Genomic DNA, 224,181 nt, shown 5'->3' with positions numbered 1-224,181 from the left:
AAAAAAAATGCGATTTTTCAACATGTAAAAACATGCTATATGATGAAATAATGTAAAGGAGGCCATGAAAAACACTATGGTAAGGTTTTCTTTGAAAAAAATCATCATGAATTTTGGCACAAAAAAACGCCATACTATACTATGTCGACAAAAAAATGCGATTTTTCAACGTTATAAAAACGTGCCATATGATGAAATAATGTAAAGGAAGCCATGAAAAACACTATGGTAAGGTTTTCTTTGAAAAAAAATTCATGAATTTTGGCCCAAAAAAACGCCATAGTATACTATGTCGAAAAAAAATGTGATTTTTCAACATGTAAAAACATGCCATATGATGAAATAATGTAAAGCAGGCCGTGAAAAACACTCCAGCAAGGTTTCCTTTGAAAAAAAATCATCATGAATTTTGGCGCAAAAAAACGCATTAGTATACTATGTCGAAAAAAATGCAATTTTTCAACATGTAAAAACATGCCATATGATGAAATAATGTAAAGGAGGCCATGAAAAGTGCTCCAGAAAGGTTTTCTTTGAAAAAAAATCATCATGAATTTTGGCGCAAAAAAAATGCCATAGTATACTATGTCGAAAAAAATTTTGATTTTTCAACATGTTGTAAAAACATGCCGTTTGATGAAATAATGTAAAGCAGGCTGTGAAAAACACTCCAGAAAGGTTTTCAGGAAACACGTAAGAGCTTGTCTCCATTCAAACTAGGTTCTTCTAAGTTTATACACATCCTTTGCTAAACAGCGTGGAACCGTTTCCTTTCATCTTTACATGAATTTTCTGACTTTTCGGCAGCATCTTCATTATGTCAAGAAACCGCTTCGTAGATTAACACTTCCTGTGCCGCTGGAATGGTGACAAAATAAAAGCACATAACATTAAAAATGCGCCTTCATAATAAAAGCACGGAGGGAACGCTTATTTTAACACTAGCAAAACAAAGGCTTGCCAAAAGTGATGAACTGATCAATAGACCTTTTTAAGAGTTATTTACACGCAATTTGGTATCCATAAATAACATGCACATGCATAATACATGCCTGTGCTCAGCACAAGGTCATTTTTCATTAACTATTTCATCCGTCGGAAATGATACGTCAGCTGAGCAGCCTTGGCAGCCTGGCAACAAACTAAAACAGAAGGTGTTAAAATAACCCGAATTTAAAAGACAAATAAAAGCACAACATACAAGACAGTGTTAAAGAGGTTAGCCATGTCAGTGACTCAGGCAACCTGAATTTTCTTTGGCAGATTGTTCTAGAGACTTGGGCCCTAAAAATATACATTCTGCCCCCTTTATTTTTCAGTTTGGCCCCGGAACAGGACAAAGGACCTCTGCTTGAGGATCTCAAGGTGCATAAAGGTGCATAAGGTGCAAAAAGGTCAGAAATATAAGTGGGAGAAAGGCCATGAAGAGCTTTAAAAATGATCCGTAAAATTTTCTAACCTATCCTAAATCATACTGGGAGTCAGTGCACCCAGGCTAAATCATGGGTGATGTGATCATGTATCTTGGTTCTTGTTAGAAGCCTGGCAGCTGAGTTCGGAACTGTCGACTGAAAGATTTTTTTCCTCAGGCAGGTTAAAAAAAAAAAAAAGACTGTTGCGATGGTCCAAAGGAGAAGAAATAAAAGTGTGCAGATGGTCTCTGTAGAGTCTGTGTAGGCTATATTTTATAAATATTTTGGAGGGTAAAAACATGATTGCACAAGCTTAGTGATATGCTAGTCAAAACACAGATTATTGTAAAACCAGACACCAAGATTTAATTAATAAGACACCAAGATGTCCAAATTTTATTAAAAAGACAATTGCATAATTTTCTGCACTAAATTTGTTGCAAGTGAAAATAACATTTTTGTGTCCTCCTGTGTCCAATCTTTATGCTAAGCTAAGCTAACCAACAGTTGACAGTTATTTTAGAAGAAAGCTTGTGGGCACTAAACACACTAAACACTAAACATTTTGGTGCTTGGAGAAATGGGGGGAAAAATCCGATATAATGCATTTTTTAGTGTGCTTTAGCAGTGCTGATAGGCAGTTTTTGTTATCTTCGGACAGAGCTAAGCTGGTTGTTTCCCCCGTTTCTAGTCTTTATGCTAAGCTAAGCTAAGTGTTCGTTGACAGTAGCCGCATATTTTACAGCTTCTTCTTACACTTTGGGGTTTTGAAAATATGAAGAAATAAGACACGATGCATCATCCAGGGTCAGGTTGTCTTTGGACAGAGCTAGGTTAGTTGTTTCCCTCTTTCTACTCTTTATGCTAAGCTAACAGTCACTTGGCTGTAGCTTCATGTTATCAGAGAAACATAGGAGTGGTTTCAAGCATCTCTAACACCTGTTTTATGACATTTTTCAAAGCAGAGGTGTAATAATGATGGCTCCGTTGTCCATGTCCCAGAGAACCAGTGCTCACAAAAGCAGGACTTCACCAAAGACGAATACAGCCACCACTAACACACCTGTGCCTGAGTCTGAATATCTGTCATCAAACACATACAAAAGAGGTCTCCATCTGGTTAGATTTGTGTTTTGGCCACAGACCTCAAGCATAAAGACACAGACAAACCACATATGCAGAAGTCGTACTGGAACTGCTGCCAGGAGAGACGTTATTCTCATAAAATATGAGTGAAGCAGAGATGAAGAGCTCTATGTTCCCTCTTTGTGCACTTGACCAGAGTATCTCATCATGTTAATGTGACTGACATCAACAGTAACTGCACCTTGTAAAATGTGCAAAAATATATGTCCACTGAATGTACAAGGTCAGAGTTAAAGGACCTGTAGACTTCATAAAAGCACAAATGGATCTTCATATGTTCTTCTTTAGGAAATAGATAGAGACACAATAGAATAAAACTCATGAAAAGTGAAATAACTATTCCTCTTGCTTTTAAGTAGAGAAAAGTGGAGAAATCCAAGGTCTATTTGATGATGAGTACAAGAAACCATGTAATAAAAACAATCCTTGACCTGTCTTATTTCTTCTACCTTTTTTCTTGTCTGTCTAAACAGTGTTTTCACCTGTAGATCATGTCATCTGAAAATTATTCTTCAGACATTTTTCAGAAACCATGAGCACTTTGATTTATGGTTAACTATGTCTCCATAAATCAAAACAGAAAAAAAAGGAAGTAGATTTTTTTCTCTTTCTGATCAACACTGATAGGCCTATTAGCCATTTGCTATACTAGCATTACTCGAATGACATCATTAATTAATGTTTTACCATCCCTGTCAACATATTTATCTTCAAAAAAACATTAAAGGAACTTTAAACTCTATATTTTATAGTAGTGGCTTTAAAGCAGACTGGCATACCAAATGATGACCGCAAGTGAACTCCGTGATGACAAAAATGTGCAAAGTTAGGGGGGAAAATGCATAAATCAAGTAATCATACATTTAAGGAGCAGAAGAAAGAATTTTTAATCAAACAGTAATCACAATGATAGACCTCTTACGTATGTTATACTAGTATTATTCTAATGACATCATTAATTACAGCCTTACCGTCCCTGTCAACATAATTATCTTCAAAGACACATTAATGGAACTTTTCTAATGTCTGTATTTTTAAAGTTAGGGCTTTTCAATTTTTCAATTCAATTTTGTTTATATAGCACCAATTACAGTCAAATTGTCTTGAGACGCTTTACAGAACCCATATGCCTGAAGGCGACAGTGGCAAGGAAAACACCCTTTTAACAGGGAAAAAAACCTTGAGCAGAACCCGGCTCTGATGTGGGGGGATCCATCTGCCTGCTGACCGTCCAGACCAACCAGTTTAAAGAAAATGTTCTTTATCATCAAACTACAAAACAAATGCAGTAAGAGGATTGGACATCTAACCCGTAGATTATTATCCTGGGTAAAAGTAGTCATACCAAAATGTACAAAATACTACATTAAAGACCTGAATTCAAATCTTCCTAATGTAAAAATAATATCAAAGTAATAAGTTGGCTTGTCTAATCTTCAGTATAACAATGCATCAGCTTTTTTGAAACTCATGTTTTATATGTAAAATACAAATCAGGAAAGTATTTTGTAACTATAGGTGTTGAATAAATGAGAAAAAAAAATTCGGTTCTTAAATTGTGGTGGAGCACATATAACGTAATGACATAAAAGATTTTCCCAGAGAACAAGCTGATACAAGTTGCTCCAGTGCACAGATATCTATCAGAGCAGCTAATTCCAAATTCATACTTTCTCATGATAATGAATTTATCTGCTGAACCGAAGAAGATGACTGCTACCACAGATGCAGTTGCACAAGAGAAATAATGAACTACCCGTCATTTAGATTTCTTACTCACAGTTCTGGTTAACAAACAAGCGTCTGAGGTAATGTTTTAACAAAACAGGCAATTTCTGAATCAATAAACAACAAAATTCGGCATCCGATTGTTAATTTCTAGAGCAGCAACAGAAAGGATTTTCACATCTTTTTCAGATGTTAATAAACTCTGAAGAGCACATGAGCATCACCAGCACTGATTGTACTTTCTTTTATTTTATTTTTTTTTTTAACTAACTACCAGTAGATTCTGTTTGTCTTGATGACAAAGTGAGGATTTGGTAGATTTTTTTTCTTCTTCATACATTAGGGAGCACCCATTGCTTGGTGCCAAGGTAGTGTTGGTTTACAGTAAAACAGCCCTATTCAACTAAATCCATTTTAAGCACAAAACGCTCAACTAAGTAAAAAGAAAGAGTCCATCATTACTTTAGGACATGAAGTTCAGCCAATCGAGAAAAGTTTCTTTGCAAAAACCATCAAAGGCCATGATGAAAATGGCTCCCATGTGGACTGCCCTAGGAAAGGAAACCCAAGAGCTCCCTGTGCTGCAGAGGAGAAGTTCATTAGAGCTACCAGCCTCAGGAATCACCAATTAACAGCGCCTAAGATTAGAGCCAACATCAGTGCTTCCCAGAGTTCAAGTAGAAGGCACATCTTAACATCGATAGTTCAGAGGAGACTGTGTAAATCAGGCCGCCATGGTCAAACTGCTGCAAAGAAACCACTAGTGAGGAGACTCAGAGAACTGCTTAGGTACACCTGAAATCTGATCCTGAGTTGAGATTTTGTTGTCTTTGTGAGACACACAGGGTGAATGGATGGTATGTGCATCTGTGGTTCCCATGGTGATGCATGGAGGAAGAGCTCTGATGGTGTATGGAGGCTTTGCTGTAAGCGATTTAATTAGGATTCAAGGCACACTCAGCCGCCACAGCAATCTGCTGCGACATCTGATTTGAGCTTGATGGGACCATCATTTGCTTTTCAACAGGACACCGGACCAAACATATACCTCCAAACAGGTCCTCCTCTACAATCACTCAGTAGACCCTACTGAGAGTTTGAGATGACCTGAACCACAATGTGAGGAAAAAGCAGCCGACAATTGGTCAGCATACGTAATCTGTCTTAATTTTTCCCTTTACTTTGTGTGAAGCAGCAGTTCCGCTAGCAGCAAAACAACCCCAGAGCATAATACTGCCACCACCATGCTTGGCAGTAAGTTTAGTGTTCTTTGAGTTAAAGGCCACACCTTCTCTCCTCTAAACACATTTCTGGTGACTGTGGCCAATAGTTAATTTTTGTTTTACACATATTTTCCTCCAAAAGGCCAATTCTTTGTCAGTGTGAACCAAAATGCATGATTGTTGTTTTGTGAAAAATTCACGCATGTCATATGTCAATTCATCAGAAAATGAAGAGCTGTAGGAGCCATTGGAAACTTGAGGTTGACACAATATTAATGACCTTTACAAGTGTATGTAAAAAAATTTTCACAGTAGATATATATATATATATATACAATAGCTACATACACACTTGCTTATATAGCTTTTTGTCCCTTCCCTGAGCTCTGTAGACCTGTAGTCAGACCAGCCATCTATCAAGCCATCCATACCATTTCTTCATATTCTCCATCAGTGACTTTCATTTCCTCTATGATGGCCTTAGGATGTGCAGACAGAAGATTTTGCAGGAAGAAGAGAATGGCCTAAGTCTGATTGGATACCCATCTAATGGCTGCTTTAGTGGACTGCCAGACCACCTCTGGACACAGACAGAGCGCACATAGAGCGAGATAGATGTGGGCATGGGCAGTCTGTGTACGGAATTCTCTTCAAGTAATGCGTTTACTCTGAATGATCCAAAGTGCACTGCTCTGTGTAATAAGAATAAACAAATAGCCACACTGCATTGGCTTTATTGTCTTACATCAATGTTGATTTATTCATAGCAGTGGCGGGCTATTGTATGCAGATTGCCTGATGCCCCTGCAGTGAACTCCTCATCTAATCCCTTCACAGAGTAACTGCGCTATAGGGGAGGAGTGGGATCTCCAGAGGAATGAGAGCGAGTTCAAACAGTCAAGAGAACCACAAAACCACGCTGGGAAACAATCATGAAACTTTCTCTTGGTCTTTCCACCAGTCACCACATTGACACAATACATTCACTTCATACTTCCTAAAGAACCACCATTTGGATGGCGGTGGCAGGTAGAGTGTTTTGATATGATGAGAGTCGTTTCAAGGAGGCATAAAGGCATCTAAAAGCCTGAGATTGGAAGTGATTGTGTGTCCTCCTGGGTCAGAGAGACCACACCCCAGAGAGAACAGCAGCAACTGACCACATTATGGCTGGCGAGGGACAGAGATAAAGGAGAGAAGCTCTGGGCCTATAGTGCTGCCTGAAATCAGATTTAGATTCCATTCTTACAATCAAATCATATTATGCTCCACAGCTATTCACAGAGTAGCTATCTATCACTCACATACACACACGCTGTCAACATGATCCGACCATCTGTCAGTACTTACCTACACAGAGCTTGGAGATATGGTCCTGATGGAGCCACTGTATCAGCTATTGCTTTGACATCATATCTTCTCTGTGTTGTAGAAAACAGATGCAGACCTCTAAATCGCATTCGCCACACATTAAAGTATTATTACAAGCATGGACAGCAGCATTTTTTGATTCCTCTGATGAAATCTCCAGATTTCCTCCTGTATATCTATGGAAGAAGCAAACAATCCATGCCCAAACAATTTATTTCCCATTAAATGCTCACCAAAAAGTGGACTGACATGTTTGATTTATGAGTTCTTAGTGCAGCTTTTTATGACTAAAATATTAATCTGAAGACACAATACTGGGAATTGGGAGTACAATAGGCAAGCTGACAAAACCCCAGACAGAAAAACTGCTCACAGTTTTTAGCTGGGTGTGAAATGTCTTGTATTTAAATCCCTTTAGTATTCACTTGCTCAGTTAAAAATCATCTATTTTCTTAATTTACAGACAAAACAGAGCCTCATGAGTTTGCAGTATGTCTTATGGGGAACTTAACTAATTGAGTCTCTATCTTCCTTTGGCTTGTTTTATGTTACCACTGAGCTCTTCTAACTAAATTTCTTGATGGTTTGTGTAATCACTGCAGTCTCTAGAACGGGGAGTTTCCAAGTTTGCAGTTCTTGTCCAAACCGTATCTCTTCCAAATCTCAATTCTGCACAAATGAGGCAATCTGTAAATAGCGGATCTTCTCAACTTCACCCAGTTCTCCCTGACTGCTGAGCCTACAGATCACACCCACATTCCTCCTGCTGCGGTTATGACTGCTCCTGCAGTAAAAGGTCAGTTGTTGATTGGGTTTCTGTGTGACCACATAATCAAGGAGGAGGATGATTGGAGATGCCGCTAAGATGAGGCATCATTTGGCTCAAGAAATAATGTGCAGTCTTTCAGAAGGGTGAAGCTGGCTGTAGCGCACTTTTATTTCAGAAGAAGTTCCTTGGGTACTCATTTACTGGAAAAATTCACCAGCTCAGGGGAAACAGTAATTATACAAGCATTAGTTTAAATTTTTTTTTTTAAAAAGGCTATGAGAAAGTTAGGGCTGATATTAAAGAACAAATCTGTGTTCTCCGATACTGTTGTGTTTTTGTTCTGCTCCTGGGAGAAAGTTGATTAGAAGATTCAGAATTTATTCTCTTTTTACCTGTATAACGAGTGTGAGAATTTGGCTACAGCTTTGTCTGGCAATTAGTAAACTGCAATGGAGGTTCCAGCAAAGATACTAAACAGGCGGATGCTGAACATCTCTCTGCATTCAGAGAAAAGTGCAAATCTACTTCCTTCATGTAAGCAAAAATCACACTTGTTTAATTATTTTGCTACTGATGAGTGTGCTTGTGCATGCATGCGTGTGCATGTCCATGCATTATTTATCATTGTGATCAGGATGTTACAAGGCTATCAAATCAAATTTTGCTAAAATGTACAGAAGCTTCAATAACTTAAGATATTTAATATATGTTTTTTTATTGCTTGAATCCATAAATATACATTTTTTTTCTCTTCTTGGTCCAATGCATTAATGAGCTGAAGTCATGATGTGGTTGTTTAATGGGGATTTCTTTCCATTTAGCAATGCCGACACCTGCTAGAATTTAAAGCATTCCTCATTATAATGAAGTGAAACAATAATGCGTCACTATTCATGTACTCTCATACTCTGTCTTTTATCTCTGTTTAGTGCCCACAAGCTTTTTAGCAGGTAAATACTTCACTATATTGACCAGCAGCTTGGTAACCTTGACTGTATTTGGTGCTGAGCAGAATAACCATACAAACTGCTTTCACATTATGAATAATTGGTTTTGATCATTTGATAATATAAAAATTATAATTATTGCAGCTTGTGTTGTATAATGCTTTAAAAAGTAACTGTTTCCTCAGAGCTTGAATTGAACTATGACCACAGCTGGAGACTGTCTTTCTGGAGTGTTCTTTCTTTATGATTTATTTTACTTTAATTCGTTCTTTTCTTGTGTGTTAGTTAATGAATGGCAACTTACACCCTTGTGGTGCACTTGTGTTTAAAATCCATAGCCAGGTCAGGCTTTTTCAGTCACTTTGAGGTAATTAACCTGTACACTTCTGATTCTAACTATTCCTTTACAGCCACTTAACTGCAGGCGGTTGAATGCCAAAATTATTCCTCCGTTCTCCAATCTTGAACCCACTCTTCGTGTTTAGTAAAAGGACGCCGTGTTCTCTCTCCACTTCAAGGGGCCGCATGAGGTGAAATCATTGAGTCCACATCAGGGAGGTTGCGAGGTCAGGCCGTGAAGATCTTGTACTTCTGCAATGATCACACTCTATAATGTCAATTTCAGAAAAGTGAAACAGTTTCAGGCTTTCACTTACACTAAAATTAAAGACCCTCTTACTCTGAAAGGAGAGGTTGACGTTGTTGAAGCAGCCAAGTGGACGGGCTACTAGCAGAGCGTGGCTGTAATTGATGGACACTTGGCATGCTCTGTGCGCTTGGCGATTTGTAGAATCCATAAAAAGAGATGTTGAGGTAATTATGTTTGTCATGATATATTGAAAGCAGGAATCGGCAACCTAATCAGAAAGGCTGACAGCTGCAGCATGCAGATGCTATCAGACCTCTTGTCCATGGTGATAAAATGAAAGCGGGTCATTTTAACAGGTAACAGCTGTTCATAGCTAATTTGTTCAATTATGCGCAGAGAATGTAGGCGGAGGTTGATTCTCTGCCCTGAGGGACCTCCTCTCTCTTCTCCCTTTGCTTCCAGAGTGTGCTGAGTAATGGAAATCTATATCCAACGAAAAACACCAGCATGAACACAAGGGTCTGTGATGATACAAGATGTTTCTTTTATTTCACAGAGGACAAATTTTATGCTAATTGCCGCAAACATAATTAATTTGAGTGATCAGTGGGCTCTTTGTCTTTCTGACGGTGGTTGGTGCTGCTGTTTCATGTAGTGTATTCCTCGTAAATGATCAACTGTGACCATATTAGGCCTGTGAGAAAGCAGCAACCCTGGAATTCCCTTGAAACCAGAGGATAATGATGCCCTGTCTTGCTGTGAGGAGTAATGTCATCTAGTACACAGCAAAAATGTATTATGGGATGATGGTGATCACTCAGAATTGTAGCTTTATTGTTTGCAGTGAGAGCTTGTCTGGGTCCAGATTGATTTAATGGCGTGAAGTATGCCTTACAGCATGGGTTTACCCTGCGCTTTTAGAGAAAAATTTGATTTGAGAGCCTGCCTCCTGCAAAGCTGTCGAGTCACTGTGCTATTGTCAGTAGAGCACTTATAAATGAGTGAAATTACTTCAGATAGTCGATTATCAATGAAAATATCCAGCTGGTTTGAACGTAAGAGGTAGCACTATGTAAAAACTATCCTCAGCATAAATCGGAAACATTATTCATATCAGAAAATCATAACGGAAACAGTAACAGCTGTGATGCCTTCTTCCTCGTCGATTGTTCTCGTAATATACACAGCAACAATGATTTGTAGAAATGTGTTGCGGATGATTTAGCGCTTTGAAACACCATAGATAGGCCACTAATTAGAGCTGATAATTATGGCTGTTGTTCATTTCACCTCCTTAATTTTTTCGCTGTTTTTCCAAGATCGCTTAGAGATAGCAGGGCAACTTAAAAATAAATTTGCTTCCTCTACAAGCACATTGTGTTCTCTCACAGTCTCTTTCACACACACACACGCACACATAATACAGCCTGGCGAAAAGTAGCATCAGTGCAAGTATTTAAAAACTAGAATTTTTCAGATCATAATCCTAAACCAAACCGTTCAGATCTGACAACGAGGGAATGTCAAGACAGACTGAATTTTTTTTTTCGCCTGAATTATTAACATGGAACTCAAACTGGCATTTCTGATTCAGTCAGATAATATATAATCTTTATGTTTATTTATTTTCAATGCTTCAAAGTCCAAATTTGATCTCAGTTAGCTTCAGGGTGTCGTCTTCTTGTCAGGCTGTATTTAGTCTGCACAGGAGTAGCAAGTTCACTGCTGTACTATAAATACAGAATATACATATAGACATATAGACACAGACACACAAATGCATATCCTTTGCTATTAAAATAATTTATTTCATCATCAAATGCATTTACATTTCATTCATCTGCCTTCAGCCATTAATAAAGATTAGGAAGACTGCTATGATTTCACTTGATCAACAGATTTAGCATTGGCTTTAATTTCCAATCTGTTAAAATTTAAATTTATTGTAATTGTTGGTGTCTTGATGTTTTGCAAGCCATGAAAAAAACATTCCTTTCATATGGCTGGAGCTTCATCTCCTCCAGTGACAGGAGCAGAGTTCAAAGCAGAGCAGCTGACAGTTGTAAGGCCAAAACCTCTAGTACGCCTCTTAAAATCCTCTGACAGAGAAATGTCAGAAACAAAAACAAACTCTGGCATTGGACTGGTAGGGATTTTTAACTCACGCTGAGTTTCTGCTTAACAGGTAAGCGTGGTTCTTTTTTGTTGTCTGGACTGTTGCTGCGGGGGACGCTTATCCGTCTGCCTCCATCACCGTGGTAAAGTTGACAACCAGCTGTTTAACAGTGGCACACTGCACCATTATTTTGTACTATGTTCTGTAGGTACACTGTTGAGCAGATCAGCGAGGAGAAGAAAACTCTGTCTTCTGTAATCTCTGTTTAAGATGATGATGTGATCTGTTGGCACAGAGCTTCAGTTGTACACATCCAAAATGTATTTGTGGGTTGTATTTATTTTTCAGTGTTATTAAAGATGCACATAAACATACACTACCGTTCAAAAGTTTGGGGTCACCCAGACAATTTCATGTTTTCCATGGAAACTCACACTTTTATCCATGTGCTAACATAACTGCACAAGGGTTTTCTAATCATCAATTAGCCTTTCAACACCATTAGCTAACACAATGTAGCATTAGAACACAGGAGTGATGGTTGCTGGAAATGTTCCTCTGTACCCCTATGGAGATATTCCATTAAAAATCAATTGTTTCCAGCTAGAATAGTCATTTAGCACATAAACAATATTTAGACTGTATTTCTGATTAATTTAATGTTATCTTCATTGAAAAAACTGCTTTTCTTTTAAAAATAAGAACATTTTTAAGTGACCCCAAACTTTTGAACTGTAGTGTAGATTGTAAGAGTTGGAACAACACAGGCCATTCTATATGAGAGACTTTTAGCAACTGGCTGATTCCATCGACTATACACTGTTTTGGCTCATTAATTATTGTATAAATTAGAATTAATTTGAACAATCATTATCCCAGTAACGTTTTCTAATGATTTTGCTGATGTCCTGTCACCATGAGGTTGATGTCAGTGGTTTTAAAGCAAAACCCCTCAACAACTATTTAAAGAATGAGATGTGACACAGACATTAATGCCACCCTTATAATTAATTACCTCCACCACAGAGGTTATGGTTTCATTGCCATTTGTTGGTCCGTTGGGTTGTTTGTCTGTTTGTTTGCAGGATTATGCAAAAACTACCGGCCTGATTTTTATGAAGGTTGGTGGAGAGCTGGAGCATGTACAAAGGAAGAACCTACTAAATTTTTGTGTCTGCGTTTTGAGAGCTGTAGCGCCACCATTTGGTCAAAGCTGGAGGTGCAGTTGTGCATACAACTTTTGAATCAAATGGCCAGTTTTCACAAGGTACCTCATCCTGAATTCAACAGACTCTATAATGTCACTTTCTGCATATTAGACATAGACAATTGTTGCTTTTGCAGTCTTCACAAAAATTGGCACAGATGATCTTCAGACCAAGCCTCACAAAACTTATCACATGCATTTTTCCTTTTTGAAAGTGTGTCCATCACAGTCAATTGAAACTGCCGGCAAAGCAGCCAAGTCAACCTTAGTCAAGTCAAGTCAACTTTATTTATATAGCACATTTTAAAAACAATCAAGGTTGACCAAAGTGCTTTACAGATCAAAAACAGAAAACAAGACACAATCTGTAAGGAAATATACAGAGCAAGATGAACAATGCCATACATGAGGTGTCAACGCTCAGCTACAATTGAAAGTCAGAGAGTACGTGTGTCTTCAGTAGGCACTTGAAGGTATCAAGAAACCGAGCGGTTCTTATCTGGACAGGTAAGTGGTTCCACAGACTGGGTGCAGCTACAGAAAAGGTTCGGTCATCTCTGTTTCTGAGCCTGGATCCGGGAACTTTAAGGACCATCTGATTGGCCGACCTCAGCGATAAAAAAAACAGCCAAACACAAAGTGAGGTCATATCTCACCAATGCTTTGATCTGTCAAAATTAAACTTTGTACATGCACTCAGAACCCCATTTTCAAGGAAGCACAAATACATTTTACTGCATTTGACCTTTAAGGAGTGCTGCATTTGCAAAAATGTATTTCGCACAACTTTGCGTCTAATGAGCAAATGCCAGGACACCAACATGCTGAACCACATTGGTTCACATTATACCTGCTAATCATTAGCACACTGTGAGCATGTTGGCATAATTACATTAGCATTTAAAGACCACACACCCTTACTCCCGAAGAGGTTTCAACATACATATAAATAAAAGTCATGGTTAGCTAATCACCAGGGACAGGTGTCTGCTATATTTAAACCACCCGAAAGACTACACAAGTGCTATTGGGGCTCAAAGACGTCTCACTCAACATGTCTTTTAAGAATGTATGCTGAGCTTCTACAGTATAGGCTATCAAAATATGCGAAATATATTCACTCATCTTCATAGCTGTCAGTCAAAGACATTATCCTGTGAGCAGCCAGCAGCCTCTCAGTATGCAAAATCAAACAAGGCAGTGGAATTGAGTTTGGTGTCCCAGAGTAACATAAGCAAATATAGCCTGACAACTCATATTGGAGAAGACTTAGAAGTCTGCCTATGCCTGGATATCAAGACAACGAAGACAACGGTTTGGGCAACTACAGGCATGAGATACCTTGTCTGCAGAGGGAGCAGAACAAACAACTTTCTAAGCCTCAAATCCACCAAATCTGAAGGAATACGAGGAAGTGCTTTGGTACGATCCTTATGGAGATGTCCATCTGTGTGTGTGCGTGTGTGTTTTGTGTATGAAACTCCTTAGATCTTCCACACAGCAGAGAAGTCAGGAAGTCGGTGCTTGCATAAAATCATATTGCAGCTGGTCTCCTTAAAAACAAAAGTTTTATATTAATATGCATTCCAAAATTCCAGTTTTAATTGGTACAACTCAGTTATTTTTGAAATTGTGACATATGGTGATAAAAGACATAGACCCAGGTCACACGAGCTGCACTGGGAGATGACAAAATTCTGGGATAGCAACTGTCAGACTTCTTGTGGTGCACCAGTGCCCTCCTGTGGACACACTCTGCTCTGCACTTTAGATTTATCTGCTTTCTCCACTGACATTTGCCTAAATGGCCTCTAACAAAAACAATGTGGAAAACTGATGCTTAGAAAGAACATAAAGCACCTGGATTTTGAGCCGCTATGCTGTGTCTCTGCAAAATGATAATACTGTTGCTAAGGCGCTCACCCTCAAACTGTGCACTTCATCACTTTAAATTATCTCATATCCGTAAAATGTCACACCCGCAAGTGAATAATGACAATGGAATTTTGGAACTATTGTACCATGAATAGCTTCATTCACTCGGTCATAGAATCCATAAATATTACTTTTATTGCTCAGGATAGAGTTGTTTTTTGTGAACATGATAGAACTGAGAACACAATTATGATTTGTCATAAAAGCATAAAGTTAGCAAATAGAAAATTTTCATATTGATGACAGCGTGCTTCCACAGATTTGGCTCAAACTACACAATATAATAGTATTAACAAACAAGTCCAGAACTGTTTGCTCATATTCACTTTTAGTGAAGCTGTAGAATTTACACCTCAATCATGTGATAGATTTGCATATTTGTTTGCCTTGAAACCTTTGGAATACTCCCAGCACAAGCTTAACCTTCATGTGCTCCTTGAAATGAGACATTTTTATTTTCTTTTACATTTTATCTTTGTCTCGCTCACAGTCTGTTCTGTAACCAAGGTCAATGTGAAATTCAGACTTCTTTTATACTCTGTAGCTCGAGGAGTTACATCATGACAATGAAACAGTGTTGCATGGGACTCCAAGTGCAAAAGCTGTGTCAAATAATTTTAAAAAACTGTTTTTATTGTATCATCTCTGAGTTTGACGTAAAATCGCTCTCCCCTTCATTCTTTTGTTAGAAATGAAAAGAGTTTAACTAAACTTTGGAAATGTTTGACTGCTACAGAGACAGAGAGAGCCATTTTGGAACATAATGGATGAATATGACTTTTAAATGAACCACCAAATCTCAATTGAATTTGACATTTATCGTCGGCTCTGGTCCAAATCTAATGAGACAAATTTTGCCATTTCCATTGCTGCCATTACTAAGGAGCTAGCCGGGTGGTTGTCAGATCCAGATATTTATTATGGACAAAACATCCTTTGATCATGTTTCAAGGTTAGAAGGAAATTAATTCTCCGCGTTCTGTCTTATCCAGCTGTAACAGGGTGCTAATTATTTGATTTTTGAGGACCTGGCCTCATCATTCTCCTCTTGCTGTGATCCTGAATAAGTTTCAAGTACGGACGATCAGATATTGTGCTTTTAGAGGAATAAGCGTATGCACAGAGAGACCACTACAGACTTGATAGGCTTTTATAACACCGCATTTCTCTTTTTCTGGGAGAACATTTTGGTTTGTGGTGTAATTCACTTTGAAGAGCATGCATAAAAAGCACTGGGAGAGATGATCATTTTCGGAACAGAAAATCTAGTTTTAATCAGAGCACCGGAGGTAGAGAGGAATTGAACATTTGAGGTGATAGAATTTCATTTGATGTTTCTTCTTAACATGTTTTTATTCAATCTACATATTCATAATCTTTCATAAAGTTTGCAATGGCCTATGTGACTCCAGATTTGCCTCCCTCTAATAGAACAATGTGGGATGAATTGTTTTGGAAAGAAAAAAGCATTTTCTTTTTTGAATTTAAGCCAGTTTACTATCTAATTGCATATGTCACTGCTTGAGCAGTAGGGAAAAGCCAATTAAAATCTACCTCTCAGATGTATCTGGTTGAAAAATGATTATAAGGTGCTGAAAATAGCAACACTTGAATGGAGAGTTCAGATTTTTTTGATAAAACACAGATAGAGGTTACTTGCTGGTAGTGAGATGGATGCATGGACTTACAGTAAGCTCAGTTGTGTGGATGGACAAGATGTCCTACTGTGATGGATGCTTGTGAAACAGGATCTAAAAACAGCAGATGGGACCAGTTAACAAAAGCATTTTAAATCAGAACACATGATTCGAGAGGAGTGTGACCACAACCGAAAACATAATATTTCTGCTTCGTGTCTGAGCACTTTGCATATCATGAAAACGTTCTCCTTAACACTTCATCGCTGCCAGTGAATATCTCACTCAAACGTGTAAAAATATGTGAATGTTTCCTTTCGATCGACAAGAAAATACTATAATGTCTGCATTTAAAACTTTAAGAAAAGGAAACAAAACACCAGTGAAAATAAAACATAGACTTAATGTGCTGGTCAGACTATTTTTAGCCCCTTTCCTATAGCAAAAGGGGAAAATATAGAAAATACAGTCATTTAGCATAACAGGAAGATTCTTGATAAATCAGTGTAATAGTTATTTTTCTCCTTCTGACTTCACTCCTCAAACCTTCTATTTCTTGCACATTTGGTTGATTTCACTGCCATCACTTCTGAGCAGTGTAACAGCAAAGACCCAAAAGACCAGATCTGCTACAGGAATAAATACAATTAAGACAGAGATATTTTATTATTTTTTGTTTGTTTGTTTTAATAGAGATCATTCTCTCTCAATCCATTATAAAATAGCATTTTTTTTAAAAATTCAGATATTTACATATAAACAAAGAGCTGTGCAAAATTTACAAGACATTGGCAAGAAAGCGTCATATCTTTGTCTCATTTGTCACATATATACATGAAAAATAAGACTTTTCAAATTCAAAGTTGTCAGCTGTGAGATCTACAAATAGCAAACTTAAGTATATACAGTAATAAATTTTGCCAATAAACATCTTTTCATAAAATGACAAAAGGTATAAAGACCAAAATTATTATGTGCACTAAGAATATAAAAAGTTATAAAGTGGGTATGTTCATCTGATTGACTCAATTTTAGAAAACTGATCTGTCAAAGTGCAGTTTTTGCTCTGCATTTCATGTTTATCCAACATGATCTCCATTATTCATAAATATAAAAATGTGGACATACAACTTGTTGAAGAATGTGATTCACTTTAACGGCTGCAATCAGGAATATTAATTTGGTTACTTTTTCCAGACTCCTCTTTAAAATTCACACTGTTACACTGTCTGGATACTTCAGGTTACAAACACCTCCTTAGTTTTCAAACTAGAGCATCCTACTTATAGATCTCCAACTATTTACATTATTTTAATGGTACAAAAATCAAAGCACAAAATGTGTTTGAGAGGGCAATCCATCACTGTAAACATCCTGCCAAAAGATATTTAGCCAAAAATTATGTGCACGGAATATTGCACACTCTCATTTCAAAAGTTTTTAGTTCTATGGATGACACTGATAAAAGGCAGTAAAATGACTGGAAAGCTCCATTTCCTAATGACAATATTCAAGAAACAAAGCCAAATCCACATTTTTGTTTTCATATTGCAAATGGTTCATTGTTTTTGGATCTTCCAAATCTGCAGACTATGAGCTTGCTGCTACTACTACATTGAACACACCAGAAAACCTGCAGACGATACAGTGGTGACTGGCTTTGGAGAGGATGCTCTGTTGGGATTAAGTTCTTTTGTGTTTAATTGTCACTAAAGAAACTAATAGACACTTGCTGTGACTGGGGAGTTGAGGAAAAAAACCTCAACACAATTTAAACGATGTAAAGTTTGAATAGTAAATGTGCTAGAATCTGGAAACAAGTGGATTTAACAACCACTGTCAGGAACTCTCACCATAAAAAACCCTATGGCGAGAGCTCTAATACCCCCCGTACACCATGCACAACACATAAATAATCAGTTCAGTTTCCAATCAAGCAAAGACAAACAAAAGAAGCGAACAACAAAGCACTCATCCTACAAATCTGGAGAGAACTGCTGGATAAATGAAATTACTTGATCAACACATTCTAATCCATATGGCTTAAATTGTTAAGAAGGCAACTCAGCAGATGACAAGACTAGTCAAGATTAGTCTCTGTAAAACAATCCACAGGCATTGCTAAAATATAGTATAAATGTGTGATAAATTAAAATCTCTGTTAAGGACTTAAATAAACAGAGTGTTTACTGAACACTTCAAAGAGATTTGCTGCTACAACACAGATGTCACTGCAATGACACTGACAAGGATTTCAAATCTGAAGTGCTCAGTTCAGTTAAAGACATTTTTCTTGTGTGCAGCATGAGGCAGTGCATGAGTGAAGTGTGGTTGGTTGCAACTGGTCTCTGAAGAGCAAACTGAGCTGAGAGGCACACTGAAATCAGGGCCAAGTTCCAATATTTGCTCCATCTCTGCGCCGAAAATACAAAAGGCCTGTGCTTGAAGAGGCTTTTAAAAGCTGACGTCTCCTCAGTGTTCTAGATAATTCTCTTCCCACAGACAGATGTCTCATAATTCAGCAGTGGGTGATCAAAGAAAGTACCGGCAGGAAGGGTCTGAGCTGACGGTCAACTCTGTTTCCTTAATGCCACTGAGCTGAGCGAGACTAGTCATTTTAAAATAGCGCTATTTGAGGAAGCCTTTATAGAGCAGGTGTGAGTGACTGGTCCCCTTTTCATTCTCCAGACAGAAGAGCAGGTCCCTGAGGTTCACTCTAGTGATGCGCTGTCGCATAAACTGTCTGGAGCCTGTTCCACCGGAGCCTCCAGGTTGGGAGGGGCCTGACCCTGAGCCCTGGAGGGTCAAACAAAGCAAACACAATGAAGCCATTTAGTCTTTTGCTGGCTTATATTGCAAACTTCAAATAAGCACACTCATCTTTTGTTAATGGCTCTTTAACCCTCACCTCTGCACTGGCACCCCTAAGAGGAGAGTCCATTTTCCGTTTTTTCCTCGGGCCAATTGCTGCCAGTGCTGTTAGGTTGGCTTCTCTCTGTCTGATCTGAGCCAGCTCCTGCTGCTGCATCTGGATTACAAGCAATAACACTTAGATTAATTTCACAGACATAGTCATCACAAGGCTTCACCATGAGAGCAATTGTACAGTAACTTATTTCAGCATAAACTTACCTCTTTGGCCTTCTGTTTCAGTCGAAGCTGCTCTGGGTCTTCTTGCCGTGACCGAGACTGCAGTAAAGTAGAGGACATTTTAATATTTCAATAGGGATATGTTGAATTTATTAAATCGATCACTTTATTCATTCGTTCACTCCGAGTTAGCATATCTGTTATTTAGTGACAGTTAGTAGCAGAGATATAATGTATATTAATGACACTGACCCAGGATCACTCACTCAGCTTCTCTATGCAATTATGAGAGTGTGTAGGATTCTCCCGGTCAATGATACCGCGTGTCCTTGTTTAAATAGTGTTACCTTGGCAGCCTTCAAGAGGATCTCTCTCTCCTGCTCTTCCTTCCTTTGCTTCTCCATCTGATCCAGCTCCTCAAAGAATTTGAGCTGAGTTCGCACATCGCTGACCTGCTCACTCCGGTTGTCCTCCTGAAGGTGGCATGAAGAAAGAAGTAGCCAGGAACAACAGAAACATACAAGAAGAGAAATTTAAACAGACAAAATGCCAATGGATCTAGCTGACTCTCTGATAAGTGTCATCAGTTATCACCTTGAAGGTTACGTTCCTCTGCTGTGCCACTTGTGACACTTTTTCCAGGAGGTTTTGTAGTCGCTGCTGTGTAGCGTGGGAAATGTAGTTGATCACATCTGTGCCCAACTCACTGACACCAAACTTCTTACCTGTCACAGTAAGAGTGATTGCAAGTATTTAGACTATGTCAGCCCACAGCCATAAACATGCTGCACATTGTATTTAATGTTTCTCACCAATCTCCAGGGCCATCCGGGTGAGTGAAGAGGTGGAGAGGAAGGTCTCGTCCTTACAGGAACGAGTCACTATGCCAACAAGCTCAGAGTTGGTTGCTAAGATACGGGCACTCTCCTCTGACAAGTTGACTCCTGCCATGGAGGCCACGTCGTTGATATCATCGTCATCCCTGGATGAGATAAAAAGTTAAAAAATGACAAGGAAGACACATTGTGTGCATTAATACAGAATAATCGCAACATTTATATATAGCTGCAGTGGTGTCCTATAGGTAGAAAAAGAACTTCAACCTTCAACTGAAAGAAGAAAAAAAACACAGACATATGCATCAATAACAGGTAGAAACAGTAGAAACATCAAAACAAGAATAGTGTATTAAAGAAGTTTGTGAAATCACAAAAAGAAATGCTATTAAAGGGCAATGTGTGAATATCTGCATGCCTTGTTTGATTTGTCTCAACCTAAAATTAGACCACTTCTGAGAGGTTTGCTGCCACAACACATTTGTTAGTGCAAAACCACTGCCTAAGTTTTGAAGTCTAAACTGCCCAGTTTAGTGCAGTTCATATATCAAAACAAAAGATTACGAATTACAAGACCCACTACACTGTATGTCAATGCTCGACTACGTAGTATGAAAAATACACTGAACAAGGAATTACACATAAATGAAATAAAAAGAAAATTTACAACATCAATTTGACAATTTTCCTTTTTTCTTTTGCCAAAGAAACGCACAAAATGTGTGCAATATAGCTCGCAAAAAGCAATGTCATTGTAGGATGTAATTTAAACATCTTTGCACCTAAGAACCTTACGTGCTGCTAAGTGATCAGCATTTTAAAGACACTGATGAAATTCATGCACGTGTCACTAACCTGAAAGTTCCCCCTCCAGCTTCCTTCAGCTTGTTCTTCTGAGCAGCAGTGAGAGAAGCCTGACTGAGTACTTGTACTGTTTTGGCCCCTGGAGCCAACGTCTGCTTTACTGCTGGAACTGAAAGTCATAAACAGGAGTAGAAGCAAGTTCATATTTTACAGCTACATTAAATTATTGAATTGGAATTGCAGGTGAAACTGCCAGTGTACATGCACAATACACATGAATATAAATTTCACTCCAGAATTAAATTTGAGAACTTTTTATCCCACAATTACATGCAACAACCACAAGGTGGCAGCACTTCCATTATTTATATATATCCATTACATACACACGCACGCATGCAGGCACACACACACACACACACACACACACACACACACACACACACACACACACATATATATGGTAAATAGATGAAAAAACGAACACACAAACACGGGTTTGGGGGAAACAGGTGTGTTTTTGTGTTTTCATTGATTTTCTAGCATTTTCTTTGCAAGTGAGTCTTCCCATGGATATTTCTTAAAGAATAGTAAGGCTCCAAAGATACAAAAAAATACATTGAAAGTATTAGCACTAATTTTCATTAATCAATAATAAGTAAGTTCATATTCAGTTCGGTGTAGGAAATAAATTGACAAAGTTTATGCATCTGTTGAACACACACCTGTTTGTAGCTGTTTGACCACCTGTGGCTGGCCCACAATGATGCGGCTATGGGTTTGTCCTCTGAGTGTTACCATGGGAGACTGAGCCAGCGTCACTTGCGGCCTCACCATGGTCCCCTGTTGCTGAGGCACTATCTGCACACATTCAGAGACAAAGAATGAGACCCACAATAAAAGCACGCACAAGAATTGAAATATAAACTCTTACATGCAACGCTTCCACTTCCATGTACATGCCCAATCACTGTATTCGGATACAGGTATTGATTCCCAGCAGCAGCAAAATTACCAGTCCAGGTTTACTGTGAGGTGTCTGAGTGAGGCTGATAACTGTTGTTTTGGTCGTGGCAGTGCTGGTGGCTGTAGTGATGGCGGTGGACAGAGGAGGTCGCAGAACTACGGCAGTGAGCGCCGTGGAAGCTGCCGCAGCAGGCTGAGTGCTCGGCTGAGCCAGCAGGCTTTCCTTGATAAAGGCCTCTGAGTCTGGGGTCATCTGACGCAGTGCTGGGAGACTTCTCTACAGGCAGAAAGAGAGGTAGCACATATTCACTTTCATAAAATCAAACAATCCCTCCACACAGGACAGATGTGTTTTTTTAAGTTCAGAGCATCGGCACTTCCTTGCGGCATATTTATCAAATATTCTACTTGAAACAAACTAAAATGCAAAAAATTCAGTTTATTATGCACGTTTAAAAGGATGTTTCTGAATTTTTTTTCCCCTTTGTTTTATAATTTTTTAAAATAAAGAACTACACATTGCACTGGGAAAACAACGCAGGAGCTTCTTGTAATGGTGGGCAACATTCCACACTGTTGAATAATCTTTTCTCTCAAAAAAAGAGAGAAACTAGTTCTTACAGCGAAAACTGACAATTTACGTTCTATCATGTCACTGCACATACAAATTGCTGAATCAACTGCACTCGCCACACTATCACAACACAATGATGTGACCACTTCCAAATTTGTTGTAAAGCAATTAAAATGTGGTTTATGTAAACTGGCAACCATAAAATATCAACTGTATATTTATTTTTTGTTGTGATACCCTCAAATGACTGTATATAACTATGATAAAATTTCTGTTGCAATTAGCCTTTACATCAGTCTTTTTTTTGCAAGTTGAGGAAACCTTTGGAAAGGATGACAATGCACCCTGTGTTCTGGGATGAGAGCTGCAGAGAAGACTGGGAGGTCCTAAGATATTCGGCTGACAGGGAGAGGAGGACTACTTGCTATCAACATTTGTACGCATACACTCGGTTTGGTGTTTATGATAGCAAAGAACACTGTGTGTTAACAGACAAGGCACTTGTTTCTCTCTTTAAGATCTTTTCATGCCCACTGGAATTGCAGAAGGGTTTTAGAAGACGTTTGAACTGACTTGTTTGTGTGATACAGTTGTAACACAAAAAGCTTGTGTTTGATGCAGAATAAACTCATTCACACCACATTACTGTCACAGGCTTATTCCTTGGTCATACTACTATTTAAACAAGACGTGGTCCTGCCACTTTGGCTCCATGCACAGCACTATTAAACCTTATATTAATATATTTGTCTGTGTGTAAATACGTCTGTTAAACAAAGTTGTTGACTTTCAGGTCATTTATAGTTATTGCACTCGTGTTGACACTGGAGCCATATCGTTTAAAGGGATTTAATCATTTGCTTAAATGTAACAACCTCCACTCAAAAACACAATATTACAATGTTCATATGCTAGGTTTCTGACATTAAAAAGGATACATTGTGTAGTTTAGGGCTACAAGTCTGTAGTGTTTACAATAGGATAAGAGCAAACCACAGAACAATCTGTATCGTAATATTTAATTTTCATATTTGGCTATATTATTAATGAGGATTCCATATTTCAATGTATTCTGAGTTTATATGAAGTTTGAATTGAAGGATCATAAAAAAACAGATTGATACTAATCAGTGTAATCCCTGGTTAGGGGTAAAGTCCATGCCACCACATCAGTCTAAAAGGCGTAACGTTTGTCTTTAGTTTGCTGGTGGCACTGAAGTCCAGGAGTAGAATATAGCTACAGGTTTTAATGCAAGCTCCAACCGAAGTCTCTCTTATCCACTAGCAACTATTATATCTGTAGACAGTATTCAAATGTTTGGCTCCTCCAGGCAAATAACACATTTCACAGATTTTTGAATTTAACATAATACAAGTCCTGCAGCAAAAAGACATAAAAATGTGCCTTTCTTTAAATGTCTTTTCACGAGTACTGTTTTTCGCAAAGTGTCAAAAAAATGAAACAAATGAACATTGCTTGTGGCATGTGCAAAGCATGGATACCCTTCTATTTGTACAATATCTGAACTCTATTAACTCTCCATACCTTGATCATTAGGATTTGTAATACAGTTCACAATTTCTATGAAGGAATAATCAACCGATGACAACTCCAGACCTTGATAAATTCTCTGACCCTCAAACCCGTTGGTAAAACTCGACAACCATGGGCTGAGAAAAATGAAGCTAACTATGCCCACAAAGCAGGTGAAAGCTATAAAAAAAGATAGCTTGTAATCTCTACTATCTGAAATGAGATTAAGAAGTGGTTGCTAAGGGGATCTTTCAAGACAACACGTTGAAGACCAAAAACTTTCAGGTAAAGCTGCACAACCGCGGCACCAAAAGGCAAAGTAAAACCCTGAAATAACAGCAAAGGAGTTTGAAGGTTTAGTTGATGTATGACTGTTTCACCATTCTACTGTAGGGCGAAGATGTACAAAGAAGGTCTCCGTGGAAGAGTCATGGTGAAGAAACTGATCTAAATAAGTCAACGTCTGAACCACCAATCACCACAGCAATATCTAAATAAGCCACAGTCATTTTGGAGAAAGTCAAAATTGAGCTTTTGGTAAACAATTTGTCAAAGTTGTGTTTGGAGAGACAAACAGTATTTCCAGAAAACGCTTTAGCTACTGTAAGCATCATAATGGAAATATTTTGCTTTGAAGTTGTGTGGCAGACAGTGGCACGGGAATCATTACATTAATAGAAGGAAACTGATTCCACAAATAAAACGTCAAATTCTGGACACAAATACCAAGCAGTAAATCAAATAACAAAAACTGAAAAAAAGGCTGGCTTCTACAACACAGCAGTGAGTCAATACCTCAAAAACAGCATTCGAAATCTTGGGGTATACCTTAAACATGTTCCGTAAGAAAGCCTCAAAACATCTCAAAACATGTGATGCAAATGGTAAACAAGTTATATGCAAGAGAAAATAGGTGAAAATTCTTAAATCAAAAAGATAAAAACTCTCAGCTGGCTACAAAAAGTGTTATCAAGATGGGATATCTACCAGAGGAGGGTGGAGCCCAAACCTAAGGATTGAGGAAACAACATCTGAACATTTTTAAAAATATCATTATTAATGAATGTTTGCTGAACCAAAATCAGTATGTAATCACCACAAACTTTTGCTGGTGTGCCATGGACCTCACCTTGAGGAAAGGTACAAGGTACGGCTGCGGTGAGGAGTTGAGCTCCCGGTATAATCTACTGGTGAAATCTTCAGGCTCTATCTTTGCTTCCTTTAACAACAAACAAAGAGGATGGATCAAAACCATGAAAATAATACTTTAAGCTGAACAAATACATTGAAGCAAAAAAAAAAGAAAGGTATGAAGATGAGATCAAGCATTAACACAGAGAATGAGAGAGGAGTACCAGCAGGTTCTTGACGAGCTCCTTGACGTTGGCCGTAGTCTCAGAGGACTGTTTTCCACTGGATGCCAGCTTGATCAGTGTGGACAGAAAGTTTCTACACTTTTTCACATTCTCCAGTGTTTCCTGCAAGCACACGACAGCATTGTTCCTTATTATTTACAGCAGACTTGCAGTACAAATACAGAGCAGGACACAAAAACATGCTAAGATCAAGCATCTCTGTAGTTATTGCGATTTTTGACAGATTAAAGTATACACAAGTTAGCACTTCTCTCTTACAGCTGTGATAGCTATCGGAGCGACAGGGGTCCCAGTGGCCCCAAAGGGCCCCACCCTCTGTGTTACTGCTGTGGCTGCAGATCCAGGCTGCACTGTGGTGGGTGTTCCAAGCGGCTGACCCGTGGCACTGGCAGTTCCTCCCATCATGATGGTGTTCTATACGAGTCAGTGAATTTACAGTCATGAGATGAGATGCAAGAAAATGACAAGGTCAGAGTCACAGTTTTGACATATCTGGTTTCGGGGCACAGTACAGTCAAATATCGCTAGGACATAGAATTGTTTTCCAAGATTTATTTTTTCAGAAAAAAAATGAATATTGTGTGTTTGCTGTCACAGATATCTTATATTTACATTATGTACACAAGGTAGCATCAGTATCAGTGCTTTTCTTCCACCCCAACTTACATTAGAGCTGGCTGTAAAATACGTCCCACAAAACAAACCTAATGAGGAAAATGTATTAACCTTTCAGAATTTTCATGGCAACCTGAACATTCATAATTCACAAGAAAGATTAATAACCAGCAAGGCTTTTAAAGTGAGCAAACAGGCCAGCCAGAGACGAAATGAAAACAAATATTTTGACCTTGATGCAAAATTCCATCCTTTCATGGCACAGCTGTTCAGCAAAACAAGATGAGCATACAACCACTGCAACAGATTCTAGGCCTGTTTTTATCCCACATCTAAAAGTAGGAAATCAGTCCGAACAAGTCCAGGAGAGATATAATGAGCCATACTTCAGGAATAGAAGGGAATGATTTATATTTACTTTTGCATTCTAAAAAGATAAGATAAGAAAGCTTCATTGTCATTATACACAGTACACTATGAAATTCCAGATGACTATTCTTCCTTTTAGACATACAAGACAAATAATAAAATAAAATGAGAATAAAAAAATAACTAAATAACGGAGTAAAATACGTAAATTGAAATCTTTACAAAAAAATGTACAAAGTCTTCAGTTTGCTGGTGGCACTCAAGTCCAGGAGTAGAATATTGCTACAGGTTTTAATTCAAGCTCCAACCAAAGTCTCTCTTATCCACAACCAACTATTATATTTGTAGACAGTATTCAAATGTTTGGCTCCTCCAGGCACATTTCACCGATTTTTGAATTTAACATAAGTAAATACAAGTCCTGCAGCAAAAAGACATAAAAATGTGCCTTTCTTTAAATGTTTTTTCATGAGTACTGTTTTTTTCGCAAAGTGACAAAAAAATGAAACAAATGAACAGCCAGAGACGAAATGAAAATAAATATTTTGACCTTGATGCAAAATCCCATCCTTTCATAGCACAGCTGTTCAGCAAAACAAGATGAGCATACAACCACTAAATATTGGAGTAAAATACGTAAATTGAAATCTTTACTAAAAAACGTACAAAGAATGTGCAAGCGGCATTGCAAAGCGATACAAGTGATTCTAGGAACCTACTGGGGAGCTCTTCCCAGCGGATAGATATGAGAAGCGAAAATATTACAAAGAGGAATTCATTTCATATATACAGATACATATAAAAGTTTCTTGAGACTGCATTCAAAGCTTTTGTGACTAATTTTGTTTGTGTCCTGGATAATCCAGACCGAGGCCAATGTCTTCTGAGCAACGCCAAACCATAATGAGTGAAGCAAAATTTGTGTGAGGTTATTGGACACAATGAATACTAAAAACATGAGCAAATAATTCTGCTTATGAAAAAGAGAACAGCCTCCCTGGCAGGGTTTTATCGGGGTCACGGTCTGAAGGACCTTACTTTATGTTCAGATTAATACATGACAGAGGTAATTATGATGTTGATGTCATCGATGTAATTTGCCTGTCTGAGCCACAGAAGATGACTGTACACTGGTTGCAGCCGTTGCAGGTACATTTTATGCAGCTCCCACAGCAGAAAAAAACACATATTTCATGTTTGCAGTTACATTTAAGTCAAATGGGTTTTCTCTCAGAGTGCAATGTGTTGCTAGTCGACAGCATGTTCCATATAGATCAAATGGTTAGTCAATAATTACAAGGCATTTATTGTCAGCACATACCACATCCACATCAGTTACCATTCTTTATGGTGGTAAATGACCCTTACAGGTAGACCTGAGACCATTAAATGGCACTTGGGACTCGGTAATTTTACACGTTGGGGAATAAATATCCCAAAGGGATGTAAGGTGGAGTTACCTGAAGCACAGGAGGCCTCTGCAGCGTGGTGGTGGCTGTCACAGTCGTTTGGACTGTGGAACCTTGTTTAATGATGGTGGTGGGGGTAACTGGACGAGCCAACAGTGATGCACCTGGAGCCTGCAGAACAGCAAAGGAGGGTAATGAAGTAGATTATAATGTTCTACTTGATGTTATTCTACAGTATATAAAATGACAAAAAATATATATTAAAAAATTATACTGTAAAGTTAGTGAATTTAACAGTGTACATGCTGCTTTTAATTGCCTTTTGAATGCAAAAAGAAAGAAAACTACTATGTATACTGACACTACATACATATACCGCGATGTGTACTTATTTTTTTCCAACAGTAATTGTCTATTTTGTCAATTTCCTCAGCTTTCTCCACCAATATTAAAGCTGGAGGCAAGACTCACTCTACACAAGTTAAATAAAAACAGTGCACTGGTTTCATTAATGTCTTTGAATGGTCGTTTATCATGCAAAGGCAGCGTATGCATGTGATACCAGAAAGCAAAGTGGCTTGTGCTACATTACAAAATGGATCAACTAGGGTTTCTCTTTACCATTTATCCTGAAAAATAATTTTTAGTTTAATTTTAATGAGACAGCAAGAGTGTATAAATTTGAGTCTAAGTTTACTGATGACACTGGAAATTTTACAGGATGGCTGCTGTAAATATGTTTAGTATGTTCAATATGGTGACTCTGTTGCTTTGATGGGATGACCAAATAATGCACTGCACAGCCTTAGTATTATGAATGCACCAGTAGCACTTTCTCTCTACCAATACGCTAATGCATAAACTCTGGGTATCAGCTGATATCAAGAACTGAGTCAAAGCAAGTGTTTTTTCTGTTCAAAATCTGCATACTTCACAGTGTAGAACTGACCGACACTATCCTTCTGTGTGCACTGTAGTTTTAACCACACCTCACTTCTTAGCAATAAGTAAAGACGTTCATACAAAAACATTTTTTAAAAGTATGTATTAATATTATTTGTGATAGTGGGTCATCAATATAACAACAGTGACAATATTAAATACTTCCAAGTACATCTGGCTGCTACCAAAGCTACTACATTAGATTAATATCCATGTAAATTATGATCCAGTGCACCGCTACATAACATGAATGAGTCACTTTTTCTGTGCGTGACTGTGCGCATGTGTCCAGCAGACTTGTACCTGTAGAGAAGTGATCTGGACAGGTGGAGTGCTGGTGGGGGCTGCAGGTCTTGATGCCATGGCGCTTTGTGACTGGGACTGAGCCTGCATCTGAGCCAAAGTCTGCTGGTGAATCATCAGCAGCTGCCCACTCTCACTGCGAACCAGGACCATGCCTGCATGTGACAAATGTCCAGGGGGTTAAGATGTCAAAGGTCGCCGCTTTTCTGTCCTGATCAGTCTTACCGTAACATTCTGTGCATTCATGTGTGGAGTTTCATGAAGGGGTATAACTTACTCACCTGTATTGCTAGTGAGGTCAACTGAGGCCATTGACAGGGAGAGCTAGAGATTTTCCTGCCAGTCAGTGACCGGTCAGACCAAAATGAGCCACAAACATGGTACTAAAATCAAAGCCGTTTCAAGCCACAGCAAATCATGTAATTAGATGATGTCAGAATTCTCAACATGGTATTGTTCAAAGGCAATTTTCTTTCTTGTCACGGATTCTTTATTGCGGGCAAGTGTATTAATACACACTGGAGTCTGGCATTACAGTCAGGCCATTCTCCATCAAACAGGTGACTGCCTGTGTGATAGGTGGCTGGACTAGTACATAATAATACACTGGCCTGCAACAAAGCAGTGCAATGTACAGAGAGGCTGCAAAGGAGAATTGAGAAATGAAAAGAAGTATTTTTTGAGTTTCAAATGGGCAAATTATGAAATGCTGTGGTATAAATTATGTCATTTTATGTCTCCACGTCGGTCTGACCACTGGTACTCTGGGCAGAATCAATCTAAACATAGTACCTCTAACATTGGCTAATTTCAGCTCATTAAAAAACTACACCTGAGTGATTCGTACTGCTATCTGTCACATAAGATCTGTATTAATTACTTTGAAAGTAGCAGCTGAGACTTGAAAGGAACAGTCTAACTCTCTTTAAATACATAAAAACTCAGTACTTCAGAAAAAAACTGTAAATTCTACAATTCTACAATTTCATTTAGCAGACGCTTTTATCCAAAGTGACGTACATTTGAGAGTAAATACAAAACAGCCATTGATATGAGAACAGTGTGTAATTGTTTCAGACAAGACAAAGTAATAAGAATCAATAGACTGTAACAGAATACAACTTCAATATACTATAGAAGGAATAAATTGACCCAGTGCCCCAAGGCTTTTAATCTGTTCTGTGGTTAGAAACTTGCCCACCTCTTATCTGGTGTTTGGGGCGTCAAAAACAATCGATTCTGTATCTTCTCTGCTTACAATAATGTGTTGCAAACCGCCTCTTGCTTCTGTAAAAGTCTATAAGTAAAGCGAAAGCGCATTTGTGTTTGACAGCAACCAGGCTTTGACAACTTATTGCAGCTTGACACAGCCTAAAGAGATGTTGAGTCACATTTAACTTGTTAGAGAAAACTTCCAGATGCTCTTAAACTTTACGACTTAAATTTACCTGCAGGGAGCTGAATGTTTTGGATATTTGTGGCGTTTTGTTGAGGCTGAGTGAGTCGAGGAGCCAAAACCTGTGGAGCAATAGCACGTATTCCACCCGGAGGAGAGGCAGCGATTGTTGACGGTACAGAAGTCCTCAAGTTTTGCAAAACAGTCGGGCTCCTCATAGTCGCTGTCGTCCCTGTCGCAACAGCTGAAACCACGACGTGGGCACCAGCCGTACTTGTCACACTGACGGCCGGTGTTGTTAAAACTGTGGATGGATTGCCTGCGCTGTGTGAAGTGTTGGTGGGACTTTGCATAGGTGGCCTCACAAGCGTGACTGTGGGTACAGTTTTCGCAGAGGGCTGAGACGAAATCACAGAGGAAGTCACAGCATTTTGCGCACTCAAAGTAGTTCGAATAATAGTACTCGGTGTCGCAGACAAAACCGTTGCGCCTCCTTTGCTCACAGAAACAGGTCCGTTGCTGACAAGCGTGACAGCGGGCTGCGAGCTGTTGCTGTCTGCAGGTCCAATTCTGGGGATATGACAGCTCATCACCACCGCGCTTCCATTCAAAGTTTGAACACCAGTCACTCCAGGTTTCCCAACAGCAGATGTCGCGTCTGGTACCACCATAACAACTCCGCCAGCTGCACCCGGCTTTGACGGACTCTGAGCAGCTGTCACACTCGGTGCCGCCGCCGATGTGATCCCGGCTGCCCCATCCATGCTTGAACCGTGGGAGCCCTCGCTGTTACCGACACCTCATTGCACTCCTGGCCGTATAGCAGCGGAAACACATGAAAACAAGTGAGGTGTCAAACAACTCTCTGACTCGCAACAGTTTCGGGAGACACACAAGTGAAGCGAAGTTGAACAACGTGACCAAAATTAGCTAATGTTAGCTAACCGGAGTGCGCAGCTATCTGCTTTAGCAAGCTCTTGTTGTGAAAGTCCCATTTTGTTGCCTTGAACACTGAAATTACTGCCTACAGCTGAGTTGCCGACGTGATTTGCTGCAGAGTGGACCCTAGCCGTTGTGTTACAGTGACCTGCTGCTGTTAGCTCCCACTCCAGGGATCCGACTAGAGCACTAACTACTTTTTCGTCCACCTCTGTGTTGAAGAAAACATCATCCAGCAAATCGGAGCCCGCCGCCATCTTTGCCCAGCTACGCTCGTTCGTGAGACGCATGCGCCGATTGGATGCATTCTCCGTTACGCGGCCCCATCCGGCGCTCTGATTGGCTCCTCGGAGAAAATAAAGCTTGGAACAAATGGTAGAGAGCTGCAGTGTACAGTGCCAGCACAGACTGACAGATCCACGGGAAAAGAACAACAGAGCCGTACCTGGTGGGACCTTAGCACGGCAAAGAAACTCTCCGAGGGTTTCTGCGCTGTACATGTCACCCCAGATTCCTTGCACAGTATCCAATCATTTTATATGCATTTTACTTTATCGTAGACTCTGAGCGTCTCAAAATGGCTGCGTTGATGCTATTTTTCCAGCAGACCTGCAGCAGCCGCCTCACTGCTCACAGACAGAAGTGATGTGAAGCTGGATGTCAAACTCCTGAAAGTGCAGATCAACAATTAGCCTGTCAGTTTGCGTAGTTGTGTTTTGCAGCAGGGGCTGCACAGTGGCGTAGTGGTTAGCACTTTCGCCTTGCAGCAAGAAGGTCCCTGGTTCGCGTCCCGGCTTTCCCGGGATCTTTCTGCATGGAGTTTGCATGTTCTCTCTGTGCATGCGTGGGTTTTCTCCGGGTACTCCGGCTTCCTCCCACAGTCCAAAAATATGCTGAGGTTAATTGATTACTCTAAATTGCCCGTAGGTGTGAATGTGAGAGTGCTTGTTTGTCTATATATGTAGCCCTGCGACAGACTGGCGACCTGTCTAGGGTGTCCCCTGCCTTCGCCCGAGTCAGCTGGGATAGGCTCCAGCACCCCCCCGCGACCCTAGTGAGGATTAAGCGGTGTATAGATAATGGATGGATGTTTTGCAGCAGGCCCCTAGACTCTACAAAAGAACACTACCTGTGGTAACTTATTGTAAAATTCTGAAAAATGTTCTCCATATAATTGCACATATCTGACAATATCACAAACCCTTACTAAATGAATAATAAAAAAATATAATCCTTTTATTTATGCAAAATATTATCCATTATGGCCCATACATGACATGTCCAGCAGTTTCCAGGGACTGACAGTGATTGGCTGTTCTTTCAATGCCAGGTGCCTCAATCAGTGGGCGTGGTCTCAAGTCACCTGTGGACGCCATTAAATAGTTCGGGGTTTGTCCTCGGGATGAATGGTGCCATGTGATGTGAGTTTTTGTGGAAATTTATTGCAACTGTCCTGAATATTCTCCAACCATGGCTTCTACAAATCTGTACATTGGTTGCAAGATATGGTTAATTTCAAAAGCCAATAATCGTTATGAGGGGATTTTGTACACAATTGATAAAGTGAACTCCACAATAGTTCTTGCAAAAGGTGAGTGGTCTAGGCCATTTCTTCATTGCTTTTAAGCATATCAAGAAATGATGCTTTTGTGAAGTTTTTTATGTCACAAAGAAAGCATCAAAACCAAAACATGTATCTAACAAAATTCTTAGCTTTGTCAAACATTTCCTTTTAACTAGTCAAATGTTTTGGAACGGAGGGTCGATCCACTGACAGACCAACACCAGCCAGGGATGATGTCTATGATTATATTACTTTCCGGGGAAGTGATATTAAGGATATCTCCCTGTGTGAACCTCCAAGATCCCACCATGGCCTTCCCCCAGATCCTGCAATTGTACAGGTAAACAACAACCCATATTAAAGTCCGGAAAGACCCAGATAATGTGTGATAAATTGTTTAAACAACTAATTTTTCAGTCATCCGGTGCTGGCTCATCGGGCATTTACCCAGCTCTGGGACAGTTTAGCCCCCTAAGGATGTCTGCTTACAACCGTCTTGCTGCCAGTTCTCTGCTTAATCCACAGTATGCTGCAGCTCTTGGTTTAGGTAAATCAACGAGCATGAACCTATTCTGAGTGAACTGACCACAAATTAACACGTCTATACTGCTTTGGGTTGCTTTCATACTGAAGTGTTTGATTGTGTTCTTCATGCAGGGCCTGTGCTTCCAGGCTTGCATGTTGTAAGAGGCCCCATGGTGGAAAAGGCTGTTCAAACCCTCCATGTGGACAGATTCAGGCAGAGGAGAGGTCTGACTGCATTCCGGGCGCAGGACGAGCAGTGGGACAGGAGGAGGCCCCAGAGGATCAACGGACTCAGTTCTCAGACCAGAAGAGGACCTGGAACCACCAGTAAGCTTGCCGACATGCAGTGACAAAAGGCAATAAAGTGTTATGTCCCGCTAAGTGAAATAAAAGTGAACAGCTTGAATTGTTTAATAGTCTTGAAGCATTTTGCAACACTGTAGGAGGGGTTCAGGGAGTACTTCATGTCCATGTGTGCAGTTGTGAAAAATTAAAAGTGAGTTTAGATGTTGGTTTTTGATTTGAAGTGAAGTCAGGCCCAGGTGTGACCACTTCTCGGCAGGAAACTTGGCAGCAGAATTATGAAAACAGGCCACCACCCAGAAGAAGACAAGGTACTTATCAAACATGCAAAAAAAGTCAGAATCTGAAATTTTGGCATATACCTAACAAATTCTAACATGAAGTGCTCTTGTAATTTTAGGAGCTCGAAGGCGTAGGAATCGTGATAGAGGACAGCTGATCGTGGCTAATATTCCATCTCCCATCCTCAAGTTTGACACTGACTTTGATTTTGATTCCTCAAATGCACAGTTTATTAAGGAGGAGCTTGAGAGGGAGGTGCAGAATAGGATGAATGTGAAAGGTTGGTTCAGCTATAAGAGGCCACAAATGCACCATTTTCCCATCAGCTTTTTTTACATATTCTTCTTGAAGGACTACTTTATCAGTTTAAACTTTAACAACTGCCAATCCTATCAGACAGGCAATCTCTTAAGTTCACAAACATTTTGGGCCATGATTTGGTCAACATGGCAGCAGCCATGATGGCACTTCCCTTGTTATTGTGTTCATACCATGTTTTCACATTTACATAGACATCTTCAAAGATTAGGCTCCATTTTGGCACAGGTGCTTGCAGTTTGAACAGAATTCAACTTGAATTCAACAACAGTCGAGTGAGATTTCAAAGCCATCTTCTACCGGATTTGGCACAGCTGAAATAGTGAATCGGTCATTTAAGGCACAGTCGCTCTGCTTGGTGTTCCAATCTGTGTCCCTCCACTGTGGTCACAGTACACATTTCTGTTTGCAGGTAGAAATTTTGAGGTAGAAGAGAAAGAAAATGAAGGATTGCACTCTGCTGCCGAGGATGGTCATTTTGGACCAAAATACTACTATGACAAAGCAAAGTCTTTCTTTGACAAAATCTCATCTGACAGTAGGTTCAGGTAATGGTGACCTTTTTGTTCTCAGTATTCAAATGTTTTGTCATTTTTTTCTGTGATGTAGAGCTACATGTTAATGCCTCTCTTTGTAATAGTTTCAGATTATCGTGGGCAGAGGAGCGGAAACGGAATCTGGAGACTTTTGGAGTCCCCGGAAGGTTCCTGAGGAGCCAAGGATTCAGAGGTGGATACACTGGACGAAGAGGACAAGGCATTGCTCAGACTCTACCTCCTCACAGAACCAGGAGTGGACAGATGTAAAGGCATTAATATTAATTTCATCCTATAATGGTCGCTTCCCTTTTGTTATGGGACTGTTATCCATCACAGTGATCAGCAGAAGTGGCTCTGTTGGTCCTGTATGAAATTATGTTGTTTTTTTTGTCTTTTTCTTTCCTCCCTGTGGCACTTATCTTGCCCCCATTTTGTCAGGATTTTTTTTAACCTCATTTCGAATAAGGTTAATAGTTACTGGAAGAGTTGTGTTTTTTCAAATGGAAATATTTAAGTTTCCACTTAAAATTGCTGTTTGGTTGTTTTGTTTGCTACTAAATAATGTCACTTCTGAAATGTATATTTCATGAAAACAAATTCTGGCTTTGCCACTTAAGAATATTATTATTTGTACATTTATTTAGCAAGTTGTTGCATACTGTAAATGTTAACATGAACTAAACATAAGTGTATTTGAACTGTGTGCATTGATTTGCTTTGACAAATTGAAGCAACAAGTGATCTTCATGTAAATAAACTGAACATTGTCGCATATTGTCATAGTCTGTGACATGCACAAGTAAACTTTATTGACTGTGTAATTTGGACAGATTCCAATGTTAAGTTATTTAGTCTATTATTGGGGAAAAGTGTTTTGGATTATAAATTGACACAATTGCAAATGTGGAATTTGTGTGTATGTATATATATATATATATATATATATATACATACACACACACACACTACTCACAAAAAGTTAGGAATATTTGACTTTCAGGTGAAACTTATGGAAAAAGTGAGAAGTTCCTGCTACAGCCATATTGTATCATGAAAGTAGGACATTTAAGTAGAAGCATCCAATGATGATTTCCTCATCTTAAACAATTTATTGACACAAAAGCCAACAACAGTGGTGGGTATACCACAACAAAAAATGTCAGTGTCTCAGTAACTTGTCATGTGCCCTTGAGCATCAATTACAGCTTGATGACTGGAGTTGAATGGCATTCCTTAGTCGGTTCTGCAGGGCACTGTTCACAATGAAGCGGTCATCGGTGTGGGATGTGGCTTAAGGACATCCACTTCTATACCTTTCTGTGACTCTTCCAGACTCTCTGTTGCAATCTGCTGATCACGCTCTGTGACACTCTAAGCTCAGTGGCCGCTTCCGTCTGAGAACATCCTGTTTGAAGCCTCACAATGGTGGGGTACTGTTGATTAATTGTTAGGTGTCGCCTTGGTCTCATGATGTCGAAATGGGAACAGCGTGATGAGGAGGACTGTTTAAATACCAGCTCTAACTGAACCAAGAAATTTATTGGCGCAAACACCTGTTGTGAATTTTGCCGTTAAGCACTGTGTTAGAGATCCACAAGTTGTGCAAAAAATGCTGAAACACTGAACTGTTGGACATGTGCATTCAAAAGTTTAGAGAAAGCCACAAAAATTTCACCTGTAAAAATTATAGTGCATTTTAGATTCATCTTGAAATTTCACCCGGAAGACGAATATTCCTAACTTTTTGTGAGTAGCGTGCAATGTTCCCTCTAATTTTTCCTGAGTCTGAGCAAACACACAAACTCCCTGAGCGTCCCTTGGACCACTGTGAGCAACATCAGACGTGTGCACTGTGGTCACACCAGCATCGCATCCATTCAAGTTACATGGTTCATTAAAAGAATCAAATTACAGCATTTACATTTCTGTTAAAACACTTTGTCAACAGGAGCCAGTTGAAGGCTGCAGTGATTTTAGTGACACTACAATGTATAAGAGTGAAGTTATTGAATATTTGTCTCTCTTTACTGTTGCAGCAGTTTTGCAAATTGCAGACGGACCCTGTTCACTCCATAGACACCAATGTTATTCCTGTAGCTTGAAAGACAGCTACTTTTGATAAAACTGGGCTTGTAGCACATTGCCTGCCTTGCAACAATGGGAAAGAGGCACCGTTTATGTTTTGACAACCTATATCTAATGAGTTATTGATGCTGGAAGTCTGAATCTGTGAATATCTTTCCAACTTTACTGAACTTGGGGCCACTACCACCTAAGGAGTGATATATTTAATTTTGAAAAAAGCATTTAGCCATACTTAAAGCTTTAAGTGCTTTATTAACACGGAACTAAAAATTTTGTATTGTTTTATTATCACAGGTTCTGTCTGAAAAGAGGTGGCATCATTTTAAACAGTGAAATCAAACTAACAAAATGTAATGACCAACCAGTGAGCAATACTGGATTCTGCAAAAACATAAACAACTTTTTAAAAAATCTAAATCTTATCTTAACACAGTTAATGTATTAACTTATTTTTGTGTGTATGCATGTATTTATTGATTTATTTAGTACTGTTAACATATCAGAGTTCTGAGTGAATTTTTCTTAAGATAGGCAAAGGCCATTTATTGATTACATATAGGCTATTAAATGTTTATTAAAAACTAAAAAGCATTAAAAAAAAAAACAACTTAGGCATTTATTGAGTCACTAAAATACTGTAGAGTACAGACCACATCAGCATGATTATAAGCATCCTCTGGTAAATTAACAACCAGATACTGATGTCTCTCACCATATGGACTTCAGGAGATGACTGGGGATGATAAACTGTGACCTACTGGTTGGGTTCTCTCTGTTCTCATGTTTCTTACATGTTTGTCCCCTGACAGCCGGGTCCTAATGTTTTTTGAGCAACACACCATACTATGACGTTTTTACAATGATGGTTCTACTATGGAACCAGTTTGACATGTTCAGGTGTTCTTTGTGTGAAAACTCAGAGATTTCAGGTATCAGAAGGTGGTTTTCAACTTTCTTTGTTAACTTTCTGCTTCAACTTTAAACTAAATTTCCTTCACTAACCCAGCCCTCTGGACTTCCAGTAAGCTGTGTTCCTATTGGCTGTCCAGGTGGCTGCTTGGTGTTATCAGGAACACCTGAGCAGCTCAGTGTCTTCCTGCTTTATTTGGCTGCAGCCAAACATTTCCTCTGCTTCACCAGTGAACCGGGTTTGGCTCTGTTGCTTTAGCTTGTTCTTTAGGCGTTGGCTTGCAGCTTCCAGCAGTAAAATCATCTTTAATGTGTTTCTTGGTGTGTTTTAGGGCTTTGTACTGGATAGTTGTCTTGGTAAATGTGGTTCTTTAGCCACAGTTAGCACATGGTGCTAATGTGTGCAGTGATTAGTGGATTTGGTACAGCTGAGTTGTGTCTTCATCTTGGCTGTAGTGAGTCTTTAGAGGTTTTTGGTCAGACACATTCTGTATTCTTGTTTGTGAACCCACGTTGGTTGTCCAGAAGGTAAGAGTTCCTGTCCTGATTCTCTGTTCTCAGAGGTTCTCTGGTAGGCTGCAGGAGACTTTAGCGTTTGGGTTGTGCTAGTTTGGTTTTTGTATAGTTTCATTTGGACGACTATCTTGAGGCCCCTCCATGTGGTTTAGTGAGGTTTTCTGCAACAGTTCTACAAAGCAACCTGCAGCAGAAGAGACTTTGAGAGTTTTTAGGAAGTTCTGGAGACCAGACTTTAGAGCAGCAGAAACATTTGTCAGCAGTTTGAGCAGGAGAAGGTGAGCTTCAGAGTAGAAATGAGACGGAAACCTTCTTGACCCGTGTGGTGAGGTCCTGTACCAAGAGTTTGAGCAGGTTGTGAAGAGTCTGTAGTTCTTTGGTCTGAAAGCACAAGAAGAGTCGACTCATTAAAGAAAACAGGAGATATTGTTGGTTCTTCTGTCGTTCTGCAGTTTCCTTAGACTGAATATCAAGTTTATATTTTAAATGATTTCCCATGTGAGCCCAAGAAGACTTCAATAAACTCCCTCCATCCCCTGGACACAACACATTTTATTACCATGTTAAATTTTTTTTTTTTTTTTAATGTTTTTGAGTTTTAATCATAGTTTTAGCATATTTTTTTTCTCTTTGCTTGTTTAGTTTTGTCATCTGTGTAAAAGGTGCTAAACAAATAAAGTTGAATTTATAAACTGAATAACTGACTAACTCATGATTGTGACAACAGAAGTATTTTCATTGTGATTTAAGGGTTTATTCCATTTTTAAGGTTGGGGTTAAAATCTTGACAGAAAACAAAGATTGAAGAAATAAACTACATAACAAAAAGCAATTAAATCAAAGGGAAAAAATGTAATACAATAAAACTTAAAAAGGTTTAGTATTAAAAAGTATTTTTGAATGTTTAATTATCAAAAACATTTTATCTGTAATTTTTAATATTTGTATTTGAAAAATTTTGTTTAATTTCATAATTACATGTATTGTATCTTGTTTAAATATCTAATTCAATATTTTGTCTGTTCAATAGAATTTAATTGTATTTAATGTTTAACTATATTAAACAGACAAAATATTGAATTAGATAATTAAACAAGATACAATGCATGTAATTATGAAATTAAACAAAACTGATTTTTTTTTCTTTCCCAATATTTAATTTTTCAATTAAATCTTTAAGGTTTTTCTTTTTAAATGTTTTACCATCTTTTAATGTTTAATTTTCTTTTTAAATGCTTCGTTGTATTTTCTGTTTAATTCCTATTTAAAGTTTTATTGTCTTTAAGATGTAATTTTCTAATTAAACATTTAATTTTTTAATTAAATGTTTTGTCTTTTTAAAGGTTTAATAATCTAATTAATTGTTTTGTATTTTTTTAAATGTTTCATATTCTTTTGTTTAATTGTATTTTTGGAATGTTTAATTATCGAAGATATTTTATCTGTAATTTTTATTATTTGTATTTGAAATATTTTGTTTAATTTCATAGTTACATGTATTGTATCTTGTTGAATTATCTCATTCAATATTTTGTCTGTTTAATATAGTTAAACATTGAATACAATTACATTCTATTAAACAGACAAAATATTGAATGAGATAATTCAAAAGATTTAATCGAAAAATTAAATATTGGGAAAGAAAAAAGAATTCAAACAAGCCGATAAAACATTTGAAAAAAACAATTAAACATTCAAAAGACAAAACATTTCGAAATCAAATCAGACATTAGAAAAGAATAAAAGGTGAGAAAAGAGCAAAACTAAACATTTAAGAAGAATCAAACTAAAGACAAAACATTTGAAAAGACACCAGTTAGATTTTAGAAGATCAAATTAGACAGAAGAGACAATAAAACGATCAAAAAGAGCAAAAACAGATAAAGTTCTTAAAGCGTTTTCTAGTCTGAAATGAAAACATCAAGTTGTTTCTTCAAACATTTCCTCTTTTTATGTTCTTGGTTTGATTATGGATAGATTTAGTAAGAACTCATTTCAGAAAACAGCGTTCCAGATAAAGTCTACTAGTAGTTGAAGGCATTTATCAAACTAATGTTACCTTCAGATCTCCACAGACTTTACTGTTCAGCGAAGAGAATCAAAGTTTGTTGAGGATTTCTAAAAAACCCACAGGTGAAGGTCTGAGAAGAACTCAGATGGATGGTCTAAATGTGAAATCAAGACTCATGGTCACAAGTTTTAAGGCTTCTGTTAACGATAAAGTTCAAACTAACAGAGAAGTACTGAGAAACTTTTAAGATTTCAGTCCTCAGACTGTCTAAAGGTTCAAACTAACAGAGAACTACTCAGGAATTTTTAAGATTTCAGTCCTCAGACTGTCTGAAGGTTCAAACTAACAGAGAAGTACTGAGAAACTTTTAAAACTTCAGCCCTGAGACTGTCTGAAGGTTCAAACTAACAGAGAACTACTGTGGGACTTAGAAAATTTCAGCCCTCAGACTGTCTGAAAGCTCAGGTCCTGAGGACTTGGGAGGTGTGGAGGCTTTGGAAAGTCTTGGAACTGAGGGTTCCACCCTCCAGCACAAAGGCTGAAGTCCAACCTCCTGAAAAAAACGGTCGAGTCGAGACACGAGTTTAAAAAAAACTCGAAAACAAGAAAAAATAGATGACAAATGCGCAAAAAAAAGAAGAATTAGTATCTGAGCGTATAGCTCAGGGGATAAGAAGACAGACTACCAACTGGAAGGTTGCAGGTTCAAGACTCACCACTGGCACTTTTCTTTCTTTGTCTTTGTCAGCATTTTGAGAAAAATTTAAGAAGCATCTGGTCTTGAACCAGCGACCTGCAGCTCCATAGGCAAATCCTTAACTCACTGAGCTACAGATCAGATAAAAAGAAATAATTTCGTCGTCCCTTTGGCATCGTAGTTTCTGAAGTGACCACATGGGCAGAGCCAAGGCGGAGTCTGGGTGGAGTCAGGGCGGAGAGTAGGCGGGGAGGTGGGTGGCGGCCTCCCCCCTCTACTCCCCCACCACCCACCACACCTTCCCCCGCCCGACGAGTTCTTCGAGTCTCCACGAGTTCTTCGAGTCTCGACAGGTTTTCCCGAGTTTCTGGAGTTTCCACAAGGTTGGAGGCAGAACAAGTTGTCATGAAGAGGTGTTGAAGTCGGCCAGGATGGACTGACTTTTTAAAGCGACTAGAAGAAAGACGACTAGAAGATCAGGTCTTTGACCACCATCCATAAAATCCATGGAGTCGGCTCCAGAGAAATGAAAGAAGGTCAACTTTTATCAACCTCCATCCAGATGTTCAACTCGATATCTTTACTTTGAGAATTTTAGCTCCACAAACCTTTAGTATCACACTTTATTATCCTTTATTAGGACTTTCATGGAATCCACCAGCAGATTTAGTTTTTGTTGAGAAACTTTATTCTTGTCGTCGTGGGACTGCAGTATTTAAAACTCTTCCTTCTATTTGACCTCATGTTTATTAGTTTTAGTGGAGAAAGTTTGAATTGTCAATTAGTCTCTTAAAAACTAAATAATAAATTGGATTAGTCAAGAGGTTTAAATTTCTTACTTTGTCATATTTTAAATATGACAAAAAAAATATAAAAATAAAGCATCTTGAGACAATTTGACCTGTAATTGGCATTATATAAATAAAATTCAATTAAAATTGTATGTATCTTGTAATGTTGGAGTAATTCAGCCATATTTGTTAGAAAACACATTTTCTTTGTCCATTAATCTGTTGTTTTCTCCAGTAATTCATTTCTTCTTTTGGTTTATAAAATGTCAAACCCAAATATATTCAGCTTACTGTCCAAAAAGATTTACATTCATGATGCAGGAATCAGGCAGTTTTTCACTTTTTATCTTAGTTTAGTCAGAAAGATAGTTGATAATGTGTGAATTGTTGCAGCTTGTGAGCCATAGAAGGTTTTAATCTTTGGGGCCGAGTGTCAGAAAACATTTAGAAACCAACATCAACAAAACACTCGACAAAGATTTGAACATCATTAAAGGGAAATCCAACTTTTGCATGACAATGTCTAATTAAAGGACATTTATTTCCAACGTAAATGTGTGATATTCATCCTCTGGAGCTTTCTCTTCACATCATCTTCCACCTGGACTGCTTTGGTCGGGCGCATGTGCAACAAACATTTGAAAAACTGCACTTTAACATCAATGAATGACACTGAAGTTTAATCTCTACATAAATGAGACTGAGTCTGGATGTGCTGCTCTGTCATTAACTCCTAAGTTTAGGGAAAGTTCAAACAAAAGAGGACAGTTCAGATCAGACTTGAGAATGAGCTTATTTTGAACAAACATCTCAGACTTTCTGAGCTTCAGCACCTCTAGCAAGATATTTTAACAACAAGCAACTCAAGAGATCCAGAAGTTGGAGAGAGTTAGCTTTAGCTGAGCCAAAGAACATGTGGGACGCTAACCTAGCAAACATTTCAGACTTTTCTCTGTGAATTCTGAGAAATAATTTCCTATTTAATGACAGAGCTACACATCTTAACTCAGTCTCATTAAAACAGACTCTAATTCAGTGTCATCCATCCATATTAAAGTGCAGTTACCCAAAATGTTTGTTGCATGAGCTCCAACAAAACCTGTCCAGGTAGAAGGCCACTTTGACAAACAGGAAGTGGAAGATTCCAAGCAGATTTATAGAAGGGGGAACCGGACTGTACTAAGTGTGGTCGAGTATAGAGGGGTGTTTTGTGGGTTTTTAAGGCTGATAATGATTATTAGTGAGACATTTGGAGTAGATATTCATTTGCAGTAAATGAAAGTATTTAAAATCTTGGAGTTAAACTTAGAAGAACACAAACTCTAACAGAAAACTTTGTTGATACGTTTTTGTTTTGTTTACAGATGTTAAGTTAAAGGAGTTTTATTCGTGACGTATAACCAATCAAATCACTCCAGAAGACAGAGCGACCACAGGTAGATAAAGGTTCAGAGCCAAAAGTAGCACCATTTTTAAATTTATTACCGTAAATCAGTAAAAAATAAAATGCTGATAATCAGTAAATCAGTTATCCAAAGTTGTTTAAATCAATCCAACTGGACTTTAAGAAGGTTCCTTGAAGACGTTTCACCTCTCATCCAAGAGGCTTCTTCAGTTCTGGTGGTGGTTGATGTTGCCTCAGCTTATAACCTCTGTGAGGTGTGGTCAGTGTTATTCACATTCCAACGACCATTGCCAAGGCCAGTCAGCCACAATTACTACAATTCTACAATGTATGTCTCTTTCCTTTGACTTGTTATTTGTTGTTTTCTGGATTGTACTCAGCTGCATGCCTTCGTCCACCCGGCCTCCGTTGACTCGTCCGCCTGCCGTCTCTGGAGCTGAAGCTGGATTGGAACAGACCAAAGTACAGTCCAATCACGATGCCAGCTGCCTCTCAAAAGGCTCCTTCATCTGGCAGTGGCAGCACTTCTTCTGAGGGGAAGCTGAGCTGGTCCAGCAGAACTTTGGAGATGTGTTCCAGTGGTTGGTGGATGTGTGGGGAGATAGAGAGGGACCTTTGAATTGTTCACAAAGGAAAACAGGGAACCCATTGGTAGTTTTAGTTTAGGGTGCTACTGCGGTGTGTTTTTGGGTTTTAAGAGGTGAACAGGAAGAGGTTTTTTTTCGTATTGATTATCTTTTACTTTGTTCCTGGTTGGAATGCCCATCAATGTCAACATGAAGTTCACTTTTAGTTCTGTTTATTTATTTTTATTTTACTAACACCCATTTGTTTTTAACCCCCTCACGTGTTGTTGTAAACTTAATCTTTCAAATAAATTCTCGTCTAACCCTCTGGAAACCAGCGTTTGGACTGTTTTTGTGTTGCTCCTCACCTACTGACAGCTGTGGACTAAAGGCTATACTGTGACGTTTTTAGAGCGACATGCTATACTATGATGTTTGTTGGGCGACACGCTATACTATAGGCTTTTTTAATTGACATATTACTGTGACTTTTTTTTGTTTTCATTTTTTTTTGTTTTTTTTAGCAACATATAAGAATTCGAACAGTTTTAAAAGTTACTATACTTTTACTTGTGCAATGAAATTATTATTCTATGGTATTTTTTAGATGACATATTATACTCTGATGTTTTCTTGAATTACATACTATTTTGACAATATACTGCACTATGACATTTTTTGAACCACATATGACAATTTTAGGCAACATTCTATCATTTTGCGCTTTTTGAACCACATAATAATCTATGTTTTGTTTTTTTTTTTGCCAACATGCTGTACTATGAACTACAGGCCATACTATGTTATTCTTGAGTAAAACATACTATACTTTGACGTTTTCTGAACTACATCCTATACTATGGCGTTATACCCAGAGTGCTTTGGTTACATGTTGATTTATAATCTAGATTTTTTTCTGTTTTGTTTTTTGACAGGATTACCACAGACCTGACCGTGAACACCGTTGACACCCACCTCAGGGACGCTGCCTAAGATCTCAAGGCTGCTTGGTCGTGGTCTTTCTGGCACGTACTCTTCCAAGATGAGCCGGGAAGTTTAACACTGATGGAATGACACCAGGTCTAAGCAACAAACTTCCAATTCCTCCTCAACCCATCGTCTCTGGGAAACCTACATGGAGTAAGAAAAGTAGACAGAGAAGTAATTAAGTCTGTACACAACATATTAAAAAGAAATCATGCTAATAAATTAAGTACAAAGAACCGAATTCGCCAATATACTGGAGACCAGAGCTATTTAATTTGATAAGTATAACCTTGTTTAGTAACATTTCAATTATTTGAGAGCAGTCCTAAAGAACTGCCTGTAATCCCAATCATCAGCCCACAATTACTACAATTCTACAATGTATGTCTCTTTCCTTTGACTTGTTATTTGTTCAATATACGATGTATATGATGGCGTTTTTTCATACCAAAAGCTATACTATGATGTTTTCTAAGAGACATACGATGCTACTCTGTTCTGGCCCTGAGCTGCTGCACTCCTCCTCTGTTGTTTTCTGGATTGTACTCAGCTGCATGCCTTCGTCCACCCGGCCTCCGTTGACTCGTCCCGCCTGCCGTCTCTGGAGCTGAAGCTGGATTGGAACAGACCAAAGTACAGTCCAATCACGATGCCAGCTGCTTCTCAAAAGGCTCCTTCATCTGGCAGGTGGCAGCACTTCTTCTGAGGGGAAGCTGAGCTGGCCCGGCAGAACTTTGGAGATGTGTTCCAGTGGTTGGTGGATGTGTGGGGAGATAGAGAGGGACCTTTGAATTGTTCAGAAAGGAAAACAGGGAACCCATTGGTAGTTTTAGTTTAGGGTGCTACTGCGGTGTGTTTTTGGGTTTTAAGAGGTGAACAGGAAGAGTTTTTTTTGTTTGTATTGATTATCTTTTACTTTGTTCCTGGTTGGAATGCCCATCAATGTCAACATGAAGTTCACTTTTAGTTCTGTTTATTTATTTTTATTTTACTAACAGCCATTTGTTTTTAACCTCCTCACATGTTGTGTTGTTGTAAACTTACTCTTTCAAATAAATTCTCGTCTAATCCTCTGGAAACCAGCGTTTGGACTGTTTTTGTGTTGCTCCTCACCTACTGACAGCTGTAGACTAAAGGCTATACTGTGACGTTTTTAGAGCGACATGCTATACTATGATGTTTGTTGGGCGACACGCTATACTATAGGCTTTTTTAATTGACATATTACTGTGACTTTTTTTTGTTTTAGTTTTTTTTGGTTATTTTTAGCAACATATAAGAATTCGAACAGTTTTAAAAGTTACTATACTTTTACTTGTGCAATGAAATTATTATTCTATGGCATTTTTTAGATGACATATTATACTCTGATGTTTTCTTGAATTACATACTATTTTGACAATATACTGCACTATGACATTTTTTGAACCACATATCATACATGACAATTTTAGGCAACATCCTATCATTTTGCGCTTTTTGAACCACATAATAATCTATGTTTTGTTTTTTTTTCTTGCCAACATGCTGTACTATGAACTACAGGCCATACTATGTTATTCTTGAGTAAAGCATACTATACTTTGACATTTTCTGAACTACATCCTATACTATGGCATTATACACAGAGTGCTTTGGTTACATGTTGATTTATAATCTAGATTTTTTTTTCTGTTTTGTTTTTTGACAGGATTACCACAGACCTGACTGTGAACACCGTTGACACCCACCTGAGGGAGACTCTGCCTAAGATCTCAAGGCTGCTTGGTCGTGGTCTTTCTGGCACGTACTCTTCCAAGATGAGCCGGGAAGTTTAACATTGATGGAATGACACCAGGTCTAAGCCGACAAACTTCCAATTCCTCCTCAACCCATAGTCTCTGGGAAACCTACATGGAGTAAGAAAAGTAGACAGAGAAGTAATTAAGTCTGTACACAACATATTAAAAAGAAATCATGCTAATAAATTAAGTACAAAGAACCGAATTCGCCATTATACTGGAGACCAGAGCTATTTAATTTGATAAGTATAACCTTGTTTAGTAACATTTCAATTATTTGAGAGCAGTCCTAAAGAACTGCCTGTAATCCCAATCATCACCTATGAAAAGTCATTCCAAGTTTCCTTGTCTCAATCGCACGACGCAGTGTGTAATTGTATGCAGCACAGTGAGCCAGCATACTTGTTTCCGTTTTCACGCCGTCTACATCAACGGAATGCACTGAAGCTTTTCCCCCACTAGCTTAGCCTCGTTGTAGCACGCAGCTCAAAGGGGCGTGTCCTATCTACTCATTCATATCTATAGCCGCGATTCCACAAGCATCTACTCGGCGCGGTACGGTTCGCCACTATTGTATCTGACTCGGCTCGTCTCGGTTTAGTTGTTTTTCCATATAGCCTCATCGTGGGTGGAGTCGTCATAGCGCAGTGAGCCGAAAGTCCCTTAACGTCATTTGCGTGCGACACAAACGCAACATAACGGAGGCGATGGTTCACCTGCTGCTCGGTCTGTGGCTTTCTGTCAGATTCAAAGTAATAGAAGAGTCGGAGAAAGCTGAGAGCGGCGAGTCGGAACACTCAGGAGACACACAGGAGAGTTTGGGAGGCGATGCAGCAGTATCAAGCTGAAGACAAGAGGATATGAACTAGACGACATATGAGGGTAAGCTAATGCTAGTTCGCTAGCTATCGTGTATCAGTCCTGTGAACGACCCTGTAATGGCTGCAGTTTGTCGCTATTAGGTATTAAAACATGTATGCTGTGTATGTGTTTCAGATGCTCTCTGATGAGACTTCATGGGATTTACCTGAAGCAGCAGCACATGAGCCTGCAGTGGCACAAGGTGTAGAGGAGGAGGACAGAGATGTACAGGATGCATTGATGCACTACGTGTCATGCAAAGTTATTCTTCTCACTATACTTCTATTTTTCTGTCCCCGGACCGCTATCGTTTTCTTTAATGCAATTCTGACAATAAACTTTTGTACCTTTTGCAGATGTGTCTGTGCTATTGTTTTATTTGTGAAGGTTAGTAAGATTACATGACAAATTAAACACCAAAACATTAAAACAGCTGTTTTAAGAATATTCCAGTTTGATAAATCAGTATTGCTTTGGTGTAATTCAGTCAACGGAATTATGAACCATAAAGGAGTTTGTGTTAAAACATTAAATCCCATTAAACATAAATGCATTATTAGGGAATACAGAATTGTTTGGTTCAGACTGTTGACTCTTTTCCTACCAGTGTCTTAACAGACAAAATGAAAAGTTATGATGCAATCACATAAGTCACAAAATAGTTTATTAGTCAGCAGCAAAATCAAAACTATTTACAATGTGCAAAGTACAAACTGGTGGGCCTGTCCTACAGTGGAGGGGTAAAAGTAAAACTATATACAACTAAATCTCAAGTCTCTGGGAGGTGGACTCGCTGGCTGCCCACTGCCTGCACCAGCTGCCCCAGCACACCCAGGAATGACTGGTTGAAGGCAGCATTCTGGGCCATCTCCTCCGCTGCAAGGCCGCTTCATTCTCTCTTGCCTCGCTGAGGAGCAACCAGATGTTCTCATCATGCTGGGCACTGTTCTGCTCCTTCTCAGCCTGCATCTCCACAAGCACGCTTGGAAGGCCCAATTTTCTGTTGCACCTTTTCCTCTTGCCTAGACCAAAGACAGAAAAGTGATCAGAATCAGCTTTAGTAAGTACACAACATGCAAGGAATTTGGTTTCGGCTGTTGGTGTCACACTACGAATATGGAAGAGAATAATAAAAAATAAAGAAACTATAGAAAGAGGAACAGGAAGAAAAATGAAATAGCAAAATTAAATAAAACAATATATACAGAAATTTACAGCTAGACTGGAATAAACACATTAGCAAAATGATAATTGCTATAAACAGTAGTGCAAAAGCAGAGAATGCTGTTCATGGTGAAAAAAATGCTGTACATGTCCATTGGAATACTGACTATTGTACAGGTGTTTAGGAATGGCTCAGCTGTTTATTACAGTGATGGCAGTGGGGAAGAAACTGTTTTTGTGTCTGGTGATTTCTGTGTACAGGGATCTGTAGTGCCTACCAGAGGGGAGGGGGGAGACAGTTTATGTCCAGGGTGAGTGGGGTCTCTGATGATGTTTTCTGCAGTCCGTACTATAGGCTGTAGTCTGTTTCTGTCCGGCTGTGTGGCTGATCCAGAAGTGCACAGGACAGATCGGATGACTGCAGTGTAGAACTGGATCAGCAGCTCCTGCAGCAGGCCATGTCTCCTCAGCTGTTGTAGGAAATACATCCTCTGCTGAGCCTTTTTCAGGATGGAGTGGATGTTTGTCTCCCACTGCAGGTCCTGAGAGATTGTAGTCCCCAGGAGCTAGAAGGACTCCACAGCTATGATGTGATGTGTTTAGCCACCCGTCCATTGATTTTCAATCATGATCATGTCTTTGATTGTTTTACTTTAATAAATTTTTGGCACTCTTTACTTTTTTATCTCCTCCACCACAACTAAAAACAACGTGGTGTGAACTTCATTTCATCTTGTGCACATTTTGGAGTTCCTAAGAACAGCTGTGTTTTCTTATTTCTATGTATATTTTCATTCAGTTTCACAGTTACCTAGTGACTATAAGAAGAATGGTTGCAATACTACATTGCACGAGAAAGTAAATTAGAGTGACTTGCTTGTTAAGTCAATAGGAAAAAAATGGAGCTGCATGTGTTCTGTTTATGTGTCACTGTAGCTACATGTAGCTTTCATCAGGCCTTCCTGAGCTGGCTGCTGCACAGTTTGCATTTACACCTGTCTGAATTCTTGGTCGTTGGTTTCGCTGTTCTGATCATGCTTGCAGGCATTTACACCTGCAATAATAATAATGCGAAAATCAACCATGGTCTCTGTTTACCGTGTCTTACCGGTAATAAGACGTTGCTGTTACGTTGATGTTGACAGGGTCGGTGTCCGAGCTGGTACTGGTGTCGAAGCTGGTGCTGGAGAGGAGCCGCTGCTGGTGGTAGAGAGGAGGCAGGGGAGCTGGGGGCTCCGCGACGGAGGTGGAGTAGGCTTCGCATGTGGAAAGGGATTCTTGAACAGAAATAAACATTCACCCTAAGTACACGAAAAATACGACATTGTAACTTGTGGAAAAAAATAAACCTGTACGACCACTAGCTTAGTTCGTCATGCAGACTGATGTATTAGCTTCTGAGAGCTAAACGTTAGAAACAGCAGCACGAAATACAAGCAGAGCACGGAGCTAGCGCTGATGGCTAACTAGCTAGCGCTGATGGCTAACTAGCTAGCTTATTGTCTGCTACAGGAGACAACAACGTTACTTTCTAAATATACTTGTTTGCTTAAAAGAAGCTTGCCACCAATGGGATAAATGATGTAAAAGTTTCTTGAAGTCACCAAACACTCACCATTCTTGAACGTCTCCAACAATGCAGCGGCTGAGTCTCCCTCCTGTTGCTCGTCGGTGCGGTGCCATTAAATAGCTTCCATTAAACCTCTTCCAACACCTCCTGGTTGACCCACGCCGGCCGCTGTGGTCCTTGGTGGACCAATAGTCATTTTTGAGCTTTTTCAGCTTCTCCCTACACTGCTTCATTGTCCTCTTTATATACAGTCTACTGTATATATGTGAGCGGCCATCCGCTCAGAGACCTCCTGATAAACTTTCTATGTCCAGCTCCCTCTGTATTCTTTGGTCCACCACCAAAGACAGAAAAGTCTCGACCTCTTCATTCACCCACGGTACAGGTCTGGCTGTCATATTAAAATTATGAAGACAGAGAGGTCTGTGAAGAGCAATGCGCACCGTCGCTGTTTAGTTTTTTTTAAATGCCGGTTTTGTTTTCGTGCTGGAGTCGCTCTCGTGTGTCGTCACTCCCTGTCCAATCAGTGGGCTGCACTCCTGTCCAATCAGTGGCCTGCACTATGTAGACGTCACATCTCGGCTCACTTCATCTCGGTTGGAACCTCAGCCGAGGAGGTACGGAAAATCGTACCTGATACCGTGCACTAATCCATATGGAAACGCTCGCAAACAAAGACGAGCCGAGCAGCACCGCGCCGAGTAGGTGCTTGTGGAATCGCGGCTTATGAGAACAACAGTGGCTGCACATAAGGACGTCTGACGTTGATTAGCTGCGTAAATACCATTATATACAGTCTATGGTAAATACGTATGTGAATCGCATCATTGGCTGCAGCAGCCCGTCACCGGTCACTCACTGACTCACACTGAAAAATAGCACAGAATGAATGGTAGCGTGTACACTGTAAAAAGAAATATAATCTGTAAGCAAAGATACAAGAAAAATACCATTGAAAAGGGTTGGATTACTGTAATGTTCAAAATTCGTGAAAATAAGAGCAACTATCTGTAAAATCATATTCTTAGTGGATTTAAATACCATAGAACTGTAATTTTATGGTCACACATTCTCAAAGAACAATCACTTCCATCTTTTAAACAGTTGACATGTATTTTAATACTTTTTTGTCAGTGATTTCACTATTTATTATTTAACAAAACGGGGAAAATTTGTCAAACAAAAGCGATTTTGTCATCCTTAATGTTTTCAACATTTCTTTGAAATAACTGGAAATAGTTCAATCTGTAATTTCCGAAAACTGAAAATCTGAAAAATAACAAAAAAGTAAATTTTTAATCCTTAATATTTATATTTGTTTTCAAATAATGAAAAATAAACATAAAATAAATATAAATTTTGGTTAAAAACAATACAGTGTTGCAGTGTAAAAGAACAAATTACCATTTGTAAAAGTAGAGACTTTTTATATGAACATTATTTACAGATTTGGGCTTTTTTTTTTTAAATGTTCATGTAAATTAATACTTTTTTGTGATTCTAGTGGCTATTACATGTAATTGAACAAAACAAGAAAAATCTGTAATAACTTTTTTAAGAAAAATTACTGGTCATTTTTAAAGTATAAATTGACAAACAACAGAAATTGAAGTCTAGCTTGCTATTTGAACTCTTGAAGTTTGTTTGAAATCTTTTAGGAGGTAGGCCAGAAGCTGTCAGGTGTATGGTGCTGTTCCAACAGATATGGACACTAGACTGTGTGACACTAAAAAGAACACATCCTGAGGTGCTAGAAACAACTTTTGCAACAGTTTCATCCTCAGACTGTGAGGCGGAGCAGCGTGTCTCGCCTACACAGACTGATTGGCTTTCATGAATCAAAGGAAACCCGTCTGGAAAGGGAACTGGTAGGCTACTCACTGTTCGGACTGTACCAAACACCGAGGGAGAGGGATGCTCCACTGTCACCTAACGCGTCATTATCTGTGCCATTATTTGCACGCAGACCACAAATAACATTTTCACCACAATGATGTGTTTAATTCCATTCAGATAAATCAAGTGTTTTCTATTTCCCCTTCCTCGGGGACAGAAGTATGGCATCGTCAATACCCCTATATCCCGGTAATGGAGAAACTATGTAACCAAATAGAGGGGCTGCGCTCACGATAATAAATATTAGAATAAAAGAAGCGCTTTTATTTCCCATATGACAAAATGTCGGTGGCGTTTTCATCGGCTCGCCCCAGGAGTAAAGGGGAGGTGACACAGCAGACGATTCAAAAGGTAAAAAGGGAAAAAAAAAAATCTTAAAGCGTCGCGGCGTTTGTGTTTAAATCTTCCAGGATGGATGGGGAGTGTGTGATGCTCCTCCAGTGCAGAGAAAGTAGCCTGTGGTGAATGTCAAAGAAATGGCAACTGGTATTGTAACGTTACAGTCAACTGAAGGTGCGAACCAAACAAAGCCGAGATGCAGCCGATCGCTTTATATTCTTAACACTACCTGGATCCCTGCTTCCTTGTGATGCTGTCACTCTGGCTGATTCCTCCACAATAGTAGTTCTCTTTATTTAAATGGGAAATAAATATCAGCTTTAGATTTTGCGACTTTGTTTCCAAGAAATTTAAAGCATGTGCGGGGTTTAATTGGTTGTAGTTGCATGACCACTGGCAGACGTTTAATTGGTTATTGTGTAGCCTACACCTGCTCTCTTTAGGAAAAAAGGGGAAAAAAAATATGGGTTACGTTGGGAATAGAAGGGAAATGTAGGATGGAGGGAAAAGAGCATCGCAGGACAAGCCTGAGCTCTAAATGTTGTTGCTTTTATCCTTGACTGAACCGGATTTTCTTGTTAAAAGGCACAACCCATCCTTAGAACAGACTTTCAAACGATGTCCTAAATAAGGACTGAAAAGCTGCATCTTCATTTGGTTCCATTATGTAAAAAATGTCAAAAAATAAAAAGGTGACCCAGAAAAAAAGAAACAAAAATCCTTGTCTAGTTGAAGTTCTGAGAATCCAGGACAGCAATGAGGATAATTTACTACACTGCAATGAGAGCTGAAGTTGTTTTATTGTCTCCCAAAGATGCTGGATGAAAATCACCATTTAATACAACGTATCATGGATTACCAAAGCAAAGGCAAGACAGCTGAATGCACACAGTAAGTGTTCTTTTTTTTTCTTACCCTGAGCAGAGCCTTGTCATGGCAAGAGTAAAACTTGACTAAATCTTTCGTTTTTCTTGACAGGTATCAGCAGATCCTGCACAGAAATCTTGTTTACTTGGCCACAATAGCTGATTCAAATCAGAACATGCAGTCACTACTACCTGCGGTGAGTCTGATTTGTGATTTCAGGATCATGTAACTTAATAGATTCATGCACTAATCAGACTAGATTAAGTATTTCAAATGTCCATATGGTGCAACATTGAAAGAAAATGCCTGAAAAACAGAAATTAAATGCATATATTCTGTGACAATATCTTTAAGCAATATCAGTCAAATATGGCTGCTGCTAAAATATGTGAATTTGTGTCTTAACTTTTAGCCTCCCACTCCAAATATGTCAATGGGTCCTGGCGGGATGGGCCAGAGTGGAGGACACGCTCCAAACAACCTCAATGACAACATGGCACCAGGACTTCCCCCCACATCAATGATGCAGAGTCAAATGAGCAACGGTAAGAGTTCGTCACAAATGTGCTTTTTACAGATCCTCTCCTTTGGTCCACGTGAATATTATTTCCACACTACAGCTCCATTTTTGTTGTCTGTCCCCCGTCTTGCATGCTTGTCTGATCCTGACTTTGCTGCATGTTTGTCTGTAGATACAATGCCACAGTGTCTTTTTTTCTGTACTGCCTGCAAGTATCTGTGGTTTTCAGATGGTCAAATTTATTTGCAGCTAGAATGACTATCTACACATCTTTAACATTCATTACTCTGTCCTCGTACCACCATGCGAGCTTCCTGTAAAGATGAACTGAATGTGTTACCAAGATGTGGCCCCACATGGGATCGTGTGCTGGCTGTTCTGATTGTGCTCGTGTGTCGTCAGGCCCCAGCCATGCCCCCATGCAGCAGCAGTCTGGTCAGGTGCAGTCGACTATTCCCTCCACGTCCCTCAGCCTGCCAGTCAGCAGCTATGGTAGCTCGGTGTCCGGCTACAGCCACGCTGCACCCTCCTCGCAGGCCAGCATGATCCAGGGCCCCGGGCCTGGTTATGGCTCTTCCTCCTCTTCTTCCTCCTCGTCCTCATCCTCTTCCTCCTCCTCCTCCCGCAGCAACCTCAACATGCAGTCCAACCCAGGTGAGCCAGGTGGAGCCCGATTATCAAGAATTGGTCTATTGGATCACTTCTGCGCTAATGGAACCCACCAAAACCCTTAATCTCTATATAGACATATATACCTTGTAGAATGCCTTATTTATTTCTATTTGTCATTGAAGTATAATGCAAGAATTAACACTTAGAGGAATGGATTATGACAGTAATGCCTTTCAACTGCAGTGCGAAAGATAGGGTTACAAACTTCTGAATTACCTTTGAGTGTTTTCATGACAAATGCCCCTTTGATATATTTTAAATGCTTCCTTACATGCAAATCCACAGTCAGTCTTTAAATTCCCTTTAGGCCAACCATCAAAACTACCAAACACATTCAGTTCATCGGAGAGGTGTCTTGCCTCCTCCTGCCTTCCTTTTGCTCCAGGTTTAATTTCTCCTAATCTCTGACCCCTGACCCTGAGATGCAGCCCTTCTTTCCCTGGATGTCCATGTGTATTTATTCTACCTCCGTCTATGCACTGACTTCACTGGCTTTGTTTGCATTTATACTTCAGAGCAGCATCTTGAAAGCATCTCTTTAAAGAGATTTTTCTTTGTGAGACCCCTGACTGCTACGAGACTCCTTTTTGGCTTTCCCCCTGTGTCCTGATCGCCATGGACCTCCTTTCTACATTTGTTTATTTGTTTAATTCTGCACATTTCTGCCAGTCTCAGTCCTGAGAATGCTACGTATGCTGTTGAATATAGATCAAAGTGTTACGTCTTTGGAATAATGTGTGAGATTTCTCCCGCAATAATCCCACCTCCTCCCCAGTCTCCATGATGCACCAACAATCTGCCACTCCACACTACTCCTCAGCCCAGGCTGGGGGCCCACACTATCAGGGACAGCAGTCCATGGGCATGATGGGTCAGGGAGGTCAAGGAAACAGCATGATGTCTCAGAGGCCCATGGGATCCTACCGCTCCTCCCAGCAAGGTAGGTGGTAAGACTTCTTCGTGCTACTTTGATTTGGCGCTCGGCTCAGTGAGTTTGTTTGGGTTGTGTTTGATTGCATGATGATTGGGCGTGTGTGTGTGTGTGTGCATGTGTGCATGTGTGCGTGTGCGTGTGCGTGTGGAACTGACTGATTGAACTGGTCGACAGGTTTCTAGATGTTCCCATTGTAGTGTTAGATGCCAGTCTCAAAGTTTTCGGATTATTAGAAATGCTGAATTTGCTGTGAAAGCTCTCGATAAGAAGTGTTGTAGTATTATGATGAAGATAATAAAGTGACAGTCATGTTAAACATCTGCAGATGTGCCTATTCCAGTTGCCTCCCTGCAACTTTAAGAAGCAGACTGGAGATGTATCACCAGCGTCACATTAGGTTCCTGTCTCTGTAAATCACTTTACTTGCTATGTCAGCATGTGCCTAATAATAGCTCCCTCTGTTCTGTTATGTCTTTTTGAAGGGTGTAGACTTGGCATGCAGTAACTTAGATATATAAAAAGGATGGAATACTAAATCCAGGGCAACAGGCCATTGCTGTAAGTCCTTATTCTCCCTGACACTGTTATCCTTGCATGACTGGATGGGGTATTTCCAGACAGAATCATGTTATGGAATTGTTGTGTCCGTAGTTAAGCTGGATGAATCACTCAGCAGCCTTTTCCTGATTGCTTATTTAGCTGTTGTTAGGGCCCCTTTATCAGCTATGACTAGTTGGTCCTATGTGGAAGTAGAAGAAATATTTCTGCGAGATTGTTTTGCTCTTGTTGCTGATGTTGACATGTCAGTGTTGTCCATGATGCTGCTCATGCCTATGTGGAAACTTTCAGCTCCATTGTGGTTTGAAAAGGAGATTAGACTGGCTCTTTGTTGCATCTCCCTGAGAGGTTTTGCTCTGTGGGTTTTCAAAGTTCATCAGATAAAATTCAAGGACAAAGGCAAGAAGTGGAATCTGGAGTTTCTGCACACCATCACCAAGCAGAGATCAGATTCTCCCTCATACTGTACATGGCTTTCTGTAGTCCTCATTTTCTCCTCAAAATTTACACTTCATGGAATTTTTCATCTGATTATCCTCTGTAATTGCGTCACTTTGAGTAGCACTTCTAAAATTTGGGATTGGCCCAGAAAATATTCCTTTATATTATTATTTTATGTAACTATGTCAACCCATAGAGAACCATTTTCAATGGCTTGTACTGTACATTATTTAAAGAACAATTATAAGCAACATTATAATTGCTATATTATTTCAGTGGCTATTCACAGCTATTCCCAATAGTTATGATTAGCTAGGAACAATTTAGTGATGGCCAAAGCCCCTTCAGTCCTTCAGGACCTTCACTCAGCGGCCAATTGATCCAACCAACTGTTTAACCAATCGTGGTGTCGCCTGTCTTGCAGGATCTGCACAGCAGTACATGGGACAAGACGAGTTCTACGGAGAGCAGTATGGACACACTCAGAGCTCCAGCGAGCCCATAAACCAGCAGTATTACCCTGATGGTAATCATGCACATCCATAAACTTCATACACACAGCTCTCAAACACACAAACCCCCACTACAAGTCATTCCATTTCCTTTCAGCACTATCCCACAGGCCCTGAGCCAGATTTACTGCTGAAGCTTCAGCTCCTTCTCCCAACCATCATCTTTTTCTCCTATTGTAGGAGATGAAAAATATAAAAAAGACAAATTCGCAAAAGCCTGACATTAGTCTCAAATCTGTTTCCTGCCAGTGTGTCTGTGTCCATACTGTCCCCTTTGGTGTGCCGAAATTTCAGATTTCAGGAGTGCCATAGCAATGTGTTGAAGAGAGCGCTTCCTCTGGGGTGTTTCTTTGTGCTTTGTGCATAATGATGAAGTGAAAAGCCTTGAAAAATGCAGTTTGTATAATTTTGCGGTTGCACATGTATTATGAATGTTTAGGCTGCAGTGTGCGAATAATAATTTCTCTTTTGTATGTCGGTGGGCTTTGCCTTAGCAGAGGAGTTTTTGCATGTGTTTGGATCGTGTTCTCTACAGGTCATGGGGAGTACGCTTATCAGCAGTCTTCATATGGTGAGCAAGGCTACGACAGATCGTTTGATGAGTCCTCACAGCATTACTATGAAGGAGGTAAAAAAAAAAAGAACTTTTTTTTTAATGTGTTTTTACCTGCAGCTTCACATCAAAATTTGCCCAAGTGCTTCCAAACAAAACTATAGTAAGTTGTTCGCACACACAATTAACAGCTGACAAGTGCGCTTGGCATGTATACCTGCAGGTAACTCTCAGTACAGTCAACAGCAGGCCCAGTATCAGCAGAGCTCTGGCCAGCAGCAGCCCTTCAGCCAACAGCAGTACTCCTCTCAGCAAGGCTACAGCGGGCAGCCACAGGGATACGGTTTGAACAGCTTTTACAACTCGTTGTGCGCAAACATACTCGCAAAACAAAAGTACACATAAACTTAATGTAACTCCTGTGCTGCAGGTCCTGGCCAGGGAGGATCTTCCCAGTATTCTCAGTATCAGCAGGGTCAAAGCCAACAGTATGGATCCTACCGCTCTTCACAGGGAGGCCCTGGAGCACAGACGCAGAGGCCCTATGCCTATGAACAGGTTCATAAATATTAGTAATAATATGTATTTAAGCCAGAATTTAAGTTAATAGAGAGACTCAGTTTTTAAGTATATAATTTATAAAACTACTTGCTTTCTATTTCAGGGAAAAATGTATGCTTATGTGGATCATACTGCCACACATTTGTGCAATTTCTAAGATGTCTAACAGATAAAACACAGCAACCTATCTAGGCTTCCTTTGGCCCAAAAGAACCAATACTGTATTTGATCATGAACTAAAACACTGTTTTCTGTTTCCTTATTCAACTGAGCTTCAAATATCCTGAAATATGATTCATGCAGAAATGATGTGATAAACAAGGAAACTTAAAAAGCTACTGTGGTCTGACTCAGTGCTAACAGAAAAGAAAAGAGGAAATGAGCAGCACATTATCTAAAATTCTTTGTAGTTTATATCTTTTATTTTTTTATATTTCAGGGTCAGTATGGAAATTATCAGCAATAAAGCACCGCATCGTTTTGCTGTTGGAAGACGAAGAGAATTGGGACGGTTCAACAGTTCTGTGCTGGGCTCAGCTGTGGATTAGAAGATCTGGCTGCATTAGATTTATTATCCTTTCATTAATCATCATTCTAGCTAAAAATACATAATCTAGTCAAATGTGATGCTTCCCTCACCCATTTTACTTGCTACAGGGTTGTAGTTGATGGTTGAAGGTGTGAAGAGCTACTGGTCATCTGTGAAAGTCAGGGTGCTTGTAGAATCAAGACATTTGAAGCTAATAGTCTACATGAATTAAACAGGCTATTAAAAAGGATCAGTAGAGACAATATGTGTGCCTCAGCAACCTGCAAATGTCTTGCGCTTAATTTTTTGACCCTTACTTTTACTTATATTTTCCCCACATCCTAATTTTTAGTTTATTTTCTTTTACATCCCTCTTTTTAAAAAAAAAAAAAATCATGCTATGTATTTTTTGTTTTGTTTCGGCGCACGGCGCAGGACCTTGGTTTGTAACATGTTGTGGTTATAAAAAGCAAATTAGCCTTGAAAGAAATGTACCTTGACATTTGTTTAATAGACCAGGTCCAGCTCTTGCTTTAATTCCTAGTAGAAACACTGTTATATCTCATGATAAGGGATACTAATTTATGACTGTAAAAATGTTGGTCCTTGAACCTGACGCGATCAGGTGGTTTGTCTGTGTTAGTCAAACTGTGATGTGTTGCTGTGTGGTCAAACATTATGTGTTTTCACTCTCTACATATGTCTTACTGAGGTAATGGACATGCTAGATAGCTGAATGATCAAGATTTAAAAAATGTGTATCATGGTCCATGATAATCCTACATCGTGGTAGTATTTTTGAGACTATATTTTCAGTGGCATTGCTCTGCCCATGCAATGTCTGCAGAGTTAGTAGGTGTTACACTTTGATGCCATTCAGTAATGATTTTTACATGAAAAAAGAGCATTGCCACTTTGTCTGCACTTTATTTTGCAGTGACAGTGTATGTATTGTCTGAGATTTTGTATTGTAGTGCCATGCAGGCTGTTTTCGACAAACGATACTCAAAAAGCCAAAGTACCACAGGAACAGAACAGTAGCATGTCCTGCACCCCTACTTCAATAAGTGCAATACACTCAGTCGGTCATGTTGAGGTTGGGTCTTATGGTGAACTCACATTATATCATTGTTTGTCTTTTCTTAGCACGCAGCAATGGTAAAGAGCCGGTTTGTTCCAAGTTACTAAATGTTATGTTGAAGGTTTCAACTGACATGTGACATTTAAAAAAATATATTTCTGACCTACGAATAGATTATGTGTTTCATCGCTACATTAAGCTAACTAAACTTTTATTATCCTATTCTGTATTAGATGAGTGAAATGTTAAAGATAAGAAGTGTTGCAGCGGTATAATTTTTAGTTTACATGTCATACAAGTACTTATTTTACATATTTATTTTAATTATCTATCTATCTATCTATCTTATTGTTAATTTATTGATTTAGTTATTTAAAAGAAATCAGACAGCACCTCTAATCATTTCACAAGCCACTGTTTCTGACAGTTCAGTCAGTAATAAGGATTATCAGTGTGGTTGTTAGGGTCCAGCTTTGCAGTATCTTGTAACTCAATTTACCTCGGAGGGGTGGAATAACACAACAGTTGCAGTCATTTTGCAGGGGTAATCAAGAATAGGAGATTCTTGGCTGTCAAACAGCTGAATAAATATGTACCACTCAACACTGACAATCACAGGTTTCTCTATATACTATAATGAACCATTATCAGTGTCTCATTTTACTGTGAACTGAACATGTATGGCAAGTCTTCTCCAGTTCTATGTAGAGTGTCATCACTCGTGGGTGGTACGCCTCATTTGTGTGTGTGTGTGTGTGTGTGTGTGTGTGTGTGTGTGTGTGTGTGTGTGTGTGTGTGTGTGTGTGCATGTGTGTGTGGTGCATACATGCGTGAGTGCGTTTTTGCACATATGTTAGAGGAGAGAGTCAAGTTTGATGTGCATAATCAAAATATGAATGTTATCTACTTAGCTATTGTAAGACTGCATTGCCTGATCTTTTCTGCTGTCTTTTCTTACTATTTGTTATATAAAAAATAAACTGACATTTCTCCTTTTCAGTGTCTGCATTTTCAGTGTTTGTCAAGAAACTGTCAGAAATCACATGATGGCAACAGTGTATGTAAAAAGTATTCACTACCTTTGAAAGTTTTCCCTTTAGTTGCTTTTCAATGTTGAATCATGAGCAAGATGAGTTCACTTTTTGTAGAAGAATTTACAAAATTTATATATTTCATGTCAAAAGAAAAACAGATTTCTACAAAGTAATATCAGTTAATTAAAAATATAAAATGAGTGATTGCATGAGTATTCACCCCCTTCAGGTCAGAATTTAGTAGATGCTCTTTTGGTTGCAATTCTCAATGACAGTCTTAATCGGCCTTGCACACCTTTTCAAGTCCAGTCACAAATTCTTATTTGGACTGAAGAACATTCACCTTGTCTATATGCCATTTCTGTGTAGCTTTGGCTGTATGCTTTAGATCATTGTCTTAATGGTTGTCTTCTAAGATTTCTATGTAATTTTCTGCATTTACTTTACCCTCTACCTTTACAAGCCTTTCAGAGACTGCTGCCAAGAAGCATCTCCACATCATGATGCTGCCACCACCATGCTTTATAGTGGGGATGATGTGTTTTGTGTTGGTGTAATATTTCATCAGTAATGGAACCTTACAGACACAGGTATCTTTATACTACAATCACTTGAGGCACATTCATAGTTCGCTTCTAGCATCAGTGGGCTGTACCTGTGATGAATTTAGTGAGTCACTTTAAAGGTGTTGAATACTTAAAATCACCTATTTTACATTTAATATTTATAATTGACATTACTATTAGAACAATCTGTTTTCATTTTGACATGAAAGCTTTTTTTGTGAATTCGTGTAAAAAAAAAGACTGATTTAATGCTGAAAAGTGATTGAAGAGCAAAACTTTGAAAAGGTGTGAATATTTGTTATAGGCTCTATATTATTTTCATACTCAGAAGTCCATCCATCCATTTATCCATTATCTATACTCGCTTCAACCATAGTGGAGAGCTGCATCATAGATGACATTGGGCAGGAGGGTAGGGTACACCCAGGACATGCCAGAGCAGTCCATCACAGGCCTATCACAGGTCTAACACAAGGAGACAGACAATCACGCGCTCCCACACTGACACCTGCCAATTTAGAATCGCCACTTAAAACTACCATGCATGTCTTTGGACGGTGGAGAGAACCTGAAACATCACACAAAAAGGCCAGTGACCCAGAATCTTCTTTCTGTTAGGCAACACTGCTGCATCACCGTGCCATTATACTCAGACGCAGAAAAAAAGCTATTAATAAATGAACTGGTTTGAGTGCTGTCTGTTTAAAGTCATTTCCATATCAGTCAGGGATCGTGATTGTGACTAAGGTGGTTTAGTCACTGAAGAAAGTCAAATTTTTATCAAGACTTCCCAATAAAATAAATTACAAACCAAAACTATTCAGCTTTTTAGTTTATCAGTTAAGTAATACATTAGCTGCTAACAAAATTTGTTGACATACATCAAATCTTTGGAGTTTTAGTAGCAGTACCTTTTCTTTTTCTTCTGTCTGCCCATTCCAGACCAGAAGGTGGCAGTAGACGACCACAGAGTAGCAGCGTAGGGACGCAATGTCCCTTTACGGCTCCCGTAGTTGCGATTCTTGTAGTCTGTAAACATGCGGTGGGCAGTTGCTGTGTTATTGAACATGTCGGGCAATTTTACAAGGAATCTATATCATTCGTGAATTGACATTATGATTTTACCATTTATTTATCTCTCTGTCTAGTAAGTCTAGGTGATACCATGGTAACACTGACAACCGGTTGCTAGTTTACATTGATAACTAATAGCTACCTGATGAAGGGCACAATGCTGACGGCGTTGTCGAGGCTTAAAACTCCTCGATTCTCCTCCTCCGACATGGTTTTAAGATGCTTTTTAGCAAAAGAGGCTTTACATGTCGAGTTGAGGTTTTTCGGTGTCGGTTTCTCTCCTGTGTGGAGACGAACGGCGGTTGGTGTCAGAAATGTTAGCACCTCCTCGACCCTGTACGACAAAAGCCGAGGAAACCCGAAGAAGAAAGAGATGTCTGAAAAGAAGCTGGTACGTGTTTGGTCCAACTTTATGTTGACGTTATTATACATTTTACCTGGTTTACAGCAGTTTAAATATACTATGTTATTAATACGATAAAACAGAACTTTATTAATCTCGCCAGATATTGCTCAGAAAACAGTTAAATAACATAAGAATAAATACAATGTCTAATAGAAAAGCAATATGATATAAGAATGCTACATTATTGAAAAAATAAGACAGCTTAAATAAGACTAGAATGCAAAAGTAAGACGTAATACTGGCAATGATTCAGAAGCAGTAAAGTAATAGTTGACGTGATAATGAAATATTACACCTGATAATGAAAATGAAATTGCAAAACTGACAAAGTAAAATTGCAGTTTACATTGATCTATTGTTCAGACTTGAGACTTGGGCCCCTCAGTAGAAGCTCAGTTTCACAAAAGTTAGTACTTTAATTCAAATCTTCTTTCTTCCAAATACTTTGTATATCCACTTAGCAGCCTCAATACTCTTTGGCATGCTGGATACCCCATTGCTGGGGATGATGTTCTGTCATTCTCTCAGAGACTATTTTATTCAGCTGTTCATCTGCTCTTTGCCGAAGGGGTTAAGTTCTGTCTTTAAAATACTCGAAATGTGTTCTGTTGAATTCAAGTCAGCCCACATGTCATTGTGTGCTTTGGATCATATAATGCTGGAATATTTGTCTTCTACCAAGTTATTGCAGACCATTAGTCCTCTTGCCAGCCAGTATTTTGGTGTATCATTCACATTCCTGGTGCCATCTACAGATATTACCTCCCCAACACCAATCTATAATTCAAATCCATATCATGACACAGCCCACCTGTGTGGGACTATGAATTCACTGCAGTTGTCCTGACCAGTTTCACATCAAACATGCTGCACCCATCTGAGCTACCAAGGGCATTTTTCTTGACTGCTGTCCGTAGAGGTTCATGTATGATGATTTTATGCAATGCCCTTCACACAGAAACTCCAATTTTAAAACAACATTAATTTGAAAAACATCTGTGCCAAGTCTGAAGCACCTACTCTTCTGTTTTTCAGAGTTAGATTGTAAAAGCAGCTCACTGTCCGTGCTATTGCTCATTCTATGCCTTCTATTTACTGCTGCAAATGTGTTTTTTTTTTCCTAATTTATTTGTTAATCGTGCTTCTTGTATCCTTTCCCATCTTTGTGAAATCTCGCAATTACATTTATCACTACATGCAGCAGTTCTTTTTGGATGTGGAGTCGTGATGCAGACATGCATAGGTCCAAAACTGAGAAGTTCTTGTCGCCACAGGTCATTTTGTAACTGTGTTGACATTTTTCTTACAGGCGTGTACTCTCTTCTGTTGTATCTTGTATAATTGTGCCATATGCACATAGTGCTTCACAAATATCCAAAGTTAGGTTTGAACTTGCTTTGCTATTTGTACATGTGGGGTTTCTGCATTATTTAAAACAACGATAAAAATATTTTATCAACCTGAATGATAACAATAATGTGTTCTTGTTGTTGGATAATTTGCTATGCCATCTTGTAAAACATTTGCTATTACAGATGGTTATTAAATATTACACGTGCAGAACTGTTTTTTTTTTTTGCTACTCAAGTGTTTATTAGCAGTAACTGTGTCTTACACTAGTTGCCCAAAAAATATTTCACCAGGAACAAAATTACAAGTTTTGTGAAATTTCTAAAATGCATTTGAGCATTGTTTCATAATGTTATAAATTTCTTCTAAGAGAACACTATTGTTCAATAAATGGCAAAACACTAACTGCATATTATTTTTGTGTAATCCACCCTAATGCTGTTGTGCTGTCAATCACTTACAAACTGTCAGAGTTGCTTCAAGCATGGCGTTCATCACCTATGTGATTATTTCTTGATGTGTCCCGCAGACCCGTCACTTTGTAGACCGTCGGCGTGTGAAGCTGGTGGCTGGTTCGGGTGGAAAGGGGGCCTCCAGCTTTCACAGTGAGCCTCGAAAAGAGTGGGGTGGACCTGACGGAGGGAATGGAGGCGATGGAGGAAGCATCATTATCAAGGGTAAGTGTGGCATCTGTGTGGTTACACAAATGTGTACTGACACTAGTCTGTTTGCCATCAATATTCCACACTATCTTTACACAAGATATGTTCGTTATGATAAAGCTCATTGGCTTAAATGTAATTAGATTTTGTGGAGTATAATGAACAATTAGATGTTACTTGCATTAGGAATTAGTTTTGTCAACACAATCACTAATAGGGCTTGCATTATTCTTTATCAGACCAGAACGTGCTTCATTTCCATTCTCTGTTTGTTTGCTTTCAGCTGACCGCTTTGTCAAATCATTGGCACAAGTGGTTCCTGTTTACAAGGGAGAAGATGGACAATCAGGAAGAAGCAAGAACTGTTATGGCCGGAACGGCAGCCCAAAATACATTTGTGTGAGTCCATGCATTTGATCAATATTGTAATGTAATCTATGGACACTTCAATGATGTTTAAAGCCTGACAGAACCTTTCCTGTGACGTTCTTCCATTTATAAAGGTGCCATTAGGAACTGTGGTAAAGGAGCAGGGCAAAATGGTAGTAGACCTTGCCGTGCATGGACAGGAGTACCTGGCTGTGTTTGGAGGAGCTGGAGGGAAGGGGAATCGATTCTTTCTGTCAAATGAGAACCGTGCTCCAATGACAGCAACCCCAGGAACACCAGGCCAGGAGCGGGTCCTTCAGCTAGAGCTACGCACCATGGCCCATGCTGGACTGGTGAGGAGAAAAACTCAATTTATGAATAGCAAAAGGCTTGTCAACCTTGTAAATGTATTGAATTGGGTTTTTTGGGTTTCTTTTTTTTTTTGTCAGGTTGGCTTTCCAAATGCTGGGAAATCCTCATTGTTGAGAGCCATCTCCAATGCCAGGCCTGCTGTAGCTGCTTACCCTTTTACAACACTCAACCCACATGTAGGAATTGTCAAGTACCGGGATCACGAGCAAGTTGCAGGTTGGTTTTAAGCAAAACATGCATATTTTGTAGCATTCTTCTTATTTCCTCATTTTCATTCACATTTACTCTGTGCAGTTGCTGACATCCCAGGTATCATCCGAGGGGCCCATTTAAATCGAGGCTTGGGCATCTCCTTCTTGCGTCACATAGAGCGTTGTCGTTTCCTTCTCTTTGTTCTGGATCTTTCGGCACCAGAGCCCTGGACACATCTCCAACACTTGCGTTTTGAACTGGACCAGTATGAGCCTGGTCTATCCCAGCGGCCTCAGGCTATCATAGCCAACAAAATGGATTTACCTGAGGCTCTGGAGAAGTTAGAAATTCTGAAAAGCTACGTCACCCAGAGGATCATCCCGGTGTCAGCTCTGACAGGACAAAACACAGAGGAGCTCATTCTCCACCTGAGGGAGTTGTACGATGGCTACCTCCAAGGGGACGGTAGTGGGGAAGGCAAACCCACCAGGTGGTAGGAAAAACTGTCACAGATATGTTGATGATATGTATTTACACTGGACGATACAGAATGTATGTCAATTGCTTAATAAATATATACACAAAACATAACATTTGTTATTAATGAATGATATTTACTTAATGCTGTGGGATATTTTTAGGGTTTCTTGACACTTTTATTGCTGCTTCTAGCAGCTTTATGTTATACAACTTGTACAGAGATACACTTCTGAATTTTAGTTTAAACAAAAAACTGTTTAAGGTCAGGCTGTTTAGTCTGCAGAAGTTTATTTTTGCACGTAAAGACACCAAGGAAATTCCTTTCACCACAAAAACACAGATGTAGAACAGTGACAGAGCAAGTGAGTACAAGACGCACAATAACCAAACATGTTTGGAAGAATAAATGCAATTCCCGAATTCACCAGCAGAGGGCATGTGTTGCACATAGTTTGTGCAGAACAATACATTTTTAACTGAACTTTTGTGGTAGTTAAGCAACTCTAGTGCAGAGCCCAAATAAAGACATCAGAGGGCATCTTGAGATGTTTGTTGTCTGTATTTCTGCTCAGGCAGCATATCGTACTTACTGGAGCAATTGTAGTGAGTAGAGAACATTGAAAGCTGGTAGATAAACAAAGGAGAAGCCAACAGTTTTGTTTGTGCACTGGAATTCTTTCCAGGTATGTGCTGTGTTTCCCTAAATGCTGAAAATTAAAGGTGAAGGTGAGATACAACTGAGGTGTGACTCCATGGAACAATTATTTCTGTATACAGCAGGTTTGCTTTGCTTCCTTCTCCAGGAGCTCTTGAAGTTCCCATATCGTCCACCTTTTCAACAAATTAATCTCAGTCTCAAATGTCCCCACAGCATATGTTTCAATTTTAAAACTCCAATTACTGTAGAGATGCTTCATTTCACCATGACTGTACAACTTCTGGTTTTAGGGCTGTTTGTTAATGGGGCGGTTTTGCTCTGAAAACCGTAAAGCTACTGCTGCTTCCTTCAGGTAGAGCATGCTGTCTGGTTGGTTTGATGTTAAATAACACCTGAGTCAAATTCTTACTGGCTTATAAAGCTGGCGAGCTAACTAGTCATGTAGGTGGTTAAGGGATGGCAGATGAGAGCATCTTTATATCTTAACACCTTTTATTGCACACCTCTATGTTTATTAAAAAAAAAAAAAAAAAACATAACACAAATAAAATTGTATTTTGCAATAAGGGACCTTTAATTGATGCCCTTAATGGTGAAAATGTTGCTTGTGCAATGTATTTATACATGATTCTTGTCTCAAAAAGTGCCACTTATTGCAGAAATATTTTTGCTTTTGATGGTGTACCGTGTTGTTATATTGCGTTCAAATGAGTGACAAAGTAAAAGAAGAATCAATTAAATAGGTACATTAAATAGTAAAGGAATTGTCAGAACTATGTAATATACTCAGGTCATAGATATAGTTTACATATTAGTGTGGATGCAGGAGCTGGCAGACTTTTTAAAGCTTATCCTACATCACCCTCCTCCTTTGGAGTTAATGTTGCAGTGGAGGCTGCTGTGTAATTTATTCTCTTTGTGGACTTTACATAACTGATGTAAGTGCAAGGATAAGCACGATGTGAAATGGGACTAAAATCCTATGAGAATATTTTCATGAACATCATTTGGAGAAAAAAAAAGGTAAAATCTGATATGGCAGAGATGTTTGCATACTTATTTGTACAAAGCATATGTGACAATCAGTTCTATTCTTTCAGTGTATACACCAGTGTACAATCACAACTGCTATATTTCTGTACGCTAGTTTATATTATAGCTGCATAAGTCTGCAGGCAGGGGCAGAAGAACACTGAAACAAACAGCACTGACTTATTGTCACTGTTCAAAATGACTGTTTTGCTGAATTGTCTAGGGATGTTCTGAGCTGCCTGTCAGTGAGAGCATACTCACCCTTATTCGTTTTTTCCCCTTTTCCGTACATGTGCAACAATGATCAGTTGCACAGATACAAACAGCTACTCAAAATCTATCTGATCATGACTATATGTCTGATTACTTTTTAAACTGTTTGACCTTGAGGTCTATTGGTGAGGAGTTCCACAAATTGATACCTATAACAAATAATTATTTTTTCAGTTTTTATCATACGCAGACAAACATTCACCTCTCTTTGTCAGTGATTAAATATTTAACACAGATGTGCAGACTATGAGAGAGGTGGATCTTTATCAAGGTGAGGCTCTGAGGTCAGAACTACAATCACTAGAGCGATTGTAAGTGAGATACGAACACAATCTGAAAGGAGAGGGGCATTTAAGGTGAGAGAAAGTTACCTGTGTTAGTGAATTATCACTGTAGCACCTTACAGAGCAAACAGAGCAGTAGAATATGACTGCATGCACACTGAACGTCCTTTCTGGTTGTTATAATTAGCCCGGTTTTGCAGTCGGTTTCATCTATTGTTAAGCTGATCCTTGTTTTTATATCTCCACCGGTGCCTTCAGGTTTCAGTGCTTCACCCCAGTTAGGCATCTTTGAAAACCGCCACCTGTCCATCGGCTCAGCCTCTGATCTCATGCATTAAATGTTAGTAGTGTCTCACTGGTGTCAATCACTGATATCCTTTAATACCATCATTGTGTGTGGTTAAATGGACCACTCCTAACTTTTACTGGTGATTTCATGCATTCATGCAGTTGTCTTGTTTTTTTCAGATATGGTGGAAAAAGTTTTTGGATGATCTTCCACAAAACTTTCAGGTGGACCAGCAATTCCCACCCAGTCTCCTATTTGGTTCCTCCAGGCTTTCTACACACCCAAGGAAGGCCCTGCATAGTGGAGCTCTAAGGTACAGTATAAAAATTTATGGCAAAATCAACTCATTCAATTTCCCACTGTATTTGTTTACTCGTACTGACTTCCACTCCTCAGATACATACATGAACTTTGTGGCTATTACAGGCCCAGCATGTGACAAATTATACTATTATTAATTATTATTTATGACCAAGAGGAATTACATTTTATTACTTCAGGACAGTCCATTTATCACACAATTTGTCATCCCCAAATGTACGTAGCTTTGCTTACCACTATGTGTCAAAGTTTAAACTTCATTAATAATAAGAATAACTTGATTTATATAGCAGCTTTAAGAACAATGTTCACAAAGTGCTTTGACAGTCAAAACATGCAAGACAGACAATCAAGCAAGATATAGGAGACAAGTCAGAGCAATCAATTAAAGTAAACAGTAAAAATCATAGTAAATTAAAGGAATAATTTGCTACATTAGCACTCAGACTCAAACAAAGGAGCTAGGCAGTTTGAAAATTAAAGAATAAGATAAAGGGTTAAAGTTAGAAATTAAAAATAAAAAATTCGAGAATTAAACAATTGGAGAGACGACATCATACCAAAGAACTAGACAGCTAAAAAAATAATAAAACAAGAGAGAACATCTAAAATAAGCAGACACGATACAAAATAGAATAAAAGTAAACTTCACATAAAAGCAAGTCGAAAAAAGTAGGTTCAGTGTAGGTTCAAGGTTTTTTTCCCTCTGATAAATCCGACGCAAGGATCAGAAAAATGCTGTTTGGTTTACTCATTAGGAGAATGATCTTTCTCATTAGTTAAAGACTTGAAGAGCAAAAACCGTGTGCAGTCATTTGCATTGGAGGAGTCATTTATTTTGATAGGGGATCCCTCCAATAAATGACAGCCAATATGGCTGAATTTTGGGTCTTAGTGCAAAGTCAATACACAGGACTGACTGGCATGCGTCTGAAATTTGGTGAGTCTAAAGCAGGAGTCACCAACCTTTTTGAACCTGAGAGCAACTTCAAGGGTACTGAGTAGCACAAAGGGCACCTTGTTTGATACAAACTTCCTCAATAGCAAACTTGCACCATCATCTTTAAACAATAATAAAAATAATGAAAATAATATGTAAAAAGACTTTCTGATCACATTTATGTTAATTATTCCTTACAATAATTAACTACGATTTCCACAACAATGACGGCAGGAAACACACACATATATGGAAATCTGTTCCAATATTTAAAAGTCAGAGGTATCCCATCTCTGAAACTTTGGTAAATATCTTTCTTGGCAGTTTTGTATGAATCAGCATATTTGCAGCATTTTGTTCAAAATCACACCAGTTACATTTCTGTGCAAATTATCACTTCTAACATTTTTAGGAAATCATTAACTGTCATCAAATCATGCTTCATTTGTGCAAACCCCTACCTTTGTAACATTTTTGAACAATTCATGAACTCTGTCCCATGTTTGTAAAAATTATCAGTTATGTAAGGAAAAAAAAAATCAACTCTTTCACATTTTGAAATGAATCCTATCACATTAGTATTAATCACCAGCATTTTTCACCAGCATTGCAATATATTTAACAGATCATAACAACAAATCATTACATGTTTTCAACAAATTATTTTTCACATATTGTGTAATGGCACGGTGTTTTGAATGACAACATGTTAACTCTTTCTTTGTCTGTAAATGTGTGTTAGTGGGAAGCCTGGCATTGCAGAGCTTATCATGTCTTACCTTTACCTTGCAGCTCACAGTTCAGATGGTTCAGTTTCCCAGTGATGTCCGTTAAAAATGCAAGGTCAAGAATCCACTCAGTGTCCTCAAGCAGCAAGGTGTCTTCCCCTTTGGACTGCATCAACTCTTTGATTTTGGCCAACAGTGACAAAAAACGCTGCAAAACGGGTCTCCTGCTGATCCACGGGGTTTCTGTGTGTAGTAACAGGTCACCATGTTCAGCTAACAGCTCCTCCAGCAGCACCGTCAATGTCCTGGTTGTTTGGCTTTGGAGCCATTTATGATCTTCATGACACGAGTCATCACATGATCAAATCCGGCCACTTTTGTACATACATATGTCCTGCTGGTGAATGATGCAGTGGTAATGTCGGAATGTTGGGAAGTCTGGATCACCTCTGCATCGTACAATGAAGCCTGCATGGCGACCCGTCATGGAGGAGCCCCATCCGTCGTGACTAAAACAAGCTTTTCTAATGGTACATTTTTCTCCACGAAGAAACTTTTCGCCACGTAGTAGATGTCAGAGCTGCCTTTAAGTCCAGGGCTTTTTCTGTCCGTAGTGCGCATACAGTCTATGTGCTACCAGGTGGCTAGTTAGCATGGAAGCTTTGTAGCGGCTAAAGTAGCGTCTCTCCACATTGTGCCGCTTTGCCGACGCAATAGTCGCCCCGCAAATAGGACGCATATCTTTCACTGTCGTGAAAAAGAACTCTTCCTCCCAGTCATCGTGAAAATTGTGTTTTCTCTTTCACTTCTCTGTCATGTTTTGGGGGTAAAAACCACACCTTGCTTCCCGAAGTAACTGCACCCGGACGCTTCAGCAGTGACGTGGTGGTTTGACATGCGCAGTGAACTTTGACTCGGACATGGTCAAAGTTCATTTACACCGAAGACGTTGTTTTTTTGTTTTTAAATTATAATAAATGTTGTAATTTAAAATCTGCATTAATGTAAGTATTTCCGATTTAAAAATAACAGCAACAATAATTTTTTCTAATTTTTTTATAAGGAATTTCATGGTGACTAGTGTTATTTTTAGGACATGTTGGGGGCAACTCACGTCTCTGTGGGCAACCAGGCGCCCGCGGGCACCGTGTTGGCTACCACTGGTCTAAAGTCTGAATGAATTGTAATGCACTTAACACTTCCCGGAGAGGGGGTTCCGAATATTTTTACTATACCGTCGTCATAATTAAACAGACAATAGTCGTAGATACAAGTACTGTAATTTTTTGTGTAACCACAAGGAGTCAGTGTTTCACTCATTGACAAAAGGTGGTAATCGTTAGACACTTTTATATATAAAAACCTGTTAGAAAGGTCTAATGTTAAAGTAATCATTGGAATTAGACATACAGATAAACTTGTGCTGTATGATGTGATCTAGGTAGATATGTTTTCACACTAACACATATAGGAGCTTAAACACACGCAAAAACCCACACATGCTCATGGAACAAACAAATACACACACTCACGCACGCACGTACCCACACACACACACACACACACACACACACACACGCACGTACGCACACGCACACGATCACACATCTTTCATTAACCTACAGTCCAAACAACCAACACCAGAAAGCAGGTTTGACAAGCTTGTAAAGGTTGACTGGAAATACCATGAAATTATTCTGCATCAGCAATCATCATGTTTTCTTTGGAGCTCCTTTATTTGCACAAGACACACCTGCATATTTTTATAATGCTACAGTGTGTTAGTGTCAGTAATTACTAAATTTATTTTGTGTCATGATTATGCACTTCAGCCTCTGTATACTTTCATTTAAAGTACAAAAAAAACCACATTTATAGTCACAGAAAAACAAACAAAAGACCACTTTAACCAATAACCACAACCAGTACCAGCTATGATAATCTTCAAAACAAATGTGCACACAATGAATCTTTTCTTACATTTTTAACATTCATATAGAAAAATCAGTTTTGCTTGCTTGTTTTTGTAAACATTTTTAAAAGCTTTGTGAAAAATCTTGCAGCTTCTGATTGACTCACACTTTAGAAGCAGAAAAACCTCAAGTAACCTTGTGGGGTTATTATTGTAGAATATTTCTTTACCCCCTGCAATAGATTAAAATAAATAAAACTAAGAAGAGGGAAGAACCCCGAAGCAAGCAAGGTTCCTAATTTTAAGAGAGCAACATATATAAATGGCTCATTTGCAAAGGCTAAAACAGAGCATGAAAAAAAGAAATGTAACCTGAAATTAATCTTAAGACATCCAAATAAAAAAGTAAAACACATTTCCTGGTTGCCACTGTGAGTAATCATATCAATTGTTAATGTAACCTGTAGTGAATGAAACATTTTTGATAAACAACACACAAAAGTAAAAAAATAACACTTTGCTGCTTCACCAGCTACACAACTATGGTTCTGTGTGGATTGTATTTTTTCACACTAATATTTGTATTAAGAATAAATGTGTATAAAGAGGCCCGGTCTCATTAATGAGAGTGCATTTTTTCATGTTATTCAACATGCATTTTATGTAGTAATCACATTAAGTCACCTATAAAGAGTCCACAAATAATTAAACAGACATACAAATTAGTGAGGATTAAGGACGGATTATGTGACACATGCAAAGGTAAAATAAACAAAACATGCCTGAAGATATAGTAAATGTCATAAAAGATAAATGATAATAGCTCACTATTTTTGCATTATGACACACAATGTCATTTGTCAGTGCAATTTCAAAAAAAAAATATCTGTGCGAATTTGTGTTTGGGCTCATTTCCTCTTCATCATCAGCACTGTTTAAATAAGAGAAGAAAGTATAAATAGGCCCTCTGGATATCCAGAATAATTTAAGTCAACAAAGGGAGTCCTGCTACTGGCCGGTTCCTCAGGTTTCTGGTTTTTCCTGGCTAAGGATAGGCCTTTGGATGGTGACTAGAGTAAGCATAATTGAGCAGTAAAACCAGTGAGTCTGTGTTACCTTTTTTTTTTTGTGACAGAAATCTATGCATTTTCCTGTTATTTCTGAGCATTGGATCAACAAAAAATATCTCTTATGCTTGAATAAATTAAACTGCAATGAACAAAACTTGAACATTTTTCAATTCATCTGTGATTTTCCTTTCCAAAACTTCCTCGATACAGAAAAACTCTGCAAGGTGCAGAACACGTACCTGCAAATCTGGCACTGAGATATATCAAAATAAAAAAACTTTTATAATCAAATTTACTACAAATAAGACACAGGATCTCAAAGTGTGTGTAACATGGCCTGTCAATAGTAGAAACAATGAATGACTTTGAACAGCGATGACATGTAGTGTTGTCTTGGTTTGAGTTTTTGCTATTTTCTCAGACAAGGACTGTGTTTTTGTGCTACAACGGTGATATAAACTGCTGTGAGTCTTTCAGAAGGTGCTGGAGGTAATATTTATACTGAGGATTTGGTGACCTGAAGAAAAATACAATATTGTACTGCTTACAAATAGGAGGGAGTGTTAATTTTTATGGCTTTCCACTCCTGGGTCACAGTTGCTGTCTCTGATTTGGTACTGTAGATGGTGCTGTCGCCAGGCATGCAGATTGAGGCCAGGTTACTGAACCTGAAATCCAGGTCCAGGTCCAGATCAAAGGGCACATCAGGGATGGAGATGGCATCAAGCTCAAAACTGTGTTCTTCATCTCCCTCCTCGACATATTCATGGGGTTCATAGTCACCCAGTTCCTCACCTGGTGCCTTAAGAATGTACAGCTTCTACAACATAAAGAGGAGTGAAACAAAAAAAGAGAATACATTAAAACACACACACACACTTAGAACTGCACTAGCTTTTGATGACTGAATACAATATTGTCATTACCTTATTTATTTGAGTTCCAATGTTTTGTAGGTTGTATCCGTCCAAACTCTTGAAAATTGAAAGTAGATAGTTCTATGAATTTTCTAGCTTTAAAAACACACCTAACAACAGCAACAGAATTCTAATAACTAGAGATGTTACACATTAAAGTTCATGAGAAATTTCACAAGAAAACACCCCATACAGTAGATTGTAGTACCTCATGCACAGATTTTCTCCGCTGTCTCATTCCCATGGATGATGAGCCCATTGACTAGAAAATGAAGCATTTAAATAGTTAGAACACAACTTAAAGAGCAGCCTCCTTCTTTAAATGCAACAGGATTCCTCAATAATAAATAATAATAATAATAATAATAATAATAATAATAATTTCAGTACCGCGTATTTATAGTTTCCTCGAGAAAAAGATATTCCCATCGAACTATTTCCTTGTAAGTATCCTGAGTTGGCTTGTAATCCTTCATTTTCTGAGCCAATCACCAACTAAGGAAAAACACACATACACACAGACACAAAGCTCAAAAGTACATAGTTGTAAGGATTTTCTGGCCTCAAAAATATGCCTAACAACAGCAATAGAAGTCTAATAATGACAGCTGTCACACATAACAGTTCACTGTTGAACACTGTGGAAATTTCACAAGATACATACAGTAGATTGTGGTACCTTATGCATAGATTGCCTCTGCTGCATCATTTCCATGGCTGCAGATGATGTGTGGATTGTCTGGAAAAGCAAGCACTGAAATAGTTAGAACTGAATTTAAAGGATTGCTCAACAACAACAATAATAATTATTATTTCAGTACCCTGTATTTATAGTTTCTTCGAGGAAAAGCTGTTTCCACTGAGCTTTTTCCTTGTAAGTATCCTGATTGAGTTTGTAATCCCTCGCTTACAGAGTCAGTCACCAACTAAGGGGAAAAAAACATATGTTAAACCTTAAAAAAACGTAGCAGTCAAAATCATTTTAATCCAATTTCATAAAATGTTTAAGAAACAAGATTGTTAATTTATTTAGTATTTTTCTATTTATCAAAAAATCTTGCAAAAGGGCTGAAATCAAAATTGGGGTTGTCTGCAACTTTAAGCCCCCAAAGCCAATTGTTCTCACCAAAGAAGAAATTAAAAAACAATGTTTTTACGTAAATCTAAATGTAAAGTTTTTGTAAAAGGTGAAACAATGTCCTGAAACAGTTGGGGCTCTACTTTTAAGCAACCATTACTTGAGCAGGGGGGCATTAAATAGTACATTTTGGGATGATTTTCAGGTTTGGTTTGTTTTCATTGCAATCATGCAACCCATGACCCAGTGCAATTTTGAATGTGAGTTCAGTAACACAGAAGAATAAAAGCACAATATGTGAGATTTTTTGCTGCACAGACAATAAATAGGAGTAATCTGTTGTTTTTTGTCTTTATGAGATTTCTTGACAATCGAAACATCCAAAATTTCACTAGACTGATTCGATTATCTATAGCATGATACCAAGTTCTAATGATAATATAATGATAATAAAATTACCCATTGCAAATTTCGCCTTTGCTCTTGCTGCATGGTGTTGGTTTGGGACATAGCATATTTCTCCGATTGACCCTGTGACACTGCTGGTGGCATAGTGGTTGGCTGCAAGTTCGGATTAGTTAAAAATAAATGAAAGAAAATGTGTCATGATGCATAAGAGATCATAACAATGTGCCTCTGTGGTTGTTGTAACATTAATGCATATTACATTACAGTACTCACTGAGTTCATCCTTAAAGGTGGGCATGTTGTTTGGATCCATGTCCCATTGTGACCACCTTTTGATGACTTGAAATTCACCTTGAACATGTGAAAACAGTTTTACGCTGTTGTTTTTTTTTATATGTTTATATTAGGCTATACCAATAAGCAAGTGTGAGTAACTTTATAATTAAGGTATTTACTGCACAATCAGTTCCTTGCTCCTCAATGTTATGGACCATGAGATATTGTCCAGAACTGTCAGGTGGCATTGGTACTTTCTCTCTCTTACAAGTCATCAGAAATGCCAAAAGTAGCAAACCTAAAGTATAAAGTCCATACACACAAATACACACAGTGTTAACGTCCAGAATTTGGTTACCTGAGGAAAGGCTCATGATCAAAATATAAAACTGTTATTTTGCACTTCAGTTTAATTACATAATTGTGAAAAATGTCGAATCTTTTCATTTTGTTGATGCACATTAAACAAGAGATAAGTGCTCTGAACATATGACCCACCTGCAAAGAGTAGAATGCTGAGAAAAACAATCCCCAGTGCAGATCCTCCTGCTGTGGTGCCAGGAACTTCTCGCAAGCGACAGTTTGGCCTTGTTATGTCGATGCAGTTACAGACAGTCACTGACAGGTTGTGGAAAGCCGCCTCCCCCTGAAGATCAGACACTTCGAGAAGCAGCTTGTAGAGTCCAGAGTGAACTGTGTTGTCTTTCACCAGATTGACTGAATACCCTGCACATCCAAAATGACTGCGAAATCAGAAATCTTGTAAAATATCACTGTGAAATACTGAATAAACAAGACCTGGTTAATGGAGTCGTGAAACTAGACTTTACCTTGTGCGGGCTCAACCTTCCACTTGCCCTTAACATCTCCATGGAGCTTGAACCTGAAAGGACCACCGAATGGCTCCTCATCTCGATCGAAAGCTGTGATGTTTGTCAGAGAGGGTTTGTCAGATTGGCAGATGTCCAATGTGTTTACAACCAGGGATGGAGGATTGTCGTTCTGGTCGTTAATCTGAATGGTGAGAGTTGCGGTGCTCGTCATCGAAGGGTTCCCTGGTGATCAAAAATAAGTCTTTTGAGGAATGTGATGAAGAATATGCAATGAACAATATGTAAATACTCCTTCAAGTTTTACCATCATCAACAGCATATATTGTGACTTTATAGGCGCCATCTTCAACAAATTCTGACTCTCGGTCTAAGATCTTTGTTGTGGTTACTTTTCCCGTATTTGGATCAACTGAAATCCAATCAGCAGGATCCTCTCCTTTGACATATCTGAAACATGTGTTCCATCAGACAGTTTCAATTTCTCTACTGACATACAAACATAGAATGTGTCTGTCTTGTACAACTGGCATGTAGAAATATCTTCATGACTTACTTAAATGTGTTTGCACTGGCGACATCAGGGTCTCTGGCTGTAAATGTCTCCAGATATTGTCCCGCCTCAGCATTCTCGAGCAAAAAAGCTGTTTTTTCAGGTTTGTCGAAGACCGGAGCCTCGTTGACGTCCTCCACACTCACTGTCACTACATGGCTGGATGTAACTGATGTCTGTTGTGATCCACTTACAACAGTAGCTGTGCCACCACTAACAGAGGCACCGCTTTCAAGGGCACCACTGATAGTTTCTACTTTCCAAATCTTGCGATCCACCACTTTGCATGTAAAATAGGGGATCTCATTCTCCACAGAGATTGTAATGTTCCTCGTAGGACCGTCTTCAAAGCTCAGATGCTGTAAAAGGGATAAAATATCGGCACAATTTAACTTTGCACTTTATCTTGAAGAGGTTTTTTAAGAGTTATCTGTCATTTCAGAAGAAAAACAAGATGCACAAGTTGTTGTGGATCAGGCATTGTAATTTTTTGAACCACCACCTGAGCAGGACAAACAGTAGATAAATAAAACTGATCACCATCAGCATCTGTGTACAACAGTCACTTCAGGAATTCAAAATGACTGCAACTGTATGTGGCTCATTTTTCTGTAACTACTCTATATATTTATACACTGCAGCTTGTAAAGATCAGTTCAGTAAAATGTATAGTCAAATCATCGCTATTTATAGAGCACAAATAGCTGTAGGATATCACACAAAAATACCTTGTCCACATACAGCAGCCCCTCGTTTGTCTCCGGATCAGTAGTGATCCTGAAGTTGTTTCCTGTGTCTCCTTTGATGTGGTATTTTGCTCTCCATGCTGCTGTGCCTTCAGCATCAGCATCTGTAACTTGCAGACGTGAAACAAGGACATTTTCCTGTCCTTCCTTCACCTTTCTAGGACCCTAGGTTGAAAAGAGAGATTTGTAAAGAGACTGTTGTATTTTAGGCAGCAGTTACTTGAGGTAACCAAAAGACAGAATTGCTCACTGTCTGCTTTGTGATCACAGGCATGTGATTGTTTCCGTCTTCAATGTCGATTGTGATGGTGCAGGAGCTGGAGAGCGATTTTGGTTTTCCTTGGTCACTGGCCTCCACGATAATTCTGTATTTCTCTGCTCTCTGAAGGGTTAAAAACACAGCTCAGTTTATCTGTAAACTGCCATCAAACATACTGGGTTTGGCCACTTTATTCAAATTTAGCAAAGTTCAAAGACTCAATTTTTTTTGTCATAATTTGGCACCATCAAGCAGTTATTCCTCTGACCTCATGATCCAGACATCCTTTAAATGAAATGGTTCCAGTTTGAGTTTCAAACCCCTGGGTTATGTAGAATTGCAGGTCTTGAGATTCAGGAGCGACGGAGACTATTCGATATTTAATGTTTTTATATTCCTTAGTGCTGTCATCATCTGTTGCTTTAATAGTAATCACATCAGTGTCTGTCGGTATCAGAAGGAAAGACGTGTTTTACTTAATTCTTGCTCATTGTGACAAAGTGATAATTTTATGATAGTAGCAGTAAAGATCACATCAGGAATTGCTGAAAATAAAGGAGTTACCTTGTAGCGTGTGCTCCTTAATGCTGATCGTGTATGATCCACGCTCAAACTTTGGAGGGTTGTCATTTGAGTCCTTAATCTTTATCTCAACTCCCAGCTGTGTGTCGATGACATGGTTGTATCTGTCAATTGCCTGAAACATGAGCTGTAGTAGAAAGGCAGGAATTGTGAAATAATGAAACACCTTCACCATGCTACCAAGCACACACTATTTGTACTTTCCACAAAATCATTGTGACATGTTTCTTAAATTCATGCCAACCTTTAACACTTTGTATCTCTCATAGTCCACAGGGCCGAGGACAGTAATCTCTGCCGTTTGTTCATTTATTTTTAATATACCCCGAGGTTCTTCATCAACACCTTGACCATGTATCCTGAATAAGTTAATGCTTTTCTCAGTCTCAATCTGCAGAAAACACAAGACACAGCAACAGCAAATGATAATGATCTCATTTTCCATAATGGTTTTCCTGCATCTCGTCATGTGCACTTTTTTAAATCAATGAATAGCACTTCAGAGTAGATACTCACTTTGCCTAGTGAATATGGGAAAGGTCCTTGATAGCCCTCATCGATTTCAAAGGAGTCTATGATCCAGTTCCTTTTTTGTCGCTGCAAAATTTCTGAAGATGACATGTGCACTCCAAAGCACTGCAAAATTAGTTGGATTAGTGCATGTGAGATGTACTGTATGGTTAGGATTATTATTTCCAAACAGTTTTTTCTTTCTTTTTTTTGTAATACGCTGAACTTTACTTGGTGTAGAATTTACAGACATACTCATAATAAGAGTGATTATTATCTAATTTGTAAACTCCAAATTTCCTTAATGTTGTAGCTGCTTTTGAATGTTGACAACCAGAAAAATAAAGATCACCTCTGTCAGTTTCTTGAAGCGTACACGTTAAAGTGATAAATCATTCTATTCTCATTCATAATTGTTTGTGTCTTTCGAATAAAAACAGATGTTTAAAACATTAAGTCACTTTTGGATTCAGATGCAGCTGAAAGCAAAGATTAAGTAATGTTTTAAGTACCGGCAGGTCTGCTATCTAAGGCAAATTCTTACCAGCAGAACAAGAAGACTGAAGTGTTTTGACTCCATGGTACATCCAGTGAGGTGTTGTTTTAGAAGTTAGTTCCTCATAGACTCTTCCTTCACTGTACGTAAATGAAAGCTCAGCTGCTCGTCAGTGCAGGCTTTGTATCAGGATACCTGTGGGTGGGAGGGCTGTGGTAAAACGATTGATGTCACACGGTCCTCATAGTTTCAGCCAGACAGGAAACTTTATCAAACTGGGCGTGCACAAAGTATTATGTGTGAGTGCATGTTCCAAGGAATGTAATAAGCATACTCTATTGTCCTTGATTGTATTTAAAGAAAATGCTGTGATTATGTTTATGAAGCTACTTTTTGAATGTGATTACAGAGTTTGTTAGAATAGCATGAACAGAAAACAATTAAAACCACGTTCCATGGATAAGGAAGCATGAGTTAAAGAAGATGTAAGCAGTCAAAGTGTAAAAAATACATATGAATTGACATAAAAGCATATGAAAAATGTTTTCCAGGTTGCCAAAAGTATTTTGAAAACAGCCACGTAATAATAAAAGTGGAGCTTCAAATTGTTTGGTAATATAGGAACATTATAAAATTAATATTTAAATGAACATATAAAGTATATGAAGTATACAATATAAATTCATAGTAACTAGCCTTAATATACTGCAAACGTAGCACCTAATAGGTTCAGTCTCAGTTTGGACAAAGCAGACTACATTGTGTGCTCATTTTGTGGGGACAAGTATTCTGGTGTTGGGGCCAGAAAGAAGTCCCTGTAAGATAAAACTGACTTTTTTTTTAGGCTGAAGAGTTTAAGCTTTTGATAAGGTTAGATTTCAGTTGCAGTAAAGGTTAGAGTTAAGGAAATACTCTGTGTAAGTCAGCGCTCTCCAAGTCAGTAATGGAAACATGTATTTGCATGTACATGTGCTTGTGATAATTATTACCTTTACATTATGTAATTTTGTTTTTAATTCGTCCAAAAACTTGAACCAACATTTTCTGTTGTTGTAGTATTTGACAGAACCGTGAGGCTTGAAGACTTTCTTTCTTTCTTTCTTTCTTTCTTTCTTTCTTTCTTTCTTTCTTTCTTTCTTTCTTTCTTTCTTTCTTTCTTTCTTTTTCTTTCTCTATCTGTAACAGATAGAGACAGGTATTAGCTATTAGTGTCAAACAGTAAGTGGGTCAATATATAATTGAGGGACTTTTGAGGTCCATGGGACATATCTTGTATACATTTTTATTAAAAGTAAAAAAAATAAAACAACAACAAAAAACAACAAATATGTGTTAATGCTAAACCACATGATGTCATTTCCTCCTGAAGAAAAGGCTGGCAAGACTCCAAGGCTGTCTTAGTTATTTAATATAAAGTAGTGTGTGAGTTAAGTGTGGACTTATCAACAGGTTTACTACAATATCTTTATAAATAGCTTTCAGTTTCAATTTTAGTCAATTGTATACATAATAATTAGGAGAATCTTTCTCTAAAAATGCCATGTGGTGTTTGGTTATAGGTGGCCATGTTGATTTTAGGCCTGAAAACAGCAAAAATGTGAACTATGATACCTGTCAACTATGTTACAGAAAGTCCTGCAATTATATATTGACCCAAGTATCTATGATCAGAAAGTTAGGTGCATCACGCTCACAAAACCCACCCAGAAATGTCTCAGAAAGATGAAACAAAAGGTTATGTAATTAGAAAGAAAGCCCAAATTTGAATTCTTCTGAAATATTGTTGTTTTGAAACAAGCAGAACATGTAAGAAAACTCTTTTAAAAAATTTTGCAACTGAGGCACATTTTCACAGAAGACTGGTAAAAAATTTCAGAAAGGTGGCTGGCAGACAATTGCATGATAATGCTTACAAGGGGTTATTTCTTTTAAAGGTGGCAAAACTAGATTGCGACGCCAAGGTGCATTTACTTATTCCACTGAAGGACATTACATCTAAGGATATTTTTGTTGAATAACTGACTGAAAAAGCTAATTTTCCTTTAGTTTGTTTTCAAATATGTTGCCTTTGTCTAGATCAGGGGTCACCAACGTTTTTGAACCTGAGAGCAACTTCAAGGGTACTGAGTAGCACGAAGGGCACCTTGTTTGATATAAACTTCCTCAATAGCAAACTTGCACCATCATCTTTAAACAATAATAACAATAATGAAAATAATATGTAAAAAGACTGTCTGATCACATTTATGTTAATTATTCCTTACAATAATTATTAACAGCGATTTCCACAACAATGATGGTAGGAAACACACACACACACACACACACACACACACACACACACACACACACACACACACACACACATACACATATGGAAATCTGTTCCAATATTTAAAAGTCAGAGGTATCTCATCTCTGAAACTTTGGTAAATATCTTTCTTGGTAGTTTTGTATGAATCAGCATATTTACAGCATTTTGTTCAAAATCACACCAGTTACATTTCTGTGCAAATTATCACTTCTACCATTTTTAGGAAATCATTAACTGTCATCAAATCATGCTTCATTTGTGCAAACCACTACCTTTGTAACATTTTTGAACAATTCATGAACTCTGTCCCATGTTTGTAAAAATTATCAGTTATGTAAGAAAAAAAATCAACTCTTTCACATTTTGAAATGAATCCTATCACATTAGTACTAATCACCAGCATTTTTCACCAGCATTGCAACATTTTTAACAGATCATAACAACAACCCATTACATGTTTTCAACAAATTATTTTTCACATATTGTGTAATGGCAGTGTTTTGAATGACAACATGTTACCTCTTTCTTTGTCTGTAAATGTGTGTTAGTGGGAAGCCTGGCATTGCAGAGCTTATCATGTCTTACCTTTACCTTGCAGCTCACAGTTCAGATGGTTCAGTTTCCCAGTGATGTCCATTAAAAATGCAACGACAAGAATCCACTCAGTGTCCTCAAGCACCAAGGTGTCTTCCCCTTTGGATTGCATCAACTCTTTGATTTTGGCCAACAGTGACAAAAAACGCTGCAAAACTGGTCCCCTGCTGATCCATGGGGTTTCTGTGTGTAGTAACAGGTCACCATGTTCAGCTGACAGCTCCTCCAGCAGCACCTTCAATGTCCTGGTTGTTTGGCTTTGGAGCCATTTATGATCTTCATGACACGAGTCATCACATGATCAAATCCGGCCACTTTTGTACATACATATGTCCTGCTGGTGAATGATGCAGTGGTAATGTAGGAATGTTGGGAAGTCTGGATCACCTCTGCATCATACAATGAAGCCTGCATGGCGACCCGTCATGGAGGAGCCCCGTCCGTCGTAACTAAAACAAGCTTTTCTAATGATACATTTTTCTCCATGAAGAAACTTTTTGCCGCGTAGTAGATGCCAAAGCTGCCTTTAAGTCCAGGGCTTTTCATGTCCGTAGTGCGCATACAGTCTATGTGCTACCAGGTGGCTAGTTAGCATGGAAGCTTTGTGGCGGCTAAAGTAGCGTCTCTCCACATTGTGCCGCTTTGCCGACGCAATAGTCATCCCGCAAATAGGACACATACATTTATCTTTCACTGTCGTGAAAAACAACTCTTCCTCTCAGTCATCGTGAAAATAGTGTTTTCTCTTTCACTTCTCTGCCATGTTTTGGGGGTAAGAACCACGTCTAGCTTCCCGAAGTAACTGCGCCCGGACGCTTCAGCAGTGACGTGATGGTTGGACATGCGCAGTGAACTTTGACTCGGACAAGGTCAAAGTTCATTTACACCGAAGACATTTTATTTAAAAAAAAATAAAATTATAATAAATATTGTAATTTAAAATCTGCATTAATGTAAATATTTTTGATTTAAAAAGAAAAGCAACTATAATTTTTGATAAGGAATTTCATGGTGACTAGTGTTATTTTTAGGACGTGTTGGGGGCAACTCACTGGTCTCTGTGGGCAACCAGGCGCCCGCGGGCACCGTGTTGGCTACCCCTGGTCTAGATAGAGTATTCCAAAGATGAGTGAATGCATGTTTCCTAATATGACAGAAGAAGTCAACAGTTTCACTTGACTGTGTGTGTTCCAGGCTGTGTCATTTTCAACAGTGCGTGGTATTTTGAAGTGGAGCAAGATGACGTTTACCGTTTACCAGCAGCTGCGATGAAATCACTTCTCAAGAAAATGTGTAACAGCAACAAGGCAACACCTTGCATTAGAAACTTGTGTTAAAAAAACAGATTCTTCTCCCTTAGCTGCATTCATTTAAAAAAATTGTATGATTGATTGACAGTAAGCTTTATGTGTCTTTCATGCTCCCTTGTATCTGGAAGCATAAATGTGTGTGTTTTTGTTAGTTTTCCATTGCTGTTGTGTTTCTGTTGCCCAGTTAGTGATCAGTTTATATGCGTAAGCAGATCTGTATATGTAATTGTGAGGGCTGAGGACTGAAAATTTGTGAAACATTTTCACATCGTAGAATCACACCTTAAGTGTATTTTGGGCCACACAATCAACACTTTGTTTTGTGTATTGTGAATGCAGGGAAGCATTTTAGGATGACTGATGGTGGACTTTTAAAGGCTGATAAAATAGTCGTAGGCTGGAGCAGGAAAACAACAATTGCAGATTAATTGGCATTTATTTTTAATCACACACACACACACACACGCACACACACACACACACACACACGCACAGTCAAAACTAATTGCTGGAAATGAAAAATCTCTGCTTTTATTAGAAAAACAAGACAGTATGCTTTAGGCAGGACATTCTATAACCAACAACCTGAACAAATCTGTTGAATACGAAGTAATCGTTCATTTAAATATAGATTATCTCAGATACCACCTCCACACAAAACGTCACTGGTGGAGTCGGTGCAGCTATCGGCTACTACTGGAGCTAAAACCACCACCACTTTGCAAAACCCTCATCAGTGGCAATTAGTCGTTCAAATTAGCTAAGTGGTCGACCTCAGCTTTTATGCGCAGTTGTTTTAATGTCTGTTGTTGTGAAAAGTAAAATATGCAGTGAAGCATACACAATTTTGCACAGTCTAATAAAGTTTGGCACAACATTTTCTTCATAAGACAGTTAAAGAATCTTGTAAATGTAACTTCAAGTAAACATCCCACTGCTTCATATGCCAAAAAAAAGCCTGCAAATTCTACCTTTTACTTTTCTTTTTTTTTTTTTACATGACAGTGCATGTCCATGTGCATGACTCTGAACCCATTTGCCCGCAGCCATGATGAAATTAGTTCTCAGGAAAAGAGATAACAACCGCAACCTGACAACACCCTGTGTGGGAGAATGAAAACCTGTGTGGCAATTAAAGGCAAACTGCAAAGTTAGTAGAATGGCAAACTTGCTTTGGGATAGAGAAAGTGCTCTAATTTGTTTATATTTGAAATGCACACTGAGTTCATAGATCAGTCATAAAAAAAGTAACATTGTTGTAGAAAAAATCTATAATAACAGGGACTTATTTTGAATTACTTTCAATTATTTTAAGGCTGTCTTGGATGGATGGCTTATTTGCACATTTAACATTTTTAGAACATTGAAATGTATTTAAATTACACCAAAATTAGCTACTGGGCCAATATCTCAACCTAATTAGTTTTGTTTCAAAACTTTGTTATTTCTCAGAATAATTTACAGCAGACTATGAGTTGCTTTGAGTTACTTTAATGCTCCCTTGTGTCTCTTCATTCTGCCTTGTTCTTATCATTTGTTTAGCTGTTTGCATATTTCCTGCTGAAGCCTGAAAAACTGGCAGTTGTAGTCTCCTCGATAGTCATGTTGTTTTCCAAGTCTGTGCTTCATGTTTTGTATTTTTGTCGTGCCCTGCTGCAAAAGGTATTTCCGCTTGTGGTACAATAAGGGTTGAAGATATTTGATGTATGTTGAGTTTGTTTGTGAGTCATGCGTGTTTGTCAAACTAGCTCTGAGTTTCAGACTTCCATATCACTCTCCGTGCCACACCTTAACTACACCTGGAGTCTCTGATGGGTGATGGGTATTTATGTGAAACAAGTTCTGTTGCGTCTGCTGACAGACTGATGGACATACAAAAACCTCCAATAACAACTAGCTGAGACAACACAAGTTCAAACTATAGATACCTAACAACTGCCAAAATATCACAAGCTGAAGATTGTTGTGGATACAGTGGAGGTACCCGCAGAGTGAGGTGGGATTTTCATGGGAAAAACATCGCAGTGAGAAAATTGCAACTCAACTTAATGCACTCCTCACATGAGACAATGTTAGTGCTGCCACCTTTAAAGCAGTTTTTGTCATCGTCAAAAGGTTGAACTTCTATTGTGTAAAATTAAAATGAATTAATAAGAGTAATTGTTATGGTTCAACTGAAAAGTTGTCTATGGAAAAGCAGATCTTAACACTTTCAATTTGTTACAGTGGCTTTATTTTTTGATGTGATTTTATTATAATTATTTCATTAAACCTGTACTGTTATGTGTGACCTCACACAATAGGACCAGTGAGTCGGGGGGCAGTGGTAACTGTTAAAGTTAAACTTTTATTAACACCGATCACTCAATCCATTCCTTACTCTAGATTCCGTCCTCCCAATGTGTCCCACCGGATCTGTCACTTCACACATTAGTTCCTATCCACATGCTCTCAGTACAAAACCAACGCTTCTTTCCCTTCTGTCCAGTTAACTATTTCATCCCAGTGACTGCAGTTGCTCTTAGCAATGGCGAATGAAAACATCTTTCCAAATAATACATTTCAATTTGTTTTCTAAAGAAAAATACATTTCCGACAAATGATGCAAAAATGCACATAAGAAAACCTAACAAGAATTGAACTTTGTGATATTTCACACTGCTGCATCACCAAATCATTTATAAAAAGACCACAGATATTTACAGTTTCTAAGAACAAAACCATTTTGTTTCTACTAGACAATTACTCGAAGCAGTGAGGGTTTCTGCTGATGCTTATCAAGGATTCTTTACAACAGAGTGCAGTCACAACCGTGACAGTGAGAAATAGTGTATCTTACATATAACAAAAGAAAAAATCCCAGTTTCCACATATGAACGTCTGTTAGGTCTTAAAATAATACTGTGCTCACAAAACCCGAAGAGCCAGAGATCATGCGCTGCCAAGAGGCAACAACGACTGTTAATGTGGCAAAGTAAGAAACAAGTAAACACACCCAGTCACTTTCAAGATGAAACATTTCAAAATCACCAGAGCATGAAAGGGTGTGCAGTGCATACATTCATTCCATCTTCAAGCAAGCAAAATACAGCTGCCACTACATAATCCTCACTTCACAGATCGATGCAAGCAAACAATATCTGGCTTAAAATGCTTGAGATGTTAAAGTCCATAATGTAGAAGTACAAAATCCAACCATTGTGGTGCATCACCTCCAGCCAAATCAGTCCAGAATCGCAGTCACAAACCCAGCGTGAAGAGTGACTTGCTTGGCATTAAAGTGACATTCCAGCTGAGCCTTTTAAAGCTGTATGTTTTTCTCTTGAATCTTCTTCTGACAGATGTCTCCCAATGTCTTGAACTTTGGCCCTAAATCATCCAGAAACTGGAAATCGTCTCCCAGGTTGGTGACAGACAGCTCATCCAGCGACTGACATTTGCTCCCCTGTCCCTCGTAGGTGTAGTTGTAGGGTTGGTACACCGGGTAGTCCACGGGCATTCCATCAATCATGTACAGTCTCTGTGGGATTTAGGAGTGAAACAAAAAAAAAAAAAATGGCATCATTTGGCAAAAAAAAAAGGTCAAAATACATTTAGAAAAATGACTCACTCTTATTGTGTAATGTTACGTTCATGGCCACTTCTTTCATCACAACCTTTGTGATCTATTGAATTTGATCATCATTAAATTCAAGCGTGATGTGGGGAACTTCTCTTACCCTGTCGATGTGATCTGCAATGCGCTGGTTTGATCGCAGGCTTGTGGAATGCATGTAGTGTGATGAATTGCCCTGTTGACAGAGAGGAGGATTGAGCTCCTAATGCATAATGTAAATACATGAACTGTTCAGTCTTGTTAGGTTTAAACATTACCTCTTTATGTAAGGATAACTTACCTGGTAGGTGTTCATCCTGTTTGTAGTCCATGTAGAGTACTTGTTCTAAAATAAAGCACACCATTTAGATTAGTGTTCTGCCCTCACTTGACCTGATCTGACAGACACTGTACTTGTACATATTTTTTCTTACAGCAGTCGTAGAGCACAGGTTTCTTTAAAAATAGGAATATTTTTCAATCTGCATCAGGATTTACCAATTTATATCAGTATAGACTAAACACTCTCTTAGAGCAGCATAATAAAACTGGATGTAATTAAGAAACATACCAACAAACTCTCTCTGTGTGTGTATATATATATATATATATATGTGTGTGTGATTATGTGAATATATTGTTAAACCTGCTGCATTTTAGTCTGCAAAGATATAAAATAATTTTAAAAATAAGTGATTACAAGATGTTTCTTTTTTTTTTAGACATTAGTAATACTGTTTTTATCTCTCTTCTGTAAAGTATTCAAGGAAAGGATTACCATATTTGTAAAAGCAAATTATTGAAGCTCATGAGTTCACAAGTTTTTCAAAAATTGTGCCAAACACTAGCTACGCTAGTAGTCACAGATTAACCCACAGACTATTTGGATAAACCTCCTCTTTTTCTTAAAATATGGGTTCAGACCCCCTCTTCTGGATAGAAGCAGGCAGTGTGCAGATTCACAAATACCTATCAAAGGAGTGGAGCTCATAGACGCCATGTCATAACATGCAGTGCCATCACATGTCAACAGTATTGTCATTGCAGCTTTAATCACTCACCACCATTTGCCCCTCGTGGCTCCTGAAGCTATCTCTTTGATGCATTCCCACTGAAGTCATGTTAGAGTTCATTTGCTGGAGATACAAGAGCACAGTAGAGGGCAACAAGCCCAACGTTTCTGATCAGATATGCATCCACCATTAAACGTTACAAGTTAGTTTACTGTTTGTGTAATCTGATTTTCAAGTCCTGCAAGTGTAAAACATTTTTTTAAATAAATCTTTTTCTCTGCAAGCACTCAAACACACAAAGTAAAACATTTAAAGACCTGTTACTTACCATGGTGTATGATGTGTTGTACCTGTCCACTTCTTGGGTCATTACTGGAGCCATCTCAGTCATCTGATGGAGCAGAGCAATTTAATAAAGTATATAATAGAGTCTACAGTAGTTAACAAAGCATTTTATTGCAGAAATTAACCCACAGGATCAACTTTTGGATAGTGAAACTTTTAGGTAGAAAAATTTATTGATACATAAGTTCCAATTATTCCGTTCCCTAAACTTCACAGTGAACTGCAGTAAATGTTAAGTACATCCGAAGAGGAACAAGTTCTTCCTTGTCTTCTTAATCATGACAGCTGCTTGTTACATAACCCTGTGCAAACGCTATCATTTTCTTGCCTGGAGCATAAATCTTAACCAACACGTGGGATCACACACCTGCCTGTGCTTAAGATAAGAACATGACATGCGGATTCTAATGGTCTTTTATACTTTAGCAGGATTAGCAAACACATGTACTAAAACAGTGATCATTCTTTCTATGCAACTTCTTTGGTTTCTCTATCTGATGTCTTTTATTCTCACACTGACATAACTACCGTCTGTCTGTGAAAACTAAAAGAGGAATGAAAGTGTATGGATTTAGAGGAAAAATACCCGCATCGTGCCCTGCTTGATGCCATCCACCACAGATATGCCATTTGTAGGTGTCAGGAGAAGGGTGGGTTCAGCCTAGTGTGAAGAGTGAAAAGGAAAACAAATCATTTTCTTTTGCATATTTACACTGTCCTATTGCTCTAATTTGCAGTTTCATGCACACAACCAACCCACCTTGCATGCAGAGCCCCCTCCCTCTTGGTTGTACTTGATAAGAGTCTGGTTGCCCTCGTCCTGTTCCATGTACTCAAATGTCTTCTTTCCACACTCGCACATAAAGATGAGCAGCAGTACTGTTGACAGATATTTTAAAAAGCACTATAAACAGAGTGAACATGTTTTATTTTCAAAAGTCTGACATATGATTCTAATTCGTACTATTGTCCTAGTTTACAGAAAGGAAACTAGGAGCAACTTTTGCTCTTCCCTCATTTCCACCATTGAGCTGCCAGTGAACTGGTTCCTGAAGTGTTTTAAATGTTTTTTTTCTTTAAATTGATAATGTTTTGCAATCATAGGTCATATTCAGGAGTGTAGTTAGATACTTATTAAAACAGGAGCAACTCCAGCAGAAAATAAGTTACAATATGTTTCAAGTCCATCTCCAGTCACTGATTGAACTCCTAAACCCCTATAAACCTATTCCATGTTACACGATAGCAAGTTATGACACTGGAGTAATTCAGCATTATATGTTTGAACAGGAAACTAATTCTAACGATGAATAATGGTAATGAAAACCAACAAGTTATCCCTTTGATGCACAACATGGATCAAAAAGTGACGTATATTCAATGGAAACTGGGTATCTCTTAGGGGGTTAAGCGTTAAAGGGATGGTTACTTATGAAAATGTAGCTGTCAAATTTTTTTCTTTAAGATTTGTCATCAGTACACTAAACGTTTGAGGTTAAAGCTATACAGTTATGGTGCTGATTGCTTATTTCACTCATGATATGTCTTTTAGCACATGGAAAACATCAAATGGATGTGGTAACAAGGTAAAAATACAACAACAACAACAAAAACACTCAATATTCACCAGAATGGGTTTTTAACATCTATATATTAACATCAACCCACATATTTAACTTTAAAAAGCAAAATTATCTAAAATTATAATTATCAATAAATTATGAAAACTCAGAATCAAGCTATTTGATTGTTTTCTGTTGAGGTCGTACTGGTGTTAAGATTCCCATACTCACTCAAAAACAACAGCAATCCTGCAATTAGTAGTCCAATGCCGGCATCGCCGAAGCTGGCTGAGCGTGGCTTTTTGTCACGACAAACATCACCTTCTTCACAGTCGCACACCGTCACTTCCAGGGTATCTTCTCCAACTATGTTCTGTTGGTCGAGGATCTTAAAGGGCACTGAGTAGTTCCCGTAAGGAAGCGCCTTCACGCTAACAAGGCCGGTTTCCATACCTGGTGTGGGATGTAAAGAGATGCATCTAGTGGTTCTTCAGCTGAAAAGTGTAGTTTTATTAATGAAGATTTAGACATATGTACTAACCAAAGTTAGGGTCTAGTTTCCATTGCTCCTCCACAGATTTATCACCCGCCAGGGAGAAGGCAAAGGGTCCGCTGTAAGGACTTTGATCCAAATCCTTGGCAGACACTTTGATCTTGTTAACTTTGTTTACACACATAATGAGGCTATTGTTGGTCAGCTTTGGTGTGTTGTCATTGATATCCCTCAAGTGGATCTTGACAGTGCATGTACCTGTGGCTGGAGGTTCACCTTGGAAACCACAGCAAAGGAAAAAACATCCCTTCATTAATCAAAGCTTTTAGTTAGCCAATTATCCAGACCATTTTTGCTTACAATATAGAGCAGAGCCCCTTCCTACCATCATCTATGGCAGCTATGACAACCTTGTAAATATTATCTTCATCAACAAAGGGTGACTCTCTGTCCATCTTCTTAGTCGATGTGAGTTTTCCTGTTTTCGGGTCGATGGCTACCCAGCTAGCTGGATCTTCTAACAACTCGTACCTGGTCACAGTAGGAGAAATCAGAGAGTGGAGTAGAATATATATTTTGTAAAATGCTGAAGTAGAGCTTTACTCTCAGATGGACCTTACTCCCACATGGTCATTTCCAACTTGAGACTCAAGATTAACTAGGTATATGCACACAGTGGCAGGTAGTTATATTCACAGCTAGGGCCAAAAACTGCATGAATAAAAAATAAATAAGTAAAGATGGATATAGCTGTCACATTTTATCCTCTAACTTACTCTACATGGGCCTATAGTCTCCAAAATGAACATCATGCTGTTTGAGCGAAGACTTGAAACTAGGAATTGGGACCATAAGCTTATCAGTAAAATATTTACTGAAGTAAGAAGTCAGTGGAGAACTTGAGTCATGTTCTCACAGACTTCTTTCATGTTTTTATAAGCAGAAGAGTCACCATCTGCTGGTCTTTGGACAGAATGCAGCTTTAGGGCACTTCCATATTCACTGCACTTTTTAGACTTGGCTGCAGTGTCCATCCTTTCTATCTAGTCTGCAGTAATATAGTTTTGCAGATAAACACAGTAAGCATCTAAAGAAATGCATACATTATTGATGAAATGTAGTATACAGCTATGTGTGTGTGTGTGTGTGTGTGTGTTATCTACCATAGTGTCTCATGGTGCCCCTAACAGAACAGTCGTATGTCGTGAGACATTTTGTAACAAAAAATAAAAAAATATAACAGAAGTGGAATTTTAGAATAATTTGTGAATAATGCACAAACTGATGGACGTTTGCAGTGCTCTGTTCTCTAATAAGAATGAGTAACAAGCTAGAGTTTCCAGAATCTGCCCTCTATCACAATCTGGCATCCATCCATTATCTATACACAGCTTAACCCTCATTAGGGTTGCAGGGGTCTGGAGTCTATCCCAGCTGACTTGGGCAGGGGGCACCCTGGACAGGTCGCCAGTCTGTCGCAGGGCTACATACACAGACAAACAATCACAGTCATACTCACATTCACACCTATGGACAATTTAGAACAATCAATTAACTCGGCATATTTTTGGACTGTGGGAGGAAGCCGGAGTACCCGGAGAAAACCCACGCATGCACAGGGAGAACATGCAAACTCCATGCAGAACAAGGAAAAGCAGACAGTCTGGGTTGAAACACACACACACACATATATAAATGCTGAACACAAAGCTCCACTTGTTTTGCTTAGATGGTGAGTCCTGTCCCTAAAAAACATGAGCATCTCGCAATTTTACAGCCTTTTTTTGTGTGAAAATATAACTTTTTGCATCGTAGAACAATGTAGCTGTTTCCATGTTTCACTGAATTCTATAAGAAAATGTCAAAGCAAATGACACTAGCTTGAATAAATATAGTACAGGCACCATTGTCAAGCTAAATATTACACCGTAGTGCATTTTTTAATGACATTTGACATTTGAATATTATCTGAACTTGATGTGTATGAAGCTCAGCAGTTACGCAGAGTTTAGAGAGCCTACCTGATGCTGGTAGAGTCTACATCTTTAACTTGTGGAGTGTAAAGCAACTTTCCTGGCATTTCTTCTTCCTTCTGGTACACATCAGATGTAACTCTGCCAAAGTCTGGTGGATCGTTGGCATCTATCATCTTCACTCTCATGCTGACTGAATTTGGAGATGGAGCTGCAGATGTGGCTTTGGCATCGGTAGATTTATTCTGACAAACGAACAATTTTTCAACATTTTCTACTCCAACTTGCAGGTCAAGAACAGTTGTTTGAAGATAATTCTTTTTCTGGAAAAACAACAACAACAAAAAAAGACACAAACACACACAAAACACACAAGTTTAGGTCAGTGCAAGTGCAACTAGTGTTTCTGATGTGTATGATAAAAGACTGTAGGACTTTTAGCTCAGTGAATGAACTATGTTTCTAGCAGACTGAGATGAATCACCTTGACAATGCTCACGATACCCTCATTTGTTTCTGGGTCAGTTGTAATGTCAAAGATCTCCTCCTCATTCCCCTTAATGAAGTAATACTTGGCACGCCAGCCGTCAGTTTTGGGAGTGTCTTTGTCCTCTACCTTGATTCTCAAGATATCGTTTTTGGTGATCATTTCATCTTCCTGAGTGTGGTACTAGAAAAGCAGAAAAGTAAAAAATGAGCATAATACATCACTCTCAAAAGCAACTTTGATAATTATAATAATCCCTACCTGACTCTCCTTGAACGTCGGTAGATGAGTGTTTTTGTCAATAATATTGAGCAAGACAACACAGGTGGAGGAAAGTGGTGGGTTACCATGGTCTTGTGCTTGAACGATAATTGTATACCTCTTAGCTTTCTGAAACATATGTTAAAAAAAATGACATTTGAGATGCAAAACCAACATGTGTGCCCATGTCCATATATATGCAACAGCCCACTCATTAAGATGCAACAAGTGGAGTCGAGTCTCACATCGTAGTTAAAGCATCCTGTAAAGGTAAGCTGACCCATTCTCTCATCGAGCTGATGCACATCAATCTTGGGCTCTTTTGGAGACTGTGAATGCACGGTGAAACTCATTCTTGAGTTCTCTGTGTTTTTCTGATCTCTGTCAATGGCCTGCACCTGCACTGGCAAGTACCCTTGAAGAAGTTGAGGAAAGGAAACCATGGAGAGACAATATGTCATAAAGCCAGGATGAGGTCAGGAATGGGAGAAGTGCAAATTGTGACTGTACAAGATGAGATGAAAGACGAAGCCCAGGACTGAAATGATAATTTTCCCACATAACGCTTTAAACTTGATGAAAATTCAATAATAGCCTTTCAGCATCCTTGTCCTTGTTTTGCTTCTTTTTATTTTATTTTGTATTTCCTTGATGATTGAGGCCCTGTGACTGTAGGTGGCAAATGTGCATACTGTATGAGTCATTTACCAAATTGTATACTCACCTTCTTCCTTATTTTCATTCACATTGGCTGTTATTCTAGACGTGAAAAACTCCGGTGCGTTGTCATTTATATCCTTTATTTCTACATCAAAAGACAGTTCCTTGTCTATTTGGGCTTCGGTCACTTTATCCACAACGTCAAACTTGATCTGTCGATAAAAGTACTCATGTAAGTTATTTTGCATTGAGTAAAAGTCAGTATTACATGTATTTAATATCCAGTGTGATCGGTATTCCAGTAATAGCTCACGTGGTATGTGTCTTTTTTCTCTCTGTCGAGAGCTCTGTGTGCATAGACGATTCCCGTTTTTTCATCAATACTAAATATTCCAGAATCCACACCTTCTCCACTTATCTTGAACTTATAGTTTTTCCCTTCAGTCTTGTCATTAAACATCTAGTCAAGAGACACGCACAAATGAAGTGTTAGTTTTTACATATTTCATCAGGCCAGAATACTCAGGTACACCGTTTATTTCTGGTTTTATTTACAAAATGATATCCTCACCCGTGAAATTTCCATCGGGTAATCCCCTTTTTTTTCTTCCTCTAGTTCAATGGTAGACAAGACCCATCGTCTTTTGGAGCGTGACAAGATATCCTGGTGAAGGCCAGAAAATGAATCAAACACACAATCATTACATTTTCAGTGAGACAGAAAACATTTAAGTTGGAGTTTATTAAACATTTACCCGTTTAGCCAGTCTGTTGTGCTCACTGTCATGACACGCTCCTGGGGCTGCGAAGGCAACCTGTAATGGAAACACAAGATCAAAGTCATTCCAGTTATCACAGAGAACATTTAAAGTGCTTTTAATTCAGCAAAACTCCAAGACACTCGATAGATGTATCTCACTTCACGGTTTTCACTGCTCATTAACACAGATTTTCCTTTTTGGTGATTCGCTTCATAGCTTTGTCTACATGTTTTTACACTGTTACAAAAAATACTTTTTTAAAGCAATTTTTTGTTCTTTTTTTTTCAACTATCTATGTTTTTTTCACAGATATCCCCAGTATTGTTAAATTGCAGATAATTACTGGTAAAGTCAGAGAATAAAGGTTAACATTTACATGTAATCCATATAATACAGGCCCAAAATGGAAAAAACATTCCCATCAAAAATCTGTATTTTTACATATGATCTGTCTTCTTAAAACAGTAATTTGTTCTTTTACACCATTTGGTCTTAGAATTACACTTTTTTTTTTTTTTTTAAAACTATATTTTACAATTATATACTGGCACTTCAAAGAAAAAAATATGAAAATTAAGGACTTAATTATTCAGTCCTTAATTATTAAATTGCAGAAAATATCCATGTAATTCCCAGAAGGAATATCAATTTGCATGCTTATTGAACAGGACAAAACTACATAATGTCCACATCAAGAATCTACATTTGAATTCATTTTTCTATGATGCGTGACCATAAAATGATGCTGTTTTATTGTAATTAAATTCGCAAAAAAAAATTATTTTACAAAATTGCACCATATGCATATGGTGTAATTTTACCAATTTATTTAATTTTACAGTTTTTGATTTTTTAAGGTTTCTTTTTGTTCTTTTTTTTAATGGAACACTTGCTGCTAGATTTTCACTGTCATTGATTTTTTTACAGGATTATTTTTGAAGTCAATTTCTGACTTTTCTCCCCCTCTTAGGTATTGCTCCTACCATGACAAATGTTAATTTACTTCTATTTATTAGTTTTTGCTACATGCAGGGTTTTTGGAACCTCCCGGTATATAATGAAAGAGAGATTAATCACACCAACTGTCAGGTCAACCTCCTACCACAGAGCAAAGCTATCATACACAGAAACACCTTTACACATATAGCTAACTTAAAATTTCCAATTCATTTAATGATATATGGCGGGTATTTTAGATTTGTATTTGGTGGAGAGCAGGCCAAAAATACGGGGCAGAAAGAGATGCAGCCGGCATCTTAATTTCCGGGCTGCAGCGGAGCCTCGAGGGTGTTTCAAAGAGTTCTCGGCCTCATCGGAAAACATCACAGGAAAAGGATTGTTGTTGATTGTTGTTGTCTTTAAACCTCAATGCACTTGTTCAAATTTTACTGTCCCTTTGTGGAAGAAGGTCATATCTTAAGCCTCCAGATTCTCCTCAGCAGCATTCATCTCAGACTTCATCATCTCTGAAAATGCCAACCACTCCAGTGGGATTTCAGTTTGAGAAACAGACAGCAGTCATTTTGTGTCAGGTTGGTGTGAGTAAGGTGCAACAATTCAAAGTCACATTGAGTCACATTTAGCTGCTTCCGCCACCTGTGCTGTGTGGATGGACATAGTGTCCTGAAGCAACAACAGCCAGTTGAAAGCTTTCCTCTCCTCTGGCCTTTGAATTGTTTCAAACATTAGAGTTTTTGTAGACAGTGATATGAAGCTTTATAGTGTTCAATTATGTCCCAAAATGGGAGTTTCCGAGCAAGTTTTTTTTTTTTAAAGTACCCTCAGACTGAATAGATCCTTTTGATGCTGTCAGAAACTTTTTATCCACAGTATTTATCTTTACTTCAGCCTACACCCTTACCAAAGCCTCCATTGCCTTTGTTCAAAAATTCCTTAGAATGTTAGTGATTGAACCTTTATTTTAGACCTTTTGAATTATTAGTAATTTTACATTTATTAGAAATTTTAGGGGAGTAAATGAGGGGAGAACGAGATTGAGAACGAAGTACAATGAGTCCCCATTCAGACACAAACAGGGACCTGAAACTTTATGACTGCCATCTTAATTTGAAAGCCACCCATCTCTGAAATCATCTGATTGACATCAGGTACACAGTGTACATAGTGAATAAGAGATAATGTTTTTCAAACTATTGCAATAGATGCTAAGTTATTCCAACATTCTAAGGTAAACTGAATTACAACAGTATACTGCAAAGCTGGACCCTCAAAATCACAACCACTAATAATCCTTTTTACTGACTGAACTGTCAGAATAGATAGATAGATAGATAGATAGATAGATAGATAGATAGATAGATAGATAGATAGATAGATAGATAGATAGATAGATAGATAGATAGATAGATAGATAGATAGATAGATAGATAGATAGATAGATAGATAGATAGATAGATAGACTTCATCACATACAATAAAAACACCACATTCTATGTTGTGACGCCATGTTAATAAAATGAAGACATGTAACACAACCTAAACCAGTAACTGCTAATAATTATTGCTATGTTAAGTTTATGTAAGTCATTGTATTGTAAGTTCTTGGCTCACAACCTGTATTTACATATTCTAATGCATAGAACTGGTTTTTCCTGATTTTTTCAGCCCTCCACGATTCCCTGTAGTCCATTGAACAGTCAACAAAATATAGAAGCTAAATGTTAAATGCATGTAGACGTTCAATACCATCCTAAGTTTGCAAGGAATCACTAGCAAGGCACGTCTCTCAACATATACTTTGGGCTGATAGTAATCACTGTAATGTGCATGCTTCATGTATAAAAAGGTTTGCTTGTTTAAGGAGTAATTATTCCTTAATAAGAGATCATTTAAAATTTTACCCCTACCAGAAAAAGCAAGAAAATAATCCTCATCTTGGTCCACACAGCTTGATATCCTCTGTCGGACTGCTCCAACAGAGTAAACGACAGCTTGAGTAACAGTGCAGACAAGACAAGCCCACAATGCCTGCGGGCAGCAAATGACCTGAGTTTCAGTTAACAAAGGACTGTTTGTTCATGTGCGTTATTATGTGCGATGTGATATTTTAAATGTAAAGTTCTACATAGTTTTTGTGCGGGTTAACACCAGTGTGCTTTATAAATACTTTCCCATACTTAGATACGTATATGTGCTTTGCAAGAGTGTTGCGATAATGCAAGCTTTTACTGTGTGCTTGGAGGCATGGCTGGGCTCAGGTGTAGTTCCCTCCAGCTCCATAGCTCAGGTTACCATGTTTTATTCACGTCTGGCCTACATCATGGAGCTCAAATTCATGGGTCCTGCAAGCATTAGGTAAAGTCTCAGAAATGGCATTTTAAACCCACTCCTACTGTATACGTCAGCTGTCAGTCACATACATTTACGTACATTCTGTCCTCCACCGCATGCATATTCCTGGATGTGTACTTGTGAGTACTGACACCATCAGGTTCTCGACTTGTATTTTCCTTCTTCTCAATGGAACATCACTTCAAACACACACAGTGCTCAAATGATTTAACTACGCAAAGCATTGATGATTAGTCAGGATTAAAATTAGACTTTTAAGATCATGACTCACGAGTTGCTCAGTTGCTCAAAGGACTATTTTCCCGCTCACAATAATATTTTCTCTTTTTAAAAAACAAATCTTCGTATTAGGAGATTACAGCCTAACCTGTTTCTTTTAATCTCTCCCTTAGGTGAAATAAGTAGTAAAACATTCAGTCAACTAACAAATTAACCTGTCCAGTTTGATTAACGCAAAAAATGTTGTGGACATTTTTACAGGCTTTGTCAATCACATAAGCTCTATGAAAAAGATGGCTTATATTCTCTGTCTGTAGAAAGACAAGGGAGCAAAATACTGGAGAAAATGGAAGTGTGAGGGTCTCTGTGTCTCTCTCCTAGATATTAGGCATCAATGCTCCCTGCATAGTAAACTATATCTGAGGATTTGTTGCCAACCTTCTGTCCTACATGTTTGTATATTAAAATCAAAATCTAGTTTAAAATTAAAGTTCAAAAAGAACCCAGGAAAAAACACTGCCAACTATCCACCCTTTCAACTGAAGAATGTGTTTTTAATGAGGTGGCAATTACACCTTTTCTTTTCAACACACCCAACTAGTGTGCCAAAAAAAATGGCAGGACTGAAGATGAAAAAATGTCATTATGTGACTTGTGTGCTGCTGATCCCAAAAACCTCAGAGGGCGATTAAGTTGACTGGATACAGTGTATCAAATCAAACAAATTCTGTACGACTATGTTCATGTCTTTACTAATGATTTCATGTTTATATTTGGCTTCTTTGAACCCAGACAAACTGAGTTGTATAGAAATCTTGTACATTTTTGGATGAGTTCTTTATTCCCCATGAAAGGTTGCAGGGAATTCTCAGCGTTTTTCAGATGAAACCATAAAACTCTTGGCAGGAAAATGAATAGGCGAGGTCTGCCCTTTTGGCTTAGCCTCAGGTCACCTTGGTGTAATTTTAAATGTCACGCAATGATGACTAACAGCTGGAACTGTTTGGACTGAAAATAAATGTTTGTTAACTTCCGCTACGGTTATTATTCAATCTTGATAATTATATTCTCTTAATTCGCACATGATTTTCTGGCTATTGTCACACTACTTTGAAGTACAGCGCACAATCATGCAAGGTCCTCATTGTGTTAATGCTGATTTCATTTTACATCCAACATAGGAGATTGTGTGGAGGGAGCAGTTGAGGAGATGTGTTTTAAGATTTGACAGTGCCTTAGCTCAGATACTGGAGCTTTTGTCTTTTCATGTTGTTAGACTTCTAAAAAGGCACCGAGTTTCTCAGCACTTTCATGTTTTTTTAGGTTTCAACCTCTTTATCACCTTCGATGACCTCAAACTGTCACAGCATCAGTATTGTAAGAGCTGAGAGAAAACAAGGGGCGGCAAAGAGGTCAAACTGGAATGATGTTGACATTTGCTTCAAAATTTTTGATCAGTTACACTGGTCTTAAGTTGCTTTGCTTACACAGCATGAGTGGACAATGAATGAGTGACAATGAACCAGTATTACATTGGATTTTCAAAGACAACATTGGAGTCAAAGGCTTAAAATGTGGAATAGAGGGCACGTGAAAGAAAGGTATAGTTGGCATTATAATGCTGCCAAAGGTGAAGGACTTTATTTTTCTGCAGGTACAAAGTGGTGTTCATTTGGGCACATCATTGTGTTTGCATTAAAACCTGCTCTGATCACTCTGTATCACAAACACAGGCATTTTCTTGGCTCATGGGTTACGCCCAACATATACTGGTAAATGAATAAAACAACACTGGCTTGGCTGGTCTTCATCCATCCATCCATCATCTATACACCGCTTAATCCTCATTAGGGTCGCGGGGGGGGCTGGAGTCTATCCCAGCTGACTCAGGTGAAGGCAGGGGACACCCTAGACAGGTCGCCAGTCTGTCGCAGGGCTACATATATAGACAAACAAGCACTCTCACATTCACACCTACGGGCAATTTAGAATAATCAATTAACCTCAGCACATTTTTGGACTGTGGGAGGAAGCCGGAGTACCCAGAGAAAACCCACGCATGCACAGGGAGAACATACAAACTCCATGCAGAAAGATCCCGGGAAAGCCGGGACGCGAACCAGGGATCTTCTAGCTGCAAGGCGAAAGTGCTAACCGCTAACCCTGGCTGGTCTTCAGTGACTGTCAACTGCACTGATTCTGATGCTGCAACAATCCAGGTGTCATATCAGAGTCACGGTGTCTTACAGTGATAACACATTCCCAAAATAATTAGATTTACAATCATTAAGGTATCAGAAACCCACTGAACATAAAATGAACACTTTTTATATCCATTGCTGTATCCAGCACTGCATTTATATTCTTTATTCCCCTTTATGCATGTTTACTTAACTGCTGTTTCCATGCTAGCTAGTATTAGGTCAAATGTCCAAAGCAAAACAACCCACAAAAACAAAATTTGTCATATAGGAAAGAAACTAAACAGTCACTGTACACAATCCCAGCCAGTGTGTTCCAAAAAGGTTAGTTATTCATCATTAAATGTAATAGTGCTAATCGCTGAGTAGTGCTGGGTGATATGGAAAAAATCATATATCACGATATGAATTATTTTATATCACAATAACGATATATATCACGATGTACCACAATAAAGCATGTTTTCAGTTATTCTCTGAAAAGTTTGACAAAAAATTCATTGCTTACTTTTCTCCATGAAAAGTTTAGAATCATCAGTTAACCTCAGCATGTTTTTGCACTGTGGGAGGAAGCTGGAGAAACCGGTAAAAACTCACGCATGCACATGAAGAACATGCAAATTCCACACAGAAAGGTACCACGCCCAGGTCGGGACACAAACCGTGGATCTTCTGGCTGTGAGGCACCTGTGCCTAATCACAAATCATAAATATGTTATTGTAAATTTTGCTCAATTAAATAGGGACTGAGTGGTCACAATGTCTCCCTCCAAAAACACAAGGCACCATCCATTATTCAGTAAGATCTTTCCCTATCTACTAATCATTTTTAATATACCGAAGATTGATGTGTGAATCAAAGTAAATTTTTCAGTGGCTGATGAGTAAGCAGCTCTAACAGCAACTTGTGGAATCCTGGGTATTTTCAATTCAGTTCACTGGACCTATTTCAGACTTCTTTTACTCGAAGTATTTTTCTTGACTTTACCCTTTCTAATGCCTCCATGGCCTCGTGTCAAAAGTTCATAATAATTTTAAGGATTGAACTGTTATTTTGGAATTTTTTAATTGTTAGGTTTTACATTTGCTTTATAAAAGCTGACAGTAGAAAGAAAATGAGGGGAGAACGAGATTGAGAATGAAATACAAGTAATCAGACACAAACAAGCATGTTAAAATAGATAGATAGATAGATAGATAGATAGATAGATAGATAGATAGATAGATAGATAGATAGATAGATAGATAGATAGATAGATAGATAGATAGATAGATAGATAGATAGATAGATAGATAGATAGATAGATAGATAGAGACCTATGTACAAGTCCATCGCATGCAAGGCTGAACAAAACACAGTGTTGCAACTATCTCAAAATCAATTTCTCTCCAGGCCAGTTAATATTAGACCCGACTTGTCCCACAGTTAAATGCAGTCACAGCACAGTATAAACATTGACAAGAGGCATGAAGAAATAATAAACACGAACAAGCACGCTGCTGCATTTATATTGCATAGGAAAAGTGTGCTTCAAGGCTTCAATTTTGTGTTTCCTTCTTCTCTGACCAAATGGATGGCAGGCAGCATGGCAGCATGGAAATCTGTGTTAATGTTTTAAAATCGTTCTTTCAGTGTTAAAAAAAATAATAACTAAAAAAAAAGCCAAGGAATGTGAAACTGATAGTTTGTGTAAGGGGAAAGAAAAATGATCCAGTGGCCTGTAGCCTCCAAACATCCTTAAGAAAGATTCTTAACACGTTGATCTGTGGGAGAAAGTACACCAGAGTTTGAGAAGTCTGAAGCCTAAAAACTGCTTGAAGTTGGGCAGAATAATCCTAATGCAGTCATGACATTTTGGCTAACTTTAAAAGCCAAAAAGAACAGTGAGGTATGTAACCACTAAAAGAAGTGATTTCAACGTATTCAGTATATAACCCATATGGCCCACTGCTGTCAGGAGTGTGATTTTGAGATTACCTAGAACCTGAAGGACATTCCACATTAAGGTGGAATATAAATCAAAAGCTTTTGCCTGCATAATGATCAGAGATCTTAGTGTGTGATAAATAACAAACCACAGTGAAACTTATCATAGCTATTGGTACAGCACATACAAGCATTGCCCACAGCAACACCCATCCTTGGTATGATAGAGGGAGGGCAAACAATTCAGCCACAGGCCTCAATGACATAAGAAAGTGCTGTTGAAAAGAACTGAGGGTAAGCTAAAAGCAAACTAGTAAAACTAGCAGAACTGGAAAGCTCAGTGCACAGCTCAACAGCCATGTGTATACATTGGTACAATAACTGCCTGTGACTTCACATTCAAATTTTCCATGTGAGGAGACAATCCCCTTCATTTGCAGGCTGTCCTTAAAGTGAGAGCAATTTTGGACTTTGTAAACCACTCCTAATGCGTGACATATAGAGTGAGCTTGTCATCAGTCGGATTTGAAGGGCAAGTACAGACTTTGCAAAGGTGGTGAGACCACCACCTAATGCTGCAGAATGAAAAACACTGAAAGAGAAACCAGAAGCCAGTGAGTCAAATGCTAATCAAGCAAATGCACAGCACATTCGGCAGCTTAACCCTCTGCTTTATTCATTTATCTTTCTTCATAGGAAGAAATACACATCATGATAGACAAAGTAAAAAGGTTGTCTTGAGAGAAGCTGTTGGATCAGGGGGATACCTGTGTTCTTGAACATCCACATCCTTACTTACAACTTTACAAACAGACACACATATATCATAAACATATAAACCTGTCAGCTGAGTCGCTCATTCTCCACGTGACCAAAATTATCCAACACTCGATTTCTGACTCCCGTGGAGGAGCATTGAGTACAGGTTCGTATCGCAGCACTGCCTGCAATATTGAAACCATCTTACGTAGTCACTAACAAGAACAGAATGGCATGCATTTACAAATACAGTTCCATTCAGTATGCTGTACGTTGTTTCTGCATGCACACAATGAGAGTTCCTAAGAATTCAAAGAAAGGTGTTGGGGGGATTTTCTGTCTAGGACTCATTTGTGTAACACAATGATCTTTAGAAAGGAGAAGATGTATGGCCTTTGCATTTTGAAACTCTGTCCTGTCAGATTGGCCTCGAAGCTAAAAGCTGTCTATTTGAAGCTTTAGTGTTTTTAATGTTCAACACAAAGGCATTTTAAGACTGCAGACAAAGAAATAACAGAACAACAGACTACAGTTTGACGTGACCCACATCCTAAAGGAGTTTTCATGAGAAGGCCTGGTAACCCCTATCTACTGTAACATGAATGCTAATAAACAAGATGAGGAAAATCCAAGATACTTAGAATTGAGGTATAATGTCATATAAGCCAGAAATCTTCAGTTTTTTTTATGGTTGCCTTGAATTCGTTTACTTTTCATTTTTGCTCTTTCTGTGGCTCTGAAGAAGGAACCTGTGCTTTCAAGACAAAATTGTCAGAATGGTGGTTTCTGTCTGGCAGTGAAAGCAATAACTCTTGAAGTGTATCTGGGCCATGTCAGTTAGAACATGTTAGTGCAGGAGAGTGGAATCTTTTATCTTATGTCTTGTGAGACCTCCACAAAATAAAAATAAAAAAACCTTTAACAGACAATTAACAGAATGTGCTACAGTCAGAAAAATAAACACTGATGTACAGTAAGATTTGAAGAAATATCCAAGGTTATCATGAAAACACTGAAAAGACATAGCATGTTACAGCCAGGTGAACCATGCTGAGGTTTCAACCCATATGGATGGTATGAAAGGAATGTGGAGACAGAGAGAAGTTTCAGGCTCTAGAGGCTGTAAAAGTCAGTCTTTGCTATGACTAGTTGGAAGGCCTCTCTCCTCCTCATCTTCCTCTTCTGTTTCTTCATCCCTGGTTTGGGGAACAGAGGTCAGCAGCAAAGTGTCGGCATGAACTTCCTCATCATCTGACTGGATCACAGGCGTGTCGACTCCGCCCACACTGGTGTCACTGGAACCAGACGATGTAGACGAAATGCGGGACTGTGAGCCGCGGTAAACTTCATGTTGCCGTTTCAAAGATGCACGCTCCCTGTAGACAACCTCTGCATCTTCATCCTCCTCATCTTCCTCCTCGTCCTCACCATCTGTAATTGGAAGCTATTAGAACGTGACGATACCTGTTGTGCTGCGGCTAATCACAGAAAATCTGTAATTCCCACATCTGAGTCATCAAAACTGCATATGCAAAGTACCTACAACAATCACATCACTGTCTTGACTTGTTATTAGATATTCCAAGAGATACAGTATGTAGGGATCACTCAGACAGGTCTCAACAAGTGAGTTCGGTCACCTTGATATAATGCCATACAAAGCTGACAGCACCTTCTGACTTCGTCTTCACAGATACTAATTCAGTACAAAACATTATTGTGCTTTTTATACTATTGTGCTATTTTATACACAACTGTGCACTTACTGCCCAGTAACAACATATACAACTCTGTCCTTTTCTGTAGAGGTTGAATTACTTCAAAACAAGATTTTAATCAATCCATTCAAGCTATACATACTTTATTCTGGCTGGAGTCTATTCCAGCCAAAATTGTGAGGTTTTATGAATAAATTAGTGAAATTAAAACAGTCAATAATGATGAAAAATACCCAATCTATGCACAGATTATGATAATTTTGCCAGAATGTCATAAATCTTCAGGTTTGTGGTACCGAGCCCACAGTAGATTTTGTGCCTTAGAGAGACTCTACACGCAAAAATAGATGATAAGAACAGCTTTAGGCCAGTAGGCAGTAAGTTTGTAGGTTTAATCATTTCAATGTGCTGTTTATTAAGTACAGTGGGTGGTGCTCTGAAAGTTTGCCTCACTCATACAAGTCTACTTGTCATCTTAAATCCAAGCATGCACGGTTGTGTCTATCCTGAAAAAACTCTGATTTGGACAGATTGTACCATCTTAGGTTCTTCTGAGGACAGTAAGGTGCGTGTGAGAGAGGACCTGAAATGGAAATTTGCTGAACAAAGAACTATAAATACCTAACAACAGCAGGTCCCCGGGACACATGACACAGCACACCGCAATTTGCACCTTTCTGTGAGTCTTTTTCAAACAACAACACATCTGGTGTAAGCTCAAGAAAGAAGGTGCTTTGGTAAATATAGCATTTGATTGTACTATGGAGGCAAACCTGGTAGAGGAGACGTCAGCGCTCCCGCATCTGCTCCCGAACCTGAGTTGAGAAACACATCAAGAGCTTCCTGATCCGATATGTCCATCAAGTCCATCTGCTCCAGGACGTCCACATTCACCTCCATAGATGAGATACTACCCATAGGGGCTGCAGCAAAACAGCAGATAGAGCATACCTGTAAATACACACTGTTGATGTCAAAAGCTGTTGCCTACAAATTGTTTGGATATTGACAATATATCCACTACAGAGCATTGAGCATGAAGACTGAATATACAAGTGGAATACGACACCAGTTTCATCCGTTTTTCATAGTGAGCAGATGTAAAGCAGTTAATCATCAGCCAGTAACTTAATATCTGTAATATTTACATCTACTTCTTATTTACTTATGAAAAACATTTAGGTATTCGGGCCCCCTGAGAAGCAGAACAAACAGTAACTCACGTTTCCTGCAGTCGATCTGCAAGTGTGCAGAAGGTAAATAATTGTCCAAGTCATGCTGGTAGACGTCTTCGAAGAACCGTTGTCTGTCCTTCAGCTTAAGGTGCTGAGCAGAATCCTTTTCACGCACCTTTTGAGAGTTGTCTGTTTCAGCTGACCAACAAAACAAAACAAGACAAGAAACATGTTAAAACATTACTTTCACCGGTATTTATTCTCTATCTGAAGCTTGTTAAGTACCAGTCAAAAGTTTGGACACAGCTTCTCATTCAATGGTTGTTATTTCTTTTAATTTTTTTCTACATTGTAGATTAACACTGAAGACATCAAAACTATGAAAGAACACGTGGAATTATGTAGTAAACAAAAAAGTGTGAAACAAACCAGAATATGTTTTATATTTTAGATTTTTTAAAGCAGCCTCCTTTTGCTTTGATTACTGCTTTGCACACTCTTGGTATTCTCTGTCAGCTTCACGAGGGAGGATCCTGGAATGATTTTTCAACAGTCGTGAAGGACTTCCCAGAGGTGCTGGGCACTTGTTGGCTGCTCTTCCTTCACCTTTTGGTCCATCTCATCCCAAACCATCTCATTTGCGTTTAGGTCAGGTGATTGTGGAGGCCAGGTCATCTGATGCAGCACTCCATCACTCTCCTTCTTGGTCAAATAGTCCTTACACATCCTGGAGGTGTGTTTGGGGCCGTTGTGTTGTAGAAAAATAAATGATGGTCCCAGTAAGCGCAAATCAGGATGGCATGGTGCTGCAGAATGCTGTGGTTGCCATGCTGGTTCAGTATGCCTTGAATTTTGAAAAGCACCCCCACACCATCACAACTCCTCCTCCATGCTTCACACACATGTAGAAACCATCCATTCACCATCTCTGCATCTCACAAAGACACGGCGGTTGGAGGGAAAAATGTCAAATTTGGAGACATCACACTAAAGTACAGATTTCCACTGGTCTGATGTCCATTTCTTGTGTTTCTTGGCCCAAACAAATCTCTTCTTCTTGTCATTCATCCTCAGTAGTGGTTTCTTTGCAGAAATTCCACCATGAAGACCAAGAGTTGGTTCTCATCAGAGCCAGTTTCATCATAGCGTTTGAGGGTATTTTCGACTGCAGTTGAGGATACATTCCAAGTTCTTGAAATTTTCCAGATCAACTGACCTTCATGTCTTAACCTAATGATGGATTGTAGTTTCTCTTTACTGAGTTGAGTGATTCTTGCCATACTAGATTACAACAGTAGTCAAATAGGGCTATCCACTGTGTACTAACCCTACCTCTGCACAACACAACTGATGGTCTTAAACACATTAAGAAGGCATGCGATTCCACAAATTGACTCTTGACAAGGCACACCTGTTAGTTCAAAACCATTCCAGGAGACTCCCTCATGAGGCTGAGAGAGAGAATGCCAAGAGTGTGCAGAGCTGTCATCAAAGCTACTTTAAAGGATCTAAAATATAAAACATATTCTGGCTTGTTTAACACTTTTTTGTTTACTACATACTTCCACGTGTGTTCTTTCATAGTTTTGATGTTGTCAGTATTAATCTACAATGTAGAAAATAATTAAAATCAACAAAAATGTTGAATGAGAAGGTGTGTCCAACTTTTTGACTGGTACTGTATGTGTGTCAGGAAGTGTGTTCTGTTCCAATTTTTAAAAAATTGCTTTTTTTCTTAATTGAAGATGGAGTAAGAATGTTCGGTGTTACTCTGGTTTACACCGAGGAATTTTCACTTAATTAAGTGTGACTCTCTTGTAAGAAAACATTGGTTGCCATGTTCACAGAGAGAAAGGCACAGACCACGAAACACATAATTTGTGGTTCACATCCAGGATGCTACTGTTTATAGTCAGTAAAGGCTCCAGAGGAATAAAAAGTAGTTTTAAAAATGAAAACGTATGTTTTAATTGAGGCAAATAAGTTCTGACTTCTAAAAGAAACCTGAAGTTGTTTGAATGTCATCAGTGTGTGATAAGCGGATGCTAAAAGACATGATTATTCAAATACAACAGTAAATACCAGTCATAAAACATTTTAAAACTCTTCAGTTAAAAACATTACACAGCTTTGCACAGCTCTAATGTAGAGTCTCTCATACAAGACCTGTCATGTTTCTATTAACAACTTGCTGTCACATAGATTTAATCACAATATGTCTTCTAATCTGTCTACTAATTCCTTTACCATTATTTTCCCATGTTCCTCTCACGCAGCTTTCTGTAGCTTTTCTTAAGGCAAAGAACTTGTTCTCATGATATTAGTCTGACCTCTAGTGTTCGTGATCAGGCTCGCATGCAGTTTGAAAATCAATTTGATGACAAGTGAAGATTTTAATATAGGTATGACATGAGCTGTGTGACCAACTAAATATTTGCTTGAATCCTTGCCTTAAATACGCTTAATATGAAAATGGGGTTATTTTTATTTCCATGTTTGAAATTGCAGACATACTATGAAAAGTAGGAGAGCCACTGCCTCGTGCGTTGACCTCTGCCATGCTGACAGGCTGTGGTTGTGTAATTGTGCTACATCCTCCTCAGCACACATTGTGTCTCTTCCCTGTGGCCTCAATGAGCTGACACTTTGAATCATGTCACCGGTGTTTTTGGGTGGCGTGTGTGTGTGTGTGTGTGTGTGTGTGGATGTATGAATCTGTATGTGTGTGCATGTTCATACACTGTATGTGTGCTTATGCATTTACGGTGCATGGTTAATGCTCATTTTGTCCACCAATGTGTAACAAGCTCCCATAACTAACCTGTTTAAATGTTGCCAGCAGATGGACCCAGCATGCAAAGCAACAGCATTGACTTTGCTACATCTACAGTTGGCCCTTTTGAGAATTCCCTTTCTGCTGTTTGAAAACAAACACTGCAGCACATCTGTGTCACCCAGCCTCCCTCCTCGAGCGACTCCATCTCTGGAGAGCCAGCTAGTCAATCCGTCAGTCACGCTTCCATTGCCCAGGAGGGGTGTGTCCACTGTCACTAATGACAGCCCTTTATTCTGTCATTCAAGCTGTCTGTGGAGGCAGGAAACAGGGCCGCTGTTCATATTCTCTCTGGCTTATATGCCAGCAGTTTGTGGGAATACAGTCAATGACATAAAGCTTACAGTGTTGTTAAGTATAAACTAAAATCCACACTTAAAGGCAGCCAATGTAAATGTCACTAATATGTTCAGATAGAGGAACTTGCTACACTGGAACACAGTGAAATGTTTATCATATGTTGCTGCAGGTATGGAATTTGTGGTATCATATATAACATTTTTTGAAATTCCCTATGTTGCAATACCAGTTTGGAGGCAAATTACCAATCAGTTTGGACCAGAATGATTGCCAGGCACATTTTTATTCGTTTGTTCTTGCTTTGCAGCAGCTGTGGCTGGAGTGGCAGTGCGGGTTGTCCACTGATTGCAGGTTTAGCAGCTCAACCCCCAGGCCCTCCATGTGTCCCTGACTAAGACAACAAAACCAAAGTTGCTCCTGATTGCAGGCGAGTAACTTTCATTGCAGCTCCATTACTGTTTGTGCGTGACTATGTGTTCATGAATGAAAAACACATTGCAAAACGCTTCCTAAAACCGAGCTTAGGTTAAAAGGTACAATATAAGTACAGATCATTTACCGTTCATCTTAAATGGCTCCATATGGTATGCCCGATTACCTTATCCAAGTAATTTCCACAACTGCCCCATAAGCTGTACCACATATTCCCATGCTCATGTTATAGAGGTGATACAACAAGCACTGAATGAAAGAAGTAATCCACCAGGAATGCATGTATTGACATGCCGTTGCAGCATTCTATTAGAAGATGTGGGAAAAGTTAAACTTTTTCACAGATGACTTTTCACTTTAGTGCCAGAGCCTTCTGCATTACTTGACGGGCATTTCTTTAATGTAGAACTAAAGTTGGTCTGAATGTAGCTTTGGACAGCTCTCTCCTGCACCGTCATTAAAACACCAACTGGAACCTTACAGCCCAACACCTTAATTATATATAATTTGCTTTCAGCTTGTCAAATATGTGTGTATTTTGAGAATAAACACACACCTTAAAAATAGTAAGTAGAATTAATCAACGTGTGCTTCCATTAGTCCGCAGATTAGCCAAAGAAATGTAGTTATTCCATTTTGCAAGTCCACTGTCCCCCATGTCTCCTCAGTCCAACAAGGGAACAAGAAGAACTGTGCAAGTCTTGGCATTGTATTTGGCATTGCAAACGGAGGGATTTAATGAGCAGCAGGATCCTTAAACAGACCAGGAGCCTGCCAAACCCCTTACCACCTCACTGCCAACTGTCAGTGTCCATTCAGGAGTCATCACTTGGCAGCAGTGGGAAGCTTGAGACAAAACCAGTTACTAAAGGTTGTTACAGCAATGATGAGACTTGATGATGATGCAACTACACAGCTTATGTAAACTTCAGTTTTGCCTCTTGGCCTTATGGAGGTTTCTCTCTCTCTCTCTCTCTATGACTCCCTCGCCATCTTTCTCTTTGTCTGTTTATCTAAAAATCAGATTGCATTACTCAAGTTGAGATGACCATGAACATGTCCGACCCACACACAGGCTTAGCTGCATGTCCTCTTGAGTCGACTCCTGCGTGGGAAAAAAACACGTATGTAAAAGACTGACTCATCCAGATAACCTCAGAGTTTCCTATAATCCTGCTGTGGAAGACATGTTGTGGGTCTTCATGCAAATCAGCTAAGGTTATAACACTACTAAGCTCTGTGTGAGAACCAGATGGTGTTCATAGCCTAAAAGGGGAATCCCTCGCTTTTGGCCAGGGTTAATAACCCTGAATGATCCTTGCATGACTGTGTGGCTCATGAATTATTTTTTTCCCACTTTAAATCCAGTGTTCGCTGATGTTTAAGATGATTTTGTGCAGGGATCACTGCGCATAAAGTCTGATGAAATAGTCCCGGTATTAAATAAGTCAACCCATTCAGTTCTCAGGCTGCTCCTTTACCCTTATCTGGGCTACAAAATACAGGTCACATGGAAAAGCTTTACAGCTGTGATGGCTGACTTTCGCTATGCTGGGGAAGTGTTGGCCTCAGGCTATTAACAGAGATAGCTTATAAAAGATGAAGAAGAAAATAAAACCAGGGGAGCAGATAAAAGGAGAAGTACCATGCCTCAAATATGCTGGTTCCACACTGACATAACGGATGTATTTTTTGGCTTCAACTGCTGACATGGCACTAAAACACAACACGGCATAGTTATATCTGCTGATGGACAATTAAAAACAACATTACCGGAAAATATATCCAGAATTCTAAATTTTGTATAGCTGCTGTGTGCAAAAAGTGGCTCAGTCAGTGTTTTCTAACTCAAACTCACTCTGCTGATTGTTGCCCTGGAGCAGGGCAACAATCAGTGTTGTTACAGTTCTCTCTGCCAAACAGGATCCGTAAATCTAAAAGTTACTCTCACTTGCAGGTTGGTAGGCAGTAAGCTAATTAGCCGGACATGCTTTCATTTGCATTTAAAATTATAGCAGATCAACACAGTATATTTGTTTCCTTTTACTCTTGTAGTTTTCGGTTCAAATGAATGCACATTTAGCCTCACAGAGATGAAAGCATACCTCCAACAAGTAGGTTAATATGAATGACAATTATGAGTAATTGTCCAGCCAAATTAAGACTAATTTCTCAGCTGCCATCAGAGGAGCCTTTAGGAAGGACAGTTTGTTGACATGTTCTGACATTCTTGACATACAAATGTCAAAGGAGGTCTAATAAGGTTTGTCAGGAAGTTCCCTCAACATAGATCCTCCCTTTGTTCATTTTATGCCACTATTTGGAAAAAAAACACAAGACAGATGAGTTCACTCTGGGTGGAGACACAAAGGCAAATGTTGCACGACGCTAACTGAATTAGGCTTTACAGTATTTTCAGAGCTGACAAATTCCATGACTTATGTGATCTGTGACAGGACCTATTGCCCCCCCACCCAGAAATACATGTTCCATCTCAGCCCACACTGAACCATGATTACTTAGGTCTTACTGTTACATAACGTTGGTACAATCCTTGAGCTGAACGCCCCACACCGGACTCCTACTGCATTGTAGTGCACGACGAGTTAGCTCAGCATATGTAAATGCACGTACGGGTAGAAAGAAAGAAAGAAAGAAAGAAAGAAAGAACGTGGTTATGCAACCTGAGTCTGCCGTACATTGTTCATGCTGTATAAAGTAACTGTAGTGTCAGTGGTTGGTTTGATGTAAATGGCTTTACTGCATCTGCCTGCCTCAGCTAAGCCTCATACTGACAAACACAAAGATGCAAGGATGCCATTCATTTTATTGTGCATTTGTTGTGTGTCAAGGCAAAGAAACTGATTAGAAGTCGTTTTTGTGGACTTTGATACTGAAAGAAAGGCTGTCTTTTTTCCTTTTCATGTTGATCTTTTAGTCAACCTTTCAAATTCTTTCTTCTTTTTATTACTGTTGATCAGATCAGCAGCTCTTCTTTACGTTTAGGAATAAATGTTTCAGATGTGTTATGAGTTCAGGGGCCAGAGGTGACAGCTGAGCCGAAGCACATGATCCTTTCTTCTTCCAGGGTTTGATCTTGTGGTCTCTTTCACAGCTCATAATCCCTGCTGCTAGTCTTTAAATTGCTACTGAAGCATTTTTAGAAAATGCACATCGGTACCTTCAGTTGTATTTTTCCTCTCTGCTGTCTTTTTTCTAGATACCTTGTCAGCATCTTTTCTATGATGAAAACATTCAAGTCTTGATTTATTTTTATGGCGCAGTCATACATAAGGAGCCCTGGGCTCTAGTCTGGAAGCAGAGAACAAATGCTTCTATTGAACCAGTAAGTCACATGGTGTTGAATTCAATTCCCTTGTGGCAAGTGGAAAGAAATCCCATGATCATCTTTGTGCTCTCAGTGAACAGAGACTTTGGGTGTTATGTGTGCGAGAGAGAGCGAGCTGGTTAGACAGTTACGCTGCATGGCCAGTCACAACTGACAGCCCATCCATCTCAAACTCCACCCCTCCTCTCCTCTATCTCCCAATCCACCCCGGGGTCCGATGTCGGGGCCGCCCATCTCTCAGCAGTATGCAGCCACATCATTTTTAGGAATTACTGCCATTATTTACTGAGCAAAGCGCTCCATTCTGCTGGCCTTGTAGCCACAGCAGTCCATCAGGCATAAATCATTTATGAGTGAGATCACTGCAACACAACAGCCACCTCCCCCGCCGTGAGTCTCCACTCCCCTCACTGCCCACACACATATCCATGAACACGCAGCAGAAGGTAAATCAAGACTGGTCATTTATGCTGTCCCGCCTCTTACTACAGCCCCCAGCGCCACCATCACGCTACGTCATACTGCAGGAAGCACGACCACATGCCCAAAGAGCAGAGAATACTTTCATGACCACATTATATAAATGTCTTTTATCATCTCCAACCGTCTTTATCTTGAAGTGCGCTTCATTAGCGTCCTCTCATCTTCGGGTTCTTAAGATCTCAGTTCTTTGATTAAACCTTGTCTGACTAACATGCGCTGTGAGTGTCTGATCAGATTTTATATTCCCAGGCTGTTGCCCATTCCCAAAGCCATTAAGGCACTTCTTCTCAGAGCTAAATACAAAGATGACCTCCAGCCATGCACACTGCTCCATATTTAGGCCAATCAAAACAGGACTTTCAGTGGTCTCATATATATATATACTGTTCTGCCTGTAGTCTGTTTACATTAAAGCTTAGATGCTTCCTCATGCAGAAACGTTTCATTAAAGCTGCAAATAGCGTCAGGGAAACAGCACATTATCGTCTTGACACCTAGAGAATGGCTCTTGTGGGGTCATTTGTTCAATTAGAAAGCAAGACCGTGTTTCTCTGGAGAGCAGGTTGGTGTCAGCATGTCTTTACTGTTTCTGTAGGAAGACTTTCTTCCTTTACAGAGTGGTTGTTATCCCTTCACTGTGATTAAACCTTATCTGCATCAGCAGCGTTGCAGCACCATCAAGGCTGTCAGGCTAAACAGAGATGACCCAGGGCTGTTGTTGTTGTTATTGCCTTGGACAATGAGACGTTTACAAGTGTTCCCGATAAAGGGTGGGAGGTAGAAGGATAATGAGGAAGTAAAGGAATAAACTGAAGGTGAGCAATTTTAGTTCAGGCGATAGTAAATTAATTAATCATAAGGGAACAGTTTTCAGCAGCACAGTTAGAAAAATAGGAAAATTACGTAATAGTGATGCTGTACCTACTAAGCACACTGTATGCAACATAAAGTTCAGTTAATCTGTCAACTTCTAACTGCTGCTTAATGAAACATGTCACATGAAGGAGTTAAACCTTTCTGCCGTGAGGCTCTGAGGGCTTACTTGTGAGTCATGTGAGGCTCTTCTTGTAGTAGAGAATTAGAAACTGCTGCACGGTTTCACATTAAGACTTGCGTTGCCAAGTATGAGCAAAAATGTGCTCTGAAAAGCAATGTGACAAATTACCAAAACAAAGAAGCATCTAGTGTTAACTCACAGAGCAGAGCAGAGTAACTCGCTGTACGGGAGACAAAGTTAGACACACTACAGTCTACTACTGTTGGTTACTTACATGCCAGACGCTTGTTGTGGTTGGTTGACCCCGTAGAAGACATGATCCGCTGATATGGGCTGAAGAGTGTTTACCTTTGAGTCTGTGTGGTTTGGTTGTTTTTCTTTTTTCTTTTTCGTGTCCTCCTCCTGTCAAGGCTCCAGGACAGGATGCTGGTGTGTGGAGTGGATGGTCATCTAGTCATTGCATCTCTTGACTTTGGTACTGTCAGAGATTCACATCACCCCTTTATCTCCCTCTCTTCCCTTCTCTCTCTTCCCTTTCTTCTCCTCTGCTCTGCCTTTTTGCTGTGTTTGCTGACTCCCTCCCTCCATCCCTCCCCCCCGACTCTTTCTGATCGCCTTTGCCGTTTTTTTTTTCTCTAGGTTTTCCCTCTCACTGCTTCACACTCTCATCTCGGCTGCCTCTCTAGTGTCTCACACACACGCATACAGACGCACACGCTTGCTCACTCTGTCAGACAGCCTCAGTAGGGTTGTAGAACAGTGTGTGTGTGTGTGTGTGTGTGTGTGTGTGTGTGTGTGTGTGTGTGTGTGTGTGTGTGTGTGTCGAGGGGGGCTATACGGCATTGTGGCCTGTACCAACTGGTGACTGCGGGGGGGCCAAGCAGGATCAAGAGGGAGGACAGGATTAAAGTCCTCTCGCGTCAGTTCTCCTTGCTTTGCTTTACATGTATTTATTTAACTATTTATTCTCTCTGTTGTGGGCTTTAGAAATGAACTGTGATGAGAAGCCGAACGGGGGGGGGGGGCAATTTACATGACTAACTCTCGCTGTAAAATATATGTTGTAAAATCTTATGTAATGTCATGTTATGTAATGTAATACTGTGTAACGCTGAGCTACATCATGTCATTTTTTTGTTAACTGTGTCATTGTTAGTTCTTTTTTTTAACGTCTCTTAATATTATTCATAAATGTATTAGTTAGGTGGTCTTTAAATGATTGATTAACAGAGTATTCTAGGAATTCGGCTTAAGTTTTTAGATTTTTACTGTGAAAACAGCAAAAGCACATGATTTGGAAATGCCACTGGATATGTAGCTTTGCCTGATGTCATGTGAGCTTCATTACATATTAAACACAAAGCGTAAGATCCATTAGAGAGGGGGAAAAATTGTCTATTTAATATTCTATATTTATAATTTTTTCTCTTTTTTTTTGTCTGACCAGCTGCCAGTTTGCAAGTCCTTCCTGCACCATCTTTGTTTTTGATATTCAGCTGCTGTACACTCAGACTGTTCATTTCCCTCATTTGTCACACTGCCTTTCTTCACCCCATGGGATTTGTTTCATTAGAAATATATATATTTATTTTTATTGTTCATGCGGTATGTGTTAGCTAACAGGAGACCCTGAGAAAGCAGAACATAATCAGGCTTCAATACAACTGAGCAGTGCTGCTGGTTTAGCGACAGCCTTCTCCTTTTTAATTAAGTATGTTTTAGTAAAAGCACAAAAGACTGTATACTTAGAGCTGCCCAAATTACTGTACACCAGCTAACTATCCATCCAAGAACCCTTTTAGCATCACGGTTCAGCAGAAAGTTGCCAAATATGTCAACACTGCAGTGAGATAGCTGAGGTTCTGTGTTTGCAGCTTGCAGCAACAACCATGGCTGTATGCTAAAGTGCAGTGCCAACAAAAGCTGCAAGCTGCTGCCTCCAAAGAAATTCCTAATTGACTCCCAATTGAAAAGACACCAGCTTTTCAAGAAACATGAGTTGTTCATTTTCAGCAAGTCACTGGGATTTCAGTTGCAAATTTGGAGCTTTTAATTACTGTGCTGCTGGCAATTTTAGAAAGAAATGCTTCATTGATAAGATTTGAAGGCTTAAGGTGAAGGTTTACACTAAAATGACCCTCACAGAATGCTTTCATGTAATACTGTTTGTGCAATGTGTGTAAGGAGATTAGAGATCTGTGGCAAATTTTACAGCAATCCAAGGAACAATAGTCAAGACAGTTGAATCCAAAGCAAAACTGTCATGCTAGAGGTGAAGTCGGCATCACCAAAGGGACATAAATGTCTGTGACAAATTTCATGTCAGTCTATCCAAATATTGCAGAGACATTTTTGTCTGGACGGACTGCAGCAACATTGCCATCCATATAACCTTCTAGTTGTGCTAAAATGTTGGATGCTTCACATAATTCAGCCAGAAAGGGTATTTATATTGCACCATCTCTGCATTAAAAACACCTACTTTTTTTTTAGACTCAATGTCTACAGTTTGCAAAGCAGGCATTCCACCAAATATTGATATTCTACATATTCAAACAGAGATAATCATGACGGGTTATTTTCTCAGATTTGTCACAGCTTCTGCTGAGCCATCGACAGCATTACACAAATCTCTCCACTGGCTGACTCATATTCTCTTTGATGAGTAAACCAATTGATCTGTAAAATAATTGAGATTCCTATTTGGTTACAAATGACTTTCTCGTTATTTGGCAGTTAATACTAAGCCATAAATATGTAGGAGATGCCAGGTTGTGGGAAATCCATTTAGCTGATATAAATTCTCCACCTGCATCGCTTTGTCTTTTTAGCAAACTCTTTATTTCATCAGGAGGTTATGTCTAATGGACAGTTTGGCCTTCTGGTAAAATGCAGCAGAGAATCCACAACACGTTTTAACATTTACATCTATAGACTTAATGACTAACTGAAAGGTGAGAAACCCATCAGGCTTTATTAATAACTTCGTAATATCTAGAAAGCAAGTCCATTAATTATGCATTAATAGCAGCAGAAGGTGCCTCTGTTTCCACCCGTAATCATTTGTACAGGTTCACCGTTTCTTACTTGTTTGCATATCATTTGGACAATGAAATGAAGAGAATTATGCCAATTCTTTACTATTTGCTATCAAATCAGATTCTTTTAGTGACCCTTTGTTGAAGCGGCTTCTGAATTCGAACACAAACACATGCCTGCAAACACACACAGTAACAGTGTCACATATGCAGGGTTAATAGGCACTTAGCATCACGGACTCTTGCAGGTTCTGACTCCCCCTTCCCTAATAAGAGGCTTCTAACAGGCAATTACATCACACTTCTGCTGGAAGAGGCCGTTCCAGCCCAACCGCTAATGCCATGGAAAACTCATTGCAGACCACGAAAAGAGATGGAGGAGGATAATAAGACATGATCAATGGCCTTTTCTGCACCATACTGTTGCTGTGGTCATCTGTGAACTCTTAATATGCTCTCCCACTATCACAACTTCACATTCTATTTGGATATCTGATTTGCATCATAATGTGTACCTGAAAGAACTCCAAGTCAGTCACGTCTTTTTGGAGTCTGACACTCGGGTTCAACAACAGGAAAAGATTTTCCCTGTCAGCACACATGCTAAGATGTAATCCAACGTACAGTACATTACAGGAAATCTCAGTGCCTTCCTTTACCTCATTCATGAGTCAATATTGGCATCTGCTGGTGAAGATTGTGTATTACAGTGTAGCCCAGGCTTCAGGAGAACCTGTGTGCAGTTAAAGGCTCAATGATCGCTGCATAAAAACATTTCAGGGCAACTCAGAACGGACTTTGCCACTTTTATTTGTGAAGAATAATTATTGATACTGAAAATCCATATGAGGAAACGTTCTAATGTTTTATTGTCAGATATGTGGTCATCCCTACCAATAATAAAATGAGCGTTTAGCTCTTAGAATAGATGTGTCTCTGGGGAATGAAAGAGAGTCATGATCACATTTCAAATTTGTATTTCAGGTTTCAGATACTCCCAGGTTTAATTCATTCAGGTGAACAAAAGGGGATTTCCAGTCTCTGCTCAAAGTGTTTTTGTGTGCATGTGGATGAGCGTGTATGCGTCTGTGTGTGTGTGTGTGTGTGTGTGTGTGTGTGTGTGTGTGTGTGTGTGTGTGTGTGTGTGTGTGTGTGTGTGTGTGTGTGTGTGTGTGTGTGTGTGTTGCGCCTGTTGCTCTCTCAGCTTTATCAGTGCTGGCTTCCTCTTTGAAACTGTGTTGTCTCAGTTTTCTGCAGCATAGTCTCTGATGTGGTTTGTGAGTCATACTGTGGTAAATATACACATTTTGTGCATGCACACACACAGACCGAGTCACAAACACGTGTATTCACGTCCACACTGTCATGGTCACTAGTTAGTAGTCCCTTTGCATTCACGTTACACTTTGGTGGATCAATACACAGTAAGCTTGCTGACATAAGCTGCTAGACGGTCTCAGGTGAGCAGAACACAGTTAAGCCTCAGCAACAGACCAAAAGAAAAAAAAAAAAAGTTCACATCTTCACTTCACATATTCACAGCCAAACCAGACAGTGAAGTCAAAGCCCTCAAACTTTATTAAAAATATCACATTGTGCTGTGTGGGGATATTCTGGGGGTCACCATGGCAACAGACATCCAAGTGCCACACGCACGAACGTGCACACCTGCCTGCAAGTGTTCCTACTTGTGCCTCTGAGCCTCCCTGTTAGACAGTATCTAGGTGCTGTTTGCTAAATGTGGCAGGACAGAGAAGCGACAGTAGAAATGCTTTTGTTCTCAGAGAAAGGAGCACACGTCTCTGTCAAGGTGTTAATTAGCCATTGTGAGACTGGAAAGTTGTTAGGATTGTGCTCGTTTCAGCTGTGAGATGCACAACCTTTTGTGTGAAACAGAGTTTTGTCGCCAGACTTTGTAAAGAATGCAATAAAGTGAGTGACAGCTTCTTTGAAAGCACTCAATACTCTGTTTGTCCTTGCCAGCAGGGGATCTGGCAGTTACAGTATATTTACCTGTTATGTCATTAAAACTTTCAGACAGCAGTAAGCTGGGTATGATGTGAAAAGCCTGCTATGGATATATTGCATATATAGTCCCGTAGTTCACTCAGCTAAGTGTGAATTTAAAATAGTCACTGTTCTTTGATTGTGTCGTGCGTCTCTGTGGAGGAGCTGGGAAAGTGCGCGCTTTGAGGCATCGACTTTAGGTTAACGTGATGATTTGTGATGTCAGTTTTGCAAAGGGTGGGCAGTTGTTTTTCAGTGTCTAAACGAGATCCAGTGACTCATGTGGAGAAAAATCGGAGACTTGGACTGGGTGACTGACAGTATCGGTTTGACTCGTCATGCTGAGCCTTGCCACCGATACACAGCAGTGAACTTAGTATTTTCTTGTGGACATTAGTCAATGCCAGATAGAAAATCAAACCACACAGAAAAACGACCTATGAATATAAAGGCCAGCTGTATTTTGCATTTCTTGTCTGTGGAAATGTCAGATCATGTTTGTGTGATAGTATGTATTTTGTGAATCAACACAACAGAAACTGCACTATAGACTATTGTAGGAGGCGATAATGTTATACATAGCTGACAAGCTCAGATTGCCTGTATGAACTCTGATTGCTGCCATACAAATTCTGAAAATATCTAAATAAAATTACAGACATATTCTACTACTGGCTATAGTATGTCGATATATTTATTGATGCACTATACTACTGCTAATACAGTGGGGATGTAACATAATGACAACCGAATATAGGTGTCAATATGTCACATATTTCAAATGACTTCATTATTTATGTGTCAGATTGTCTCCCAGGAGTTTGTGTGTGTAATAGATCATGTTTGGAAATAAAATAGCATTTGGATGTTTGTCATTGCGCCGTGCTTGTCTGCGAGCATGTGCATGTGTGTGAATGTGTGAATGTATGCATGAGTATGTGAGTCACGCACCACTATCCAGCCCCCTGGGCTTCGAGTTCTGACGCCCATCTTTCAGCTCCTCTACTGCACACTGAACCCAGTGAACCTTCTGCTGTTTACACTCTCCCCCTCCTCCTGGTTGCTCTGTCTCTATTTATCTCTCTCACACACTCTCATGCTCATCTATTCTCCCTTCGTCTCTCTCTCGCTTTCTCTCTCTCCGTCTCCCTCCAGCTCCCTACAGTACATCTCTCATTCTCACGCATTCTCGGCTCTCTTGTGTTCTTAGTCTTTTCTCTCACAATCCTTCCTCCGTCTCTCTTTATAACTGTGCCTCTGTGTATCTACCTCTGCAGATCAAGACTTTTTCAAACTCAGACAACCCAGGAAAGGGTTGTGTCTTTCAGTGTGTAGATGTGTGGCCACAGGAGCAGACAGACTGACGGAAAGAGAGGAGATGACAGAGGGATGAGTGGCTTGCAAACGGATAGATGAGGAGGTTCTTGTTTTTCAGACATGATACTTAAGATGTTGCTGGAGATGACATCACCACAGATATCCTGATTCTCAGCCTCCACCTGCTCTTCACTGCTGTCTACCTCCTCCACATCCTCACTATCTCCATGCCACCATCACTATCATCATCGCCGCTCTTCCGAACACAAACACGCACCCGCTCCATCAGGTTGCAGAAAGTCGAACAGCTGCTGTGTCGTCAGCCCTCTGGTGCCCACACCGAGCCCCTTCTGTCCGTTACAACTTTATCCAACGGCAGTCTGTTAACAATGTGGCTCTGTTTCTGTGTCCACGCCTGTGTCAGCAAAGCTCTTGTGGGTTTTTTGTTTTTCATGAATGAGGATAAGCGCGTGGGCCTGGGATAGTAGGAGAGGAAGGTCCGGGGCATGCCACTCATGTCAGCTCCTCCAGCTAGTGCAACGTGCCATCGGAGCCTCTGGTTGATGTAACTTCACCCATTTAAAAAAAAAAAAAAACAGTAGTGTCATCTTTGGCCCCTGAGTTCTGAATTGCTTCGTTTGAAATTCTCTGGTGGATTGTGGCACCGAAACACGCTATTAATAATCCTGGTTGAGTGTGAGCGTGTGTGTGTGTGTGTGTGTGTGTGTGTGTGTGTTGGACACAGCTTGAAAGTCCATTGAGCTGTGTAGAGGAGGTAAGCAGAGTGTGCATCACATGGCATGCACCTCAAAAGAGCACATTTCGCTGCGCCAGAGAACAGTTTGTCTCTGTGCTTGCGGGTTCGCATGTGCATTTGAAAGTGTGTGAATGTGTCCAAGGTACAGTATGTAGTACATGCGTGTGTGAAGATGCTTACACAGTGTGAGATTGTTATAATGGGAATTATGCATTCGCTATAAGTCACAGGGTTCATTTCCATACAACAACTGAACAGTTTCGCTGTTTCCAAGCCTCAGTCATGTATGAAATCAACATGCTTGTCACCTTACCACACGCCTGTTGCTTGGTCATACATGATGCCGGTCTCAAATAATGCTAATCAGTGGGAATAATTCTTTTTGTTTATTTCATGCTGTCATGCTATATCTCCCTGAGGCAGAGAAGCCTTCTTGGCAGCATCTCTTCACTTTGTGGTACACGTTGAGAACCCCAGATCTGGTCACGGATAGCACACATACACTGTAAACGGCTAATCGGGTATCAAACCAGCGGAGAGGAAAAAGCGCCTCCACTCCGTGTCTCATTCATTATTCACAGCCAGCAAATGAAGTTGGTACAGTGGGAGCAATCAATTATAGATGAGAGAAGGTAGGAGGGAAAGAGAGAGAGAGATGTAGGGGATCGAGAGAGGCCTACCTTACATGCAGCAGAGCTTTAGCATGTCACTGAACATCACAGTGGCGTTCTGCAACCTGCATGCACACAGCTACTCAGGTAATGCACTCTGGATTCTGCGCAGAGACAAGTGTACATGCACTTTTCACACCACACCAATAGCATGTATTTGAGGACAGCTCTATATGCCTATTTAACAGTCTCTCGGTTGACTTTTGTGTGTTTGTGTGTGCACTGTTTTTCTATGGCTCGCTGCACTGACACAGTCATAGCGAAACTGCGTTTGGTCTTTTCACAAATGTCGAGCAACAGTCATATCGTCCCCTCGGTAGGCTACAGCTTGTTCCGAAACCAGGATATAAAATTGGTCCAGATGCAGCATTTTAGAATTATCACACTCACAGTCTTGCATCTCCTCCTCTACGTTTGAGTCAAGAGGCCCTTTGCCTGTTCTCATCACGCTTAGTAACTACAGTATATGTTACACATACCAGACCACAAACAGATTTCCTAAGATAAATTTAGTGGTGATTCTAGGAATTAACAAGCTTTAACACAAAACATTCTTGTTGCTAAGAATGATCGTTGTTGGTTGTACCTCACTGGTAGAAATGTTACCATCTACTGTACCCTCTGACTCATGCTTTGCTCCTATCGATAGTATAATCTTTCGCATTTGGTGATTTCGTTTCAATGAAATTGAGCAATAGCTTTGATCATAATGTGCAATTTTGTGGGACTTTCCTGGACAATGAAGCAGCACATTACCTCTAGCTGATGTTCATCTTCATCTGTGCCATTTAGCCAAAGACAGTTTCACAACTCCAACTTGTAGAACTTTGATAAACATTTATATTCACGATGGGGCTGTCCCTTTGATACACACTTGCACACACAGTTAAAAGAACGCACCACTGAGACTGATTTTAAGGAGAGGTCACTTTCGATGTTTTCTCCACAGATTCACATGCAGCTGTTTTCAGAGAGCTTCCATTGTTGTGATTGGAAAGTCCTACGTGTGAAACGTCTCTCTGTCACCGCACTATTCGTTAAATGTCAGATATTAGCTTCTGGATGCCGCTCTGTTTGTGCCGTCTGTATTTGGTGTTTGTGTCCCAGTGTGTGTGTGTGTGTGTGTGTGTGTGTTTGTGTGCCCGTGTTTGTGTGTGTGTGTGTGTGTGAGTATGTGTGTGTGTGTGGGCAGGGAGGCTGTTTGATGTGAGTCAGATCCAAACCCAGGCTGGTTTCTCTCACATGTGTGTGGGACGCATCCAGATGGCTCCACAGGACTGCACAAATGTCACTCTGATAATGAGACAACAGGACCTGTTGAAATACAGGTAGCAGGGCTGTGGTGCATGCTTTTACACAGACACACACACACACACACACACACACACACACACACACACACACACACACACACTACAGAGATAGACAGGAAGAAAAAAATAAAAAAGGAAAGGGTAGTCCTGAATGCAAGAAAAGAAACATCATGTGTCTCAAATGCAATGACAACATCAAAGTATTAAAAGCAATTTCATAAACTGACCACATTTGCAGACACGTTATTAATGGTACAGAGCAGCACTCTGACCATTTTATCCACACAGAGAATCAGTGCATCTTCATCATCAAGGCTGATTACCGACTTCACCACAGTGACCCGCAAGAAATGATGAAAGCGCTAATATCCATCCGCTGACATGTGCCAAATGACAACTTCACCTCCATCCCTCTACAATAGTCAGGGGTCAACGCAGGTCACCGCACAGTTGCCATGGGAACAGATAACAAGAAGGAAAATTCTCCTGAGCGCTGAACAGTGACACCTTACGCCGTCTCCGACAGACTCGGCTGAGTTGCACATCGAGTGTGAAAGCAGGAGTGAGAAGTTGTTGTTTATTTAATTTTCTTACGAGTCACAGGAGTGGCCCGTCAGCCCCACTTGTTTTCACACTCTTCTCCTTCTCTTCCTCTCTCCTGCTTAAAATCCCATTTTCACACGTACCCTTGTGGACATTTGCTCACACATATTTTCTTTGTCTGCATCGCTCCCGCTCTGTATTTTCCTCTCACACAATATATTCCTGTTATTTTGAACAATATAGCGCAGGTGCAACCCCGCCTGCGTGTGTGTAAGTGAGATAGTATTTGCTATTCCAGCTTTCCAACTGCTGTGACCTAATGTAAGTATTGCACCTAGATTGTCAACCCTCCAACAGCTCAGCCAGCCTCATGAGGTTACTGCACCTGTTTGTCTAACACGCACACAAACACACTTTATATATCAGCCCACGGTGGCAAACACTAATCCACTGACACCATTATGATCCAAGGCTCATGGCAGGTGTGTGTGTGTGTGTGTGTGTATGTGTGTGTGTGTGTGTGTGTGTGGGTGGGTGGAGTGGTGGTGTGTCGCTGCCGTATCAAACACCGTCCACTGCCGGCTGAAAATTTCCTCTGAGGTGATCTGTTATAGTGACAGGGCGGCAAGTATTTTTAGCCGGAGAGAAAGGACAAATAATGAAGCAGGAAAGACAGAGGGAGACAACAAGGGGGTGAGTAAAGGAGAGAGGAAAGAGAGAGCAACGGGGGGAGTGAAATGTGAGGGTAAACCAAAACCACCTGGATGTTGCTGACTCGCCGCACTTGTCTTTAGAACACAGTCTATATACAACACATTACACTCGCATCCCTCACACATATCCGGACATGTGCCGCTTCAAATGTTGCCAAAAAGAAGAACTGATGATGATTCTGGTTGATGACAATTTAGGCTGTATTTTCACAGTTTGCTTTATCAGCTCTGTTCATGATAATAACATTAAAGTAATTACCGAATTGTTCGAAGACGGAAATGTTGCTATGGCAGTGAGTGGCATGAGTCATTATTCATACATGATAGTCAACTGAAAACTAAACAGGGCCCTTGAACATGTCACCCTGAGTTTTGTGAAATTACAATAGTGATTTTGTTTTTGCTGTTTTTGGATATTGCAATGAATGAATAATAGGTATAAAAAAAATTCACAATGAAAATATTCTTTTTTGCAGAGCAGTAATTTGAGTGTTTAACTTGGTTTTTGTCTTTTTCTTTTACATTTGGGTTGGGTAGAATTTGCGCTGTAAAAAAAAATCTGGCAGCAATGACACTGGAAAAAAATGTTTTACAAAATGGCAGGATACTGTGATATTTCAAAAAGCATAAAAACTGTGAAAATAACGGCAAATACCTGTGAGATAATAACATGTTTTACCTGATTTAAATACAGAAAAAAGTGTAATTTTAGGATCAAACATGGCAAAAGAATGACTCACTATTTGTAAAAATACAGATTTTTGATGTGGACATTATATATAAGTTTCGCCTGTTTTTCTCCAGCTAATTAAAGCTTCTGTCCTGGGATGTTAGTTATCATCTGTAAAACAAAGAGCTAACAACTGTTCAAAAAGTTTAATTTTTACAGTGTGTCTGATTGCTTCTGTTTCTTGTCTTATTTGATGTGTGTGTTTGTGTTTTTTAGCAGTGTCATTGTATTAGTTAACTTGTTTAGTCCCATGTTACCATAACCTATAAAATGATAGGTAAAACAAATGAATGATAATCCGACTTAAACCAAATTATCCTTGAAGTTGACATTTAGCAATGGAAAATGCACGGGCCAAACATTTTCTCAGAGGAGCAAACCAGGAGTGAAATACAACTGAAAAGGACAAAGACTAAGACAGACTTCTTCTTTTTACTTCTCCTTTTTTCTCAATGGAATTCTTACAAGAGTAAGACTTAGGTTTTTGGTTCCGTTGTCACGGCAGCAGGCAGCTTCTCTGGCCCTAACCTCAAAGTGCTGGGTAAAACAATTTAAAGTGAGCAGAGTGGTAGTCGGGACATTCTGCTTTGCACACGCAAGTCGAGAGGCCTCAGTGAAGCACAATGTCCTCTCTCTCTCTCTCTCTCTGTCACACACACACACACACACACCTACACACACACACACACACACACACACACACACACACTCTCTCTCTCACTGGCTTGTTCCCTGAGTCAGCACTCTGCCTCAGCTCCAGTTTCTCTATCCCGGCCCGCCTCTGCCCGCCTGCCTGCAGGACACTATTAGGACATCACTGTGTGTGTGTGTGTGTGTGTGTGTGTGTGTGTGTGTGTGTGTGTGTGTGTGTGTGTGTGTGTGTGTATGGAGGAAAACGTGTGTGTGCGTGCCTTTGTGGGAGAGAGCTACTGTTGCATTTACGTGGTCAGGTCCTTTCACCATCTTATGCAATACGATATTTTTCACTTTGCGAGTAACCCTGGATATTTCTGTCGGCTCCACCGAATCTGCTATTGTACCAGTGCACCATAAAAGATGCACGTCTCCACTCGCTCTTCCAAAACACTCCCAATGGGTTTTGCATGTTTGTGTGAGTGAGTGAGTGAGTGAGTGTGTGTACGTGTGTATGTGATCTTCTGGATACTATTAGTTCTGCTAACATGACCCAAAAATAGCAAAGTGGAGAGGTGTGAAGTAAAAAAGGAAAGGACACTTTAGTAGAGGAGTAACTGACACTGGGGTGAGTCACTTTCACACACACACACACACACACACACACACACACACTCGTGGGGTGTGCTCATCCAAATCCTTGCACATACATGCACACACATGCATACAGTATACAGCAGCACGTAACAAACAGAGTTGTGAAACTGTCTCTCATTGGCTTTGTCATTGCTGATTGTGTGTGTAGGCAGGAATCATAGGTTTGTATCTTGCTGCCATGTGAATGGTTCTTTTTTTTTTTTTTTTTTGCTCAGTTGATTGATTCCATTTTTCTACACAAATTACAGTCAAACATTCCCCCATGTTTGGCTTATGGTTCTGCCTCACACTCACTAAGCCTTTTGAAACTTTTTTTTCTCAATGGCTTACAGTTTTTTTATGAGCTTTTACAGCCGTTTGAGCTCTGTGAAATAGTAATATGATGTGGTGCTGAATTTCCCTCCACACACTTACTTATGTGTACTTACTTAGACCCTGATGCACCTGCTGTGCGTTATAGGCTTAGTCACAGTGTGTTTGATTGTGCGACGGCCTCTGATCAATCTATTGGCACTGGTACTCCACGCATTTTAAAGTTTAATTGATTCATTTTACACATTGCAGAACACCTTACATCACGTATACTCAATGACTGTACATCACTGATAGTACCGCACCTTACAGAAGTTGCAAATTCTGCTGGTATTTGCTTTCAAGCTTATAACAATGCATGTTTCTGTGCTGATGAAGTGATTTTCGTTACCAAACCGAGTCAAGAAGAAAATAATGTTTGAATTTGTTCTAAGTTCAAGTTTAAAAAAAGAAGGGGGGGGGGGTTATTTTATCATAACCCTCATCTTTGAATGTTGGAAGTTTTCTCAGCAATAACATTAATTTTTTTCTTTCATCCCCCCCCCCCCCCCCCCCCCCGGTTCTATTTACATCAGTGTTTATGGGATGTTGTAGCACGAATGCAGAAGTGAGATTGGGAGAGAGAGAAGGAGAGAGGAAATGATACTAAGACGTTTGGCCGGCGCGGTGCCTAATGATCACAAGAGCAAAAGATTCCTGCACAAATATGAACACACACACACACACACACACACACACACACACACACACACACACACACACACACCACCATGTGATCTCTCGATTAGTGCTGTAGTCACACCCTCCCACTCTCTCTGCTTGTTTGATCACAATCTCCCTCCTACTCCTGGGCTCCAGTCAAACAGAAACTTTCAAAAGATAATGCTTGCTCGACATGAAATCACTGATGACCTTTAGCTGAAATAACTTAGATATTCATTTTTTTATGTTCTGTGGAAATGCTCAGTTGACAGAACAAAAATATACAAATATTTAAAGTATCGACAGATATTCAAAGTTTGCACTGGATAGTACTCAAAAATCTAAAGGTGGAAGTAACAGCTTGGGAATATATCTTACTGTTATCAAAAAAAGTACATTATCTATAGAGGTTATAATGCACCGATGTGACTGTAAACGTGTTTTGATGAAACGGTTTATCTTATCTGTATTTTCAGACGTACTTAATCAAACTTGATGATGTTTTTAAAGTTTGCTGCTTAGAGACGGTTGTACCTGTTTAGAGGCTCTTGAACATTAAACTGTTGTGTTTAAACAGCTTTTCCTGACTAATAAACTGCTCCTTTTTTAAATTTTTTCTACCTTTGAGGGCCTGATATTGTCTCAGGGGTGCCACTGAGTTTGGATGAATAGTATAATCCTGCTGTAGTCGGTTTTAGAAGGCTTCAGTGCTTACTCTGCCATGAATCTGTGATATTGATTTACGGTCAGCGGCTTTTAATGGAGCCAATAAAGGGAGAAAAATGAGAAATAAAGGTAGTTATGAGTTTGTGGGCAGCTGCCTCATGTGCTACAGAGAAACAATACTTTGTATGCTGTAGATTGATAGCTTATTTATTTATTTTCCATGCCTGGGATTCACAGGTTATAAACAACACGACAGAAAAAAAAATACACTACCAGTTAAAAGTTTGGACAGACCTTCTCATGCAATGGTTTTTATTTCATTAGTTTATACATTATAGATTAATAGAAGAATGCATATAGAATTATGTTGTGAACAAAAAGTGTTAATCTTCTGTGTTAATCTACAATGTAGAAAATAATACGAATAAATAAAAGGCATTGAATGAGAAGGTGTGTTCAAACTTTTGACTGGTAGTGTTTTGTTTTTTTTTAAAATGAAACAAACGGATGGAAAATGGAAATTGTAAAGGTAAAAATACAAATTAGATCATTCCAACAGGTGGGACTGTGACCACAGATAAATGCGTATTAAAATACTAGAATGTAGTAGAATGCATTTGATTTCTAAATAATTGCCAGTCTTTATCCTACAAAGTTGCATCAGTGAGATAAAGGAAGCCTCCCTCAAGGGTTTATGCCAGGTCATCTGCAATGGGAACTGGGGCACACAGTACAGTAAAGACAGCATATGACTTGCTGCTACATTACTCAGGACATTCCTATACTTCACATCGGTTTCACAATAAGATATGAGTGGTCTTTTGTGGTTTCATGCTTGAAAGAAAAGCACATGATGCCACCACACGCTGATCATGAACAAGTGATTATGCTTAAAAAAAAAAAGAAAAGGGAACTGACTTGCTATGACTATGATGAAACCCTCAGTGTGTCAGATCTGACCAGCTGGTATTACACCTCACCTGCCACAGCATGTCAATTCTTTAGTGATTATGTTTAGCTCCCTCACCTACTGGCACCGTGTGCCCAGCGAGCACACCTTTTCCACCGTCCTCCGTGGGCTGCCATTGGCTGATGAGGCTAAGAGGTTGAGGTGTTGCAGCAAATAGCACCGGCTGTGGGCTGGTCCATTCTGCAGCTCCGGGGAGGTTAATGAGTGAAGCCGCTGGGCTGTCAGCCAAACATGAGCAGCAATGCTAAGGCTCCCACAATGAGCCTGACTGTATTACCACTGAGCTCTGTCTAATTATACACTCCCAGCAAGAGAGAGACAGAGAGAGAGAGAGGAAGAGAGACACAGAGAGCATATTAGGCAGGAGGTGGGGGAAAGAAAAAGTTATCAAGTGTCACTGTGTGTCAGAGAGACTTACTGCAAGGGATGAGTGTAGATTGAAGTTGTATGAGTGAGATAGAAGGTGTGTGTCAGAAAGAAGGAGAGAGAGAGAGTGAGAGAGTGAGTGAGAGAGAGAGAGAGAGAGAGAGAGAGAGAGGGAGGGGGTTGGAGAGATCAAGCAAGCTGGGGAGAGAGACAGAGAGCGCACTGAGGGAGATACAGAGAGAGAGAGAGAGAGAGAGCAAAGAGGCGTTTAGAGAGTGAGAAGGTGGAGAGGCAGGAATAGGATGAAGGGAGGGAAGGCTGAGCAGTAGAGAGGAGGAAGAGACTCGCAGTCTCAAAACTGGATATTCCTACGTGCCTGCTGCCGCCTGATTAAATGAGTAAACTCTGTGATACCTGCTACGCAAAGGCACCCGGCGAGGTATGTGACCACACCACTTCCTCCTGTGAGCGTGTGCGTGTGTGTGTGTGTGTGTGTGTGTGTGTAGAAGAGAGGGAGCACAGGTGTGTTGGCAACTTTCAGTGACGGGATAAACAGACTGGGCTGTGCTATTTGAATGCTCTGAGGAAATAGGTTTAGGAGTTGCTGTAGGTACATGTCATTCTAAGGGCGAGCTGAGCTAATTATAGGGGGAAATATGTTTGAATTTTTTCTGCACCTGTGTGTGCATGCATCTGTGTGTGTGTGACTGTGTGTGTCTGTGTGCGTGTGAATGGGCATGTTGTATAGACTCATGTAAGTCAGCACGTATATGTGTGGGCATTTGTGTGTGTGGAAGAGAATAACAGAGAGAGTGTGAACAAGAGGGAGAGTGTGGCTGATCCAGAGAGAAGGACTGTGTGAGAAAGACTGAGACAGACAGACACAGAGAGTGAGAGTGAGGTGGAGGTTTATAACTCAGCCTGATGGCAGATCAGGGCTTTCAGAATTAGAGCAGTGGGCTTAAATAGCCCTGGTCCAGAGATAACCAGGGGCCCTCGAGGAGCCCGCTTAAATTGGGAGGGATGGGTATGAGATTGGTTGGGGTGGGGTTAGTCCAGTCAAGGAAAAAAATTTGGAAAGACACCGAATGAGGAGTGAGGAGGAGAAGATAAGATGTGCAGATGTTTGGGGGCAAGTCTTGGAAAGATCTCATGTAATCAAAGGGAGGATGTGCCAGTGGGCAGGTGTATCAGGCGTCTGCAACTTCTTATTCAACCAGTGCAGAAGAAAGATGGGGAAAACATTCACGGGGAGAACTTTTAACGTCCCCTTTAAATGTTTATTTATTACTTTATAACTCTGCTTGGTCGAACTGTAAATTTGTTTCCTCTATTGTGACTACCGAGCTGTGTTTGTGGTTCAGTTACTCTAATCCCCTCCTCATTTCTCACTATTCTCGACGGAGACGTATTATGGCAGTGTGCACAATTATGATTTCTGTATTTCTATTTCTGCTACAGCAGGCACTGTCCTTCTGCTGCAGTGATATCCCATATGCTCCATATAGGACCGTTTCACAGGTTCAAACAGCTCTCAGCTATAGATGTCTTTCAAGCGAGACGTACAACATTTGTCCCTGCTGACTTAATTCACTTATTTCAATTATGAGGATGATCTGCTGGAGTGTGCAGGAAGCTGTATGTCACTGCGTGACTGCCTGTACAAATGATTGTTTTGAGAGCACGCTTAAGAAGTGTTTCTGCTTTGAATGCTGCGTTTGTCACTTGTATGTCGGAGCAGGGATTCTCTGGTGTATCGGTGAGAGTTCACATCAAAGTGGGGCTCTAGCATTAGTCTGGTGGCTTCAAATCCCAGCTCTCATGTGTTAATTTTGAGTTTTGTGGTGACTTACCAGGACAAAGCCCAGGACTTTATGTCAGACTCCTTTGTGCCCTTATGAATGATATGAAGCGAAACTGAACGTAGGGACGGTTCTGTGTCTTTTGGGAAACAGAAACACAACTTGTCTCTGTGGGCTGAATGAGAAACACAGCATGTTCTCCCATACCATGTTTCTTAGAGTACTGTTACCCTGAAGAGGAGAACAGGCCTCTTGTGGGAGAAGGTTGAGTGGCTGCTGGCCCTTTAAGAGGTCTATTTTTAAAGGGGCACGCTCATGCATGGAGTGAGGCGCACAGACGAGGCAGTGCCACACGGAGACTGTATCTGCGCTGCCTCACTTCTGTGACTCCAAACAACGCATCCTGTTGGACCACAACCTTGTGACTGAGCGACTGGGAGAGTCATAAAGCTTGTGGTCCTCGGAGGAGCACGTGTTCTTTCGACACACGCTCCAACACGAAAATCATCAAAACTGGAAGTTGCGAGGTTCTCACCCGACAAGGAGATTCAGCCCTTTTCACGTGGATCTCTCTGAAGTCTAAAAGTGATAATGAGTGGGAGCTTGTAATAAAGACACCCTTATGCACAGCGTTCACAAATGTGCCAACATTCCCACATACTTGTTTTGATATGCAGATAGCTATGAAAGAAATCTGAAAACATTCGTGCCCCCATCTTACAAACACATAATACACTTTAGTTTACTTACACCCACGCACTCCTCGAAAGAAGCCACGAAAATGAGCACATTTCAGAACATTTCAGCACAAACACACATCCGTGCACTTAGAGGTGCTGTACGCCCACGTAAAAAAAATACTTATACATCCTCAATATCTGGACCTAAAATAATCTTTTCCTTATGCAATCTGCATGTTATATAATGCATGGCCTGTCATTATCACCGCGCTCCTTCACGCCCTGCTGTGCCTCTCCACCTACAGCACCACGCAGACAGGCAGACACACACACACACACACACACACACACACACACACACACGGCACCTTGTGTTAACAGTCATATACTCTACTCTAGCACTCTCACCCACGTTGAGTGTATGCTCTCAAACAGCCACCTAGATGAGTGAGAGGGAAAGACAGAGAGGAAGACCGAGAGTGGGTGGGGTGGGGAGACTGAAAGTGAAAGACACAGAAAGGGAAAACTTAGAGAGTGAAGTGTACGTTCAAGCAGTGACTACATTTGCATGATGATATGAATTTGTGCATGCATCTTGCTCATGCATGTGCAATTCCAGGGCTGAATGCCATACTGGCGCTCGGAGAAAATTCCTCTCCTTTCGCAGACTGAAATCCTACGTGGGCACTCAAGTGTAGCCGGTATTTGAGCCTGCATAACCCCACGTAACCTCAGCCGTGCAGTCATTTTCTGTCACGTTTTGGGCCTTTTCAGGGAATTAGACAGCGGGGAGGCGCTCGCTGCTTCATTGTAGAATGTGTGACAGATAATCACTCTCATTGTCACTCAAAGTCACACCTATGGGCAAAATCAGACTAGCATGTCTTTGCCTGTCTTGCATGTCATCCTCTCCCACAACAGAAAGTGAGTCAAAACCCCATGTTTCTTGTTGCGCAGACACATATTCTAAAAACTGTGCTGCCCTAATATGAGCCTAAACTTTACCGCATTTAGTTGAAACAGTATACTGAAATGTTTTAGTCTATTGATTTTATTTTATTTATTCTGTGAACTGGAAACTCAATAAATATGTATATATCTGCTGTGTCACTCCGGGCATACTGGGTTTCATATTCACTATTAACCTTTCTCAATAAATTAAGAAACAGTACATGACACTGCATAGATTTCTTTTTTTAGATATATTCAGGTCATAAATCAGAATTATGGATTTTTGAATCAGTCAAAGAGACTTGCAGGGCCTCTGTTCGCAGATCAGCACTCTCCCAATTGGAATGGTATGAGAATTGGCCTGGGAGCTCAGTAGAGGAGCCAGCAGTGTGGTGAATAATCCCAAACAGAGACAGGTGCTTGAATACAGTTGACACCGTGCCAGACTACTTTAAGGTGACAGACACACCTGTCGGTCTAAGTGTCCTATGAGAGGGAGGTGTAGGAGCTGGTATTTTATAGGATGCTTTTGTATTCAAATACATTCACTGTCTGTGTGAAGTGCAGACACGCTCGTAAGTGAGTGTGTGTGTGTGTGTGTGTGTGTGTGTGGTCATGTGCAAACATGCGTATCCAATCTGCCAGTAATCCGGCTGTGCTTTGCTCTTTGTGTTCGAACAGATCGTTTTCCTTGGCCTTGACTTGTAACCCTTGTGTATGATCAAGCAGTATGTTCTCCTCCTCCTCCACACTTCATCTACAATAGGGGTCAGTGGCCTTTCAACCCTGCCACCCACCACTTACACCCACAGTTTTTCAGCCAGGCCTGACTTTTCTGCCTGCTGGAGCCTTTGCAAGTAAATCTGCTCCCTCTTACTGACAGGCCCACAAACACAATATAATGCACAGTATTGGTTTTGGTATCACTGTGCAGAAAGTGTAACATCTGAGACATCCTGTGAGCCTTTTGCATCGATAGTGTCCTGAAAGCCTGTCCTGAAGTTGGATGTACGTTACCTTCCTTACCCTTGCAATGCTTTTCGACTCATTCTGTTTTGTTCTGAGCAACGCTAAAACCCCTCAAAGCATTTTTCTCTAATTAATTTCTCTTCTTTTTTTGGTAATTATTAGCCGAGGTTATCAAATAGCTGAGTGATAAAGGTCCTCTCTCAAGTGGAATTGGGGCTCTCCCTATTTTCGTTTTGAAAATAAGCATTAAGCCCACTCAATAATATTTCAATACGATTTGCAGCACCCTCTGTAACAAGCAGCATAAGCTATGTGCTGAGTAAATGACTGTGACCGTGTGTGGCTGGTTGGCAGATTTGGTGTGGGAGGGGTTGTAGAGCAATAGCAATAATAGCAGTGTATAGCAATGTTGCCTTGAATACCGGCAGGGATAAAGGTACTCTAGACAGTATCTGTGAAGCCAGTCTAGACAGTCTCTCTGAAAATGAATGGCACTTAAGCTACCAACGGGAGACCTGGCCATGCTTTCTCCATGGAGATGTCATCACTATGTTTTCTTACAGCTTGCTGACATTTTGCTGCTAAACCAGAGAACCAACAGAAACCCAGTTTGACTGGCAGTCGCCAGGGGACAGTGCCAAAAACAACAAATCTTTGGAATGAAAAGTAATCCCCTTCTCTTTCACATGCACATACACATGCACACGCACACGCGCACACACATACACACACACACACACACACACACACACACACACACACACACACACACACACACACACACACACACACACACACACACACACACTTGTCCTTTCTCTTTCAAGCTGTTTTTACCCTATCAGACTTTGTCTCCCCCACCTCTCTCTCTCTCTCTCACTTTCCCCTCTCTTCCCGCCTCCACCCCACTCGTACGCCACTGATCTCATAGCGTGAGAGTTCTGCTCGCATCAAGGGCTCTCAGTTGGGCTAATCATGTCTCAAACTAGCGAGAGAGTGTGCTACCTGCACTGCCGTTGAAGGAATGCTCGTACAAAGTTAGAAAACTAATTTAAGTATAAATGAGTAAGCTGCAAGAATGGAAATACAAAAGCATGACTGTGCATCGGCAGTGTGTGACATCACTAGAGTTGCATAAGAGTTGCTGTCACCTCACCATTATTGGCACATCTGATGTTTGCTTTGTGTGTTTCTACGTCTTTGTGATGCATATGTTGCCTACGAATTGAAACCACTGTCAGTGCTTTGTGGCTGAAAATATAGCTGGTGCAGATGCCGCATAAGAGGCAAATTATCAGGCTGAGACAGTGGAAAAATGCAAAAATGAAACTCCCATGAGTAGACGCTTAAATGTCAGTGAATGACAACAACATAACACCCGCCTTAGAAAATGTCAGCCACAAGGTTTGCAGAATACCTGTTAACTGTTCCACTTGCTCCATGCTGACCCATGCGTGCGCACTTGTATGTGCAGCACATGTCTGCATGCCTTTACAGCAGCACAGCGAGAGCCACAGGAACACTGCGACAGTCTGCCACGGTCAGGGGAAGAGGAGAACGAGGTGGAGGAATTTTTGCTTCTGCTGACTGGCTGACCTGCATGTAATTAGTCAAGTCATATTTTTAACTGATATTGCGTAAAAGCCAGCTTAAGGAGCCATAGCTGCCCTATTTATACCCTAGGGGCTAATGGCCTGTACCACTACACAGGGGGATTTCCTCCCAGAACTATACTAAGCCTGCCTTAGGCCGTACCAGTTAGGATTCACAGGGATTAAGCCAGCAATACATTACAGGCGTCACCCTGTAGTCTGCATCACTCACGCTGCTGTACTCTCATCCTATCTATCAGCTCTACACTTGCAATGTTCAGGACAGTCTGTCTTCAGCGCTTGTATTTAGAAGGCACAGCGTTGTGTTTGTTTTGCTGGACTTATGGCACGTCTTATTTTTTAATCAAAAACAGCAAATATTTTGTTTATCACTTTGCGCAGCGGCGAGGTGTACGAGACAGTCATAAGCAGGCACATTTTCACAAAGAATCAATCGTGTAGTGGCTCTTTGCAGGAGTGTTTCTGCGTACACGTGTGTGTGTGTGTGTGTGTGTGTGTGTGTGTGTGTGTGTGTGTGTGTGTGTGTGTGTGTGTGTGTGTGTGTGTGTTTGTGTACGGGGGTGTTAATAGTAACTCGTGAGCCATAAGCCTGTCTTCATTGTGGTTGATCCTGCTGCGGGCAGGGCTGCTGGCTCATCCTGCTAAAGAATGGGTCAGGGCCCTGAAGACTGGCCTGGCCTTTTGCCCAATAAGCTATCGCCGTATCACCCTGTCCTTTTCATCAGCTTAGCCCAGCTCCTTGTAGAGTAAGCCACCACACAAAGCTTGTAGTACTCCCCTCCTGCCCTCCTCCTCCTCCTCCCTTCATCGCTCCATCACTCGAACCCTCTCTAACAGGTGAGCCAAGTTTGTTTGCTCATCTATCTATCTATCTATCTATCTATCTATCTATCTATCTATCTATCTATCTATCTATCTATCTATCTATCTATCTATCTATCTATCTATCTATCTATCTATTGGCTATGTCCTCACCCCCCACCCCTGCTCCACCACCCCTTTTCTCCCCCGTTCTCCTCTACTCTTCCCTCTGTTCAGATCTGTTACATTCAGCAACAAATTTCTGCTGCATCAGACGTCCATCATAGATCTCCCACTCAGCCTGAAACGTGATCAGACACCCAATACGAGGCTACACATGAGGAAGGGTAAAAAAAAAAAAGAAAAAGAAAAAGAAACAATGAAATATGGCTTTTTCTTTAATTAAAAAAAATACAAAAACAGAGACAATGACAGTAGAGATTTCTGTGCTCTCTAAAGACGCCTCACCTGTGGACATCTTTGACCTCTGCTGCGACTTTACACTTCCACTGCAATGATTTGTTAGATGTAGCCTGCCTCATCTGACCTTACTTGTCTGGGCACCTGACCCTGTGTGTGTGTGTGTGTGTGTGTGTGTGTGTGTCTGTGTGTGATGGACAGATTAAATAGTGCAAAGCAGGACAATGAGACAGACAGAGGCAGACCAAATGCCTAGGTGGTGCCGCATGTGATTGTCAGCACACTGTGACTCTAGCTGTGTGTTTCCTTGTGTTAAAGTTCATCTGTGTGCGTCTGATATGCTAAATATCAAAGGGTGCATGCATAAGCAGAACACAATAGTCATTTCTATATCTCCATATTGTAGTAAATACCCTGTGATGAACCTAGTCCTACTTCCTGCTCTTTCACTATGACTGGACTATTACGTATAACTTGATATCAGACACCGACGAATGTTGCACTTAATGTGTAATTACATTTAAGATAGTTTATGCAATTAAATATGGAGGACTAAAAGTGCCAAAATTAAATAAATAAATACATCATTAAATAATTAATTAAATATGTCATTAATTAATTAAAATTGGAATTAAATATTTCATTAATTAATTAAAATTGGAATTAAATATTTCATTAATTAATTAAAATTGGAATGAAATACTTAAATGTGTTATTAAATAAATATATCATTAAATAATTAAATATGTCATTAATTAATTAAAATTGGCATTAAATATGTCATTAATTAATTAAAATTGGCATTAAATATGTCATTAATTAATTAAAATTGGAATTAAATACATAAATGTGTTATTAAATATGTCATTAATTTATTAAAATAACAATTATTTTAAGTAAAAAACATATTTCATTATTTCACTATTTAATTAATTATTTCATGGTCCTTGCGTTGCAGTGGATCATGAATTTATTTTATCTGTCAACCTCGCCCGTCAAAGTCGGTGGGCGGATCCTAACACCTGATTGGTTACCCTGCACATCAAGTCAAGGCAAATCGATTCCAGATAATGGATTGACGCAGAGCTTGTGAACACATTCCGATACACTGGGTGGCGCTATTCACCTCTACGTTGGTTTGGATACTCAATAAAACAAAACTTTATTAGCAACCGCTAAAGACTCGGTCCTCTTTCCCAAATGTTGATACATGCGGTGCAAGACAAATTTTCCTTTAGCATTTCCTTTAGCATCTACTCGGCGCGCCACGGCTCGTCTCGGTTTAGTTGTTTTTCCATTACATTGAGTACCACCTCATCGTGGGTTGAGTCGTCATAGCACGGTGGCCCGAAAGTCCCTTACCGTCATTTTTGTGCGACACAAACGCAATGCAACAATGTACATGGAGGCGATAGTACACCTGCTGCTCGGTCTGTGGCTTTCTGTCAGATTCAGAGTAACAGAAGAGTCGGAGAAAGCTGAGAGCGGCGAGTCGAAACACTCAGGAGACACACAGGAGAGTTTGGGAGGCGATACAGCAGTATCAAGCTGAAGACAAGAGGATATGAACGAGACGACATATAAGGGTAAGCTAATGCTAGTTCGCTAGCTATCGTGTATCAGTCCTGTGAACGACCCTGTAATGGCTGCAGTTTGTCGCTATTAGGTATTAAAATATGTATGCTGTGTATGTGTTTCAGATGCTCTCTGATGAGACTTCATGGGATTTACCTGAAGCAGCAGCACATGAGCCTGCAGTGGCACAAGGTGTAGAGGAGGAGGGCAGAGATGTACAAGATGCACTGATGCACTACGTGTCATGCAAAAGTTAAAAGTTGTTCTTCTTGTTATACTTCTGTTTTTCTGTCCCCGGACCGCTATTGTTTTCTTTAATGCAATTCTGACAATAAACTTTTGTAGATGTGTCTATGCTATTGTTTGTTTGTGAAGGTTAGCAAGATTAAATAAAAAATTAAACGCCAAAACATTAAAACAGCTGTTTTAAGAAAATTCCAGTTTGATAAATCAGTATTGCTTTGGTGTAATTCAGTCACCAGAATTATGAACCATAAAGGAGTTTGTGTTAAAACATGTTAAATCCCATTAAACACAAATACATTATTAGGGAATATAGAATTGTTTGGTTCAGACTGTTGACTCTTTTCCTACCAGTGTCTTAACAGACAAAATGAAAAGTTATGATGCAATCACATAAGTCACAAAATAGTTTATTAGTCAGCAGCAAAATCAAAACTATTTACAATGTGCAAAGTACAAACTGTGGTGGGCCTCTCCTACAGTGGAGGGCTAAAAGTAAAACTATATACAACTACAGGTGCTGGTCATATAATTAGAATATCATGAAAAAAGTTGTTCATTATTTCAGTAATTCCATTCAAAAAGTGAAACTTGTATATTATACTCATTCATTACACAGAGACTGATATATTTCAAATGTTTATTTCTCTTAACTTTGATGATTATACCTGAATACTAACAAAAATCTCAAATTTGGTATCTCTGAAAATTAGAATATTGTAGAAAGGTTCAATATTGAAGACACCTCTAATCAGCTAATTAACTCAAAACACCTGCAAAGGCCTTTAAATGGTCTCTCAGCCTAGTTCTGTAGGCTACACAATCATGGGGAAGACTACTGACCTGACAGTTGTCCAAAAGACAAGCTTTTTCGTGATATTCTAATTATATGACCAGCACTTGTAAATCTCAAGTCTATGGGAGGTGGACTCGCTCACACTCGCCGGCTGCCCACTGCCTACCCAGCTACCCCAGCTGCCCCAGCACACCCAGGAATGACTGGTTGAAGGCAGTATTCTGGGCCAGCTTCATTCTCTCTTGCCTCGCTGAGGAGCAACCAGATGTTCTCATCATGCTGGGCATGACTCCACTCCTCCTCAGCCTGCATCTCCACAAGTACGCTAGGAAGGTCCAATTTTCTGTGGCCCCCTTTCCTCTTGCCTAGACCAAAGACAGAAAAGTGATCAGAGTCAGCTTTAATGGCCAAGTAAGTACACAATATACACAGAATTTGGTTTCGGCTGTTGGTGTCATCCTAGGAATATGGAAGAGAATAATAAAAAATAAACAATAGAAAGAGGAACAGGGAGGAAAAAGAAATAGTAGTAAAATAGAACACAATATAAACAGAAATGTACAGCTAGACTGGAATGTATGAACACATTAGCAAAATGGTAATTGCTATAAACACAGTAGTGGCGATTTTTGTGTACAGGGCACTGTAGTCCAAATGTCCAGGGTGAGTGGGGTCTCTGATGATGTTTTCTGCAGTCCGTACTATGGGCTGTAGTCTGTTTCTGTCCTGCTGTGTGGTTGATCCAGAGGTGCACAGGACAGATTGTATGACTGCAGTGTAGAACTGGATCAACAGCTCATGTGGCAGGCCATGTCTCCTCAGCTGTCGTAGGAAATACATCCTCTGCTGAGCCTTTTTCAGGAGGTCCTGAGAGATTGTAGTCCCCAGGAGCTGGAAGGACTCCACAGCTATGATGTGATGTGTTTAGCCACCCGTCCATCCATTTTCAATCATGATCATGTCTTTGATACTTTAATAAACTTCTGGCACTCTTCGCTTTAACCAAAGCACAAGCAGTAACTGCTCCACCACAAACAAAAACGACGTGGTGTGAACTTCATTTCATCCTGTGCACATTTTGGAGTTGCTAAGAAGAGCTGTGTTTTCTCATTTTTATGTATATTTTCATTCAGTTTCACAGCTACCTAGTGACTATAAGAAGAATGGTTGCAATACTACACCGCACCAGAACGTAAATTAATTAGAGTGACTTACTTGTTAAATCAATAGAAAATAAATGCAGCTGCATGTGTTCTGTTTATGTGTCACTGTAGCTACATGTAGCTTTCATCAGGCGTTCCTGAGCTGGCTGCTGCACAGTTTGCATTTACACCTGCCTCAATTCTTGGTCATTGGTCTCGTTGTTCTGATCATGCTTGCAGGCATTTACACCTGTAGTAATAATAATACGAAAATCAACCATGCTCTCTGTTTACCGTGTCTTACCGGTGATAAGACGTTGCTGTGACGTGCTGGTGTCGGTGTCCGAGCTGGTGCTGGAGAGGAGACAGGGCAGCCGGGGGCTCCGCGACGGAGGTGGAGTAGGCTTCGCATGTGGAAAGGGATTCTTGAACAGAAATAAACACTCACTCTAAGTACAAGAAAAACACGGCATGCTGACTGAAGTATTAGCTTCTGAGAGCTAAACGTTAGAAACAGCAGCACGAAATACAAGCAGAGCACGGAGTTAGCGCCGATGGCTAACTAGCTATCTTATTGTCTGCTACAGGAGACAACGACGTTACTTTCTAAAAATACTTGTTTGCTTAAAAGAAGGTTGCCACCAATGGAATAAATGATGTATAAGTTTCTTGAAGTCACAAAACACTCACCGTCCTCGAACGTCTCCAACAATGCAGCGGCTGAGTCTCCCTCCTGTTGCTCGCCGGTGCGGTGCCAGTAAATAGCTTCCATTAAACCTCTTCCAACACCTCCTGGTTGACCCACGCCGGCCGTTGTGGTCCTGGGTGGACCGATGGTCACTTTTGAGCTTTTTCAGCTTCTCCCTACACTGCTTCTGTCCTCTTTATATACAGTCTACTGTATATGTGAGCGGCCATCCGCTCAGAGACCTCCTGATAAACTTTCTCCGTCCAGCTCTCTCTGTATTCTTTGGTCCGCCACCAAAGACAAAGTCTCGACCTCTTCATTCACCCACGGTACAGGTCTGGCTGTCACATTAAAATTATGAAGAACAGAGAGTTTCGTGAAGAGCAATGCACACCGTCGCTGTTTACAGTCATTTTTTAATGCAGGATTTTGTTTTCGTGCTGAAGTTGCTCTGTGTCGTCACTCCCTGTCCAATCAGTGGCCTGCACTATGTAAACGCCACATTATCGGCTCATCTCAGCTCGCTGGGAACCTCAGCCGAGAAGGTGCTGAAAATTAGTCCGTATGGAAACGCTCGCAAACAAAGATGAGACGAGCCGTACCGTGCCGAGTAGATGCTTGTGGAATCGCGGCTAAACAAAGACGAGCGGAGCCGTGCCGCGCCGAGTAGGTCCTAAAGGAAAAGCGCTCGACACTCCGAGCATCGCTGCAATTTGACAGGCTGGTAATCCACAAAGAACGTGATGTTCCAGAACTTCCCTCGGTATGCCAAACGCCCTGGTCCCTGTGTGTGCTCCTGTTGCACCCTGGTACCAGAAAACCGGCGGAGTACTTCCTCTAAATTTGCAGTCACTCTACGGTCAACATCTTGGTCGGAAAGTGCGGAAATAACTTCAACAACGTCAATAAATTCCTCTGCTTTACACGCTACATGCTCGCGGTAAGCAGGTCCTGCTTCCACATACTCTGCAAGGTCTAAAATATCTCTCACCAACTCTCTAGAAAGTTCACAGCGACTCTCCCTCTACACAGCCTCCATGTTTAGAAAGACTTCTACTTCCGGTTTCAAGGCAGACAAAAGCAGTGGATTAGACTAGATTCACGTTAGTCCCGCCCACGGACTTTGACGGGCGAGGTTGACAGATAAAATTAATTCATGATCCACTGCAACACAAGGACCATGAAATAATTAATTAAATCGTGAAATAATGAAATATGTTTTTTACTTAAAATAATTGTTATTTTAATAAATTAATGACATATTTAATAACACATTTATGTATTTAATTCCAATTTTAATTAATTAATGACATATTTAATTCCAATTTTAACTAATTAATGACATATTTAATTATTTAATGATATATTTATTTAATAACACATTTAAGTATTTAATTCCAATTTTAATTAATTAATGACATATTTAATTCCAATTTTAATTAATTAATGAAATATTTAATTCCAATTTTAATTAATTAATGACATATTTAATTAATTATTTAATGATGTATTTATTTATTTAATTTTGGCACTTTTAGTCCTCCATAATTAAATAGACAGTATTAGGACTGAAAAGTGATCACAGGGCAGAAGTGGTAACAATCTCCTGAAGAAAGTAATTATTTTATTTGCTTCTCTACATTTAATTTATTTCCTGGTTGTTATTTGTATGCTTTAATACACAAAGTATGATTTCTCTCAAACTTGCTGTTTCTTTTGATGGTTTTATTTAATAAATGTGGCATTGAGGTGGAAAGTTATCTTGTATAATTATGTGTTAGAAAGTATAATTTAAATTGCCAAGGTAACTCTGGCACCTTAGTAGCAATGGGTTGCTTTGTATAATACAATCATAGAAACATGTTTACAGGAGCAACTTTGTGTTGACATGTTGGCTACTGCACAGGGAAATGATACTGAATAAGTAAGAAAACAGTAATTCTTGACCTATTGATCCTTTGTACTGATTATGGAATTAAAAATTATGAACAACTGTTTTCTCTTTATTTTAGATCATCTTTACAATTATTATTATTATTATTATTATTATTATTATTATTATTATTATTATTATTATTATTTATAGCTGAGCAGTTATTGTTTCTACTGATGCTTGTCAAGTCAGTTTGTTTAAATTTCCATGTTGGCCTGTACACAAAAAATTGTAGTTTAAAAAAAGGATGTTCTAAAATTTTAAAACATGTACCTTAAGTCTCTATTAATTGTGATACATGTAATGAACAGTCAAAACATCCGCAGTCAGCATTCACTTAGAAGAATAAAAATAACATCCACCCAGATTTCTTGGCAGCTGTCGTCTCACTGCGAGAATGTTTCAATGTGGCCTTCAAGCTGATTTTTCTGAGCACACCTCTGAGTCTGATTAGCTTTTCATTCCATTGAGGTTGAGAAGTTAGACAAGGTTAACTTCTAATTTACTGTTGGTTGGTGGGTATGAGTCTGCATTTTGTTCTGTGTTCCAGAGGTTGGATGAATTGCCTTTAGAAATATGAAAGAACATAAAGATTGCTTTCAACCTTTTTCAACCCTGAGCCTGTTTATTATTTTGCAGAAGGTTTCAGACGGACTTCTAATTTCATGTCGTGAATGAACTTCACTGCTCTCACTGATACAGTCCTCATAAGCCCTACCAGCCATTCCAACACACTTCACTTGTACCGTCTGAATCACTGAAGCAAATCATTCAGAACTCTCCTGCAGTTCTCCTTTTAGTGTGTGAGTTCGCGTGCATGTGTGTGTGTGTGTGTGTGTGTGCACGCCTGTGTGTGCATGCATACGAAGTCAAATCAAATGTATTCATGAAAGCTCTTTTAACAAGCACGTTCGTCAAAAAGTGCTTTGATAAGAACAAAGGACACAAATTCAGATGAAACTACAGATAAACAAAAAGAACAAGTGTGTGTGTGTGTGTGTGTGTGCGTGTGTGTACGTGTGTGTGCTTGATGGATGGGAGGTTTAGTTTTGAGTCAGAGGCAGCAAAAGCCTAAGTCTGAGAGTGTGTGTAGGATGAGCCTCCTACCACGTCCCTCCCTGTCTCTCATCAACTGTCTCTCTGCCTCTCTGTCTCTATCCCTCCCTCTCTTTTATGTGCCAACATGTCTTCAGAAAAGCATTCTTCGGGAACAGATTAGTAATTTGATTGCCGATTAATTGATTGATTGCGGATTTTTCACGTTGAAAGGTACACTAAACCGTGAAAGTTTATGTGGGAAGTATGAAGCCAGACGGCACAAAGGCAGCATATAGTGAGAATATACCGCCCGATATATGATCTGTATGCATCCTTGACTGTGTGTACGTTTGTGTGTGTCTATGTGTGTGCATGTTTCTATCCCTCACAGTGATTAAAGCAAGTGGGCGGCAGCAGCAACTGGTCTGCCTGTGTGGCTCTGCATAGCAGACATGTTTCTCACTGCTAGATATTACTCATTTCCTCAGCCCTTTGCACACACAAACATGCACACACTCACTTGACACACACACACACATACTCACATACACAACACAGACACAGAGACGGAGCGCAGGCTCACAGTTTTTTCCCTCAGTTTGGTGGGCTCGCTGGTGTTATTTCATCCGTACAGAGATCAGAGGCAGTGTGTAGCTGGAGGCTGCTGATATCTGCGGGTGTTGTAACTGGTGGTAGTGCTGTGGAGGAGCAGTGTAGCACAGTAAGGAGCTGAGGAGTGGGTAGACCCTCTGGGAGGACTAGAATATGAATGACTGCCAACACTGGGACGTCTGCTCATCCCGCACTAAGGTCAGTCTCACATCACATCACAACAACTACCAGCTCCATCAGCCTGTCTGTCTGCTGCTACATTCTCTCTTTTGGATAAGAGCTGCTGCTTGTCTGTTGGAAATAGCAACATAGGGCTACAAGTCTTAATTTTTCTTTGATAGCAAACTAAGTGAAACCGGCCGCTAATATTCTGTAGTTCTGTTGCTCTGAGGTTTACAGTCATGAGTGTGTGGAGGTGCGCTTGACAGCTCTCTGGGGAAATGCATGTTAAGAAAAGGCGGGATGATGTGGAGCAGCGTAAATACCTGTCAAATATGAAGTTGTTTGGAAGTTGCAAAATGCAAAATTTTTTTCTTTTTAAGACAAAAACATAAATTCAAATGGTTTCCGGCTTTTAGTTATATTTTTGTTTTTGAGTTGCAAAATGAAAGAGACTTGTATTTAATAATAGCGCTTCAGTAACAAATCAAGAGCCTTGAGGAATATTTCTTTTTAAGGAACGTGTAACATCATTATGCCTGTAATCAGTCGGTTTGATATATTTAAGTACTACAACAACAGTAGCTCCAGCTAAACTGCAGCTCTGTGTGCATGTCTGCACAGTGTAGGAGTATTCTGTTAGAAGACATTTCTCTGCAAACTCCTCCACATGCACAATTGTGTTCTTTGTTTTCTTGTACTTATTTGGCAGGTTTATATTAGGTCTATTTTGACAACCTTGGCTGTCAAAATGACAAGGGCGTAAGAGTCATTTGAGGACAAATACTGAAACCAGATTTTTTTTTCAGTCGCAAAGAATCTGGGCTGAAGTTAACTTCTTGTACAGCAAAAATAGAGTGCAGAGATTAAAAGAAGTGATATTTGACAAAATTCAGACCATTTGAATGCTGTGCGTAAACTGCATTGTGAGATATCTTTTCTATGTCTGATTTTTGAGATGCTGTTATTGTTTCTATTTATTGTATTTCTTTTGAATTTGCAGTTACTTTAACATGTTTAATACATTTGCGAGATAAAAAATACTAATTTTCTTTTTTACTTACAGAAAACTGTTAATAAATATGTGCATAGATTTGTATTGATTATGTAAAGAGTTCTGCTGGTTACTGCCGTCCGAAGGCCTTGCATCTCTTGAATGTTTTATTTTTTTTAATGAAGTCAGTTATTGCTGTTCTTCAGGATTAATGTTTTAGCAAAACTTTAATATATCACTTTCATTGGATTTCCATCACAACAGCAACATTTTCACTGACCCAAAAATGGTCCATCGTAAGCTTTTCCGATGTTCTACTGTATTACAGCTGTCCTGTCTGCGTGTGGGACAATAAATCCCCCTCCTCTCACCACCCAGTTTTCAGTTTTCCACTCAGATGCACAAACAGCTTGCTCCACTCTAACACTTATTCTCTTTTTGGACCAAGTCACTTGATGAGCAACAGCGTACCCGCCTCTCCATGGAGTATCCCCATCTAACCTCTCTAACCAACTGGATGTGTGTGTGAGTGTGTGGACACAGTTGCCATGGCGACAGTGTGGCGGATGGTGAGACGGCAGGGAGTTGGTAGGCAGTTGAGACAGACTTGCGGGCGAGTGCGGGGCTGAGTGGCTGCACGGAGCTGTGGTGTTGTGGCGGCGGCAGGAGCAGCGACGGTGGCGGCAGCGGCGGTGCTGGTGGTGGCGGCGGTGGAGGGAACAGCTGGGCTCGCAGCGCAGCAGCCATCGTTTCAAAAGAGCTCATTTAAAACATTTGGAGAAGAATTTGTGGAGCTCCCCCGCACTTCTCACTGAATGAAACAAGGCTGCAAAATCTCTGACACGTTTGAGGACTCAAACACAAACACACATGCACACAAAGACCTAAACAAATAAACACGTTCGCATAATTCTGCCAGAGACAAAAATTGCACGGGCGAACATGGCATACATGCATGCACACACACAAACAATCACACATATTTCCCCGCACTCCTGCTGTGACACGTAATTAATATGCAAAGGCACATATCCTGTATCCACAACAACTGGTGGTAATATCAACAGTGTTTCTGTCAGCTTTTGGGTGGGTGGCGACCAGCTTTGCCTATCACTGGGGGAGTAAGTACAGCTGCCTGAGGGAGCATTTGCATGTCTGCTGCTGTCCATGTGTGTGCCTGAATAAGAAGGGGTGGGGGGGTGGTAGTTGTAAGCTTATATAGAATACAGAGAACACCCGACGGTGTCGTGGGGGCGGTTCATGAAAGTGGTACAAAAACATATCTACATATTCCAATCATCCCCCGAGAGTCAGAGATGAAAACTCTCCTGCTGCGAGTGCTCTATGTGTGTGTGTGTTTTTGCACACACATACTGCACTGCCTCTGAACTTCATTGGCTGCAAAATGTATTTTTAGCCCACATGTGGGAGTAATGTGTTTGAATGAAACGAGTAAGTTGGGTAGTTTCAGTCCCACCACACTGCACATAGGTAATGACTAATTAGCAGCAGCTACCAGAAAGCTAAGAGTTTTTAACCTCTTTAAAGTAGTTTGGAAGAGGGAGTCACTCGCTGATATCTCTCCATCTGTCTGATTCAGCCAAATGTTTGTTTGTATGTCTGACCAGACTGACAGCTAAGTCTTAACTGCAACTGATGCCAGGACCTGACAGACTGTTCTTTTTCAATGTTCACACTTAATCTCTGTTACTTCTGTCTCTGTCCCCTCCCTCCCTTTCACCAACCTTATCTCTTCTTCTGTCCTCCTTCATCCTGTGTGTAGGTGAGTGGTGCTTCAGTACAAAAGAATCGACAGTGATCTGACAGTGATGCTGTGTATCAGCCTTCCCCTCTGTCTGCGCCCCTCGTTTTCCCGTGAGGCCCATGTGACCTAGCCTACACCCACACACAGGGGGCCCCCACTGCCGCTGGAGCCCACCCATGAATCCCAGCCCTGACCGCGGCAAAGAGTGCCTCCCTCCCAAGAAGAGGGAGTCTCGGCAAGGATCAGCAGAACACCACGTCCCTCTGGATGAGTTTAAACCCCCTGTGCCGCTCCGGAGTCGGTCCAGCACAGGGAGAGGGGAGGGAGGCAGGGATGCCAGTGACAGGGACCGAGTCCTGACTAACCCAAACCCCCATCTCCTGCACACTCCTCCACCCCTTCCTGCCCCAGCACCAGGCCTCCAAGTGCCCATACCATGGCCCCTCAGCTACTCCCCCTCTGTCTCTCTCCCCCTTTTCCCAGGGCAGGTCAGCGAGAGGAGGGGCTCAGTGTCTCCCGCTTGGAGAGATGATCCCCTCGCCTCAACCCTGCCACACCACTCCAGGTGGCTTAGAGGGGAAGGTCCCCTCTCATTGCCACCTTCCCCATCTTCCTCCTCCACATCCTCCTTTAAGACTCCTTTCCCAGCCAGTTCTAGAGAGATGTGGTCCTACATTAACAGCGGTCGGCGGGAGTACAGCTCCTCTCTCTTCTCCCCACCATACTTGTTTAGCCACCACTCTCTTTACCCCCAAGACCCAAGCTTAGTTGATGCAAGACACAGGTACTTGGGCAAGAGGCCAAATGGCCTGGATGGGCCAGGCAGCAGGACTGCCTCAACCTCCAGGCCTCTGATCACAGGAGAATATGGGAACGATAGCAGCAGAACCAGGCTGGACATCAGTCCACACAGCTCCCATGCCAACGGTGGACGGAGACAGCAAGAGGATTTAACATCTCGCGTCCACTCTGGAGGGCCATTTTTGTCAGACTCTCAAGCTCAGGAGGGTCCTGAGCCACATTCCTCACTGCAGGACAGACATCTGCATGGGATAGTTAAGACTAGTTCCAATTTACTCTCCACCAGTCCCCATCCCCTCGGACCAGACTCCAGGGCAGGTAGAGGGGGACTGCTGGACCACCTTGGCGCCACTCCAGCTGAAGCCCAAATCTATTACTCTTTGGGTTCGGTGTGCCACCCCAGCCCTGAGGCCCAGGCCTACCCACTCTACAGCTCCTCAGGAACATCTATGTACAACCTGCACAGGGAGCCAGGACCCAGGCAGCACAATCTAAGGAACTCACCACACTCACCCCTGTGTCTGCCTAACAGCCATGACAAGTCACAAAGAGACCGGGACAGAGACCAAGAAAGAGACAAGGTCGTACAAAGGGACAGGGAGCGAGGTAAAGACAAAGAGAAGCAACTACACCATGACAAAGACCAAGAAAGAGACAGTGAGCGCGAGAGACGACGGGACAGAGAAAGAGACAGAGGGAGAGAGTTGTCTCCTCCTCATCACACCTCATCCCCAGCCCTTCACCCATCTCCCCCTGCACTCCTACCTCACTTCACCAAGGGATCTCTGATCGAGTTGGCCAGCGGGCGGTTGAAGCGGGTGGAGGAGCTGCGGACCGAGGACTTTCTGAGGAGTGCGGATACCTCCCCAGAGTTCCACCTCAGCACCTGCACTGTGCTACTGATTTCCCCCAGCAGCACACAAGGCTTCAGCCACCTGCAAGTCCACCTCACAGACCGCAACACTCAGGTCAGCCTTCTCTTTAGATATATGCTTCAGCTTACTCTTGAGTAACATACGTGTACATTACAGCATACTAAATTTATTTAAAAACTGCATGACAAAGTGAATGTTAATGCAAACCAGTTACTGTTTAGACCACTGTTACCTTGGTCCATTCATGTCGAAATACTTTAGCTCAGTTTAATTCCTTTTAAATTTCACTACGTCAGTCAGATTTTTGTGATACAAAGTGAAAGACATGAGAGCTCTTTTTTGAGTTTATAACAATGTTGTGGTTTTGTGTAGGAGTTACTGAAGGTCTTGGTGGAGTATCCATTCTTTGTGCAGGACCGAGGTTGGTCTTCTTGCTGTCCCCAGAGAACCACACAGCTGTATGGGCTGCCCTGCCGCCAGCTCATGGAGGGTGATGTCTGCCTGGCCCTCACCCCCACGCCCACCCAAACGCACCGGACACACTCGCGTACCAGCTCCAGGGCCCATCGCACACACCTCACCTCCAAGGCTGCAGCAGAGCCCAGCAGCTCGCACAGGGAGGACATGCCGCCCCCACCTCCTCCTCCCCCTCTTCCTCACCACCCGACACCTACCACGCCAGCGCCTCCATGCATTCTGGCCGCGGAGCCTCCAGCTCAGGAGCAGCAGCGTCCACGCAAGCGGCGCTGGTCTGCCCCGGACACCCTTCCCTCAACCGGAACTGATGAAAGCCTCTCGGATTTACCTCATGGCTCAAAGCTAATGAAGTGGCAGTAGAAACTTGCACATGCACACGCACACATGCATACTTACACACAAACATGAGCACATACACACCCTCCTTGTCTCTGGTGCGCCCACCATGACAAACAATGGCGAGACCTCAAGGCAGGGTTGCAGGGAAGGAATAAAAAACAACTCAACAAATCGCTGCCCAAAAGATTAATCTGCATCACTCTAGTCTAGGACTTGTTGCATCTTTCCTTTCCTTTCCTTTCCTTTCCTTTCCTTTCCTTTCCTTTCCTTTCCTTTCCTCAACCTTACTTAGCACAGCCCTGAAGGGAGCAGCAGATGAAGGATCTCTAGGCGGCTCCTTACAAACACACTGAAGACATTTAGTGAGACAATCAAGCACATGTCTGTGTTCACTCTGTTTTTGTAATGGTTGTCCCACACACCTACTTACTGAAAGTGTTTGCTGCAGGGTATTTTCAATCAGTGTTATGAAAGTAAACGCTATTGAAGAAGTGCAGATATATATGAACAAAAATCGACTATATATATATTACATTACAGATGTTATATACAGTAAATATGCTAAACAGATTTAATGCAATCTCTCTGTCAAATTTGCAATGCATTTTCGTTTTTTTTTTTCTTTTCTTGCTTCTGAGCCGATGTCTACGTGTCGGCCTGGGCAGGCAAGGTGAATGTATGAGCAACTCTTCGCCTTTTTTTATTCTTATCACTGGGAGTCATTTCAAACAATTGTTCGTCAAGGCATTACTCTCCAATATGTTCTTAACATTATCTCTGAGAAAGGGAGAACACTAATGAAAACTGCGTAACAGACAATCCCACCCACACAGACAGGTCTGTGCCACATCGCCTCGACACTCATGGTGTTTTTCCATTAAAAACTGAATGATGGAAAGAGTAAAAAGTGCAGTATGGCTGAAGAGTAATGGTGCTAATAACACGTTGGAACATGATGCTTTGTGAATACTCTTGACCCCTGTGTACTGTACGCTTCTGTTCCCATCTCATTTTTTATGTACTGTATATGTTTGAAAGCAGGGAAAATGATGAAAGTATTTTAAATTCAGATACGGGTATATCCTCCGATTCAGCACACTCTCTCACTTTAGTTTGTGTTTTTTTTTTATTTTCAAAAAGAAAATCTTACCTGTTGATTTTTCTTTTTAAATGTTATAGCTACAAAAATGTATATTTTTAAAAATTGTGAATCTGTTATATGATGTTCGCTAGAAATAAAGGAAAAAAAGCTTTATAGATTTAATTAAAAGTGTCAATTTATTCACTGCATTTGCTGTAAAGTACTATGATTTTAAATTAGCATTTAACAAAATGTTCAATATCGGATTAACATAAAATACAGGAACAAGCTGCATTACATGTAAATAAACAGCCTGTTTTATTTTGATAAACAAGATGTTTGCATAACAGCTAACTGTTGCCGGTATAGCTGCACAGTGGACAAAAAATATCAGTAGAAGATAAAAAATAAAGCGCATTTTCTGAATTTCCCTTGATGCATGGCAAACAGAACTACAATGCAGCCATCATTTCTTCATTGTATCTATAACTCTACAGAAACATTTTCTGTTGCTGAGGCTGTCTTTGATAATGATTGGAAGGAGGAAATACAGCCTCAGTATTCCACTTGTATATTGTCCATCCCTACCGTGACACAGGGTCACTTTTCCAGTCTTCCTACATTTTCTCTGACTCTGTTTTGGAGGTGAGATCCAGCTGCTTCTGCTCAGTCTCTTCCAAGTTGAACCTCTGCAACAGTTCCACTGCAAACAAGGGAACCACCTGGCCAATAGGACACGGTGCAATACATGATCAGTATGCTTATGAGGCCCTCTACTGGTTGAAAATGCTACTGCGGTGCAGGAAGCGGACATGCTCCGAGGAGGATAAAATTTTTTACATACTTTACAATATGCATTATAAAAATCAGATGGGAGTTTCAAAGGTCAAGCTCATGGCGCATTTGAGAAATTTACATGGTGGATAAAACCCTTGACAGCAACACACACCAACACACTGTTCACATCACTGAAGTCTCAATATAATTCTGCTTTCCCTCTCTTCCAACACATTTAAACAAAAAAAATGAATTTATGAAAGGAGAGTGATAGGAGAATTTTTAATCATTGTCTATTTACAAAATACTTTTATCTAAAAAACTGCAATTGTGATTTCTGCTTCACAAGAAGCTCAGAGGAAAATGTACCTGTAATATCAGGGCAAATTTGGTCTGAAAATGTTATACACTTTGAATGAAAACTTACTGTGAAGTTAATACTATTTTCTTAAAGTCCCTGATCACCTGGATAATATATTGTAAATAATGTCTAAATTGTAAAAAAAAAAATGCAAAATGTGAATTAATGGGCAGAGGACATGGTGAGGTGAGCAATTCTTATTCCTTTTCTGCCTACCTTTGCCATAATAAGCTTCCTGTTTTTAGGTACGTTGGGGTCTGGATACTCCTCTCCAAAGCAGAGCTCAATCTCATAAGGAGGTGCAGGTCCCTTCCCTTGTAAAAACATCTGGAGCGCTGTGGAAACATAGTGTGTTCAAATTGATCATACCAAGACTTTGCCTCTGTGCACAGAGCAATGATGTGAACTATTTTTCAATAATTCATATTTTGCTCTATTTGTATTTATATGACTGGTAGGTAATGAAGTCAAACTGTTGTTTTGTATTGTTTTTTGTTCAGAGACAGTATGTGTGCATTGCCTTACCACGGAGAAATATAGGTACATCAAGCAGTCTGAAGGTCTTTTCTCGCTCCAGTTTGTTGGGCCGGTCAGTGTGTTGGGCTGTGGGACCGCTCCAATACACTCTGCCCTGGCAAAACCGCTTGATGAACAACCCATCCGGGGCCACCCATAATAGCACACCTCTCTCCAGGTGACAAAGAAGGCGATTCATTGCTTCAGCCATGCTAGGCGGCAAGGATACAGAGGCTGGGGAAGGGAAGGAGAGCTGTTGGGCAGTGCAGGGTCCATAGATCCGTTCGTTCCCCAGGGGAACGTGGCCCTGCAAGATGAAGCACCCATCTGGACTCCTGGTGGTCACTTTCATCACTATCTGGCCCTGGTACAACAGCATCACCTGCATACGAAAGTCTGTGCACACAAAATGCAGCTTGTGTTCCAGGTCGTACAGTTAATAGGCTACAGCGTGTTCATTTGGTATTGTTTCTTGGCATAATCACCAACGCTTTCTTACCTGACACAAGGAAAGGACTGACGAAGGTTATAAGAGCCGGAGTCTCATTTGTATTTTTTTTGCCTGTTATTTCACAGTACATGTGCTCCCTCATCAGATCTTCTAAAGCAGGACAGAGACACAATCCAGTCAAAACTTTCCTAATACTGTATGCATATCAGGAAAAAAAGTCTGTTTTTGTTGTTGCTGTTTTTACTTTAAAGTTCACAACAAAGACTCCTACCAACATGTCCATCTAGGTGCAATAACACTCAGAAGTGGTATTTAGGTCTCATCTGAGTCAAAACAAAGCCTAATATATCCCTCAAGAGGTCCATGTGGGCCAAAAATTTGGCATACAAGTGAAGCAAACAAACCCAAACCACACCCCACACAGTGCACTTACACAGACTTATGACTGGGCCAAGGCCAACAAGAAGTAGGAGTTTATATTGAAGAAGGAAGGCGTACTTTTGGAGACTTTTAGGGATTTAGAGATCTTTTCCCCCTAGCACAGATATCCCATTGACAGAGTGGGAGTTTCTATTGTAGTGACAAAGCATATACTCTCTTGCCAATTTCTCACCCACAAAGCACTGCAGCCAGGGAATAAAGGCACTGAAGGCTAGCAAATAGATGAGTGTTTATGTACTGGAACACCCAACGACTAGTCTGCAGTCAAGAACTAATTTGCCAGGATCCAAACCAAAAATTAAAAGCTGAAAGGTTCACAAAGAACAATCAATAAACAAGACAACAGAGTCTACAGCAAGGCCAACAGCTCTGAGCAGTGCTTTCAGCAAAATTTTAAAGGCTGACATTGATCTCTTAAGTTTTGCAGGTATTTGCTCATGAACTAAAGTTTAATAAACTGGCACAATGATGGCGCTGGATGATGAGTGGGGAACATGAGTGTCTTTGGCAATTTTATGCCAATTTACCTGATAGTTGTTGAGACATTTAACTCAAAACTAGAAATATGAACCTCATGGTGGCCATACTGGAAAAAATAAGCCATTAACACTGATAATGGACACATGTGCAAGAATTTTATGAGAGTCTACCTTGTTTAAGTTGAGGTATTTCAGTCTAGACCAAAGCAGCGGACTGGCCTATGAGCGACAGACAATTTTTCTAGAATGCCACTTAGCACTGCTAAAAAATAACAAAAAAATTTCAAAACAGCCCGTTGTAACCCCTAAGCAAAATAGAACCACTCTCAATATCCTATTCTTGCCTGTGCATATCCAACCTGATGCCTGCATTTGCCCAGTCATCATCTGTCATACTTAAAGGGACACAAAAAGGGGCAATGTTGGAGTTTGGAGGAAGTGTACCCGACCCATTGGAGGGACATAGACAAACATATTCACACCCTGTTTTGATTGTTCAAATGGTATCAACTTGACTTCACAATTTTTAATTTTCATGTTATGGTTTATTTTTGTAAAGTAACTGTACCCGAGTTAGCGAGCAGCTAATTTGCATGTGTTGTCAGTGGGCAGGTAGACAAAAAACAACCACAGTGCCCTACATAGAACAACATAATACATTTATGGTGATCAGCGTGAGGTAATAAATACAGTCAGTAAATACGATAACTACAAGGCAATCAATAGTGGTGACAATTTTGATTCATGAGGCTGGTTTTAAATACTGCAAGGCTTCCTGAGTCTCTAATGTTTGTGGGGATGGAATTCATTTCCACACAGCTTTAACCTCAAAATTGAGGAAACTGTGTTTTTTAGGGTATTGTAGTGATGGTGACCATTTGGCTTTTAATCTAATACTTAAAAGATTTGTTTATAGTGTGAGCACACAGGCTTGAGTGTAGTCACACCTGTCTGTAACCAGGTTGTACTATAGTAACACAGATGGGAGAATGTACAAAGAGCTTTACAACAAATGAGGACAACTGGTGCCTGATGCTTTAACAAAATATTCAGATTAAATTTAACATTACCAACTTTTTTGTAAGACAAATCGGCCGACAATCCTACGCCCACAACTCGATTGCCTCTCTGACACTTACTGTCATGATTCTCCATAACCATTCTGTAATGCAGTACCAGTTTGTGTGTATAAACTTACCAGTTAATGGTTTTGCTTCTTTATTTGCTGGAAATGATTCCTTGTGATGATGAAGCTACAGAAAGAGAAACCAAAGTTAGGTACACATCACATGATGCTTATAGCTTTCATAAGATTAGGATAACATTGTTTTCAAGACCAGATTAGTTTAAAAATATTTTTCCTCCAATGCTGCACGCCATAGTCAAAACATCACTGGTTCAAATTAGATAAATAATACATGATTCAATCCCAAGGCAAAACACATTTTACTGAAACTAAGAATTGATGATCTACAATAACCTTTTTACTGGAATTCTCTCATTGATAAATACAGTAAATGAACAAAAATAACAGAAATAACGTGCCCTAATTACAACAAATGAATCGAAGTGACCAAGTTCTTCATCTCTGTATTACAGCTGTGTCCACTGTGAGAAAAGTGTATTAATTGTATTAACTCTATTAACTGCATTTTGTTGATCCACGGCTTACAGTCTGTAAGTCTTGTCTTACCTGTTTGTCCAGACACGTGGGGCTCCTTGGTGACCTTTTAACCTGGTTGATTACTTGATCCTTTGTCTGGGAAGTCTCTGAGAAAAGAAACAAGTAGGAAAAATCAGTGCAAGAAAATACTCACATTCTATCATGACAGAAAGAAACTCAAGAGATGTCAGTTAAGAAAAAAATAAAGTTTATGGGAGAATACTTGTAAAGTCAAAAACTGTAAATTAAACATTAAAATCCTTATTTTCATCTTGAATTTATGTAGCAGACTTTAGGACCAATGCTTTATAGCTGCAGATATAATCAATATGACAAACACTTTTCTTAATTTTTACCTGCTGGCTTGGCTGGCGCATCATGCTGAATGCGGTAGACCTTATATGGCTCAGTGATGTCCAGCTGGTTGCGTTCAGGGACCTCCTGGAAGTCTGTGCTTTTGTTAAGTGCACATCGGAGACGGGTTTTCCACATGGTGGGATCAGCTTTATCTCTCCCCTCCCTGTATTTGCCCTTGTACACAGCCCAGGCCTAAACATAAGGATTGAAATGTGAAATGCTTACTTCTAAATATAAGTCTGGAAAAAAAACATGACTGGCATGGAAACAACTGGCGAATCTGAGAAGTATATGTATTTCAATATGTACACTCTATTTTATTGCAGTTTATTAACTGGCAGTGTCATGTTTGCTTAACATGTAAATTTGTCTGTTATTTAATATCTTTACAAAATCTATCTTAGAAAGGTTAAGAAGAGAAAGAAAATCACAGATCATTTTAGCTTAAAATATATTTATATTGCTCATTATGTGGACGCCCACAAGTTTCACTGACGTGGCATTCGGTGAATTGAGAAAGTCAAATATTAAATTCTGCAATCATTTATGATATTTATAGGATGAAACTGGCCTTCTGGTTTATGCTGAATATTACATTATTACAGTGATGATCTAAAATGTTTACATGCAGTGACAGTGGCAACATTATTATTTAATTATACGTATTAATAAATTAGGAAATTAATTCACTATTCAGGTTTCTGTCATTTATCACATTGCTATAAGTGAATGAAACCAACAGAAATGGAATCAACTGAAAGTCAAAATAGCCTTGATGAGCGGTAACAGGACTGCAATCTTTTACTTACCACACTAACTTATGGTGCTGCATTCAAAACTTTATGCAAGTAAAAAGCACCAAAAAATTCAGATATATTCTCCAGTACATGGTCCCTGCCACTGTTTTATATATCATGTTTATGGATTACTATCTCTGCTGCATTATTGTGAATCTTACATTTTCCTGCAGCAGATGTTTAAGGTTAAGCTACTGATACTGTTTAGTAGTTTAATTCACAGAAATGCACTGTATTCTGTAGTTTATATAATATATCATCTGTATATGTTATGTATGTCCTTCGACATCTAAAATGTGGACATTTACAACTATTATACCAACTATTATAAGAGTTATTCAATAGAAATAATAACAGTTTCAGGTCATCAGTGTAAACTAGGATAAAACAATCCTATTAAGAACAAAATCTATTTTCTTTTACAATGTTGTTTTAATATCAACAAAAAGAGGGATTTTTACGTGATCAAAGAAGAAGAAGAATTATTATGTATTATTATATTTTAACAGATTTAGTTTTTATCTGGTATTGTACTTGTTAGATAGATAAGTAAAAAACAATACTGAAAATAATATCAATAACCAAGTAATTTTACCGCCGTCGATTGTCAGACCTGGATCAGTTTGAACACATTTAAAAACGTGCGAAAACGCCATTTATTGCATGTTTTAGAGTGAACTGGCAGAATGTGCGGACCTTGAACAGAGCTGCATCCTCCGTCTGCTTGTAGTCCTTCTTGGCTGCGTGTTTCCACGGGATCCTGAACATGGTTTTGTCCTCATCCTCCCAGCTCAGCCCTTCATACCTGCCGCTGTCTATCTGAGCTACCAGCCACTCTTTCAGGTGCAACTTGGCTCCTTCTTCCATCTTCAACACATGCTGCGTCTTCTCAGGAGCAAAACCTCAGACAGACATGTGCAGAGCAGCCCCGAGCGCACAATTAAAGATCCAAACTTTTATTCTGATGTGATGATCAACACAATAAATCGGCCTAATTACACAAGGAGGCTCGCAAATTGTAGACAAACGAGTCTCGCCGCAAACTTAAATGCAGAAGTCGCACCTAAGATTGTAACTCTTGGAAGCGAAAGCGAAAGTTTGGAGCTCATTTGATACTTTCGGTTTCCCCCCCTCTCTGCTTGCTGCGATACAGAGAAAGTTCAACCTTTGCTACGTGAGGTTCATGAGTGGGGGATGAGAAATGAAAAAACTATTAGTGCGACAAGAATACAAAAAAACATGCTGCTAGTCATTTGGTTTTATTTATTTTGGAGTCAGTCTGACGTTGCCAAATAGAGCAAAAACCTCATCCAGCCACCTTAAATTCCAAAAAAAAGCAAAGTGCTTCTTAGTAAATGCTTACTAGTCAACAAATCTGCTACTTAAAATAAAGTTTTGTTTTGCTAACTTGGAAATTCTCATTTGTCCCCACAGTTTTCAGAAACAGAGCACCAAGAAGCATTAATCACACTGGCCAGAATGACACACACGCACGCACGCACACACACACACACACACACACACACACACACACACACACACACACACACACACACACACACACACACACACACACACACACACACACACACACACACACACACACTGACAGTCATAGCGAAACGTTCATGTGAAAATGAAAGTATGTGGGTGTACAGTTTTTTTTTTTCCCAGAGACCACTCCTTTAATCTACAGGGTTCATGTTTGTCACTGAACATGCAGCCACTTTTTTGCCAATGATACTGAAAGAATCAATGAAAATGCTAAGTTCAGAATAAGATAAGAGGTGTAAAATATAGAAGTGTCAGTGTGACAGAATGTTTAAAAGTTTTAAAACAGCCCAGCAGAGGGCAGTGTATATCTGACTGACTCAACCAAACATCCGTCCACCAGATAATAAGCAGAAGTAATATGTTGCATTGACACGAGTGCAAAAACATCAGTGCTGTTATTAACAAGGCCCATATATTAAAGTGCCATCAGTAGGAGGACTTCTGTTACATCTAGTTCGTCAGCCGGGGATGCTTTTTGCTGATCTTTGTGAGTTTACAGGAAACTGTGGGGTGACACAAAAATCTACATATGCAACGTCTGAACTTTTAATATTTCCAGTGTCAGGCCTGCATTGGCAAGTTATTGTATCGACAAGTACACTCAAGCACCTAGAGTGGAGTAAGTCATCACAGTCTGAAACTTTGGCCTGTTTCAACCATCTTTCTCTTCAAAGAATTTGTTTTAATGTATGAAGCTTTCACTAATAATAGCTAATAGTAAAAGCTAATAATGTTGAATTTCAAAATTGTGGATAAACTGTCATTTCAAGCTTTTTTTTTGTAGGCTCATCCCATGTTGGGTGCTCAATACCACAGAATCACCAGGTGGATACAAAAACATCAATCTTGTTGTTAAAGTTCAGGGCTCAGACATTAAAGTACCTAATCCATTACAGCTGTCAGTCACTTTTACTTATTGCTGGTCTTGGTGAGATGACAGGAAACTGTTCCGATACTGGAAACAGCGGGGTAGCACACAAATCTACATATGCAGCCTCAGTGAACTCCCTTGCCTTTACTTCCATCGTCAAACCTGTGTTTGCAAGTCATTATGTTAGCAAGTAAACTTGTACACCTATAGTTTCAGCCATCTTTCTCTCAGTCATACTGTGATTATTGTGAGACAGTTTCACACCTCAGTTGACCAAACTTTTAAAAAAAGTTCATGCCTCACCTCAAATCTGTCAGATTTTTTTTTCCCAGTGCGTATGAACATTAGGAAGCAAAACGTGTAAAAGTCTTGGTCACAGGTGTTGTAACTCAAGTCAACTTTTGTGTGGCTTTCTTCGCACCAATCTGCTGCACAATAAGTCTCATAACTTGAGAAACAATGTAGCTAGAGTCTTGAAATTGTGCGGGCTCACTGATAGAACAATACAAACCAGTTACATGATGGTGCAAATTTGGTTTAAAAAATTAACGGTTTGTATCATTTCTGCAAAGACCATATTTACATATCAATGAGCCTGCAAAATTTCAGGACTCTAGCTACATTATCTCTAAAGTTACGGCACTTCAAACACTGATCCACAGATTGGTGCAAAGAAAAGAGCACAAAAATCGGCATAAGCCTACATTCTTTAAGAATTTTTAACCCAAAAACTAATATTACCTATGAGCCCAGGTTTTACACACGGTCCACTCAATCAATATTCACCACTTCAGTTCAAAATTCTGTGGAATTAAAGATGGTCAGGCGTGGGGCATTAGTTGAATTGAGGCGGAATGACCCAATAGCTAATGGTAAAAGATAAAGATAAATTTCAAAATTGTGCTTTAACTTTTATTTCTAGGCTTTTTGAAGGTGCATCTCATTTGGACCCCCAGTAATCTGTTCCACTGTTCTCCTCACTACTGTGCGCCTGACAGGAAAAAAGTATTTCCATTTCATTCCAACTTTCCTTAGAGGGTTTGACCTTTTAACCTGCACCAACACACATTCAGCTGCAGCATATTTTCCAGTCTTTTTAGACATAGGTGTTAAGTTATATAAATCTGTGTTCGTTTCAAATTTGACATTTTTCTTGCACTCCATTTTTCCTGAACCCTTTCAGTACACAATTTTGAAACATGAAGACTTTTCTAACAATACAACAAATTTTAGACTCAAATTACCGCCACAGTTCAATTAACATCTCGTCCAAATGTTTCTGAAAGATCTAAAACAAATCCACACATGCTGTGGCGCACAGTATTTATCTCTAAATGGCTTTTCAGCACGGTGAACAAAAAGATACAGAACCGCCTACACGCTGCTATGGATGTTGTTCTTGCTATAGAATGCCTTTGTCGAATACTGTGCAAGCTGTTTTATTCATATAGCACATTTCATCACACCTAAACTCAACGTGCTTTACATCCACTCATTCAAAGACAGAAAAGAAGCCACATCCACCTCACAGATGCAAACCACAGACACACTCATAGTTACTAAGCCTGACAAGTTTTCAGTTTGCTTCTGAGTAGGCAGTCACTCGTTACAGAACTCCAGTCAGCAGGTACAAGAAGAAGCTAAAGTCCAAGCAAATATTTGTGTGGGAACGGGTGAGAAAGTGCAATTCCAGCATGTGCCCTCTTCTAACTTGGCAATAATATACGTGTGCTTCTCATCCAGATTAAACAATACATCTGAAGGTGGCTTTGTTGCTTTTCTCCCAGTTTATTGTACCAGTTCAGCAGTAAAACATAGTTGAGACATTGGAGCCCACTGTTGAACAGATTAGCCAGCTCTCAATAAATAGACCTTTTAAATATGAAAGATTGTATTACAGCAGAGAAATATAAACCTGAAAATGTCGAGCACACAGAACAAGACACTTCCTACAAAGCTTCCCTTCTTCTCGCTCTCTTCCTCGCTCTCTCTGACAGCTCAGTTATTTGTTGCTATAAAAACGGGGACGGGTTTACGAGGCAAACAGAGGTGCACCGAGTTTGCTCTCAGCGGTCATGTCAGAGCAGTTTTCTGTCAACTCTCCTTTCATTTCCTTGAGTGTACTATCACGAGAGAGAAAACGGGCAGCATTACATACAGGAAAAAACACAAATCCAAGTGACATTTCAGGAAATAAATACACTTGCTTTGTCTGAAAAAATATTTACACAGTATTGTACATAGAAGAAATTACAAATTCCATCCCCGTTTCTCAGCTTCATATATATGTAGGTGTATGTGTGTACGTACACTTGTATGTGTGTATGTTGAAACAGCACTGCCTAATGGCATCGTCCTCCCCCTGCAGGACGATGCCTGCCGGCACACTGAAAGAACTGCGCAGGAAAAGCTCAAAGAATCCAACAAAGAGCCCAAGCCATTGACCTGACTTCCACACTCCAAAGATCCCACTCCAATTGAGCATCTGTGAGACACACCGGAAGACCCGCGATCGTCAAAAGTCTCGACAAGCCACAGGACCCAAAGGATCCATCCCATCGCCAGACACCCTCAGAGGGGTCGTGTCCATGTCTCATGTTGGCAGCAAAAGGGGGACCTACACGATATTAGGCAGGTGGTATTAATGTTGTGGCTGATCATTGCATCTACAGTTAAAAAAAAAAAAAAAAAATCAACTACAATAATCATAAAAATTATTGAAATAAACAAAAGATTGTTGACTGAATGAATATACAGTACAATCGCTGCTTTAAATGTCTTGTATACACAGTAGAAAGCACAAATGTGGGTGTGTGTATGTGCGCCCCTGTGGCGAGGAGTCTTACATTGGTTCAGCTTTATGTTTGGCCACACAAAACAATGCTATGCTCAGGAAAACTTTGAAAACGAAACAAGAGCTCATTCCACACAGGAAGCTGTCCTGAATTCTCGGAACATCCATAAAATTCACATACTACATTTTTGCAATCCGTTCTCAACACTTCAAACGACAGCAAGGGGGAAGCCCTCGTGAGTGTGTGCGTACGCATGTGTCCGTGTGAAGATGTCGACAACCTTAGTGGCAGCCACAAGCCCTGACCACCATGTTGCGGTATTTCTTGAGGATGACGTTGGAGCTGTCATCAAAGTAGAGCACGGAGATGGCGTGGAGCTGCGTGGGGGCACAGCAAGGTTTCGGGACCGTGTCTGGGTTGATGAAATGAACCTGGGAAGAGGTCTCAAATGTTAAGTTCATCATTGCAACATGAATACCGACAACAGGTATGCATCACCACATTGTCTTGACATTTCATGAGATGATTAGACTCTAATCTGCAGGTTTTGTTCTCCGGTTTCATGGTTACTCACAAGGGTTTGCACAATGGCGTGGTTTGTGGCGTTCATGTAGGAGTTCAGAGGGAAGGCACACTCTCCCTCGCAGTAATATGCTGCATATCCTTCTGGAGCGATGATCCAATCCTTGAGAACGGAGGAGAGAAATTCAGATTGGCTAACCGTGCGTTTGTGCACAATAGACCAAATGTCTGTCCTTCTAATGGTTGATTTGTTGACTGAATGTATTCACAATATTTTAAAAAATTCTATTTATTTCACAGGGGAGTTTCAAGTATTTTCTGTCAAGCCTCAGTGGTGTCTGCAGATCTTAGGGTGCATCATGCTATGTATATCGTGCAAGAGTTTGGACAATCTGTATGTTGGCAAACTCAAGAAAAAGAAGCTAACTAAATGAGTGGATCTGCACTTTTACCAACTAGAGAGTTTTCTCATCTTGGTTATATCAAATGGACATGAAAAGGACACAGTTAAGTGACTTTACTGAGCACATAGAACTGAAAGTGTAAAGATACGATGGAAATTAACCTTTAAAGGGCAATCATTGAAATACTTTGCAATTCAAATTTTCAACCCTAGAGTGTTATTGGAGGATATAAGAATTTTTAACTTTTGTGGCATTTTTCTAAATTTTTAATTTTCATGTTGAAATTCAACATCAATGCACTTACCATATATGATTCCTTGTCCGTTAGTGGTTAAAAAAAAAAAAAAAACATTCCAAGAAATGTATATATCATTACTTAGCAGAACTACTCAACCATAAAATGTGTGAGTTTGGGCAAGTAATCATGGTTAGTTTTTACATTTCAACTGAAAATATGGAAGAGGACCAAGCCGCAAGTCCGTCTTTTTCCAACTTCGGAGAAAAGAGAAAGTCTGATACGTTCCAGGCCTCTGCTGATTGGTCAAACACCACAATGTCATGTTCTGTAACGTAGAGTGGTCTTCGAAGATTGGCCGGGTGAAATCCACATGCTTCTCGACCTCACTGAGAGGCAGATTGTTAATGTGTGTGGAAGTTACCAAATATGATCACTTATTAGTAATTGTGAAGTTCTATAATGTCATTTATCAGGATTCTGGGATAAGACCTGCAACAAAACAGTCTCTGGTACAAGCTTTTTTGTTTTTGGTGCCGAGCAGTTTTGGAGCCCCGGAAGATGAATCATTTCCATACCTGCCACCCCAAGTCTCTGAAACTGACGTAGAGCTCATGCTTCTTACACGCCTGCTTCTGATCAGTACTGCTGTTTTCTAAAGGAACACACAGAAAAAGAAAGATTTTAATTCAGCACAAGTGTTATTATCCTATCCAGCTACAGGAGACACTATTTACTGCAGTCAGATCCTAATTGGGAGGCAGTGATAAAGAACAGACCTAAACACAGCCCATGTGCTCCTACAAAACATTAACATTTCAGCAATGAGGAAAATCACCTCCAGATACAGCAGCAGTTTGGTAACACTTTCAAATGAACGGGCCACCCTGCTTAGAGGTCACTCTGCAGGGCTTTGGATGAGAAAAATATTCACAGTGTGTAGCCCCACCACATTTTTCATAACTCAAGATTATAGTCTTTCTCTCTCCATCCATCTTCATTTCTCCCTTTTACTGTATCCATGTGTTGAAGAAGAATAGTCTGTTTTCTATAGAATAGCATCTCTCTCTTCTCTCGCTGACCTCTGGGGCTCTGTGGTACGTTAGTTCCTAAAAGCGGTTCACACTGGAAATGATCGTGAGCGACTGGTTCTTATCAGCTAGTTAAAGCCCAACTGGTATCCAATGTTCCAAACAGGCCCATTTGGCCCATGTGTCGTGGCCCTGGTTGCCCCACAGCATACTGCAGATGTGTTCTGCCATAAAAGCCTGCGCTGCCTTACCTCCATGCAGGGAACTTGGCCCCAACTGCTCTGTAATGCTCGTGTAAATAAACAAAGACAGCAGAGGGATATTTGAAGCTCAAGCATTACAGTCTAATGTTTCAGTGCTTCACATAAACACATCCCTCTCACACCTCCATAACAAAGACCCTCAATATGCACTGCATGTTTTGTCTTGCAGGAATCACATCAGTTCCAGTGACACACAGCTGTATTTTTGCATATATGTGTGTGAATATGCTATATGTGACTATGAAAATAAAGAGAATTTCCTCATATGGGCCGACCCGTACCAGTCATCAGTGTCCCATTCCATGAATTCCTCACAGATCAAACAAAAGACGGATTAAACCAGAGCTTAGCCCAACACAACAGCATAAATCAGCACTGAACATATATACAACGCACACTCTTTCTGTGTTTACCTGCAACATTGGCTACTCGGAGTGCCTCTTGGCTCTTCGCCCCTTTGGATCGGTTGGAGTTCCGTTGTTTGGCCCCCCCTGATGCTGAGCGGATGCTTCGCAGGTGCACCTCAGTGGCTTTGAAGAAGGCCACCATGAAGGGCTGTTTATTCTGAGGCCCACTGCGACCAATCAGACCGGCCACACGGGGATTGATACTCTCTCCTGCACAGGGTGACAGAGAGAACAGCACAACAGGTGTTGGCATGTCAAAGAAATCTAGATCGTATTTAAACAGGGAAGTGTATAAATGAGAACAGCTGAGATTTAGAAATGAAATAAATGTGTGCCTGTGCTTGGAGTTTGTTTTGCATGTGGGTGGTCCATTCCTCGCCAAAACCATTTTTGTCGTGTCTGTAATCCTACATTCAGTTTTACAAATGATATTTTCTTTTGTGAATTCCTTTCCCTTTTTCCTCATCCCTTCTCCACTTCTGAAATGCCACGAACAAATGCAGCTCTGAACATCAAAGCCTCTCTCCTTATGTTTGTCTGTGTGGGTGTGTTTGTGCGTGTGATCCAGCAGTGTCTGTCTTGTTCTCACACAGAAGAATGTGTGTCTGATCACTGTTCGGTGGTAAATCAAGGCTTCTGGTCGCTGCTGGCGACGGGACGTCCCATGTGCCTGTCTGTACACGCTCACCCATAACCCTTCATAAACGATGCAACGTACACACACGCATACACACACGCGCAAGCGCACACACACACTCATAGATGCACTCCTCCCACAACTTGAAAGCAATACGGTGTCTGTTTTCCTCACCTAACATGTAACATCCTGCCATCCTGGGAGAGATAATGTTCTCAAACACGCTCTTGTACTGCACGCTGTTTGTTGATAAAGTTTTCCACTGACAAACATTTAAGCCTCACGATGACAAACTCCTGCTGTGATGTTATCTTTAGGATAACGCAGTGTATTTTCCACATGACTGCTAATGATGCTGAGGGTATGATGGATGATAATGGTGATGAATGATTAATGATGAATGAGAGGCAGAGTTTCTGTGTACATCATCTGATTTTACAGCTATGACGTATTTTAGGCTTATGCATGGTACATAGAGTAAATTTTCCATGCTTGTATCGCATCTTTTTAAGTTCCACAAAACACTTTACAATGTCTTTGTCATTGACCTACTCACACAGATTCACACAACAACAGCAGCACATACAATGACTCCACTCTACTAATACATTTAGGTAGCTTGGGTTTGTTATTTTTGATTTTTTTACACTTAAGCATAGCTAGAATTCCTTCATCTTAGATTGCTTTGTTCTGAATAAGGTATATCTAGTGGTCACTACTTAAACTGAAATAGATACAGTGCATAGTAAAACTGTTCATCCCCATTGGAAGTTTTCTGCTTTTATTGCTTTTCATCATTGAATCATGGTTAATTTAATTTGGCTTTTTCTGACTAGAACTTACAAAATGACTCTTTCATAACAACATGAATGCCAATTTCTATAAAGAAACATAAATTTAAAAAAAAAATACAAAACCGAAAACAAGTGATTTCATAAGTACTTGCCCTCTTTAAAGTGAGTCATCTAATTCAACACAGGTGCAGCCAATTCATGCAAGAACTCACACAATTAATGAAATGGAGATCTGAGTGCAGCAGTGAATTTGTACTTCTGGCTATAACTACCACATGCAGACAAAAGAACATTCTAAGTCACTCTGTGAAAAGGTTATTAAAAAGCTTAAATCAGGAGATGACTACAAGAAAAGTTCCAAGTCAGCGAATACTTGCTGGAGTGCAGTTAACCCCATCATTTAGATAGAGAGGGAGAGACTAGTGAGGGAGGCCACCAAGACACCTATGACTTCTCTGAAAGAGTTACAAGCTTCAGCAGCTAAGATGGGAAAAACTCTGCATACAGCAACTGTTGTCCATGTTATTCAGCAGCCAAAGTGTTATGAAGAGCCTCAAAGAGAAATTCACTGTTGAGAAACGCTCATCTTAAATTTAAAATAGAGCTTTCAAGAAGTCATGTGTGAGACTCTGCAAGTCAATTTTAAGAAGATTCTTTGGTCTAATGAGACCAGAATTTAGCTTTTTGGACATCAGACGGAATGCAATGTTCAGTGTATACCAAACACTGCACAACATCACAAACACACCATCCCCATTGCAAAGCATGGCGGTGGCAGCATCATGATGTAGGTATGCTTCCCTGCAGCAGGCCCTGACAGGCTTCTAAAGGTAGAGGGTAAAATAATGTCATTGCAGTAAAAGGTGCATCTATTAAATGCTGACTTGAAGGAAGTAAATACTTATGCAACCACTTAATTTGCATTTTATATTTCTAAACAACTGACTATACTTTGTAGAAATCTGTTTTCACTTTGACATCAAAAAGTCATTTTTTGTAAATTCTTCTGATTATGCTGACCACGCTCTAATACTGAAAAGAGATAAAAGGGGCAAACTTTCAAGTGACATTAATACTTTTTATAAGCACGATATACATATATTTAAATCAAAATTTCACTAACTAACAACACTACCTTTATGTTATATCTGAGATGGTTACAATGAACCAACATGTACACCTCTGCACAACTGTACAGCAACCTTGCATTAGTCTGACATTTGTGAACCTTTTTGCTGGATCAGAAGGGTGGTCTTGATTCATCTTGATGGTCATTTTTCTATTTTTATAGCTGTGTATTTCTATGCAAAACAAGTCACACCAGTAACATTGTCGGTGAGCAAAACTCACCATTTGTGCTCTCCAGGGCCAGCTGTAGGCCCAAATTTCTGCCGGGGTTCAGGACCCAGTGGTTACTGGTGGCTGTCACGTCAAATACCAACCAGCCCTCCTCTGCTGCCCAGATCACCCTTGAATCCAGCAGAAACAGGTCTGACTCTCTGGAGGGGAGGCAGAAGACACTTAAAGTTAGATATGAAGATGCTCAATTAAAGCAACATAGATCAAAACCATATGACAGAGTGTAAAGCTATGTGACTGAAGCATGGAGCAAAGTAATGGAGTGGAGAGAGGGAGTCAGAGGAGTGTAACAGAGTGAAACAAAGGCAGAGATGGAGCAAGACAGAGAGTGAAGGAGGGAGGTGGGGAGGGCTCCAGATGGTGAGGCCCAAGGGAACACTTCATTTTCTTAATTGACAATAATGGCTTTATAAACGACCGGTCCTTTCATACACTACACACAGTCCATCACCGGCTGGAATTTTGTGGGAGAGCCAGAAAGCCAAAGAGAGAAAGAAGAGCAAAAACACACGCATAGCTGCAAAAAGGAAAAGACTGTGTGAAAAGAAGTGAGTGAAGCAGTGCATATCCAAGTCAGCCTTCTCCAACAGTGAACTCTGGATTTTCTACTCTTTCACCATTGGAGACTTAATTGTCTTGTTCTTCATGTGGCCATTCATGTATCCCGACCTATTTTCTGACTGGGCAGATAGTGTGTCACAGAGCCCTGGTTCATTCATGTACTCAGGCCTGTCTCTGGCAAAGGAATAAATGACTGTGTTGTTTCCTCTGGAAAACAGAAACCTTCAGGAGGGGTTGAAGAGAGCAGGACATGGGCCATTCCAGAGTTACACACACCTTCAGGACGACCAAGACTAACTAAAAAGAGAAGGTGTGTCAAAGTATATTCAGGAATGATTTCAGATGATGAAGATGAGATAGATTACTTTGGTCATTTTTAGTAATTGTATTTACTCTATAGTTTATGAAATATCACAAAAGTGTGAAAGGGGGCTGTCCGAAATTGTCAGACCGTAGGGTGACTCCTGGAGCTTTTTTGCTTTGTTAAAATACACATCCAAAACTCAAAAATATTCAATGAATAGCAGGTCTTTTTTCACAGATATGTGACATGTCTGTGTAGTAACAACACAGATGTAAGATGTGAATATAACAATGCCTGGACTTCATTAAACTGTTTTGGTTTCAGGGTTCTGGTGTTGTGTATGTCAGCATATCATCAAACTGTCAATGCTTAGTTAAAGACTTCAATAAAAAAGAGCCACCATGAATATTTTTCACACCAGTATTTTTGACAAATGCCTGCTGTAAAAGGGCTTTTTATGTTAAACGGAACACAAGGAATTTCTTACATTTACAGAAAAACTAACTTGGTAATGTAATTTCTTCTAAATAAATAACTTGAATAGTCTACAGCCATACTCGCTGCTAGCCTCACAGCAGTGCTTTGAGCTTAACTATCAGTGAACTGTTCACCAGATGAGTTGAATATGAATCAAAGTTGAGGTTAATGGCAACACAATTAGTTCTGCAGGATTTTGGTTTTAAACTGGTATTGGAGAAATTAAAAATTTGACCTGATGATGACACTAGATGAAAAGCTAAATAATCACTTAAGGGAATTTAGTTCATCCTGAGGGAAATTTCTGTACCAAAGTTCAAGGTAATCAATCAAACATTTGGTGAGACATTTCACTGAAAACCAAAACTGTCAACCTCAATATAGTCTTAAATAGCAAGACCATCTGGTTGCATCTCATTATCATTATGCTATTGGGAAAAACATTCTGGCTTGTTTGTATTTCTTTAAAGCAGTCGCAGTTGTATTGGGCAGAGCAAAGCCCAGGATGCAGCAACTGTGTCCCCTTTAAAAAAAAAAAATGATAGGGGAAATACATATTGTAGGTGCATTATTGAAATGGCCTATTTCCCCCACAAAAAAAGACTGCTTACTGCATAGTATGCATAAAGTGCATGGTCAAGGGCAAGCTTAGACCCTGAGAGTACACCTGGCAAGTCAGACTAACCTGAAAGTATTGCTTGAGGAAAATTTAAGGGATCTTTAAAGCCAGAAGGCCTCATTCTTCATAAATGTCTGTAAATAAACGTCACAGTAATCCATCCAAATGTCTGGACTAAAGTGGTGGACCAACTGGCTAATTGACCATGCAGCTGACATTGCCATCCTCAGGGGCCACACTGCTGCCAAAAATGCTTGTCAATTGATCAATTAACCATTTCAGTACTATACCAGACACAATCATTGCTTAGCATCATGAATTTTGTTCTAACAGATTCCAAGCTCACCTGTCAGAGTGTTCCTCCAACACCTGGTAGACGCTGATACGGAAGGTCTCATTGTCGTAACGTTCATGGATGAAGTCTTTATAAATACGAAACTCGGCAGCAGTGACCGCCTCCCCCTCAGGGATTCGAGACAGATCGAACCGGAACTCTCGATGATGCCGCCGCACTGGTAGGAACTCCTTATCATGCTCCACTGCAAAAGAAAAAACAAACAGCATAAGATGACATGAAAAATGTATCCTGAGACGTTTTATTTTCACATGAGCTATATTTTTATCCGGGTCTCTACCAGCAGAGATACAAAACTTCCACAGGCAGAGACAGAGAGCTACTGTGACATCAAGCTTTCTTTTGGTACTGAGTTACATCTTCTAGGGAAACAAAACACATGTTTGCAAAGGAGGCGGTGAACAAATGTTTTTGTTTTTCTGCCCCGATTTTCAACAATTCATTGTTGGGTTATGATTGAAACATTCATGAGGACTAGCAGTAGAAGCAGTGCATTTGGTGTGCACAGGGCCATGATAGAAAGATGCGGGTAGACTCTGACAGCTTTATGAGCCTCTTTTCTTCCCCCTCTCTTCCCTTCATAGCCCCAGAGAGTCATCCAGTCTGCCCTTCATCTGGTTCTCATGAGTGGGGGCTCCATGTTTGGTGTGCCCTATCCTCACCCCCTCCTCTCTCCCATCCACACATCCCAGCTTTCCAACCCCTCCTGTACCTCCAAGACCTGCCCCCCTCCTGACCTTGCTGCTCTCATGTCCCAGCAGGACATCCCAGAGGTCAGCACCTTGTATCTCTTCATCTCCTGCGTCTTCCCCCATCTGCCTCTTTTATCAACTGTCAACAGACCCCCCATACAGTTATGTATCCATATACAAACAAATGCATGAAGTCACACACACTAAATGACTTATGAAACTTTGAAAGCACTACATTTTTGAACTAGATCCAATATGCACATTGGAGGTTTTTTTTCCGATTTTGTACTGCTTCTGTTGTAAATTTTAAGTCATTTATAATCAGCTTTTTCTGTCTTGTCCCCTCTTCACATTTATATGTCCAAAAAATATATTGATGACAAAATGCTAACATGTTCACATGCTAACAGGTTATAGGTCAGCCTTTAATATTATTCCATTATCCAACTGGTGATCCCTTTGGATAATTCATCCCGATAAGGATGTTTCACTTCCAAATTGTTAATGCTAATGTGAACCTCAGAGTGGTACAACAACAGAAGTTAAAGGATCACCAATCAGTACATTAGGATTTATCCTGTGGGGAGCATGAACATCCACAATGAAAAAAGGCCATCCAAACTAGTAGCTAAGGTGTTGCAGTTTGTACCAAAGTGGCTGACTGAGTTATTCCTATAGCTTTGGCACTAGCAAACCATTAGACAATAATAAAATCAATTAGGAAAATACTTGTTTACAGTTACAGATATCAACTATGTGTCAAAGTTATGCAACAGAGGAAAACCTTTTCCAGCAGCCCTTCTTGCCCTCATCCTGCATCAATCACCTACTGACTGATAGATGACTGCTATCAGTTTTTTTTTTTTAATCAAAGTCAACTATTGCCTCAGGTTTCTGCACAACTTTGGCAGGAAAAAGTCCCAGGATTCAGACTTTGCCAAACTATCATCACACTCACACATGTACAACACAGTTCTATGCAAAGTTCCATGTGTTGTTGATCTTCACCATAAAAATAAGTAAATGTCACCTCTCAATACTGTGTAGTGGAACCACTCCTGTCAACTAAACCTCCTGGAGTTTCTTTGTAGTCATATATGCCTTTCCTTTGCTTTTTATCTAAAAGTTTTCTTGCTTTTCCAGATCTTGTTTTGACTTCTTCAGTTCCCCTAAACTGCCATTTCTAAGTACAACATTTTGGACAGTGGAAAATGCGAGCTGGAAGCATAGTGATATATTGGTATCGCATTCAGTAAACCCTTCAGCCTTAGAGTAGTTCTTTGTTTTACCACAAGATTTGAAGAGTCTTTAAAGTTGATAACAGCAGAATGCCATCATTGCTGTTTGCTTAGTTAATGTAACAAAAAGCAACGATGCATTAGCATTTTAGAAAATTTCATATTACATTCAATTCAATGCAATTTTATTTATATAGCGCAAACTCACCACATACAGTATGTCAACTCTTAGCATAGACCAGGTTCATCAACCGGTTGGGTGACAGTGGGGGTGAGGGGGTTGGGAATTATTATCATTATTACTATTATATGTTTGCTCTAGGGGTTGTATTTGCTTCTTCTCAACAAAATGTGTAATTGGCTCAGGGGAGGTCAAACTGTCGAAACTAAAATGGACAAACACACACACACACAAACAAAAGAATTTTTTGTTACAGCATGCATGCTCTATACTAGTGTTCAGCAATATACATGCACAATAATGTAAATCTTATGCACATTTCACAAGATGACTTGTGCAGTGTTGTTCACCAGTAGAATCTCTCCTCTGCATCCCCTTTCATTTCCCCTTTCATACAAAGGCAGCACTGTGAGGCGACTGGTCAGAGCAGAAGTATAGCATAGGATTTAATTACTCCTCAATGAGGGACAGCACTACTCCCATTAGATGGCCTACCTTTATGCTATTTGCCCTTCATCTAGTATGGGCACAGACTGAGCTGCTCTAAAAACAACGCAATTCAACACCGTTGAAAAGTTCCGCATTAGTTCCTTTTCCCAGCCCCGCATTTATTAGCTCGTTTCAATAAATCAGCCCCCTCTCTGTCAACACTTCTGCCAGTCCTGCACTGTTGACCACTCCATCAGTCGGTGCTTTCATTGAGCCTCTAAGTCACCCTTTCCAACATTACACTGTGTGTTGACAATACATACATTGTACCGAGTGTAAAGCTCAGGGGAGTTATCAGCTGGCTTTCACGGCTACACCTGCGGGTCACCTCACACTCACACTGTAGTAACCCAGGGGTGCCTAACTGTTTTAGCTTGTCACCCCTTAAGAGAGAGCGATGAGTGCTTGTGACCTGCCTACTGAGTTTATGGCCCTGGTTGTGAGCATAAGCTATGAAGAATTCAACAAAATTCATTTTTTTCCTTCTTAGATTGCTTATTTGGGGGACTCATCAAAGCCTAAGGAGGTGAAAGTGTCTAATATTTCAAAAGAAAAATGATTGTGTAACAGAAATAAAGATTTTCATATCTTACTGATCTATTTTCTTCCTATTCCTTCAGTCATCATGTGTTAAATTCTAAAGTACTAGGTCTGGCAGGTACCTCACTAAGAATTCCTGCCACAATAAGACGTGTTCTCTTTTTAAAGAGAAATACAACAATTTAAGGAGTAGCACTTTAATGTTATTATCCATCCAGAAAACAATCACTTCATGTATTTTTGGTCCTCTATTCTTCACAGCTCCAAGACCTGCTTATTCTTCCACTGCTCCAGGGGACCTCCTCCCTCCTCACGTAGCCCAGTGCAGGTGCACTCCCTCTGGGGAGAAAGCCAGACCTGTTCCTGAGCCTCTGGAGCAGCCACCCGCCCCTTTACTGTAAAAGCTCTTTATCTTTGCTGAAGAGAACAGCTGGATGCTGCTGTAAAACTCCCACACTAACTATTTCTCTCGCACCACATTTCCTCTCTTCAGTGTGTTCATTTCATCCCATGTACAAATGGAAAGAAAAATATAGCAGCACGTAGAAGGCAGCTAAAGCATTTGCCATGATCCTGTCTTTGTCTTTCTTTCTCTTACAGGCCATTACGGCAGTATGGCAGTCATTAGATGAGGGGAAGAGGCACGGTTAAAGCCAAGTGGGTGCATTTATGATTTCCTCTGGGAGGAAGTGAGTAGCCATCGCCCCACCTGTGTCGCAAACACACACACACACACACACACACACACACCACAAACATGGCAAACACACCCTCCTCTGATGCCGTCTGAGCCCTTCATTCTGAGTAGCTAGTGTCCAGGTTGGTTTTAGCTCTTCACACGGACACACACACTCGCACACACACTCCAGTGCAGATACACAACGACTACAAAGTATTGCCTGTGAAGTGAACGGTCCTGTGCGTCACAGCACGGTAACACAATCATTATGGGTTTCTGTAATCCATAATTAGAGATGCAACAACACACACACACACGCATGCAAACAGACAAACACACACAAGCGCACAAACATGCAGTATACAAAGTGAGCTGCTTTTATCATCTGGCCTGACGTCCCATTTGCCTTTTCTGCAAACGCTGATGATGCATGGTTACCCCACATCATTTGACTAAAGCAGGCCACACACATGCAGAGCAGCACACAACACGGATGGCAGATGGCAGGGTGACAGTTAACCCTCCATCTTCCAAGTCTACTGTGCACCTGGCAAGCAGAGAGTTAACATATGAACACTCTGTTTCAAGATTAATGCTTGCAGTGTCTTTATTATGTTCTCTACTAGGGAGAGTCTGCACTTGCTTAAAGCAAAAAAAAAAAACTTGGTTCTTTCCCCAAAAAAATACTCAGCAATTCTGTTGATATATATTTTACTTTTCTAGCCATCAAATCCAATGAAAACACCCAAACCACAATGACTTAATCCTACATCAGGTATTGTCTACACAGCCAAAGCCTGATAAAGCTCATTCCTTCGTGCCTTCCGCTGATATCCTGTATGGAAGCAAATCTGACTCATCAGATTTTGAGTTTTAAAAACCGCTGAATTTCTAACTTTGAATCTTTTTGCAATGAAGATATGTATCTGATTTGTGTCTGAATGTGGCACAATTTCAATAACTTCTTTTGATTTTTGTTTTTCAATGCTTACAATTACAGAGTCGAAATTTCAGGTGTAAAAATTCAAGGCGCTCAAATTCGATGGTCAAAATTTGCTGTAAAAAAATTTACATTTCTGTTGGGAATTGGTCAGTCCCAAAAATGAAAAAAAAAAAAAAAAACCAACCCATAGGAGCCACATCTGTGTTTCTTCATTACTGCGAGCACAATCATTGTAGTGTATGGTAAGCCTGTCCTACATACACCTTCCTGTAAACACCAAATCACATTGAAAACAGTCCAACAAATGCCTTTATTAATCTACTGCTGTTTGACAAACATTTACCAAAACTAATGCTTTGTACAAGTTTTGGGGATTTTTAAATGTACATCTTCAATTGGAACAGAGAATCGGTGGTAGACGGAAAGGAATGACAGATGGATTGTTGATTTTCATCACTTCACTGGCTGTTGACTATAAAAATAATAATAACGCTGAATATCACCAGCCTGATCTTTTAATCCTGCTCTGTCTGTATGTCCCACTCTTTCTTCTTTCCCTTTCCCAGCTCGTCTCCCTCCTCTCCGTCACTCCTGCTGCGCCTGTGGACCTCAGACACTTCTACGACACCTCTGGCTTCTGAGCAGCAGCAGACAGATCTGACGGCTCGCATTAGCCCAAGTGTCTGTTGGCCACCTTCACACCCCGTAGTCCTGCCCCGTCCGCTTCCGCTTCTCAGCAGGGGGGATCTCACCCCTGGCACCGCTCTCACTTCTCTCAGCCGACAGCTTAAGCTTCGCCCCCTCCCATCCCACCTTGTGCTCCCTTGAGTTAACCAACACTATCTGCACCTTCTTCTACGCCCATATAGAGCTCATTAGCAACACACCTGGTTCAAACCAGAACCCCAATCAGTCAAGTCAGATTATTTTACAGCAGATGGTCGAGGACTGTAATGCTGCATTGAATCATGCAAATTTGGCAGATGTGAAAAAATAATCTGTCTCTTTTTTCAATAATTTTTCACGTTGCTCTTACACCAAAAAATGTTTTTAAATACAGGACTGGGAGCAAGTAAGTCATATTTTCCGTAAGCTAAAAGGAGACGGGTGAGGAAAAACGGAATGCAAGGAAGGGGTAGATTGCTCAAGATGTTTATCCTATAAAGAGTAAAGAGAGTTTGATCTCATGGGTACAGAGTGACTACCCACAGTAGGGCGATTACCACGTTAGGAAACATCCTGCCCACTGGCGACTACTGATGACATCATGCCGGCGTGATGTATTTATACTGCTGTAGGGCCTGACAGCGTTGGCTCCCTGGGAAAGGGTCAGCGAAGTTTCATGCTATAACTTATGCACACTTAACGATCATTAACTTGCCGCAGCATATGTGTGTGTGTGTGTGTGTGTGTGTGTGTGTGTGTGTGTGTGTGTTTGTGTGCACGGTCCCAAACACATGCCTTTGAGCCTGTGCACAAGTAACCACAGGAAGAAGAGTCTTTACATTTAAGACTTGCGGTCAAACCAAACCTTTCTGAGATTTCTAGCTTGAAGGCCATCAAGAGGTTGAGATTATATAGCTTTGCTGACCTCTTAATGTCGCTCTCACTGCAGCCATCAAACACGCTTGCCCTCCACACCCATAAACTGCAGTGCTGGGTTCCACCTCATGCTTCGCTGGGCATCATGGACCAGAGATTTATACGGGATATGTAACAGCCTGGAACCGACATGTATCTGACAGAAAAGCCTTTCTTGGACTCTGTTTCTCACTAACCTCCACTGGTATTTCCATGCAGATTGTTTAAATGAATAGTCTGACATTTCAGAAGTAAGTTTTTTTTTCTTTTCTGCCGCACAGTCAGATGGGAAGATCAATACCACTCTTATATGTATCTGTTAAATATAGTAGCAGCCTGGCTCTGTGCAAAGCTAGCAGAATCCTTTATGAATGCTCTCAAGTTCACCAACTTCATCTTGTTTGTTTAATTCTTCATTCCTGGATTCCTCATCCAAAAAAATAGATGCAAAATCAACAGTTTACAGAGGCTTAAATACCAAACAATTTCTCCAGCTTTGGTTACTGTGTCATGTCAGCTCACATATAACACAGCAACCCCATAAAAACCCCAAACTGTCATTTTGACCCTTCAATTTTTGTTCTTCTTGGTGGATTCTGTTTCTTACAGCCAGGCTAGATGGCTGCTGGCTAAAATGTTAGAATTCATAGAGTGATACTGATCATCTTTTCAAACTCCAAAACTATTCTTTAATTTTGCAAAAGGTTTTAAGATCTTTGCAATTTCTGAATGGAGCAGTGTTTGTGATGCTCCCTACAGTAAGGAACAGCAGAGTTACTTGAAAAAACACGAAAAGCACTCAGAGAGCGCAGTACTCCGCCAAGGCTGCTCAGTCGTATAATTTCCGATGGATTAGTCCCAATAAGTCCGTAACTGGGGATTTGTAGTAGGATCAAAATCTTGTGATCATCAGCAGGCAGCTGATTTAGCGCCGCACCGTTATCTCACAATGATACAGAAATTTGTAACAAATCTGTGGATCCAGACTATAAGCCACATCACTGCCAGAATCTAAAGAGGTGGTCCCTGTGTCATTTCTGACCTCCCTGAAAATTTCATTCAAATTCATTATTCCGTTTTTGAGTAATGCTGCGCACAGAAAGACAGATTAACAGACTAACAGACGGACAAACATTCGCTGATTGTCACATATCTGCGCTGCGTTCCTCGGCAGGTATGTTTGTATTAATAGCATTAGTAGAAAGTGAGAAAATATCAAATATTATATTTCTATTTTTCATGTTCAACTACAAATTGGTGTCCACACAGTGACAGTTTTGCAAGACAAATGGAGTCATCTTGGACATTGGAACTTAGACATCAACATGTTTCCTCAGAAGTCTGTCAAGACAGATTGTATATTAATGTGAGGCAATAGTGACAACAAAGCAACCACCTCCTAAATCTTCTGCAGTCACTGCTGTGTGGTGCGATACGATGTGCTGAGAGACGGAGATGAAAGGGTGTGGATCGATCTGTGCCAAGCAGCCAGGGATCTCTCTGTGCTCGTGTCACTGGAACCATCTGCACTTCCTCTTAACTGCAGGATTAAACAGCTCACAGACGTGGAACCCGCAGCCATTCAGCTTCCCCCACTCATTCACTCTTCCCCTCATCCCCTTGTTTTTTATGTTCTTTAATTTTGTGGCCACAGGGGCCACACCCTCCTCGTCCAGCCAAGCCACCTCTTATTATAGACCTCAGGAAAATTCGAATACAATACGCACATTGGCACGAGCCGAAGAAACTTTTTTGTAATTATCTTCTGCATCCTCATGCGGCATCTTGTGCGCACATGATGGGCACATTGGCACCCTGATTTTAACAGCTTGTTGTTTATTTTGTTTAATCACAGCTCATTCCTTTTTAAAATAAACAGAATAGCTGCGGAGGAAACACGAGGGAAACACAGCTGCACGCTTGCCTAAATAAATAGAGAACCACAGCCAGTTCATATTCCACACTGCACAGACGCAATATTTCATCACTTATCGTAAAACCACTTGCATACAGTTGTAGCTCGGCTTTTACAAGCTTTGATTTGGCCGTTGAAGCCTGGTGAGGAATCTGGTCAGGATTACGGCCTTCCGCTAACGCAATCTTCCGCTTGGCGAACTAACACACATTACACAGTGCAGCTGGTGACTGGGCAGGGCAGGTGGCTCTAAAATAGTGTTTTACTATGCAGAAACACACACAGAACTGTTCTGACACGAAGGTTCTCAAGCACACAATGTTCCCACAACGGAAAGGAATAAACAATGAATTGAAGGAATGCATGTCATCATGTCATCTATCTGCGATCCATCTTTGCCGTCTCTTATTTCTTCTCTTATCCTCCTCTCCCCTCTGCCCAGTCAGTGCCCCAGTACCAAGCAAGAGTGTTGTATTTGTTTTTGCAGCAGTGGAGCTATTGGTCCCAGGATCTCTGGCTGTGCTCTGGCCCACATCTGCCCTCTCAGCTTCACTGCTTGGTACCCGCCGTCATGGAAGTGCAGGGGAGTCTTAGATGCTGCGGGTCACTGATAAGGCAAGGCCAAAAAAACCCAGATGATAGAAAAGTGGCTAAATGAGTGGAAATATCATCTTTCTGGTACAGTTAATCATTCTGGTTTATATTCACAGCGCTCACTTTAGTGAATCAATTATTACCCTTTCAGCTGTGCTATCTGACAAGCAAATTATATCAGCTACTGCAAAAATGGAGCCACAGATGGAGAAAAGGTACAAAGCAAGAGAGTGAACGCTTCACAAAAACTAAAATGAGCCCAGCATTCCTGGCGATGAAGGAGGTCCGTCCATCACTGAAGCAGAGCTCGATCGCCCGCTGCTTCGTACATCTGGGCTGTTTGACCACTCGCCACATTGTCAAGTCCACCTGCGGTGCGTTTCATCATCTCTCCCAGCAAGTACCTTAGCCTGGCCAAGTGCACAGAGGCTCTGCTATGTACATCCAGATGTCATTCTGGACCCCTGGGTTCAACAGGTGAATCCAACAGACAATAAATGGAACAAAAATGGATTTTCCAAGATCTCGCCCGCTGTGTGCTTTGTAAAGCTGCCTGAGGTTTATGAGGAGAGAACATTTGTGGTCCATTACTTGCAAACCGACCTCAGTTTAATACATTAGATTGTATAAGAAATTTACCTGACATGAAGGCAGGGCCTATCTGTACTAACTGCTACATTCCTCTGCTTCTGCTCACTCCCTGTGCAGCAAGAGGCAATAAAACATGGACTCAATAACACTAATTAGCTCCAGAAACATTCCTTTTGGGCAAAAAAAAAAAAGAGAAAAAGTGAACATGCGTTTCTCTCAATACTTGTACGCCTGCATGTACATACACAGACCTGCGCTTTCAGTCCACTGGGATTGTACACAGAAGCGATTACATAAATCTGCAAGAGGAAGAAAGGCGTACTAACGGTGTCAAGGACAGGCTGCATGTGCGGACCGAAGACCGGGCTTCAACACATACTTTGTAAGGCAGACTTTTCTTCGGGCCCTCTTGTCAGAAGCCAATGAGAGAGACAGCTTCTGGCATGAGATGGAAAGACAGTGACGAAGAAATTCATCCGTTTACAACAACTAAGCACAAAAACTACGAATGTGTGCTTGTGTTCACATATGAGAGGGAAGCAGTGAGAAATGAATGAGAGAGAAAGGGAATGCTGTGTTTTGGGTTCAGGCAAAGTGTGTGTGTGTGTGTGAGAGAGAGAGAGAAAGGGAGGTGGGGAGTGGAAAAACATACAAAAGAACTTGAGAAAGTGTTGAAATGTTTTATGTCTGGGAGAACAGCAGATTTAAACCTCTGGTGACGAGGGCCAGAGCAGGAGGTTGGAGACTAAACACCACACGACACTACTGGGACCATATGATAACTTACTAATTAAAACTAGGAGGCCAGTGCTGATAATCAATACTGTTGGTTCGGGGGTGGGGGGGCAGGGAAATTTGGTATCAGATGATCCACTGTGGGGGGATAGATTGAGAATGGGCCAGACGTGATAGTGGAGGCAGAGTCGAAGGGACTTGTTGGACTCTGGAAAAGATAAAGTTTCTCTGCACAGCTGCTTTGGCCTGCAGACAGGGGGAAACATCTGTATTACCCTCAGCACCACAGGCGGCCCACAGTGGAGAGGAATGCAAGGAGCAATGGAGACAAGGGCGGGAGAGAATGAATGCGACATATGAGCATTTGTTTGAAAAGAAAAAAAGAACAATATTGGAGCTCATCACTGGAAATTACATGAATAGACTACCATCAGCTGTAAAATTAGAGCCCGGTGCCTTGAGTGCGACTGTAGCGTGACACAACTGCTTCCGAGCGTGAGTGTGTGAGCTGGTGACACAATACGGTCTGAACACCAAAGCCTTTAATACATCGCAGTTAATTTGCCAGTTAGACATTTCTTCCCTGCTCTGCTCTCCATTATCTTGCTATTAACACGCAGTATAAAGCAGAAAGGACCGGCAGATAAAGTGTGTGGCGGCTCCTATGGGAGCAGACGGACGGCCGTGAACGGCGCGAGGGCCAGGTGGTGCTCTGTCAGGTCACCAAGGTAACGCCGAGGATAATTACCTACTAGTGCTCTGACTCACTCAGCACGCCAACTCTGTACGATACCTCTGATCACAGCCTCAACTCACTAGTTAAATATAAGCATAGCTTTAACGTGACGCACAATCCTACAGGAAAACTGCTCACTGTCTGCATCATGACTTGGTTTGTGTGTCACTACCCAGATTTTGCATATTGCCATGCTGAGAGAAAGAAAGCACAAGAGATTTGTTTGTTTACTGCTTTTCGACTCTGTTTAGTGAGATGTATCGCATCTGGTGCCGATTAACAGCAGCAAAGCAGTGACCAATTAAATGCACTCTGGTAGCACATGTTTTTCAGTGGCTTGATATTTGTTCACTTTTATATGCTTTTACCTTGTAAAAGCATATACCCTGGCACACATTCTGAGCATCCAGACATAAAGATCGATTTACTTTATTACTGTCATACATCCATAGGTTCATTAGTTCACGTTTCCCTACTGAAAAATCTACATTAGCTTTACTTGAATGAAAATCTTTAAGGACACAAACACATATCACACATATAAGCATGCACTGATGAAAATATGCACACTGGAGTTGGGTAATATGGTTGATTTCTTCAGCATATTAGTAAATATATTTTAAGATTATGATCTATATCATTATATTGTCAGTTAATACAAGATTGCACAACACTGACAAATCTATGGTTCAGGAAACAAACAAGGCCATTTTCTAAAAATATGTGTAAAACGTTTAATTAATTCTCTAAGTTTTGGATTAGTTTGCATAGCTTTGGCTTATTTACTGTTTACAAATCTCATTAAAAAATTACCAAAACCTTCAATGAAATTGTCCCACAAGCAAATGTGAAGCCAAAGTCTGACTTAATTTTTCCTCTAAGCCATAAACCGCAGCTGCTGTCTGAAAACTATTAAACATACGTTAATGAGCCACACGCTGTTTGTTTATTAATGTAATTGTAGGGAATTACTCAACTTTGAAAAATGTAAGTATGCATTGGTCATGTTAATTAACAACGTCAGTAGGATCCAGTGAGCATGGGGCCAGATGGAACAGGGTAGGGAATTCGGAAAATCACGAAAGACAGATTAGATCTTTGGGACTTGTTGACAATTAGAATATACGCTAACGTCAGTCTTATTCTCAACATAGAACAATAACATAATATATTTGCTGGATAAATCGTTACATTGACTTACAGCCCTAATGCAGAGTTGTCTCTTAAACTCACAGTCTAACAAGGCTACAATCATCCATGCAGGATTGCATGAGAACTGGGAAAATAAGGAAGCTGTGACTAACGTACCTCATGATAACATCTTACAGTAAAAGACTGCAACCCCTCTTCTCACACACGCAAGCACAGGTGGTGATGTTGCTACTCTTTCAGTCATCCAGGATGCAAATAGCAGACATCCAAGTCACAGCTCTTTCCTTTCCTCTGGCTGGCAAAGGTGTCAGTGGGCATTTCAGATTGGACATTATGAGAGTGTGTGTGCCTGGCTGGTTGGGTATGACAGCAGTGTGTGAGAGTTCAACTTGAACTGAACTGAACTGTGGCTCAACACAAGCCAAAGTAGTGGGCAATAGCCCTGGAAGCTGTGGTTTGTTATGGAGGAAATGCCTTTATTCACAGTGGCTGAGCTAATGCTGCCAGAGACCAAAGGGGTGACATTAAATAATTATAGATAGATAGAGATAGATAGATAGATAGATAGATAGATAGATAGATAGATAGATAGATAGATAGACAGATAGAGATAGATAGATAGATAGATAGATAGATAGATAGATAGATAGATAGATAGATAGATAGATAGATAGATAGATAGATAGATAGACAGATAGATAGATAGATGACATGTCAAGAGACAGGGAATGTGTCCATCACGTTAACTTGCTGGCGTGATATCATGGCATGTCCGGCACACACCCAGCGTCTCAGTGACCTGTGTCGCATGCATCAGTGTACATTCTGAATGTATGCTGTAAGCCATTTACACAGCTGGACTTTTAAAGTGGAGTGACTCAGTGAGAGGACGCCCCTTGCCAGGGGTCTGCCCCAAAGCCCACACCCACCCGAGCTGGCTGCACCAGACTATGCAGTGCTCACACAAGCTGACGACAAAAGCCCATCCGCTCACTCAAGTGGCAGTCAATAGAGAAGAGTGTGAGCTACTAAAATGGCTTTTATGTGAAATCTGAAATCAGATCCATTATTGTCATATTTGGCATTAAAGGACCAGCATGTAAGATTTAGTGGCATCTAGCGGTGAGGTTGGAGAATGCAACTAACTGCCTCAACCCTCAAAGCATGTCAGAACCTTCGGTGGCCGTACGCCAATACAAAACAGGAAAAGACCCTGTCCTCTCTGGGCTCTTGTACCAACATAGCAGCTCGAAGCGCTCATTCTAAGCTCAAGAAAATATGACAACTCATAGTTACAGGTGATTATACATCAATGAAACCATAAATGCGAGTGCCACATTTCGTTTTTTGTGAAGAGAGCCCGCTAAATCCGACACACTGGTCCTTTAAACAAAAATACAAACCAGTGCAAGAAAACAGGCCTCTCAGGAAGCAGTAACCAGGGTACAAAGTCTGACTAATGTACCTTGGCTCAGTAGTTATGGAGTTTTATGGAGTTTTGAGGGACAGTTTTTAAATAAAAGCCACACTCATTTTGCTCTCCGACAACCTAAATAAGAAAACAAAAACCACAATGAGCAAATGTGGAAAGGAAAGAATTTGGAAAGGAAATAGTCAATCCACTTGATAACCATCACTTCTTCTCTGTGTCCCTCTCTCTCTCTCACTCTCTGTCTTCCTCTCATGTGAAGAGTAATGAAGCTGCATATTATCTGCTGTTTTGAATCAAGCCATTTGGGCGAATATTTGATTTTGTCACATGAGACTCAGGAACAAACCTAACAATGAACCCTACTGACAGATGCAACACGTGGCAGAACGCGATGACAAACCGCAACTTTATGTCCAAATAAGTGACATATATTGGAACACTGGACACACAAGCTGAACAAAAATGCCATTAGTGATTACATTAACCACAAGATTTTAGGAAGAGTGACTTTTCATTGTGCAATCGTTTACTATAATGAGTCAAAATTATACTATTCGCTGACGTAACCCATCTTGCAAAGATTTGCAAAAAAGGTCTGTTTTGAGTATGATATTTATGAAGTTGATCTCTTGTCTCTCAAAATCTCCCTCCTTTCTTGTCAGTTTACTGCAGCCTTGGCCCTTGACTTTGCGAGGCCCTTGACTTTGCGAGTCTCTGTGGTCAAATCCATCTGTGTCACAGCCTGTCAAAAATAGTCACAATGCAGCAGCTCCCAAAGTAATTACACAGTGCAGTGGAGGAACCAGTGTCACCTCCCTCTCTCTTGCCAAGACTCTCCAACAATGATCTTTCCAGGATTGAATGCTAATTTCTAACCCTTTGCAAAAAACACTGTGTTAACTTGCAAAAATCCATCTAACACATACACCTGCTCAGTAGTTGATTTAGTGTTTTGTGCGTCCTGTCCACATTAATACGCTACAGCTACTTATCTGGAACATAAATGGGCCTGTTGCTGTGACTACATAATTTGCTGAGCAAATTAAACCATAATGCCGTGTCGTTATCTATCCATGAATCTGACACTGCATGCTAATGTTGTGATTATTTGTGTTTAACAACCTCTGACTGTTGCTGACAGCAATAAAACAGTCCAGGACTGTTTGATTTTAGTAAACATTCTGATTAGATAAGCACAGTGGTCCAGGGCACAGCATTCAACAAAACTAGTGTGAAGTGCATCCTGCAAAATTATGACTCATTTTGTGTGGAACTGAATTTGATTAAACTCGGATCATCATCAGTGGAATGATTTTGCGGCCTGAGCGTCTATAGGGATGTCTCCAGATTAGAGCGAAGGGAGGACCCAGTGCACTTTGAACCCACTCTGCTGTTGACTTACTCATTCTTTAGATAACACATGGCTGACATATTTAGCTGCTGGCTGGTCCATCATCCACAGCTCGAGCACCTGAACATTAGCTGGTTGCACAGCTGTTAGACAGCGGGGGACACTGGTATTTGACACTCCTGGTATGAGCTGGATAACTGCACTGGGTTGCATGTAAACATGGTTATTGTGCTGCTCTCCTGTGTGTGCACGCAGGTGGAACAGAAAATATACACGTGTAACAAAATCAAATGCAACCGCAATGATTTTGCTCTGTCACCTTTGACTCACAGAATGAAGTACTTGTGCAGTGAGTTGTATGAGGTGGACGTCACCACTTGGAGTATTTAATTCTCAAAGTTAATGAAGTGAATTACAACACGTAGAAACCTGATCCCCGAACAACAACTACTGAGAGTTAAACTTTAAAAAGTGTGTCAAAACACTGTGCGTCCTTCGGATATTGTGTTGGAGTATCAAAGTATTAACTGATTGTTAAAATTAAAATAGCACTGAGAGAACTAAATGGATGGATAGAGGTGAATAATAATGATGTTAAAGGCCTTAATTGCTGCCATCATTTGAGAAAAGTCTAATATTCTCTTTAGGCTTTCTTTGCCTGAGGATTTCTTTTTTGTAAAATTGATTTTCTGAGTAAAATATATTTCAAGACTTCTTGGTCAGAAAATTTTAAAGAATAAAGATCCTACCTAAATTCACAAAGCTCATGACCATATCTGCATCGTTCAAGAAGTTGTTGTCCTGCAGGCTGGCTATCGGGGGCCCCTGGGTGGTGAAGACGGGCTTGTAGGGGTAGGAGTATCTGTCCTCGTCCCCCTCCGTGGACATGGCATTGTACAAGTCCAACATAAACATCGGGGCAGCGTTGTGCTTTCCGTGGAGGTGGGGTCGCGGCCGGTGCGGCAGCCCCAAGATCGACAGGATCTCCCGCTGCATCTCTCTGCGCTCCTGGCTCTTCAGTCGACGGTGGATGAAACTGGAGTGGAACTCATTGTCCAGAGTAAAGTTCGTAAAAGCGGTATCGGCTAGGACGCAGTAGCTCCAAACCAAGAGCAAAGCGGGAGCACGTCTATCCAGAATCGGTGCCATGCTGCTCTCCGTGCGTAATTGCGCCCAGTTCTGTTCGCCGAGAGAAGCGGATATTCAGCAACAGGCAACTTGTGTTCAGTATCCAGAAATCAGTACCGGACCCTCATGTTGAGGGCAGTGCTCCCAAATGAAACATCAACTTCACTTCAGAGTCCTTTTATTGATTGCTTTTCTGGACGGATTGTGTGTCGCCTGGACCTCGGTCCTCATGCACAACCAGTGGTGAAAAGTTCCCAGCTGTAGTGCAGCGCGCAACTGCAGAGTGAAGGCTGCGGACGGACGCGTTTCACCGGGAGAGAAACGTATAAGTTCCAAGGAGGCGCTGTGTGCTGGGAGGAGCAGGAGGGAGGGAGAGAGGGGGAGAGAGGGGGAGAGAGAGAGAGTATGTAGTCGTTGTCTAATGGAGACAGATCTAGCTTTGCTTTGTTGCCAGTTGGAGAAAGGCTGGAGGCAACATGTGCAAATACAAAGCTGACTAGGAAGAGATCTGTATTATGACGCTTCAGTTTATGATGAAGCACGTTTCATCATTGTTTTCCAACAACTCCTAGTGCCTGCGTGGATTCACTAATGACAGATGTGCAGACAGTGACAATAGGTCACTCAGTGTGAGTGAGCTTAAGGAGAAAAAAACTTCATATCAGAGAGGAATTATTTGCCTTTAGAAGTGAATACTTCAGTGCTTTGGGAGAGGTTGCAACACGCAGTCACAATGCTGCCACTATAACAGCTGCTGGTTGATCTGCAGGTGCACTCTGTGAATACCGTGGGCCATGTGGTTAGGAGACTTTAAAGTCAGTTGTCTTTTGATGTCAAAAAGGTTGCATTACCGCCTCAAAACTGCCATTTCACGCTGCATTTCTGAAGATATCCAAGCTTTCTATCCCCAGTGCTGGAGCAGGAAGTTTGTGACAAAGGCAGCGGTGCGCAGACAGAGCACAGACTGCAAAGGAGGGGTGCAGATGTTTGGCAGCTGCTTCATTCCTCCATCTGCCCCCCTGGCACCAGCACCTCTTAAACACCACACTTTAATGGAACGCTCCTGACCCGCTGGTGCGCTGTGCTCTCGCTGACACAGGCGGAGGGATTTCACATGGCCCAAGAATGACTGCTTTATCTGCACACAACTCACTGCACGGAGAGTGGAGTTTTAAAGGCTGTGTAGTTGAGATGTTTTCTGGCTACAGCTTGCCAGGTGATATTTATGACAATAAAATTAGACTTCAATGGCACAGCAAGAGAGGCTGCCAGACAGCTTAAGCTTTGATTGCAAACAGGGGAAGGGAGGAAGAGAGCCAGAGCATGTCTTGGGGTCTTCTACACTTAGCTCACCTTCCTGTCCATTTAATGTGGTTGTTCTTGTCTTCAAAGGCGTTCCACTCCTCTTTTTCCAGTGACAATCCAGCATGGCTTAAAGCATGAAAGCTTGCATAGCCTGCCACTACTCTGTATATCTAATCCTCTATTTGCTTTTAACTGGCCTTTCAGTAGTAGCCTGTAACATATAAACATTTCTATCCGGTGCCTCAGATAGAATCAGCTAATGGCCGCAGGTGTTTACATTATAGCAGTTTCCGACAGGGGACTTGAAAGGGCCTGGGTTATAACTATACATCTTCCTCTCTTTCTCACTTTCTTTTCCCCCTCTTTCATTGTCTCACTTCTTTGCTCTCTTGCCCTTGCTATGAAGTTGGTAGGTCACATCCCCCCCCGGTGCTCCTCCAACTACCCCCAGCCCTCAGCTCAGATTGTACCCAGAGAGGGGTTGACAATCCTGGACAGGACAATAGGAACAGACCCCCCTTTGTTTGGGCCTCCATGCCTGGTGACAGTCCCAGTAAACAGTGGGCACAGGCTGAGGCCAGGCTGGGTGAGCTGCACTGAGGGGCCTTTGACAAGGGGAACTAAAGCAGAAAGGCAGAACAAACAGCGTTTGAACTTTCTGTCAACTAAACACATAGAAAAAAATGCCAAATGAATAGCAGCAATTTCTCTCAAGTTTGTCCCACTAAATTTACTGTTTTGCCAGAGATGTGCATTGAAGACAAACTGAGATGTTGAGGCCTTCTACAAATACACACTAAAATAATTTAGTAAAACAAAACATAACGCCTACCTGGCTATTGAAAAGAACAGCCACACCTCTGCCAATGGAACAGCTACATTCATGACTATACAAGGGTTACAATGGAGCTCACAAGTTCTGTACATGGGAGATTTATGGTCAGTTTCTTCCACTTGTTTGGATAGTTTTTATTTCATCGAGCTCAAACTCAGCATTTGGCCTGGGGCATTTTGAGTGCAAGCACATGCACTCTTCCCACTATGATCTGAGACAACCTGAACAAATACACACCTCTCCACTTTACTCCAACAGGTTGGAGCATGATACTAAGCTCCAAAGAAGACCACACAGCAGTGCAGTGAAACTTGCCTGCCGACTCCTTCTCACTCCCGTAACATTTTCATCTCGACATGATATTGTTCTCTCTTTTTCTTTTGTTTTATCTGTGGTAGGGGTTGGTGCTCTTTCCGTCTGCTTGGTTAACTCTGTTTAGGAGCTCAAAGCCCGCGGTCAGAGGTCAGATTAATATTTATTTCATGTGTTGCCTCAGAGAGCAGCAGGCAGCAGTCCTTTGAAGACCTGTGGATGTAGGGAGGCGGATGAGGGACCCACAGACGATACAGTAAAACTTTTTTTTTCAGGGTAAACTGACCCTCAAATGAAGCAGTGTGGGGTCGGGGTGCAAGGACATGAAGAGGGTGGAGGCACATTTTTCCTTCCCTTCCCGCCCTCCCCGTCTGCCTGTCCTGTCCTCCCTTGTCTACGTTTTTGCCATAACCCCACTGGGTGCACTGCACAAACCAACGGCCTGTTAAAACAGCCTAACCAGGTGGAGCTGAGCTATTGCAAATGTTCCCCTTCTGGTGTCTCACACTTCCAGGGGCCTCATGAACATATGAGACACAGCTGTGAGACAGGCAGAAGAAAAGAGAGGGGGTGGGTATATGAAAAAGCTTCCAAGTTCACTTTGAATGGCCTGTTTAGGTTTGGGATTTGATGTCATTTTCAAAAATCTGGATCCAATATGGAATTTTTTTTAATATTCCTAAAAGGTTACATATCACTTCACTTTAAAGAATCAGGGTTCAAATGACTACACTCAGGTTTGTGTGTTGCCAGATATATTAGTCATGTAGATAAATAAGTATTTAAGGGTAAAAAAAAAAAAAAAAGCTGAGGAGATACAATATTCATAAAGACTTTCATTAGACTTGAGTAGTAACAAATGTGCTTTCAGTTAGAAAGAAAATGCAAATTGGAACTGAAAATTGCAATCGAACCCAAATGCCATTCTTTAGGAAAGGTTTCACGACATCACATTTTCTGGGAAGAAATACAAGACTTTCTTATTTGAAATGCTGCACCTTGCAGGTCTCCTTGGCATCACTCACGACCTACTTTCATCTGGATTTGGTATGTCCTGTCACCCCCATGTTTGTCTGCAATTGGATATGGCACTTGGGAACACCAGAGTAGCTTGGATGTGATTTATGGCTCTCAGCAGTCCAGCCAGATCCATCAGTTATAGTTGGTGTCACTGACAGGCACAGATACCGTTTTAGTTAAGCTTCCCATAAAGCCCGACTTAGTAGCGCTTATCCACTGCAGGATGTTATCACTCAGGCACTCTGTCACTGGTGTCATCAGCACCTCGACTGGTGCTTGACGCTGAGCTGGTCTCCTCGCCCGGCCACATACTTATCGGCATCCATTACGGAGGTGTGTGGGCCTGATAAAGGTCTACCTCGCTTCATGCAGCTCCAGGCAGAAGTCCCATTAAGATTCCTGTCTGTGCAGCGAGAGGCCTTGGCCCTCTGACTCTTGCTCTCATCACTCTGCAAGGCTATGCTGGTCTGTCAATCAGACCGGGACCCTGGGTGATCAGTCAGGTCCTCTTTAGGAGATGCTGGTCTGAGGAGCCATTAGAGAGTAGGCGGCATAGCCAGACTGGCCAAAAGCTGATGAGAAACAGAGGAGCAAGGAAAGCCTGAGGTAGAAAGTAGGGGGGCAGAGGAGCAGGAGGTGGATGTGCTGAACTATGTGGATTGTGAAGGGAGGGCAGCTCTGTTTTCTATTTGTGAGGATTAGGTTGACAGATCTGTGTTTAGTTTCTTTGGGCCTCTAGCTGCAGCTAATCCCCCTCACCTGCAGCGGGTGCCCCCCTCTGCTTTCTTTCTTTCCTCTGACCCTGCAGCCCCCGACTTCCCCCATGTTCCCCCCTCCTGCCCAGCACAAACACTCATCCCGAGACAAGCACATGACTCGTTGCACTCTGTCTCCTCAGGTTAGGGCCTCACACTCGACACAAATCTCTCTTGGGCCAGAGGAACAGCAGGGGTCTTAGGCTTTCTGGAACAGAAGAAAAAGGACCCCGACAACCTGTGGTCCTCCACATATTAGGATTTTTTTCAGCTTGGGTGAGGGGTTGTTCCTCATCACTAAGAGATAGCAATTACTCAGAAATTAAGAGCCATTACTACGGAAGCAGCTTGTCAAAGCCACTCAGGGGAAAGGGGGACCTTTGGCAAAGCTGCACATTAGGAAATATTCAGGGTCAGGTCAGGGGCACAGACCTCTTCTCTTTAGATCCTGGCTCCCACACACTCTGACCAGGCCTTCACACTGTGAAAGAAAGACCACAGTGCCTCTGCAAACACACACAGCATGCCTGCCAGCAATTCAAAAAGGTGGGGACTCTGCATGACCTAATAGTTATAGAATCTAAGCACATTTCTCTGCTTTAACAATAAAGCAACAACATGATGCAACAAAGAGACAGAAACAGGCTTTGAAAGGTTGGTGATGAAGCACTGTGTGTAATTTCCTCGGGGTGTCAAACTTATTTAATGTCATTGTGATGTTTGTAGCTTAAAACTGCTGTAATTAGTCAATTACTGTCTGGTACAGTAAACTGAACAGCTAACAAAAGAATGAGCAACATTTATAGCAACTCACAGAGCCCTAGCACACATGTTGGCCAGCTTGGCCACAACTATCAGCAAATTTATATTTAAAAATCACTTCCACATGGCTAACAGAAACAATATATATTTGGTTTCTCGCTGACTCTAACCACAGCTAATTAAACCCCCGCCCACTCTACTGAAACCGCCCCACACACACACACACACACACACACACACACACACACACACACACATGCGGAAACACACACATACAGTAGACACACCTTTGGACAAGTAGCAGCAAGCTCAGATAGAGGGTCTCATTACTGAGCCGCACTAATGGAGCTAATGGGGATTTTTCTAAACACTACCAGTAATGGCCTCCTAACTTGCACCAATGAGGTGCTAACTGGCCCACACGCATTCCTGGACCTTATTAATGGACGTAGCTTACAAATGTACCTTGACCTTTGGCTTGAAGAGGAAAACTGGTAGCTTCTTGCGGTCACTTTCAGACTGATGCATGTCAGTTATGGAGTAAATAAGTGAAACTGTATTTCATATGATCTTTATGTCTATGCAATAGTTTATAGACTGATATATACTATAATCTATAACCGTGCATCACAGTATATAAACTACCCCATGTTATGTGGTCTATGCATAGCAGGGCTGAACAATAATTTAAAATAGTATCAAAATTGTGACCTGGTGCAGTATCCAAACTACTTGAGCTGCTATTTGTTTGATAAATTCAAAATGTGTCCCAACTTACTATTACAAATGAAGTGCTGTCATGCTACAGAGATGCCCATGCATACAAATCCTATTCTCCAGACGTATGGGAAAAATGTTACAGTACAGACCTCAGCAAAAACTATTTTAACATTTTTATATTATTTTAGAGGTGAAGAAATGCAAAAAAAAAAACCCCAAAAAAACCCAAACCTTTCCACATAAAAATGTGAGACTCATATCCCAATATCAGTTAAAATAATTGCGATATGAGCAATATAAGCTTGCAAATATATATATATATATATATATATATATATATATATATATATATATATATAGCTATGAAATGTAGAAGAAGTAATTAGTAAAGGAAATATATATACTGTAGGACATGTGCAATAGAAGTAAATATACTTGCTACTGAGGTAAATAAATACTGTCTCATTAATTTTTTCCCCACTGGATACCATTCAGAAATACAGAATAGGCTATATTAATACATACCATGGTGCAGATATGTCTTAACCTGTAAATATGGTGGGAGTAATAAGATAGTTCCTGTTACAGCTTTTAGTACCTCACCTTACCTGAAATCACCGCTCCTAACTGCACAGCCTGTCATCCTGCTAGACACACCCATGAAGTTGTATAACTCCACCCTTTCAACCTGCAAAGTATATTTCCCTCCAAACCACTGCACTGTGAACAAAGAAATAACCACTATTCACATATTTAATACTCTGAAGACATCTTATTTCAGAGATCACGTATATCTCATTTAAAAAAAAAAAAAAAAAATCCATCCATCCATCACAGTAATTCATAACAAAAACATTTCGGGGCTGGCTTCCTGGATCCAGTATTTAAATGTGCACCTAACACCAAATATTCTGTGAGCAAACAACACTACCTGCATTAGTTTTTATGTCTAAAGCTAAAACCAATATTGCAAAGTCAAAACCAATATATCTTCGCAAAACGCGCGAGGTTTCCACTCGATTCTTACACGGGAACATCTGTAAATGCACTAATAGATGGTCAATAATAAGAATAAGAATAACCGTAGACTTACCTGATGGGATCCCGTACAGCAGAACTATTTTCTGAAATCGACAAACTTCGTACTGAGCTGTTGAACAATGTGGAAGCGATGATAGACCGTCGGCGAGCTGAAGAGGAAATCAGTCAGTAAGTTAAGTCACCTGCTAGCATAACAACATCGTGTTGTGCTAGGTTAGCTTGTCAAGAGTTTTCGTCATTTTTAACTGCGTGAACTCTAACAGGTGTCACTGCGGTTCTGCATCTGTCTACTGCAAAAGTTTAATGTCACCGATATCTAACTTGTCCAGTTAAAATGAGTAAGTCAGCAAAGAGCAGTTTAGCGAGACTTCACGCTGAATCGTGGTTACCAGTTAGCTAGCTGTACTAGCTAGCTAGGTGACGTTAAATGACAATATTGCAAGAAAGCAGCACTGCTACAAGCTAGCTAGCCGTGTTAGCCAACTGTAGGATGACCAAACTTTATTTTTCACAAAGTGATGAAAATGTCCTGGTTTTCACTATTTTTCATTGGGCCACTAAATTGAACTATAACTAACTAACAAATATTTTTGTTAGTTTTTGGTAAGTTTGTGATAGCTATTTTTGTTGAAGTTGGATTGCTGATATAGTAGAGGTATTTGTAAGCTTTTTTTTTCTAATATGGAAGAGACTTTTTTTTTCTATCATTATTTCATTCGTTATTTTTGAAACTTGTCATAGTAAAACATGTTGAGTAACCTCTGAGAAGCCTATCTGAATTTGTGTCTTTGGTTATAGATAGTATTTGGTAATATAACAATTTTCTATCTCTACAGAGGCGGCATATTGAAATTGTAAGGCATCTCTGAGTAAACTTTAAGTATCATTTGAGTATGTCGTTGCCGGGTCTACTGTCTTGGTTTTCGATAATCAAAATATGATCACCGTAGCCAACTGATAAAGCTACCTTGTTGTATTTGTACGCTGTATTTTACTGAAATGATCAGCAATGAAAGTTTGATTTTTAGCATGGGCATTTTAATTGTTAAACACAAAAGTTTGTCAAAAGTAGTAAATGGATAAGCACTTAAAAATTAAGGAGAACCAAAATTGATGTCACATTCTGTGAATCCAGAATACACCACAGCTGTTTTGTCTACAAGCAAGACCAAAATAATATGCCACTCTTGAGACTGTGATAGTTGCCAAAGACTTCACAAACAGTACACCACAATATATACAATACACTGTTTTAGAGGAGCTTTGTGTTTCAAATTTCTGGATGTATTTGACCGCTGTGGGGTATTATGGAAATGAATAAACAACACTGCTTTCTTGCAGTTGCAGTATTATCGTTTTTGTATCAGTGTAATTTAGCACCTTGATTTTTCAGGAATTAGTCAGAAACAAACATTCTTGTTTGATTGCTGTATCCATAAACAGTTTCTAGAATTTTCCTGAATTTGTACCATTGTACATCTAACTGAATGGAAAGAGAATCCCAGCCTTGAGCTTTTGCCAGCCCACTTTCAAAACTGTGCCACTACTGATAGTGACAGGATAAATTATTGTCTATCGTTTCATGGTCATTTTTAGTGTCTTTGATCTGGTGTCATATCTTTACTTCCAGGAGGGAAATTTTGACCCGCATTGAAAGCGTAATCCTCGGAATAGTGACCAGTCTGTCCAAAGACGAGGCCCCTGTCCTGGCACTGCCCAAGAGGTCTAGCTGGGCCAGTGTCAGGTAAGTTTACTCAAACAAACTGCAACTTGAAAAGTTTTCTCTTCACCCTGAACACTGCAGTCATTTTACACACACTGTGTGGGATCCATGTAAGCTTCTTGACCTTTCAAAGATAAACACAAGCATTCATGTTGTGTAAAGAAATAAACATTTATCTATACCGTTTTTTTGTTTTTTTTGTGGGAGGGCAGGCCACACAAGATGATTAGATTGCTGTTTAATTTCCTTAAGGAGGAAATACACACTTCAGCTCAGCCTGAATTCATGCAATACACGTTTTAAGCAGGCTGCAAGGGCAACCAGGTGGAAGAAAAAAGTCTAAGCTTTCAACTTTGATTCAGAGATGACTGAAGCTGAAATAACTTCCTGCTGCTTAAAAGATGAAAGAGTGATAAGGAATTGAAAGCACTGTGCCTACACACACAAACACAAATTTGTAAAGGGCTTTAATGTGACTAGTATGTGGAGACCTTATGCTCAGAGCTAAAAGGACTGCCTGTTCTTGTTTTTATCAAACCTTACAGCACTTTCAAGCACAGTATGATTTGGATCAGACCTTTTAAATGTGAGAATCCAATAGATTAAGCACCAAAGATGAATCAGGAAGGAGAGGTATGGAGGAGCCTTCTCACAGGTAGCCCTCAGGGTCTGGGGAATTTTAGATAACTTGCAGGTGGGATCTGATTTTCAAAGCTCCGAAAGTAAATGTGGTACGCAGACAGTTTGTAGATTTGTTCAGTTCCTTCTTTTCTTGCATTGTTTTTATCTATTTCTATAAGTATTTTTTTTCTTTTGTTACTTCCCACTTAAGCTTTGACACTGCCGTCGGGCTCCAAATGAGTTCAGGATGTTCTGTCACCACCATTAGGAGCGACTGCCCTGCATCTGCCACTAAATTTGGTGAGAAGTTACACATATCTATGTTTTTATATTTTCCCATCTTGCCTTGTTTGCAGCTTTTCAATCTTAACAAATAATATTCTTTTTAGTCAAAAAGTCTTCACATTTGTTTAGTATTTCATGTGGCTTTTGTTTCTATTCATTGTGAACATACGCATAAACAGCAGCGAAAGTTAGATTTAGTTTTAGATGACAAATTGGCAGAGATAGAACATATCGAAAGAGGTTGTTAAGGGTTGGTTTACCGCATGTATACAAGAGAACATCTTTTCCCGTTTTTAGGAAATGTGATGTAGCATTCTTGACAGTGAATTTAGTGTTTGATGTTTAATAATGATAAAAAAATGTCTTTGTTTCTCTGTTCAAAGCTCAGATTGTCAAGATTATCTCAGTCATCTACAGGCTTGTGCAGAGCAACTCATATGCTACAAAAAGGTTAGATGTTATCATCGCACCTTTTAGTGACGCCAATAAACATCCATTGTCTTTGCATACCAATGCATATCAGTAAAAACAAATTGATTTTGCTCAGATATTGGTGAAATTGTGTTTCCACAGAGACATCTATTACAACAACACACAGCTGTTTGGTTCACAGAGAACTGTTGATACTATAGTAGATGACATCTCCTGCTTGCTGAAGATTCCTCGCAGATCTCTGCATGTCGTAAGTGTGCATGTCTGTGAGTTTGCATGACTGTGTGATTGTATTGTGGAAAACAAAATTCTCACATTCTTTTGGAGTGCTTTAGTTCTGGTCTCACAGACGAAATCTGTTGAGTGTGGATATTTTATTTTTGCTCTGTTTCATATCTCAGGAAACACCTGTGGAGAAAAAATGTTTTTTCTGATCAAACAGAAGTAGAATTACAGTTGAAATCAAAGGAGCAGTCTTTGAAAATGTCTGCATGCATGTGTGTGTTAATATGAGTGTGGGTTAAATTGTGTGGGTGTGTAACTTTTGTGTCACTAGTTAGCCACATCCAAGGGATTAATCTCAGGCCATCTGTGTTACTTGGAGGAGGACGGCACAAGGATCAACTGCCATTCGAGCTCTGCTGTAAGTTCAACCAACGACCTAGACCAATTCCCCTATAAGTGTTCATGTTACTACACTGAGAAACATTACATCAACTATAGCTGGATTTATGAGTTTCATTCATTAGCTTACAGCGTACCTCCTAAAAAAATGGAGCTTTAAGTCTGAGCTATTGCAGCTAATCAGGTCCTTTTCATTTACATAGCTTAATGTCACAACTGATGACTGCACTACGGGGCTGTATGGTATGTATGGTATATGATATCATCTGGCCGTAGACCCTTGATATGGATGAGGAAGAAATTTCCATAAAACTAGGAAAGAAAAGATGTCCCTTTCATTGGACGAACAGAATTTACAGTTTCAGAGATGTGAAGAATTGTGGTCAGCATATTCGAGTTTCCTCCAGCTGTACAAGTTTCTATTGCCTGTGGAAAACAACAGATTGAAAACAACATGAAGCAGGTGGAAGAAAAGCTCAGTAAACTGCTGCCTTTCATTAACGTACGTTTAGCAAAGCCAGCTCTGCTTCAAACCTTCTCTTCACCAGGATCAAGTTTTCTATCACGGGGAATCAAAGAATATAAACAAGGGAACTGCATGGAATAATCCTATTCAGCAATGAAACAAGGTGGACCTGCCCATTGTTTCTTGTATCACAAAGTGAAAGTAGACATGACTATTTTGGGAATAATGCAATCCTGTCCAATGAACGGGTAAAATGTGACACTAAATTCCGAATCACAACCGTGACTACAGATGCCAGAACTCGTATTAACCCCTCTTACTAAATCCAACTCATAACTTTATGGTATCCTGAGGAGTCTTCATTGTAAACTGCATAAATATAATGACAAAAAGTTTGGATGGTGTTCATAATGCCCAACGAAACCTTATTTTTTTAAAGGCAATTCTGTTGCTTCTTTTTATACATTATTGTCACATTTTACAGCAGATTACTGGCACCAATTTACTAGATTGAGTTTTGCAGATGACAGAAATGTGTCTTGCAACTAGTGTATGTCTTACTTGAAGATGTGATGCCATAATTGCTGTATAGTGCTGCATGCAGTGTCAAACACTCCACCGCTCTCCAGTACGACTACGCTTTCAGTTGCTCTTCCAATTTTTCTGACTTTGTTTTGTTTTCAGGCTGTTGCAGTTTCATCAAATATTGTTGGAATTAGAAGTATCCTTTGTGAGGTCTGTGCATATTCGCAAATCTTTCCTTTTTGCCACTTTTTTGTACTTTAGTATTGTGCACTGCATACACTGTATGTCTTTCTGTGTGTGGCGTGGAAAGATCATGTGGTTTTTGCAGCTGTTTTCATTGACCATGTTCAGATATTGTATCATCTGCAAAATTTATCATGATAGTTGAGAAGGATGCAACGTTCCAGAGACTGCTAGACGACCACTTCTGCACAAAGCTCTCTCCTTGCATCATAATCACAGTGAGTTTCTTGTTCTTCTTCTTCCACTAAATTTAAATGTGACTTGAATCATTCTTGTCTGAATGTTCTCTCCGCCCAGAAAGAGCAGTATTCTGTTTACTTAGTAGGTGTGTTTGCGTGAATCAGGGCAAAGGTGTGCCAGATGTGAACAGCAGGTTAATGGTGAGGAAACTTTGGGATGTGCTGCAAATCCCCATCTTCGCCCTGGTGGATGCTGACCCTCACGGTACGACAAATCATCTCTCAGAGTGCAAACCGGTTTAGTTCTCACACATAGTTTGCATATTTCAACACATTTAACAACACTTGACTCTTTTCATCTTCACATACACACACACACAGCTGGGTCGCATTCCCCGCTAAGCCAGAAAACATTAGCACCTGTCCAGTACGTCATGGTGCCTAGTCTGGCTATTATTCCCATTGGCGTGATCTTGTCCAGGCGGGATGGCTCTGTTTCCGTCAGCTCCCATACCTCTAACCCTTTTCCCAGCGCATGGCGAGACACATATGTAATGCTTTACTTTGTTCTAAGCTCCGTTACACATCTCGGAGGATAATTGCTCTGGTATGTCGGTGATTGCAGCGCGTCTCTGTCTCTCCCTCTGATTTTCCTAGGCATTGAGATCATGTGCATCTACAAGTACGGATCAGTGGTGAGTCCTGCCATGCCAGTTATTCCTGTACTCCGCATTATCCAATGTAGCCTGTTTAGTGTCTCCCTGTTAGCAATATGTAATTATGCCCCTCTTTGAGTTAAAAAAAAAAAAAAAAAAGAAGGGGGGGGGGGCAATCACGCATCTCAGAATATTTAAACTGACATGAATGTTTAGTGATCATATGGCAACATGTTTCTTGATTTCTGCGGTGTTTGTGCAATCATCCTTGTGTCATTGTGAACATGTGTCGGGCATAACCACATTACGAAGGTGCAGTGCTGATTTTTTGTGTGTTTGTTTGAAACTCTGTGTATAAGCATGTCATGTGTCTGTGTGACTGGGCGTGTGTGTGTGTGGGTTTTTCCACAGGCAATGTCGTTTGAGGCCCACAGTCTGACCGTCCCCAGCGTTATGTGGCTAGGCCTCCTCCCCTCTGACCTCCAGAGGTTTGGACTCCGCATTCGCTACTTCCTACTTCCTCCTCCTGCCTCTAATTGGGATTATATTCTGGGGACATTTAGATTGTTTGTTTTGGTTTCTGTTGCTGTTGCCTTCACTTTTTTTTCCTTTCAGGAACTGCATCTGAGAACATATTGAGTTTTAAGTATATATCCCCTTAAACAAATTTAGGCCAAAAAGGATTTTTTTTTTTACATGCATTTAAGTGTAGTCTATACTGTTTTATCTTTATGCTAACCCCTAATCATAAACATAATTCTTGTGCATGGACAATATCCATCAACAGACATGTCTGAAGAAATTCATTTGGTCATGCTTAATAATGTCGGAATTGTGATTTTTTTTTTTATTTTTAGGTTACGAGTTCCCGAGGAGGCCCTGATCCCGCTCTCCAAGAAAGATGAAGGCAAACTCAACAGCCTCCTCAAAAGACCATACTTAACCAGCCAACCAGACTGGCAGAAAGAGGTGAGTGAAAGGAAAGAGGGAGGTAAAATGAAGAAAGAGTAATGGGGAGAATGGGAGAGGCATTGGGATGTGTGGGTTTGATCCATTGTGATGAATTAAAGCATCAAGTGTTCTGGTATTTAGATAGAAGTTCTGTCCTGGCGTGAGATCCAGTGCTTTTTTTTCCACTCTGTTTGGTATTCTTTTTGCTAGCGTGCCAGTCAGGACTTAAAATTTTCAGTACAAAACCTTCCAAAAAACAATCATAAAACCAAAACAATAATGGCAGTTAAACAATAACAGCACAAAATCTTAACCTGAGTCATTCAGTCACTGACACTGACTGGGCGAATGGAGCAATCGGGTGAAATGAGGAATCTGTTTTGTGGGAGAAATACGTTAAAGGAGTCCAACACACTCTCAGTTAAACCACCAGTTTGGTGCAGTTATTTAAACAGAAAATTACCACAACTCAGACCATCCAACAAAATGAGAAGGAACAAGACAAAACATATCCAAGCGTCTGCAATTGCGGTTCAGTGACACATAGGGTGAATTTACAAATATTGACAACCAAATCAATCCTCGGTGAGTTGATCACTCAGTTGGTTTGTAACTCACTTTGACAGGGATCAGTAGGTTGTATGTTGCCAAGGGAGAGAGAGGACGGTAATTCCTGGAAGAGTAATCCAGCTCTGAACAAACACAACTCCACCACTTGGACCACAACTGATTTCTCAGCAGCTCTACACGCAACCATTTCTTTGGTAACACAATAATTGAGATAACACAGGCCAAAATCATCTCAACTCGGCCTTCTTCAGTCTGTCTGCCTCGACATGCTTGTGTATCACCGTGATGCTTGGTTCAAAGAGTGCTGGGAAGCATATTGTGAGTGGACTGACTGACAATAAGATGTTTTTTTGTTTTTTGTTTTTTTTTTAAGAATACGGATGAACTTCTTCACTGGTTTTGCAAAGCACCTTCAAATGAAGTGGGCGATTGCCATATTATGAATTTGTTCTACTAACAAAAGAAGCTTGACATGAATGTGTTTGAACTTATTTTGAAAATAGTTTAAATGAAAGTAAATGTAAGTTATCAATTAAATGAAAACACTGAATTTTGTCACTTTCACACCCGCAACCTGCCACACTGAGCTCTTATGAGCCTACTTAGGAAATTATTGGCCTCAGGAGCACTATTCGTTTTTCAGAAAGGAAAAAAAGGTGTTCTTCCTCAGAGGTTAACAGTTATAGCGTTTTGCTCATGTGACACATGGTAGAGGAATGTGTGTGAGAAGACTCCAAGCTCAGTGGTACTGAGGATACAGAGAGCCATTCTGCTGCAGAGTGGCTGTTAAACACCTAATGATTTATGCTTGTTTGCACGGCTTCCTCTTGCATACTCCTCAAAATTGTGTTTGCTCTTGTTGTAGATGGAACTGATGCAGCAGAGTAAGGTGAAGGCTGAAATACAGTCGCTGGCAGCCATAGCTCCTGACTTCCTCACCAGCATCTACCTGCCCAACAAGCTGCGCTACGGAGGCTGGGTATGAGCACGATGCTGCCACTTAGTGGAATCACAAGTGAACTGCTAAAGTTAGTTTCAAAACTTAAAGATCTAAGATGCAGCTGTTACACCTGACTTCATTAGATTGAAATATTAATATAAGTTTGTAGCGTTTTCATATTTATTTGTTGAAATTATTTGTTTGACCTTTGTGTGGATACTGCATGTAACTGAGAAATATATTAAAACCCTGTGATCCCACTAACAAGTCAGAGCATGTGTTTGGTCTCATATCCTTCTTTGCAGTGTTTGTATTATCAAGATGTTTGGCTCTGCAGTATGTTAGTTGACTTCATTTCAGTGTTGTACAATTAAATTTTTCCAAGTGTGCTTTGCAGGATTTGCAACTGCTTACATTTATACTTTCTGATGTAAAAATCACCAGTGTGCTGACAACAATTAATTGACTTGGAATCATACTGTCAGTAGAGGTGTGTTTTTTCGTAAGTACAAATTAGGGGTCAAGCTGCTGTTTTTTGTATAATCTGTTTACCAGCAGCTGCAGGAAGTGTGCATTATGCTGAAAATGTGTATTGTCATGAACTACACTTGGGAAGAAAACTTTGAACTCTTTAAAATTTTTGTCAATATCACCACCAACATTGTAGGAAAAATATTTTGTGAATGATGTATTTTATACATCATATACGTTCTTCAGGAAACGTATTACTGTGAAGCAAAATGCCCGATTTTAGATACAGTGAGGCTCAATTTTAATAATTGTGTGCTCTTTATGCATTACTTGAATTTATTTATTTGCAGACTTATATTCCCTACTTTACTCCAGCTTTTAATAATGTCAAGTATACAGGGCGTCCTCGACTTACGTCGGAATTCCATTCACACGTTGCGATGTAATTTGATTTTTGCCCTAAGTCAGAACTCACACTCTCCTACGTGTCCCCTATGTATAGCACAATCCAATGTAGCGTACAGCCGGCGAATGAAAACAAAGCCATCTTCTTCTTATAGCACCGCATGACGATGTATTTGTCTGCTCCACTCGCCATCTAGTTCCACATAACCAGCTGTGACGTAACAATGAAACGTGACTCGAGGACCTCATGTAAATGTACAAACATAGTTTAATCGTAAACAGTGTTTTAACTGTTTTAAATATTTTACATATATAACGAAATACATATTTTTAGGACATTTTAGAAACTTTTGCCTGCATGACAAAGGAAACAAGAAAAGCACTCAGAGCGCAGTAGTCCACCAAGGCTGCTTAGTCGTATGATTTTCGACAGATGAAATTACACATTACACTTTAAACAATTCGTGGTCCTCAGTGGTGGATTTGTAGTAGGAGTGCAATCATGTGATTGTCAGCAAGCAGCTGACGTATTGTTCACTTGTATTCATAGTTACAGTGACACCGTGACACTATCTCACAATGATACGGAAATCCTTATCAAATCCGTGCATCTAGACTATAAGCTGCATCACTGCCAAAATCTAATCAGGTGGTCCTTGTGTCATTGGTGACCTTCCCTGAAAATTTCATCCAAATCCGTTATTCCGTTTTTGAGTAATGTGAACGGACAGACAAACCGATGGCGATAGTCACGTAACTCCACTGCATTCCTTGGTGGGATAATAAGTTGCATTGTTTCAATAAAAGGGGACAACTGGGCTTAAAGAATTCCCAAAAAGTAACTGAATTAACAATTATAAAAAAAAATACTCATTAAAAAGTCCTTTACATGTTTACTAAAGGTAAAGACATACTTAAAATATCAAAAGCAGAAATAACCTATTCATTCAGCTATTCTGACTATAAATACTATTGATGTGGTTAAACAGTACTTTGATGGTGTGATTTGTCACGGCAGTTTTAACAACTTTGTATTAGTTTGAATAATCCATAGAAATGCATAATATGTGTATGAATCGATAATAGTTTGTACTTGTGGGTAAAGTTAGATAAATGACACAGATGTAGTAGAGTAAAAAGTATATTTAAACGTGAAAACAAGTAGAGTAAAAAAAAATGGAAATTCTCGACAGGTGAATTTGTAGCCGACCCAAGCAGGCCAATAATTTAGAAAATACATTTAGTTGTTTTCTCATGCAATTTTCAACTCTAGCGAGTTCAGAAGCCACTTTTAAAACAAAGAAATTAAAATGTATTATTTTATTAATCATTTATGATCTTACATTGGCAGAAACATGTTCAGAGGCAATTTGTGTTTCTTAAATAGACGTAAATGGAGTTAAAGGGCAATAGCTCCATCTGCTGGCATTACTGTATGAATTGAACAGTATTTAGAGTACAGCAGGTAATACGTTATATATATACACACACACACTGTATTGCTTGCAAAATGCTGCTCTGTCGCCGCGATATTGCAGAGGGGTTCTGGCAAGAAAATGTCAAACTTTGCATGTCTTTAAAAGTAAAACATAATAATTTCTCTGGTGCTTTTATTTGCAGGTGTACATGTAAGATTTGTTAATCAGAATGTAAAACTTGCACAAGCCTGCTGCTGTTATATTTCGCTGTACTTGAACCATTTCACTAGACATTTAACAGTGATCATGCTAATGGTTTGTTTAATCTTTAAAGTGTTTGCCAAAAAATTTTTAAATTAAGTTTTTGTATTCTAAATTCTAAGCAAAATTATATAATGGAGGTCATTTTACAAATTATGAAATAATATATACTTAGAAATGAACAAGGTAGGATTAAAAAAAACGGCTTAAATATCATATAGATATATTAATCTGCTGTTGCCATCTACCAAAATATTGATTGAAGAAATCCTATTTGGATCTTGGACACGTACTGTAAATAATTCCTCTAAAAAGTCTAGCGGTTATCAATGGACCTCCTGTTCTGTACATTTGGAGGTTTCCCCGTACCAATATGGCGGCCGCGATGACGCACAGACGCAATGAACCTCAGCGGCAGTGACGTCTCTCAGGGCGTGACTGTGCTTTCGCAACACCACTACTACTGCTACGTAACCTGTCATTTCGCCCGCTGGAGTTTGCTCAACTTGAAGAGCACCGTTTGAATTAAACAGGACAAATCAGGTGAGTTAACATAAGAGGTCAGTGTTGAACAGACGTGTTCATGTTGTGGTTCATTTTCATGTTAACCTCCGGTGATTCTTTGAATGCAACCAATGTTCTGGTGAGCTGATGCTGATCAAGGCCATTTCTTTATCCTGTATTGTAAATTTCTTATTGAAAGTGCACAGTGAATACTAATTTTATTCAAGTGATTTCTGTCAGTAACAGTTTTCAGCTAAAATGCAGTTTAATTGATGAGGATTTCAAACGTATTAAAAGCTGTAAGTGGCTGAAATGCCACATAGGGGAAATTAAAGTTGTGTACAGTTATTTTATGAGCATTGTATTAGATCTATTGTCTATTCAGTGGTCATTTCACTAAATATTTCAGGGTCAAGGTCAGTTACCTAAAAGCAGTTCATCTTTAAAAGCAAATTATTAATAATACTGATAATTCAATAGAATGACTGTATTAAATAGCATCCTGTTTGACTTTGAGGATCCTCCCATCTCAAATAGAGACCCAGACCCTGTTTTGCAACATATGGGAAGCTCAAACTGTTGCTGTCTTGTATCCGTTTCATCTGAACAGCGGCCAGATGGCTCTTCCTCTCCTCGGTCTTGAATAAGACCAAACTTGTAGTAGCGAGACAGGCCCTTAAGAGGCCCTTCCCTTTTATTTGTCAAGGACAGCTGACTGCAGAGTGAATGAAAGTAGTCTCTGGGGATTTTAACATAACATACTCTCTGCTCTCAGTGCTCGTATATTAGTGTGGAGTTGGTCATGTTTCGCAAGGCATTTTTCATCTGTTCCATCAAGGTGGACTGGGATGTGTTCAGGTAAAAAAAAAAAAAAAAAAAAGCAACTGGGAGAAAAGTAGAGAAAGGCTTTTAAATAGGATTAGTTTTTTTTAATAAATGTACTTAAATTCATTCTTTTTACACTCTTGCAGTGGTAGCTTTACCAGGGTTATTTTTGTTGAGTTTTTTATCACACTTCCCATGCTATTTCTCTTTATTTATTTATTTATTTATTTATTTATTTATTTATTTATTTATTTATTTATTTATTTATTTATTTATTTATTTATTTATTTATTTATCTATTTATTTACCTTTATTTAACCAGGAAGTCCCATTGAGATTTTAAATCTCTAACAAGAGAGACCTGGGCAAGGTAACAGTCATGTAAAAAATTAAAAGTTAGATAAAACAGATACATGATACATTATTCTTGAATAATATTTATCAAAAGTAGCTAACAGCAGGTTTTATTTCAGTGCATTTATTTAATATGTGTAACAGATGTCTGCTCTCCTTCCTGCCTTGAACATTTACCAGAAAGCTCTTAATGTTTCTCTTTTTCTGCTTCCCATTTAGATCGTCATTATCTCATATGGATGCAGTGATTCGCCGTTGCCCTTTCTTGACTGTTGTTCCCAGTGTTTTCCTCCACCTGGGTGGGAAAACGTCACTGGGGAGCTATGCCCAAAAATGTCCGGTGATGATGAACCTGGCCTCCAGACCTCTGGCCAGATCCTTGTCTTCTTCAACTTTTTTGTCCAAAGGCGCTCTGATGAATGATGGTGAGTTGTCACAAGTTTTAATGCATCCTATTGTGAATAATTCAGTGTTACAGCCATACTGTTAACGGCAATGTAACTGCGAGCAAGTGAGCTATGTTGTATTTTGTGAACGGATTGGAGTTAAAACTTTCCCTCCTGTGTTCTGTAGACTCAAACCGCAAAGTCAAGCTGCCTTCAGGTCACCCTGTACCTCCTGCTGGCCAGGCTGTCGGCTCCAAATGCCCTTTCCTGGCTGCAGAGATGGTGCAGAAAAAGAACAGCGTCGTAAGAGAGGCCAGGATGGAGCTGCAGGAGGATGTCCAGGAGATGCACTCTTACCGCAGCGGTGAGCAGTCACACAGATACACCCATAACTGGTTAGCTTTAAATGAGGCCAGTTGCGTAAATTGTCTACGGTCAATATTTCGAGTAGACAGTAAAATTTAAAGTATTTTCTTTAACAGGTAAAACAAGTTTGGATTTATCAGATGTCGATCTTGTCAAGGCAGACAAGGATATATCTGCCAAAGCAACCCACCTGCTAAAGGACAATCTACCTAAAGGTAAGCTTTATTCCCTTAGTGAGCATTTGCAATCAATTTGAAGCCTTAAAATTCCCCACTTGTTTCTTTCATGCCCTAGTTGCCACCTTCCAGTACGACCGATTTTTTGAAAAGAAGATTGAAAGCAAGAAGACAGATCACACATACAGGGTTTTTAAAACAGTGAACCGCTCTGCCCCCTCGTTCCCCATGGCAGACGACTACTCAGAGTCTTTACATGCGAAGAGAAATGTGTCTGTCTGGTGCAGCAATGACTACCTCGGCATGAGCCGTCATCCCAAAGTCAACCAGGCCATCATGTGAGTAGACCTATAACCCTGGTTAGTGTTGATAGATGGAAATTCAGCTAAAATGCAAAGCATGATAATAAAGCTTCTTTTTTTTCCCCTTAAGTGAGACAGTACGAAAGCATGGTGCTGGTGCAGGAGGTACCCGAAACATTTCAGGAACAAGCAAATTTCATGTGGACCTTGAATCTGAAGTGGCCGACCTGCATGGCAAGGATGCAGCACTGCTGTTCACGTCCTGTTTCGTCGCCAATGACTCCACATTGTTTACTCTGGCAAAAATGCTACCAGGTACTTATCCATATTAAAATATGTCATCTAAATTTGCACACCTTTACTTTAATACAAAATAAAATTGTATTTTCTCACATATTTTCTGATTTAGACTGAAATGTACAGCAATGCTAATATTTAGTTTCCTTTTGTTCATTCTGCTAGGGTGTGAGATCTACTCTGACGCAGGCAACCATGCATCAATGATTCAGGGTATACGAAACAGTGGGGTCAAGAAGTTCATCTTCCGTCATAATGATGTCAGCCACCTACAAGAGCTGCTCGAGAAGTCCAACCCCTCCACTCCAAAGATTGTTGCCTTTGAAACAGTGCATTCAATGGATGGTAAGTTCACAGCCCTCCCACTAAGGTGTAAGTGTTATCTAATAGAAAATGTGTCATTTATTCTACATCAGTGTGTTTTAATAACTCGTTAGTAAGCAAGGACATCGAGGATTTTTTGAATTTATGCTTGTTGCATCTCTATCAGTTTATCAAAATGACATTTCTATGCATACATGAAATCACAAATGGAATGTTTGTTAAATCAACGATGGATGCTAACGATGCTGATAAAAAGCTGTTTTTATGATGTTAAATGGTCTGGTGAATGCTGTGTTTCCTACAGGTGCAGTGTGCCCACTTGAAGAGTTGTGTGACGTTGCCCACAAGTTCGGTGCTATTACCTTTGTGGATGAAGTGCATGCTGTGGGCCTGTATGGACCCAGAGGAGGTGGCATTGGAGACAGAGATAAAGTCATGCACAAAATGGACATCATCTCCGGAACCCTCGGTAAGTGGAAGCCTCACTAATGACGGACAACATTTCATAACACCCTCGATTGTTACATATAACTTATTACGTGTTTCATTTCCAGGCAAGGCATTCGGCTGTGTGGGCGGCTACATCGCCAGCACCAGTGCTCTGGTGGACACTGTGCGCTCCTACGCTGCAGGCTTCATCTTCACCACTTCTCTGCCCCCCATGCTGCTTGCGGGGGCAACGGAGTCCATCAAGATCCTGAAAAGTGAGGAAGGCCAGGTGCTCAGGCGGAAACATCAGAGGAGTGTCAAGCTGCTCCGACAGATGCTGATGGACTCTGGCCTTCCAGTGGTCCACTGCCCGAGCCACATCATTCCTGTCCGAGTAAGGAAATTAATAATTCATGAATTTAGGTGTATGTGTATATATATATATATATATATATATATATATATATATATATGTATGTATGTATATATATATATATATATATATATATATATATATAAAGAGCAAATTCAGTTTTATAATCTAAATTCAATGTCAGACAATTTGATGTGTACATGTTTGTAAGGTTTCAGATGCAGAGAAGAACAGTGAGATCTGTGACATTTTGATGTCTCGCTACAACATCTACGTCCAGGCAATCAACTACCCCACTGTGGCTAAAGGGGAGGAGCTGCTGCGTGTCGCCCCCACACCACACCACACGCCCCAGATGATGTACTACTTTGTTGGTATGTTCACTTGGAATAAAATGTCCTATCTTGCTGCACTGAATTCCCTTTACCATATTTACTATCAGCGCAATGTTACATTTTTATTTGGAGGAATAATGCATCAGTTACTGTCTCTGACTGTAAATATGTTACTTGGTTCACGTTGCATAGTGAAGCAAGTAACATATTTTAAAACTTCACTACAAATTGAACTATTTGAACAGTTTTTTGTTTAATATCTAACATCTCTCAATCCTGGCAAAACTGTTGTATCCTCACCTTTCTGTGCTTGTCTTGATCTCCACAGATCGGTTGGTGAAGACGTGGAAGGAGGTGGGTTTGGAGTTGAGGCCGCACTCCTCAGGAGAGTGTAACTTCTGCCAGCAGCCGCTTTACTTTGAGCTGATGAGTGAGAGAGAAAAGTCCTACTTCAAAGGTCTCAGTCACTCGATGTCAGCGGTGGCCTAATGTCATATAAAAAAACCTAAATCTTGGTAATATTTATGCTATTTATTTAATTTATTTCTAATATCTCACTGCATATTAAATGATCTTTATGTGGTTAAAGCAGTCATTCACTCTTGTGTGTTCATTTTTAATACATGTGGCCTATACATTAATTTATTCTTTCACTTATGTGTAAAATAAGATTTTTAGTGAAGGACTGAACCATTACCAAGAAACTCACATGTTAAATATAATTTCCTTCCTAGACATCATACAGCTACATGTAAAACAGCCATGTATTACATGCATTTAGCTAAAACATCCATGAATACATACACAGTAAACAACAAAATATGGTGCACTACCATTAAAGTGTTACATGATTACAAATCATCCTCTTTGATCACATTATTTTTGCTCAACAAGAATAAAGTCAGTTAATTTTAACAAAGAATATGTAACTAACTGTCCTATATTGAAAGGTCTAAATTTATGAACTGTAGCAAAATCACCAGACACTTTATTAGCGAGAGTCTAGTTTTTTTTTTTTTTTTTTTGTTTTTTTAATTTTGGAATATCTTTTATATCCTTTACATATGATGATACATTTGATTATTCTGGTGAATGCATGACAGCAGTGTACAAATGTGTGAAGAGATGTTCTGCCATTCTTCCCAGCTGTTCTTCAATGGAAGGGTTTTGTATTCAGCCTTCTACTTGAGTCCAAAGGTTTTCCACTGGATTCAAATCCCTGTTCTTAACCAGGTCATAGTTTTTTTTTCTCCTTTAAAAACTCCTGTGTGATTGTTCCAGTGTGTTTGGGATCATTGTCATGTTGAAAAATTCCTTCTTCTGCTAAGCTTCTTGATACTACTTTCTGTATGTGATTATACTGTTCCATCAATAAATGTCATCTTACTGCACGTTCTGCTCCCATGCAGTCCCATATCTGCTCCTCCATGTTTCACAGTCAGCACTACACACTCACTGTGGTGGTTCTGGCTACATCTACACCACCTCCGGTGATCCTAATAAATTTATTTTGGTTTCATATCACCAAATAATGTGCTGCCAGTATCCATCAGGCTTCTTCCCATGTGCTTTGGCAGAGCTTAATGCTACAGTTTTGTGCCATTTTGCGAAGCAGTGACTTTCTTCTTGGACACAATCCGTAAAGCACGACTTCATGCAGTGTCATTCATACTCTCTGAACAGTCAATGAAATCGTGACCACAGATTATCCTTGTGCCAAACCAAAAGCACGTGCACTGTCAATTTACAATGCAAGACTGCCTAAACAGAGAACTGTGCATGATGTCAGGTTTTTGAGGACAGCCGATGTGGCTTCTACCAGTAATACAACTCCTTCTTTACTCCTGCTGCAACTGTATTTCAGCCTATGCTGAACTGATACTCCTTCTACCATCTTCCATCTTTGTAAAGTCTCACAATTTGGCTTCTTACTTGTCCAGCCCATTAGACTAAGACCTCACCTAGGATTTCATACATCTTGTTTCCACATATAGCAGCTATCATAGTGCATTATTGGTAATATTAGGTGAAGTTGTTGCACATTTCCAGCAGTCAGTGAGACAACCAATGGAATTAAATACTGCCATACAGAGTCCCTCAGGAAACTCCCTTGATGTCAAATCACTAACATGGCTCAACCATGTCTCTGTGGGATCATACTGTTTTATCAACATACATTTATCATGCCAGCCAGGATATTGCTGCATATATGTCCTGCACTGTATATTTGAGCTGTTTCATAACATGTAGGCTCTTAGGGAAGATAATGTATCATATCTGTTATCACATGTGATGTGACATTGCTTCTTTCTGTAGCTAATGGCAATTGTCTCGGGTGGTGCAAGACAATTGCCATTAAGTTTTACAAAAAAAAAAACATTAAAATGCATTAAATAGTGTTATTGTAAGCAGTTTTCCTTACGGTTACAACATTTTCTTCTGTATTTTTAGTGAAAAACGCAGTGGTTTAGTGAAGAGGGCAGTGATGTATCATATAGTCTTCTTTGCGCGTAATCAGCTTAAGGGCAGATTTGTGGTCATCTGGATTTTCATTCATGAAATGCACTTTGTGACATTCAAGGTTTCGCCGCATGGTGGCACACTGGGCCTCCAATATCTGCAGCTGTGAGGCTGTGACATCAGACACCTCCTCCTCTCGCAGATGACTCATAACTGGTGCAGCAGCTTTCATGATGAACCACTAGAGGGTATCAGCACAAAACAGGATATTGTGTTTCCCATCTAGATAACATGGGAGATCAGGTCGGCTGCAACAAAATGCAGCAAACACACTTCCATGAGCCTCACAGCAGACCTGCAAAATCACTGATTGTAGATATTGTTTCAAATGAGCTGAGCTATCAGATTTATCTGCCAATAACGTGGCTATTTCATAGAACTTTTCATTCAAGATAGTGTCTTTACGTTAAGCTTTCCATCCTGTGGCCTCTGATCGCCATGTTTAGATAAAATTAGATTAATTTATGCCTATTACTCCCACGCGCAGGGAAACATCAATGAAGAGGAAGCTCTCCTCCCATCTGTTTCATCTCGGAACTCATCCCACCGTACATCTGCACATGACAGGAGTGTGTTTGTGTATCCACCGGGTATGTGTGAAAGCCCTTTAAGCAGCACTTGACATGCACAACCTGGGATTCTGCACACCAAAGACGTTTCCTCTCTTTGCTCTGGGAGAATTATCATGAGCTCACGTTTGGAGCAACATTATGTAACCACAGTGTTGGTGGAAGTGCAGCAGTCAGGTGTTCACCACTATCACGCAAGTGTTGCCAGCTCAGAACATCCGACGTTGATTTTATTTCTTTGAAGTTGACACTCCTGTTGCATTGATTTAAAATCACACAGAGGGTTTTACACGACAGTTCAGTGTCAAACATGGGACCGTCCTTTCACCTAAACCAGCTCTTCCTTTATATGCAGTAGATGCACAAAAGGCTCCTTTGTGTTTCCCTCTGTCATCAACATATTGTGTCATTGCTCGCTGCTCAGTTCCTTATTACAGAAAGTCTGAAGGCAGGCCCAACACCTCTGCACTACTTCCAGGAAGAGAGTTCAGCTGGAGCTGCAATCATGTGGGCACGAGGAGGCCACAGGCACTTTGTATGTATGTGGAGGCAGGTGCTGGAATGGTGGTGCAGCGTACTGTGCCAGTGATATGGTGAATCGCTGTGTGTCTGATCAGTTTATGGCTGAGAGCGTTTTGTGTGCGGATGTGAATGTGTGCGCGGGTTTTAGCTCTATTCCTCATCCTGTGTTAATCCCAATGCCCTGCACATCTGTGTCTCCCTCTCAACACTCACGTGTGCAGACAGATGAGCTGCATGGATGGATTCCCACTGCACGCACCTCACTCACTCTCACTCTCCCTTTCCCTCTCACTTTTCTCCTCATTCGCCATCCTCCCACATTATTATACACATCTGTAATGAACCATGGGAATGTTGCAGTTACATTCTAAGAAAAGACACTCGTGCACAGCAGCATGCTTTTGACTTCCCTTTTCCAGTCAGAATGTTAGTTTGAAGGATTCATTTGTGCATTTAGTCCCAGAAATATAATAAAAAATGAGGAAGAGAGCAGTTTCAGGGGTGTGTCCCACCTCATAATGAATATTATCATGATGAAAGATAAGAGCAGGCTTCCGTAGTGAAACATTCTGCAACAAAATGGATCACCCCATTCAAAGCAATGACTCAGTCAGGGATGATGGAGTTTTTATTATTGGTGTGATTTCACCGTAAATTGTGAATTGCACACACATTCCTATGTAAGAAACTAGGCATGTTCCAAAATATTGTTGTTGTTGAAAATGCAGTAAATCAAAGGGTTCGTGTGTCAAAAATGCATCATGAAAGGGCTCAATTTGGTTAGAAACAGGGGACAACACTGCAGTAATATTACTATGTGCAGCAATACAACCATAGCTTACTAGTAAGAACTTCCATCCTCTAAAGGTGTAAATTGTCCTGCAAGATGCAACTGTTAAGGCCTACTAACTCAGACACATCTTGAGCCCCATAATTAATATTAAAGGGTTCCTTTAGAAAATACATTTTAAACATGCAGGGATCAGGGTGATAACAGTCCAATTAAAAGTTACCCTAATTGAACAGAACTGTGATGGTCATGTTATAGTAATTGAAAAAAATCTATTCCATTGAGACTTACTGATACCAAAGTTTGAGATATTTCTGCTGCGACTTTAAATCGTAAGGAATAAACTCCTCCCTCTTGAGTTGCTCTACTGTCAACTAAAAAAAAAAAAAAAACTCCCATGCATCGGAATGGTAAAACGAGAATGTGCATGGAGGACCTTGGCACAATGTGGAGCCGCTGAAGTTGATGAAGAGAGCAAACATTTTAAATTTAGAGCTCTGCATTGAGTTTGCAGATCACACTTACTGACTGATGGAAACACAGAGGAGGAAAAAGGGGAAATCTCTTCGCTCAGGCAGAAGCGCCATGCACTGGCAGGGCAACATCTAACGCTCCGTCTTCTTCTTTTATTACTTTTATCTCCTGTGATCTGCTGTGTACCGCCGTTTGATGGACTATGTAGTAAGTGTTTGCGCTGCCTGTAGTATGAGATTGAGTCCGATATGTCTGATGTGACGCCGAGTAAAAGCGTGGAATGGCTGCAACTCGAGTTAGAGTCCGGAGGCACTTCTCTGCTGCTGCTGGACTGCCGCTCACATGAGCTGTACGAGTCATCCCACATAGAGACCGCCATAAACCTGGCCATCCCGGGGCTGATGCTCCGCAGGTTCAAGAAGGGCAACATACCCATCCGGACTATCATCCCCACCCATGAGGATAAGGACAAGTTCATGAGGCGGTGCAAGACGGACACGGTGGTCCTGTACGACGAGTGCTCGGTGGACTGGCAGGACAGCGGCGCCCCGGCGTCCGTTCTGGGTCTACTTCTTCAAAAGCTGTGGGAGGACGGCTGTAAAGCGTATTACCTGGAAGGTAAACGGTTTCCCTGTCACCAAAATCCAACAGCAATAAATCAACTCTGAGTAATGTGTGTTTGAGTTCAAATTTCTAGCGTTGGGCGGTCGTTTAACAAGCGTTTTTGTCGCTACATTTTAAGTTCGCTTTGGCGCAACAGTAGCACAATTTAGCGTCGTTACAAACTGAAGCGAACTAATGTTTTGTGAATGGAAAGAAAGGAGCACAAGTTTTGACAATGTGAGGGGTTAAACTTTCAAACGCCAGCCTCGAGGCGTGAAAAGGAAAATGGAACTGTGTTTACCGTCTTTATTGTGAACGTAAATGTCACTGACGCTCACGCAGTGTTGTGGGTTTTGCGGTGTGAAGGCTGCTGAAAAGTTTCTGTGTCACTGCTGAGATTCTCAATTAAAATTCCAAAATGGCTGCGCCATGTTTTGCTCCAGCAGGAGCAGGCATGCATTTCATGAATGGTCGTGTTGGGGGGTCTGTACAGTCATGCTTCAACACTCATCGCAGCTTTTGACTTAAAAATATAGTTAGTTGGTATAAATAAGGTGTCTCTATTTTTTATGAAATACAAATCTAGCCATATAGATGTGACTTTGTTGGGTTTTGGCTCCTATCCAGGTGGATTTGTAAAGTTCCACACAGAGTACCCAGAGCACTGTGAGACCCTGCTGGACAGCTCCTGTCCCAGCTCCTCTCCACCGATGTCTGTCCTGGGTTTTGGAAATCTGCGTATCAGCTCGGATTGCTCCGATGGGGAGTCCGACCGAGAGCCCAGCAGCGCCACAGAGTCCGAGGAGAGCCCCATCCCCAGCAATCAGCCTGCCTTCCCCGTCCAAATCCTGCCCTACCTTTACCTGGGCTGCGCCAAAGACTCCACTAACCTGGATGTGCTGGGCCAGTACAACATCAAATACATCCTGAACGTCACACCCAATCTCCCCAACATGTTCGAGCACGACGGCCACTTCAGGTACAAACAGATCCCAATTTCGGACCACTGGAGTCAGAACCTGTCCCAGTTCTTTCCAGAGGCAATATCATTTATAGGTGAGTGACATTAAAATTCACAGATTCAGAATAAAAAATGTTTTGTGTGTTGATGTGTTCAGTTCCTTTTGTCACAAATGCCTTGTCTAATAATCACTTGTGACTTTAAGTGAATGTGCCAGTTTGTTGGGAGGCCACAGTATCACACAATTCGTTTTCTACTGAGCAACGATACATTAAACTCGAAAGTGAACACTTCTTTTGTTCTATGTAGTGTAGTGCGATGACTGTTTCATTTTTGCTTTTGATTTGGTGTTTCTCACCATTACTACACCTGAAACCACAGCTTTTCTCTTGTCTGTTTGGTGGTTACAGTGCTGCGTTTCGTAAACTAGTTTATAAAGAGGTTTAGGTAGAATGAGGAAGGAAAAGTTGTTTCCGCCCTCTGGGGTTGTTTTTGATACCAGGTGCTGTAAGTTCTGTGTAGTGTTGTTCAGTTGACAGTTGTTTGTTAATGTCTGTAACTTAAAGGGTGTTGGGTATACTGTTTTGCTGGTCAGGTTAATTGTTAAAAGCAAAATAAAATGTGGAAGAACTTCGCTATCAGGTTTACTTTTGTCAACTAAGAGCCTGAATCATATTGTAGAACAATCTGAAAACTGCACATTTTTGTAAGTTATACTTAAATACACGTCTATGGATTCCTGGGGACTTTAGCTGACTTTAGTTTTTCCTTTCTCTCGCAGATGAAGCTCGATCAAAGCAGTGCGGCATCCTGGTCCACTGCCTGGCCGGCATCAGCCGTTCAGTCACAGTCACTGTGGCCTATCTGATGCAGAGACTTAACCTCTCTCTGAATGATGCTTACGACTTTGTCAAGAGGAAAAAGTCCAACATTTCGCCAAACTTCAACTTCATGGGTCAGCTCTTGGACTTTGAGAGGACGCTAGGGCTGCACAGTCCCTGTGATAACCGCTCTACCAATGAGGAGCAGCTCTTCTTCACCACACCGACCAATCACAACGTCTTTCAGCTGGACACGCTGGAGTCGACATAAGGATCAATAGGACAGCTTCTTCGTTGTTTCCTTTGGTGTCTCTGAGGTTTTCTGTCAGATACCTAACTAGTTGACACAAGCAGTAAGTCAGTTACAGTATTCTGCACCAAAAGGGACTTCATTGAGCTGTTAAAGGAACGCAGCTGTATGCAGAAAACTCGCTCTGTTAGATCCACTCTCGATGCCTTAATATCTAACACAAGGACGAATTTTGCTATTTACCATACATGGCATTAATGAATGGTCATGTACGGCCATAATAGCAGGACGTTTCATAACTTTTCTATTAAATCTAGGATTGTTGTTTGACTGTTATTCACCAGCTGTAAAACGGATGTTTATGTATTTCTTTATCAGTTATGAGTATTGCCTTGGTGGTCTAAAACGAGTCTTTGGCCAAGTGGAATGTTTTCTGGGGACCAATGTGAGTTGTTCTGTTGGTGCTCCAGCTGAGGGAAATAAGCTACTTAAGTGATCCAACCTAGCATTATTGTCCCGTTCTTTCTTCTGATGGTTGTCTGCATTCATCACAGAAAGCAGTTTTTCTTGTGCTTTCACTTAAAAGACCTTCACTCACATCTGGTACACATTGATCGTCTCGTTACAAGCTCAAGTGGCCAATGCCTTGTATATATTTTAACTGTGATATTTTAAGCAAAATATCAAAGTTTGAATATATTTTTCTTCAGAAGCACTCCTGTACATTCTCTTGCTTATAACTGCATTATTTGCATGTGATCCTGTTTTACCAAGGACTCTGTTCTGTAAGCTTTGGGTCATATTGCCTGTTGTTGTTGAGGCCTTGATCATACCTTAACATGAAATTGAACTAAATGTCAGTCACCCTGTCGAGGTATAAAATGTAAAACTGGCTTTTGCCATAATTGAAAGGAACAAATATCTAAGTAATCAGTGTGTACACAAACGGATGTCCACCTTATTTTTTACTCCAACGCGTTTCAGCCTGCAGCTACTTATTTTGTGGCACAATAATGTTAAGGGAAACCTGATGTGTAATTAGCTGTTCTCTATTGCCAGTCTCGTCTCAGAACAAATGAATGAGTTGGATGTATGAGAGGAAATGAAAGGAAATGAGTTCGACTAATGTGTTCTTACCTCACAGAGAGACACTTTCAGGGATTTTTATACAAGGCACTTGTATCTCATCATGGCCTCTTTAAGTGCACCCAAGGGCTGTTTTGTCTGGTATGTTTGCAAAGATGTACATAAAATATGGTTTGTGATGGGGAACATTTTCTGAAAATCATGAAGGATAAGAAAGTGACCCTGTTTGGACCCTTATGTATATTATATGTAAAGCTAAATGTCCAAGACATTATGTACAAGTTTATACAACAAATATATTGTATATTTTTACTTGAATATCTTTTGTCTTTGTTAAGCCTTTTTACTGAAAGTTTGATAGGACGCTTTCATAGAACAAGAGAAAAGTAGTTGTGTGGTTGAGTCACGACCAAAGAGTGCACTGAAAAGTCAGAGTTGTACGGAGTTGTTGTGTGCCGGCCAGCCCCGAGGCTGTAGGTGTGGTCAGATGTCTGTTTTCTGTCCACTGTGATGCCTGGTTTCCTGTCTCCCACAGGCTTTCTGACACAAAGACAAGTGACAGGGCCAGATCTGTCAATACCACAGTGCAGACACACCCACTGCTAGTCAGTCAAACAGCGCTTAAAGGAAGAGGAAGATGACACAGCATGTACTCCACCACAGATACAAGACTTCCGACAGCTCTTCTCCCCAACTTAAGGAGTGATAAAATTTAACAAGAGTGTTGCACAATAGCTTTTGAAGGCAATTATCCGCAGTTTAAATGTCTATTTTGGGTGTAAATGTGGAATTAATATTTATTTGCAAAAGTGTAATATCCTGAAAACCCAATTCTTTCTTCTGAAAAAGAGGAAATGAGAGTTCTGTAACAGCTTCACATCCGTGCTGCTATTTAGAGAGGCAAATTAGGACAACTTGTATGCAGTCATTTTATTGTTCTCACGCTACCATTTAGGGAGGAACTATTTACAAAGTTGATATTTAAGTCTCGCCATATTCATTGTATTCAGAAACCTTTGAATCTAAACGTAAATGTAGTTTATTTCATAATGCCAAGGAAAAGTAAATTCTGAGAGTTTACATTCCTCAGAGCAGAAGTTAGTTGTCTTTACTTTGTCCCTTAACTTTATGATTGAAATAATCAAAATATCAATATTTGCACATTTAACACGTGTTCTCCTTCTCTGTGTTTTCTCGGCTTTCTGATTCGTTCCAACTTCCTGAATGCTCAAGTGGTCTGGTATTGTTTCTACCTTGTGTGAGAGATTTATTCATGTGTTCTTTGTCAGATGACAGAACGATGGTGCAGTAAAATTCCCTTCACCAAAGAAATAATTTCATGATCTAAAGCCAAGCTGAATCAGGAGAAGAGAAAAAAAATAAATAGGTGAGGGGCAGTGTTGAGCAGTTTATCTGTGCAGCAGTTCACGATCCAATAGCTGTCACACTGTGGGATTTAATGACTTAAATACTGCGCTAAAACAGTTTTAGCTCCGGCTCCGGGGGCTCAGATAAGTGAGAATATTGTTGCGAGCTAAAACCTTCAACTTTCAGAGCTGCAGCGGGGCGCATGATGAGACTTGCCTAGCAACACCTTGCAGCCGTGATAATAAAAGCTGTTGAATGATGGGTTCTCCAGCATGACTGAACCTGGCAGGCCACATACCTGCGGGGCAAACCTATGATTAGGTCTGAAAAGACACCCACGATAAGGCGAAGGCAATAGGTAGCTGCAGCACGTGGAAAGATAGGAGTATAGTGTCTGGGGATGATTGACTCAGAGCCATTAATCATAGTGGTCTTACCTATAACTGCCACTGTGAATCTGCACTATACTGGCAACACTGCACAAGAGTAATGATTTATATGGTTACACACCTTCAAATACCAGTTTTTATGGTATTGCGTAGTAGAGTCTTCAAACGCTTGTCTTCAGACATAATGCACAGCAGGAGTCCATGTGTGGGATTTCCGTTCAGCTTTCATTCAGCACTTTTTTTGGCACCGAACACTTCATGCTGAATGTCTCACCTGGGAGTTAAAAATAGGCAATTTGTAATTACAAACCACTTTTTGCCTTTGTTCTGCTGCCAACTCCAAAGCAAGGTGTGAGGTCTTACCAGCTTCTGTTTTCTCCGGTTACTTAGTTACTCATGAAAATCAGTAGGAAACATGCCGGCTCATGTAAACAGAAATTACAGAGCTTTTTGTGAAGTGTGACAGAAGTTTTTAAGTGAAGCCTTTGATTGGGGGGAGTGGGGGTGGTGGTAATTTCCATACACAGAAATAAAAAAGGATGCTTGTGTATGTGATCTTTTTTTTTTTTTTTTTGCTGTCACAGTATGTTTGGTGTGACGGATAAGTGGAGTATTTCTGTCCTGTTATGATCACTCATGAAGGGAAGCAGAGGCTAATGCAGTGCTTACTCAGCAGACATCGCTGGGGAAGCAGATGTGCATGAGACTGACTGGATTTTAGCTCAGGGGTTGATGGGAGGGGGGTGCGAGGAGGCAGCGTGTGCGTGAGCGAGCAGTGGTGTATTTTTGTGCGAGTGTTTGTCGAGGATGAGCAGAAGCCAGTCAGAGCTGGTTCACACCTGCTGTGGTTGTAGGAACATACTTAGCATACTGCATGACTGACAATCATTTCACAGCTGCTCCCGATGCACAATAGCAGGGAGGGATGGCTCATTTATCTGGCTCGCCCCCTCAGCTCACACCGATCCACTTTGTGATTCCCATAAAAGAATATTTCAAACAGTTCCAACGTTTTCTAAAGGGGTCACCATTATCCTGTGAACGTTTGGTCATCCTGCTGCAAAAGCCATTCTCATTTGAATAACTGCCATCTTTACTGCAGGGAATTTTTTTTTCTCCCAGTGGTCTCACTCTGTTTGCCTACAGCAGATGTTCAGGGCTGAGGACAATAATCCTAATCTCAGTATTTGGCCGATTGCTGTCTCTGACATCATGGCACTGAGCAGAGGATGACATCATGTCCACTGTGAATGCTATCTTTTATTGTAAGGCCACTTCATATTTTCAGCATTTCAGCTGGGCCGTATGAGTAATGCATTTTATGTTCTTTACCAGCAGTAATGATGAACATAAAAATGTTAAATTCTTCTAAGTCAGTTGCATTGAAACATGGAAATACCCTTTAGCCACGTATTGGAATGGCATGTTATCATGCCAGTGATTTCTTTTCCTGTTTTTCTGGGGACTGCCATTTGTTTCCCAGAATCTCCGCATCACATTGAAGCCATTTGCAATGCGTCCTAGAGGAAATAGGAGTTGGTACATAGTTACACTGGTTCTCATAGACTTAGAGAGAAGCTGAATGGGGCTCAGCTGCACTGTTTGTCACCATACAGTACAAGTTAACATACCTACAACTAATTCTAATGTATTACTTAACAACATATGCTCTGGTGAGCTTATGTGTCACCAGTGAAGCTACAGTATCTGCCATTAAGAATCAAGTCATGCTCGACTTTTCAACCATCAAACAGGAAGTATCTTATCTCATCAGGAACCTATTACAGATACATTATCTTTTCAAAACAGCCCTCCAAACCCTCCTACGCTGCTCTTGTGAAACATCAGTCTTTTCTGAAAGACATGTATGTTCTCTGAGGAGGAAATGAAGTGTGAGTTTTGGCAACGAGAATACTGGGTCATGTGTAAAGCAGAGCCACATGGAATCCTAGTGGCAGACCGAGGCAGCCATCTGTTAATACCAGAAGTCTCTCTTTTCGTGGCCAATTTCACCATCCGGTGATGTACAGTAAGCCTGCGTTCACCAAGCACAAGAACAAGGTGATATTTGTTTGCAGCTTAATCTGTGGCACAGTGAATGAGAGGGAAAATTTCTTGCGTCCTGCTAGACGCGACACGAAGTAAAAGGTCGTCTATCTACCATGTGGTCTCGCTCTGGAGCTACGGAGGAGGCCGTGCTGGGACCTGTCTTGCTGTCTGGTCTGCCATTCACGCAAAGCCATATGTTGCTTATACTGCTGAACTGCTGAGTGAGTCAAAGAGCGTGTCTGTGCTTCAGGATGAGCTTCTACATCATAAATGCCTCAAAAAATGACGTCACACCGAGGGCAGGAATCTCTACGAGTCTCTTATAACACACCATCAAGTAGGCAGTAGGGCTGTTCAAACAACGCCAGAAGCTGTATTAAAATGTATCTTTTTTTTCCAACTGAATATACAGATTTACATTACTCAAGGACTAGACTTGGAGCAGCTATAATCAATATTTTTACAGTAAGAATGGGTCAGATTACACAAACCAAACAAACCAACTCAGAACTTTCATTCAGCTCTACAGAGTTTTAGAGCCATACAGCTCATTATTTAGCGATTCTTGCCCTCAGTCTTTCTGTTTCGGTTCAGTGTCACTGCTCTAATAGCTTTGTTTTTTTTTTGCTGTTTTCATGAAAAGGCTGCATTCTACAAGACCAGCATCAAACAGCAGAGGATCCTACAAACCAAACATACTTCTGGCACCAAAAGCAACTTAAGAAAAGATTAGAGGAGATAAGATACAACTTTATTAATCCTGAAGGGAAATATTTTGCCAGATATTGCTCAGAAAAAAAATTCTGTAAAAAGAATTACATAAAATAAGAAATGCAGTGCCCAGTTGAAAAGCAATAAGATAAGTACAATGCATTACTGAAAATAAACTAAAGGAGCTAAAATAACAATTAAATTGAAAAGTAAAAAGCAATGCTAGCATTACTACTTAAATTCATCAAGAACACAACTCTGAGTGCTAATGCACTTTGGAAATTAAATGTATTTGACCACTATAGTTATTAGCTACCTCACAAATCAGTCATATGAACCTGCAAGCTCCGACAATACACTGTTATTGAATTAATCAGCAGTTTGTAAAGTGTTTAAAAGCAATTTCACCAGCAACTTCATTAAAAATGTGGCCACATGTTAATGAATCAACAGCAATATGCCCAATAATATGTGGCATAACACTGTTTTGCTCTAGGATCACTGTTAATATTTTACATTTTTGTTGCCAAACTTAAAGTGGACGCTTTAAGTATTATAGAATTTAGTTCTTCCAGCATTTTACATGCACAGCCACAAGCATCCTTTCTGAAAGTGGTAAAAATAGATAAACCCTCCAGTGGTGCATTAAAACAAAACAATTGCTGTTATTCATTTGAATCAATGAATAGTTATTGTGGAATTTGAGAATTCTGAGTCTTGTAGTCTTGCTGTTCTATGGGCCATTATGACCGAGCAGCCCAGAAACAGTGCTTCAGTGTTCTCAGCACCAGAAGTGGGATGGAGCGTCATGATACAATATTCTGCCTGTTCCAGTTTGATTTGCAGTCCTTCCACTCTCTCTTTGTCTAAAGTGTTCCACTTCCTCATTGTGTATTTATGGCAACAAAAACAACCGACTATTCGCTCTCCTAAAACAGACGATCCTTTAAAAATCTATATTTATTCAGAATGTGAGCATATAATGAATCCACGGTTCCTGTTCATGTTTAGAGAAGTGGATGTTGCTCACAGATGATGATAGAATCATTCTTTCACACTATTAATGGCAAAGAACATCAAACATTTAAAAAAACACCACCATCACATGACCTAAAAAAGAAGAATAGGTGAGAATGGAGCTGAGGAGGAGAGCTGATGCCAATTTATTTTTGTGCCTTTGTGAACGGTGAATAACATGGGACGTTTCAAGAGATTAATCTGTAATATTTGCCACTGGACAACTTCCAAGACCATGTGATGTAGAGAAGCAAGAAAAACAGGAATCCTGTAAAACCCAAAAGCCTGCCGGCTTCAAACGAGGTCTGCATGTGTGGGCGGCAGAAAGATGGTATGAGTAGTTAACGCCTTCCAAACTCTAAATTGTGTTCAGGGTATTCCTCGCTCTTCCAGG

General features: G+C 40.2%; 13 protein-coding genes and 2 long non-coding RNA genes across 23 annotated transcripts; 8 read left to right on the top strand and 7 right to left on the bottom strand.

The window, feature by feature from the left end:
* Positions 1 to 16,739: 16,739 nt before the first annotated feature.
* LOC111588742 (transcription initiation factor TFIID subunit 4) lies at positions 16,740 to 31,486 on the bottom strand. The gene is made up of 15 exons (XM_023299277.3): positions 30,347 to 31,486; positions 28,899 to 29,053; positions 27,705 to 27,824; positions 25,519 to 25,674; positions 25,240 to 25,362; positions 25,014 to 25,103; positions 21,826 to 22,053; positions 21,536 to 21,671; positions 20,862 to 20,979; positions 19,983 to 20,152; positions 19,765 to 19,895; positions 19,518 to 19,643; positions 19,213 to 19,269; positions 18,989 to 19,108; positions 16,740 to 18,876 (listed from the first exon to the last, which is right to left on the bottom strand). Exons 1-15 carry the CDS (start codon positions 31,056 to 31,058, stop codon positions 18,709 to 18,711), a joined length of 2,610 nt encoding a protein of 869 aa, XP_023155045.2. The 5' UTR covers positions 31,059 to 31,486; the 3' UTR covers positions 16,740 to 18,708.
* Positions 31,487 to 32,418: 932 nt separating this feature from the next.
* LOC111588731 (protein LSM14 homolog B) lies at positions 32,419 to 35,541 on the top strand. Its single transcript, XM_023299264.3, has 8 exons — positions 32,419 to 32,824; positions 32,974 to 33,137; positions 33,215 to 33,344; positions 33,455 to 33,649; positions 33,850 to 33,936; positions 34,026 to 34,187; positions 34,638 to 34,773; positions 34,866 to 35,541. Exons 1-8 carry the CDS (start codon positions 32,704 to 32,706, stop codon positions 35,029 to 35,031), a joined length of 1,161 nt encoding a protein of 386 aa, XP_023155032.2. The 5' UTR covers positions 32,419 to 32,703; the 3' UTR covers positions 35,032 to 35,541.
* A 1,540-nt stretch (positions 35,542 to 37,081) lies between these two features.
* LOC129349431 (uncharacterized) lies at positions 37,082 to 46,629 on the bottom strand. The gene is made up of 3 exons (XR_008602431.1): positions 46,462 to 46,629; positions 45,216 to 45,516; positions 37,082 to 38,655 (listed from the first exon to the last, which is right to left on the bottom strand). It is a non-coding gene; the product is annotated as an uncharacterized LOC129349431 (long non-coding RNA).
* A 430-nt stretch (positions 46,630 to 47,059) lies between these two features.
* LOC129349429 (uncharacterized) lies at positions 47,060 to 47,724 on the top strand. The gene is made up of 2 exons (XR_008602429.1): positions 47,060 to 47,394; positions 47,509 to 47,724. It is a non-coding gene; the product is annotated as an uncharacterized LOC129349429 (long non-coding RNA).
* A 4,374-nt stretch (positions 47,725 to 52,098) lies between these two features.
* LOC111588719 (SS18L1 subunit of BAF chromatin remodeling complex) lies at positions 52,099 to 60,569 on the top strand. 3 transcript variants are annotated; one of them, XM_023299240.3, is made up of 11 exons: positions 52,105 to 52,354; positions 53,157 to 53,233; positions 53,321 to 53,405; positions 53,622 to 53,754; positions 54,132 to 54,383; positions 55,177 to 55,341; positions 56,759 to 56,860; positions 57,382 to 57,474; positions 57,623 to 57,742; positions 57,830 to 57,957; positions 58,400 to 60,569. In XM_023299240.3, exons 1-11 carry the CDS (start codon positions 52,286 to 52,288, stop codon positions 58,424 to 58,426), a joined length of 1,251 nt encoding a protein of 416 aa, XP_023155008.1. In that variant the 5' UTR covers positions 52,105 to 52,285; the 3' UTR covers positions 58,427 to 60,569. The 3 variants fall into 3 exon arrangements, with proteins under 3 accessions (XP_023155009.1, XP_023155008.1, XP_035799303.1); XM_023299241.3 differs by lacking the exon at positions 54,132 to 54,383 and having other exon boundaries at positions 52,099 to 52,354; XM_035943410.2 differs by lacking the exon at positions 56,759 to 56,860 and having other exon boundaries at positions 52,107 to 52,354.
* A 1,614-nt stretch (positions 60,570 to 62,183) lies between these two features.
* mtg2 (mitochondrial ribosome-associated GTPase 2) lies at positions 62,184 to 66,186 on the top strand. Its single transcript, XM_023299239.3, has 6 exons — positions 62,184 to 62,635; positions 64,530 to 64,677; positions 64,946 to 65,061; positions 65,166 to 65,384; positions 65,481 to 65,619; positions 65,698 to 66,186. The coding sequence occupies exons 1-6, from the start codon at positions 62,390 to 62,392 to the stop codon at positions 66,090 to 66,092; spliced, it is 1,263 nt and encodes a 420-aa protein (XP_023155007.1). The 5' UTR covers positions 62,184 to 62,389; the 3' UTR covers positions 66,093 to 66,186.
* Positions 66,187 to 72,320: 6,134 nt separating this feature from the next.
* Positions 72,321 to 80,442, bottom strand: LOC111588724 (B-cadherin-like). Its single transcript, XM_035943379.2, has 20 exons — positions 80,286 to 80,442; positions 79,748 to 79,867; positions 79,476 to 79,622; positions 79,214 to 79,358; positions 78,918 to 79,093; positions 78,641 to 78,772; positions 78,373 to 78,555; positions 77,648 to 78,003; positions 77,399 to 77,541; positions 77,092 to 77,316; positions 76,760 to 76,987; positions 76,441 to 76,559; positions 76,259 to 76,336; positions 76,037 to 76,138; positions 75,321 to 75,425; positions 75,179 to 75,238; positions 74,890 to 74,994; positions 74,708 to 74,761; positions 74,509 to 74,556; positions 72,321 to 74,402 (listed from the first exon to the last, which is right to left on the bottom strand). Exons 1-20 carry the CDS (start codon positions 80,319 to 80,321, stop codon positions 74,127 to 74,129), a joined length of 2,838 nt encoding a protein of 945 aa, XP_035799272.1. The 5' UTR covers positions 80,322 to 80,442; the 3' UTR covers positions 72,321 to 74,126.
* A 4,522-nt stretch (positions 80,443 to 84,964) lies between these two features.
* cdh26.1 (cadherin 26, tandem duplicate 1) lies at positions 84,965 to 98,570 on the bottom strand. Its single transcript, XM_023299251.3, has 19 exons — positions 98,473 to 98,570; positions 95,600 to 95,659; positions 95,416 to 95,508; positions 95,158 to 95,304; positions 94,909 to 95,056; positions 94,430 to 94,599; positions 94,185 to 94,313; positions 93,921 to 94,106; positions 93,485 to 93,759; positions 91,849 to 91,994; positions 91,512 to 91,739; positions 91,202 to 91,423; positions 90,169 to 90,287; positions 89,995 to 90,069; positions 89,392 to 89,454; positions 89,112 to 89,186; positions 88,352 to 88,396; positions 88,175 to 88,246; positions 84,965 to 87,975 (listed from the first exon to the last, which is right to left on the bottom strand). Exons 1-19 carry the CDS (start codon positions 98,497 to 98,499, stop codon positions 87,757 to 87,759), a joined length of 2,499 nt encoding a protein of 832 aa, XP_023155019.2. The 5' UTR covers positions 98,500 to 98,570; the 3' UTR covers positions 84,965 to 87,756.
* A 5,348-nt stretch (positions 98,571 to 103,918) lies between these two features.
* On the bottom strand, positions 103,919 to 115,904 carry LOC111588738 (dysbindin-like). Of its 2 annotated transcripts, XM_023299274.3 has the most exons (4): positions 115,585 to 115,904; positions 106,965 to 107,114; positions 106,515 to 106,664; positions 103,919 to 105,454 (listed from the first exon to the last, which is right to left on the bottom strand). In XM_023299274.3, exons 1-4 carry the CDS (start codon positions 115,625 to 115,627, stop codon positions 105,153 to 105,155), a joined length of 645 nt encoding a protein of 214 aa, XP_023155042.2. In that variant the 5' UTR covers positions 115,628 to 115,904; the 3' UTR covers positions 103,919 to 105,152. The 2 variants fall into 2 exon arrangements, with proteins under 2 accessions (XP_023155042.2, XP_035799268.1); XM_035943375.2 differs by lacking the exon at positions 115,585 to 115,904 and having other exon boundaries at positions 106,515 to 106,692; positions 106,965 to 107,104.
* Positions 115,905 to 130,680: 14,776 nt separating this feature from the next.
* zmp:0000000926 (ataxin-1-like) lies at positions 130,681 to 152,668 on the top strand. 2 transcript variants are annotated; one of them, XM_023299279.3, is made up of 3 exons: positions 130,681 to 131,144; positions 148,905 to 150,655; positions 150,935 to 152,668. In XM_023299279.3, exons 2-3 carry the CDS (start codon positions 149,063 to 149,065, stop codon positions 151,397 to 151,399), a joined length of 2,058 nt encoding a protein of 685 aa, XP_023155047.1. In that variant the 5' UTR covers positions 130,681 to 131,144; positions 148,905 to 149,062; the 3' UTR covers positions 151,400 to 152,668. The 2 variants fall into 2 exon arrangements, with proteins under 2 accessions (XP_023155047.1, XP_023155046.1); XM_023299278.3 differs by lacking the exon at positions 130,681 to 131,144 and adding an exon at positions 144,501 to 146,166.
* irf10 (interferon regulatory factor 10) lies at positions 152,638 to 161,470 on the bottom strand. Of its 3 annotated transcripts, none has more exons than XM_023299283.3 (8): positions 158,998 to 159,831; positions 157,504 to 157,696; positions 157,178 to 157,254; positions 156,683 to 156,737; positions 154,613 to 154,711; positions 154,123 to 154,509; positions 153,814 to 153,932; positions 152,638 to 153,181 (listed from the first exon to the last, which is right to left on the bottom strand). In XM_023299283.3, the coding sequence occupies exons 1-8, from the start codon at positions 159,166 to 159,168 to the stop codon at positions 153,077 to 153,079; spliced, it is 1,206 nt and encodes a 401-aa protein (XP_023155051.1). In that variant the 5' UTR covers positions 159,169 to 159,831; the 3' UTR covers positions 152,638 to 153,076. The 3 variants fall into 3 exon arrangements, with proteins under 3 accessions (XP_023155051.1, XP_023155050.1, XP_035799283.1); XM_023299282.3 differs by having other exon boundaries at positions 154,613 to 154,714; positions 158,998 to 159,828; XM_035943390.2 differs by lacking the exon at positions 154,613 to 154,711 and having other exon boundaries at positions 154,123 to 154,347; positions 158,998 to 161,470.
* A 1,020-nt stretch (positions 161,471 to 162,490) lies between these two features.
* bmp7b (bone morphogenetic protein 7b) lies at positions 162,491 to 187,789 on the bottom strand. Of its 3 annotated transcripts, none has more exons than XM_035943377.2 (8): positions 187,088 to 187,789; positions 171,481 to 171,673; positions 169,165 to 169,313; positions 166,390 to 166,593; positions 165,261 to 165,337; positions 164,096 to 164,206; positions 163,802 to 163,952; positions 162,491 to 163,343 (listed from the first exon to the last, which is right to left on the bottom strand). In XM_035943377.2, exons 1-7 carry the CDS (start codon positions 187,485 to 187,487, stop codon positions 163,803 to 163,805), a joined length of 1,284 nt encoding a protein of 427 aa, XP_035799270.1. In that variant the 5' UTR covers positions 187,488 to 187,789; the 3' UTR covers positions 162,491 to 163,343; position 163,802. The 3 variants fall into 3 exon arrangements, with proteins under 3 accessions (XP_035799270.1, XP_054868594.1, XP_023154991.1); XM_055012619.1 differs by having other exon boundaries at positions 162,491 to 163,952; positions 187,088 to 187,532; positions 187,686 to 187,712; XM_023299223.3 differs by having other exon boundaries at positions 162,491 to 163,952; positions 187,088 to 187,788.
* Positions 187,790 to 194,003: 6,214 nt separating this feature from the next.
* Positions 194,004 to 202,702, top strand: spo11 (SPO11 initiator of meiotic double stranded breaks). Its single transcript, XM_023299224.3, has 13 exons — positions 194,004 to 194,384; positions 195,847 to 195,960; positions 196,772 to 196,860; positions 197,229 to 197,295; positions 197,419 to 197,527; positions 197,834 to 197,920; positions 199,052 to 199,088; positions 199,244 to 199,353; positions 199,480 to 199,579; positions 199,972 to 200,009; positions 200,382 to 200,458; positions 200,828 to 200,939; positions 202,357 to 202,702. Exons 1-13 carry the CDS (start codon positions 194,272 to 194,274, stop codon positions 202,474 to 202,476), a joined length of 1,173 nt encoding a protein of 390 aa, XP_023154992.2. The 5' UTR covers positions 194,004 to 194,271; the 3' UTR covers positions 202,477 to 202,702.
* A 2,697-nt stretch (positions 202,703 to 205,399) lies between these two features.
* LOC111588726 (5-aminolevulinate synthase, non-specific, mitochondrial-like) lies at positions 205,400 to 211,048 on the top strand. The gene is made up of 11 exons (XM_023299250.3): positions 205,400 to 205,529; positions 206,889 to 207,094; positions 207,243 to 207,419; positions 207,538 to 207,636; positions 207,716 to 207,935; positions 208,030 to 208,214; positions 208,362 to 208,541; positions 208,825 to 208,989; positions 209,075 to 209,343; positions 209,534 to 209,696; positions 209,986 to 211,048. The coding sequence occupies exons 2-11, from the start codon at positions 206,905 to 206,907 to the stop codon at positions 210,144 to 210,146; spliced, it is 1,809 nt and encodes a 602-aa protein (XP_023155018.2). The 5' UTR covers positions 205,400 to 205,529; positions 206,889 to 206,904; the 3' UTR covers positions 210,147 to 211,048.
* A 3,397-nt stretch (positions 211,049 to 214,445) lies between these two features.
* On the top strand, positions 214,446 to 218,571 carry LOC111588715 (dual specificity protein phosphatase 7-like). Its single transcript, XM_023299233.3, has 3 exons — positions 214,446 to 215,150; positions 215,763 to 216,191; positions 216,878 to 218,571. The coding sequence occupies exons 1-3, from the start codon at positions 214,781 to 214,783 to the stop codon at positions 217,186 to 217,188; spliced, it is 1,110 nt and encodes a 369-aa protein (XP_023155001.1). The 5' UTR covers positions 214,446 to 214,780; the 3' UTR covers positions 217,189 to 218,571.
* The last annotated feature ends 5,610 nt before the right edge of the window (positions 218,572 to 224,181 follow it).

The sequence above is a fragment of the Amphiprion ocellaris genome, chromosome 8, assembly GCF_022539595.1.
Source record: "Amphiprion ocellaris isolate individual 3 ecotype Okinawa chromosome 8, ASM2253959v1, whole genome shotgun sequence".
Lineage (NCBI taxonomy): Eukaryota > Metazoa > Chordata > Actinopteri > Pomacentridae > Amphiprion > Amphiprion ocellaris.
Note: the sequence above shows the minus strand (reverse complement) of the source record. Positions and strands in the feature narration are given on the sequence as shown.

Bases quoted from the DNA above. Each gene is read 5' to 3' on its own strand.
- LOC111588742 (XM_023299277.3), bottom strand. From the start codon at position 31,058: ATGGATGGGGCAGCCGGGATCACATCGGCGGCGGCACCGAGTGTGACA. The intron at 25,675-27,704 runs GTAACTCCACCT...TGACTCGTATAG, and splicing joins AGAGGCCTCCTGTGCTTCAG to AACACCATCATGATGGGAGG. The intron at 19,109-19,212 runs GTAAGTTTATGC...CTTGTAATCCAG, and splicing joins TGAAACAGAAGGCCAAAGAG to ATGCAGCAGCAGGAGCTGGC.
- LOC111588731 (XM_023299264.3), top strand. From the start codon at position 32,704: ATGGCTTCTACAAATCTGTACATTGGTTGCAAGATATGGTTAATTTCA. The intron at 33,937-34,025 runs GTACTTATCAAA...TTGTAATTTTAG, and splicing joins ACCACCCAGAAGAAGACAAG to GAGCTCGAAGGCGTAGGAAT. The intron at 34,188-34,637 runs GTTGGTTCAGCT...TTCTGTTTGCAG, and splicing joins GAATAGGATGAATGTGAAAG to GTAGAAATTTTGAGGTAGAA.
- LOC111588719 (XM_023299240.3), top strand. From the start codon at position 52,286: ATGTCGGTGGCGTTTTCATCGGCTCGCCCCAGGAGTAAAGGGGAGGTG. The intron at 53,406-53,621 runs GTGAGTCTGATT...CTTAACTTTTAG, and splicing joins TGCAGTCACTACTACCTGCG to CCTCCCACTCCAAATATGTC. The intron at 55,342-56,758 runs GTAGGTGGTAAG...CCTGTCTTGCAG, and splicing joins CTACCGCTCCTCCCAGCAAG to GATCTGCACAGCAGTACATG.
- mtg2 (XM_023299239.3), top strand. From the start codon at position 62,390: ATGAAGGGCACAATGCTGACGGCGTTGTCGAGGCTTAAAACTCCTCGA. The intron at 62,636-64,529 runs GTACGTGTTTGG...TGTGTCCCGCAG, and splicing joins AGATGTCTGAAAAGAAGCTG to ACCCGTCACTTTGTAGACCG. The intron at 64,678-64,945 runs GTAAGTGTGGCA...GTTTGCTTTCAG, and splicing joins AGGAAGCATCATTATCAAGG to CTGACCGCTTTGTCAAATCA.
- LOC111588724 (XM_035943379.2), bottom strand. From the start codon at position 80,321: ATGGAGTCAAAACACTTCAGTCTTCTTGTTCTGCTG. The intron at 77,542-77,647 runs GTAAGTCATGAA...CACATGTTTCAG, and splicing joins GCCAGTGCAAACACATTTAA to ATATGTCAAAGGAGAGGATC. The intron at 76,139-76,258 runs GTGAGTACTGTA...CCGAACTTGCAG, and splicing joins CACCTTTAAGGATGAACTCA to CCAACCACTATGCCACCAGC.
- cdh26.1 (XM_023299251.3), bottom strand. From the start codon at position 98,499: ATGAGGATTATTTTCTTGCTTTTTCTG. The intron at 95,057-95,157 runs GTGAGCTATTAC...TTTTATCGACAG, and splicing joins AGAAAAAAGACACATACCAC to ATCAAGTTTGACGTTGTGGA. The intron at 88,397-89,111 runs GTGAGTGATTAA...GCTTTATTTTAG, and splicing joins GCCACGAGGGGCAAATGGTG to AACAAGTACTCTACATGGAC.
- LOC111588738 (XM_023299274.3), bottom strand. From the start codon at position 115,627: ATGTCTTCTACGGGGTCAACCAACCACAACAAGCGTCTGGCAT. The intron at 107,115-115,584 runs GTAAGTAACCAA...TTTGTTGGTCAG, and splicing joins CCACAACAAGCGTCTGGCAT to CTGAAACAGACAACTCTCAA. The intron at 106,665-106,964 runs GTGAGTTACTGT...GTTTTGCTGCAG, and splicing joins GCAGATCGACTGCAGGAAAC to CCCCTATGGGTAGTATCTCA.
- zmp:0000000926 (XM_023299279.3), top strand. From the start codon at position 149,063: ATGAATCCCAGCCCTGACCGCGGCAAAGAGTGCCTCCCTCCCAAGAAG. The intron at 150,656-150,934 runs GTCAGCCTTCTC...GGTTTTGTGTAG, and splicing joins TCACAGACCGCAACACTCAG to GAGTTACTGAAGGTCTTGGT.
- irf10 (XM_023299282.3), bottom strand. From the start codon at position 159,168: ATGGAAGAAGGAGCCAAGTTGCACCTGAAAGAGTGGCTGGTAGCTCAG. The intron at 157,697-158,997 runs GTCCGCACATTC...CCTTATGTTTAG, and splicing joins AGGATGCAGCTCTGTTCAAG to GCCTGGGCTGTGTACAAGGG. The intron at 153,182-153,813 runs GTAGGCAGAAAA...CCTATTGGCCAG, and splicing joins GGAAGCTTATTATGGCAAAG to GTGGTTCCCTTGTTTGCAGT.
- bmp7b (XM_055012619.1), bottom strand. The intron at 166,594-169,164 runs GTGAGTTTTGCT...CACCCTGTGCAG, and splicing joins GGCCCTGGAGAGCACAAATG to GAGAGAGTATCAATCCCCGT. The intron at 165,338-166,389 runs GTAAACACAGAA...GTGTTCCTTTAG, and splicing joins CCGAGTAGCCAATGTTGCAG to AAAACAGCAGTACTGATCAG.
- spo11 (XM_023299224.3), top strand. From the start codon at position 194,272: ATGGGATCCCGTACAGCAGAACTATTTTCTGAAATCGACAAACTTCGT. The intron at 197,296-197,418 runs GTTAGATGTTAT...GTGTTTCCACAG, and splicing joins AACTCATATGCTACAAAAAG to AGACATCTATTACAACAACA. The intron at 199,089-199,243 runs GTATCCTTTGTG...GACCATGTTCAG, and splicing joins AAATATTGTTGGAATTAGAA to ATATTGTATCATCTGCAAAA.
- LOC111588726 (XM_023299250.3), top strand. From the start codon at position 206,905: ATGGATGCAGTGATTCGCCGTTGCCCTTTCTTGACTGTTGTTCCCAGT. The intron at 207,637-207,715 runs GTAAGCTTTATT...TTCATGCCCTAG, and splicing joins AAAGGACAATCTACCTAAAG to TTGCCACCTTCCAGTACGAC. The intron at 208,990-209,074 runs GTAAGTGGAAGC...TTTCATTTCCAG, and splicing joins CATCATCTCCGGAACCCTCG to GCAAGGCATTCGGCTGTGTG.
- LOC111588715 (XM_023299233.3), top strand. From the start codon at position 214,781: ATGTCTGATGTGACGCCGAGTAAAAGCGTGGAATGGCTGCAACTCGAG. The intron at 215,151-215,762 runs GTAAACGGTTTC...GCTCCTATCCAG, and splicing joins TAAAGCGTATTACCTGGAAG to GTGGATTTGTAAAGTTCCAC. The intron at 216,192-216,877 runs GTGAGTGACATT...TTTCTCTCGCAG, and splicing joins AGAGGCAATATCATTTATAG to ATGAAGCTCGATCAAAGCAG.